The sequence below is a fragment of the Delphinapterus leucas genome, chromosome 19 (assembly GCF_059928025.1).
Source record: "Delphinapterus leucas isolate spDelLeu-1000000601 "Yukka" chromosome 19, BTC_Dleu_Yukka2, whole genome shotgun sequence".
Classification (NCBI taxonomy): domain Eukaryota; kingdom Metazoa; phylum Chordata; class Mammalia; order Artiodactyla; family Monodontidae; genus Delphinapterus; species Delphinapterus leucas.
This window is the reverse complement of record NC_143147.1, coordinates 19327639-19536799: the sequence shown is the minus strand read 5'-3', so window position 1 is coordinate 19536799 and position 209161 is coordinate 19327639. Positions and strand designations below refer to the sequence as shown.

At 43.2% G+C, this 209161-nt stretch overlaps 4 protein-coding genes, 1 long non-coding RNA gene, 1 other non-coding gene and 1 pseudogene across 18 annotated transcripts; 3 read left to right on the top strand and 4 right to left on the bottom strand.

Moving 5' to 3' along the window:
* Positions 1-50430: 50430 nt before the first annotated feature.
* On the bottom strand, positions 50431-66104 carry LOC149744820 (uncharacterized). Its single transcript, XM_089900146.1, has 3 exons — positions 66008-66104; positions 63599-65805; positions 50431-63554 (listed from the first exon to the last, which is right to left on the bottom strand). Exons 1-2 carry the CDS (start codon positions 66102-66104, stop codon positions 64772-64774), a joined length of 1131 nt encoding a protein of 376 aa, XP_089756272.1. The 3' UTR covers positions 50431-63554; positions 63599-64771.
* Positions 65014-139221, top strand: PAFAH1B1 (platelet activating factor acetylhydrolase 1b regulatory subunit 1). 4 transcript variants are annotated; one of them, XM_089900626.1, is made up of 11 exons: positions 65014-65032; positions 99930-100150; positions 123639-123723; positions 124029-124103; positions 124971-125177; positions 129980-130148; positions 131896-131998; positions 132707-132935; positions 134359-134460; positions 136826-136982; positions 137895-139221. In XM_089900626.1, exons 2-11 carry the CDS (start codon positions 100119-100121, stop codon positions 137966-137968), a joined length of 1233 nt encoding a protein of 410 aa, XP_089756752.1. In that variant the 5' UTR covers positions 65014-65032; positions 99930-100118; the 3' UTR covers positions 137969-139221. The 4 variants fall into 4 exon arrangements, with proteins under 4 accessions (XP_089756752.1, XP_022451885.1, XP_022451886.1 ...); XM_022596177.3 differs by lacking the exon at positions 65014-65032 and adding an exon at positions 65243-65337; XM_022596178.3 differs by lacking the exon at positions 65014-65032 and adding an exon at positions 65784-66166.
* On the bottom strand, positions 129643-168717 carry CLUH (CLUH binding protein of NUMT mRNA). 7 transcript variants are annotated; one of them, XR_016388887.1, is made up of 27 exons: positions 168521-168717; positions 161057-161259; positions 160051-160222; positions 158910-159053; positions 158586-158710; positions 158353-158507; positions 158146-158271; positions 157708-157855; positions 157441-157533; positions 155583-156277; positions 154619-154842; positions 154409-154513; positions 154187-154287; positions 152588-152740; positions 152436-152498; positions 152109-152353; positions 151801-151885; positions 151528-151681; positions 151289-151428; positions 150345-150425; positions 150140-150265; positions 149937-150058; positions 149564-149657; positions 149353-149487; positions 149198-149271; positions 140195-140412; positions 129643-139648 (listed from the first exon to the last, which is right to left on the bottom strand). XR_016388887.1 is itself a non-coding variant. In XM_089900622.1 (26 exons), exons 1-26 carry the CDS (start codon positions 168618-168620, stop codon positions 140295-140297), a joined length of 3981 nt encoding a protein of 1326 aa, XP_089756748.1. In that variant the 5' UTR covers positions 168621-168717; the 3' UTR covers positions 129643-140294. The 7 variants fall into 7 exon arrangements, 6 of the variants coding, with proteins under 6 accessions (XP_089756748.1, XP_022451368.1, XP_022451367.1 ...); XM_089900622.1 differs by having other exon boundaries at positions 129643-140412; XM_022595660.2 differs by lacking the exons at positions 129643-139648; positions 140195-140412 and adding an exon at positions 146933-148406 and having other exon boundaries at positions 154409-154510.
* Positions 161256-168253, bottom strand: LOC149744819 (uncharacterized; annotated as a pseudogene).
* A 4300-nt stretch (positions 168718-173017) lies between the features above and the next one.
* On the bottom strand, positions 173018-186781 carry CCDC92B (coiled-coil domain containing 92B). Its single transcript, XM_030763279.2, has 3 exons — positions 186286-186781; positions 181890-181937; positions 173018-179562 (listed from the first exon to the last, which is right to left on the bottom strand). The coding sequence occupies exons 1-3, from the start codon at positions 186413-186415 to the stop codon at positions 178967-178969; spliced, it is 774 nt and encodes a 257-aa protein (XP_030619139.2). The 5' UTR covers positions 186416-186781; the 3' UTR covers positions 173018-178966.
* On the top strand, positions 178792-195017 carry LOC115803595 (uncharacterized). Of its 4 annotated transcripts, XR_016388886.1 has the most exons (5): positions 178792-180071; positions 180446-180532; positions 181491-181614; positions 186359-186455; positions 187268-195017. It is a non-coding gene; the product is annotated as an uncharacterized LOC115803595 (long non-coding RNA). The 4 variants fall into 4 exon arrangements; XR_016388885.1 differs by lacking the exon at positions 187268-195017 and having other exon boundaries at positions 178793-179323; positions 186359-187260; XR_004024346.2 differs by lacking the exons at positions 180446-180532; positions 187268-195017 and having other exon boundaries at positions 178795-180071; positions 186359-187260.
* Positions 193306-193378, top strand: TRNAA-UGC (transfer RNA alanine (anticodon UGC)). The gene has a single exon. It is a non-coding gene; the product is annotated as a tRNA-Ala (tRNA).
* Positions 195018-209161: the final 14144 nt, after the last annotated feature.

The window sequence follows — 209161 nt, the reverse complement described above, 5'->3', positions numbered from 1 at the left end:
TTAGTTCCCCGACCAGGGATCGAATCCAAGTCCCCTGCATTGGAAGGCAGATTCTTAACCACTGGACCACCAGGGAAGTCCCTGGAGTTTTTTTCTAAATTTCCTTTTTGGATTGTTCACTGTTAGTCTCTAGAAATGCAACTGATTTTCGTGGATTGATTTTGCATCCTGTAACTGCTGAATTTTTTAGTTTTTAACAGGTTTTTTTGTGGGTTTGTGTGTGTGTATGTGTGTTTTGTGGATTCTTTAGGGTTTTCTATGTATAAGATCAAGTCATCTGTGAACAGAGATCATTTTACATTTTCTTTCCAATGTGGATGCTTTTTATTTATTTTTCTTGCCTAATGGTTCTAGCTAGAACTTCCAATATGATGTTGAATAGAAGTGGCAAAAGCCAGCATCCTTGTCTTGTTGCTCATCTTAAAGAAAAAGCTTTTGGTCTTTCACCACTGAAAATGACATTAGCTATGGGTTTTTCATATATAGCCCTTATTATGTTGAGGTAATTTGCTTCTGTTCCTAGTATGTTGAATGTTTTTATCAAGAAATTGTGCTAAACCTTGTCAAATGCTTTTTCCTCATCAATTGAGAAGATCATGCATTTTTTTCCCCTTCATTCTGTTAATGTGGAGTATTATTTGATTGACTTTTGTATGTTAAACCATCCTTGCATTCCAAGAATACACCCACTTGGTCATGGTGTATAATCTTTTTAATATACTATTGAATTCAGTTTGCTAGTATTTTGTTGAAGATTTTTACATCAGTGTTCATAAGGGATCTGTACTTTTCTTTTATTATGGTATCTTTGTCTTGTGGTATTAGGGTAATGCTGGCCTCATAGAATGAGTTTGGAAGTATTCCCTCCCCTTCAATTTTTTGGAAGAGTTGGAAGAGGATTGGTGTTAATTTTTCTTTAAATATTCACAATTGCTTTTTTCTTTTGGCCACGCTGTGCCGCATGTGGGATCTTAGTTCCCCGATCAGGTATCGGACCCGTGCCCACTGCAGTGGAAGCGCAGAGTCTTCACCACTGGGCCGCCGGGGAAGTCCACACAATTGCTGTCATTAATCTATCTAGAATCTAGTGTGGTATGGATTTTTTCCAAATGGCTAGCTGGATGTTATGTATCTAACCACACACATAAAAATTTTTGTGTGTGTGGTTAAATACACATAACATAAAATTTACCATCTTAACTATTTTAAGTGTACAGTTCAGTAGTGTTAACATTGAGCATTGTTGTGAAACAGATCTTTGGAACTTTTTCAACTTACAAAATGAAAACCCTATATCCATTAAACAGCATCTCCTTTTCCCCTCCCCTAGGCCCTGGTAACCACCATTCTACTTTCTGTTTCTATGAATTTGACTATTTCAGATAGCTTATATAAGTGGAATCATACAGCATATCTTTTTGTGACTTAAATTCATTCACAATATTTCATCTGAATACAATTTTTAACTCACTGATTTGAATTGTCCTCTTGGACAATTATGTAGTTCCCACATATGCTTGGGCTTACTTCTAGACTTCTCACGTTGATCTGTCTGCCTACTTCTACACATGTACACATTTGTTTTAATTATTGTAGCTTTCTGTTGCCTGACTCTTCTCACATGTTTATGCTTCCAACTAAACTCCAGAACCATTTTATTAAGTTTTCTACAAAAATCATTTTAGGATTTTTTTATTGGTATTGCATTAAATAGATCAATTTTGAGAGGATTGGCATCTCTACAATATTGACTCTTCCATTTATATTTAATAAGACTTCACCTCAGCATACAAGAAATTCACAACAGAGTCCCACTCTTCCTTTTCCTCCCATGTTTACCCACCCTCCAGCTGAATTCACTATGACCTGGACCCTGAACACACTTCATGTTCTTTTCTTCCTTTCTTTTGCTCAAGCTGAAATATCCTCCCTCTTCCCAAAATGTCCTCCTCTTCTCCTTCCCACAATTTCTGCTGGTCCATATCCTACACATACTTTATATCCCATCGCAGATTGCCCCTTTACCCTGCTTCCTCCATGCAGATGTGACTTCTCCCTCCTTTTAAACTCCATAGTACTTGGTTTGTCACTTTATGAAGTGCTCACCTCAATTTTCCCTGTTACAGCTATTTGTGTGCTTCTCTTACTGGTCCACACTTAACAACAATTTTGTTTATGTTTTTTTCTCTGGTTAAGAGAGGCTTTTTCTCTCTTTTTTATTGAAGTACAGTTGATTTACAATGTTGTGCTAGTTTCAAATGTACAGCAAAGTGATTCAGTTATACATACATCTATATATATATTCTTTTTCAGATTCTTCTCCCTTACAGGTTATTACAAAACATCGAGTACAGTTCTCTGTGCTATACAGTAGGTCCTTGTGGATTATAAGTTTTACATATAGTAGTGTGTATATGTTAATCCCAAACTCCTAATTTATCGCTCCCTCTTCTTTCCCCCTTGGTAACCGTAAGTTTGTTTTCTATGTCTGTGGGTCTATTTGTTTTGTATATAAGTTCATTTGTATCTTTTATTATTAGTATTACTTTTGGCCGCCATGCAAGACTTGCAGGATTTTGGTTCTCCCACCAGGGATTGAACCCAGGCCCCCCGCAGTGGAAATACAGAGTCCTAACCACTGGACCGCCAGGGAATTCCCTGTATCTTTTTTTTTTTAACAACAATTTTGAATTAGAGCAACAGGTCTAAACGAGGAGTACACATCAGAATCCAGGGAAAGCTTTTTTAAAAATCTACATGCTTTGATCCCACTCCAGGAAATTCTAACCCAGTAGGTCTGAGGTGGGGTTCTGATATCAGTATTTTGCATAGGTATTCTTAAAAATCTCCACAGGTATACTGTGTACATCTGCTTGAGAATCGCTGTTTTTAGATAAACCTCATGAACTCCTGAATATCCTATATATATAAAGCTAATGTCCTACCAAGTTTTGGCTCCCCGAGTGCAAGTCCTGTGTCTCATTCATCAGCCTGCACTCCTCCCCAAGTACATAGTCCCGTAAAGGGTTGGCATTGAATCAAACTTGGACTGGTATTAAACAGCATTGCTCTCTCTATTTCAATACCTTTACCAACATTTCACCTACTATTGACTATAATCATCAGTCCAGGGCACTCCCTTTGCACCCTGTAGCCGTGAATACTGCAGCGGGCAAAAGGAGAAGCAGGAGAAATGCCAGCCCTCCTGCCATCAGTAGCTACAGGCCTGGTGCAGGAGTTCCAGGAAGGCTGGCCTCAGAAAGCAGGCAAGGCTGGGTTCTACATAACATCTAGCTCTGAACCTATTTTCTCACCTGTAAAATGAGAACAGCATTAGCCACATCTACTTCCCAAGGATAGTGTGAGGCTCAGAAGAGGGAAGAACAATGAGCGTGTTCTGACATTGTCCACCAATACATTCACAGAAGGGACTGTAGTAAATATTAGCATTCCTGAGCCAGCCTCCACCCCACCCCCGCCCCATCCCTCCACTTCTGCTTCTAGAGTCCCAGGGGTGCGATCTGGGTCCCAAGAAAGGCAGTTCAATCACACAGCCATTCATTATGTATTCACCCACCATCTACCGAGAGGCTACCATGTGCCAGGAATTGGGGATGTAGAGATAAAAGACCAGCCCTGCTCTCAGGGAGCCCAGAGGTCTCTGCTGGAGCCCAGGAGAGGGACACAGTTTGGATCCTGTGTCCACTGCTTAAAACAAAATAAAAGCAACTTCGAGAACAAGCTCAGAGTAGTGGAGGATACAAAGTGAGTAACCACAGCCCTGTGAACAGGGAAGGTTAGCGCGGAGCCCAGAATGTGGGCTGGAAGGGGAAGGGCGCAGAGCACGGTCAAGGGCGTTTCGTGGGGGCGGCGCCGGGCGGATTCCGATGCCCCTTTCGTTCCCGCGACCCCCTAGCCCACCCCCGCCTTCCTTCAGGTCCCAGGTTCCTCACGCCCCCCGCCTCCCGCGCCCCTGGGTCCCTGCACCCTTCGCCCCCGCGCCCTCCCACCCCCTGGTCCTTTCGGTCCCCGCCTTCCTCGGGCCCTTCAGGGCGGCCTTCCTCGCCGGCAGCTCCGAGCTGCTCCGGGCGCGGGCTGCTGCTTCTCCCTGGGCCGAGATCCGGCTGAAGCCGCAGACCACTGCCCCAACTCTCAGCCCCGCGCCAGCCTCCTCCCTGCAGCTGGGACGGGGCCGCGGCCGCCTGCATCCCTGGTCCCCGGCTCATCTCTTCCTGGGACGGGGCCGGGGACACAGGCGAGGTGGGTAGGGAGCCGAGCTCACGCGCGGAAGGGCCTTAGAACCTGCAACCGAGTGAGCGCTCAAAAAAGATGCGCTAATAATGCTTTTCCCTGAAATCCTCTCCTACCCGCTCTGCTTCATTAGGCTTAATAATATCGCTCACTCTGGGAGCTGGAGGGGCGTTCCCAAACGTCGTGTTCAGGGGCTTGTCCAATACTAATATTAAACGGCTGATCTAAGTGTTTATTATGGGCCAGGCACTGTGCCTGGGGCTTCAAAGACGTTCTCTCCTCTAATCTTCACAGCCACCGGATGAGATGGAGACTGTTATTGCCCCATTGTAGTGATGAAGAAACTAAGACTTAGATTAAGAATTCTTCAGAAGGTCCTGCAGTAGTGGTGGAACTAGAGCTCGAACCCCAACTGTCTGGCTCTCAGACATCTATTTACCTCTACCACGTGCTGTCCTCCTCAGGACCTCTGCAGGGCTTGTGATCAAGGGTCTCGGAGCAAAGTGGATTTTAGGCCCTGGAAGAGTGGAAGGAAAACATGCACATTGGGTTGTATTTGTTTTTAAATACTTTCGACTCAAAACACATCTCTTTTAATTGTTTAAGGCAGTTTGAACTGTGTGTTCTAAGTGAATGTATCCTTATTGAAGTAGAATTTACATAACAAAAACTATTTGACCTTTTTAAAGTATGCAGTTCAGTTTTTAGTAAATTCACAATGTCGTGCAGCCATTACCAGAACATTCTCATCACCCCCAAAAGAAACCCCATAGCCCTTAGGCAGACACTCCTCATCTCCCTCTCTCCCTTCCCCCAGGCAACCACTAATCTACTTTCTGTCTCTATGGATTTGCCTATTCTGGACATTTCATATAAATGGAATCATACAATATGTGACCTTTTGTGTCGGACACCTTTCACTTAGGGTTATGTTTACAAGGTTTATCCATGTTGTAGCAGGTATCAATACTTCTTTCCTTTTTGTGGCTGAATAATATTCCACTATATGGATATACCACATTTTACTTATCCATTCATCAGCTGATGGACATTTGGGTTGTTTCCATGTTTTGGCTATTGTGAGTAGTACTGAACTATTCCTGTACAAGTTTTTGTTTGAACACCTCTTTTCAATTCTCTGGAATTGGAGTGGAATTGCTGGGTCCTATGGTAACTCTCTGTTTAACTTTTTAAAGTTAATGGCTCATCATTTTATGTTCAGTCAGCAGTGTATGAGTGTTCCAGTCAAAGTAATGTACATAGTTATAAAAAAATAGTGCTACAAGGCTTATGGCAAAATAAAACTGTCCTTTATGCATACCTCTGTCCCATTCCCAAGAGGCAACTACTTTCAACTCTTTTAACTGTTTTTTCACTTGCTTTTCTCCATACTTCTAAATAATATGCATTTGCTACAGTTTCATAGTTTATCAATTTTAGGCATTCTTGTGACTTCCAGTACTCTAATTATGTTTTCTTTCTTGTACAAATTTTTGGTTTTCCTGAAATGATCAGTTGTCATATTTTCATTGGCTTAGTAGTCCATGGCCTGTCTCCATTTCACTACCTTTTCCCATATGCTCCAAAAGATGTGTCACATGGCTTTCAATAGTTTTTCCATACACTCAAACACAGTTTGAACCCTTTGTTGGTTCCATTTGCACTTTTGAATCTGGAGGCATCCCCCTCCTCCTGCCCCAGTTTGAACTAGCTGCACCCACCTGGGTCCTGTGCACACATGGGTCCTGCTGGGCCTGCCCTCACAAGTGCCCTGGATTGATCTCCTGTTTCCAGTGTCTATGAGTTCCTCTTTAATGTTGCACATCTTCAACTTGCTAAAATACATCCTTCAGGAGTATTCTGAGATTGAGTGCTTGGGAAATTAAATATTTGGAGCGTTTGTATGTCTCAGTCCGTTTCCATTCTACCATCACACATAAAATAATTTTAGATATACACATCATTTTTCCTCACTATTTTGAAAGCAAAGCTTCATGGTCTTCTAATATCCAATGACTCTTGTAGGAGCCCAAATGTCACTCTGATTCTTAAGGCTGTGTCTTTGACCTGTTTTTCCTTTTTTCTCTTTGGAAGCTCTTTAGGATCTTCTCTTTATTCCTGGAGTTCTGAAATGTGATGACAAATATCTGCATTTTTTGTTTGTTTGTTGCGCTAGCCTTTTGGTGATCCCTTTCAATCTGGAACACTCAGGCCCTTCAGATCTGGGAAATTTTCCTGTAGTATTTCCTTTGATCATTTAAAGAGATTTTTGTTTTCAGGGCTGGTAGAATAATCTAAACCAGCTCCTTTAAAAATAGCAAACACTTCTGGATGTTTCTGTCTTTTACTGTGTTTTTCTGATCATAAAGATAATGCTCACTTATGTAGAAAACTCAAACAAAACTGGAAACATGTAAACCTGCTTTTTAAAGATTCCATGAAAGTGGAGATGCAATAATAAAGACATAAAGTCATTTTTACTGGTTGTATAGCATTCCATTGGAAAGATGTACCATAATGAATTTGACCAGGTCTCTACCAGCAGGCAGCCATTTTCAGTTTCTCTTTACTGTAAACAGTGGTGGGATGCACATCTGGTACACACAGATGCTATCATTTAAGTGGTCTTATCCCTGCTGCCCTAGGGTACAGTGGAAGTAGGGGAAGGGTCATGAGAAGATGGGATTCAACTCATTCTTTATGGAGGAGCTGTTGGGAGAGCTTCTGAACTTGCCGGGAGATGACCTTGGCTTAAACTCCCTGATGGTGGTGCTTAGAGCAACAGCTCTCAAACCTCAATGTGCACATGGAGCACCAGGTGAACTTGTTAAACAGTAGGTTCCTGAGCTGAACCCCAGAAAGTCTGCTTCAGTATGAGGAAGGGTCTGAGGATCTGCTTTTTTTTTCATTTTTTTAAAATTTTATTTTAATTTTTAAATTTTTATTGGGGTATAAAATACCCCAAGGTTGTAAATCATAGTTGATTTACAATGTTGTATTAATTTCAGGTGTACAACAATGTGAATCAGTTATACATATACATATATCCACTCTTTTTTAGATTCTGAGAATCTGCATTTTTAACAAGCACCCCAGCTGATTCTGATGTAGGTGGCTGGTGGACCACTAGGAGAAATACTGACTTGAAGAAATACTGACTTAGAGAGTGGAGGAGAAAGTGGAAGGAGGTAAACAGCGTTCACTTGAGAAACAGGAGAGGCCGTGGGGGGCAGATAGGGAAGGAAATTAATTAGGCATCTTTTGTCACCCCAGGGGACCAGGCTCCAGTGTGCTTTGGGTTCGGATAGAACTAACAAATCTACCTGCTGACCTTCATTCTCCAAAAGGATCCAGTGATTCTGATGTTCACACAGACCCCCCTAAGACCCCTAGTCTATCCCTAAGCTGTTATTTCCTCTCTTGTACTCGATGTTACTCAGTTAGGAATATAGGGATACATAGAAACATCTCACCACATTCACTAAGGCATTAAAAGACCATGGGCTTGGGCTGGGAAAGATGGGAGCCGCCCCAGGATTACCAGCAGAGATAACCGAGGTTAGGGATGGTGCTGGAATGTGGGAGAACAACACCGAGTCTTGGTGAGGATGTAGTGCAACAGGAGCTCTAGTGAGTGAAATGTAAATTGTTCTAACCACTCAGAAAAAAAATTTGACCCAATAATTCCACTCCAGGGTGTATACTCCAGAGAAAGTTGTATACTTGTATACAACTGTTGTATACTGGGCTCCAGGAAACATAAACATCCAGGATGTTCTTAGCAGCATTTTCAAAACAGCAAAAAATAGAAAGAATCCAAATGCCCTTGGACAAAAAAATGGATAAATTAATTGTGGTATATTCACACAATTGAACACTATGCATATTACAAATGAGTGAACTATACACACATCAGCATGGATGAATCTTAGAAACATAATGAGTGAAAATAGTAATCCTAGAAAAAATACATTCTTGTTAAATTAAAAAATAAGCAAAACTAAACAATTTATTATTTGCACATTTATATGTAGGAAAATATAAAGAAAAACAGAAGATTATGGGACAAATTCAGAATAGTGGTCCCCTCTGGGTAAGGCAGGGGATGAGAGCTTTGAGCAATGGTAGTGTTTTCTAGTTCTTAAGTTGGGCCATGAGTTCATAGGTGTTTGTTTTATTATTATGCATATGACCATATATACATAACATATATTCTTTTGGCTATATCAAACATCTCAAAACTTAAAAAATAAGAGAGAAAGATGAAATCCTCTAACCACTACTGTGTTCTCACAAGGTTATTTAATCCTTGGGTACCCCATCTCTCCTCCAACAGGCACTATGGACCAGGAAGCAAGACATCAGGCCTAAAGAGACCAATGGAAGCTTGTTAAAATCCACCTCCATCTCACCATTCAGAGACTGGGTTCTTCCCAATCTGTTTCTCATAGACTGTATCTGTCACTAAGTAATGGCCTCTTTTAGACCCAGTCAAGCTGATTGCATGTTTAGCTAATATGGCATTTTTCTCTGCTGACAGCAAGACTATACTTGGGACATTGTTTTCTGAACAAGCAAGCCATCCTACCACCTACTTTTTCTTATCCGGTAGCACCCCTGGCACCCACTCTATTCTGTCTGCTGGTCTCACATCTGGCTGGGTCTCCAGGCTTCCTTTCGAATCCCTGATGATGAGCTTTTCCTGTTCCCTTCCTCACTGCCCATGGACTCAGCAGGTCTGGAGTTCTCCTGGGCCTTGAATGTTCTCTGTCTGCCATATTTCCTAATTCAAAGACCACCCAACCTTTGGAAGAGGGCAGAGCTCCTGAGGTGAGGTTTTGTCTTGGCCAATGCAGTTGACTGGGTTAGGTGGGTTTCAATGCCCCCTCTTTCTCCCACCTGACTGTGTGGCTTGGGGTAGGCCCCTTATCTTCACGGACCCTATTGGCTTGCCTGTAAGATAGAGAATATTGTCTTTGGGGATGTTAATAATGTGTAAGGACATTAAAAGATGGAAAGGATGTTAAAGTTCATCTAGTTTCACCCACTTGTCTTAAAGATGGAAAAACTAAGACGAGGATGAGGTGGAGACTTGGATGGACCAGGGATGCTTTATTAGCAGATAATGGGCTAGAACTCAGGTCTCCTGTTTCTCCATCATCTTGCCTCCCTGATGCTTGCTGAGGCATAGAGGTGTGGGAGGAGGAACCTGCAGCCACTCAGCCCTCCCAGCTCCATCCAAGGCCAAGGCATTCAACCTTAGAAGATGTTGTTTTTCAAACTGCTGACATTACCTGGGGGCGGGAAGAGCCCACCTCACCTTTCAGCTGGTCCATTGCACAATCTGGCAAGCTGAGGCCTGAGACTCTTCTTCCCATACTAGGCTCGGCTAAGAAGGGAAAGGTCAGGGTGTAGGGAATAACAAAAAAAGTTGGACACTAGCTCTACCTTTCCCTCAGACCCTACTCCCCCTCCCTGCAGGGGTTGGGGTGCATTGAGGGTAAGAGAGGCCTGAGGAGAGGAAACGGGTGGGAAAGCAAGCTTTCTGCACGAGCTGAAGGGGCAGGGCTGGTCCTCCTCACCCCTAAAGGAGTCTTCTATTTGGGGGAGGGAATTTGTGGACAAGGTAGAAAGAAACAGGAAGAAGCTTTTGGCCTGGTCCTGCTTTCAGTCCATGAGTTGATAATTTATTTTTGAAATGGAGAAATGGGAAGAGGTGAGAGAGAGAGCTGAGTTGGTCTGTAAGGCTGCCAGTGTAGACTCTGATGGAGGCAGTGGAGACTGGGCTCAGTGCAAAGATGTCCGGGGTCCCAGTTTAATCCCCTGACCTGTGAGGCAGCAAACAGAGAGGCCAGGGCTATACACGGCCTCTCCCAGCTCTGGACTCATGCAGGCTGCCATACTTCAGCTCCTCTCTGAAACAGAGCCCCTATTCAGGAATTCCATCAAAGGCCCTCAGCAATCCAATTAGAGGTTGTTTTTTCTTTCTTTCTTTCTTTTTTTTTTAATTATTCAACTATCATATATGAGACCAAATGACTATAACACAGAAGGGAGTTCTTTTTTCATTTAACATTACAATATACACAGCAAACCTGGGCTAGATCTTACAATCTGAATGCAGGCATTTAACCTTTTCCGGGCTGTTTGTGTTTACAGTGCATAGAAGTCTTGTAATTGAAGCCATGCCTTTCAGTCACTAGAGAAACCTTTGTAGCTGTCACATACTTCAGCTCCCAAACTCAGTTTTATAAGAACTAGAGTTTGGTTTTTTAGGGTCCCCCATTCCCACAGGTTGTGTACAGTTTGGGGAGGGTTTTTTTGGGGGGTCCATCAGGCCCTCAGGCATTGGTCCCCGCAGGTTGCAGTGGCTCTGTCAACTGTTTGCATTCTAATCTGGTGACCTGGGACTCTGTCCCTAGATGCAGTGAGCGGCTGTACCCTCCCCTAGGACCCAGCCTTCCTGCTCTCAGTATCACAGCCCTCTCTGCTCTTTCTTTCTTTCCTTCCATCAGCCTGAGGGGAAATACTGATGCACGATTGTTAAAATATTTTAAAAAACAGACTTATGATAAAGTAACACGTGGGTTTTCTAAAAAAGCACATTAAATACCGAGATCTAGTGACGGTCTAATAACTTCATACTTTTTAAGTAGTGATATATGTAAACAATATTTCAACATATTGCAACAACCATAAAAGGATATGAGAATAGCTAATTTCTGCTGATGACAAAGGCACAGATACTGTTCATACAACAGGAATTTGTTGCCTACACTCAAAATTGAAGGAAATGCTATTTTTCAGATACAGGTTAGAGAAAAGAAAAAATAAATGTAATTTTTTCCCATCCAAGTTCAAGGGCCCCAGGTCATAAGAAACCCTGATCAGAAGAAATTCATCTCTTCTCAATCCCTATTTCTTCAGTAGGAGCCACAAACTCTCCCTGAGACTAGTAGCACAAGGTCTATTATCTGCTTGAATGAAGGGGGAGAATGTACGTGCATAGGTTAATATCTCAGTAAAACGTTTCCATCTTAGTTTCATCGGGGTTTATTTACTCCTAGTTTACACACAATCCTAACATACCTGATAGTCTCTTTTCTTAACTCACAGAAAAATAGGAGCACATTTGAAAAAGGGAAAAGTTCCTGCTAAGAAAACACATTTATATTACCCAAGGTGACTGCAAACAGCCTGAAATGTAGGCAGAAGATTTTTTTTTAAGGCAGACGAGAATTCAAAAATCACAGAAGATTGGAAAGATTTAGTTGGTATAGAATCAAATAACTATATGTATTTTAATTTCCCTGATTGCTTCTCTGAGATTACAATGTCTAATATTCATCACTATGACCCTGTATTCTGAAGAAAAAGCTAAAGAAAGTAAACTTGTTCATCTATACTTAGGAAAGAAAGGATGGATAAAATATATTTAGCATAATGTCCAATCAAGATGGTTAAAATAGAGTTTTAATGCTTAAAGTGTATATATGAAGATTCTGGCTAACTGAGGTTTTGAAATTAATATTACGCCCACGACCCTCTGCCCACTTCATCCTGTGGTTCTTCTTACAGAACACTATTCAGCTTTCTATGCTTCCCTGGGAGTAAAGGACAGTGGTGGGCATTATGGGACCACTGGAGGGGAACCTATCTCAGTTCAGATGGCAACATCCATACCACATTATAGAGCATGGAGAACAGGGCCCAGGTGACTTCCATTCACCCAATGCTGGTCAGCATGTACTATAAAGCAGAATTCTGAAATCTTTTCCCACCAAAGACAAATGTCCTCAACTTCATCTTTGGACAGCGGTCTCCCAGAAGGGGCACCAAGAGAGATATCAAGGGCAGACACTGGAAGACATTTTTTTTTTTTGGAAGACACTTTTGAGCTTCGCTAGTCCAACCTGCTTTTTACCAGTGAGGAAACTGAGGCTCAGAAATGAAGTTAATGTAAAATTATCATGATTTCTTCCTTTAATATTTTGGCAGGATTCAATGACAAAGCCACCTGGGCCTGGAATGATTTTGTGGAATGTTTTTAAGTATTGATTTAATTTTATTCATAAGTATAGAACTATTCAGATTTTTCCATTTCTTCTTGTGTTCTTGTTGTTGTTTAAATTTTTCTCTTAATTTGCCCATTTCACCAAAGTGTAGAAATTATTGGAATAAAACTGTCTGTAATATCATTTTTAAAATATTGGTAGACTCTCTAGTGATATATTTTTTTCATTCCTGATAATAGTTATTTAAACCTTTTCTCTTTTTTTTTATCAGTTTTGCCAAGGGTTTAACAATTAGTCTTTTCAAAATATCAACATTTGTCTTTATTAATAGTCTCCACTTTATGTTTGCATTCTACTTTATTGAAGTATGTTCTTATCTTAATTATTTCTTCTTTCATTATCTTTGGGTTTAATCTGTCATTTAAAAATATTTCTTGACATGGCTCCTTTGAACATTAATTCTCAGTCTTTCTTCCTTTCTAATATATGCATTTAAGGCAGTAAACTTTCCTTTAGCCCAGGTACACTCCATAAGCTTTGATATGTCATATTTGTATTATCATTTAATTCCAAATACTTTCTCATGTCCATTGGGAGTTCTTCTTTGACCTGTAGCTCATACAGAAGTATATCAAAAAGGTTGCAAGCATACAGAGATTTTCTAGCTAACCTTTCTGTTGTTCATTTTGAGTTTAATTCCATCGTGGTCAGTGAAAATACTCTATGATTTAAATACTCTAAGATTCATGAAGACTCACAAATATTGTCACTATACTCAATTTTGGTAAATGTTTCATCTGCCTAATAAATGCTAGTTTGTATTCTGCAATTGTTGAGTGTTCTATACATGTTAAATAAATCAGGTTGGTTGCTGAAATCTTTTATATCATTACTGATTTTTTTGTTAAAATCTTTTATATCTTTACTAATTTTTTTTGTTTGCTTTAATAATTTTTTCATTTTTTGTTGAAATCTTTTATATCTTTACCACAACAGGAGAGTATTAAAACCTCCCATTGTGAGTGTAGATTTGGCTATTTTCACTTTCAGTTGCATTAATTTTTGCTTGCTCAATTTTGAGACTGTGTTATTAAGAGCATAGAAATTTAGAATTTTTACTTTGTTCAGATTGTTGAATATTTTATTTTTATGAAATGTCCTTATTTATTTCTAGTGATGCTTTTTGCTTTAAAGTCTACCTTGTATGATATTAAGATAGCTACACCCGGTTTTTTGTTGTTATTGTTAGCATATGCATGGTGAAGCCCTCCTTTTTATTGGAAAATCAGTCAACTCACAATATACCAATACTTATTTTCTGTTTGTTGTCGTTGCTTGTTTTTTTTTTTTTTTAAGTAGTAACATCCTAATGAGAGTGAGAAGGTATCTCCCTGTGGTTGTGATTTGCATTTCACTAGTGGTTATGATGTTGAGCATATTTTCAATGAACTTGTTGGTCATTTGTATATTTTATTCGGAAAAATGTGTATTCAAGTCATTTGCCCATTTTTAATTGGGTTGTTTGGGGGTTTTATTGTTGTTTTTTAGGGCATGGTATACCTTTTTGGATTATTTTACAACCATCCTTTCTGCGTCCTTATATTTAAGATGTGCCTATTATAGGAAGCATATGCTTCCTTTTTAATCCAGTTTGAGAATCTCTCTTTTAATTGAAGTATTTAGTCTTATTGTAACTACTGATTGTTACCTATTGCTGCACAACAAATTACCCAAAAACTTAACAGCTTAAACGACAACAAACATTTATTGTCTCACACAGCTTCTATAGGTTAAGAATTTGGGAGGAGCTTAGCTGGGTGGCCTCATTAAAGGAAGTCTCAGGGATATTTCATGACATTGAAAGTTCAAAGGATAAAATGTGGGAAGCTGATCTGAACTTAGAAAGGGGTATAACAATTGGCCAAGTCATAGAAAAGGTGCTTGCTCTGTATCATAAATCATATGAGAAGGTAAGCACTGATAACTTTTACAGAGAAATAAAACATTTTAATTTTCAATGTTTCTAGTGTTTTAAATAACAGTGTACTAAGTAAATGTTAACTTTCTTTTCTTTTTTTCATTTTCCTAAGCACTTATAAATTAAGTGTTTCCTAAACACTTAATGTTTTGACCAAACTATTTAAAAGTCACAGAACAATCATACTTTTTCTCATTGATTTTTTTTCTCATTGATGATTAAGATTGCTATGCATGGGTTTCAGCTTGCACTGTATTTTTCTTTAATTTTTAATTTTTTAAATTTATTTTTGGCTGCGTTGGGTCTTTGTTGTTGCGTGGGCTTTCTCTAGCTGAGACGAGCGGGGGCTACTCTTCCTTGCAGTGCGCGGGCTTCTCACTGCAGTGGCTTCTCTTGTTGCAGAGCACAGTTTCTAGGCATTCAGGCTTCAGTAGTTGTGGCTTGAGGGCTCTACAGCACAGACTCAGTAGTTGTGGCGCACGGGCTTAGTTGCTCCATGACATGTGGGATCTTCCTGGACCAGGGCTCGAACCCGTGTCCCCTGCATCGGCAGGTGGATTCTTAACCACTGCTCCACCAGGGAAGTCCCAGGACATACATTTTTATATCCTACTTTTTCACTTAACATCATATCATAAACATCTTTTTTTCATAAACATCTTTATATTATTGTACAGTATTTGTCAACATTAAATGATTGCATAACACTGCAATTGTTCCCCTTTTATTGGATACTCCAGGTTTTGCAATTTTTCACTATTGTAAAAAAAGGAGGTTCAAAGTTCACAGTTGTATGACCTCAAGTGCAGAAAAATATAACTTTTTGTTTTCCTATAATTGAACTAAATCTCTTTCTTAAGCCCCAGGTTTCTAGAACAAAAAACATAATCAATAATCACTTCTAGGTAAACTCAGTCATAATCAGAATCTTTCTGCTCTTTCTAGCTCTTCACCTCTCTGTTTCTGAAGGAGTTATACAAATGTCACCAAGGAGTAAATGGGGAAGGGACAACCTCTCCTTGACCTTCATCTGCTTTGTCCCATGGTGGCCTCCTATTCCAGTGTAACAGGTGAGCCATCCCTGTCTGGCCCATAGAAAGGGGGCAGGGGTGGTGGTGTGTCAGTGGGAGTTGGGAAAGGTTCCCCCTCTATCCTGACAACCTGTTGATGTGTAGCCACATCCTATCTTTCCATGTGGCCTCTCCGAACCCAGACAGGAGTCCCCACCCACTACCCCTACCAGGAGTAGGGTGTAGAAGCTGGGAGAAACTGTTTCTGGTCCCAAGCCTAGACATGCAAAGCTGTCATTTCTACTCCATAGTGTCTTCACATAATGGTGGGAGATTTGCCTATAAAGCTTATTTGTTGCCTCCCTAAGCCTTGCCTAGGAATCAATAAAGGGTGTTTACTGAACTTCAGATGGGGTCAGATACACAGTTCCTGCTGTTTTGTTTCCTCTTCAAACTCTCCAACTTTCCTCCCTCTCTAATAAGGTCTTATTTTAAAATAATAAATTTATTTATTTATCTATTTATTTTTGGCTGCGTTGGGTCTTCATTGCTGCGTGCGGGCTTTCTCTAGTTGTGGCCAGCGGGGGCTACTCTTCCTTGTGGTGTGTGGGCTTCTTATTGCGGTGGCTTCTCTTATTGTGGAGCACGGGCTCTAGGCATGCAGCTTTCAGTAGTTGTGGCACACGGGCTCTGTAGTTGTGGTGCACAGGCTCTGTAGTTGTGGCGCACAGGCTTAGTTGCTCTGCGGCATGTGGGACCAGGGCTTGAACCTGTGTCCCCTGCATGGGTAGGCGGATTCTTAATCACTGTGCCACCAGAGAAGTCCCTAAAAGCCTAATTTTTTTTTTTTTTTTTTTTTTTGCTGCACCACATGGCATGAAGGATCTTAGTTCCCGGACCAGGGATTGAACCTGGGCCCACGGCAGTGAAAGTGCTGAGTCCTAACCACTGGACCGCCAGGGAATTCCCAAAAGCCGACATTTTGTTGACTCTTTTTCTCTAGGTGCCCTCAAGTCTCACAACCCCAAAGGAGGGATGGTGGTCTTAGACTAAATGGGATTTTGAGGAAGGGAAAGAACATACCAGTTATCATCTTAAATTATCATCCTGCCTCATGATAATGCTGAAAAAATACTTAAGTACATATCACTGGTGACCTTTGACAGATGGGGTGGGGCAGGTATGTATGAACCAAGGCCTGATGTCATTAAGGAAGGTGAGGGAAGGTTCTGGAGGCTGAGGGTAGAGAGAGCGGTATAAGCAGGTGGTCCACCCTTGGCACAATGGTGGCACCATCCAAGGAACTAGGAGTAATTGCCTGCCCCTCCTCCCTCAGTGAGCAAAGATGGGGAGAAGGCTTTGACACACTTAAGGTTGCCCTTTCCAGTCCACAGGGACAATGATGATTGCCCAAAACAACTACTTTATTCAGACAGCCCCTACTCAGAAGTGAAATTTTCTGAGAAGTGAAATTATGGGGTCAAAGGATAAAACTTGTGTAATTCTGATGTTAAAGAATTCATGGTATTAATACAAAAAGTGCAAAGCTGTTAACTCAAAGGTGATCAAGCATGGGGACTTCCCTGGTGGTCCAGAGGTTAAGACTCTGTGCTCCCAAAGCAGGGGGCCCAGGTTCGATCCCTGGTCAGGGAACTAGATCCCACATGCCGCAACTAAAAGAGCCCACATGCCGCAACTAAAAGAGCCTGCGTGCCGCAACTAAAGATCCCGCACGAGGCAACGAAGATTCCGAGTGCCACAGCGGGTTGTGCAGCCAAATAAATAAATAAATAAATAAATCCTGGCCCTCCCAAAACAAGGTGATCAAGCATCGGACACTGGTGGTAAAGAAATTTGTCAACATGTCAATATGTATAGCACATTTTGACCTAGCACCTCCACTTTTGGGAATTTACCTGAAGGAAATAATTGGACAGATATGCAAGGATGTATGTGCCAGGAGGTTCAAAGAAGTATGTGTTTAATAGTTAAAAATAGACATGATTTAAATATCTAATGATAAAGGATTGTTAAATAAAAAATAGTACATCTGTATGATCAAACATCATGCAGTCATTAAAAATGATGGCAAGAATCAGTATTGACTGAGAAGAAAAAAAATTCATGATATGGTGCCCGGTAAAAAAAGCAGATTAGAAAAAATCTTATATAGTATCATCCTTTTAAAATTTATATTGTGTACATACACATAAAAGACCAGAAGGAAACACACCAACATATTAATTGTGGTTATCACTAGGTGGTGAGATTATTTTCTTTTCTTGGTTACTCTTTTTGTATTTTTTACCTTAAATTACATTACTTTTAAAATCAGGGGAAACAAACAGTGAAAGGTAGCGTATGTAATTAGGCTACTTGGAATGCTATTTTACACATTTTAATCTGTTATTCACATAAAGATCTACCTGCACTGGAATCGATTTCTGGGACTTCTTTTCACTTCATTTAGCCCAAGCCCTGCTCTTCCTCTGGCGTTAAATCCAGAATTCCCCACCCTTGTTCCCCCTCCCTTGTAGCCTCTGCTTCCTCCCCCAGGCCCCTGTTCTGTTCCCACCAGGCTTCCTTACTCCATGTTCTTTTCAGAAGTGGTCCTTGTCCATGTGACACCTCCCTGAAGTGGCTCAGCCTGGAAAATCTCCAAGGATGGTTGCCCTTTACTGACCTTCACTGCAGCCAGACTTGGAGGTCACAAATTCCCTGTGGTGTGGGGCCTGGCCTAGATGCAGGTGCCAGCCAAAGTGGCACTTCTGGGGCACTTAGTAGACCAACCAAAGTTCACTGCCAAGTAGCCACTTGGGCTGGGCCACTAATGGGCCCTGATAAGTGGCTGAGAAAGTCTGGTCTTCAACCCTTGGACTCTAGCCATGGGAGGACTCAGCAGAACTCAAGGTCCTGCTCATTTAGCTGGCTTCGGGACTCAGATGTGCCAGATCCGCCCTTAAATCTGGACATTGGGAGTGAGGCAGGGACAAACAGCAGGGAAGCCTCCCATGTATGCAGGAGGCCATCAAGCCTCTTCCCCCAGCTGAGGGCATTCACTTTCCCTTCTGATTTGCTTCTCAGTGAAACATTGAAGTTGATACCTTCTTGATGACTTTTCGATCATGGGCTCATATAGGACCTCAGAGCTATAAAGGCCATTAGATACCGCCTGCTCCAAGCCTCTCCCTTTACAGCACAGAGGAGCCCGGCGACTTGCCCAGTGATACTCAGTTTATGATGCAGCCCAGGTTTCCTGACTCCTAACTCAGATCTCTTGCTTTTCTCTAATACTATTTGTCTTCTTTACAAATGGGGTATTTCTAAAGCAAACTGTCATGCCTTGTGTGATCTTACCCTCAAATCAAACACTGACTCAATATGTGACTGTAAACCATCAAAATGAGAAAATAAATGAGTCCAACCTATTCATTTTATAAGTGAGAAACAGAGACCCACAGAGATTACCCAGGGTCCCTTGGCTGTGCATGTTTGGAGCCAGACGTCTGGTATCATTCACAGCTCTTTCCACTACAGACTGCCCAGGCCCTCAGCCAAACAGGACTGGACCCTATGGAAAGCGGGTTTGTGTCTCCAGGTACACATAGTGACCAGGAACTTCTTAAACAGATCACTCTTCTCTGCCTCTCCTTCCTCCTTTTAGTTTTGTGTTCTTGTGTTTAATTCCTGGAAAGATAAGTGACCCAGCTTGTGTGGATGTTGGTGCTGAGGAATGCAGATCCCAACCTAGGAAGAATGAAGTAAGAGAAAGTGAGAGGTAGAGCTAGAATAAGTGTGTGTGTGTGTGTGTGTGTGTGTGTGTTTGTGTGTGTTGGGGGGAAAATTAGGCCGAGTCTGAAGGTGTTATGGGGGCAACATTTTTCAAATATTATTGAGGTTGTGATCTAATCCTTCATTTAATTAAAGGGCAGAATATTTAAAATCAGGATTGTTTTCTTTGTAGATAGTTTGAAACTCTGAAAGGTATCTGTGAAGCATTTGCTCATCTGTATCACCCAGACCAGACAATTGCCAAATCGTACAGCAGAAAGTGACAATGAGTCAGTATTCTGCTCCCAGCTTCTAGGCTGGTGAATGTCTCAACAGTCCAACATAAATGACTGTCCTTTCTCTTTCTGATGTCTCCAGGGATATGATATCACATCCCTTCAAATATTCTCTGAGTGATTACGCGCTGAACAAGAGCAGGAGATGGAGTACACTAGCTGCCCAGAGTTAGCACATGTACCTCTCCTGGGACTGGGGTCTGGGATCAGCCTCACCCAGCCACAGGGATTGCAAGTGGGAGAGGTGATTCTCCCAAGGAAATCTGAAGTACTATTATTAGAATGGGACGTGGACCCCAGGGAGGGCAAAAATAGCTCTGCCCATAACAGAGACGATTTCTTGAGGTGACATACTGGAATCTCTATGCTGGATGTGGTTGATGGGCCCACAGCATTTACACCAGCAGTCCTTCCTCTGCTACAGACGCTGAGAAAATAGAGCTACAGTTACTTCCCAGATTGCACACAGCTAGGATTCTGGGTACAAATTAGGTCCTGCCACTTAGATGCATTTCTACGAGATTTGAAAAGTGGAAGTGAGGTGGAGGTCATGCCGTATTCTTGTTGCTTTGGGCTGTTTGCTTCTGGCAAACAAAGCCATGAGATGCCAACATCCATTCTCCAGGTTCAAGGATGTTGAGAGGAAATTGTAGAGGTAACAATGGCAGAATTCCACATTCCAGTGTCCAGGTTAGTGTGGTGGCAGCAGCCCTGTGGTCCCAGCTTTCTGGTCCCTTGCTACCTGGATTGTAGCAAGACAAGTATGTCCTAGAACTCAAGCTTCTTAAGGGTGACAGAGGGAATGGCCCCCCTTGAGCCTTCTCCTCCCACCCACCCAGGGATTTGGTTATCGCTCACTAATTTTTGTACTGAATCCATTCTGATCTAAACACTGGAAGTGGTTGTGTTTCCTCACCCAATGCCTGACTGATACACCTGTGTGGCTTGAAGAAGCACCTGTATGGTTTGATTCTTTTTTTTTTTTTCTATGGTTTGATTCTGATATGACTTCTCCCCTCGTTGAGAATTACTGAGGTAAAAGAATAATGACATGGTTCAGGATACACTGAGATAACAGGAAATTACAAAGTTGCCAATACTGTAGTCTGATTTTCTGCTCTCCTTCCTTAATGTGCATGAGTCTATAACCCAAAAGTCTGCAGAGATTGCCACTATTTCCAGCCTTAGAGAGTCATGCTTTCCTGATTATTCAAATAGAATGACTCTAGCCTCTATTCCACATTCTCTGGTGACAACCCTCAAAAAAGCTCCTAAGATTTTTCAAGAGGCTCATTGGTCCTCTGGACACTTAAAAAAATTTCTGTCTTCACTCTGTTTTCACCACTAATTTTTTTTTTTTTTTTTTTTTTTGCGGTACGCGGGCCTCTCACTGTTGTGGCCTCTCCCGTTGCGGAGCACAGGCTCCAGACGCACAGGCTCAGCGGCCATGGCTCACGGGCCCAGCCTCTCCGCGGCATGTGGGATCTTCCCGGACCGGGGCACGAACCCGTGTCCCCTGCATCAGCAGGCGGACTCTCAACCACTGCGCCACCAGGGAAGCCCCCTCACCACTATTTTTGTTCCTTATTCCTTCATTTCTCAAAAAATAACTGCACCGTTAACCTCAAACTCTGTGTGCAAGCAGATTTTACTAAAGATGTGAGGCTCCGAATCACCACACTCTACAGTCTGGGCTATAGCTCCAAATTGAACATGACATATCAGTGTCTCAGATAACCACTTGCATTCTCCCTCCTAAAGACATTTCTTGATGCCCATGTGTTTGCTACCTCCCCCAGGGCGGCCCACTAGCCTACCCCGTCTCTTTGTGCAAATAAGAGGAAAATGCCTGCTCTGAGTGCAGCTGATGTAAACTATGCCCCAGAAGAACACGTGGGCACCTGGAGATTTGTGCTCCTCCTTAACTGGGCAACTGCTACTCCATTCCAGCCAACTGCAGCATTGCAAGAATTCCAGCCAGGGTTACTAGGCATTACAAAAGGAAAAAAAACCCCAAAAAACCAGAAACCTAGATTTTTACTTAGAAATCCTCAACTTCATTTGTTAGTAACTAACAGGCAAATCAAAGTATTTATTAAGTACGTACTATATGTCAGGTACATTCCTAAGCACATTATAGATATTAAGTGTTTGGTCTTTATAACAACCTATTAGGTAGTTAATATTATCTCCACTTTACAGATGAGTAAACTGAGGCACAGAGATTAAGTTGTCTGAAGTCATATGGATAATAAATTGCAGAGCAGGATTTGAACTCAGGCATCTGACTCTAGAAACTGACTTCTTAACTATCATGCTTTACTTCTATGAACTAAATTTGGTCCATGCACTGCAAGTTTAGAGACCAGGGCAATCCAACAGAGTTTTCTTTCTTTTTTTTTTAAGAGATGGAGGGAAGGATGAGAGCTCTCTTTTTTTGAATTTATTTATTTATTTATTTATTTATTTATTTATTTATTTATTTATGGCTGTGTTGGGTCTTCGTTGCTGCACGTGGGCTTTCTCTAGTTGCGGTGAACAGGGCTACTCTTCGTTGCGGTGCGTGGGCTTCTCATTGCAGTGGCTTCTCTTGTTGAGGAGCACGGGCTCTAGGCACGCGGGCTTCAGTAGTTGTAGCACGCGTGGCTCGGGGGCTCTAGAGCGCAGGCTCAGTAGTTGTGGCACATGGGCCTAATTGCTCTGTGGCATGTGGGATCTTCCCGGACCAGGGACTGAACCTGTGTCCCCTGCATTGGCAGGCGGATTCTTAACCACTGTGCCACCAGGGAAGTCCCCCCAATAGTTTTCTGCAATGATGGAAATGTTCTACTCTGTGCTGTCCAGTATGGTAGCCACTAGCCACGTGTCTGTTGAGTACCTGAAATGCGGCCGGTGCAACTGAGGAAATGAATTTTTAATTTTATTAAATTTAAATAGCCTTGTGTGACTGGTGCCTACTGTATTGGACAAGGTGGCTCTAAACTCTTTTCCTCCCTCAAGCTGTCAGTTTTTTCAATACATTAATTTTTTCAATTTAATTTTTCAGTGTCTTAATTCCTACCATTTCCTCCTGGCAGAGCATTTTATTGCTCTCGCTTTTTTTTCAATTAACTTTTATTGGAGTATAGTTGATTTACAACGTTGTGTTAGTTTCTGCTGTACAGCAAAGTGAATCAGTTATACATATATATATCCACTCTTTTAGATTTCCTGTCCATTTAGGTCATCACAAATCGTTGAATAGGGTTCCCTGGGCTAAGCAGTAGGTTCTCATTAGTTATCTATTTTATACATAGTAGTGTATATATGTCAATCCCAATCTCCCAATTCGTTCTCTTTGGTTTTTTTTTTTCTTTCTTTTTTTGGGGGTGAAGTTGAAAAAAATAGTTCTATTGCTTTGCCACACAAAGGGAGCCACAGAGGGCTAATGCTCTCAAAACTGAGTGTCCCGACCTGGAGGGGATAGTGAGGAGTTTTATAGCAATGGTTCAAAGAGGAGGGCGTGATCAGCTCATGGACCTTCTTCTGATTGGTTGGTGGTGAGGAAAGTAGGAATCAGCATCATCAACCTTCTGGTTCCAACCAGTCCGTGGTCTACGTGCTTGCGGCAGCAGACAGTTAACTTCTCCCACCTGGTGGGGGTTTCCGTATCTGGTTTCAGGACTTAATGAAGCTCAAGTTCGTGATGTCTCATCGCAGAAAGAATTCAGCGAGAGACAAAGTGATAGGTAAGAGGTGGATTTATTTAGAGAGAAACACACTCCACAGACAGAGTGTGGGCCATCTCAGAAGGTGACAGTGGTCTCTTTGTTTTTTTAAAAAGATTTTGTCCCCTTCCTTTTTTTAACCATGCTCTGGTGGGGCTGGGGGAGGTGACACTTTAAAAAATATATTTATCTATCTATTTGGCTGCGCCGGGTCTTAGTTGCAGCGTGTGGGATCTTAGTTGCGGCCTGTGGGATCTAGTTCCCTGACCAGGGGTCAAACCCGGGCCCCCTGCACTGGGAGCGTAGACACTTAGCCACTGGACCACCAGGGAAGTCCCAAGGTGGCATTTTTTATATTCGTAGATTCATGGGGTCCAACGAGCTATTTTCCTCCGCGGAAGAATTACTGCTCAGATAGGAATCATGCTACTCTCCCAGGGGTAGAAATGCAACAGCCGTGGGTTTTATTTTCTAGACAGTATTTTCCCCTCTTTGATGTATACTGATAAATATAAAAAAGATTATAAAGACATACACGAAAATGTTAATGGTTATGTTTAGGTAGAAGAATATATTATCTATATTTTCTTTCTTGTGCCTTTAAAAAGTTTCTACAACAAACAAGTAGGCCTTTTGAAATAATTTAAAAATAGTTATAAAACAATTCTCTTTGGAATTCCCAGGTGGTCAGCAAAGGAAAGCCTCAGGAAGGGAGCCTCACAGAGGCCCAGAGAGCAACCAGTCCAGGTGGGGGAGGGGCTGCAAGAGGTGGGGGAGGGGTGGGGAGAGGGGATTGGAATTTAATAATCAAGACATGAGGTATGGCTTTAACCAAAATTGGGTTAAAAGATGTTGAGAAGGGAGAGGAATAGGAGAAGTAAAAGTTAAATCCTCCAAGTCCATAACAGGAAGCCCGTGGGTAATACCTGCAAATGAAATTTCAAGAAACACCAGTATAAGCTTGTTATTAGATATATGGAGGTAAATACTAGAAGAAACAGCTAAAAATGAGTTAAAAGTGGTTGAATCTGAGGAGCTAGACTTGGGGTGGGAGTGTGGGGGCAGAGGGCTGCTGTTTAACCTTTAGGCCTTTTTCTTTTATTTGACTTTTTAGCTCTGTACTTATTTTATCAAAGATAAAAATGTTATTTTATTTTATTTTCAAAATCTTTTTTTTTTTTTTTTTTACGGTATGCGGGCCTCTCACTGTTGTGGCCTCTCCCGTTGCAGAGCCCAGGCTCCGGACACGCAGGCTCAGCGGCCATGGCTCACGGGCCCAGCCGCACCGTGGCATGTGGGATCTTCCCGGACCGGGGCACGAACTCGTGTCCCCTGCATCGGCAGGTGGACTTTCAACCGCTGCACCACCAGGGAAGCCCTAAAATCTTTTTTAAAATTATTTTTTGGCCACTCCCTGCGGCGTATGGGATCTGAGTTTCCCCAACCAGGGATCAAACCTGCACCCTCTGCAGTGGAAGCACGGAGTCTTAACCACTGGACTGCCAGAGAAGTCCCTCAAAGATAAAAATTTTAATGGAATTAAAAAAAAATTCCCCTCAATGATCAGAAAACAGCTGTGGCACTGCCTTGGCTCTCTCTCCTCCCAGTGATGTCAAGTGGATCCCTGCTTCCTCCTCTCATCCTGGTTGGGCCACATTTTTGTTGGGCACAGTGACCAAGATGGCACATCTCACCCACGCAGGCTGAATGACTAAGAGGGTGGGAAAGGACTCCCCCGCACATCCCTGTGGCTCTGACAGCCGCATGGCAAAGGCCTCTTCCACAAAAAAATCAAAGGGCTGAGGCTGACACAGCAGCAAGACAGTCACTCTTGGGAGGAACCCTAAGGCCAGAGGACAGTGCCAGGAGAGGAGAGGAGGGAAAGAGCCCAGGGTGTGGTTCTGTCAATTAATTACTTTGACCCTGCACGTCCCACTGGGGCCCAGTGGTGAGCGAGCTGCAGCTGGAGGTGGGAGAGCTTCAGGTGGACAGATAGGACTTAGTGTTCGCTGGGCTTTCTGCTAAAGAACCCAGGGACCAGGACAAATTAACAACATCCATCCAGCCCTTCTCCCCCGCCCCCTGCCCCACCCCCACTGGAAGCAGACCACCTAAGGAAGACAGGACCAGGTGCTTGGGCAAAGGTCCCCTTCTGCTTCTCCAGTTTCTTCCCTCTAGAAGCCCAGCCCAGGAGTTCTACTGGGAAACACTGATTTTGCGTGTGTGTGTTAAAATATACATAACATAAAGTTTACCATTTTAACCATTTTTAAGTGTGCAGTTCAATGGCATTAAGTACATTGATAGTGTTGTACAAGTATCACACAATCTATATCCAGAGCTTCTTCATCTTCCCCAACTGAAGTTCTGTGTCCATTAAACACTAACTCCCATTCTCTAGTAACCATCATTCTACTTTGTCTCTATGAATTTGACTATTCTAGGAACCTCATATAAGTGGACTCATACAATATGTGTCCTTTTATGACTGGCTTCTTTCATTTAGCATAATGTCCTCAATGTTCATCCATGTTGTAGCATATTGCAGAATTTCCTTCCTTTTTAATACTGAATGATATTCCATTGTACATATATACCACATTCAGTTTATCCATTCATCTGTCAACAGACCCTTGGGTTGCTTCCACCTTTTAGCTACTGTGAATAGTGCTGCTATGAACATTGATGTGCAAATATCTGTTCCAGTTCCACTTTCACTTTTTTTGAGTATACACCAGAAATGGAATTGCTAGATGATATGGTAATTCTATGTTTAATTTTTTGAGGAATTGCCACACCATTTTCCATAGCAGGTACATCATTTTCCATTCCTACCAGCAATAACAAGAGTCCCAATTTCTCCACACCCATCCAATGCATGTTATTTCTTATTTTTCTCTCTCTCTCTTTTTTTTTTTTTTTTTTACTAATAGCCATTCTGGTGGGTGTGAGCACTGACTTTTTCCCCTCTTCTCTCCTAGTCTTTCTCCATATTGCAGTGGTTTAGTTATAATGGAAGACTATGTGTTGAATTAGGCTGAGCTGGCCGGAGATGCCAAGGCTGCACTGGGAGATACTGAGCTAGCCTGTGACTGGTAGGCAGGACTAAGGGAGATGGGGTTTACCAACTTGCAGCCTCGTCCTGAAACAGACTTGGCACTGACATCAGAGCCAGAGCCTGGTTCAAGTCCCCACCCTGATTCTTCCCAGCCATGTGACCTTGAGCAAAACATTAGCCTCTCTAAATCACAGCTTCTTCCTCCAAACAAATGGAATAACACTGAAACCTCCCTTCTAGGGCAGTTCTGAGGATTAGGTGACAATGTCCAGAATATAGTAGGTACTCAATAAATGTTATCTATTTTTATTTACTCTTGCCAGGAAATTTTATAGCTTTTAGGCCCACCCTAATGGCACCAGGGCCTCTGCTATGGACTTAGGGATGGTGTCCCCCCACCCCAAATTCATATGTTGAATCCTAACCCCCAATGTGATGGTATTAGGAGGTGGGGCCTTTGGGCCTTTGGGAGGTGACTGGGTCATGAGGGTGGAGCCCTCATGAATGAAACTAGTGCCCTGATAAGAATAGAATCCAGAGAGCTACCTCACCATGTGATTAAAGTGAGAAGATGGCTATCGCTGAACCAGGAAGCATGTTCTCACCAGACACTGGATCTGCTGGTGACTTGATCTTGGATTTCTCAGCCTCCAGAACTGTGAGAAATAAATTTCTGTTGTTTATAAGCCGCCCAGTTTATGGTATTTTGTTATAGCAGCCCAAGCTAAGACAGCCTCCTTTCCACATTTGGTTTACAAATATTTATGGAATGCCTGCTGTGCACCAAGCACCATGCTAGGCACAGAGAATACAATGATAAACAAGAGCAGACAAGGCCCAGCTGTCATGGAGTTTACAATCTAGTGAAGGAGAAAGACTTTAGTTAAATAATCACCTTATTTATAAATAAATTTATTATAAATAAATAAGTGAATGTATGGTTACAAAATAAGATAAGTGCTGTTGTGGCAGAGTCTAGTGGTCCCCCAATGCCCATTCTCTCCTCCTTTATGAGTAACAGAATCCTCCACTTCCAAGTGAATATAAGCTTACCTAGAATAAACATTTTATTTACCATTCTTGCAACTAGAAGTTGTCATGTGGCTAAATTCTGCCCAATGGGATGTAAGCAGAAGTGGTATGCACAACTTCCAGGAAATGTCTTTAAAGGGAGGAAAATTGCCTGTTCCCCCTCTTTCTTCTTTCCACTTGAGGGAATGTGGACAAGATGGCTGGAGCTCCAGCTGCTCTTTTGGACCATGAGGTAACTTTGGGAATGAAAGTGGAACAATAAGATAAGCCTGTGTCCCTGGCACCATAGACCCAGGACTTCAGAACATAAGAGAGAAATGAGCTTTGATTTTGTTTAAGTCACTGTTATTTGGAGTTTTCCTGTGATCTGCAGCTATAACAGGAAGATATGTAGTTCTGGAAACATATACAACATGGAATCTGACCCATACTGGGGGGCTTCCTTGAGGAAGAGATGCTTGGATTGAGTTAGCCAAGAATATAGTGGGATGGAAAAGATATTCAAGCAAAGGTAAAATCCCATGCAAAGGCCCTAAAGTGGAAAGGAACTTGGTATGTTGAAAAGAAGAGAAGGAAGGTCAGGGTGGCTGGAACAGAAAAAGCAAGGAGGGAAGTGGCACAAAATGAGGTCAGAAAGATTGACCACCAAGTGCTTCATAAGCCTGTTAAGGCTTTTGGTCTTTATCCCAAGAGTAATAAGGAGCCACTGAAGGGGTTTCAGTGAGAGGTTATCAGATTAGATTTGCTCTCCCCATGGCTGGTAGTTCCATCCACTTGGAACATAGTTACCGTCCCCACAACCCCAGAATATCCTTGAGGCTGGAACCGAATATTGTTTACTTGTGGATAAGTTTAGGGTTTTTTGTTTTATTTTGTTTTGTTTTACTATTTTATTGTTGTGGGAAAACATATAACATAAAATTTGCCATTTTAACTATTTTTAGGTATGCAATTCAGTAACTTTAATTACATTCACAAAGTTGTGCAACCATTACCACTATATAATTCCTTTTTTTTTTTTTTGAGGATAACTTTTGTGCTTATTAATCATTTAACAACCAAGTGTTGGATTGCACTGCATCATTGCAGCAGTCATTTTGGGTGAATTCCTAGAAAGTGGGCTGTGGTCTGTGAGGAGGGGTTGACCAAGTCTGAGACAGCTGGGACCAGCCTGAGGAATCTCACATCTAGGCCAGCAGGTTTGCCAATCTGTCAGCTGTCACCAGACAGGTCATCTGGTGTGTCTTTACTTACGAGGAAGAATTTATGCCCTGAACTAGGAAGAGTCCAGAGTTAACTGATGTTTGATCACTTCCAGGATTTTAGGAAAACATTCTGCTCTCATTGATCTACCAGAGAGTGCCAGAGATACAGAGAACCAATTTTGTCCGTGTTTATCAACCTGGGGCAAACAGTTCTCTCAATGTACACAGTAGGGTGTCCAGGACACATGAAGCTCTGGGACAGACAAGGGGCATCTGCCTGGAGCATCTACTTGACTTGATGGGAAATAATTTGTATGCTTTTATTATTTATTTATTAATTTTGTCTCCGCTGGGTCTTAGTTGCGGCACATGGGATTTTGTTGCAGTACACGGGGATCTTTAGTTGCGGCATGCGGGCTCATATTTGCAGCATGCATGCGGGATCTAGTTCCCCAACCAGGGATAGAACCCTGGCTCCCTGCATTGGGAGCACGGAGTCTCACCCACTGGACCACCAGGGAAGTCCCTGTATGCTTTTATTTTTAAATAAATTTCATGTATTATGAGACAGAAAGTAACTTATGATGAAGTTTAAGGGTAAAGTGGGAAGCTTTGAAGAAGTCATACTTGCTGCTTTGGGCCTTACTCTCCAATTTCCAGGAATGTTTGTCCCTTTCCCTGCTGATACTGGTATTTTGGTATAGCACAGTACTTATGAATAGACTCTCAAGCCAAACGGCCCAGAGTCAGACTCTTCTCTGATACTTCTTAGGTATGTCATCTTGGGGAAATTATGAGTCTCTGTTTCCTAATCCATAAAACAAGAAGAATGATTGTACCTAATTCACAGAGTTATTTATATGTTTAATACTTGTAAAATGCTTAACACATACCAATGATTCATTTAAAGCATTATTATTGGTATTAATAGTAGTATCGGAGGGCTTCCCTGGTGGCGCAGTGGTTGAGAGTCCGCCTGCCGATGCAGGGGGCACGGGTTCGTGCCCCAGTCCGGGAAGATCCCACATGCCGCGGAGCGGCTGGGCCCGTGAGCCATGGCCGCTGAGCCTGCGCGTCCGGAGCCTGTGCTCCGCAACGGGAGAGGCCACAACAGTGAGAGGCCCACATACCACAAAAATAAATAAATTAATTAATTAAAAATAGCGGTATCAGTTGGAAATGTTTCAGACCTTTGGCTTTTTTCAAAGTTTTTAAAATTAGATGGGAATTCCCTGGTGATCCAGTGGTTAGGACTCTGCGCTTCCACTGCTAGGGGCCCAGGTTTGATCCCTGGCTGGGGAACTTAGATCCCTCAAGCCATGAGGTGCAGCCAAAAAAAAAATTTTTTTTAAACTTAGGGTACTAGCAATACTCTCTGCTGATTGTAAAATATTCAAATATAGAAGCAAATATAGGAAATCATGAAATTTCCTGTTCCCCCTAAATTCCAGTGACTAGACCAGAGGTAAACACAGATAACTATTAGGTATATATTCCTCCTCTGAACATTTTTTAAAAATTATACAATCATTTATTGAGCACCAGCCATGTACTTTGTACCACTGTTACATTTTCAGCCTCATTCTTCTGTTGTGCTTTAGGGCATCTTGGCTGTGTTGCTGATGGTGCCTTTTAAAAATATATATATATTTATTTTCTTTATTATTAGTTGTTTCTTTTTGGCTGCGTCGGGACTTTGTTGCAGCTCAGGGGCTTCTCTCTAGTTGTGGCATGCAGGCTTAGTTGCTCCGAGGCATGCGGGATCTTAGTTCCCTGACCAGGGATCAAACCCAAGTCCCCTGCATTGGAAGGCAGATTCTTTACCACTAGACCACCAGGGAAGTCCCTGATGGTGCCTTCTCCCAGAAACTTGTGACAAGTGGCATCGCTGAGAATGAGTGGCAAAGACTGTCTCCAGACCCAAAGCTGTAAGCAGCGGCCACTCTGCCTACAATGTGGTCTAGGAAAGTCACCTTGACAAAGAATCTTTTATGGAGAACGTAATCTGACGAAACTTTGAGAGACTGGGGTGCTCCAGGAAAAAATGGTCTCGGTGTACTTCTTTGGTCCTGCTTGACTTCAGGCTTCCGTCTTCACTTCATGATTTCATACTTATGTGCAAAAGTAGGATGATTGAAGGTTGAAGGCTGACTGAAGCTGCTAGTTCATTTTTTAATTTATTTTTTATTGAAGTATAGTTGATTTACAATGTTGTCTTAATTTCTGCCGTACAGCAAAGTGACTCAGTTCTACACATACATACATTCTTTTTTATCTTCTTTTCCATTATGGTTTATCCCAGGATATTGAACACAGTTCCTTGTGCTATAGTGTAAGGCTGCTAGTTCTTTAACTTCATTTCCCCTGTTCCATCCTCTCTCTCTACTTACTGAGGAGGCAAAGTAGACAGGGTCTCCAGACTCTCCTCACCAGTCACTTTCTCCAGGCAGCCTTCCTATGCCTTCCACCCAGGGTGAATCACGTGGCCTCCCACCTTCTTGCATGGTATCCTCTAAACTTTGCTGTGACTCCAGTTGCACTGGATTATGATGCTGGTTTGTCTGTGTTCTTCACTAAATCACATCTTCTTGAGGACAGAAAATATTCCTGTTTTCTTTTTATACATGGGTCCTAGCATATGGCGCATAATATTTACTAAATGAAAATATATTGAATAGATGGTAGGAGTGGTCATTTGTTTACAAAGATGGCTGCAATAATTTTTCCCGTCCCTGTATGCAAGTCCCTTTGCAAAGTGACTTTGTACCTCCCATCAAGGAATGGGAATTATTCCTTCACTCCTTGAATCTGGGCTTGGTCAATGAGACATTAGAAAACACCAATGTAAGCAGAAACCTGCAAAGTGCTTGTGCAAAAGGGCTTACCCCCTTTTGGCTGTGGCTGTAACCCTGAGGTCAAGATGTGAACAAGCCTGAGCTGTCTCAATGGAGAGGCCATATGTAGGAGAACTGAAGACGCCCAGCCAGCAGCCGGCCTATGTCCCACTGGCCAACTGCCAGACATGTGAGTGAGGCCATCTTAGACCATTCAGTCCCAGCTAAGACCCCAGATGACTACAAATAGATGAATGACTCCAGGCAAGGTCAGCAGAAGAACCAAGCATCAGAAAGTTCATCACATAGAGTCCCCGTGAAAACATCCCTGGATGAAGCATTCCAGCAACAACAGCAAATACCTCTAGCAGCTTTGAGATACATGGGAAATAAGGTGACTTAAAACTTAGGTTTGGTGATAGTAATGTTTTCAGAGATATATACATATGTCAAATCTTATAAATTTTTATGCTTTAAATATGTGCATCTTATCATATGTCAATTATACCTCAATAAAACTGTCAAAAATTTGATAGAGAAAGTAAATATAAACTTGGATTTTACTAATTTAGGGACAGTGGTGTGCTGGAACTGGCTCACACAGCTTGTGAGAGCTGATGGTTATATTTTCAGTGAGCCAGTTGTTAAACGCAGATATCATTAACAATTAATTTATATATACTTATTATTATATTTTTAAAAAAGTAAAAACTACTAAAACTCATTTTGCTGTTATCTATGTTTGTGAGGTTATTTACATCTATTTTATTTAATTTATTTTTATTTATTTATTTATTTATTTGGGGGGCTGTGTTGTGTCTTCGTTGCCACGTGCGAGCTTTCTCTAGTTGTGGAGAGCGGGGGCTATTCTTTGTTGCGGTGCATGGTCTTCTTATTGAGGTGGCTTCTCTTGTTGTGGAGCGTGGGCTCTAGGCGCACAGGCTCAGTAGGTGTGGCCCTTGGGGTCTAGAGTGCAGGCTCAGCAGTTGTGGTGCAAGGGCTTAGCTGCTCCGCGGCATGTGGGATCTTCCCAGCCCAGGGCTCGAACCCGTGTCCCCTGCATTGACAGGCGGATTCTTAACCACCGCGCCACCAGGGAAGTCCCTACATCTATTTTATATGCATGGTAAAAATATTATATAATGGTGTGCTGTTGCCCCTCTCTTGCCTACTCCATGTCCAGTGATGTCATGTTGGAAGCTTCGAAGTGGCCATGATGGAAGTATTTACACCATGGAAATTGTAAAACACTACAAATAAGGGCCTTTTTTTCTCCACAGAGAACCAGTTGTTAAATATTTATCAGCACTGAGCTACTTAGGGATAAACCAAAGGAGAATAAAAATAGATGTATCTTTTAAATCAACAATAGAGAATTTATATATCAATATATATAGAACAGAGTTAAATAAATAATTAGAGGAAAATGTGTAGCTTTGTAATAAGATAATAAATTTGGTTGCTTCAAGCCACGAAATTTGTGGTAATTTGTTATAGCAGCAATAGGAAACTAATACACAACAGAAGAGGCAAAATTATTATTTATAGATGGTATAATCACCTGTATATAAACCCAGCAGAATCAGGTTCTTAGAGATAAACAGAATTTAGCAATAAGGCCAGATAGAAGATCAACATACGAAACTCAATAATAAGGACTTCTCTGGCGGTCCAGTGGTTAAGACTCTGCGCTCCCAATGCAGGGGCACGGATTTGATCCCTGGTTGGGGAACTAAGATCCCGCATGCCTCATGGTGCAGCCAATAAATAAATAAATATTTTAAAAAAGACTCAATAATAATAAACAGATGACTGGATAAACAAAATGTGGTGCTTACATCCAGTGGAATATTAATTAGCCTTTAAGAGGAGTGAAATTCTTTTTTTTAAAATTTTATTGAAGTATAGTTGATTTACAATGTTGTGTTAATCTCTGCTGTACAGCAAAGTGACTCGTTTATATATACTTATATTCTTTTTCATATTCTTTTCCATTATGGTTTATCACAGGATATTGAATATAGTTCCCTGTGCTATACAGTAGGACCTTGTTGTTTATCCATTCTATATGTAATAGCTTGTATCTGCTAATCCCAAACTCCCAATCCATGCCTCCCCACCCACCCGCTTGGCAACCACAAATTTGTTCTCTATGTCTGTGAGTCTGTTTCCTTACAGAGTTTCTAATGACCTTTTGTCTGCCTCACTCTTAGAAATAAACGGATAGATAAGGATCAGACATTTGATGGAGCTCAGGTGAAATAGAGACAATGCAGAGAAGATACTTTACAAAAAACCCAACTATGATTAATATTCCCAGAGTGCTTGGAGAGACATCGCATTTATGAAATAAGAACAGGATGATTTTTTTTTTTTTTCGGTACGCAGGCCTCTCACCGCTGTGGCCTCTCCCGTCGCGGAGCACAGGCTCAGGACGCGCAGGCTCAGCGGCCATGGCCCACAGGCCCAGCCGCTCCGTGACACGTGGGATCCTCCCGGACCGGGGCACGAACCCGTGTCCCCTGCATCGGCAGGTGGACTCTCAACCACTGCGCCACCAGGGAAGCCCCAGGATGATTTTTTAAAGGAACATTTAGCAAGTAAGAAATTTTTCCTAAAAAGTTTAAAAGTTTTTCTTTAAAGCAAAAATATGTAAACAAAATGCATTGGAAGGTAAGGCTAAAGAAATCTAAAATGGAGAGAGAGGGTGGGGAGAGTAGAGAGGAGAGAGACAAGATTACTTATTTAGAGAGTCCAACGACTAAATAATAGGAGTTTCAGGAAGTAAGAGAACAGAGAAATCTAATCGGGAGGAAATATTAAAGCACAAGGTAATCTCCCAGAATTAAAGGATGAGTTTTCAAATGGAAAGGACTGACCAATTACCTGGCATGATTATTGAGGAAAGACCCACACCCAAGCCAATCTTCATGAAATTTCAGAGCACTGGAGACAATGGAACTGTTAAGAGAAATAAAACAGGTCTCATACAAAGTGTCAGGAATCAGAATGATACTGAATATATCATCATAAATATTGGCAGCTAGAAAACAATGGAGAAATGTCTTCAAAATTCTGAGGAAAAGTTTATTTCCAACCTAAAAGTCTAGTCAAACCATAATTCAAACGTGAAAGGTTAATAAATACATGTTTGAACATGCGTGGTCTCCAAAAATGTATCTCCCATGCAAGTAAATTTCTCAGGAAGCTCCAGGAGGATATCTCCACCACAATGAGGATACCATGGGCCCATGTAACAGGGGCTCCAAGATAAAGTAGAGACCAAGGATGTACATGTAAGGAAGTCCAGTTTTTCAGTGGATGCTAGGAGTCACTAATATATTTTGGAGCAGGAGGATGGGAAGCTTCAGAGGCAATATCACCAAGACAGCTGTGTTTGACTGTGCCGAGAGCAGTTTTAGACTCTCTCTAAACTGCTCTCTGAGAGCAGTTTTAGAGCTGCTGCAGACTTTGAGCATGTGATAGGTACGTAGAAAACCAACCAGCAGAACAAAGCAAGGTCATTTTAATGTCAGGGAAAACAGAAAGTTGTTGTTAAAGAAAGGATATTTAAACGTGGCATATTACTATATGACTCAGCTGTAAACGATGTTACACGGTTATAACAAGTTAAGGACTTGAGTATCAATTTTTTTAAATTGTAGAACTACATTGGGAGGATGAGGAAGGATGTGTTTATGTGTCTACATCTGCTGTAAAATAGAGCAAAATCCTATTTCTATGGTAAAAAGTCAGTAGATAATATACAAAATAGGAACATTTTAAAATGACAGAGTAAATATCTTAATATCCAGAAGAAAGAGCTAAGAGGGTGCAAGTGGTGGCTTGTGGGGAGTGGGGCTTGAGGTCAGAGAAGGATAGAGCAAGGGATTGCTGAACCTTATTATAAACCTTATAGTTTTATTTTATTTTAAAATTTATGCACTTATATTACTTTAAAAAGTCAATTCTCCCTAAAATCTATCCATAAATTAAATGCAATTCCAGCCAAAATGCCATCAGGATTTTTTGAGAAACTGCACAAACTTACTCTTTTTAGAATAACTAAATTTATTTTGGAAACAGAGCAACAGAGGGGACTAGCTCAATCAGATCTTACGCTGTAATATAAAGCCATAGACATAAAACCAGAATGGTGATGCTGTGGGAATAGATACATGAACCAGAGGAACAGAATAGAGCTCAGAAATAGACCCACAAACCTATGGGAATTTGATATAAGGTGAAAATGACACCACAAGTCAATATGCAAAAGCCGAATTATTCCATAGATGATGTCAGGGAAACTGTCTCACTATTTGGAGAAAAGTAAAGTATGATTCCTATCATTCCTACACTAATCTGCACTCCAGGGGGATTAAATACCTAATACGTGAAAGATGAAAAACCACAGGGAAAAAAAAAAGAGGGAAGGAAATGAACTAGAAAAATGGGCAAATGCTGTCAATAGGTAATTCACAGAAGCGGAAATGCAGGTGACTCAGAAGCGTAAGAAGAGATGTTCAAACTCACTGGTATCAATGAAATGCAAATTAAAGCAATGAGATATCATTTGGTATCTACAGAGGGACAAAATGAGAGTTAGAAAATCTCAGGTGATTAGGAGAATCAGAGAAATGAAAATCGTTTTGTCATTCTGGGAGTGCAAACTGGTACAGATGTTCTGGAAAGAAATCTGGCAGAATTGGGGACCTCAAGGATGCAAAGACTCAACAGCCAGCAATCCCAACCTGGGGTATGTACTCCAGAGAGCTTTCAGGTCCATAAAGAACCATGTACATGAGGGCTTCCCTGGTGGCGCAGTGGTTGAGAGTCCGCCTGCCGATGCAGGGGACACGGGTTCGTGCCCCGGTGCGGGAGGATACCACATGCCGCGGAGCGGCTAGGCCCGTGAGCCATGGCCGCTGAGCCTGCATGTCCGGGGCCTGTGCTCCGCAACGGGAGAGGCCACGGCAGTGAAAGGCCCGCGTACCGCGAAAACGAACCATGTACGAGGATGTTCACTGCACCTCTGTTGTGAAAATGAGTTGGGAACATCCGTGGTGCCATCACTCGTGGAATATCTGGGTGCATCCTGTGTAAACTCCTTCAGTAGGAGGATCTATGAGCTAGATGTACGTGCAGCAGCATGTGTTGAGTACCGAAAAACAAAGGAAACCAAAAAAGATCCTTAGACCAATACAATTATGTAAATTTAAGACACGTGCACAGAGCAGCAGTATGTGCGTTATAAGAATACATACATATCCAAGGGTGCATTTCAAACACGTAATGGTGGGTGTTTCTGTGGAAGGGGATGGAGAATGTATAGCAAGGATAAGGGAGGGGTTAAAATAAGCAAAGGGCCTTACTTACAGAGCCATGCTCTCTCTGAACTGAGGAAGCTGATGAACTCAACTCAGCGTGCAAGGCATCCCTAGCCCCCAACATTTTCAGCAAATGTCTCAGTGGAAAGTCTTGAGGATTTTGCAACATAATTCTAAAGTTTTTCTGGAAGGAGAAATAATGAAGAAAAGTTAAGAAAACTTTGAAAAAGAAGAACATCTAGGGATGACTTGGCCTACCAGATAATAGAATGTATAAATAATGCAGCAGTCACTAGAACAGTATGTTACTGGCACAGGAATAGACAGAAGAATCAATAGAACAGAAAAGAAAGGGCAGAAATAGACTGAAGAACTTAGCAAAACCTACTAGGTGGTTAGAGTGGCATTTCAATCAGTGAGGGAAATGCTGGATTTTACAACAAATGACTAATGACTTTTGGAGGAAATGAGAAAATATACACAGCAATAATTAAGTAGATATACAGGGTTTGAATGCCACTTTTGCCACTGATTAGCTGTGTAATTGCAGGCGAGATGCTTAACCTCCTCAAGCCTCATTTCTCCCATATTTAAAAATGGGGTAATAAAAGTGACAACCTCAAGTGATTATGAGGATTAAAAGAGATAATGGGTGTTGAAAAATAAAAACATGGTGCCTATCACACAAAATGTGCTTCATAAATGTTAGCTATTATTATTTCTACCCTATACCACATGCAAAGTAATGTACAAAATGAGACCATAACCATTCCAGGAAGAAAATAAATGAGCATTATTATAAATTTGGGGAGCAGAAGGACTTTCTAAATATTACCCTAAGGGTGGAAAACATGAAGGAAAAGATAACAATTCTGACTACCAAAAAAAACAACGAAAACTTCTTTATGCCAAATCCCACCACAAAGTTAAAACACAAATGGCAAACTGGGGGAAATATTTGCAATATGTACAGTAGACAAATGGTTAATAGTCTTACTAATCAACAAGGGAAAGATGGGAACAGCAATAGAAAAATACACTAAGAACATTAAAATTAAACAAGCAAAAAGAGATTACAAATACATAAATAGAGGGGGAAATGTTCAATCTTCCTAATAAAAAATGCAAATTAAAGTGGAATCATTTTTCATATATCAAATTAATGTGATAGGTTTCTATGATAATATTCACTTCTACTAATCAAGAAGTGTGAAGGACTGAAGCTGATTGGTCAAGGAAAAAACACCTTATCTGAATGGAGCCAATCCACCAACAGGTGAGCTATTTGTGGTTTATGTGGCCAAGTTAGAAAAGATGAGCTTGACCTAACATAGTCCTCTCTTGGGAAATAACACAGAGGGAAGTTGTTCATCAAAGGTAGCCAATGGGATGGAAGCACCATGTGTAATCAAGGATGGTGCAGCATGTTTGCAGGCACGTGTGAGCCAGAGTTGGGAAGAAATAAGATTGGGGAAGACAGTTCCGAGGGAGCTAGGAGAAGGCTGAGCAGATGTCCCTATTGCAGCAGATAAACCATCACAGAGGGATTGAGAGGATCACTGGTCCCAAAATGACTGGCTCCTGCCCTTCTTTGAGGCTGCTGGCTCATTTTTGCTTTTCTCCAAGCTATATTTACACTAAACTTTCATTTACCTTGAGCTATTTCAGTGTGAGGTTTTGTTTGTTTGTTTTTTGGCTGCTCTACGTGGCTTGTGGGATCCTAGTTCCCTGACCAGGGATCGAACCCAGGCCCTTGGCAGTGAAAGCGTGGAATCCTAACCACTGGACTGCCAGGGAACTCACAACCTTGAGCTATTTCTTTTTCTTACAACCAGAGGACCTCTGACTAGAACACAACACCGCTGAGACAGAGACAAAATGGTTGCTTTCATAGATGTGGAGTCCAATATCAGACACCTTAAAAAACAGATCCAGTAATTCCACATCTTGCTCTTGATCCTCAGGATGAACTCATGGATGAACTGTAACACTTTCTTTAAGAAGTGAAGATATAATCAACATATAATATTGTGTGAGTTTAAGGTGTACAACATATTGATTTCATACATTTGTATTGCAATACAATTGCCATTGTTAGCTAACAACTCTACTGCATCACATAATTATCATTTCTTCTAGTGATGGGAACAATTAAGATCTAGTCTCTCAGCAAGTTTAAGTTTACAGTACAGTTTTGTTGCCTATAGTCCCTATACCGTGTATTAGTTCTCCAGGACTTATTTATCTACTAGTTACAGGTATGTACCTTTAAACAACATCTCTCCCATTCCCCCATCTCCCAGCCTTTGGTAACTATCATTCCACTCTCTGTTTTTTCAAGTTTGTCTTTTTAAGGTTCCACATATAAGGGATAGTATACAGTATTTGCCTTTCACTGTCTGACTTATCTCACTTAGCATAATATTCTCAAGGTCCATCCTTGTTTCACAAATAGCAGGAATTCCTTTTTTCTCATGACTGCATATTATTCTGTTTTATATATATATACACACACATATATGTATCACATCTTCTTTATCCATCCATCTCTTGATGGAAACTTAGGTTGTTTCCTTATCTTGGTTACTGTGAATAATGCAGCAAGAAACATGGGAGTGCAGATGTCTCTTCAATAACTTGTTTTCATTTCCTTTGGATGTACACCCAGAAATGGGATTGCTGGATCATATGGTAGTTCTATTTTTAATTTTTGGAAACATAACACTTTATTGAGCATTCACTATGTGTACTAAGTGCTTTACTTACATCATACCATTTTATCCACACAATAACCTGAGATTAAAAAATTCCTATGCTTGTTTTATAGATGAAGAAATTGAATCATGGAGAAGTATGGCAGAGACAATGTTGCTCCCCCAACGTTCCGCCTGCTCCCCACATTTCCCAACCCCTTGCAGTTGGGTGGGGCCGGATATGCAGGCAGAATAAAGCCTGTGCATGACTCTCCAGCTCTACTCTCCCCCTGCATGATGCCCAGAAGGACAGTGTCCAGATGGGGTTGTGGAGCCAGCATCAACCAGGTACTTTTTGTGTGTGTGTGTGTGTGTGTGGTACGCGGGCCTCTCACAGTTGTGGCCTCTCCCGTTGCGGAGCACAGGCTCCGGATGCACAGGCTCAGCGGCCATGGCTCACGGGCCCAGCCGCTCCGCGGCATGTGGGATCTTCCCAGACCGGGGCACGAACCCATGTCCCATGCATCGGCAGGCGGACTCTCAACCACTGCACCACCAGGGAAGCCCCAACCAGGTACTTTGAGTATCTTTTGGAGCAGACTCCCCCACTTCCCCCACTGACCCATATTGCATGTCAGATATACACTATAAATGAGAAATAAATCTTTGTTTGTTGTGGTAACAAGATTTCAGGGTTGTTTTGGTTTGGTTTTAACTGCAACACAACCTGGCTGCTGTATCATATCCAAGAGGGTCTGGGTAACTTACCCAAGGGGACACAGCTAGTACACAGCAGAGTCAGGATTCAAACCCATGTCCGCCTGTGTTCTTTTTTAAAAATTGTGGTAAAATATACATAACATAAAATTTACCATTTAAAGCATTTTTAGGTGTATAATTTTAAATGGCATTAAGTACAATATTGTGCAATCATCAACCACCTTCCATTTCCAGGACTTTTTTATCATTCCAAAGAGAAACTCTACCCAGTAAATAGTAATTCCCCATTACTTTCTCCTTTGGCCCCTGGTGACCATTATTCTACTTTCTGTCTCTATGAATTTGCCTATTCTATGTACCTCATATAAGTGGAATCATACAATATTTGTCCTTTGGTATGTGGGTTTTTTCACTTAGCATAATGTTTTCAAGGTTCATCCATGTTGTAGCATGGATAAGAATTTAATTCCTTTTTCATGGTTTTCCCTTATAATACAAACAATTTCCATTGTTTGTATATACCACATTTTGTTTATCTGTTCATCTCTTGATGGACATTTGGGCTGTTTCCACTTTTTAGCTATTGTGAATCATGCTGCTATGTTTGTTTTAGTCCCTACTTTCATTTCTTTTCAGTATATACTTAGGGGTGAAATTGCTGGATCATATGCTAATTCTACTTTTTGAGGAACTGACAAACTGTGTTCTTTTTTTTAAAGTCAGGTTTATTAAGGAATAATTTACATACAGTAAACTTCACCTTTTAGGTGTACAGTTCTATGAGCTTTCTCCAACACATGCAGTCATGTAACTATCACCACAATCAAGATAGAGCAGTTCCATGACCCCAAAAGTCCCCTTGTGCTCCTTTGCTGTCTAGCCCAGACCCTTACCCCTATCCCATGGCAACTGATGATCCAATTTCTGTCCTTATAGTTCTGACTTTTCCAGAATGTCAGACAAATGGAATCATTGGAGCCTGGTTTCTTTCAGTCAGCACAATTTATACAAAATTCATCCATCCATGACAGTGTATAAAGAATTTGCTCCTTTTTGTTGCTGAATAGTATTCCATTGACTGGCTATACCACATGTATTTATCCATTCACAGTTGACAGCCACTTGGTTTGTCTTCAGTTTTTGGCATTTATGAATAATGCTGCGGTAGGCATTTGCATACAGGTCTTTGTGCAGACCTGTGTTTTTATTTCTCTGGGTAAATACCTAGGAGTGCAGTTTCTGGGTTAAACAGTAAATGTATGTTTAACTACTTTAAATTGTTTATCTGTTTTTCAAAGAAACTATACCATTTTTGCATTTCCACCAGCATGCATGAGAGTTCAAGTTGTTCTGTATACTCTATAACATTTGGTATTGTCAATGTATTTTTATTTTTTTACCGTCTTTATTGGAGTATAATTGCTTTACAATGTTGTGTTAGTTTCCGCTGTATAAAAAATTGAATCAGCTATATGTATACATATATCCATATCCCCTCCCTCTTGCATCTCCCTCCCACCCTCCCTGTCCCATCCTGTCAACGTTTTTTTTTGGTTTTTTTTTTTATTGTTGTTGCGGTACGCGGGCCTCTCACTGTTGTGGCCTCTCCCGTTGCGGAGCACAGGCTCCGGACGCACAGGCTCAGCGGCCATGGCTCACGGGCCTAGCTGCTCCGTGGCATGTGGGATCTTCCCGAACCGGGGCTCGAACCTGTGTCCCCTGCATTGGCAGGCAGACTCTCAACCACTGAGCCACCAGGGAAGCCCCTGTCAATGTATTTTTATTTTAGCTATTCTGGTAGGTACGTGGTGTGGTATCTCATTATAGGTTTTTTTTTTTAAATTAACTATTTATTTATTTATTTATTTATGGCTGCATTGGGTCTTAACCACTGCACCACCAGGGAAGTCCCCACAAAGTACTTTTGATTATATACTCTCTCTGACCCACAATCGACCCTGAGAGGTAGGAATAAAAATATTATTACTCCTATTTTACAGAAGAAGGGACCCGGAGAAGCTAAGCATTCAGCCAAGATGACAAAGCTTTCGGTGGTATTTTCAATACATTATCGACCTTCAGTAAACACTGAGCTGCCTTTTCCAAGATCCAAGTTATTCCCATAAATCTGCCCAGTACTCAGGAGCACTGGAAGCAAAAGTCAGTACTCATTACTTAATTTGGAGCTACTGGTCTTTGAAAACTGGAAAAGCTAAGAGATTTGGTGCAACTGGGATCCAGGAGGACTGCCATTTGCACTACGCATGAGAAGTGGTCATGTGTCTCAACCCTGCTATGTGAACTGGCCATGGCCATGAAAACTTCATTGTATAAAAATGTAATTAGAGGGGGCTTCCCTGGTGGTGCAGTGGTTAAGAATCCACCTGCCAATGCAGGGGACACGGGTTCGAGCCCTGGTCCGGGAAGATCCCACATGCCGCAGAGCAACTAAGCCCGTGCGCCACAACTACTGAGCCTGCGCTTAGAGCCCTTGAGCCACAACTACTGAGCCTGCGTGCCTAGAGCCCGTGCTCTACAACAAGAGAAGCCACCGCAATGAGAAGCCCACGCACCGCAACGAAGAGCAGCCCCCGCTCGCCGCAACTAGAGAAAGCCCACGCGCCACAATGAAGCCCCAACGCAGCCAAAAATAAATAAACAAAAAATAAATAAATTTATTTAAAAAATGTAATTAGAAATATTTTTAGAAGGATATTCCTGAGCTTCAACAAGAAAAAATAATCTGTTAATAAATAATTCAGTATCAAAGCAATAAATGGATTTGGCTTAGATTTTCAGTCATTTCTTCAGCCCACTAGCCACCCCCTTTTCCCTGGGAAGCACACCCACATATCACATCATTGGAGTGGGCCCTTAGGAACCGTTCTGCTACCACCTGACTCTGCCTCCTTGGCCCTGGCTGTTTGTGCCAGAGGGGGACAAGCCACCCTTGTTGATGTAGATTTCTTCTTTGGGGAATTCAGGATTGAACTGAAACAGATAATCATTCTGCAGTTGGCTGGAATTTTAACATGTGAACTGGGAGCTATACAGCAGCCACATTCTGCATGTCAAATGGATCAGAGGAGAAAGAAAAGCAGATATGCAGAGAGAAAAGGAATAAAGCAGGGAGGGAAAAGGTAGGGGCTCAAGAGTGCTTAACTGTTCCTGGTTCCAGACCCTTCAGAGGGTCTTCAGAGGCCTCTCTGCTACCTGTCCTTTGGTGCTATGAAAGCACCTCTCTATCCTTTAAAAGTTGTCCCCGCCCCTTTTTTTTCCCTTAAGCTAGCTCAAAAGGGTTTCTGTTACTTACAACCAAAGAGTCCTAACTAATACAATGGAGGTAAATTGAGTTATCATGGAGTAGAAAAACATGGTCTTGAACTGGCTTATGGTAATTTTAAAAGAGAGCTGATTTTTTGGGCAATGGGTGCTATAACCGGGAGATAAAAATTCCTCCCTTTTTATTCTTTATAAAATAAATTGCATGAAAGGGTCAGGCCAGCTGAGTGAACTTCAGCTTGTACAATGAGAACAAGAGAGAGTATTACCCAGCTTGAACTATCATTTGTTTACAACTGGGATGGAACAGGGAGGAGGAGTGAGGAGAGAAACTGGGGTAGAAGGGAAGCCAGTGGAGGAGGAAAGGAAAAGTCTGACATGGTGTGGTGCCCAGAACACCTTTATACATTCACATTTGGAAACACCTCCACCTTTGGATGAAAAATGCTGGTCAAATGCCAAGTATTATTTTGTAAATTAGATACTCTCCGTGAAATTAGCCTTTTGACACATTTCCAGGTATTTCTCCGAAGCAGAGTGAAATCCTGACTCTCTCTTTACAAGCAGAATTAAATACTGGGGTCTCGTGTTCTCCTCTTTCTTTGCCGTGTTCCTGCTTTTGCCATTAGCTGTGATGAACAGAATGAATGATGCACAGAGGCGGGTGGGACAATGGGGCTGATTCATGGTTTGGGAAAACAGGGAATTGTCACAGAGCAAACAGTGGCCCTCCTTTTTGCTGGGGCCATTGCAATGTTGAGCTGAAAGCATCTTGTTTGGATTCTTCCAACCAAGGGATAAGCTTCTAAATGACAGGCGCAATGTGGGGTCCCCAGGGGTACTTAGAACAATCCTGAGATACGCTGGCAGACCTTGTGTTCTTTGTAAACAAACAGAGAGAGGTCATTCAAACAGCTGTTAATTTCATTAAGAGGCCTCATTTTCAGGTCCCAGAACAGACATTTCTTTTTAGGTCAGGATTATCTCTGAGTTTTATATTTACATGCACTCCTGGTACCTTAACTGGGATGTCAGGAAGCTCAGCTTACACTTGGACTGGTGTTTTGTCCTGGGCTTCAAAATGAATTTACCTTTAGAGCAGATTACATTTGACCAAAATTAATTTGATGGATGATACGGTACTATATATATATACATGTTTATTGGCATCGTATTGTACGTGTTGTTTTGTGATTTTTTCATTGAGCACTGTAACATGAAAATATTAATTTGTCAACATATTTTAATCTACAATATCACTTCTAATGGGTGTGTCGTGTGTGACTGTATGAACAAACCCTCATTTATTTAACTTGTCTCTTTGTTGGACATTTAGGTTGTTTTCAGTTTTTCATAGCTATAAACAATGCGTCAGTAAAAATTATTGTAGCTAAATCTTTGCACATTTCCTTATTTCCCTAGGGAAAAAAATCCTGGATTTTGATTATTGGATCGGAAGAGATGCATATTTTTAATATTTTTTACTCATGCTGAGAAATTGCCATCCAGAGTACAATTCATACTTCCTCCAGGTATGAAGTGCTTTCCTTCACACATGCCCGGCTCTCTAGTCTAAACTTTCTTTAGTTTATTTTCTTGGTTTTTCCAGGAAAATGGCCATATAATCTACAAATAATGACTTTAGGGGGGATTTCATTTACCAGATGGGCCAAGTGGCAAGAATTATAATATTTCATTGTTGGTGGAAATATGGATAAGTGGATGTTCTCAAACGCTCTGCCTGTAACTTGTTTAGTATTTTTGAAGGATAATTTGAGAGTTTCTGTGAGAAATTTTACATTGTGTATCCTTTGACCTAGCAATTTCAATTCTAAAAGACTATCCTGCACAAGTGAACAAAGATATATGCATACAGCTATTCATCAAAGCATTTTTTTAATAGCAAAAAATTTTCAAACAACTTACAGTTCATCAGTAGGGTATGGTTAAATAAATTATAGTACATTTATGCTATGAAATACTGTGAAGCCATTAAAGAGAATAAGGTAAATCTCTAGTACCAACCTGGAAATCAGTCCATGCTATTTTGTTATGTTTAAAAAATATTTAGCAAGGTATTAATACATTATTATTTTTTTAATAAATTTATTATTTTATTTTTTGGGTGCATTGGGTCTTTGTTGCTGTGTGTGGGCTTTCTCTAGTTGCCATGAGCAGGGGGCCACTCTTCGTTGCGGTGTGCTGGCTCCTCACTGCGGTGGCTTCTCTTGTTGCAGAGCATGATCTCTAGGCACATGGGCTTCAGTAGTTGTGGCACGTGGACTCGGTAGTTGTGGCTTGTGGGCCTGGATCACAGGCTCAGTAGTTGTGGTGCACGGGCTTAGTTGCTCTGTGGCATGTGGGATCTTCCCAGACCAGGGCTCGAACCCATGACCCCTGCATTGGCAGGCAGATTCTTAACCACTGCGTGTCCTAAGATATTAATAGATCACGATCCCAATTTTATTCAAAATCCAAGTATATACCTCAGAAATATACACAGAAAAGGGTCTATTGAAGGTGATTACCTCTAAATAACAGAATTGACAGAATAATGAGTAATGTTTACTTTTTTAACTTACACGTTGTTTAAATATTTTAATGAGCATTTGTTCTTCTAAAAAAGGGGGAAAAATTTAAAAAGGGGGAAATTAATTTGTCTCCTCTTTCTCTGTTTGTGTATATCTTATTAACTTAGCTTATTTTTAAATTATTTATTTATTTTGGAACTTTAATTTTTATTTATTTATTTTTTGGCTGCACTGCGTGGCATATGGGATCTTAGTTCCCCGACCAGGGATCGAACCCATGCCCCCTGCAGTGGAAATACAGAGTCTTAACCACTGGGCTGCCAGGGAAGTCCCTGCATTAGTTTAGAATTTTAAGAACAGTTGTAACTAAAGTAGTAACAAATGACATCCTTGTCTTGTTCCTGACTTTAATAGTAATTTCTTTAATATTTTTCAATTAATATTGCCTGTTGTTTTCTGACATTCTTATTCAATTGGATATTTTTATTGTGTTTGTTGAATTTTATTACAGGTACCCACTGGGATGATCATATAGTTTTTCATTTTAGTTCAATTAGTGTGATGAATTATATTAATACATTTTCAAATGTCAAAAAGTCTAACATCCCTAGAATAAATCATCCTTGGTCATAGTGTTACTATTTTAATGAGCTTTCTAGATTTGATATGCTAATGTTTTTATTGTGGTAAAAAACATATAACAAAATTTCCATGTTAACCATTTTTAAGTATATAGTTCAAAAGTGTTAAGTATATTTACATTGTTGTGAAACAGACCTTCGGAACTTTTTTATTCTGCAAAACTTAAACTCTATATACCCATTAAGGTACTATTCTCCTTTTCTCCTTCCCCCTAGACCCTGGTAAACACCATTCTACTTTCTGTTCTTATGAATTTGACTGTTTTAGGATGTTTGACAGTACTTGTGTTCTTGTGATTGGCTTACTTCACTTAGCACAATGTCCTCATGCTTCATCCATATTGTAGCATGTGACAGTATTTCCTTCCTTTATTACGCCTGAATAATACATCATTGTATGTATATATCACATATTCTTTATTCATTCATCCTGCCATGGACATCTTGGTTGCTTCCACCTCTTGGCTATTGTGAATAGTGCTGCTGTGAACATGGGTGTGCAAATATCTCTTCGAGACCCTGTTTTCAATTTTTTTGGATACCCAGAAGTGGGATTTCTGGATCATATGGAACTTCTATTTTTAATTTTTTGAGGAACCACTATACTGTTTTCTATAGTGGTTGCACCATACAATCCCACCAACAGTGCACAATTTCCAGGTTCCAATTTTCCACAGCCTTGACAACACTTATTATTTCCTATTTTTTTTTGTTTTTGATAGCAGCCATTCTAATAGATGTGAGATGATATCTCATTGTGGTTTTGATTTGCATTTCTCTGATGATTAATGATGTTGCCCATTTTTTCGTATGCTTCTTGGCCATTTGTATATCATCTTTGGAGAATGTCTATGCAAGTCCTTTGTCCATTTTTAAATCAAGTTATCTGATTTTGTATTGCTGAGTTGTAGGAGTTCTTTATATATTTTGGATGTCAAACCCTTATCAAATATATGATTTGTAGATATTTTCTCCCATTTCATAGGTTAACTTTTCACTGTATATTTACAATTTTTAACTATATGGTATTGGCCTGTTTTTTTTTAATGTTATTTTTGACAAGCTTATTTGCTACTGTGGTTATACAAATAGCACTGATATCTTTCCTTACTCCCACTTGCAGTTCTTTCAATTACAAGTCAAATTCAAACCAATTTAAGAAAAAATGGGGTGGGGAGGATTTAGTGGCTCACACTTCTAAATCTTAAAAAGGGAAGGGATGGAAGTGCCCTCAAGCATGACTGGACCCAGGGTGTAGAGCCCATCAGGTTCTTTCTTCTCTTTATTTCTTGGCTCTGCCATTTTTCCTGTGTGAGGCTCATTGTCTAATATTGGCATTTGTCATGGACTGGAGCCACAGGCAGCTTTGGCCCCAGTCAGCACAGAGAGCACAAGAATACATTCTCCTTGTAACAAAATTCAGATAACACAGAAACTCAAAAGTAACTATTGTAAATCTGCTTTCCACAGCAGCTGAATTGCACAAATCCAGGGGGTGCCATTTCATCATAGTTTATGTGAAAGGCTCTGCACTCCCCAGAGAAAAGTGTGTATTTGTATACCAAAGAGATCATCTCGTTTTTGCCTGTACAACTAGCCCTCGAATTTTACCATCCATATTAGATATAGTCTCTTGGGTTGTCAGCCAAAGGGTGGGCATGTGCATGACCCCAAGCTAGGCTGATCAAAACTCTCTTTCCCTGTAATTTGAATATTGGTTTGGAAAATGAAAACATTATATGAGTGTGTTCTTCTAAGAGTGGTAACATGAGGAGCCTACCACAGGTTTGCTTCTTGCCGGCTCTTTAGGGCTGTTTCTGTTTTTTCTGAGACCTGATTCTTCACATTTTCCTTAAGTCTCTGGGGGATCCCTAATTACTCAATAAACTCTTCCTATTGTTGTTTTCTTAAATTAGCCAATCAGTTTGTGTTGCTTGCCAGCAAAGAACCCTGACACACAAAACTGTATATTTATATACAGTATATGTTTTTGTTTTGCCGTAAATGGGATTATACTATATGTACTGTCCTGCAACTTGATTTTTTTTTCACTTAATTATATGCCTTGTAGATTTCTCCATGTCAATACTTCTATTTATCTACCTCAATCTTCTAGACCTCTTTCTTGGTGTGTGTGAGTATATGTTTAAAAACTGGGGTCACTCTACGCATATGGTTTGTTACCTTCTTTTTAAATTGGTAAGCTATCTTAATCATATTTCTATGCTCATATATGGACATAAGTTATGAGTTTTAATGGCCGACTACTATGCCATTGCCTGAGTATAAATTAATCTATTTACCACTTCCTTAATGGTGGCTATTTGGGTTGTTTATAATTTTTTTTGATAGTATTAAAAAAAAAAAGCAACAATGAACATCCTTGGATAGACACATGCTTGTGCATTTGTCCTGTTTTTCCTTAGGGTAAATGCCCAGAACTAGCCCTACTCATTTACAGTTGTATACATTAAAAATTTTTAAGTGATTAATTTTTAATAAATATATATGCACATGGTAAAAAGTTCAAAGAAAACAAAATATTTAGAGTATCAAGTGGAGTTCATACTAGGAATGCAACACTGGTTTAACATTTTAAAAAGTAATCAATGTAATTCACCTCATTAGCAAAATAAAGGAGAAAATATGATCATCTCAATAGATTAAAAAAAAGCATTGAGAAAATTTGAAACTATATATTTATAATTTTGAAAAACCTCAGCAAATCAGAAATGGAAGGGAACTCTTTCAATCTGCTACAAAGCATCTAAAGCAAGCCTCAGTTGGGACTTCCCTGGTGCCACAGTGGTTAAGAATCAGCCTGCCAATGCGGGGGACACGGGTTCAAGCCCTGGTCCGTGAAGATCCCACATGCCGCGAAGCAACTAAGCCCGTGCACCACAACTGCTGAGCCTGGGCTCTAGAGCCCGCGAGCCACAACTACTGAAGCCTGTGCACCTAGAAGCCTGTGCTCTACAATAAGAGAAGCCCATGCACCGCAACTAGAGAAAGCCCGTGTGCAGCAACGAAGACCCAACACAGCCAAAAATAAATAAATAAATAAATCTAAAGCAAACTTCAGCTGACATTGTACTTAATGGTGAACTATTTTCTCCTAATAGTGGAAACAAGGCATAATGATTAGACAGAAGAAGTAAAACTGTTATTATTTGCAGATGACATGATTGTGCATGTAGAAAACACTATGGGATCTACCCAAAAAAGCCCTATTAGAGCTAATACATAAATTAGCTAAATGAATGAACTAATAAATGAAGATCATAAAATACAAGGTCAATATACACAAATCAATTCTATTTCTCTATACTCACATTAAGCAATTGCAAAACAAAAACAGCCTTTATAACAGCATCAAAAACACCATATGGAGGAAGAAATCTAATGAAAGATATGTAATTTCTTCTGCATCAAAAACACCATATGGAGGAAGAAATCTAATGAAAGATATGTAATTTCTTCTAACTGAAAACTACTGAGAGAAGTTAAAGAAGATACAAATATATATAGAGATACGTACCATTTTTAATAGATTGGAAGGCTAAAATTAAGGTATCAATTCTTCCAAATTTTAGGTATACGTTTGATGAAATCCCAGTCAAAATCCCAGCTAAGATTTATTTTATTTTTTTAAAATTTATTTATTTTATTTATTTTATTTTTGGCTGCGTTGGGTTTTCGTTGCTGTGCGTGGGCTTTCTCTAGTTGCAGCGAGCGGGGGCCACCCTTCATTGCGGCGCGCCGGCTTCTCATTGCGGTGGCTTCTCTTGTTGCGGAGCATGGGCTCTAGGCACACGGACTTCAGTAGTTGCAGCACACGGGCTCGGTAGCTGTGACTCACAGGCTTTAGGGCACAGGCTTAGCAGCTGTGGCACACGGGCCCAGTTGTTCCACGGCATGTGGGATCCTTCTGGACCAGGGCTCGAACCCGTGTCCCCCGCATTGGCAGGCAGATTCCCAACCACTGTGCCACCAGGGAAGTCCCTAAGATTTATTTGAAATATGAGTCTACTCTATATAATTCTATGTCAAAATTTTGAAAACCTGATGGAGAGAGAAGTATTATTTACCAAAAGAAAAAAGGACTCTAGGAAAAGATGAAAACCTAAAATACTGGGAATTCCCTGATGGTCCAGTGGTCAGGACTCCATATTTTCATTGCCAAGGACACAGGTTCAATCCCTGGTCAGCGAACTAAGATCCCACAAGCCGTGCAGCACAACCAAAAAACAAAACAAAACAAAACAAAATCAAAAAAATCTAAAACACCAATGATCACAGGAGAAATTGAGGTCCTTGTCAAACAACTACTCAAAAAAGTGCTATGTACAGATAGCTTCATGAAAAAATTCTTTCTAACTTTCAAGGAATCAATCATTCCTGTGCTATGTTTAAATTTTTTCAAGTATAAAAATGTATGAGTGGGCTTCCCTGGTGGTGCAGTGGTTGAGAGTCCGCCTGCCAATGCAGGGGACGCGGGTTCGTGCCCCAGTCTGGGAGGATCCCACATGCTGCAGAGTGGCTAGGCCCGTGAGCCATGGCCGCTGAGCCTGCGCGCCCGGAGCCTGTGCTCCGCAACGGGAGAGGCCACAACAGTGAGAGGCCCGCGTACCACAAAAAAAAAAAAAAAAAAGTATGAGTTGGGTTGTCTCTTTATTGTTGGTTTGTAGAAGTTCTTAATATATTACTGGATATCCATGTATTAAAGTAGAATCATGGGCTTCCCTGGTGGTGCAGTGGTTAAGAATCTGCCTGCCAATTCAGGACACGGGTTCGAGCCCTGGTCCAGGAAGATCGCACATGCGGTGGAGCAACTAATCCCGTGTGCCACTACTGAGCCTGCACTCAAGAGCCCGCGAGCCACGGCTACTGAAGCCTGCAGGCCACAACTACTGAAGCCTGTGTGCCTAGAGTCCATGCTCCGCAACAAGAGAAGCCACTGCAATGAGAAGGCCACGCACCACAACGAAGAGTAGCCCCGGCTCGCCGCGACTAGAGAAAGCCTGTGTGTAGCAACAAAGACCCTACGCAGCCAAAAATAAAATAAATTAAATGAATTAAAAAAAAAAAAGTACAATCATGTAGTGGAACGTTTGCAATGGGTGTGAGCATAGGCACTATGGGTTGCCATTTCTCCAAATGTTTTGAAGAAGCCAATCTGAGAGAATGAATTGGACACACAGAAAGAGGCACTGACAAGAGGCTGAAGAGTGAATTCTGGAAAAACTCACATCTATCGTTCTAGTCCTTCATTCCTACCTTTTCTACGGTTGGTTACGCGAGCCAATACATCCCTCTTTTTGCTTCAGTTATTTCAATTTGTATTTGTCCCTTGCAACCAGAAGAGTACTAGTACAACTGTTATTTGAAATGGTGCTGTATGGCCCCAGCTGACATTTTGATTGCAGCCTTTTGAGAGACCCCAAGCCAGAACTGCCCGGTCAACCTGCTTTCAAATTCCTGATTCACAGGAACTATAAGATAGTAATGTTTGTTTTAAAAAGATAATGTTGGGAAAAAAAAAAAGAAAGAAAGAATGATAATGTTGGGAGTTTCCTGGTGGCCTAGTGGTTAGGATTCCAGGCTTTTACTGCCATGGCCCGGGTTCAATCCCTGGTCCTGGAACTGAGATCCCGCAAGCTATGCAGCACGGCCAAAAAATATATATATATATGTTGTAGAAATTTGTCTATTGACATAGAAAGATAGTTATGATATATTGCTGAATTGAAAAAGCAGGCTACAAAACAGCATATGTGATATGATTAAATTTTTAAAAATAAAATATATATGCAAATGTAACTATATAACTACAATGAAAAGCTCATGGGTGGTGCAGTGGTTAAGAATACGCCTGCCAATGCAGGGGTCACGGGTACGATCCCTGGTCCAGGAAGATGCCACATGCCGCAGAGCAACTAAGCCCGTGCGCCACAACTACCGAGCCCACGTGCTGCGGCTCCTGATGCCTGCATGCCTAGAGCCTGTGCTCTGCAACAAGAGAAGCCACTGCAATAAGAAGCCCACGCACCACAACGAAGAGTAGCCCCCACTCGCCGCAACTAGAGAAAGCCCGTGCGCAGCAACGAAGACCCAACGCAGCCAAAAACAAAAACAAACAAACAAGAAAGTTTATGGAAAGATAGATACCAAGACAGAAAAAGGGGTTGTCCCTGTGTGAGAGGATTTATTTTCATGTTGCTTGTCTTTTTATTTGTTTACGTGTTTGTTTCCTGATTATTCTGTAATGAATGAAAGAGAATCTTTTTTTCAGAAAATAATTTATAATGCTCAGTGTTTTAAGGGGGAGTGAAGCCACTGGCACTGCCTTTCTAAAAAGTAACTTTACATGTGCATTAAGAGTCTTAAAAAAAAGTATGCACTTTTTGGCCTAGTAATCCTAATCTTTGGATTAGAATAAGATATTTCCTGTCATAAGGAAATAACTAGTGCAATGCAGCAAAGATTTATGTTCAAGAATTTTCATCATATTCTATGTTTTAATGAAATATTAGAAATAACCTTGATGCACAATGAAAGAATAATTGTAATTCCAATCAGAGCGTCTTGGGCTACAATGACTGAGGAGTACTGAGCGTTAATGCCCAGAGACCAGGGACATAACACATCCTTCATAAAAAAGGATTGTCCCAACTTTCATTTCTGGAAAAATGGAGTAGGCATACTTTTCCCTGTTGTTCTTTCTAAGTACAACTGGAAACCCTGAACACTGTGAACAAACATAAGAAACACTTCCAAACTCATTGTATGTAGTCAACATTATTCTGATAACAAAACCAAAGACATTACAATAGATATAAAACTGCTAATATCCCTTATGAATATTGATGTAAAAATCCTCGATAAGATACTAGCAAATAAAATTCAGCAGCATATTTAAAAGATTATACACCATAACCAACTGAGATTTATTCCTGGAAGGCAAGGATGGTTCAACATATAAAAATCAGTTAATGTAATACACCATTTTTTTTAAATGAAGGGAAAAAAAAAACCTACCTGATCATCTCAATTGTTGCAGAAAAGAGCACTTGACAAAATTCAATATCCTTTCATGAGAAAACACTCAACAAATTATGAATGAAAAGAAACTTCCTCAACATGGTAATGACCATAAATGTAAAACCCAAGCTGACATCATATTCAGTGGTGAAAGACTAAAAGCTTTTCCCTTAAGATAAGGAAAAAGACAAGGATGCCTGCTTTCACTACTTCTATTTCAAGTTAGGACCCGAAGTCTTAGCCAGAACAATTAGATAAGAAAAAGAAATAGAAAGCGTTGAAATTGGACAGGAAAAAGTAAAAATATCTCTATTTGCAGATGATATAGTCTTAAATGTAGAAAACTCTAAAGATTATACATGCACGCATGCGCACGCACACACACATACACACACATGCAAACCTGTTAGAGTTAATAAGCTCAGCAAAGTTGCAGAAGAAAAAATCAGTGCATTAAAATCAGTTGCATTCTATACACTAAAAGTTAACAATCAGAAAAGGAAATTAAGAAAACAATTCCAGGGCTTCCCTGGTGGTGCAGTGTTTAAGAATCTGCCTGCCAATGCAGGGGACACGGGTTCGAGCCCTGGTCCGTGAAGATCCCACATGCCTCGGAGCAACTAAGCCCATGCACCACAACTACTGAGCCTGTGCTCTAGAGCCTGTGAGCCACAACTACTGAGCCCATGAGCCGCAACTACTGAAGCCCGCGTGCCTAGAGCAGGTGCTCTGCAACAAGAGAAGCCACCGCAATGAGGAGCCCGTGCACCTCAACGAAGAATAGCCCCCGCTTGCCTCAATTAGAGAAAGCCCGCACACAGCAACGAAGACACAACGCAGCCAAAAATAAATTAATTAAATAAATTTAAAAAAGAAAACAATTCCATTTACAATAACATCAAAAAGAATAAAATACTTAGGAATAAATTTAACCAAGGTGATGAAAGATTATAAGGAAAATTACAAAACATGGCTGAAAGAAATTAAACAAGACCTAAGTAAATGGAGAGACATCCCATATTCATGGATTGGAAGATTTAACATTGTTAAGATGACAATATTACCCAAAGTAATCTATAGATTCAATACAATCCTTATCAAAATTTCAATGGCATTTTCTGCAGATATAGAAAAACCTACCCTAAAATTCACGTGGAATCTTAAAGAAACCCAAGTAGCCAAAAAAGAACAAAGTTGGAGGACTTGCTCTTCCTAATTTCAACACTTAGTACAAAGCCACTGTAATCAAAACTCTGTGGCACTAGTATAAGGACAGACATATAGACCAGTGGAATAGAAGAAAGAGTCCAGAAATAAACCCTTGCATACATGGTTAACTGATTTTCATTGTGGGTGCCAAGATCATTCAATGGGGAAAGGACAGTCTTCAAGAAATGGTGCTGGGAAAAACGGATATCCACCTGCAGAAGAATTAAGTTGGACCCTTACTTTACACCATATACAAAAATCAACTCAAGGGCTTCCCTGGTGGCGCAGCGGTTGGGAGTCCACCTGCTGATGCAGGGGACACGGGTTCATGCCCCGGTCCGGGAGGATCCCACGTGCCGCGGAGTGGCTGGGCCCGTGAGCCATGGCCGCTGAGCCTGCGCGTCTGGAGCCTGCGCTCCGCAACGGGAGAGGCCACAACGGTGAGAGGCCCGCGTACCGCAAGAAAAAACAAACAACTCAAAATAGATCAAAGACCGTTTTGGATTGGGTGTTTTAAAATTTGAACTCAATATCCTTAATAGTTATAGGGCTATTAGAATTATTTCATATTGGGTGAACTGGAGTAGTTTGTGGTTTTTGAGGAACGGGTTCATTTCATCTATAAACTGTCGAATTTATGTGCATAGTATATTTCATAATGCTCCTTTATTATCTTTTTTATGTCTGCATGGTCTGTAGTTATATCGCCTTTTTCATTCCTAATATTGGTAAACTGTGTCTTCTCTCTTTTTTATAATTTAAAAACTTCCAAAAAAATATTTCCAGGCCCAGATGGAAATCAAACATTTAAAGAAAAATTAACACCAATTCTAGATAATCTCTTCCAGCAAATACAAGAGGAGAAAACACTTCCCAATTAGTTTTATGAAGCTAGTATTACCCTATACCAAAACCAGAAAAGACAGTATAAAAAAGAAAACTATAGACCAATATCCCTCATGAATACATACACAAAAGTCCTTAACAAAATATTAGCAAATAGAATTCAGCAATATATAAAAATAATTATACATCATGACCCAGTGGAATTTATTCCAGGCATGCAAGGCTGATTCAATATGTGAAAATCAATCAATGTAATCTACCATATTAACAGGTTAAAGAAGAAAAATCACATGATCATAACAATTGCTACAGAAAATCAATGAAGAAATACTATACTCTGTCATGATAAAAACTCACAAAAATAGGAATAGAGGAGAACTTCTTCAACCTGAAAAAGTATCTGCGAAAACTCTACAGCTAACATTGAAAGTCTAAATGGGGAATTGCCTGGCTGTCCAGTGGTTAGGACATAGTGCTTTCACTGCCAGGTCCCAGGTTCAATCTCTGGTCAGGGAACTAAGATCCTGCAAGCCACATGGTGCAGCCAAGACAGACAGAAAGCAAGCAAGCAAGCAAGTCTGAATGTTTTCCTCCAAATACTGGGAACAAATTAAGAATGTCTGCTCTTATCACTCTTATTCAACATAGGGTTGGAAGGGCAACAGGCAAGAAAAAGAAATAAAAGGCACATAGATTGTAAAAGAAGAAATAAAAATGTCCTGATTTCAGATGACATGATTGTCTGCACAGAAAATACCAAAGATTCTCCAAAGAAAACCTCCTGGAACTGATCAGTGACTTTAGCAAAATTTCAGGATAAACGATAAACGTACAAAAATCAGTTGTATTTCCATATACTAACAATGAACATGTGGTAACCAAAATAAAAAGTACAGTGCATGTATAATCACTCAAAAAACATGAAATACTTAGATGTAAATCTAACAAAACATGTACAGAACTTATGTACTGAAAACTACAAACTGTTGATAGAAGGAAGACCTAAAGGGGAGAGGCATATGGTATTCATTAATTGGAAGATTCAATGTAGTAAAGGTGTCTATTCCCTTCAACTGATATACAGGCTTGATGCAACTATTGATACTATTAAATTCCAACAAGTTTTTGTGTAGTTATACACAAGATTTTTCTACAAGTTATATGGAAAGGCAGAGGAACAAGAAGAGCTAACACAATCTTGAAAAAGTAGAATCAAGTAGGAGGAATCACTCTTCTCAATGCTGTGTTTTATCATATAACTGCAGTAATCAAGACTGTATACTGTTGATGGATTGGTGAAGAGATAGACACATAGATCAATGGGATAGAATAAAGAACCCAGAAATAGACTCACACAAATATGCCCAACTGATTACTGACAAAGGTGTAAAAAACAATTCAGTGGAGGAAAAATAAACTTTTCAATAAATGGTACTGGAGAAATTGGACATCCATAGTCAAAAAAAAAAAAAAGATTCTCAACCTAAGTCTCACACAAAAATTAACTTGAAATGGATCGCAGATTTAAATGTAAAACTTCAGAAAAGAAAAATGTAAAAATGTAAAATGTAAAAAGAAAAATTTCAGAAAAGAAAAAACCAGGGGAAAATCTTTGAGATCTAGGGGTAAGCAGAGGTCTTGGATTTGACACCAAATGCTCAGTTTATAAAAGGGAACATTGATAAATTGAACTTCATCAGAATTGAAAACTTTTTTTTCTGTGAAAGATCCTGTTAAGAGCATGAAAATATAAGCTATGGACTGTGAGAAAATATTTGCAAACCACATGTCCAACAAAGGACTAGTATCTAGAATACAGGAAGGAATCTTAACACTCAACAATAAAAAACAAACCAATTAGAAAGTAGGCAAAAGACACAAGGAACCATTTTACTAAAAAGGATATACAGATGGCAAATAAGCACATGAAAAGATGTTCAACATCATTAGCCATTAGGTAATTGCAAATTATAACCACAATGAGATATCACAAAAACTTATAAAAATGGGCTTCCCTGGTGGCGCAGTGGTTGAGAGTCCGCCTGCCGATGCAGGGGACACGGGTTCGAGCCCTGGTCTGGGAAGATCCCACATGCCGCGGAGCGGCTGGGCCCGTGAGCCATGGCCGCTGAGCCTGCGCGTCCGGAGCCTGTGCTCCACAACGGGAGAGGCCACAGCAGTGAGAGGCCCGCGCACCGCGATGAAGAGTGGCCCCTGCTCGCCGCAACTAGAGAAAGCCCTCGCACACAAATGAAGACCCAACACAGCCAAAAATAAATTAATTAATTAAAGAAAAAAACTTATAAAAATGGCTAAAATAAAAACTAGCGACAACACCAAATGCTGGCAAGGATTTGGAAAAATGAATTGCTCATACATTGCTAGTAGGAATATAAAATAGTAGAGCCACTCTGGAAAACAGTCTGGCAGTTTTTTTGGAAACTAAACATGCAACTACCATGTGATACAGCAATTGCACTCCTGGGCAGTTATCCTAGCGAAATGAAAACAATGAAAATTAAGAGAAATGAAAACATGTTCACAGGAATACATAGACACAAATGTTCATAGCAGCTTAATTAGTAATCACACCAAACTGGAAACAACCAGATGCCCTTTGACAGGTGAATAGTTCAACTATGTTACCTCCATACCATGGAGTAGTACTCAGAAATAAAAAGGAATGAATTATTGAATACATACAACAATTTAGATCAATCTCCAGAGAATTATTCTGAGTTAGAAAAAACCCCAATCTCAAAAGGACTGGATTATATACTACTTGATTCCATTTTATATAACATTCTTAAATTGACAGTTAAGGGAAGTAGCTGTGGGTAAAAGAGAGCAACGTGGAGGATCCTCCCATTGATGGAAATATATCAATGTCAATAGCCTAGTTGTGATATTGTACTATAGTTTTGCAAGATGTTGCCATTGGGGTAGGGGGTAATGGTGTAAGGGATCTCTCTATTATTTCTTACAACTATATGTCAATCTACAGTTATCTCAAGATAAAAAATATAATAAAACTTAAAAAAAAACGTATTGTTCCAACCAAAATGCGGAGCATGGCCTTGGGAGAAACACTAAAACAATAGGCTATTTAGCAAACATTAAAAATTGTGTTTCTGAAGACTACTTAATGACATGGGAAATTGTTGATTTTTAACCTTCAACTAAAAACTATTAAGATTCAAAACTTCATTTAAACTAAGATCTTGATTTTGTGAAAAATATTGACAATATCTGTAAAAAAAAAGAAAGGTACATGTGATGTTTTTCACTGTGGTTATATCTGAATTATGGGATTACTTGAGACTTTTCATTTTCTTTTCATGGTTTCTGAATTTTCCAAAATTTTTGCTATAGCATGAGTCATAAATAAATGAAATAAGGAAACAAACATATATCTAGTGAGACGGAAAAGGCATTCTCTAAAATAAGCAGGTGGTAATTTGTGGGCCAAACGGGCCTTCTGTCCTATATTAATTTCCTATCTCACCTGTCAGAGTGCTCCCACTAAAATGTTTGCAGTCCTAGAAGATGCATAGGTGTTTAAAACGAACCCCGATTTTATAAGGAAGAAGTTTGGAACAAAATTTTACATACTTTTATATATACATGTATCAAAAGTGATTGTAGAGAAAAGAATATTATTTTATTTATCTAAGTACTGTGCACTGTAGTCCAGGAAGAAATAGAAAATTTTAGATATGCAGCCATAATCTATTCACCTTTAAAGAAAGAAAGAGTTAGTGTACTAAATTTTTTTAAAATGAAGAAATGAATCTGTTGTGAGTTCTGAATGCTGTCAAAGATGCACAGTGAGATGCTGGGATAGTATGGCAGAGGGGGTGTCAGTCTGTGCCCCAAACTCTGTTTCAAACAGGGAAGTTCTGTGTTTGTTTATATGCACATGGGCATTCTGTACAGTATATTGTCTGGAAAAAAAAGGCTTTGGAAAAAAAGAAAGTAAAAAAGCCATGATTTAGGCTATGTCTTGATGTAACCTAGCATTAGTGGTTTTTCCTGGACCATCATTTGGAGACCTGGAATTCAGTCCTTCCTTTCTCTGAACAGTCAATAGGGGAAGAAGGGACAGTAGAAACAGCAACTGGGAGGGGGAAAGAGGACACTACTGAAGAGAGTCAGAAAAGTTCTCTTTGGAAGATGGCTTATGGTCTTGCACAAAGACAAATATAAGCAGCCCTTTAGCAAACAGGACAGACTAGTGATTGAGATACTCAAAACCTTCCAGTCCAGATTATCTTTCCAGTCTTAGAGCCCGTACATTTCTCCCTTCTTCCCTCTCCAACCCTTCACTCTCCCCACATCCCTCTCTCACATACATTTACACTCCTTTTCATCTACCCTGGAATCACTTCTTGTTTCCAGAACTTGCCTTCCACACTTACAATGTTACGGCTTTGCTTAAACCACTCTTTCCACTTGGATCACCTTTCTTCTAGACCTGTACTGTCCAGTAGGATAGCCACTAGCCACATGGGCTACTAGAAATAGGGTTAGTGTGGATTGAGATACGCTGTAAATGTAAAATACACACTGGATTTCAAAGAGTACAAAGAAAAGATAGAAATTAATTTCATCTCTTTTAACTTTTTAAAATGTGGTCACCACAAAATTTTAAAAATATATATATTGATATATGTAAATGTATAAGGACATGTTACCTCAGCATTTGTGAATCCTAGTGTTGTAAACATAATTATACCAACTTCAGTGAATTTTTAAGGCAAATGTGTTTATTAGAACAGACTCTAGTCAAATCAATTATTTGATCAATTCTCTATTTTGCAGAGTAAAACCATTTCCAATGTTTCTATTTTCATTTTTATTTTAATGAAATTATTTTCACTGGGGAAACGTTCTTTCCTCTAATACTTTTACAAAGGAAGTTTGATTTACTTATCAGGGTTTTTCTTTCAGTCTCTCTTTTATTTTTTCTATTGCTGTGAGAACCCTTTCATGGCCATGATTTTCACCACATGCAATTTTCCTCGGTCAAATTTCACCGTGTGCAGTTTTAGCCATTTCTGCTTATATGCTATGCAAATCATTTCTACCAGTAATGTTCATTTTAATTGGATAAAAAACCAATTGTTTATATTAAGTTTTAGACTTATTCATGAGAAAATAGTGGGGAGATCTCAAATAACCCAGGATAGTTCTGTTGTCCAAGCTTGCTTAACTGCATTGCTTATCCAATTTCTCCAGAACTTCTGATCACTCCATGTCTTTGGTGAGGCAAAAATCAAAGGGCAGGGTCAAAATATCCTAAGGAATTATTGTTATTCTTTTAGGTGTAGTAATGGTATTGTGATTATGTTTTTTAGAAAAGGCTTTTTTTTTCTTTTAGAGATACTAAACTGTTAATGAATGAAATAGTGTGATATTTAGAAGTGCTTCAAAATAAGAAGGGGGAAATGAGTGAGAATATAAACGAAACAAGATTAGCCATAAATTTATAATTGTCAAACCTGGTGATGGGTATATAAGTGTTCATTATATCACTCTGTCTTTCATATATTTGAAATTTTACACATTAAAAAGGTAAGATAATAGCATAATTATCTGTTTAAAGTCCTTAGGATCAAAAGACATAGTCAAAATGTGCTCTTTTTTTGGTCCTTACCTTTATCCACAGCTACTAAAATGAAATCCAAACTCCCTACTATGGTCTCAAGGTCCTGTACTATCTGATTCCAAACTGTCTCTCTGATCTTCTCTTCTTCTTTCTTCTCTGAGCTATTCAGGGAATAAAATGTGAAGGGTGTCCCCTGGACCAGTGCAGTCAAGAGGCCTCCTTTCTCACCATCATTTCATTACACCTGCCTGGACTTTCTTTAATTTCCTGGGACACAGCAATCATTTTCCTGCCTCAGGGTCTTTGCACTTGTTCCTCAATCTAGAATCTCTTGGCTACTCAAGTCTCAGCTTAAATGTCACTCATTCCTCAGAAATGTCTTCTTCTACCACACTCACTCATGTGGGCCTTCCTATTTTTCTCCATCAAAACTGTTTATTGCCTTCATAGCTTTGTCACCTTTTTTCTGTCTTTCACCAGAATATAAACTCTATGAGCTCAGGGATTCTGTTTGTTTTATTCATTGTGTATACTGAGCACTCAGCACAGGGTCTGGTACATAGAAGATACTCAATTAAATATTTGTTGAATGAATGAATGAAAACTCTAGCCGTTTTTTTTTTTTTTTTTTTTTCCCGGTACGCGGGCCTCTCACTGTTGTGGCCTTTCCCGTTGTGGAGCGCAGGCTCCGGACGCGCAGGCTCAGCAGCTATGGCTCACGGGCATAGCCGCTCCGCGGCACGTGGGATCTTCGCGGACTGGGGCACGAACCTGTGTCCCCTGCATTGGCAAGCAGACTCTCAACCACTGCACCACCAGGGAAGCCCTCTAGTCGTTTTTAAAAAGTCTGCTTTAAATCACCTCCTTCATAAAGCTTTGAGTCCTCTAGGTGAGAATTAATCTTTTACTTTACTGGGCGTACAAACAGGCATAAAGGGGAAGAAAGCTTGTTTTACCCTTTGCCTGGTCTACTGAGGTGACATCTAGAATGAATCTGATACATCCTTTTGTATTGTTTCTTTATGTTAGCACTTTAAAAAATTATTTTCTATGTGTGTGTGTATATATATATATATATATGTATTTTTTTTTAAGGTTTCAGATTACCAGGTGCTGCTTCTAAATATTTCTTCTATGTCCAGGCTGTGAGTTTCACCTCCTTTAATAGTCTGTCATTTATTTCTATGGCCTCCCGATGTTCATGACACGTGAGGGTATCATGATGCTGAGATGAAGAATGACTGGTTTAGTTGGACTTGCCCTCACTGACATGTCCATGCTTTGGGGAAATGCAGGTACACAAATTATTTAGCCAAAATCTCCTAGAGTGAGTCTTGCCAGTTGGTTCATGGTTTTCTTTCAAATGGGACATTGATACACATAACTTGTATGCCTGAAAGCTACCTTCTCACCATTTGCTAATTGCTTTCTATCAGGTACACACATACAGTGATGTATGTTTGCCTATAAACAGAGGACAGTTTCATTCTCAAAATAATGTGTTAACATTTGTGCTCATTGTTAACAGATTTTTGCTTTGGAGCTACTTTTAGAAGATATTTTGTCCACTCCCCAATAGCAATATTTTTAGAGTGCTTCTTCCAGTCAGCTTATTTGCAGAATTGTTTAAACTAACACTAATTTTACTGCAGCAACTGAAACAAATGTTTCCATTTTGAAAATGTCTGCTGGAAAAATAAAGATTTGCAATTCAAATGAATGGGGAGATTGTAAGATTGTGTTAAGTAAAATCGATGTTTATACTTACTTTTTTTCAAGAAACATCACCCAGAATATTCATTATTAAATGTTTCCTGGATGGATGTAGTAGGTTCTGTGTAAGTCCTTATGAATTATGATTAATAGCATAGATGTCCTAATTCCCCATTCTGAATAGACAAGTGTTAATTAAGATGCATCTATCATTTTAGCAATTGAAAAGAAAGTGCACAGAACCAGAACACATCGCTCCGTATCAAGTTAAGCACATAACACAGTTTTCTTTCTTTTCAGAAAAATTATAATCCAGGGAGAAAGCTTTTATGCATTCCTCCCAAGGGAGTCTGTTATTTTTTGAAGGATTGCTATAGAAATAAAACCTGATCTCAGTTTAATTCATAATTACCTAATACACATTTTAAAGTATTCTGAATACCTGAGTCTATGAGCTCAAGGTTTAGGGGGGTTAGTGCTGTTTGTATTAAATCAGTGTTTATCAATGTGATTCTGATTTCTGGGCAATTTTGTTGGCTTTTAGAACATTGATTTAAGAAATAAGAACTGATATACTCAGCTGATTAAATCTTAATAGTGTGATGTCAGGCAATAATATTTTAAAAGGTAAAAATGAACCAACTCTTAGAACAGGGGATGTTAATTTATTCCATGTTTATTGACTGTTATGGACGTGGCACAGACCAAACTTCTGTTCCTCTCTTGCTGTCCTTACCCAGCTAGAGAATCCCAGAACTGTAAACCTGGAAGAAACATTCCAGAGACCTTCTGATTTCCTTCCCTGCCTTCATAAAGGAGAGAACCCAAACCCTCCAGGCAATTCACTCATATTCTTCTTGAACACCTGCAGGGTTAGAGATACAATCTTTCTTGATAAAAGGAAACTTCTTTTGGTATTAAGTAACAGTAATTGCTACATGAGTTACCTGTGAGTTACCAGTATATGGTAACCATGAATTACCATATACTGCACACATGCAGCATCTCCTAATTCTCACAAAAGCCTTACAAGTTACTTATTAGGTCTATTTTATAGAGAAACTGGGGCCAGAGAAAGTAATTTACCCAAGGTCACAGTTACACATACCCAAGTTCTCTCTCTCATTAACCCAGCTGCTTCTCAAAAGCAGTGTTATGTATTTACCTAAATAAAGGAAAGCAATAAAATCAATAAACACAAGCCTAAACCTATGTTTTAGGAAAAGAGTTTCCTTGGACAATACAAATTAGTGATGAGATAATCACACTAAACAACTCTTACTAAAAGGATATTCCACATTGGATAATTCAGAACCTCAAACCTGGCCGCTTTTAAATCAAATGTCTGTGTGCAAAACACTGACTACAAATCCCCAAGACCTGTCCTCAGTATTTCAACCCATAAATTAGCAAACACACACACGCGCGCGCGCTCAAGCCTTGTAGGGATAAAGTTCCAGGTCTTTCTTTGGGCATCAGTTTCGAGACTTCCAGAGTCGCAGATGTGTGTGTGCGTGCGTGTGTGTGACTAAGGAAAAGAATAGCTGAATCACATCTAAAAGCGAATCCTCCCAATTAGAAATCTATAACAAAAATAAAGATAATTAGGCATTCCACCAGCCTTTCAACCTCAACAGCTCTTCTCCCCAAGCCAAGCCAACCTTCTCCCCTCTCCTCCCCCCTGCCCCCGGCCCCTGGGAAATAAAACCCAAAGGCCGGAGGTAGAAGGGGCGACATCCTGGTCCGGGCTCCGCTTTCTGAAGCCTATTGGGGCCCGGAATCCACCGGGGCCAGCTGGTCTCTTCTGTTGGCCGGGGGGAAGAGGGGAGGGCGCCGTTCGTGGCCAAGACCAGGGCGGGGACGTGAAGAGAGCCGGAGTTCGTGAGGGGCCGCAGCAGTCAGACGAGGGTCTAGGAAAAGGGAGCCGAGAGCCTTTTTCCAGGTTACAGAGCCGTGCTGAGGGCGAGAAGAAGCGCCTCGCGCGCAAACTCGTCCGTCTACCCCTAGGTACCGCCAAGCCGCACCGGCAACCCGCCGACTAAGCGGAAGGCAGCGCGGCTCAGGGTCCGGCCCAGGCCGGCGCATGCGCCGCAGCCCCTCCTCCGCTCCGGGACCCCTCCCTTCCCCTCCCCTCCCTCTTCCCCGCGGGTCTGGGGCGGCGGCGGCGGCGGCGGCGCGGTGACGTCAGGGCGTTGGGGCAGCTCCTGTGACAGACGGAGCTGGAGCGGCGGGGCGGCGGCGGAGTCCGGCGGCCGAGATAGCGAGTGAGCGAGCGAACGAGCAGCGACGCCGGGGTCCAGGGAGCGAGAAGGAGAAGGAGGGGAGCGCTCGGGTGCGAGCGGGAGAAACCGCGAGCGCCAGGCTTGGGCTCGAGCCCCGGAACGGCTGAGGAGCCCGCCCGCTCCCCTCCCCTCCCCCTCCCCGGGACAGGGCCCAGCGCGCCATCCTCCCCCTCCCTCCTTCCCTCCCTCCCTCCTTCCTCCCTTCCCTCTCCCTCTCCCCCTCCCCCGCCGGTGGATGGGAGTGAAGGACGGAAGAGGCCCTGCGGAGGCGGCGGTGCAGCGCTCCGGTAAGGCGGCAAGGGTCTGCGCCCTCCCCTCTGTCTTCTCCACCGCGCTCCGGCGGCTGCGGGCCGGGCCCGGCGGCCTGACGATGTGGCTGCGCCGGTCCCCTCCCTCCCATACTCCCCTCCCCCTGCCGCCGCCTCCTCCTTCTTCTTCTCTTCTCGCTCTCAAAATGGCGGCCGCGACGGCCGTTGAGTGAGAGACACGGGAGGAGGGGGGACAGGCCGGGGAGGGCGCTGCCCTCGCTCCCCTCCTCCCTGGCTCGGGTTCGGGGGCTGCTAGGGCCGCCGCGGCTCCACCCGCGGCCCTCCCTGGGAAGGGATCGCCCTCCTCCCTTGGTGACTTAGCAAGAAAAGTATTCTTGGGTAGGAAGGGCGTGGAGAGCAGGTCTCTCTCTGATCTTGGGGAAAGGGTTCGGCCCTCCTCTCCCCCGCCGCGGAAGGCGAGCTCCGCAGTCCCCACCCCACCCGCGGCTGGCGCTCAGGGACCGGGCTCAGCCCCAAGCCGCCTCGGCACCCACAGGCCTTCAGGCGTTCTGTCCCCCACCTGTCCTTAGGATGGGGTTGACCTGAGAATGATGGTCCAGCCCTTCCCTGGTCCCCCTGTGCAGTGGTCCAGCCTCTGCACCCACTGAGGAGGAGCGGCCCGACCCACCGAACCATCCGCAGCACCCACCCACCAAATCAGGCAGGATTTTCTTTTCTGCCGCCGGCTCCTTCAACGGGAGTTGCCTTTTGACGTTATAGCACTGAGCTTCGAGGCCCTCAGCCATTCTCCTTCTAATCTAATCTCCCCACTCATTTAGGAAACGCAGTGCCTTCCGTAGCCTCCCAGGTGAGAAAATGCCTTTGAGGTGGTGGGCAAATTTTCACTCTCTCTCTCTAGACAGAAGAGTGGAGAGGAGGAGGAGGTTTTCAATATCGTGAGACAAGACAGAAAGGTGCCTTGGCTTTATTTGTGATTCTGCCTTTCTTCGGTGACTTAGCAAGAAACTCCTTGGGAGCAGGGCAGGAGATTTTCTTTTGGGGTTGGGGTTTGGGTCTAATTTATATCAATCCTTTGGTTAAGAAATTGTGCTTTGGAAGCGAAGAACCAGATTTGTGGTTTCGTTCTCAATGGGCGATGTCATGCCAAGGTCCCCCCCTCCCCCTTTCCTTAAGAGGCAGTCGGGAGAGAATAAAGGTATTACCGATGTTCCGACCTTTACTTTAACACACAGTCCTTGAGATTTATAACGTTTTAAAGGCTAAACAAAAAATTTGTGCCATTTTTGGTAATTCTATTTTTGTTGGGAGGTGGGATCGTTTTGTGTGAATTTCATTTTGAGGCTAGGGCGGAGGAGACAGTGCTTGGGCCTTTCATACCAGTAATGTCATCCCTCCCCTTTTGCCACAGTAGTATTTGCTTGAATTTTTTTTTTTTTCTTTTTTTCTGCAGCAAGCTTGATTGCTGCAGGGTCCAGTCTTTTAATCGGGAAAATTTCCTGGTTGGATATGTCGGTAGTGATACAATGTTGAATATATTAAAAGCTGTTACTTAAAAAATTCTGATTTGGGTCTAAGGCATTAGCTAGCTTTTAATCTCTCATGGGTATCTTTCAGGACACAGTTTTGCAAAATAATTGGCAGTTGCAAATTGCAGTTTTTATTAAAGCAGAAGAGTAATCTGTGTTTAGGGTGATTTATTCTTTCATGTTCTATTATAAATGATCATTGTTTGGATTGTTCACAAGGGGAGGATCTCCTAAATGAAACAAAGCTGTTATTTTTATAAATCAGAATGGAACTTAATTTTTCGCAGAATATTTTTGTATATCTTGATTTTGATGGAGTTAGCCCTATTTCGGTGCCTCTCCCACACCTTTTTAAAAAATGGGCTAATATTTGTGGTTGCTGTGAACAGCCATTGAGCCGAGGAGACTGGGTGGAGTAAGAGAGCAGAAGCTGTGAAATGCTAGATTGCCCTTTCATAGCATTTTTCTCTTGCTTATGTTTTGTAAGGTTATTTGATGCTAATTGGTACTACAACAAAGGCGTTTCTCTCTAGTAAATCTTAAAATCTCGTGTTTTTAGTTTCCACCTTTTTTGCAAGGTGGGTATTGAATGATTGGGGTAAAAAGCAATGTCCCTGCTCTAAAGCAAATACTTATTGTCTCTATGTATCTGTACGTATACATACATACACACATATATATACACACTTCTTAATGTTTTTTATTGTTTTAGTTAAGTAAGTGTAGATTAACGAATGCCAGAAATATTTGGCAAAAAATAGTAGTAGGAATATTGCAAAAATCTAATGAGAACATTGCAGATGTTTTCTTTAACTTTAGTTTGCATTAAAACAGTAAATCTGTGATTTCTAAATAATGAACATCAAAGTGAGTAAGAAAGGATAAGATAATTTGTGTTAAGTGCTCTTTATATAGACCCTTTCTCTTGTGTTGTCCTTTGGAAGAGACCTTTCAGTAAGGTACTACCGTAAGAGAGGGTAGGTCATTTTAATGTCTTGTATCAAGCATTCATGTGAATAGATGTTCTCAGAAGAATGTCAAATTCATGTTGTAAATGTGATTTTGATGGGCCTTATGACTTTGTCAGTGTATGATATATTTTTACATTTTTGTTATTTTTAATGTGATTAGAAAGTAGAAGGGTTCATGTGGTGAGGAATGAGGTTAGTATGATAATTCACTGTTATGTGTCTAACATATCCCCACCCCTAGTATTTCTAGCTATAAAAGCATACTAAGAGCTGAGATTTTTCAGTAGATTATTAGTTGATTAGGAGTTTAAAATAATTTGACTTAAGTAAGAGAGCTTTTACTTACAAATGTGTATCTGTGTGTGTTTCTGGTACATGTGGCAGAATCTTTTGCTTAATTTGGAGAGCAGTTTTTAAAATTCTTCATAATTCTATACTTATAAAACTTATAATGAGATTGGGATGGGTTAATTTTTTAGTAGACTTACTTGGTATCTTTTTTTCCAGATACAATTACTCTGGTATATAAAAGATTTAGAGATGTTTTCTGGAAGGGAAAAATAAGTATCTGATAATTTTTGGTTTTCCAGCTAGAATATCCGTGTTTCATTGTCTGTATTTTTTCAGTGTAAGTGTTGCTCCCTCTTATGCAATAAATAATACTGTATATATGACTTTACCTTATGGCTCATATTTTCAGTGTCCAAGAAAAAATAGGACCTTACTTTTTGTTTACCTGTGGTTCATATTATTCAGAATTTGTCATCTTAATCTCAGTAGGTGAGCCATAGAAACTGTGGCAGTTGTCAGCATTAGGATGTGGAGATATCTTAAAAAACAAATCCAAAACAAAATCTTTGGGCAATCAGAGTGAATTTTCCAATTCTTCCCATTGAGTTCTAAAGCAGTGAGTCATGCACTCTTTTGCCAAAGGGACTTGAGGCTCAGTTGGTTTTAAACTACGCCTGTCATGTCCGCTGTGGTCCTAAAAGAGATTTTTTTACTTGGTTGTAAGTTTCTGTTCTGAAAATATTTCATTATGATGGGTAATCTGTTTTTATGCACTTTAGAGAGAGAGAAATAGTTAAAGTGGGAATTCTTTGCCACTTTTACTATACAACTTTTTTTTACTTTAAAAGTTGCTCTATTTAAAATAAAACTAAACAAACAAAAAAACTGATGATATAGGGACTTCTGAAAAGAAAAAGTAAACCTATTCTCCTGAAGATGCTTAGCTGTAGAGTGAATCTTAGTTGCTGAAGTCCAAATGTTTTGAGAAATCTGTATTTCATGAAGAAAGATGCTATATTACATAAGCGTAACAGGTAACTGCAGTGAAGGCTTTTTGAATTCTTTTAGCTTTGTTGCTGGTTTGATATGGCATGTTGGCTAGTCATTTAAGTGGAACCTTAGTTTAACTTCTGCTGTGTGTATAATTTTTAACCTTGCCACGGCAGTTACAAATTTTAATTGATATTGGTGAAATGCTTTATAGTCATTGGATGCAGGTATCATAAGGGCTTATTATTTTGATTTATTGTTTTCTCTTTAAAAGTTGGTGGCTTTTAGTTGAAACTTACCTATTTAGGATTGATTTGTGGATTTGTCAAGGATACTTCTGGAAAAGTATCCTCTAAAGTTACTGTCATCTAACATTGTTGTAAACCTTTTCCTAGAACTTTGTAAATATATTGAACATGGCATTTGTTCTGTCAGCTACTTTTTGAGATAGAATAGTATTTTTTATGGATGAGAGAACTAAAATTCAGAGAATTTCTTTTCCCAAGGTCACATGTTGGGTTAGTAGCTAGAATGAGGTAAATATTGTAGTCAGTGAATCACTTGGGTATTGCCTTGTATGATCAAACAAACATTCCTTTTTCTTTTGACAGAATGGACTCTTTTCATAACTATTTTTATGTTTGTTAATTTCTTTTCTAAAATGGTGAAAACTGGTGGCATTTATTGCCTGCATCATTTAAATTGGCATTTATTAACATGGTCTTATATTGTAACTATTTTGCTTGCATAAGGCATTTGAATAGGGACTTGCAGAAAATGCCTAATACTGCTTTATAGTAATATTAATAAGTAAATAAGTACTTGCTGCATACATACAAGTAGTAGTAATAATATCAGTAAATCAATATTAAATCTATTTAAATACATACAAGTGGTATTAATAAGTAAACAAATACTTTTTGCATTTGATTGAATATGGGGTTATGTGAAAGGAAATGAGATATCCTATAGTTCTTTGTAGTGGCTAACTTCCAGTGATCTCTCTGGAATTAAGGTGAACGAGGGAAAAGTGTTCATACTTCCTTTACAGAGATTTTATGTTGTCCCAGGAACAGGGTCATACTTATGACATAGTTGTTTCAGGGCCACAAAACTCTCACCTATAAGAAATGAATTAACCCAACTGGATAAATTACATTTGCGTTTCTGTTCTTTGCATTTTGATTAGCTGGTCCTTGAGCGCTTATGTGCTGACAAGAATTACTGACAGTTAACTGAGGCTGTTAAGAAATTTTCTGAGAGACTGTCTTTTGATAACAGTGAAATTAATAATCTGGGAAATTTTTAAGGAATTTAATTGAAAGCTTATGTTATTAAGGATTTGCATGTTGTGGATTAAATTCACTTTTAATCTGCGGCAAAGGATAAAAGGATATGATTTTAGTATTTTGTATGCATAAGGCATATATTTTATTTTTTCATCTTCCCTTCCATAGTTGTTTTTATTTTATCAAAAATATGCTGACTGCAGAAGAAGGGAAAGTGAAGATAAAAGAGTCAATTGTATTGGGAATTCCTTGGCGGTCCAGTGGTTAGGACTCTGCGCTTTCACTACCGGGGACCGATCTGGGTTCGATCCCTGGTAGGGGAACTAAGATCCAACAAGCCATGTGATGTGGCCAAAAAAAAAAGAGTCAATTGTATTGATTATTATTATTATTTTTTTTTTTTGGTTAACTTATTTTTTAAGGGTGGGAAAAAGCTATACATTTAACATTATCAGAGAAAATTAAATAAAGCTGTTGACTAAAACCAAAAATGAATATTTTAGATTATAATCCTAACTCAACAATTTATCAGCTATGAGCCTTGAGCAATAAGCCTCAGTTTCCTAATCTATAAATGGATAACATTGACAGTATGTAACTCATAGGGTGGTTGCTATTATTGGATAAAAGGCCTGTAAACCCTTCAGTAGATACTTTTTATTGTTAGAGACTTTTTTTAAGGAAGAGAATTAACATACAATTTAATCATAAATAAGCAGTTATTAATATATTAATATAGCTCTTATAGTTTTAAATGTATTTCTTAAGAATTAGTATTAGGGATTCTTTCCCCTTTATCCATTATGTGTATCTGAAACCAGAGATGACTTCAGAGTTTCTTAGTAGGGCAAGAAGTGCTATGTAGATCAATGCCAAATGGACTAATTCCTTTTTTTAATATAAAATTATATTGCTCATAAGCATGTTATTTAAACTGCAGAGTACATTTATATCTTTACTTTTTTATTTATTTTTTTTTTGTGGTACGCGGGCCTCTCACTGTTGTGGCCTCTCCCGCCGCGGAGCACAGGCTCCGGACGTGCAGGCTCAGCGGCCATGGCTCACGGCCCCAGCCGCTCCGCGGCATGTGGGATCCTCCCAGACCGGGGCACGAACCCGCGTCCCCTGAATCGGCAGGCGGACTCTCAACCACTGCGCCGCCAGGGAAGCCCTATATCTTTATTTTAAGAAAAATTTTGTTTGTACTTTTAAATATTAATTTAAATAATCCCAAACAGTTTTTTCTGTTTTTCTTTCTAAAGAAACCTTTTTATTTTGGAATAGTTTTAGATTTGTAGCCAAGTTGTAAAGGTAGTGCAGAGAGTTCTTGTGTATACCCTGCATCCAATTTCCTCCATTGTTAACATCTTACATTTCTGTGCTACAGTTGTGAATCTTGGTATTTACTATTAGCTAAACTCCACACTTTATTTGGATTTCACTGTTCCATTAATGGCCTCTTTCTGTTGCAGATTTAATCCAGGGTACCACATTGCATTTGGTTGTCTTTTATCCTCACTCTCCTCTGGTCTGTGATAGTTTCTCAGTCTTTCCTTGTTTTTCGTGACTTTTACAGTCTTGAGGAGTCCTGGTCAGGTATTCTGTAAAATGTCCTCCACACTGGGTTTGTCTGGTGTTTTTTCATGATTAGATGGGTTATGGGTTTTTGGAAAAAATACCACAGAGGTGAAGTGCACTTGTCATCACATCGTGTCAGAGGCTACATGATATTTCATCACTTGGTTAACGTAGTGTTTGCCAGTTTTCTCATAAAGTTATTATTTTACCTTTCTCTTACTTTATCCTTTGGAAGTGACTCCAGTTCCATGTCGGCGGTGGGGATGTGTGTGGGGGAGTGTCTGTTTACATATGTTATTTGGAATTCTTCTGTAAGGTGGATTCACCTCCTCTTCCCCATTTATTAAAACAATTTACATCTTTATTTTAACTATCAGGAAAATTTTGTTTAGAATTGTAAATATTATTAATTTAAATAACCCCAATTTTTTCTAGCTTTTTAAAAATATAAAATATTTTAACAGTGGTTTGGAGAATAAAGATCTGAGAAAGCCTTTGAAGGAGCTATGTTTAATTGAATTATATATCCGTCTAGAAATTACTCTGAGAGTAAAGTTCAGTGTCGGGATTTTAGAGAAGAGCTCCACATTTGGGGGCTTGTTTGGAGGGAGACTGCTGTAATCTGAGAAGCAAAGCAAATAGGGTATCTTATTCATTGGTGCTGTGCTAGTATTTGAATCCTCCTTGTTCTTCCCTTTCCCTCAAAAAGCTTGTAAATACTGCAGCAGAAAAGATGGTATTTTTTTTTTTAAGATGGTATTTTTGACCAATTGGACTCTTATTTTAAAAACAGAACTGGTAGATCTGTGTCCTGAAAGATATTTATTTTACCCTAAGGAGAATTTATAACTTGAGTGCAAGGTAATTCTTGAGAATTGCAGTTATTACAGTTCTTTCAGTTGTTTTTATATCTTGCCCTTCCATTGTATCACTTGTACAGAAAATATCATTGGGCTTCTACTTTAAAAAAAAACTTATTCAGTACCATTACATATTTTTGTTTCTCTTTTAAATTTTCATCAATTTTTCTGTCCAGCAAACATTTATTTAGATATATTATATTCTAAGCATTGGGGATACAAACATGATTGTCAGCCCTTGCCCTCAAAGATCTTAAAATTTATGAACACATATTTAACATGCAAAGGTAGCATAATAGTGCTATAATCAAAATATGTACTTGGTGAGATGAGGGCCCAAAGTTTTCTCTTTCTTTAAAATATTTATTTATTAATTTTGGTTGCACCAGGTCTTAGTTGCAGCACACAGGATCTTTAGTTGCGTTGTGCGGACTTCTTAGTTGCAGCATGCCTGTGAGATCTAGTTCCCCAACCAGGGATCGAGCCCCGGCCCTCTGCATTGGGAGTGAGGAGTCTTACCCATTGGATCACCAGGGAAGTCCTGTGGGCCCAAAGTTTTCAAGGAGGTCTTCACAAAGATGTTGGTTAAACATTTTTGAAGAAATCTTGTCATGTTGTTTGGGGAGTAATTTGTACCTAGTCTCATAAGTACACCTTGGTTAGTGAGGGAAGTTACATGTAGCTGTAGTTCAGTATGGCTGGAGTGATTGGTGAGTATAGAGGAGTGAGAACATTACCCTGATCTGGCCTGTGAAGTGGGTTGGCACATGGACCATCTTCGTTTGCAGACTTCATCTTAGACTCATGCAATAAAAAGCAATAAAAATTCCGTGGTGGGGGGCACCAGGGATATCTGCATTGTCAGTAAGCTTCCTAGTTGAGAAGCTTACTGAAACCAGTTTTTACCCTTGAGGTGCCAGCGGATGATTTTAAATTATGATAAGTGACATCATTAGATTTCCCTTTTAAAAAGCCAACTGTCGGCATTGTGGAAGATGCAGCTGTGGAGTGGATGGAGGTAGATAGACTTGTGGAGACTACTTAAGAGGCAGCGCAGGTTGAAAGAATGGATTTGAAAGGGATTGAGTATGTATAAATTAGTAACCAGTTTGATACGGGAAGTAAGAGAAACAAGGAATGAGGAAGGTGAAGAATTGAGGTGTTTTTTGTTTTGGGCTGTTGAGCAGATGTGGGTGTTCGGAAGGAGCAAGAAAGAGTTGAGGAGAACCAAGGTCGGGGGAAGTTTTTTTGGTTGTTGTTTGTGTGTGTTTTAACAGGATAACCATTAGGTGTATTGGAGACTTGAATTCTAAGATATTTGGTGTTTTCATGTTTTATATGTCTACCAGTGTAATTAATAGTAGAACATTTTTGTTTATTATTTCTTATGACGCATTAAAAATTCATTCTTTCATCAGAGTGTGTTCAGTGCACTCTGTTATAAGAACTGTGCTGAGGTGCTAGAAAGTACTCCAGACAGGGGACAGCAGCAGTAAAATCATAAAGGTCACAAAATGAGGAGAGGGAAGGCATGCTTTACAAGGTGCTCAGTGTTAACTGGAGTTTGAGCAAAGTGGGGCTTGGTTAGAAATAAGACTTGAAATGTGGGAAGGGACCAGATACTAATCAGAGACCTTATAAACTGTGTTAAAGCATGTGGACTTCAGGAAATAGGGAGGCAGCATAGTGCAGTGAATAAAGGCCCCAATTGTGGAGCCCAGATGCCTGTGTTCAACTCTGCTGCTTACATAGCTGTGTTACACACACACACACACACACACACACAATATAAAAGCTCGTATTAAATTCTCATAGGTAGTTGTGAGGAGTAAATGAACACTTCTAAAACATTTAAAGCAGTGACTAGCATATAGTAAGTGCTATTTAAATATTTGTTAAATAAAAAATAGGGAGCCAGTGAAGGGTTGTTTTTAAGTAAGGAAGAGATATGGCCGGATTGTATTTTAAATAGATGATTCTGGGGCTGAGTAGAAGATAGATGTTAATAGGCCAAGGCTAGGTTTAAGAAGACCTGTTGAAATTGGTCCAGTCCAGGTGAGAGATGATGGTGTGAACTGTGGTAGTACTGTTAAGGGTAGACAGAGAATAATTCAACAAATATTGAGGCGGTAAACTTGGCAGATCCAGGTAATTGATTGAATATAGAAGAAGAAAGAAAAGAGTCAAGGTTGATTCCCACGTAAGATATTATTTCTAACATTTTTAAAGCAGTATTCATTTCACATACTTTGGATCTTAGATGTCCTCTATGCTAGTTATATTTGAGGCTTTGGTGTATGTTATGATGCTTCCATAAAAATGAGAAATAATGGCCTGAGATAGTTTTTAATTTCTCTTAATGTATAGGCCTTTGCTGTTTTTCTCAGTAGGTGGAGAGAAATTTCTCTTTAAAGATCCACTGTTATGTGGAAAACTCTCATTTAGCCCACGTCCAAAGAGCTAGAAAGCTTAAATATTGATTTTTTTATGTTTTTATATTATAACTTTATATTAAGATTTGTGATTATAAAAATATAGCACCATAGTAATGCTGTAAAAATTTGAAGTGACTGCTGAATCATTAAAGAGGTTAAAATTTGTTAATTCTATTATATCTAATTTTTCATTGTTTATTCATATATGGTAAATAACTTTGATAGGCAGAATATTCATCACCTGTTCATTCCTTTGATAAATCTTAACTCCCCAAATCTAGATTTGTCAAATTTTAAGAATATTTTTTCTTGCCATTCAGTTTTATAAAAAGGGGAAAACTTGGTTGAAGTTAGAACTTTCTTGAATTTGAATTTTCTCTAGATTCTTAATGAAATTATTAAATGGATAGGAAATTCAGTGTCCTTATATAGTATTTTAAATCTGGGTCCTGGGTTGTAGTGGTGTACATAGTGTATGATATCTGTCAATTACGCTATTGCAGGGCTCATCAAATCTCCCCACTAAAGACAGTTGAGAGGGATGATATTTAAACTGAATCTTGAATGAATAATTGGAGTGGACATGGGAGAAGGTCATTTGAGGTAGAGGGAAGAGCAACATATACAGGTACAAAAGCATGAAAAACTATTATGTGTATGCTGGAAAGTAGTTTGCAGAGGGCATTGTAGGGTACATGTGAATATGAGGCTGGAAAGGTACATATGAGCCAGATTGATAGAATTTACAAATTCTGTGTGGTTTGTAGGCAATTTGGAAGACACAATTTTAAGCAAAGGTGAGCATTATGATCAGGTGTATTTAGGTAGTTTATGTAGGTGGCAGTGAGGAATACAGATGGCAGTTTGAAGGTCACTTAGGAGGCTTTTTCAGTAAAGAATGATTAGTGCTTGAAATAAGACAGTGACAATGAAGGTTGTTGATTGGAGAAAGGCTTAGGAGGTAGAATTGTGAATGAGTAGTCTGATGAGGAGAGGGCAGTATTAGAAGACATCTCAGATTTGTGGCTTGGGTGTCTGGGTGGAATTGAGAAACTGGGCGTCATTAGCCATCCATAGTAGAGATTAAGAGGAGGAATTATGTGTGGGATATTACATAAAGTGCCAGATTAATTTTCCTGAACCACGGTTCTCAAGTCACTTTCTTGCCAAAAACCCATTGCCAGGTTTTTACTATATTTAATCAGCTTTGTATATGAATAAATGCAAAGGGTACCTTACTAGAAACATGGTATTTAATAGATGTTTGTTTAATCCTAAATGGAACTCAAGGTCTTTTCTTTGGTGTCGTAGCTCACTTGCTTATTCTTTTTCTTCTTGCCTGTCATGTATCCTATGATTCAGCCTTATGAAGATACTTTCTGTTCCTTATGGCATTTTCACTCTTTACCACTCCCTCCCTTCTCTTTTTCTCTGTGTATCTTCTGACCTATGTATCCTTCAAATCTGCATACCAGGTTCTCCTTTTCCAGGCAACCTTCCCTAATTTTTTTTTTTTTTTACCTGAAAGAAATTTTCTTTGAATTCATAATCTTAAGGTATCTACTATTTTTGTCTCTTATTATAGCTTATATAAAACTTTATCTGATATATCAAGTGAGTTAATGTATTTAAAGAGCCTAGAACAGTACTTTGCACATAGTACTCAGAAAATGGTGGTTGTTATTATGGTGATGTTAAGATGGTTAAAACAAATTGATGTAATAGTAATAGGGCAGTCTGCCTTTACCTTCTGCCTTCTTGTGATGGCAAAACTGATTCGTTCTCTGTCCTTGGACACTAGGAAAGCAGTGTCTTTTTTACATTGATAATGTATATAGAAGTGCAAAAGGTACTGTGCCGTATCATCTTCAAAGTGAAGTTATTCTCTTTGTACATGTTCACTATTCTAGAACTCTACTGAGGGAAGTAAAATGGTAGACAAGCCCTTAACACTGATTATCTCGTTAAGCTTCACCACAGTTGTTTGAGTAGGTGGTGGTGTTAGCTCCAGTTATATGTGGGCAAACAGGCTTAGGAAGTTTGAAGATTGCCCAAGGTCAGTTTGTAGGTGGCCGAGTTGATACTTGAACTTCCACTATTTGACTCCGAAATTCTACACAGTAGGACCTCAAAAGTGTAGGATTTATTCCTTCATTACTTTCATATCATCTGCATATTCAGCTTGTTTTAAGAGGGCCTATCATGGGACGTATACATAGGAAAGTACTTTTTGTTTTTTCTTCTAAATTTTTTTTTACATATTTATAGTTTGTTTATTTTTGTTATGGAATATGTCAACCATGCAGGAGAAGTACCTGCAGTGATATAACAAAATATCCACGTAACTACTACCTGAATTAACAGATGTTAACATTTTATCATATTTGCTTTAGAGTTTTTGTGGAGTTTTTGTTTGTTTTTTAAAGAAATATGGCATTACAGTTAGAGTTGATATCCTCTTTCTAATCCTACTCCCCTCCCTCCCTGTTCCCAGTGGTAAAGTTCCTCCTAAAGTTTGCATATATTCTTTTGTTCTGTTTTTATACTTTTACTATACATATATGTATCCATAAACAATGTACAATAATGCTTAGAGTTTACATGAATGTTATACTGTATACTATTCTACAACTTGTTTTTTTCACCTAAAAAATGTTTTCTAGATGTATTGGTATATGTAGATCTAGTTTATTATGTTAAAGAATTTCTTATATATAATCATACTATAGTTTATACCTACAGTACAGAAATAGGCCTTTAGATTGTTTTCAGATTTTCACTATTACAGACAGTGCTGCAGTGAACATGGGAAAGGTATCTGCAGATAAGATGATAAAATTTGTTTTTTGTTTTTTCATTGCAGAGTTTATCTTAAGGTTAATTAAATATTTGTTCTTTAGTAACTTTTATGCTTTGAATTGAATAAATAGAATGAATAATATTGACATTGATTTTAGACCATAAATTCCTAAATTTTGTACCACTTTCCTCAGTCTGTTCAACTGTTCAAAAACCTGTGTTTAACTCAGTATTGAGCCAGGAGTTGCACACTGGCGGCCTGTAGGACAAACTAAGTGTAAATGCTTGGCCTTGTATCGTTAAAATTTTTTTGAGTCAATATTTTGGAGTTAGGTATTTTGTGTAAAGTCTCTATTTTTGGATTATCCTGAAAAATTAGAAGCGTTGGCAACAGTGGGGCCCACATTTTCCCATGGCAACAGTTGGCCTAAGCTGAGTCACAGCTGCCCTCCCTTATGTTTTTTATTTATTAAAAAAAATGATTTATTTGGTTGTGATGGGTCTTAGTTGCAGTAGGAGGGCTCCTTAGTTGTGGCATGTGAACACTGCATTGGGAGTGTGGAGTCTTAACTACTGCTCCACCAGGGAACTCCCACAGCTGCCCTCCTTTAGATGGGCATAAGCTCTCCAGGAAAACAAGTTCCTACCACTTCCTGTTACTGTTCATTATTGCCCTTGCACTGTTGTTTCTAGTGAAGAAATACTTTTCTATTGATGTTTTTATAAAAAATGGAGGGAAAGTGTAGCTAGACAACTGCAATATTCAAGAAAAGTAGAATAGCATATTTCTCTGGAAGTGAAGAATATTGTAACATGATTAATATGGAAACAAAATGAGTCTTGTATGGAAAGATCACAGCCTTTCCTGCTTCACTGGTTTATATTACCTGCATTGTTTTGAGTTTGTGATCTCTGCATTTTGTGCACATAGCTGTGAGGGCTGCCACATAGTGAAGTTGAAGATCAAAAGGATATGAAGATGGCTTGTAAATTGTGAAGTTTTGTGCGAATGCAGGATATTTACCTGTTCTTTTAGCTGTTACATACACCCTTGTTCCAGAAAGATTTTAAGCAGAGGGGTTGAAACTGGTTTAATCTTCTCAACCATCCTACCTTTCAGCACTGTATTTATTAAGTACCTTTTTCAGAGGCTACAAATGGATGGTCGAGGATTTGGATCAAAACTGTGTTTTGTCTGCTCCGTGTTTTTGTTTTTAATTCGACTTACTTTAAAAACCCAGTTCTACCACTGTTGCCTTATTTCTAGCTGATTCACACTTTTACCTGCCTAGTCTCTGTAAGTATTTGATTTGTAACCTATTTAAGGCAATTTATAAAGATGTATAAACTAGAAAATACCACAAATTAAAAACAAAGAGAAAGAAGAAACGAAAACAAAAGGTAAGGACAAAATGGAATGAGAATCTAGGCCACAAAGGTCTATCACAATGGTCTTGTTGCAGGCAGAGAGCACAGATTTGACTCTGAGCTTTTCTATGAGGTGACGTTTTTCATAAAGTCCTTAAGATAAAAATAAACAGTTCAGAAAGGTAACTAACTTGATACTGTCAGACTATAACTTCTCATAGGGGTCCTCATAAAGAGGATTATGTGTAATTATCATTTCCCTCATCAACATCTCTAAGGTAGATGGATGTCTAGTATTTAACAGCACTCAATTTGGGAAGACCAACCACATCACATGAGAGTCAGTCTGAATGAGTGGGTAGATTGTCCTTTGGTGTCTGACCAATGGATATAGTTTCCCTCAATCCAGTTGTTGATATTTATTGAGATTAAGCTCCTTGACAAGTACCTAAAGTGCAGGTGTTCCATATATCAAACACAGGCCATTCATATGTAGGATTTAAATATTTTTGTGAAAACTTAGTTTTACCCAAATAAAACTGGGATTGCTTGAAGGTTAAGATTCTTCTTAGAATCTGCTACATTCCTGTCTTGTTTGAAGGTGGACAGAGCAGTATTCTTCCAGAGTATACAAAACTGGTAAAGTCATTAAGAAATAGATTTAAAGAAAAAGGGGGTCAGTACACAACTCTGTTCCATGCTGCTGGAAATTAATTGCTTCAGCAGACCATTCCTGTGAAAATGGACTCTTGGTGGTTTTTAGCATAGATTAAATGTAAGGAGGTATTGTTTTTATTTATGTTTATAATAGATATGGTCTCTTTGCTCAAGAAACATATTAATATGTGGCTCTGCCCCTTCTTTCTTTACATGTGCTCGATTCCCCAAGTAAGATTTTTTTGTTCAACCCTACTGGAACTCAGTTTTTCTTTTTTTTTTTTTTTTTTTTTTTAAAGAAATTTTTGCGGTACGCGGGCCTCTCACTGCTGTGGCCTCTCCCGTCGCGGAGCACAGGCTCCGGACGCACAGGCTCAGCGGCCATGGCTCACGGGCCCAGCCGCTCCGCGGCACGCGGGATCCTCCCGGACCGGGACACGAACCCGTGTCCCCCGCATCGGCAGGCGGACTCCCAACCACTGCGCCATCAGGGAAGCCCGGAACTCAGTTTTTTATGTTGTTACCTTCACTACTGAATCTCTTGAATTCAGTGTTTATACCACTCTGTTTTCTTACTGATGACTGCCCTTTGTATTTCTCAGTTTGCCATATGTAGCCTCAACTTTTTAGCAATACTGTATTTTTCAGCTGCTTAAAATAATTTTGCATTTGGTTATTTTGTATTCATGTTATGTTCAACATATTATTTTCCCTTCCTCTAAAACCTGCCTCAAAAAACTGCCAGTCATTTCCATCTTTAGCCTTTCAGTTTATAAAGCTGACTCAGTCAGTCCTGGGCTCATGTTATATACTTTATCACCTCCTTTCCTTTCTCCACTCTCCCATTTTACTCTAGATTGTACATTCTCTTAGGGGGGTGGATTGCATTTTATTCACCTTTATTTATAGTAAAACCTTATATCACAGAGCCTAGCAGAATAGTCAATGAATGAATGAAAGGATATGTATATATAGCTCACATCTTCAACCATATTGTAAGTTTCTTATGGACAGGGACTATCTCTCAGCAGTGCTTTTAGATCACATGTAGTTTTCCATAGATGAGACACTTAAGTTACATGGAACAGAGATATGTGTTGTTTGATTTGAATACTTGGCACTTGGTAGATCCTCAGTAAATAAATTGAATAACTGACACTGAGAATGTAGTTATTTCTCATTATTTGTTTCATTGGAGTCAAGTATTGGTGTGGATAGTAGTAAACTAGAAATCAGTTCATTTGAGAGACAATGGAAGTTTTCCAGTTGGATTGGCACAACACCTGGATAGTGGCTTTGGTTGTAAACAGGGGATCCACCATTAGGACCAAATCATATCCTTGAGAACGCCATCTTTAAGACCAAGAGCAAGTAGTAGTAGACCAGGTCAAAAAAAAATTGCACTCTTGCATAATTGCCGTTTGACTCTAAAGCTCTTTTTTTCCCAAATCATTCTCACTGCTTCCATCCTAGTCCAGGCCTCTTTTATCTTCTAATTGTAGCCTTCCCTTGTTCTAATATCTCCTATACATCTCCAAAAAAATCACCACGACACATCAATTTTAGAACATTGCTCCCTTGCTTAAGAATTGCAGTGATTTCTGCATTGTCATAATTCCTTTGGGCTATCTGCATTAATATTCACCATAACTTGTACTTAAAAAAAAAAAAGGTACACAGAACAGTATGTTTTCTGTTATTGTTTGTATGCTTAGAAGTATTAGTAAGCTTTTTTCCTCTGAATTTTAAGGCAGTGGATTTGTGTGTGTGTGTGTGTGACTTAGTTTTGATTTAAAAAAAAAGATATACAGGCTGTAGCTATGTTTGTCTAATTGTCACTTGAAAATGTAGCCTTTGTAAGCAAAAGCCAAAAGAGTAATATGCATGGTAGAAGGTTAAAAGGCCTTTAAGTTTTAAAGTTTTAGTATTAAGTTTGAGAGTTGATTTTCTACAGGATTTTTAAATTGGTATACTTTCTCTAACATATATTAATTAGTGTTAAATCTTTTAAAAGAAAAAAATTACATCGAAACCAGCTCCAGGCAGCTGGACTTTGAATGTATTTTATTGCCCATGTTTCAGAATTTGATTTTGGGGAATTTTAAAAAAGAAAGCTGAGAATAAAGTGATATAGTGCATCTTTAGTTCTGCGAACATGGTAAATCTTTATCTCAGTTTTACTGTGATTCCTGTAGCAGACATTTAGAAACACTTACTCTGTACCTACTGTGTGTTAATTACCATGCTATTTGGTAGAGATATAATGAGGAATATGTCAGGGTTGCAGCTTTGGAGGAGTGTTGTTGAGGAGACATCAAGGCAGATAATTACTGTGTGCCGTGAGAAGTGTGAGAAGTGTTAAATATATGTATGTACAAAGAACTATAAAATCACAGAGGAGCGAGTTACTCTGCTTAATTTTTTTGTCAAAACTATGTAAATAAATCCTGCAAGTTCTCTTTTTGCTAGCTGCTGAGAGCTTGCTAATGGTGTTTAAGCACCATTGATAAGCATTAGGTTGAACCTGTGTAATTGCCATTATTGGCAATTTTATATGTTTTAACTCTAATAGTATTTCAGTATGGCAATTAAAACAAGAAAATGAAACATGCTTAATGTCTTTTGCCAATACTGTTTGACAGTTGTTAGATAATTGATATTTTATTAAAATAAAGCTTTGAATGTTGAATAAATGTGCCATTTTTGGAAAACATTTTGTTTGTTTCTTTTTTTTTGCAGTACACGGGCCTCTCACTGTTGTGGCCTCTCCCGTTGCGGGGCACAGGCTCCGGACGCGCAGGCTCAGCAGCCATGGCTCACGGGCCCAGCCGCTCCGCGGCATGTGGGATCTTCCCGGACTGGGGCACGAACCCGTGTCCCCTGCATTGGCAGGCGGACTCTCAACCACTGTGCCACCAGGGAAGCCCTGGAAAACTTTTTTTTTTAACAGTCATTTATTTATTTATTTTTTCGCGGTACGCAGACCTCTCACTGTTGTGGCCTCTCCCGTTGCGGAGCACAGGCTCCGGACGCACATGGCTCACGGGCCCAGCCGCTCCACAGCATGTGGGATCTTCCCGGACTGGGGCACGAACCCGTGTCCCCTGCATCGGCAGGCGGACTCTCAACCACTGCACCACCAGGGAAGCCCTGGAAAACATTTTTTAAAGCTCATTTGGTTTCTCTTTTTTAAAAGATAATATATGAAAGAATTTTAGTAACTATAAATTGCTGTGTAGTTATTTTATAATTGCTTGTAACCATGGAAATACAGTTACTTGATTTGGAAAGCTTTGCTTTCATAGCTTGACTCCATACAAACATCTGTTGGGTGCTAGATACTGTACCCGGTGTACCCGGCACTAGAGAGGCAAAGAAATTCAGTTCAGTGTTTGCCCCAAGGAGATCAGTCTGGTACTAGAGACAGCATGTATATAGTTACAAAGATTGTGGGAGGCAGCACAGGGTAGAATCAGTGATTTTTCAAATTTATTTTAACAGTGGAAACTTTTCCAAAGAGCTTTTATGCAGAAATCCAATATATAAACAGATAAAAAACAGAATCCTGCCTATTTGGCGTCCTCTCTGTCCTCATTCCTACTGTTTGAAACCATTGGTGTGGAAGTCAGAGACAGATCGGGTTTGCATCCTGGCCCTGCCACTGTTTAGCTGTTTGACCTTGAATACATGCTTTAACCTTAGTGAACTTGTTTCCTCAACTGTTAAATAAGTATATTAGTTTTTTTGCTGGGTGTTGTAAGAATTAAATATTGCAGGAAAAGGGCCCAGCATATAAAGTCATTCCGTAAATGGTAGCTATTAGGATTATATGTACATGACACAGTGAGATTAAAGAAGAGTAGGGAGTAGGCTAGCTAAGGAGGGCTTCACAGAGGTGGTGATGCGCTGCCTTCAGGCTGAATCTTTTTTAAAGTATTTATTTATTTATTTTGGCTGCGCCCGGGCCTTAGTTGAGGCATGTGGATTTCTTAGTTGTGGTATGGCTATGCGGGATCTAGTTCCCCTACTAGCAATTGAACCTGGGCCCCCTGCATTGGGAGTCTCACGCACTGGACCACCAGGGAAGTCCCTTCCAGGCTGAATCTTGAAGGGAAATGAAAAATTGCAAAACATATGGGTGAGAGGCATGCACCCAAAGTGAAATATATCCATAATGAAGACTTCGGTATGTGGAATGCTGCCTCATTATCCCTTTCTGGAGATAAATGGCCTCACCTGAGTTCTACGTAGCTTTTCCTTACATTCTTTGACTCACACTTTAGTATTAGGCTGGGTTAAGCCAGGGTGAGAGTCGCTGACTTTCCTTGGTTAATTAAATTGACTGCTTAACTAAAGGAAAAAGTACTCTAAACCTGAATTTGTAAGCCTTGTCTTGGTTATAATGTAATGTTGCATTTATAGACAAAGTCCTTCCTAACTGCAGTTGCATTAGTGTACTGAAAATTAGGATCCCTGTGTCCTCCTTTGAGGTCTTAATATAGATCTTTGTAAATGTTTACTTCAGTAGGTAGGTAAGGGGTTTTTTTTTGCCTGAGACTCAGATATATGAGACTACTGCTGTGGATAAATTGCAGGTGGATGTATTTACTTTGGATTTTGAGAAAGAGAACTAGCAAATTAGTTTCTAGAAAAAGCTGATGAAACATCACTGGATGCGTTTTCTACCTCAACAATGATTTTTCTTTTTTAATTTTAAAATTTTATTATTTTTTAAAATGTTTATTTTATTTCTTTATTTTTTGGCTACATATTTTTTGGTCTCAGTTGTGGCATGCGGGCTTCTCTCTAGTTGTGGTGCACAGGCTCTCTAGTTGAGGCACACGGGCTCAGTAGTTGCGGCGCACGGGCTTAGTTGCCCCGCGGCACATGGGATCTTAGTTTCCTGACCAGGGATTCGTCCCCTTCATTGGAAGGTGGATTCTTAACCACTGGACCACCAGGGAAGTCCCCTGATTTTTCTTTTTTATAACAATCAGATTTTAGGCAAAACATTTCAGTGTGATAGGCTAACAAATGGAGGTGTATTAAACAAAATAGAGAAGATATGGAAATATCTATCTTAGTGTCTTTCTGTATCTCCTTTGTGTGTGGGGGGTGTGTGTGTGTGTGTGTGTGTAAAATCATACAGCACTTACTGTTCTAAATGTATCAACTCATTTAATCTGCCTGACAACCCTATGAAAGAGATATTACTGTTATTAAAAATAGACTATCAGATAACTTCATTTGTCTAGATAAGGGGGCTTGCCATACTATGGCTGGCAAGCCAAATTCTGCCTTCTACTTTTTTTTTTTAATGATGAGAGATTACATCTATTTATTTATTATTTTTGGCTGCATTGGGTCTTCCTTTCTGCGCGTGGGCTTTATCTAGTTGCGGTGAGTGAGAGCTACTCTTCGTTGTGGCGCACGGGCTTCTCATTGCAGTGGCTTCTGGTTGCGGAGCATGGGCTCTAGGCACACAGGCTTCAGTAGTTGTGGCACGCGGCCTCAGTAGTAGCATGCAGGCTCAGTAGTTGTGGCACACGGGCTTAGTTGCTCTGCGGCATGTGGGATCTTCCTGGACCAGGCAGGGCTTGAATCCATGTCCCCTGCATTGGCAAGTGGATTCTTAACCACTGTGCCTTCGTGCTAAGAGTGATTTTTACAGTTTTTAGTGGTTGGAAAGAAGCAAAATAATATTTTGTAAAAATTTTTATACAATTTATTTTCTAAAATAATTTCAAATTTTAATTTTATAAATCAATAATTTATTTAAAAGTTACATGAAATTGAAATTTCATTGTCCATAAAGTTTTATTGAAACAGAGACCCACATATTCCACATACATTATTTATTGTTGTTAAATTCTTGCTACAGAAACCATAAGGTCCAAAAACTTAAAATATTTACTGTCTGGCCCTTTATAGAAAGTTTGCTGACCCCTGGTGTAGATACAAAGGAAAGGAGATAGAATCCAGACAAAAAGCGACAAAATAATATAGTTACAAAAGAATGTGTCTTTATTAGAACATACCAGGAATATGAGGACGACACAGAGTTGTATGATGAACAAGCCAGCAGTATTTTCTTGAAGAATTAAAAAAAATCTTTAATAACAGCTTAACTATAATGAAAAATACTTAGTTATTTCAAAGTGTTGTATTGACCTCTTTTTCCTGTTGATATAAAATTTCTCCTCCAGATATATCTGAAGGGCTTTGTAAATATTTCTTTGAATTTGGGTGACAGTTGTTGCAGTTACCATTGAAATCTGAGTACCTTGGCCTCCTGATTTGGTTTTTGCACTTGGAACACAGATGAGTTCTGACACTTGATTTCTCAATTTCCCCTTCTTTATAATTTTGCTTTTGGCCCTTTAGGACTGGCTGTAGTCTGTAATGTTGAGTATATGGTTCTCTGCTAAGGATGTGTATCAGAATCATCTGGAGAAAATTTTAAAATTTAGATGGCGTCTCAGAATCTCTGAGGATAAGGTCTAGCCAAGATTATTTTCAGGATGTTTCTCAGGGGGTTCTAACGTACACTCCTGGTTAAAATCCATAGTTACTTCCTTCAACTAGTTTAGTAAATCCTATTTGAAAAAAAATACATATGTGGCATTTATTGTTCTGTGTCCCAAAGGTGTTTTTCAACCTAAAGAATCATTGCCTAAATTTTTTTTTTCATTGCCTAAATTTATGTATACTCACAGAGGTCATCAGCATCAGTTTGGTAAATTCATTTTCTCTTTTGATGTCACTCAACAGAATAGTAGAATACAAGTTGGAATTCACATTAGAGAGCAAATAGTATAATTTAGTATTCTTTATTTTTATGAGATATTTATTTGGCATCATAGAATCCCAGTGAATCTGGAAATAATGGATTTAATGAGGTAGAACACAATTTATATGAGATTCAATATTTTTAGAAGGAATAGTTCATTTTGTTTTGTCAGTAGTTCTATCAGGCTGTATGTCTGTAAAACAACTGTTTAAATAGTAGATCTTTTCCTCTTGTTTTCATTTAAGTGTATTTTGACACCAGAGTGAAGTTAAAAGAAAAAAGTGACCTGCAACCTCTAAAAGCATACTAAAACAACAAGTGTTTGTCTTTTTTCACATTCTATTTCACTGTTTATAGGCATACACAGTTGTATCACACAGAAAACTGATTTGAGATAAAAAGCACTAGAAAGCGATATACAATAAAATCTAAGCAGGTCAGTCAGAATTCCATTTCTTAGGAACCATCAGGTGTTCCAAATGGCTTCATGCCTTAAGTCAGAGAGGGATTTTAATCAACAGAGAAACGATCTTTGGAACTTCCCTGGTGGTGCAGTGGTTAAGAGTCCACCTGCCAGTGCAGGGGACACGGGTTCGATCCCTGGTCCGGGTAGATCCCACATGCCATGGAGCAGCTGAGTCTGTGTGCCACAACTACTGAGCCTGTGCTATAGAGCCCGCGAGCCACAACTACTGAGCCCACGCGCCACAACTACTGAAGTCTGTGCACCTGGAGCCCATGCTGCACAGCAGGAGAAGCTACCTCAATGAGAAGCCCACGCACCACAATGAAGAGTAGCCCCTGCCCTGCTTGCCACAACTAGAGAAAGCCCACATGCAGCAACAAAGACCCAATGTAGTCAAAAAATAAATAAGAAAAAAACAATCGATCTTTGAGCACCCATCAACAGGTGAACACTGCTGGAGTGAAGATTATATCTAGCATGAGTTTGATGGGTGTGCTGTGAGAATGAGGAGGCATCCTGATTAATGTCCATAAAGGGAAAGCCAAGAATGATGAGGTAGACCGGCCAAGAATGATGAGGTAGACCGGCCAAGAAAAAGAAACAAGGAGAGGAAAGAGAAGAGCTGAAAGGTCAACAGTAATGAGATGGCGCTTGTAAGTTGCAATGGCAGTGAATATCAAAAACTTAGTGGAGAGAGTGATGAAGAAACAGAGGATAGGAGAGTTCTCAGTTATCTGTTTTGTACCTCAGTAGTAGCCCTTTGTTCAGGACATCTCTCTTGTCAGTTTTAAGTGGGACTCAGTATTTTACATTTGATAACCGTTGAAGGCATTGATTTACCTGGAGAGTATCCAGGGAGTAGGGTTTAAGCAGTATGAGGGGTGAAGAGTATTCATTCCAGTAGAGTTTAGTGATAGGCTAAGGCTAGAATAATAAAGGCTGCTATATTATTATAACAGAACTGAGGATTTGGGGGCACTTTATTAGGGTTCTCCAGCAAAACAGAACCAATAGGATTTACGTATAAATTTAAAAGGAAAAGGTGACCACAGTCAATCGCCGGGAGAGGGAGAGAAAGGGGAGGGAGAAATTTTAAGAAATTGGCTCATGTGGTTGTGAAGGTTGGCAAGTCCAAAATTTGCAGGGTAGGCTGGCTGGCTGGCTGGTGAGCCAGGGAAGAGTTGATGTTGCAGCTCCATGTCCAAAGGCATCTTGGGGGATGTGTAAGTCTTTCTCTTAAGGCCTTCAACAGATTGGATGAGGCCCACCCACATTATGGAGGGTCATCTGCTTTACTCAGAGTCTACTGATTGAAATGTTCATCTCGTCTTAAAAATACTTTATCTCCTTTCTTCAGATTTATAATCTAAAGCTGTAGAGCATCTATTTGCAACACTTGCCTTTAATATTAAGAGTTACTAGACTTGAGATTGGTAGGAGTAATTCTCAGTAGAAAAGGTGATATCTTAAACATTGGTCCAAGGCTAATTGAAAAATGCAAAATATTTTGGATGAGTGACTTAAATCTTGCAAAATGAGATATGGTAGTCAGTTGTAACTAATAGGAAAGTGAGGAAATGGTGCAGCTGTTGGAAGAATTTTACTTTTTCAAAAAGTGAACTATGCCTGAGCTTAGTCTGTCCCTCAATTATGAACCAACCTGGTCTTTTTTTACTTTAGTTTTTGTTACTGCCTGCCAATAGCAGGTCCTAGTGAATCATGGACCTCCAAGCTGAAGGAGAATAAGAACAAGTAGACATTAAAGCCTAGGTATTTGAGGGACTTCCCTGGTGATCCAGTGGTTAAGACTCCGTGCTCCCAGTGCAGGCGGCCTGGGTTCGATCCCTGGTCAGCAAACTAGATCCCGCATGCTGCAACTAAGACCCAGTGCGGCCAAATAAATAAATAAATTAAACAAACAAACAAACAAAAAACCTAGGTATTTGATTAAAAACTTTCAGTGATCTAACATTTTCAAATTGTGAGGATAGGGGAAATCTAACTTCTTCATGTTAATTGTTCACGCAGAGCACAAGATACTGCAAGGACAATTAATGTTTTAGTTACTTTTGTCATCTTATTTTTATTAGAAAACAGTTTCAGAACTCTAGAAGCTTATCTCTGTAGGTGGGAGAGTGAGGAAATGACAAAAATTGATTTAAGGAAATGAAGTTACTCTCGGGGATACTTTGTTGTCTGATGTAATCTTACAGAATTAAACTGTAAATTTAAAAATTTAAGTTTGACTGGGGTATTTTTCAGAATATGCAATGCATTGATTTCATAGGTAAGTGTACCTATTTTTTTTTTCATTATTTGACTGCATTGCAGTATGGCACTAATGACGTAGTTTTAAACATTGTTTTTACCTAGAGTAATAGTCAAAGTCAAATATTGAGAACTTAGAGAAACCTGTAACCTCATGTCTGATGCTGTGATAAGGAGCATCATCTGAAGTGATGAAGAATTTGCTGGCACACCCAAAATACCCACCACTATTTACACAGATGAGTCCGTACAGTGAGGACTGTGCAAATCAAAACACATATATGTATGTTCTGTTGGGTTAGTTGTACGGAAATCAGAATGATTTGGATGGTGCAGACAATTTGGGGATGGTGAGAGGAAGAGAAGACAGCACAAGTGAAAAAACATTTCTCATCCAGGGGCCAGGACCATGTTTGGGGAGATGACTGCTTCAGTTTTCATTTCTCATGAAGCACACAGTTTATGAAGAAACAGGAGATTCTATTTAACTCTAGAAAACTAGTATGAAAAGGTACTCAATAATTCTTCTGCCTTGCCTCATTGCTGTATCTGGAATATATTATTTGGATTAGGGTTATGAGCTATAATATAATATGTGCTATTCAAGGAAGGTAGATAATTTGCTGACCCTCTTTATTTTATTTTTTTAAAAAATATACCCCTTTCTCTTAGCTGTCATCATTCATGCATTCATTTATGGCTGCGTTGAATCTTCGTTGCTGTGCAAGGGCATTCTCTAGTTGCAGCGAGCGGGGGCTACTCTTGGTTGTGGTGCGCGGGCTTCTCATTGCGGTGGCTTTTCTTGTTGCAGAGCATGGGCTCTAGATGTGCGGGCTTCATTAGTGGCACGTGGGCTTAGCTGCTCCACGGCATGTGGGATCTTTCTGGATCAGGGCTCGAACCCGTGTCCCCTGCGTTGGCAGGCAGATTCTTAACCACTGCACCACAAGGGAAGCCATGCTGACCCTCTTTAAATAAGGCATTGTTGAGTGACAATTTCATGAGAGCAGGAACCATTGGTAATCACTTAATGTACATCTAATAATAAGTAAATCTGACAGTTTCCATTTTTTATGTCAGTACACCTCTACTGTTACCATATAATTGGCTGTTTATGTTTTCCCTCAGACACATCCTTTATTTTCTGTATTGTTTTCCCCTATTTCATAAACTCCTGGTTAGCAAAGAACAATGTAGATTTTTAGTGAAATAATATTTTATAAAGGTGTTGTGTGTGTGTGTGTGTGTCTGTCTGTGTCTGTGTGTGTGTCTGTGTCTGTGTTGACATAGGATTTATTTTAAATAGTTGTTCGTTTGGGCTTCCCTGGTGGCACAGTGGTTAAGAATCCGCCTGCCAGTGCAGGGGACACGGGTTTGAGCCCTGGTCCGGGAAGATCCCACATGCCGCGGAGCAACTAAGCCTGCAAGCCACAACTGCTGAGTCTGCGCTCTAGAGCCCGTGAGCTACAGCTACTGAGCCCACATGCCACAACTGCTGAAGCCTGCGCACCTAGAGCCTGTGCTCCGCAACAAGAGAAGCCACTGCAGTGAGAACCCCGTGCACCACAACGAAGAGTAACCCCCGCTCGCCGCAACTAAAGAAAGCCCGCGCGCAGCAACGAACACCCAACACAGCCAAAAATAAATAAATCAAAAAAAAAAAAAGTTCTTTGTTTAAAAAGCCAGAAAATTTTAAAGTTTGGCTTTCAGCACATATCCAAGTCACTGTAATGGCCTTCAGAAATATTAAAATCATAAACATCAGTGAACACTCTAAGTCTTCCTTAAACATAATATGACAAGTTCCAGTCTAGTACTCTTTAAGGCAAAGTTGTGTCAGTCCTCATAATTTTGACATTTTGTAGTGTTTATAATTTGAGATCAATGTAACATTCCCCCAGAATGCTGTTGTGTAAGCAGCATTACTTCAAAACTGTATGTAGTACTGTGTTACCAGGAAGAGAGAGAATAATACAGAAGAATTCTGCATTGCATAGAAATAAAACTCTGCTAAAATAAAACTGTAAAAAACTCTACTAAAAGCCTTTCATAAAAAAATGTAACAACCTGCTTTAGTTTCCTTGAAGCTGGAAACTGATCTCAAAATTTGAAGCCTTAACATCACAGTGCCTCAAATTCTAGGATATTCTTTTGATTTACACCAATTTTACATGAGGCTGATTGTCCCATTTTAAGAATGGTCTAAGTATTGTGATTTTCTTCTTTTTAATAAATATTCAACTGGAAAATCCCTGGGTAAGACCTTACCAATCAATATGTTACTATTGAAGGCTTTAGCATTTAAAACAATATTGTTTGAGCAGAAAATTCCCATTAACCTTGAAGCTTTAAGTCCCTAACTTTCGGACCAAAAGCTCTCATTGCAATGGGGTGAAATTGAGAGCTGTGTGGTGGACTTTATTTCCCACCTTGGTAAAACTAGACTTCTGCAGATCTTGTAGCTCTGTCCTGTCCGTGTAGTCTCTTTCAGTGTGTTACCACTTTCTATTATAGTTTTCCAGATAATTTTTAACGTAACTAACTATTGATACACAGCCTAATACAAAAGAAGTTGACAGGAGAAAAATTTCAAATCGTTTGCTCAGAGATTATAGGATGGTATTATTGTTGTTGAAATATCTGTCTCAAGTGTGAATCCGTTAGCAGTGAGCCTTGGTGTCCTTGGGAAGTCCATGGGAGATAAAAGAACTTGCAAACTTGGCTAAGTGTGAAACCTTAGCCAATGTTTTTAACACATTGAAACAAAATGAGAGGAACTTTAATAATTTACTCACCATCCTGATTTGTAAGATTATTTTTAAATATTCTCTTACTTCTCTTTTCTTTTTTACTTTTCTTCTTTCTCTTTCTGTGGTGAGGTACTTATCCAAGTCATAAACATTGTTGTCTAGGAGAGCTGCACTGGTGTAGCAGAAAAGTGGATATAGTATTAGAATACAGAATACTTAAGAATTCTGCATTCCAGAAAGCATACTGAAGAAGCCTCTGTTTCTAGTGCTCAGGCAACACAGATCTGATCTCTTAAGAACGTCTGGTGACAAACCAAACTCTTCTTTGCAAATGAACAAACCAAACTCTTTGAAATATGTTTGTGATATATACAAGTAGCTTAGAGGGGATTATTGAAGTACTGCCAAAGTACATTTCAAAAATGATAAGTCTTTTCATTCATTATGTTGACTTCGGAAGGATTTGTGAACCCCCTTAAAATGCATGTATGTAATATTTTGTTTATCTTCATATGTCCTTTTATGAGGGAAGAGGTCTTGGTTTTCATCACATTCTCAAAGGAGTCCAGCGACCCCCCCAAAAGATTTAGAACTCCTCCACTAGGTGGTATGAAAATACTGCCTGGTTTATTTGTACTGTTGGTTATAAATATAGATTGTTCATTGCAAAGTACTCTAAACTCTGTCTTTTGCTCCATTTGAGAACCATTTATTTTTGTTGTTATGGGATATTTTGCAATTATGTTAAAATATTAAGCTAAAAGGTAACTGCAAAGGTAAATCTGAGAAATACTGTACCTTGTCTATATTAAATTCTTAAGTATGATACTTGGGCTTTCTGGTAACCAATATGTATGTTAAATAAAGGCAAGAAAGTTTAAAGCTAGGAAATTAATAGAGGATAAAATAATCTGAGTTAAAAGGAACCTTAGATATTATCTTCTTTCCAGAAAAGTTAGATGAATTACTCAGATTTATAGAGTTGATGACTGGCTCGAACCCACATCTTCTTTCTTAATTTGCATTTAGGGCTCATCATACCTATTGTCTCTCTCTACCATTTGTCATCAATACTTAGCTAGTTGTAATAAAAACATTATTAACCTATAGTAGTAAATAATAACATAATTAATTATAATTAGCAAATTGAGATGTTTTAAATTTAATCATCCCACTCTCTTACTACAACCTTTCAAGTGTTCGTCTGCCAGGAAATAGAGACCTCTGCTTTCTTAATCCCTCTACTTTTTATTTGCCTTTCCTGTTATCACTTTCTGCACAATGTAGTTTAGGCTCTTTGATCCATTGTTTCAACTCCCTTCATTATGCATTCATCTCACATATCCTGTCAACCCTCAACCCAATCCTAGATCTCTAAATGTATGACTTTTTTGTTTCTGTAGCCAGACGACTATACATACTTGCTACAGAAAAATCACATCTTTGTAGATTGGCACCAGCAAAAATTCATGGTCTCCGATCTTAAAAATGTCCTTCCTGTACTTCCTGTTGTGTTTCTTTGCCCTCATTCTTCATAGCAGCTCTTTCAAGCCTCTTATTGCCTTCTTCCTTTCTCCCCCAGCCAGCAAATGACCTTACTTCCTGTTTTCCCGGAATATAAAAATTTTTGCATCTTTTTCTCCTTTCTAATACAGTAGAAGAGGTAAACCATCTTTATATCTGGATCTCTCATTCCTTTTTCTTCCTCCTCCTTCCATTGAGTATTTCCCTATTCTGATTTTTAAAAAAGACTTTATTATGGAAAACATCAGACTCATAAACAAAAGTAGAGAATAATAACCATTCATTATCCATCCTCAGCAGTTATCAACTCAAAGCTAATATTGTTTCATATGTGTCCCTCCATCCACACTTCCAAATTTTTTTGAAGCAAATCCCAGACATGTTATTCCACTGATAAAATTTTCATTGTATATTTCTAAACGACTTTAAAAAATAATCACGATACCGTTGTCCCTTGAAAAACTCAGTTATTCTTTAATATCATCAGACATCCAGTCAATGTTCACATTTCCCCAAATGTTTGTTAATTGGTTTGTTTTACAAAAATTATTTATTTTACACTTTCTAAAAGTTCAGATCTAAGTAAGGTCAGTGAAGTCCAGTGGTTATATCACTTATCTCTTTTAATCTATAGGTTTCCCTTTCCAACTCTTTTTTTAATTTCCTTGGAATTTATTTGAAGAAACTGGGTCATTTTATAGGGCTTTTCACAATCTGGATTTTGCTGGTTATATCCCCATGGTGTCTTTAACATATTCTTCTGCCCTGTATACTTCTTGCAAATTGATGGTTGGAGCCAGAGACTTGAACAGATTCAGATTTGATTTTGTGGCAAGAATACTTTATAGGTGGCGTGTTGTTATTCTGTCAGTGGATACATCATGTCTGGTTGTTTCATTGTTTGCCTTTGGTTAATTAGGGGGTGAAAATGGTCATATTAAAATTATTCATTCCTTTATTTCTCTTGAGTCTTTTTTTTTCTCCACCATTAGCATTTAAGCATCTCGCTTGGTTGAGAAAAACAACAACCCAGAAAAACTGCTTTTTAACATTTCCATCTGTTTCTAAGGTTTTTATTCATGGTACCATCTTTACTTCACCTTCTTGCACTCATCAGCCCATTTGGATGTGGATTTTGCGGTGTTCAACCATGCCCTTACCATTTTACTGAAACCATTCTCATCAAGGTTATCAGTGGAGCTCTAGACTGAATGGAACAGACCCATTTCAGACCTTATTTTACTTGACAGTTGGGTAACTTTGGGTATTGTTGGTTGCCTCTCCTTGAAATACTTCCTTGGCTTGTGACATATTGTCTCTTCTTTTTACTTTTACCTCTTTAATTGCTTCCTCTTAGCCTCTGTTGTAGACTCTTAAGTGTTGGTGTTGCTCTGCCTGGCTCTAGGCTAGGGCTTCTGCTCATTGTACTCTACACATTCTCCATAGGTTATCTCATCCTTTGTCATGGCTTCAGTTATACCGTCTCTTAGCTGGCAAGTACCAGACCTTTTTTTTCCCCCCCATAGGTTGGTTATTTTGAGAACTGACTTGGTTGTACAGCTTCTGACTAGAAATCTCACAGGCACCTTGGATTCAGTGTATCTAAAGATGGAATGAGTCACACTTACTTCTTCATCCCCTCACACATAGTTCTACTTAGTTCAACTTATTTCTAATCTAGAAATCTAGAAGTTTTGAGTTGACTCCTTGACTGACCTTTTACTCTCACCTTTCTAGTTCTCTTTATTTACTGCTGCTATTCTAGTGTAGATCTCCATCATCTATCACCTTCATTACTGCAAGCCTTCTATCTGGTTTCTTCCTTTCCCATCCTTATGGTCCATTCTTCACTATATAAATGAGAAGGATTTTTCTAAAAAACTTATCTAATGGTTTACCATTGTCCCTAGGATAAATTGTAAAGACCAGAGCTTGTTTTGTGACCTAGCCTGTGCTTACCTCTTCAGCTTTATCTTCTTAAAAATTTATTTATTCATTCATTCATTCATTTATTTAGTCTGTGTTGGGTCTTCCTTGCTGTGCGTGGGCTTTCTGTAGCTGCTGCGAGCGGGGGCTACTCTTCGTTGTGGTGCGTGGGCTTCTCGTTGCGGTGGCTTGTCTTGTTGCGGAGCATGGGCTCTAGGCGTGCGGGCTTCAATAGTTGTGGCATGCAGGCTCAGTAGCTGTGGCTCGTGGGCTCTAGAGCACAGGCTCAGTAGTTGTGGCGCAAGGGCTTCGTTGCTCTGCAGCATGTGGGATCTTCCCGGGTCAGGGCTCAAACCCGTGTCCCCTGCCTTGGCAGGCGGACCCTCAACCACTGTGCCACCAGCGAGGTCCCCTTCAGCTTTATCTTGAATCATCACCCGCCATGTGGAAGTACTTGTCACACTTTTCACGCAGTTTTAATTGCCTGTTTCTTGGCTGATTCTTCCAGTAGACTGTAACTTCTTCAGTGTAAAGACCAAGTCCTTTCTTTTCCCTCATTAAACCTGATGCCTGGCTCATAGTAACTGTTTTGTGTATGTTTGTTGAATAAATAAATTTGTGCTGTACACTATTATACATTCAGTGATTTATGCATGCCTTGGTTTTATTGTTATTAATAATAAATAAAAATAAAAATTGCTAGTATTCCAGTACTATTGTAATTCTTGTGCATTAATTTGCTTTTTTGTCTAGAGGCAGTCTCTCCATATTTAAATTGGACCCTGTAATGTACCTAATACAGTAGAGTTTTTTCCTGATTAAAACAGGGATTTTTGCTATGTTTCTTTTTTACTCTGATTTATATGATTAATTCTCTGTCAGTGGATTCCCATTGTCCCAGATAATGGAAATCTGTAGACAGTTCACATAGTCACCAACATCAGATAATCCTTACCCTACTGTAACCTTCGTTAGAGTGTATGAGTTCCAAGATAGTTTGGCTTGGCATGACTAGTGAGATTTAGAAAAGTGAGGCTTAAATAATTAAGAGATGTTAAATACCAAAGATGGTTGGTTTTCTGAGTTGTCCATTGTGCTTGGTTCTCAATCCACTATTTATTACTGACATTAGTCATATTTCTCTGGATTTAGACATAGTGGTAGTGGTGGCTTTCAGCTATTATTTTGAGGTAACTGGGCTACAGGTCAGAAGAATCATTCAAGATTATAAAATAAATCTCTGATTGTATTTACTAGTATTGCTCAGTGGAGAAGGATCTTCATTGAAATCAGCAGCTGCCATTGGGAACATATGAGTACTCACTTTTTGACTCAGGGCTCCTCTTTAAAAGCAGGGTCTGCTCTCTCATTTTTCCTCCTTGACTGGCTTATTCACGACTCGCTATCCCCAGTGCCTGGAATAGTGCCTGACATGGCATGGGAAGGGTACTCAAGAAATGGTCTTTGACAGCGTAGTGGTTACCAGAGGGGAAGGGGTGGGTAAAGGGAATCAACTGTATGGTGACAGATGGAACCTAAACTTTTGGTGGTAAGCACACTGTGGGGTACATAGAGGTAGAAATACAATGCTGTATACATGAAACTAAAATAATGTTATAAACCAGTGTTACCGCAATAAAAAATAAAAATTGATAAAAAGGTACAAACTTGCAATGAGTAGTAAAGAAGTCCTAGAAACCTAAGGCACAGTATAGTGAGTGCAGACAACAGTAATGTATTATAATCATCAAACTTGCTCAACAAAAGACTAGAACTTAATTATTCCAACCACTTTTTTAAAAATTATGTAATATGACAGAGGTACTAATTATCACTACAAAGGCAATGATAATATTATAATCTATAAATGTATCAAATTAACATATACCTTCAATGTTATATGTCAAATATATTTCAGTTTTTAAAAAGATACCATATATTTTTTAAAGGGTTATTTTTTTAAGTCTTTATTGAATTTGTTATGGCTTCTGTTTTTTTTTTTTTACATCTTTATTGGAGTATAATTGCTTTAATGTTAGTTTCTGCTTTATAACAAAGTGAATCAGTTATACATATACATATGTTCCCATATCTCTTCCCTCTTGCGTCTCCCTCCCTCCCAATGGCTTCTGTTTTTTAAGTTTTGGTTTTTTGGCTGCGAGGCACGTGGGATCTTAGCTCCCTGACCAGGGATCGAACCCACACCCCCTGCATTGGAAGGCAAAGCCTTAACCATGGGCTGCCAGGAACGTCCAAGATGTGATGTATTTAAAAGAAATAGTTTTTGTTTCCTCTGTCCATGATGTGTCTCTTAGTAGGTGGTTCTACATGCCCTTCATTAGACGTTAATTTCATGTGGAAGATGATTTCCTATTTCTTTGAAGTGTCCCTTCCAATTGAATTTTGTAGGTACCAGTAGTCTGCATTTTAAGTAAGACTTACTCAGATATATAGTTTACCCTTGAACAGTGTGGGGCTAGGAGCGTCAAACCTCCTCCGTACAGTCAAAAATCTGCGTATAATTTTACGGTTGGCTCACTCTTCATATCCACATTTTCAGATTGTGTAGTCCCATAGTACATATTTATTGGAAAAAAATCCACTTATAAGTGGACCCATGCAGTTCAAACCCGTGTTGTTCACGGGTCAACTGTATTTCCTAATTACAGTGGACGTTTTGTCTAGCTATTTTTATACAGTGTGATAAGACGCACTAATATTAAACTTTTGTAAGTTTATACAGGAGATTTGAAGAATAATTTTTTTAAAAAAATATTTATTTATTTGGCTGTGCTGGGTCTTAGTTGCGGCACGTGGGATCTTCGCTGCGGCATGTGGGATCTAGTTCCCCAACAAGGGATTGAACCCGGGCCCCCTGCATTGGGAGCTCGGAGTCTTAACCACTGGACCACCAGGGAAGTCCCTGAAGAATAATTCTTTAAGAAACAGTTCTTGATTTTTCTTTTACCTACATTAACTCTCATTGAGCTGATCACAGTACTTTTTAGATGTTGTATAGAAATTGGCTTTATAGTGTTGCAAGTGTAAAGAAAGGGCTCTGAAATATTAGGTAATGGGGTTACAGAATTGGATTACTGTGTGAGCACAAACAAGGATGTACTTCATTCAGTTTTCAATTTTTTTTTAAACACATACTTCTTAAGCACACAAAATAAATTGAAACAATGCTAAATTACCTCTTTTTAAAAAAAATTTGTTTATTTTATCTTTGGCTGCGTCGGGTCTTTGTTTCTGTACACGGGCTTTCTCTAATTGCGGCGAGTGGGGGCTACTCTTTGTTGTGGTGCACAGGCTTCTCATTGCAGTGGCTTCTCCTGTTGCGGAGCATGGGCTCTAGGCACATGGGCTTCAGTAGTTGTGGCACGCAGGCTCAGTAGTTGTGGCTCCCAGGCTGTAGAGCGCAGGCTCCGTAGTTGTGGCACACAGGCTTAGTTGCTCTGCTGCATGTGGGATCTTCCCGGACCATGTCTTGAACCCGTGTCCCCTGCATTGGCAGGCGGATTCTTAACCACTGTGCCGCTAGGGAAGTCCCAAAATTATTTCTTGATTAAATGCATTGGTTAAGAAGGCATGAGATTGCTAAATGGCTTGTTTACATTATAAGTAATATCAGCTATTCTAAGATCACTAGTAACTAATATTCAGTCTTGAAGGTTACTTCAGTTATGGTTGGAACCTTTGGCTTGTGGACAGTTTCTGAAGTACTTATCTTTGTTACTTTTTTCAGGTAATGCTTCTCTTTGTAAATTAGAAAATTTGTTTTTTTATCATTAATGGAAAATTATTGTCTTCTTTAGAAGTTGTATGTTAATATTCAAATTTTAATAAAATTGATATCAATATATCTAGTAGGTGACATGGTTGTGAGTGGGTAAATTTTAAAATAGTGTTCTTTTGGCTCAGTAAACTATTAAAGATAATTTAAAATTCGTAAAATGACTATTTTAGCATTGATTTTCACAGTAGATTAAAAAACATCATCTGATAGTCATATTACCATCATAGTAATACCTCACCTTTGAGAGTGTATACTGCAAATAATAATTTAGAAATAATTTAAATTCTAAGTGAAAGAAATAATCTTTCTCTCTTTCTTCTTAGGTGGAATGAACCTTACTTGTTGAATATCTCCTGGTTACTCGTTGGATTCACTTGTAGAAGAATCATTTTCCCCTGCGTGGAAGCCACTTAGTGGCATATTTAATTATAAATCCAGGGATTGCAAAGTTTTTTGATTTCCCAAAGGAGGGACATACCACTCTATCAAATAAGCTTGACATTACAGCCAAAATGGTGCTGTCCCAGAGACAACGAGATGAACTGTAAGTTTCTCTGTTTTGTGATTTTTAAAAAATCCTCTCATAAAGGACAAAGTAGTAAATTAAAATACAGCTTTGGGAGACATATTCTAAGTTAAAACTATTGTTATGAGAGTTCAAATATTGGTTTGGACTATTTGGTCTGATTTTAAAACTGGATCTTATTTTGACATAGTATTATTTACCCGTTTGACATAAACGTGTGTATGTTTAAAGCAGAGCAAACAAGTAAGTTAGTTGGGATAAGTTCTATCCTAAGCATGTCTTAACTATCTTATGTTTAATAGGAAGGTAGGTGCTTCAAAGCTCTTCCAAATTTTTTTGTCTGGAATCCATGTATTAGAAAAATGAAAGCTTTTTTGTTGTTTTTACTGCTAATGCCTTTCCTTTTTGTCTTACTGTGTTATCTTTTATCATCCAATGGCTATTGTATTTGAACTTTATGAGGTGGCTAGTATAGTTAATGCAAGTGCATTAATGAAAGAAGCATGAAATGATTTGACTACTGCTATTTTATAGTATCTTATAGCATCCCATATTTTATAATATTCTATTTTTGTAGGTGAGGAAATAGGGGGAACATTTAACTTCATGTTCTAGGTATTTAAAAGATTTTCTGGGCTTCCCTGGTGGCACAGTGGTTGAGAGTCCGCCTGCTGATGCAGGGGACACAGGTTCGTGCCCCGGTCCGGGAAGATACCACGTGCCGCGGAGCAGCTAGGCCCGTGAGCCATGGCCGCTGAGCCTGCGCATCCAGAGCCTGTGCTCCACAACGGGAGAGGCCCGCGTACCACAAAAATAAATAAATAAATAAAAATAAAGATATAATAAAAGATTTTCTGTGGGTTTTAAAAAACCTCATTTGGAAATAATTTCAAATTTATAGAGAAGTTGTAAGATTAGTACAAAGAATACTCATACATATTATCCAAATTCACCTATTGTTATTTTTTACCATTTGCTCTATCATTTGCACTCGTTGTGTGTACAGTATTTTTTTTTAAATTGGAGTATAATGCTTTAAAATATTGTGTTAGTTTCTGCTGTACAGTGAAGTGAATAAGCTATATGTATACCTCCATCTCCTCCCTCTTGGACCTTCCTCCCACGCCCTGCCCATTCCACCCATCTGGGTCATCACAGAGCACCGAGCTGAGCTCCCTGTGCTATATACAGCAGGTTCCCACTAGCTATCTATTTTATACATGGTAGTATATATATGTCAATCCTAATCTCCCAATTCGTCCCACCCTCCCCTTCCCCCCACCCATGTCCACATGTCCATTCTCTACATCTGCATCTCTATTCCTTCCCTGGATATAGGTTCATCTGTACCATTTTTCTAGCTTCCACATATATGAGTTAATATACGATATTTGTTTTTCTCTTTCTGACTTACTTCACTCCACAGTATTTTTTTTAAAACCATTTGAGAGTAAGTTGCATTCATGAACGACCTTTCCCCCAGGTACTTCATTGTGCGGTTCCTAAGAATAACTATATTTTTTTATAAAACCACAGTACAGTTAGCAATTTCAGTAAAATATAACATCATCACAATACTTTTTATTTAATCTACATCAATTTTGTTAATTGGGCCAATAATGTCCTTTATAGCATTTTTTCCCCCTCTCTGGTACACCATCCAGTCTAGGATTAGGTATATTTAGTTGTCATGTCACTTTAGTCTCATTTAACCTGGAACATTTCCTCAACATTTCTTTGTTTTTTATGACACTAATATTTTTGAATAGTCTTAAAAAAATTCTTTTTATTGAATGAAAGATTCTTTAAATTCTATAGTGCTTTACAATTTTCAGAAGCTTCACACATGATTTTATATAATCCCATAGTAACCCTTTTTTCCTCCCTACTCCTAAGTTGCCCCTTCCCCACTTCCGTCACCCCACTGGTAACTAACCACTGGCTTGTCCTCTATATCTGTGAGTCTGCTTCTTTTTTGTTTTATCCACTAGTTTGTTGTATTTTTTTTAGATTCCACATATCAGTGATATCATACAGTATTTGTCTTTCTCTATCTGGCTTAGGTCACTTAGCATAATGCCCTCCAAGTCCATCCACGTTGCTGCAAATGGCAAGATTTTCTTTCTTTTTTTGACTGAGTAGTATTCCATTGTATATATATCACATCTTCTTTACCCATTCATCTGTTGGCGGACACTTAGGTTGCTTCCATACTTTGGCAATTGTAAGTAATGCTGCTGTGAACATTGGGGTGCATGTATCTTTTCAAATTAGTGTTTTTGTTTCTTTCAATATGTACACAGGAGTAGAATTGCTGGGTCATAAGGTAGCTCTATTTTTAGTTTTTTGAGAAACCTCCTTACCTTTTTCCACGGTGGCTGCACCAATTTACATTCCCACCAACAGTGTATGAGGGTTCTCTTTTCTTGCCAGCGTTTGTTATTTGTGAGTCTTTTTTTTTTTTTAATAGAGTATTTCTCATTTTATGTTTGTCTGTTTCCTCATGATTAGATCCAGTTTATGCATTCTTGGACAGAATACTACATAAATAATTTTGTATTCTTTTCAGGATATCATATTTAGGGACACAGAATGTCCATTTGTCCCTCAATGATGATGTTAATTTTGATCACTCAGTCTAAATGTCTGATGTCTGCACTATATAGTTGCTTTTATTTCCTTTTCAGCAGATAAGTGGGGAGATATTTTAAGATCATGCAAACATTTTTCTTTCCTGTCGATAACTTCTCTCCTAGATTTAACATCCATTGATGATTCTTGCTTGAATGATTCTATACTACAGTGGTGGCAAAGTGATGATTTTCTAACCCCACTACTCATTCTTCATTTGTTAGCACTCGGCATTTTACTGTAATCAGTGGACCTTCTTTTTCTCCTTTTTATATCCTTCTCTTTTCATTGTTGGTATTAACTCATGGGCTCTTATATTTTCAGTTATCATTCTTTACTATTGTACTGTTTTGGTGCTTGAATTGTCCCAGATTGTCCCATAGGAGCCTCTTCAGTTGGCTCTTATCTATGCCCCTGTCATTTTTTGTGAGCACCTCCTTACTTTCTAGGGTAACAGGATATTCCAAGCTTATTGTTTACCTATCCTGTCTTAACCTTAGAATCAGCCGTTGCTCTAGAAAGCCCTGGTTCCTCTTAGTGGGGAATGGTATTTGAGACCAAGATATGGGCACTAAGTATACTCATTACTACTGGGATGTCTTTGCTTCTGGGCCCTTTAAGTAGACAGAACTAGGACATACATGTATGTATTAACACATATACAGACCCCCTAGCTCATATGTGTACTAAAGTTTCTCAGTCTTTGCACAGTTGACGTTTTGCGCCGAATAATTCTTTGCTGTGGGGGCTGTCCTGTACGCTCTTGGTTGTTTAGCAACATCCCTAGCTTCTACCCACTAGGTGCTACAACCAAAAATATCTCTAGATGTTGCCACTGTCCTCTAGGAGGGCTGTCATACTTCCAAAATAGTTTTAGAATTATTACGCTCATACTACTACAAAAAACAAATCTCCTGGAAAGGGTCCAGAGTTTGTATGCAGTTATCCCCCCATCCATCCTGCCCAAGACTGAGAGTATATAATCAAATACTGTGTTTGTAAGTTACGTGGATTTGTTTTGTACTGTTTTTTCTTCACTCTTCATGTAGTTATATCATTCATTTGAAATACAGTTGGGTTCATGTGTTCTAGTGTTTCAGTTTCTGTGTTTTGCATCACGTCCCCTTCCCATCTTCTCTAGTTGCGGCGAGCTGGGGGTACTCTTCCTTGCGGTACATGGACTTAATTGCGATGGCTTCTCTTGTTGCAGAGCACGGGCTCTAGGTGTGCAGGCTTAGTAGTTGTGGCATGCGGGCTTCAGTAGTTGTGGCTTGCAGGCTCTAGAGCACAGGCTCAGTAGTTGTGGCACACAGGCTTAGTTGCTCCGCGGCATGTGGGATCTTCCTAGACCAGGGCTTGGACCCGTGTGCCCTGTGTTGGCAGGTGGATTCTTAACCACTGCACCACCAGGGAAGCCTGCAAATGTACTTTTATAAGCCTACAAATGTACTTTTATATTATTGAAGGCATGTCTGGTTTTTAATCATTCTTGTTTCTAAGTCACTTCAGATCCTTTTCTTCTAGATAACTGTGTGAGCTGACTGCAAGTCATGCGTATTACCCTCATAATCAGGATGAATATTTAAACATGGCCAAGAATAGAGCTTATATATATATGTGTGTGTGTATATATATATATATATATATATTTATTTATTTATTTTTGGCTGCGTTGGGTCTTTGTTGCTGCACACGGGCTTTCTCTAGTTGCCGCGAGCGGGGGCTACTCTTTGTTGCAGTGCGCGGGCTTCTCATTGTGATGGCTTCTCTTGTTGTGGTAGGCCCGCGGGCTTCAGTAGTTGTGGCTCACAGGCTCTAGAGCGCAGGCTCAGTAGTTGTGGCGCATGGGCTTAGTTGCTCCGCGGCATGTGGGATCTTCCCGGACCAGGGCTCGAACCCATGTCCCCTGCATTGGCAGGTGAATTCTTAACCACTGCGCCACCGGGGAAGGCCCAAGAATAGAGCTTGTAATTTGGCTAAAAATCAGTTGAGAAGGAGAGAACCTAATTTCAGGTGGCCAAGTTTTTATAGAATTTGAGATAAGAATTGACTTAAAAGTGCTCATCAAGCAAAAAAAAATTGTCTTACAGATCTAAATGTAAATTTGGGAAGTAGATTTAGTGTCTTCCAATTTTTAGTAAGGAAATAAAATGAAGGGATTTGCTTTTTCTCCTGTTTTTGAAAATGATGTGAACATATATTTACTATGATAGCAAGAAACAAATGTTTTTGTACCTCTTACAAGTAGGATATTTTTTGGCACCTCTGTTAGCCTTTGTAACATTTTAGCATTTCTGAAGGTTGGATAGCAGTTAGGCTATAAAATTCTTTGAGGTGTTTTTGGAAAAGAAATGAAATTAATTTTAACAAACTTGAAACAGGTAGTTTGTGATTCAGCTCAGCAAATGTGTATTGCCTGCCTTCTGTGTTCTTACTACTCTAGGGCATATAAACATGAATAATAACATGAAAACATTTTTGTGGATATGACAAACATCTTTATTTTATAGATAAATCAAGGATGGGAGAAATTAAAATTATCCAATTTTATGACACTAATAGAGACAGTTTTCTGACTTTAAGTTCACTATTCATTAAACAAAATTCCATTACCAAAACTAATATATGTCAAAAGTAAACATAACCCCCTACTTTCTCAGTCCCACTTTCCAGAAGTGTCCACCATCACCTCTGTATATTATAATTTTTTCACATATTTTCATGTTTTTACAAAAATTACATGAACATCTGTTTTTCCTTAAGAGTTATAAGATAGAATTATACTTTACAACCTGTTTTTAATACTTTTTGTCACCCTTTCTTTGAGTTTGGAAATGGTACTATCTGTTGTTAGTTCATCTAATAGCTACTTATAGCAAAATAAACTTATACCTCTATTTTTTTTTTTTTTTTTTCGCGATATGTGGGCCTCTCACTGTTGTGGCCTCTCCCTCCGCGGGGCACAGGCTCCGGACGCGCAGGCTCAGCGGCCATGGCTCACAGGCCCAGCCCCTCCACGGCACGTGGGATCTTCCCGGACCGGGGCATGAACCCGCGTCCCCTGCATCGGCAGGCGGACTCTCAACCACTGCGCCACCAGGGAAGCCCTCTATTGTTTTTTTTAATCAAATTTTACACATTGATTTCCCCCTATGAAAGATGAAGGAAGTCTGTTACTTATATGTTGTTCTGGTTGATAATATTTGTACTGTTTGATTTGATGTTCACCCCTAGTTCCTTTGTGCCACAACTTTCCCATTCTTGTATTTTTTAACAGCTGTAATGAAGTATAGTTGATATACAAGTAACTGTACCTATTTAATGTGTACAATTTGATGAGTTTGGACCATTCTTGTATTCTTTTTTTTTTTTTTTGCGGTACGCGGGCCTCTCACTGTTGTGGCCTCTCCCATTACGGAGCACAGGCTCCGGACGCGCAGGCTCAGCGGCCATGGCTCACGGGCCTAGCTGCTCCGCGGCATGTGGGATCTTCCCGGACCGGGGCATGAACCCGTGTTCCTTGCATCGGCAGGCAGACTCTCAACCACTGCGCCACCAGGGAAGCCCCTGTATTCTTATTTTGATTCCTCTATTGTTGGGTAGATTTTGTCATTATGTACCTTTTTGAAGATGGACTCATAAATAGACCTCTGTGGGTCTTTGCATGCTAGAGACTAATTTTTTCTTGCTCCCAAAATGAATGACAAATGAAAAGTGAACAATTTTTAGATTACACATTTTTCCCAAACAGAGTTATAAATATTAAGGAAAAAAAATTGCCATGCATTAGACTGCAAAGAAAATCTCAAATTCCAAAAAAGCAGAAATCACATAGGGCTCATTTGCTGACCATAATGCAATAAAAATATAAATTAATAGCAAAAGGAGAGAAAAGAGAAATCTATTCATGTGAACATTTAAAAATATACTTCTAAATAACTGTGGAATAAAGAGAGAAAAATAAAACTTAGGAAGTGAAGAAATCAGTAATAGTGAGGGTACTCACCTCAGGGATATAGCCTACATAGCATACAGAAAATTAGATGGTCTTTACTCTTAAGAAAAAAAAAACAAAGATGAGAAATGAACGTTCAATTCAAGAAAAAAGGAAAATAAGGTTAAAGGAAGCAGAGGGAAGGAATTAATAATAAGAGCAGAAATTAATGAAATAGAAAATATAAGTTGGTAACTTGTTTGGTAAAATTAAAAACTAGCTTTAAAAATAGACAAAACTGGGGCTTCCCTGGTTGCACAGTGGTTAAGAATCCACCTGCCAATGCAGGGGACACGGGTTCGAGCCCTGGTCCAGAAAGTATCCCACATGCTGCGGAGCAACTAAGCCCGTGCGCCACAACTACTGAGCCTGCACTCTAGAGCCCGCGAGTCACAACTACTGAAGCCCACATGCCTAGAGCCCGTGCTCCGCAACAAGAGAAGCCACCGCAATGAGAAGCCTGCGCGCCGCAACGAAGAGTAGCCCCCACTCACCACAACTAAAGAATGCCTGTGCACGGCAACAAAGACCCAACGCAGCCAAAAATTAATTTAAAAAATTGATAGTAGGGGAAATTGCAGTGGGGCTTGGAGAATATGGGAATGCTGCACTACCTACTCAATTTGTTTCTGTAAATCTAAAACTGTTCTAAAAAATAAAGTCTAAAAAAAGGATGTTACAGAGTATGTAAATATGAAAAGGTTTTTTAAAAAATAGACAAAACTGAAAGAAAAAAGACACAAATGAACAATATAGTAATGAAAAAGGCAGCATAAAATGAACTCAGGGGATTTTCAAAATTATGAGAATGTTCTATCCTATTAGATTTGAAAATCTAAATGACCTGAGTGATTTTCTAGGAAAATATATATGATAAAATTTGTTCAGGAAGAGGTGGAAAACTTGAATAGATAATTGACTGTAGAGGAAATGGTAAAAATAGCTACAGATATCAAGTCCAGACGATTTTCAAGCCTAGACTTTCTGTCAAGTCTTTAAGGACCAATAACTTCCCAGATTATGTTGTCTATTCCAGAACACAGAAAAAGGTGGAAAACTTAGGAGCTCATTTTGTAAGGGTAGATAGAATAACCCTGATAGCGACACTAGGCAAAAGGAAAATAACAGCGAACATTACACACTAATTTTTTACGTGAACTCAGATATAAAGATACTAAATAATATAACAACTGAATCCAGTAGCATATGAGAAAAGTTAATCATGGCCAAGTATGATTTATCCCAGAAATGCAAAGATTTTTCAGTATTTAGAAACCTGTTAGTGTAATTACTATATTAATAAATAGGAGAAAAAAATGTGATCAATCCAGGAAATACAGAAATAGTATTTTTAATAATCCTGATTGTTAGAAGTTTCTGAGAAAATAAGGAATAGGATATTTTCTTAACGTGATTAAGGCTTGTTGCCAGAAATTTACAGCAAACATTAGAAATATCAAGTGCATTTCCATTAAAGTCTAGAAGAAGTTCAGAATCCCTACGTTCCTGCTACCATTTAAACTTTATTTGAGATTCTAGGCAATGCAGTGAGGCAACAAAAAGAATTAGATAAAACTACAGGAAAGGAAGAGACCAAATATATTTGTAGGTGATAGCATCTACGTAGGAAATCCAACAGAATCAACTATAGAATGGTTGGGTTTAGTATGGTGGCCATAAACAAGATGGCATTCAAAAATAAATTGTTTTTATTATCAGGTAATATAGTAGAAAAGATTACTTTGCCCTGTTTCTAGTGAAAAATGTGAACAATGGGAAGGTGTCAGAACTTTCATATTATTAATAAAATTAAATAGAATCCCAATCAAAATCCAAACAGAATTTTTCATGAACTTGACCAGCTTGATTTGAAAAGTCATCTGGAAGAGAAAAATGGTTATGAAAAAATTATAAAGGATTAATGAGAAAGCAACTAATTGTACCAGATATCCAAACATTAATACAAAGGTGGTAAGTAAAATATTTGTGGACTAGGCAAATAGGTTAAAGGGACAGATAAAGTTCAGAGACAGGCCCATTTATCCATAGAAATTAAGCGTATGGTAAAAGTGCCTTTTCACATCAATAGAGAAAAGATGTACTGTTCAGCAAATAGTGTTAGTACAGCACATTGTTAAGATAAACTTGAATTCAGATGAAGTAAAAGCCCAAATGTTGTTAAACACATAAAAATTACAGTGTAGAGGACTTACCTGGTGGCACAGTGGTCGAGAATCCGCCTGCCAATGCAGGGGACAGGGGTTCAAACCCTGGTCTGGGAAGATCCCACATGCCATGGAGCAACTAAGGCCATGTGCCACAACTACTAAGCCTGCACTCTAGAGCCTGTGAGCCACAACTGCTGAGCCTGCATGCCACAACTACTGAAGCCCGCGCTCTGCAACAAGAGAAGCCACTGCAATGAGAAGTCCGTGCACCGCAACGAAGAGTAGTCCCAGCTTGCTGCAACTAGAGAAAGTCTGCGCACAGCAACGAAGACACAATGCAGCCATAAATAAATAAATAAATAAATAATTGTGGTATAGAAATGGTAGAAGAAAATACAGCCTTTTGGTAGGAAAAGACTTCCTAAAGATACCAAATGTGGAAAACAAAAGAAGTGGTAAATCTGACTATATCGAATTATAAAAGTTTTATAAGAAGAAAGACCTAAAACAAAATTAAAATACAAGCGACCTGCTGTGGAAAATATCTGCAACACATATAACAACAGAATGGCATCTAGAGTATATAAAGAAGTCCTAAAAATTGATTAAAAAATTATCACAAACAACCAGTAGAAAAAATATTACTAAGGCCATTCACAAACAAAACAAATTTTAAAATTGGCCAGTAAACATGTGACATAGTATTTAACATCTGTAAACAAAACAAGATACAGTTTGTTCTTTAAACAATTGTCCAAAATGAAAATGATGATAACCTTGGCTAGCAAGGGTGAAGGGAAATGGCTTCTCTCAGGTACCGGATGGATGTATACATTGTTATAATTTCTTTAAAGGTCAGTTTGACAGTATCTTTTAAAATATGTTCTTTGATCTAACAATTTTCTTTATAAAGAGCTCTTTTTAGCACATATGCAAATATTTCTGTATGGATAGCTGTGTAAAATTATGTATGTTTATTGCATTGTTTTCAGTGGTAAGAAACTGGTAACAACCTAAAACGGTCTATCATTAGGGGTATGTTAAATATAGTACATCCATTCTATGGGATACTGTATATCAGCTTAAAAATGTGGTATATTTATGTGTATCTACACATAAAGAGGTGTAAAATCTATTGTTCAGTCAAATAATCTGGTTGTTAAATAAGATGATATGATACGTTTCTGTTAAACACCCACACACACAACTGTGCATTTCTTTTGTGCCTATATCTGTGTAGATGCACAGATAAAGGCCTGAAAGGATATACACTAAACTGTTAACAGTGGTTACCTCTGACGAGAAGAATGAAATTGGATAAAGGTAGAACGAAGATTTCTGACAGTATTGTTTCAGTATTTTAGAAAGCAAATATATTTACTTTTTGTGTAAATAAAATAAAAATTTAATGGATTTTCTTTTAAACAAAAAAACTATAGATAATTAATATTCTCTGGCATTATAGGTTGCAATGGAGAAGCTTTAGGTATTTCTCTGGCATTATAGGTTGCAATGGAGAAGCTTTAAGTCAGCCTGTTTCTCCTTGCTTTTCTGCCTAGGGTATCCATAGTATTTGTTCACTTATCTTCATGTTCACCAAGGTAGGTTTTGGATATTCTTTATTTTAAGAACATTTGCTCTTATTATATCAGTATTTGGTTATATCGTATTATGTCTTTTTGGATTCCTTTTGTTTTGATTTATTTTTAGTTTTATGTTACCTTAGATTTTTTTTGAAGGTATAGAGTGTTCATCTATAATTTTCTGCTGCTTCCAGGGGTTATTCTTCCTCTCTAAAGCATGCTTTTCTCTCTATTTTACTTGCTTTGCTACTTTTCCTCTTCTCCTCTTAAAAAAGTTTGCACGGGTCCTTTGTGGCATTTTTGAGGGCAGTTCTGTTCGTGGGAAAAAGTGAGACAAAGCTGGCATAGCTTGAAATTGAGTGTGCTGTCTTAGTACACCTTTCTACCATATTAGTACAGTCCTTTGCCCTTGGGGCGTTTTACCTCAGCTTTCCACGACCTTCCCAGGTGAGCTAATCTTCCTCAAGTGATCTCAAGGCTTTTTTGGATAATTTATTGTTTGTCTCTGTTAGCTAATTCTGGCTGGCTTGTGTAAAGCTAATTCTCTTTACCCTTCTCTTAAATCCTGCTTTACCTGTAGACAGCTTCACTGCTCTAAAAATCCCCTGTGCTTGCATCGTCCCTCCTTCCTCTCTCCAAAACCCCTGGCAACCACTGATCTTTTTACTGTCTCTGTAGTTTTGCCATTTCCAAAAGTTGAAATCACGTGGTATGAGGCTTTTCAGAATGACTTCTTTCACTTAGCAATGTGCATTTAAGGTTCCTTCATGTCTTTTTGTTACTATAATATATTTTTAAGCTGTGTTTTGCTTTAAAAAACTAACCTCTTCAGTTAGTTGAGGTGTTCAAGTTTCTCTTCTGCATACATTTGAACATTGTATATATTTAGTATCTATTAAAGAGTGGTTCTGTCCTGGCCTTTAAAAAAAAGTAAAGATCTGTACTTCCCTACACACTTAAAATTGTACATGGGAGTACACTACTACCTCTGTGAATTAGAATCTTCCTAACACTGAGTAAGAAAAGTAAAATACATGAATTGGGTGCTGGGACTGAAATGAGACTGTAACTAATTCATATCCTCTCAGTTTCAAATTTTTATTTTAAAAAGCTATGTATTTTCTTTGACTATAAAAATAAGTATATATTTAAACATAAACTTCTTAATATATTGCTTTCATCTGGCTTATGTTTTGAGGTTCTGCTGCTTTTTAAACTTTAAAAGGTTGATAATAATGAAACCTGTAACCATATTTCCTTGGGGTGAAAGAGTATGATGCCTTCTGAGTCTTCAAAGGAAGATTAAAATATTCTCAGTTTGTGTTATATTTAATCTTTTTATTCTTTGTAAGTTTTTAATTGAAATATTTCATTCAGTAGAATGCATCATATTCTCATCATTCCAGATAACAAATAATGACTTAACTATAATTTAGGAGTACTGGTATTTTCTCCTGTTGTTAATGTTAGACTTGTCAAAACAATAACCTAGTAAACAAAAACACATACTTCATTTGTGAAATTAAACCAAAATTATAAAATTGCTGAATGTTTCAAAAACTATATTTTGACATTTGTAGGGAAGAGTGAAATGTAGGCATCTCTAAAGATAATAAAGATGTGGTCATCAATTTCAAAATTGTTGATTTTTCTATAGAACTCATACAAAGCTTTTATTGTGTCATATGACATTTCATTTCACTGAAATTTTTTATTGTATTCTAGAGGATTGTATTAGAAGAGAAGTCATACTGTAAAAGAGAGGAAGGCAGTGCCACCAATACTATTAAGGAAGTTGAGAAAATTATATGCTGAGTGGCTCCTATTGTCTATGTGAGATTGAAGGTCAGCTGAAAGGTGGGATGCAATTAGGTATTTGAGTGTGCGAAAAGGAGACCAGGGACAAGTGAATGATTCATCAGGCAGCACTGGAATGACAACCACTTGACCCATACCAGTTGTAAAAATACAAATCCATTATTAGCTGTATTGTAGATCATTGACCATCTTGCTGTTCAGTGCAGAATTAAAATTATGCTCCGTCAGCAAATGGAACTTGTATTTAGCCAGGTAATTCTGAGGATGCTTGTTGTGACTATGACTTGATTTTAAGGGATCTTTACTTTTTACTTTTATGCTTTAGGGCTTGGCTAACTTATGATGCTCTTCCTTTATTTAGTTAGTATCCCATCTAATCTTCCTATATGCTTCTGTTAAGTAAGTCTTAAAAATATCACTTAAACTAAACTACCTTTTCTTGCCTTGCATGTCCTTCATAATCTGTTTTGTCCTGTCTTTCAGCCATTTTTCTCATATCCTAATCTCATTTCCATTTTTATATCTATTATTTAGATAGATCACTTTTGAGCAATTTTAAGTAAAAGTGATTATTAGCATGCTTTTCTTGTTCTCAACTTTAATGCAAATATTTCTAGTGCTTTACCATTAACTATAACATTTGTTGGTTGAAGGTTTAAGGGGTTTCTTTTTAAAATACATTTTTAAAAATATTTATTTATTTGGCTGGGCCAGGTCTTTAGTTGAGGCATGCAGGATCTTTAGTTGCAGCATGTGGACTCTTAGTTGCAGCAGGCAAGCGGGATCTCGTTCCCTGACCAGGGATCAAACCCGGGCCCCCTGCATTGGGAGCGTGGAGTCTTAACTGCTTGACCACCAGGGAAATCTCTAAAATATTAATAAGAGATGTCTTTTTTTGTTTTTGGAGTTTGAGCTTTTTTTTTTTTTTTTAACATCTTTATTGGAGTATAGTTGCTTTACAATGGTGTGTTAGTTTCTACTTTATAACAAAGTGAATCAGCTATACATATACATATATCCCCATATCTCCTCCCTCTTGCGTCTCCCTTCCACCCTCCCTATCCCACCCCTCTAGGTGGTCACAAAGCACCGAGCTGATCTCCTGTGCTATGCAGCTACTTCCCAGTAGCTATCTATTTTACATTTGATAGTATATATAAGTCCATGCCACTCTCTCACTTCGTCCCAAGTCCATTCTCTACGTCTGTGTCATTATTCCTGTCCTGCCCCTAGGTTCTTCAGAACCTTTTGTTTTTTTTTTTAGATTCCATACATATGTGTTAGCATACGGTATTTGTTTTTCTCTTTCTGACTTACTTCACTCTGTATGACAAACTCTAGGTCCATTCACCTCACTACAAATAACTCAATTTTGTTTCTTTTTATGGCTGAGTAATATTCCATTGTATATATGTGCCACATCTTCTTTATCCATTCATCTGTCAATGGACGCTTAGGTTGCTTCCATGTCCTGGCTATTGTAAATAGAGCTGCAGTGAACATTGTGGTACATGACTCTTTTTGAATTATGGTTTTCTCAGGGTATATGCCCAGTAGTGGGACTGCTGGGCCATATGGTACTTCTATTTTTAGTTTTTTAAGGAACCTCCATACTGTTCTCCACCGTGGCTGTGTCAATTTACATTCCCACCAACAGTGCAAGAGGGTTCCCTTTTCTCCACCCACTCCAGCATTTATTGTTTGTAGATTTTTTGGTGATGGCCCTTCTGCCTGGTGTGAGGTTTTTGTAGTTTTGCATTTCTCTAATGCAAAACTCATTGTAGTTTTGATTTGCATTTCTCTAATGATTAGTGATGTTGAGCATTCTTTCATGTGTTTGTTGGCAGTCTGTATATCTTCTTTGGAGAAATGTCTGTTTAGGTCTTCTGCCCATTTTTGGATTGGGTTGTTTGTTTTTTTTGATATGGAGCTGCATGAGCTGCTTGTAAATTTTGGAGATTAATTAATCCTTTGTCAGTTGCATCATTTGCAAATATTTTCTCCCATTCTGAGGGTTGTCTTTTCATCTTGTTTATGGTTTCCTTTGCTGAGCAAAAGCTTTTAAGTTTCATTAGGTCCCTTTTGTTTATTTTTGTTCTTATTTCCATTTCTCTAGGAGGTGGGTCAAAAAGGATCTTGCTGTGATTTATGTCATAGAGTGTTCTGCCTATGTTTTCCTCTAACAGTTTTATAGTGTCTGGCCTTACATTTAGGTCTTTAATCCATTTTGAGTTTATTTTTGTGTATGGTGTTAGGCAGTGTTCTAATTTCATTTTTTCACATGTAGCTGCCCAGTTTTCCCAGCACCATTTGTAGAAGAGGCAGTATTTTCTCCATTGTATATTCTTGCCTCCTTTGTCAAAGATAAGGTGACCATATGTGTGTGGGTTTATCTCTGGGCTTTCTATCCTGTTCCATTGATCTATATTTCTGTTTTTGTGCCAGTACCATACTGTTTTGATTACTGTAGCTTTGTAGTAGTGTCTGAAGTGCAGGAGCCTGATTCCTCCAGCTCTGTTTTTCTTTCTCAAGATTGCTTTGGCTATTCGGGGTCTTTTGTGTTTTCATACAAATTGTGAAATTTTTTGTTCTAGTTCTGTGATGCCATTGGTAGTTTGATAGGGATTGCGTTGAATCTGTAGATTGCTTTGGGTAGTGTAGTCATTTTTACAATGTTGATTCTTCCAATCCAAGAACATGGTATATATCTCTCCATCTGTTTGTATCATCTTTAATTTCTTTCATCACTGTCTTATAGTTTTCTGCATACAGGTCTTTTGTCTCCTTAGGTAGGTTTATTCCTAGGTATTTTATTCTTTTTGTTGCAGTGGTAAAAGGGAGTGTTTCCTTAATTTCTCTTTCAGATTTGTCATCATTAGTGTATAGGAATGCAAGAGATTTCTGTGCATTAATTTTGTATCCTGTTACTTTACCAAATTCATTAGCTCTAGTTTAGAGCTAATAGATTAGCTCTAGTAGTTTTCTGGTAGCATCTTTAGGATTCTCTGTGTATAGTAATCATGTCATCTGTAAACAGTGACAGCTTTACTTCTTCTTTTCCAATTTGAATTCCTTTTATTTCTTTTTCTTCTCTGATTGCTGTGGCTAAAACTTCCAAAACTATGTTGAGTAATAGTGGTAAGAGTGAGCAACCTTGTCTTGTTCCTGATCTTAGTGGAAATGGTTTCAGTTTTTCACCATTGAGAATGATGTTTGCTGTGGGTTTGTCATATATGGCCTTTATTATGTTGAGGTAAGTTCTCTTTATGCCTACTTTCTGGAGGGTTTTTATCATAAATGGGTGTTGAATTTTGTCGAAAGAATAAGAAATATCTTTTTTAATGTTAATGAAGACCTTTCTTTTTTTTTTTTGCTGTACTCGGGCCTTTCACTGCTGTGGCCTCTCCCGCTGCGGAGCACAGGCTCTGGACGCGCAGGCTCAGCGGCCATGGCTTACGGGCCCAGCCAGTCTGCGGCATGTGGGATCTTCCCAGACCGGGGCACGAACCTGTGTCCCCTGCATCGGCAGGCGGACTCTCAACCACTGTGCCACCAGGGAAGCCCACAACTTCTTTTTAATGTCAGTCAGTAATACACATGTGTATCACTAATTTGAAACAACATAATTGGGAGGCTGGCCCAGTTAGTGTGAAATGATGTCACAATCACACCTTCATTTACGTTATTGTAAGATTACTTTTTTTTTTTTTTTTTTGTGGTACGCGGGCCTCTCACTGTTGTGGCCTCTCCCGTTGCGGAGCACAGGCTCCGGACGCGCAGGCTCAGCGGCATGGCTCATGGGCCCAGCCGCTCCACGGCATGTGGGATCTTCCCGGACCAGGGCACGAACCCGTGTCCCTTGCATCGGCAGGCTGACTCTCAACCACTGCGCCACCAGGGAAGCCCAGTAAGGTTACTTTTCTTAACAGATTAAAAGAGTAAAGAAGAAGACATAAACAAGGGGGAGGATCAAAACTGAACTGTTCAGTGGTGCCTTCTGCTTTGTTGTCGTTCCATTACTCAAAAAATTTCGTCTAAATATGAGAATGAAAAGTAATAATGCTTTTTTTGTGTGTTCATGTTTTTGGTTTTGCCTTTTTAAAAGAAATCCAACATGGTATACTTATATACCATTTTACTGCTGCTGTGGTATGGAGAGTGAGGGATGGATGTTACCTCAGACCCAGATCTCTGCTGAAGAGAAATGGTAACTGACAGGCTAGTATACCAGGCGCATATTCTTTTGCTTAATGATGAAGATAAAGGTCCACTCACCCTGGCTCAGCCAAATTTTATTTTCCTTTACTTCATCACTGCCAGAATAAGGTCTCATTGTAACCTCTTGCTGTGCTTATACTTGTCCCAAGACTGGTAGTAGTTGAATCCTGGACTACCCTTTTGGGGTAAGTATCTTCAAGTGTGATGATGAAGGATGATCATTGTAACCCTTTGTCAGGGCCCATAAGGTTGGAGAGGTGTAAGACCTATGGCCAGGAACTCATCATATCAGTGCTCCCCTTTCCCCAGAGATTCAGTGGGTGGCTGTAGCATATTTAAGAAGTCATGTTACCTACCTGTCTAAGACTTAGTTAATATCCTATGGCAGCAGCTTATGGAATGACCTGCAGTAGTGTCTCTGCACTTGAAATGAACTTTATTCACATCTTCCCCAGTACTATGTAGTTCATCTTGGTGTTTGTCTAAAATGGCATAGCCTGGGGTGTTCTGAGGGTTGTCTTCTGGAACAGGGCACTAAAGATGATGATGTACTTCTGGGGGTGTGAGCTTGTATGCTTGATCCTGCTGGGTCTTCTCGTTATCTTAGTGGTGTGCCCTCCTAACCCTGCAGACATCCCACAGTCATTGGGCCACTGCAGACTTTTAGAACAGTGCACATTAACTCTATTGCTTTCCTCATTCTTGAATATGTGAGATCAGTGTATCTTTTCTGATGGGCCTGGTAAGAAAACATCTGTTTGTCAGCTACTGACTTAACCTTGTTTCTCCTCATATAAACAATAAAATTTAACTATTTATAGAATTCCTAGAACATTTTTATTCAACCTCAGAATGCTAGAGTACACAGTTTAGGGCTTCCCTGGCGGCGCAGTGGTTGAGAGTCCGCCTGCCGATGCAGGGGACACGGGTTCATGCCCCGGTCCGGGAAGATCCCACATGCTGCGGAGCGGCTGGGCCCGTGAGCCATGGCCGCTGAGCCTGCGCGTCCGGAGCCTGTGCTCCGCAATGGGAGAGGCCACAACAGTGAGAGGCCCGCGCACCACAAAAAATAAATAAACAAAATAGAGTACACAGTTTGAAGAAATACTGTTATTGTCATTTTGGTTTCAAAAGGCCGAATTTTTGATTCTCAGCTTCACCATTTATTAGCCAAAAATATCAGTTAAGCTCTGTGAGCCTCAGTTTCTTTACCTGTGAAAAACAGCTTCCATCTCAGTCTCCTGTAACGCATGCTCTGTAATACCCTTTGCTTCAATTTATATTCGTAAGAGATGCAGGGGACCCTGAAGTATTCCGCCTTTATTGTTAGTGCTATTGTTGGTGCTATCCAATCTTTTTAGAGTTGTTTTTGTTTAACTAGCAGTTCATAGCATTTAGAAAAACTTTTGAAACTCTTATCTCCCTTTATAAGAGTGTGAGGGTGTGTATGGATTGGTACTGTGGCATATTATGTTATGACTGATACCACAGCTACAAAAATTATCCTAGGGATATAAGAACAATGAAGAGAGTGTAAGAAGTCAGCTAAAATGCTTAGAATATAATCCTTGCATTTTAATAAACTTGAAATAGTTTAGAAAAACAAACACAATCTCATTTGTTACTATAATAATTTCAAAGGACAGCAGTAGAATATATCCAATGTGGTACTATTCCATATGTAAGCCTAAACTCTGTCTAACCAATTCTGTTTGTTCATACATAAAGGTCCTTCATCTCAATTCATTCTTTTGATTTTAACCATTTTCTCTGATTCTGCATGGGGTTACTGGTTTTGGTTCTACTCAGAATGTTGCACTTCTGCATGAATTTTTCTTTGATTCTAGTGATAGTTGTTTTTCTTCATCTCCTAAGGCTTAGTAGATTTATTTAACTCATGTGTATGAAGTTTCTTTGAGAGATTATTATAAACTTGTGCTTTGATGTCCACTTGTTTCCAAGGGGATAAATCTTCCATCCTAATAAAACTGATGAAAATCAACTCTAGTTCAACAGTTGAAATTAGTAGCAAACTCTAGAAGCACCTTTTAGGCTGTTAGAACCAAGATTCTTCAGTCTTATTTATTCTTTCTTTAAGTGATGGTGGTACACCTTGCCTGAGTCAGAGGTTCCACATTCTCTGGGTCAGATAGTTAGCTTAGATTTTGAGTGATGAGGTAACAGGGGCAGTGGTGCCAAGGTTATCTGGCCATGGGAACCTGACTTAAGTTTTTTGACTCTGTCAACACCACTCACCTGACATTGTGGTTAGAAGTGTGACTAAGAGGTCTAAATTATATTTGATGTGGAAATAAAATTGACTAGACTCTTCTAGGACTGGGTTGTAGACTTTGTACATCATCAGTATGTTGTACTACCCCTAATGGTATCATACTCGCTTAAACTTCAGTTTTAATTTATTTGCCATATTTTTGTATATATCCCTTGCTCTTTGGTAGTTCAGTATTATGATATTTTAATGCTATGTAATAGCTCTTTTTCTAAACTCTTAACAAGTAATACTGTTAACATTTAACCTTCATTAGATAGAAGGAGAATGCATCCCTGATATTCTCAAATCTCACTGCTCCTCCCCAACTCCAGTATTTTAGAGTGCTCATTTGAACCCTTACTGTGGAGTGGAATACTGAGGCTACTTTAAGTTCTGGAACTGCACTTGCTAAAGTCAGCAGGGACCTCTTGGTAGCCAGATTGTTTGGACACTTTTTAGACTCTACTTGACCTCTCTCAAATCTTTGTCATTGTTAGCCATTTCCATTTCTTTGAAACTCCCTTCTACATTGACTTGCTGACATCTCTTAATTCTCATACTAGGCTTCTTCACTCCCTAATGGCTTCTTAATTATTGGTATCTGTCAAGGTTCCATCATTTACTTTCTAGTCTCCTTTTTTCTTCCCATTATATACCTTCGTCCAAAGTGTCTTTCACCATTTACATGGTTTGAATCACTACTACCTGTTTAGTAATTTTCCTAAATCCTTTCCTTACGTCAGATCGATCTTTTAAGCTTCTGACCTGTATATTCATTTACCTCCTGTATCATATATCTTTACTTAAATATCTTATAGCTACTTCAAGTCAAAAGGTTTAAAACTGAACTAATTATATTCTTGCCCCGCCCTTTTTTCCTTCCTCCTCTTCTCCTGTTTCCTGTCCAAGTAAATGTTATTACCATCTACCAGAAACTTGTAAATCAACTATTTTCTCCCATCTCCCAGATCTAGTCAGTTACCAAAACAAAAGCTTAATGGTTAAAAGTATGAGTCATTCTTGGTTTCAAGAATTTGTGTGTAGGCTTGTCAGAATTCCCATCATTAAAAGCTCTGCAAATAACAAATGCTGGAGAGGGTGTGGCGAAAAGGGAACCCTCCTACACTGTTGGTGGGAATGTAAGATGGTGCAGCCACTATGGAAAACAGTATGGAGGTTCCTTAAAAAACTAAAAATAGAATTACCATATGATCTAGCAATCCTACTCTTGGGCATATACCTGGACAAAACTATAATTCAAAAAGATACACGCACCCCTGTGTTCATAGCAGCACTATTCACAAAAGCCAAAACATGGAAACAACCTAAATGTCCATCAACAGATGAATGGATAAAGAAGATGTACATATATACAATGGAATACTACTCAGCCATAAAAAAGAACGAAATAATGCCATTTGCAGCAACATGGATGCAACTAGAGATTATCAAACTAAGTGAAATAAGTCAGAAAGAGAAAGACAAATACCATATGATATCACTTATATGTGGAATCTAAAATATGGCACAAATGAACCTATCTACAGAACAGAAACACACTCACAGACATAGAGATCAAGCTTGTAGTTGCCACGGTGGGGGGTGGGGTGAGGGAGAAGGATGGATTGGGAGTCTGGGGTTGGTAGATGCAAACTATTATGTTTAGAACGGATAAACAGGACTTCCCTGGTGGCTCAGTGGTTAAGAATCAGCCTGCCAGTGCAGGGGACATGGATTCGAGCCCTGGTCTGGGAAGATCCCACATGCTGCGGAGCAGCTAAGCCCGTGCACCACAGCTTCTAAGCCTGCGCTCTAGAGCCTGCGAGCCACAACTACTGAGCCTGTGTGCCACAACTACTGAAGCCCGCACGCCTAGAGCCCGTGCTCCGCAACAATAGAAGCCACTGCAGTGAGAAGCACGTGCACCGCAGTGAAGAGTAGCCCCCACTTGCTGCAGCAGCGAAAACCCAACACAGCCAGAAAATAAAGAAAGAAAGAAATTTTTAAAAAATAGAATGGATAAACAACAAGGTTCTACTATATAGCACAGGGAACTATATCCAATCTCCTGGGATAAACCATAATGGAAAAGGATATTTAAAAAAAGAATATATATATATATATATGTGTGTGTATGTATATATGTGTGTGTGTGTGTGTGTGTGTGTATGTGTATAACTGAGTCACTTTGTACGGCAGACGTTGGCACAGCACTGTAAACCAGCTCTACTTCAATAAAAAAATTTTGAGTGTCAGGCTTTTTTAATTGCAGTATAGATCCACTTTTAAAACACTTATGAAGAAATACAATATATGGAAGTATATGAAAATGGAACAATTCTAGTTAAAGGAGGAAGGTTTTGCATTCCACCTACTTAGCCGGTTTCTTCCCCACCTACCTAATGAATGTTGATTGGAATTATTATCCTAAATTATTTCACTTCATCTTAGTTTTGTGACTTTGGATAAATCAGTCTGTCAGTTATATAGTATAGGGGTAATATACTTTTCTACAGGATGGTTTTAGGATCAAAAGAGACAGTGAATATTGTTTTTTAAATTAGATTTAACATTTTATAAAAAGTATAAATGTAACATACAACTCTTTTGAGGTGCTGTTTTATGCACATTTGGAATTACCTATATCTTTCTAATTAATCACATTTACCACACAGCATCTTTTTAAAAATATAGATGTTGGGTTAGGCCACATAGAATTTGGAAATATTGCAGAATCTTAAAAATTTAACGTCTACACTTTCTTAAAAGCTATATAAGCAGAATCAAAGGGCATCAACTGTTTGTTTTAAGTCAGTAAATGCTAACCCAAATGTTTGAAAAGTAAAGGTGGTAAAGGGATGACATTCGCAACTGCTGGTAGGAGTATAAACTGGTTACAACTCTCGGAAGCAGTTTGACAACAGCTATCAAAATGTCCTAAAAAATGTATGTCTTTTTTGTCTTAGTCTGTTCTTAGACTGCTCTAACAAAATATCATAAACTGGGTGGCTTATAAACAACAAAGATTTATTTCTCACAGTTTAGAGGCTAGGAAGTCCAAGACCAAGGAACTGGCAGATTCGGTGTCTGGTGAGGGCTCACTTCCTGGTTCCTAGTCTCTCCATAAGGACATTAACGCCATTTGTGACCTCCTCACATAGGCCCCACTTCCAAATACCATCACTTGGGGGATTAGGCCCCTCCACTAGTTATTGTACTTTAAAAAAAAATAAATTTATTTATCTATTTATTTATTTGGTTTTGGCTCCATTAGGTCTTGGTTGCTGTGTGCGGGCTTTCTCTAGTTGCGGTGAGCGGGGGCTATTCTTCATTGCGGTGCACGGGCTTCTCATTGCAGTGGCTTCTCTTGTTGTGGAGCATGGGCTGTAGGTGCGCGTGCTTCAGTAGTTGTGGCACATGGCTTCAGTAGTTGTGGCTTACGGGCTCTAGAGCACAGGCTCAGGAGTTGTGGCACACAGGCTTAGTTGCTCCGCGGCACGTGAGATCTTCCTGGACCAGTGCTTGAACCCGTCTCCCCTGCATTGGCAAGTAGATTCTTAACCACTGCGCCACTAGGGAAGTCCCTAGTTATTGTACTTTAATCTTTGGTATGCTAATAATTACCTGGAATATGAAGTGTTTGCTCGAATTCCATATTATCTTTCTCCGTTGTTTGTTCTTAACATGCCATTGAATTAAAACTTAGTCCCACCAATTCTACAGTACTGCTAGAGTGTTTTATTTCCTAAAGCATTAGGTGGGCAGTAGCATTGACATTTATACAAGGATAGTCCTAGCAGCATTGTTTGTAGTAGTAAAAGCATATGTCTCTCTGTAATGGAATACAATATTGTTTTTGAAGAGGCAGATTTACATCTGATAAAGAATGATTGCTGAGATTAAATGAGTTTATGTGACATTGTGTGTAAGACATTATCTGTAGTGTACTGCAGTTTGTTTTAAAAACACATATTAATTATCTCTAGAAGACTATGCAAGGATATATAGTTATAGGTAGATTATCACTGAAAGAATACACAAAACACTGGTAAAGTGGTTGCCTCTGGGATGGAATATTGGAGGTCAGTGGTGGAAACCACACTTTATTGTATACTTATATATTTAAAGTTTGTTTAACCTTGTGTATGTATAAACTTTTAAATTATTTAAATTAATTTGAAATGTTTTAAAGGCAATACTAAGGAAACAACTATTTCTATCACAGTGGGACTTAGGCTCAAAAATATTGAGAGACACTGGAATAGGTTGCCTTAGGAGACAGGTAGCTGATTTTTGCCTTCAAAGAATATAAGGAGAGCATGAAATTCATTTGCTAATTCAGCTTCTCTAACCTTTAAGTTCTTTCTAACTCCTCATTCTATGATAATATACTAAGTTTGTAGCTTATGCCTTTTTTTTACCCACTCTCATGGTTTAAAGTTGTCTCTAAAATTAAAATACTTATTAATTGTAATTTTATCAGAACAATTCTCCCTACAAAACTAAATTTCATTACTGTCACAAAGTGATAACTAATTATATAAGCCACATCTTGATCTTACAGCTTGTGAGGCAAGCAACACATTAGAAACATAACTGAAAGCTCAAGAACAGTGTTATAATCTTAAGGATGTACTATGACAGGATTAGCTGTTTTAGAGGCTTTGGGGGGGGTTCCTTTTCTTGTGAAATACTTGTATGATTTGGAAGGTAATACTCTTAAAAGAGTGTCTTAAGATTTATGAGTTTTTAAATAAAATATTCTTTCTTCAAAATAGAAATGAGAGTTTATTAGGAGTCATTTGAATTTGTTTTCTTTCAGAAATCGAGCTATAGCAGATTATCTTCGTTCAAATGGCTATGAAGAAGCATATTCAGTTTTTAAAAAGGAAGCTGAATTAGATATGGTATGTTTGACTTTTTACAGTTATTCATAGTATATATGAGTGGACTTTACTTAGGTATCCCTAGTTAACAGTCACCTGAGTTATTCACAGATCTTGTCATTTGTTATTGTGGTTTACTTGACACTAAACCTAGTATTCACCCTCCCCCCTCCCTTTTTTGGTATAATCAGATGTTTTTATTTATTTATTTTTATAATCAGGATATTTTTCGTAACGTTTGAACCTAACGTTTGAATGGTTTGTATGGCTTGAACTATTGTATTTTTGCCTTTTTTTTTTTTAATGTTCTCATTTTTTTTCTCTAGAATGAAGAATTAGATAAGAAATATGCTGGTCTTTTGGAAAAAAAATGGACATCTGTTATTAGATTACAAAAGAAGGTAACTAAGTCTTTTTTCTTTTAAGTTAGTTGTATTCAAAGTATTATATAAACTGAAAATATCAACATAACATAAATTATTCTTTTACATTAATTAATAATTATATTTAACCTTGAAAAGGCAAATAAAAATACATTTCTATGCATTATTATTTCTATGCATTATGACCTATACAGATCATTGCTGGTAAATGGTAATTTATGCAACCAGGGCTACTGGCTGAGTTGAATCTAACACAACCCTGACTTCAAGGAATTGGTACTGAAGAACCCATTTATGCACTTAGATGGGAAGAACACATGGAGCCAATATGATGCTGGGGAAAGAGCACTAAAGTGTGCTCTTAGACAAGTCATTTTCATCTCTGACCTTTTATTTTTATCTATAAAGTGAAGGCAATAGGTAATATTCTGGTCCTAAAATTTATACTTTTAGTAGGCAAAATTAGAATAATATTGTTATGAGTTAATCCATAAAAAGCCCTTAGAAAAGTGCCTAGCCACACAGATGCTCAGTAATGTTAGCTTTTAATATGAATATTCTGATTAGCATGTACAATGTAAACTAGAAAGGATCAAGATAGGTTCTCTACTCTTCCTCTAATTTGTATCCTGGCACCTTCCAAATTTTTCTTTGAGTTAAGGAGGTAAGACACAATTGTATTGCATTTTTCTCAATTTTTAGTTTTGTCACACTAAGATTTTAGTGATATATTTAATATAGATCATTTTCAATTAAATCTGACAAATGCTTTGTAAATTACTGAAATTTTATTCTGTGTATATGAATGCAAAATAAAGGCAGGTTTTTAAAAATATACTATTTTTATCAGAATTTATCTGTACATAACTATGTGTTCCTCTTAAGGTTATGGAATTAGAATCAAAGCTAAATGAAGCAAAAGAAGAATTTACGTCGGGTGGACCTCTTGGTCAAAAAAGAGACCCAAAAGAATGGATTCCCCGTCCACCAGAAAAATATGCATTGAGTGGTCATAGGAGTCCAGTCACTCGAGTCATTTTCCATCCTGTGTTCAGTGTTATGGTCTCTGCTTCAGAGGATGCTACAATTAAGGTAGTGATTTCAAAATTGAAAGACATACAATAGGATAATTGTTAGAAGCAACTTTAATGTTAAATTGAGTGAAAGAAATGAAAAGATCCTGAAATGAGGACCTATGCAGAGGAACAGGAGGGCCTCTTTGAAACTGTGTGATTGATTCTAAACCTTAAAAGACAGAATAAAATTTCATTGTAGCTCCTGAGAGACAAGCTGCCAAATAAGTTCACTGATGACTTTGAGAAAATTGGGTGTCACTAATGTAACATTGGACAAATATAGGTCACCCAGTGCTCGAATAACTTTTGTTCTTGAAGAATTAAAGTATAAGTATGTGCCTTACTTATTAGCAGAGGTGATAGATGAAAATACAGGATTACAAAACTAGTAATTCCGGGGGTGAATATCTTCCACAAAAAAATTCAATAGAGGATTTATTTAAATTGCACTCTCCTTGATGGTTTTGATTCCAAACTAAACAGTAATTCTCTCTAGGGGTATGGAAATGTAGCAGCTTTCCATTTTATAAGTTATTTATTTCTGTCATTTTTAAAAATTTTCATGATAAGCATATACATTTTAATATTTTTAATCAGGAAAAAAGTTGTTTTTATAATTTCCTTTGATTCAGACACACAATACAGTGATAGTTGTATAAACCACATACATAAAGATAAGTAAAATGTAGTTTTAAAAATTTAAGTAGGTTTCTCTATCTAAAGCTTATTTCAGATTAAGTTCTAGATTTTTCTTTTTTTTTTATTTTCCGGTACGCGGGCCTCTCACTGTTGTGGCCTCTCCCATTGCGGAGCACAGGCTCCGGACGTGCAGGCTCAGTGGCCATGGCTCACGGACCCAGCCGCTCCGCGGCATGTGGGATCTTCCCGGACCGGGGCACGAACCTGTGTCCCCTGCATCGGCAGGCAGACTCTCAACCACTGCGACACCAGGGAAGCCCCCAAGTTCTAGATTTTAAGTTTCATTTGTAGAGGTATAAATAAGAAAATGTGAGTAGATTGCTAAGATTGTATTTATCACATAGCAGCAGTCAGCATAAAACGCAGGCATGACTTAAATATATATACTTAATCTGTTCTTTAAACATGATTGTATGTTTTCTTTTTGTGGATTCTTCAGTTTCTAAATCAGTGGCTTACTTTCATCCTGTGGGTTGGTGATCCATGGGTCGGGCTGCAAAGTAATTGGAAGAGAGTCTTAAATTCTATTTGCATTACATATTTCTGTAGGCTGAGGTGATTGCCTAATACACTAATATATTGCTGTCTTTCAAATTATGTAGACATGTATTTAGTTTATTAATTTCACGATGGTCTTGTCTACTAAAAACTGCACTGCTGTCATGAAGCATGGGGGTAAAGATAGATTTATCAAATAGATGGAAAACTCAGTCTTAACTATTGATTTTGCAGCAGTGGTCTAAAAGCGTAAATAAAGCCGCTAATATGCCATCTTAAAATTAGCTATTGGTTCAACTTTAAAATATTACAAATGGAAGTTTTAAAAGTTTTATCTATAACCATACCATGTATGTCAACAACTAGTAAAAGTTCTCCCTTCCATTTAGTCTTTAATGTGCACACATACGAAAAGCATTTGTATTTAGTTTTGCTTCCTTCTTTGATTAAACTTATTTTAGAAATACTTTTCTTTGTTTCTAATGAATCATCATTTTAAATGATTTTAAACTGATCTTTTTACTTATATGTGGAGACTTTATAGAGTAGTTAATGGTCAAGAGCACAAGCTCTGGGTTCAAGTTCTGACCCCCCCCACTTAATGATTTATGTGATATGAGCAAATTAACTTTTTGTACTTCTCTTTTCTCATCTGTAAAATGAAGATAATTAGTACTTGTGTCACAGGACTTTGGGGAAGATTAAATAATACATGGAAACTGTTTAAAATACTGAAGGAGTACTCAGTGTCAGCAGTGTCTCAACACCATTAACAAATCTTCCACTGGATTTTTATTTCCAGTCATCTACTATCTTAAGTAATACTGTTCTATTTTATACATAAGTCTTTCTCATTTTGTTGGATATTTTGTGGAATGAAAAGAAACCTGTTTCTACCAGTGGTTTTCATTCTTCAATTACGGTAAAGCTAGGGGATTCCTAAATGATGATTGTGACAGAACTACCTTCCAAAAAACTCAAAGGAGCACACAGAGACAGAATTTTCTGTAATTTTGTGACTATCTTGGGCAAAGTGCTTGATATGTTTAAGGCTCAAATTTCTCATTTGTTGGAAGGGGGATTAAAAATATCTATAAGATTCTTTTGCTTAAAATGAAGTAATGTATACATAATGTATATAACAGTACAGTGTTTGGTGGATGGATGGTAAGTCACCAATAAACTGTAGGTAATGTTATAACAAAATTAAAATTTTATTATATAATTTCTCTTGTGCATCTAGTAAATATAACATGTTCCTTTTAGAGTCATTCATTTACATTATCAACATTTGAACTACAACAATTTAAGAAAAATGATAGAGGATGGATATTTGGAATAGCTCATGACTTTAATTGCGTCATTTAAATTTTTGAAACATTATTTCTGGTTGTCATTTAGAATTAGTTCTTAAATGTTAAGGAAAATGAACAGCAAACAAAACTGAAAAATATGTTCAACTAATAAAGCAGATCAAGGATTGCCAACTTTAATATATAGAGTTCAAACAAATATGGAAAACAGTAACATCTCAACAGAAAAATGGACTATAGGACATGAACAGACAATTCAGAGGAAGAAATAGTGGCTAACCAACAACAGTAGAGCTTTGGCGTCACTACTAATAGAAGAAGAAATGCAGGTTAAAATATATATCAAATCTGCCAAGATATTTTACTTTTTAAATGAGAATTCCCAGAGGTGATAAGAATTTGATGAAGCAAGCATTCTCATTACATTTGATACAATCTTACCAGAGAACAATTTAATAGAATATATGAAGGGCTAGAAAGCTTACACTTTCTGACTCAATTCTTCACCATCACTGTCTGACCTAACTATTGCAGAATGAGGACAGATATTTTTCACTATTCAAAGGTTTTCACTATAATAATAAAGGTTTTCTATAATAATGAAAAGGTTTTTCCTTTTGTTTAGAAAATATTAGGAATTACTTTTAAAAGAATGTTTGCTAATAAGTTTTTAATGGCATGGAGAAATCCTTATGATAAGATGCAAAGGGAAAAACAGGATAATGAAGTATACACGGTCACCATACTTTTTTAAAAGGAGCATAGAAAAAATGGAAAAACTATGCCATTGGTAGGATAATGGATATTTTTTATTGCCTTTATATCAGTACGTTACATTTTTTATCATGAGCATTTATTTTATAATCATACAAAAGGTAAATATCAAGTAAAGAAAAAATTCTCATTAATTTCTGACATTTATAAACACTAAAATGCTCTGTTTGCTTACCATTTATGAAGAGACACAGTTCATATTCTGGGTATATTTATTTTAGAGGAAAATGCTTCAGTGTTCTTTAATGAATGCATGGAAGGAAAATTAACTTAAATGGAAGTGAACTTCAAGGTCACACCTTGTTTATTTTCAGTATGTAAAGTATTCATCTGAACTCTTGGTGTTGAAATGAAACGACTAGATATCAAAATGAGTAAAGATACTACAAAAAAAAAAGAAAACTATAGACCGATATAATACCATTTATGAACATAAATGCAAAATCCTTAACAAATTATAAGCAAATTGAATCCAGCAGTTAATAAAAAGGACAGTTAATATGTCATAAGCAAATAGGGTTTATTCCAGAATGCAAGATTGGTTCCACATCTGAAAATCAATCAGTGTGATATACCATATCAACAAAAAAAACATAGTGGTTCAGGAGTTGTAATCATGTGTAATTTTGTGTCTTTTTTATATAACATTATTGTATACATGCCATAAATTCCTTACAGTAGCAAATTTTATATCTGTTTAGCCATTTCCCTAATATTGGATGTTTAGATTGTTTCCATATTTTCAAAATACATTTTCTAAGTTTCTCTAAATTGGGTGAAATACACTCTACCACAGATACCTTTGAACTTACTATGGAAAGAATGAAATCAGTCACTTGATTTTAGAGCATGTAATTAGTGTTGGTTAAAGACTTAACTTCAGACTAGTATTTGGCCACCAGGATAGAAGTTTAATATGTTCTTGAGATCTGTTTCTAATAGTAATTATTCTTGATAGCTTATTATTTTTATTTTTTTAGAAAAATTATCTTTAAGAATGTGACTGTGGCTCAGTGTTTTTATATCATAATGACATATGCTTCTGTAAATCTGCTATTTAAGGATAGCTACATCTTGTGAAGTCTTTCCTTGGCCTCTTAGATGTCTGAGCTTTGCTTGTCTAGTAGAATTGAATACTCCTTTATCATTCCCCTAATATTCTACATATAAATTCATGTCATAGGCCTCTGAAACCCTTTTTTTTTTTTTTCGGTACTTATATTTACTTTTTAACATGTCTGTTGCCTGCTGTCAGACTGGGATGGGACTCTGTCCTGTTGCATTATATACCTAATCACTAGCATGGTTAGATATATGGTAGATGCTTAGTAAATGTGGCTTTAGAGGTCTATTTAATAATCGATTTTCTCTATAGAGAAAAGTCCAATTTATACTTGAAGATGTGCTGTTTCTAAGAGAGTTACCCTTTGTTACTTGTTTAGTTAGTCAGTATAGTGCCAGACTGGCCTGCCGAGTGCAGATGTGAACTGAGAAAGGAGTGATATGATGCTAACCAATTTTGTTCACTTGACAGGTGTGGGATTATGAGACTGGAGATTTTGAACGAACTCTTAAGGGGCATACAGACTCTGTACAGGATATTTCATTCGACCATAGTGGCAAGCTTCTGGCTTCATGTTCTGCGGATATGACCATTAAACTATGGGATTTTCAGGGCTTCGAATGCATCAGAACCATGCATGGTAAGGGGTGGAGGATAGCATTTTGATATTGGTTTCTAACATGGTATTCCAGAGAGAAGGATAATGTTTTCTAACAGTGTGCAAGCTTCCTACATTCCATTCTTTTTTTTTTTTTTTTTTACTCTTTACTAGGTTTTAATTTTACAGTGTAACAGTAGTCAAACACAGAAATCTTAATGGTTCTAGAACAGACTGTTTTTTGTTTGTTTGTTTTGTTACATCACTCTTTTATTGGTCAAATCAGTCATGCAATCAACTGGGTCCCTACATTCAATTCTTATTGTCTGTAGTGGAGGAGCATATGATGTAGATAGTCCATGGATAATCATGGTAATTGAGAGTTGTTTTCTGTTATGAGGTTTTAAGTATCTCTTAGTGGTTATAAAATACTTGTTTTCACAAATATTTTTGAATGAGAAAAACTGCTAGGACATCTATGTGTTCTTGAGAAGAAGAGAAAATGAATTTATTGGGGTTGTTTTATTGTTGTTTCTCATTTTTTGCAGTTGGGGAACTGAAGTCAGAGTAGATGTAGTAAAAGCTGGAACCCATATTCCTTTGCTTACTTTTTAATATTCCACATATACTATAGTCTCATTGTTAAGTTGTTTTCCCAGCCCTTGTCATGGAGACTGTTTTCTGAAGCAGTTTGGCTTTATGGAAAGAGCATGGGCTTTGGAATCAGATATCTGGGTTCCGATTCCTACTTGTTTACTTAACGGCATTAGGAAATTGTAAGCTCTAATCTATAAGATGAATAATACTTAAGTATTGAATTAAGAATTGAAGTCATAGGGTTGTTGTGAGGATAAAATGAGATTGTATACTCAAATCATCTGATTTAGTACCTGGTACATAGGAGGTGCTCACTAAATAAGGATTTTTGTTGTTTTTTTAAACATGTTGAAATATGAATGTTTGGGTTTTATTTAAGGAACACATACTGTGTTAATAAAAAATTTTTTTAAATTATTATCCAGTGACGTTAGCACTTGAGTAAGCTGTGTGACTACACAGATGGTGTAATTTGAATGGTATGCTCCCCCGCCCCACTCCCCCAAATTAAGTGCATTAGGGAAGCTTACAGATCAAGGGAGTTCTATTGAATCCTTTTGTAAAATCTGTATTTGTTTCTTTAAGTAGCCTGTATCTTATTGCTCTAACTTAAAGAGTTCTTTTATGTTCCTTAAAATAATGTGATACTTATAAGGATTCTCTGAGGCTTTTTTTGCAAAGGATAGCTAACTAGCATTGTGAATAATGCATTTTATTTTTTTTACCCCTATAAATATCAAGAACAACAAAAATAATTTTTAACAACTATTTTAAATATGGAACCAAATCCCCATTTTTCTTGTCCATTCTGTTCATCTCTGTAAATCTTATTTCTATATCTTAGAATAACAACCATAGAAAATTTTTTTTTTTAGTGTTCATAAACATTCAGTGTGTTAATATATTCAAACGCTGATGATACCGATTCCCTGTGATTTTAAAACAGTTGTACAGGTTGAAATGTAATTATAAATTGAGCTGGCTGCTTGTTTCATTGTGGATTATTTTATTGTTATTAATCCCTTAACTTTTTTTGTGTAAATCCAGGTTTCTTATCAAATTTATATAAAACTCCATTGTATTTAAAGTTGCTGTGATATTTGAAATCCCATGATGAAATCTCATGGTGAACTGAGGTTTAATTGCTCTTGATGATATATTACTTAATATGTTACTGTGTTTTGTGTTTTAGGCCATGACCACAATGTTTCTTCAGTAGCCATCATGCCCAATGGAGATCATATAGTATCTGCCTCAAGGGATAAAACTATAAAAATGTGGGAAGTGCAAACTGGGTAAGTAGATTTAGTTGAAAAGGCGTCAGCTTAAAGAGATAATATTCAACAAAAAACCCCACAATTCTGATTGTTCCAGTAAATTTGGCTGTAACCCAGAATGATCACCATGACAGTTATATTTTAAAACTTAAGTTTCAATCTCTAAATGTCTATCCAAAAGGAACAGAAATTATGCAAGAAACTATATCCTTGAGAGCCATTTTCTGTGTAATGGCTTATTTTCTCTGTGGTCTTCTTTTAGGTTATCCCTCTGGGTTGAATTAAAATGTAAATAACATTTGTGCAGGTATGCCCCTATTAGGCTTAATTTGGTTGTGCTTAGAATTACATGATTGTTATAATAAAACCTTAACCTACTGGTTTTGTCCAGATTAGTAAGAGCATGCCTTTTCCCCAACATGGCTAGAAATATTTTTGTTAGGTTTACTGTGTGTGCTTAGGTAAAAGATTTTATTTCTCTCTATTTTTTACCTTGTAGATTTTGATTTGGTTAGCTCCTTAATGATACTTCCATCAGCTTATTTTAACTGATGTTTGACTTTCCAGCCTGTCCCCATCTTTTATTAACCAGGAATGTACGTGTATTCTGTTGACTTGCATATGATGCCATTCTCTTCATTCCAGTGCATAGCTAGTTTTGTATCACTTCTGGGAAGGGTCCCAATGATTGCCATTCACGATGCAAACTATTACTTATTTTTATAGCTACTGTGTGAAGACATTCACAGGACACAGAGAATGGGTACGTATGGTGCGGCCAAATCAAGATGGCACTCTGATAGCCAGTTGTTCCAACGACCAGACTGTGCGCGTGTGGGTCGTAGCAACAAAGGAATGCAAGGCTGAGCTTCGAGAACATGAGCATGTGGTAGAATGCATTTCCTGGGCTCCAGAAAGCTCCTATTCTTGCATCTCTGAAGCGACAGGATCTGAGGTACTGTATGATTTATATGTTATTTCATGATTTTGTTGCTAGTATCTCAGAACTTTACATACCCTTTCTGATTCTCTATTTCATGCCATTAATGCATTTAAAAATCTGCATCCCAGAATTCTGAATCTTGAAACTCTTTACTGTTCCAACTTGCAGATAGATGTGTTTATATTTTTTAACTAGTGGTTACTGTTGCTGTCAGCTGACCCTTGATGTGTGCTGGGATGGGGGTTCTCCTGAAGAGTAAAAGTGGTCATTTAAATTAGTCAGAAATGTCATTGTTATAAGAGTATACCAATGCAAAAAATAAAACTTATGGGAGAGGTTAAAGTTATCTTTTAGAAGAATAGTGTTCCTTAATGAACATAATTATTTTATTTATAAATTTATGGTGAAATGCAGTTCAGCATTTAAATATTTGTTTTAAATGAAGAATATTTTATATGGAGGCCTCTGATACTCTTGATCATTAGAAACACTAGCTGAATCTGGAGTTATATTATTTTTTCATGATTCTTAATTTGTGCTCTTCATGATTTCATTCTTTGTAATTATTACCTTAAAATTACAGAATAATTCTGTGCATAAGTTGTATGAGCCAAAATTGACCACATTTCTTTTTTTTTCTTTCACATTTCTTTTTTATAGAGACGTTCCTATCATGGGTTTTTTAAAATTACATTTTAATAAATGAAGGAGGATTCCCCATCCCTCCACCCCCCAATTATTTTTCAAAATGAATCTTCTATTGTAATCTCTTTCTAGTTGGCTGGCTTGGTTGCACTTTCAGATTTTTTTTTTTTTTTTTTACTGCCACCTGGTGGTGTTTATGTACCATATGTCATAAATTCGTTGTGGTTGGACTTTATATAAAGGATAAATTAAATAGTTCTTAAATTTTTCGTGATTACAGAAGTCTTGAGCAGTAAATTTACCATCCATTGGTGTTGTAGAAACTGAATCCTAATCTAAGTGGAAATTTTCTACTTTTATATTATCTAGGTCCTTCCTGTGTAACCTAGGTATGTCAAAAGACTTCTGTATTTCAGTAGAGAAAAACAAGATGAATAAGTCCTGGATAGCTGATGTACATACAGCATGGTGACTATAGTTAACAGTACTGTATTGTATACTTGAAATTTGCTAAGAGGGTAGATCTTCAGTGTTCTCATCACACACAAAAATACGTAGTTTTGTGAGGTGACGTTTACATTAATTAGCTTGACTATAGTAACCATTCTGCAGCGTATACATGTCTCAGAACATGAAGTTGTATATATACCTTGAATAGATACAGCTTTTATTATTGTCAGAAAATGGTTTTTACAACATTAGAAATATAGATCATTGCTAGGTAGTTGTCATTTAAAGTCCTTACCTAACTTCTTGCCTGGGAAACTTAATTTTTATATGTTTTCTATAGACTAAAAAAAGTGGCAAGCCTGGACCATTCTTACTGTCTGGATCCAGAGACAAGACTATCAAGATGTGGGACGTCAGTACTGGCATGTGCCTTATGACCCTTGTAAGTTTGCATAATCTTACTGCTGCTTTCGCATTTTTACTGTGTGCATATCTTTTTGGGTCAGATGCCTTGTGATATCTTACTAAATAATCTGAATTATTTGAGGTTTTAAAATAACTTCTTTATAAATAGACTTCTTGTCGTTAAGTCCATGGTTGCAGTGATATGGAGGTCATTCCTGTAGAATATTATGTTATACAAAGGGTCTGCAAAGCCAGTCAGTGCTAGGAGGGAGAGCCTAGCCACTGTACCTCTAAAAATTATGTGACATCTCCTGAGGAGGGGAAACAGTAATATTACAGACTCATTCATTTTTTGAAGCTGTTTGCTTTTCAATTTCATTATATTTAATTTTAATATGAATCCTTTTAATTATTACCTATATATTTGCATGTTGGAGTTCATTTGGTTTATCATTCTGAAATTAATGGTGTTAGCTTTATGACTTGGAAATGTTTATTTCATTTAGGAGCCTATTTCATCTAGATTTTAGTATGAGGATATATAAATGATAGTAGGGGATCTGTGGACATTAATCCAGTAGCAGTTTTTCTAATTTGGTATCCATGTTGGTTTAGAGATTCTTTAAGTGCTAATCATACCTTGAAGTGATTGTCTCTCTGTAGCATATGATAGACACATATGGAAGTATCATCAAGAACTGATTAGAAAATTAAACTCTCCTCTTAGTATTCTGAGCTGAGTTCAGGTATACTATGTTGCTGTTAGAAAACATGATCTACATTTAAAAATCAGAAAGCACGTGCTCTCTTCTGTAACAACACAGGTCACCATTAATTTCCCTGGAGGTTTCTGGCTCCTGTTTTTCAACTGAAGGAGGATTCTTTTCTCTGCTTTATTTTGGTGTGGCCACAAGAAATGTGATTTGATTTTTGTTGAAGCTTCTACAGCTCCAGTGATTGGTGGCTTTTACAGATAACAAAGTTTTTGTTTTGTTTTGTTGCGGTACGCGGGCCTCTCACTGTTGTGGCCTCTCCCGTTGCGGAGCGCAGGCTCAGCGGCCATGGCTCACGGGCCCAGCCGCTCCACGGCACGTGGGATCTTCCCGTGTCCCCTGCGTTGGCAGGCGGACTCTCAACCACTGTGCTACCAGGGAAGCCCAACAAAGTATTTTTTTAAGTAAGGGCAAAGGCAAAAAAAGTAAACCAAGGCAAAAGATATGTCACCTTGGTTGTCTCTTTTCTTTTTCTTTTTTTAGCTCTTTGGGAGGGAGGTTCTTTTACAAAAGCAATATAGCTATTTACATTTTAGAAAATTTGAGAAATAAACAGAAAAGTTAAAAGAAAAATCACCCTCAGATCACTTTACCATACCTAATAATACCTACCAAGTGTATTTTCGTAGACTAGAGCTGTCCAGTAGAGCTTTCTGTGATGATATTCTGTGTCTGCACTATCCAGCATGGTAGCGACTAGCCACGGACAGCTGTTGAGCTCTTGAAATGTGGCTAGTGAGACTGAAGGACTGAATTGTTGATTGTATTTAATTTTAGTTTATATTTAAATAGCCACACGTGACTAATGGCTATCCTGTTGGACTGTGCAGTTCTAAACCTTTTTCTTAAATTACTATGTAGATGAATATGGTGGGGGTTTTTCTATGTAAAAATGGTATACCGTACGTACTGCTTTGCAGCAGACTTTTAATTTAGAAGGTATGTGGCAGTTGCTCATATCATTAGATACACTTATTACATACAGTGCTTTGCTGAACGTCTTTGTTAACCAAGTCATCTAGACACATTCTTAATTATTTCTTAGGATTGATTGCAAGAAATGAAACTGCTGGACAGGGGATATAGATAGATGAATGGATGAATAAAGATATGCAGTAAATACCTATATATCCTTCACCTAGAGTCGCCAGTTGTCAACATTCTCTTTTCTGTGTGTGTGTATATGTAGATTTTGTTGAACAGTTTGAAAGTTACTTGTAGACATCATGACACTTGACCCCTGATATTTTAACATGTATCTCCTAAAAACAAGGGGTATTCTGTATAACCATAATAAAATTATCACACTGAAGAAATTTAACATTAATACACTACGTATTTAAATTTTCTCCATTTACCCCAGTAGTGTCCTTTATAACTTTATTTTAGCCTCTGTCCAGGAGCCAATCAAGTATTATATGTTGCATTTACTGGTCATATATTGTTAGTTTCCATTTTCCTTTAACCTAGAATTCCTTAGACTTTTTCCCCCTTTTGTCTTTTTTGGCATTGACGTTTTTAGTGTATGTAGTTCCAATCCACTTTGAGTAATGACTGACTTACTGTTTTCATAGATGCTTTTTAAATTATTTATCCCTTTATTAAGTCAAATACCTCTTTGTTTTTAAGGTGGGTCATGATAACTGGGTACGTGGAGTTCTGTTCCATTCTGGGGGGAAGTTTATCTTGAGTTGCGCTGATGACAAGACCCTGCGTGTGTGGGATTACAAGAACAAGCGATGCATGAAGACCCTCAATGCGCATGAACACTTTGTTACCTCCTTGGGTATGTACAAGTTACGAGGTTTCTGAGCAGTTAGGTTTTGGGGTGCCAGACCTAACAGTTTTATGTAACCATGTGGATGTTTCCAGGTAAGAAATGAACATGTTCTTTCAGGGCAGAATAGAGAAGACAGGTTAAAAACTTTATGGATTCCTGCCATTTGTTTTAAATTCTCCTTTCTTAACTCTCTCTTTCCATCATCAGCCTTATAATAAAAAAAAATTATTTTCCCCATTGCACAACATTGGTTTGGAAGCTAGAATTATGAAGAGGATGCTTTCTGAGCACTATGATGGGTAATTTTTCTTCCCTACTAGTTTGTAAGTTTCTCAGAGGAAATCTTACTCACCCTTTTTATTCTGGCAGATATATACTATTGTAAACTCAGGGAACTGTATTTACACTTAATAAACATCCTCAGTATCATCTGGACCTGAATCTAGAATTTAAGATAGTGAATAAAGTAAAATACAATACACTAGGGTATGACGGATCTAATAATGAAGGTAAAGCCTCAGTAGAATAGGGCTAATGCTTAACCTTACAGGGTCGTTAGAAGGATCAAATGTGAATATACAGCATTAGTACCAAGCCTAGAACATAGTAAGTGTTCAATAAATGGATGCATTGAGGCTGTCCTTGTTGTTAGAATTCAGTGTTCATTCAGCCTCAGTTGGGATGAGGATAGTGGGGCAAGTATTTTTTTAGGGTGTTAGTAGTACAGGATATAATCATTAAGGCTCAGCTTCCCTCACCTAGTTGATAAGCTTGATATACCTGCTAGGGGTAGATGTGTGGCTGTATAGAGAAAAAGAATGAGTATTCCTGGCACTTGGATGTGCTTATTTTGTGGCTTATTAAAAATTGTATCTGGCTCAGTCTGATTTTAAAATAAGCCTTCTCTTTTTCTTTCAGATTTCCATAAGACGGCACCATATGTGGTTACTGGCAGTGTAGATCAAACAGTAAAGGTGTGGGAGTGCCGTTGATTGAGTTTCATTTGGCCCCTCCTCCCTTGTTTCCTCTGGATGCACTCTGATGATACCATGGTTACCCCATTGAGCTCTGTTTAAATAAATATTGTCCTTTCATGTAAATTATTCTGGATGTAGATTGAGCTTATTAAATGTTACACACAAAGTATTCATGCATGGTGAATCCAAATTGTATACTGTAAATTTACATACGTTGTCTAGAAGTACCATAGGGTTTAAAAACCTGGGCTGGCATTGGTCACACCAGGCCTAAGAAGGCAGAAGTTGAATAAATTGAACTAGGGCACTAAACTGAATAGTTGACAGTGTCGTTTTATGTTGGATTATTAATTCCTGTTTTCCTTTCTGCTGTCTGTTGGTGCCTGACTTGATGGCCTCATTTGGGGGAAAGTGGTGGTTATTAGGGCTTTTTCTGAAATGTGTATCTATGTAACATCACTTAAGTGTGCTTAATAAATCTTCTTTAAGGATGTTAGATAATAAGGCTACAATTCAGAATCTTCTGAACCATCTATGTAATTAATGGGGATTACACATTGGAATTTTTGTCATGACACATTTGCCAAATCAGTAGGATACATTTGTTTTGGCAGCCTATCAAGCAAAGGCTAGTGGTATATTTATGTAAGAAAATGACTGTAAATCTGAAATAAGAAAAATCTCAGCAGCTAATAACAAATCATTTATTTCATTTGGGTCTTAATGCTTTGTAAACAGGTTTAAAAAACACTGTAATACTCTAAGCTTCTATTTTCCACACTAGACACACTTCTAGTTGTATTCTCCATACTGTTAGACTGTATAGTGATGTGACTTCCAAGTAGAGTTTAATCTTCCCATTGAGTGTGTCATGGTACAAATCACTATTTGTTTTTGATGTTTTTTAGGGATGTGCAATGTGCATAACATAATGACAAAGAAATATTGAAAAGGTTATGTTGCCCATTTTAAGGGAGTGGGAGAAATACAGCAGTTTGTTTTTCAACATGAATCTGATATCGATTTGAACTGTGTTTAACTTACAAGTTTATAAAAAGACAGGGTTTAATGGAGCGTGCATAAAAATGTACTGTGTTTTCACCTTTTGTTTATGTATAAATGTTTATGAGTATATGGGCCTATCTATAAGTGGATAAGTCTGTATATGTATGTATATCACACACATACAACCTCCATGTCCTTGGGTCCTGGGTTTTTGAAGAAGTGCTAAAACATATAAATAGAATAAATCTTGCTGTGGAATACCATGCTTTAGAACAAATCCTTTTTGATCCTAACGCTTCTGAAAACCAGGTCTGACTCTGTGGGAATTTTTCCCAGCTAAAGGAAAATCACTTCCGTTATCCACCACCTCCACCCCCAGTTTGGCTGTTGAGCATTTTACACATCCCTGATATATTGTATATTGTGGTCCAAAGTTACTACAAGTAGGTTTAAGAAAATTTTTATCTATGACTTTGAAAACAATATTCCATTGCAGATTATTAATAAATAATCCCATTGCTTAGCTAACCAACATTTTTTTAAAGAAGGTCATTTGAAAAGTTAACAGAACAATGAAATAACAAAGATAGTTTAACAAAGAAATTTATCCTGGATTGCATTTATTCATTTGTGTAATATGTGATTTTTTAAAAAAAATATCCCTTTTAGTATTCAGTGGAAATTTGGTTCCTGAAAAAGACAAAGGGTTAGAGTTAATGTCCTGTAGATATGCACACAGAGAACAGGCCATATATTTACTAGAAGCAGCTTTATGTCTAGCTTTTGTCTTTTTGTTTGTTTGCTTGTTTGCTTTTAATAATTCCTGAGAGATGTCTCTGGAAGGAAGTGTTTTGAAAACTAATGGCTATTTTTGAGGACAAAAATTACAACTTAAGCTAATTTCTTAAATACAGTAGAATAACTTTCAGGACAATATTGCCTCACAACCCTGCTCACATTGAGAAGTCTTTTTTTGTTTCCCCTTAGCTGTTCTGACTGGATTTTTCTACAGAAGCTATGGAAGATATCTTTGTTCTTGTTTGCTGCTATTTCCTGTCCTATTTTAAGAAATATAAATACATAGAAATGGTGCATCTTTAACATTTGTTTGTACATGTATAAATGTCTTGTATTTTAATTCATTTTTAGCATGTAGCAACACGAATTGTTTAAGGGTAAGCCACAACATATAGAAATCACTCCTAGATACGAACAATAAAGGAAAAAAAATGGTACCGATTTAGGAGGAAACAAAGCCACTGTCGCTGGGTTTTCCCTGCAGCCTGCAGTGACTTCCACTGACAAGGAGAAGCTATCACTCTGTAAACAGTCATCCTTATTGGGAGATTGCCACAGCCTGCTGCTTAGCTGAGTTACCAGACATCCTCCATTTACGAAGCAGCGAACGTTGAATCTCAGGGATGGTCCTCAACTGGATCCAAGTGTAACGAGCCCTGTTTGAATAATGAAGGGGGTGGGGAGAGTGATCCATCCACAATCCGGAAGCAGATTTGCAGAGGTTTCCTGCACTGTTGTTTGACACTGCCCTGTTGATGCCCTTTCTTCCTGTTTCCTGCGTTTTCTCTGTCTGCTGTCTAACCCTGTGCCTTGCCTGGGATAAGTACAATGATGAGGTTACTGGTTTGGATTGTAAGTAGAGGAATTTATTGATTGGTTTAGAGGTTCACTGCTGCTTTGTCACTGTCTCAATCAAATTGGCCACTTATTTAAGAAATAAAAAGCTGGTAGAATTGCATCCTCAGATGATGATTGACCTTTTGTGTGTGTGAAAACAGACATTCCATTGCCACCCTAATATAACGTGCCCAAGAAGTCCTAGCTGCACTCTCGAAAGTGCAAGCCACGGAAACTGGTTTAGACATGGCTTGGAGAATAGTTGCTTTTTGACATGGCCTCTTGCACTTTAGGAGACTGAGACTGTCCTGTGTTGTCCATTGTGGTGTGACCAATGGTGTGCCCAGAGCACTGCTCTAAAACTCACTAGTGTTAGCACGTCGTCAGGGCTGTGGGCGCTCGCTGTAGCCTTCGGAAGCTTTGGCTCTAGATCACCAAGCCCAGTCTCCTTACTGTCAGTGCCCTGCTCTCCTGTTTGCCTCTTTCTGTTTCTATGTGAACTTCCAGATAATATCACTCATTAAATAGTTTTTTTTTCTAATTTATTTAAAGAAAAACTATTTAGAAGTAAAGGATATTTTGTTTTGTTGACAGTGGTGGCTTGATAATCCTTAAGCAACTGAAGATAAAATTGTTGAAGGAAAAGGCACTTAAAATGGTTCCTCTCTGTCCAGCTGTATATAAGTCCAGTGTGTTAACTAACCTAGATGATGCAAAGAAGAATCGCCTGGTAGAGAAGCAACATGTACGAAATCGGTGGAAAAGGTTTTGGTTTTTTTCAGTGGGGGAGGGGGAGGGCAAGCTGGATTTACAAGTCACGACTGGACCGAACTGGCCTTTTTATCTTTCCACTATATCATGTAAGTGGCTGCTTTCTTGTCCTGCCTATCCTTCAAGCATCCCTAAAGCTCACTCTGAAGATGGTAGAAACAAAACACACAATCTTCGAGTTAGAAGTTGATCCTGACACTGACATGAAGGCGAACGTTGATTTCATACGAACAGTTACAGAGGTGGTGATTGGAGAAAACAGTTCCCCAGATGGTAAGAGTTAACTGAAGATATTGACACAATTTTAAAAAAATCAGTAAAGGAATGTATATAATATTGCTCTTGTGTTTTACAGTAAGATTTGTTGCTCTCAGACTGTGTAAAACAAGATTTATTCATGTTTTCTGCATATTAAAAAAATCTTATTGTACCAATTGGTAAACTATTAAATGCCTATAAAACTAGATGTGGTTTTTTTTTTGTTTTGTTTTTTTTTTTAGTCTTTTTGTGCACAGATTTAAAACCTTTCAAATTGAGTCCTAATAGGAAGCAGGGTTGTGTTCAGCACCAGTCATATGGAGAATAAGATATGCAAGTTGCTAGCAGGGCCTGGATGGAAGGCCTTTCTTCAGGGCAGTGCCAGCACTGCCTTTGCTGTCTTGCTTCCTTCACCCTATTTGCAGGAGGGAACTAGGAGCACAGCTGCAGGGGTTCTTGCCTGAGGGGCCTGCACAACGCACTGGGTCAGGCAGCTCCAGACTGTTTTCCAAGGCTCCACCCTGCCCTCCAGCAGCCCTTTCTGACAGTGACTACAGCTGAGGCCAGGAAGGACCTGTTACAGCCTCAGGGCCCCCGGGGGAGAAGTGACCCTAACTGCCTTTGTTCTGTTAATGAATGAGCCTTTTAATTCTGCCCAGTGGTCTTGTATTCTTGAAGATTATTAATACTGTTTTAAAAATTTTGGTTGAAATGTACCAAGAATCTTCACCCTTTTCCCAGAAGCCCCACGGCTTTCTATGTGCTTTACATATGTCGGCCATGTCCTGCCTTTCATCCCTGGACTACTGCCCAGCTAGCACGCGTTAAGTGTTTTAGGGCACCCGTGAGGTCTCCCGCAAAGGACAAGTTGAATGATGTGGTGGCTCTTTTCTTACAGCCCAACTGTCATCCTGCCATTTAGAAGGTAGCTTCTCTACCCACCCCCCTCCTCCAAATGGGAAGCTGGGCCAAGAGCACCAAAGTAATTTGCTTGAAGTTAGTTTCCTGCATTTTGCAGCTTTTCCATTTCTTTGCAGGGCTCCTCTTTTCCCCTAGGCTGAGATCCAGATGATGAGCCTAACCACTGAGAGTGGGGATTTCCAGCTTTAGTATCACTATCCAGAAGTGCACTTAGCTCTTCAAAACCTGTTGGTTTGTCACACACATCAAGCTTCCTTCTAAGACTCATGGTTGCGTCTTTCCCTGGTGTAGGACAAGGACTGGAACATGGAAGACTTGGAGAAATGGTGCTGCATCCTGGGTGAGGCAGCTCTATCCCTGTTGGTCTTTGGTGGAAAGAACTTGTCTTGCCCGCAGACTTGACGATTCTCCACTGCTGACGTACCAGAACCCTCTAGGAAAGTCATTCTCAGTGTGCTCCCCGTGCCAGCATCAGCATCACCTGGGAGCTCATTAGAACTGCAAGTCCTTGGGTTCTAGCTCAGACCTGCTGTATCTGTCACAGGGTGGGACCCAGCAAATCCGTTTTAACAAACCATCCAGATGATTCTGATTCAGGCTCAAGTTTGAGAACCACTGATCTAAATGAACTAACTTTTCACTGAAGACAAAAATTTAGACAAGTCACTGGTCCCGGGGCCCTCCAGCTGGGGTTTGAACTCAAACCTCTCTTTCGCCGACAGTTTCATACATGGAGTTTTGTTCCTTTGTGAATATTTTTCTTCCACTCACATCTCCAGTTTATTATTTCTTATGTAAACATACAGGATAGTTACATCCAGGGACGAAGGGCAAGGATTTTTCTCTTACACCAAAGTAACTGCCTTTCCAAGATCTTTTATACATAAATCCAGTAAATGAAAAGGCTGGACTGAAACACTGCATTTTTTTCCCCATCATATCAGAAACACAAACTTCTAAAAGTGAATGTTATAAGTGAATAAATTCAGCACTTTGCCACACCTGCATTTAAAAAAAGATTTCATTTTCCTGCAATTGTTTATAGACACATCATGCAAACACTCTCCTAAGAGTGTTTTGAGATCACTGTTTGCTTCTGAACAAGAATAAATAATAATAAATAACCATCACTTTCACAAAACACCATTTTGTCATCAGTCCTACTTGGTCACCAGCCCTCTTAAATGAAAGTGGCTGGTGCAGGGACTAAAGGAAGGAAAATACCCAACATTTGAATGCCTGTCAAGCCAACACCCTTATTCTCAACATACCGTCTTCCTCACATACAACCCCTGCTGGTGGATATTAGCACATTTTTACAGACAAGAAAACAGGCTCACTTAAGGTGAGGTTATATGCCAAGGGTATTAAGCTAATTAGTGAGCTGGGACCTGAACCCAAATGCACTAGCTCTTTCCCTTATCTGGTTCTGCCTGTATTAAGCATCTAATTAGCTATTTAAGTATAAGCAGGGCCTTCTGACATCTGTGAAACAATCATTTAACCTACTTTTAGCCATACAGGAAAGACCCTCATCCCATCCCCAAGCCCCTCTCTGTCACCACACTGCCAGCTCCACTGTGGGGTGACCATGAGGAATGGGGCAGAGGCTGGGAATGGATAAGAATTAACGTTGCCCACACTTGCAACATAGGAAGGCTCCTCACTCATTCTATATGAAACGACTATTCTCAGGGCAACTGTGTCCTGAATGGCCTGCATCCCAGTGTCTGAGTTCTTTTTTTTAATCAGTGGATTTCCCTGTTTAATGGGGGTATTTCTTTCCATTTGAGGAGGCCCTCCTGTCCTCTGTAAGGTGTCCTGATCATGCATGCCTTGTTTGATCGCTAGTGTAGATACTGGGAGTTGGGGGGGCAGGCAGGAAATACTCGGGCCACATCAGGATACCTTATTCTCACCTTTAGGATATGTAGGAATTCCTCAACTAAGTCTAACAGTTCTCTCAGTATTCATATTTAACAATGCAAATGATGCCACCGACAAGGGCTTAATTTCCAAAATATGCAAACAGCTCATTCAACTCAATTACAAAAAAAAAAACCAAACAACCCAATCAAAGAATGGGCAGAAGACCTTCATAGACATTTCTACACATGCAGGTGGCCAACAGGCACATGAAAAGATGCTCAACACTGCTAATTATTAGAGAAATGCAAATCAAAACTACAATGCAGTATCACCTCACACTGGTCAGAATGGCCATCATTAAAAAGACTACAAATAATAAATGCTGGACAGGGTGTGGAGAAAAGAGGACCCTCCTACACTGTGGGTGGGAATGTAAATTGATACAGCCACTATGGAGAACAGTATGGAGGTTCCTTAAAAAACTAAAAATAGTGATCCAGCAATCCCACTCCCGGGCATATATCCGGAGAAAACCCTAATCCAGAAAGACACATGCGCCCCAGTGTTCACGGCAGCACGACGCAGTAGCCAAGACACGGAAGCAACCTAAATGTCCATCAAGAGATCAATGGATAAAGATGTGGTACATGTATACAATGGAATACTACTCAGCCATAAAAACAGTGAAATAATGCCATCTGCAGCAACACAGATGGACCTAGAGATTATTATGCTAAGTCAAAGACAAATACCATATGATACTGCTTATATGTGGAATGTAAAATATGACAGAAATGAATTTATTTACAAAACAGAAACAGACTCACAGACATAGAAAACAAACTTATGGTTACCAAAGGGGAAGGGGGTGGGGCAGGGATAAATTAGGAGTTCGGGATTAGCAGATACAAACTACTATACATAAGCTAGATAAACAACGAGGTCCTACTGTGTAGCACAGGGAACTATATTCAATATCTTGTACCGAACCATAATGGAAAAGAATACGAGAAAGAATACATACATACACACACATAGGTATAGATAATGTACAACTGAACCACTTTGCTGTACACCAGAAACACAACATTGTAAATCAACTATACTTCAATTAAAACAAAAAAAAACCAATGAGTCTGGAGGGCAGGAGCAAGTGGAGACAGATGATACAACTTAAAAGTAGTAACAGTTCTTTTAAAAATATTTTTTAAGTTGTAAAAGTAATATGCATATTAAGAGAAATGCAAACAGGGAAGAAAAGTAGAGCAGAAAGTGAAAGACCAGCGTGGGGGAACACAAAGAGGCTCACACAAGCTAGACCTGTGTTCCACCTCGCGCAGCTGCCCCACGACCCGCAGGCCAGTTCTCACACTAACCCTTCCTGGATACCACTGTTCACCCTTTTCAAAAATTTGCCATCTGTCAACTAAGAGGAGAAAAGGTGGATTTCACACCTCTGTGTCCTTCATAAAACAACAATCCCTCGTCATTTTGGTTGTCAAAAGGCACCTGACAGCACCAATACGCTTAAGGGATCAACCATGAAAAATGGGCCTCTCAGGTGACTAGTAGGTACAACGGTAATTACACTTGATCCCTTCTCAGCTTTACAAGATCATGCCCACAATTCTAGAAGTGCTGAGAAACATGTGACTGGCGTTCACAGGATAAATGCTCTAGGAAGGGATGCACGTTCAGAACACAACCAGGAGACTGTAAAGCGGGGTGGGAGCGAGCATCCTTGGGCATCACTTAGAAGAAAACCTCGACGATGTCAGGGACAGCTTTTTTTCAGTTGGCTCCAGAAAACAGACGTCAGGGTTGGAATTTTTTTTTTCCACAACGTCAGACACAAAGGACTCTCCAAGTATTCAAAAAGGCATTTAACTACGCATGAGGCTGAGGGCTCGCCTGCTGTAGACATTTCTCCTCTTGAGACAGGCCTCCTGCCCACAACCCTCCCATCTCACAGGCCCGGCCTCTCAAGCCCACCTAGGTGGGCTCCACTTCCCCCCGTTCATTAGATCTCCACGAGGGCCCACCTAGGATGGCAAACTTTAGACACCCCCCCATTCTAGCACTCCTAGTTTTCTGAGGGGCGCCGCCCAGTCCTCCTGACAAGCCAAGGGACAAGGGCGGATGCCCAGTTAGGTCTTCAACGGCCTACCAGGGCCAGCACGCCCAGGCCTGGGCCCTCACCTTGCAGCACCCTTCACCCCAGCCGGAACCACAGGACCCTGTATAGGAGTGATTCTCAGCCTTTTCTTCTGTGGCCAACAACAGGTGATGTTCATCTGTATGCCACTCCCATGGGTCTACTGATGGGCAGACTGGTAAGCCCTAGGTGGGTGCCTGCGGCTCTACCCGCTTTCCTCCCACTTAAATGACGTTATAAGGATAGCTTTGAGTGTGACCTAATTTTACACATTCATGTGCCTTAAACTCTTTTACTAGTACCACTTCTGGAAACAGCTCTCACAACCAAACAAGACTGGTACAGAACACGCAGGAGAGGCCGGGACAGCAGGTTTCAAAAACTCACTTTATTCCAATGTGAAATGAAGACTGATGGTTTAAAAACAAGAAAAAGTTCTTGATCAGCTGTGGGGATGCCTCGCTTGCTAGCTCGCACCCACTCCCTTTGAAACCAGGTGTTGGGACAGGCCATACCCGGCCGCGGCTCCGTGCAGAGCCACCAGGCGGAGGCCCCAGCCGCAGGACCGCGCCCTCCAGCTCCCAAGGGTGGCCGTCTCCGCCCACCTGCTAGGGCTCTGACAGCAGGCCCAGAGAAGCGGCACGGGCAGCCCCCTCCCTTCCACTCCCACAGCTCCTCTCTGTAGGAGGTGCCTGTGTGTCCTAGGACCAGGTAGGGAGCTAAGCTCCACAAACAAGGGACAGTCACTCCTGTATCTGTGACGTCTCCCCCGGGATCCATGATTCAGTCCGGGTCCCCCCCACCCCCCTGTGCGTTAGGCAGCTGAGGTTGTTCAACAGGGAGAAGGATACATTCAGACTATACCCCAAGGTTAGCCCCAGCTGGGGTGCGGGGAGTGGGAAGGCAGCACCTCCTGCTGGGGCCCAAGGGCCGACAAGCCAGGGCTGGGCACAGGGGTGTCTGGGGAACCACCAATGCCCAACCCTTTCCCGACCCCAAGCACAGCCGGGCCAGGCCCGGCCCACCCGTGGTTAGTAAAGCTGCTGCGGCCCTCACCCCGCCATAAAGTGCTCCCCAACCGTCCAGCCCTGCCACAGAGCTCTGGCTCCCCAACCCAGGACACAGGAAAGCTCCCCTCTTTTCGGCTTCAAACCTGGACTTTCAGCCAGGTCGGGCCCGGGGGTAGTGGCAGCAAAAGCAGCAGCCATAATGTCAAACATACAAATGACCTGAGAAATCTCACCTGGACATCACCCACCCACTCGGAACCGGCTCGGGGCTATGTACAAGTCAGGAAGGGCGGAGCAGGACACTCACGGGCACAGGCACACTCGCGCACACCTGCTTGAGGATGGGGGGCCCGAGGGGGCACCTGTCCGCCAGCTGGGAACTGATGCCCACGCGCTCCATTCACGTGTCTTCAATTAGGCCTCTGCGTCGTACACTCTTCGAACCAGTGCAAGAACATCTTTCAGAGGATCAGGCAGGCCAGGCCAGGGTCCCAGGAGGATGCTGGGGGCAGGGTGGGGTTGGAAGCGTGGAGGAAGAGGACTTGCTGCCTCTCCTGATGTGCAGGGCACGCCCCCTTCTCCTGGAGTCTGGATCACTGGGTAACGGGGCAGCTGGCCGACTGTCTGTCTGTGTCTCCCTTCCTACCCCTGCAAGCTCAGGGAAGGAGGGTCCTTGGCAGCTGGGGGCTGGGAGGCCACATCCTCTGAGGCCCCTGCTGGCTCTGGCTCAGTAGCCATAGGCTCCTCAGCCTTATCCCTGTTCCCGCCGGCCTCCTGGAGCTGGTGCCGCCGCGCCACCTCAGCTTTCAGATTCTCCAAGTCTTTTTGGCTGAGTAGAAGGACGGGGCGAAGGGTGGGTATCAGAGTGGGCCTGGGCCCTCCGTCACCTTACTGGCTCTGCTTAAACTTAGAACAAGATCAGGCTCTGTGCTCTCTGCAGCGAGACACACGTGTGGAACAAGTGCTTCCCTCCCACAAACAGAAAGGCCCCCGAGTGCTGAAAAAGTACGAACTGCACACACTTGACAGCCTCCAGTTAAGGCCTGGCTCCCACCCAGCCTTCACGCCCAGTTCAAACCCACTGCACCCCGGCCGCTCCTATAGCCGATTACACCCAAAAAAACAGCTGTAGAGTGCAACGCAGAGCAGATACGCTGTAAATGCCGTTAACACTGAGTTGACCAAACCCATGCCGCACACAGGTGGGAGGGAGACGGCGCGAGGGGCTTTCGAAGACGGCACTGTTTGTAAGAGCCGCACGGGGACCCTCAGGGCCTGGCTCTAAGGCACATCGCTACACTGACAGAGCAGGAGTCCAGAGAAGGAATGACACTGCTCTTTACATGCTGACACGAAACGATCGCCAAGATAGATTAAGTGCAGGAGAAAAATACCTATGTGCATGGCTCGCTACAATTTGGCACCTTGGGGAAAAAAAGGGGAAAAACGGTTACAGATCTGTGTTTGCCCAATTATGCAGAGTATTTCTGGAAGGATTCACAAGGAACTCCTTGCCACTGGCTACACTTTTCAACTTTGAGCCATGTCAATGTATCATTTATTTAAAAAACCAAGAAAAAAAATAAAGGCCAACTTCTAAGCGGGGGTGGGGCGCCTCACCTGAGAGGAATGAAGAGGATGCCGTTGATGACGTTCAGCTGTTCCAAGACGCTGGCCATGCTGGGGGCTGTGAACTGAGGGGCAGGGAGGATGAGCCACTGCCTGGGTGCCGGGAGGCCGGGGTGCAGCCCACCCAGCCCCGCTCGGGGACCCACCTTGAGGGGCGGGATGTTGGCGCTGGAGCCGTTGCGGTAGATCTCGTTCATGGTGCGCTGCAGGGCCACGGCCTGCTGGGTCAGGCACTTGAGGTACTCGGAGCTCTCCTTGGTCTTCTCGTGGTCCTCGCCCAGCTGCAGGGGGCGGGAAATATCAGTGCTGCCCGCAGCCCCGCCCCTCCGTGCCCCTCCCCGCCCCGCCGTGGCCCACCTGCGTCTTGTAGATGGTGTAGCCTTCCTTCTCGTGCTGCAGGGCTGACCGGAACTCGGCTTTGCTCTCATAGACCCGGGCGACCAGGTGGTGGCTGCAGGCAGGCACGGTGCAGGAGGAGGCGAGGGAGGGACGTGAATGGGCCGGTGGGGACGGATGGGTGGTGTGCAGGCTACCCCAGAACCCACTCTGGGAACTTTCCAAGGGGGAAGGCAAGTCCAGAACTCAGAGAAGAGATGCAAGTTGAGAGACATTTCCTCGGGAGTCAGATGGAGGACAGAGTGCTGGATCCCGTGCCCGCCCTCAATGCAAGCGCCTCCCGGGCACCCTGTGGCCTGGGGCCTTCCTGTGCCCTAACCCAGCACAGCCTCACCTGAGGGCCACCTTGAGGGACTTGGGCCCATGGTACTTGGTGCTGACGGCCAGCGCGTTCTCCAGGAAGCGCAGCGATAGCTCACACTCCATCACTCCGTGCAGCACCAGCCCGATGTTGCTCTGGGGGCAGGCGGGAGGGCCCCGGTCAGCTCCCACTCCCCGGGCCCGAGGCCAGTCCCGCTGCCCCTCCCCAGTACTCACGTCCAGCAGGGCCACCTCAGGGTGGTCCTCCCCGAACACGAGCAGTGTGAGGTAGCGGGCGCGGTACAGCAGGCTCAGGGCCGTGGACAGCTGGCTGCTGGCGAAGCAGTACAGGGCCAGGTGCGTCTGCGGGGGCAGCGGCGTCAGGCCGGGGCAGCCACGGGTCCCGCCCACGCTGCAGGCTGTGCCGCCGGCGGCTACTCACATATTCCTGGATGGTGTTGGGGTGCTCGATGCCCATCACTCGCTCGCTCATCAGCACAGCCTTCTGTTGGTTGCTGAGGGCCTGGGGAGGCGGGGGGCTGTCACTCCCGGGTGGTGCCGCCCCACACCGCCTGCCTGGCCCACGAGCCTCCACAGCAGCTCGGCCTCTTCACCTTCCGCTGCAATTTCTACTTTTACTTTGCACAAAGGCAGCAGAAGAGCGGTCAAAATCCAGCTGCTGTGGCCATGGACGTCGACAGCCCGCTCTGAGGCCGCTTCCCATTTTAAAACACTTGTCTTAATCTATGCCAACACATGCATACAATTCTAAAATTGTGCTAAAAATAAAGTATTCGTAATAAGAAAAGGCAGACAGGCGAAAGGAAACAAGAGTCCTATGGCTGGGGGCGGGAGTGGGGCATCTACAGTGCGCCTAGCTTAGGAAACAGCCTCTCAAGCCCCGGGGCCAACAAGGCAGGTGAACGCCACCAGGCCCCAGGATGGTACAGGCAACAGCACAGACCCCAAGCAGCTTCCCTGGTGCTTACAGGGCTCTAGGTACTGAGTCAGAATTTACCCTTCCCTCATCCCTGTGAAGGGAGGCCCTGCCATCACACCCACTTTGTCCACGGGCACGGCAGCTCTCCCCAGGATACAGCTCTTAAGTGGAGGGAGCTGGGGGGACAGGGGTGGCAGGCCGCCGGACAGGCAGAACAAGCACCTCCCCGGGTCTCCACCTGCTCCTCCTGGGGGGGTCCCAGAGGTCAGCAGCATCCCGGGCCCCTGGGGTGACAGGGGCTCCAGTCCCACCTGCCGGGACTCCTGCTTCCTGCTGCCGTGGGGGTGAGAACGCAGCCCCAGCTTCCCCATGCCCCCCTCCGCCCCGCTGGTGCCAGACCAGGCCCTGGGCCCCTGCTGAAGGCCCAGAGGGTACGCGTGGCCCACCTCAGCGTAGTCGCCCATGATGTAGTGGAGGCGGGCGAGGAGGCGCAGGCAGGCGCAGATCTCCACGTGCATGGCTCCGTACACGTTGTTGAACAGGTTCAGGGCCTCGTTGATGAGCTCGCAGCCCTCCTTCAGGAAGCCTGCAGGGCACCCCGGGGGCGGAAGGTCAGGGCCGGCCGGAGGGAAGGGGGCGCCCCCCACCCCCGCAACCCTGCCCCGCGGCTGCACCTGGCACGCACCCTGCTGTACTTTGGCCTGCCCGCTCTGGAAGAAGTGAAAGGCGTCTGAAGCCTTCGGGTTGACGTGTTTGACCACAGGGAAGATGTTGAGCACGTCCTCCTCCGTGAACGCGGGCTTGTGGCGGCTGTCGAAGCTGTACTCCTTCAGCAGGATCTGGGGACCCAGCCCGGCACCCGCAGGCAGCCTCAGCCCGGGCTCAAACGGCCGGCACCACCCCGCCCAGTTCCCCCCGTGGCCCCGGGAGCCCTGCAAGATGCTCTGAGCCAGCCCACCTGGATTCCGGTTTTCAGGGAGATCTCCCGCAGCAGCGTGATCTTCTGCAGCCCGTAGGTCTCCACAGCCTGGTCCACGGTCTCACTGGGGAGGAGCGGCGGGTGGGCCCAGGCAGCCCAGCACCCCTCTGCCCCCTTCTCCACAGCTGCCCCTCCACCCGAGCCCCCTCCCAGCTCCCCTCCCCACTTCCCCAAGCAAGCAGCCCTCCACAGCTCCCTGCTTTCTCCTCCCCGTTCCACTGCCAGCGACCACGGAGGACCCGGACGCTGCTCGGGAGCCCAGCGCCCCTGCACCCATCATCACGTACCACTCGAGGCTGAAGTCAAAGTAGTTCTTGGCCTCCTGGCAGATGTTCTTCCAAAGCTCCTGGGGGGTCATGACAGCCCAGGCTGTGTTATCCGCTGCCCCTGGCGGCCGGTTTCTCCTCCTCCTGTTCCTCTTCTTGGAGACAAGCTCGTCGGCGGGCAGGTGGGCCACGGGGTTGGGGTAGGAGCTCAGGAAGCAGTTCAGGAAGTGGCTGATGGCAGCCGAGAGCCCCGAGAGCTCGACCCCCTGCAAGGGAGGTTGGACCAGTGTCACCACCCGGGCTCCCCCCAACATCCCCATGACCCAGGCCGGGGAGGGAGCGCAGTACCTGTAAGTACGTCTTGAAGATGTGCTTGGCAGAGCGGGTGATGAGCTCTCCGATGCCGATCTTCTGCAAGGGTGCAGAGAGGGGAGTCTCGGTCAGGCCCCAGGCCTCCATCCCAGCCCCGCCATCTCACAGCCGCCCTGGGCACCACTCACGTAGATGTGGTCCAGCTGGTCCCGGGCCGGGCTCCGGACTACCAGGTCCAGCACCTTGCCCAGGTAGCGCATGTTGATGCCGCGCTGACGCATCACCTCGGCCAGCGTGGCCCCATCCATGGGCAGCACCGCGTGGTCTGCGAAGTCCTTCACCTGCGGGCTGCAGCACGTCAGGCCCCCCCAGCCCAGGGCCTCTGCTTCCTCCCGCCCTGGGTCTTCCCAAGGGAGCTCACGCTATCCTGAGGCCCTGAGGGAAGGAGGGGACTGAGACCCCAGCTCCCAATCGGGAAGAGGGAAGGAGACAAAGCGGCAACAAGGATGTGAGATCTTGTCCCCAGCCTTCTGCACAGGCCACCATCACCCCTGCGACTGCTGGGCCCACACGGCGGGGAATCAAGGATGAGGGAGCTGCACAGGCTCTCCTGTGATTGCAGAGGAAGAAGCAGGGCCCCAGCTTCATCCCACGGTTGTGCTGCGCCTCGCAGGGGCCTGGGGCAGCCAGCACGGCAGGCTCAGCTCAAAGATCGGGGGACACAGCAATCCCACCACTGGGCATATACCATGAGAAAACCGTAATTCAAAAAAAGTCATGTACCACAATGTTCACTGCAGCTCAATTTACAATCGCCAGGACATGGAAGCAACCTAAGTGTCCATCGACCAATGAATGAATAAAGAAGATGTGGCACATATATACAATGGAATATTACTCAGCCATAAAAAGAAACAAAATTGAGTTATTTGTAGTGAGGTGGATGGACCTAGAGTCTATCATACAGAGTGAAGTAAGTCAGAAAGAGAAAAACAAATACCGTATGCTAACACATATACATGGAATTGAAAAAAAAAATGGTTCTGAAGAACCTAGGGGCAGGACAGGAATAAAGACGCAGATGTAGAGAATGGACTTGAGGACACAGGGAGGGGGAAGGGTAAGCTGGGACGAAGTGAGAGAGTGGCATGGACATATATCCACTACCAAATGTAAAACAGATAGCTAGTGGGAAGCAGCCGCGTAGCACAGGGAGATCAGCTCGGTGCTTTGTGACCACCTAGAGGGGTGGGATAGGGAGGGTGGGAGGGAGGGAGACGCAAGAGGGAGGGGATATGGGGATATATGTATACATATAGCTGATTCACTTTGTTATAAAGCAAAAACTAACACACCATTGTAAAGCAATTATACTCCAATAAAGATGTTAAAAAAAAAAAGAGATCGGGGGACAGCATGGCACCTAAGCTCAGGGCTGCCTTAGGGGGGAGCAAGCACCGTGTACATACACAGGGCCTATGTACAAAGCTTGTGGGGGTGAAGATACCCCCAGCCCCTCTATCAGCCATCCCATCACACAGGGGCTCAGAGGGCCAGACCCCAGCTGCCAGCCTACAAGGGAGGGCACACAGAGCAGAACCTGATGCCTCCCTTGACCCCTGTGTGTCAGCAGCCCCATTCTGGGGAGAACTCCACCCTGCCTGCCTTGCAGGTCAGCAGGCCTAAGTCACTCCCGCAAAGGTTCCACAAGCTTCCAGAGAAGGGTGAGGCCCCAGGGCCTGTAACAGCACCCTCTGGGCAGTCCCTCGTCCCACGCCTGCCCTCACCAAGCCGGGGATCTGGCAGGAGAGCAGGAAGGCAGCAGCGTCTTTTAGCAGCTGCTTCTGGTCCCGAACTTCCTCCTGGCAAGACTCCGGGAAGCGAACCCCTGGGGGAGGGAGGGCAGAGGTGTGAGCCAGGCAGAAGAGAGGTGGGTGGCCAGACAGACGGCAGCCCTCAGGTGAGCGAACAGGCCCCCCCCAGCGCTGGGGCCCTAGAGGACCACTCACCTGGCGAGAAGATGTCGGGGTTGAAGCGGACGTCAAAGGCCGTGCTGCTGATGGAGCCCACAGCCTTGCATGCGTTGCGGATCACCTCCCGACTGCGAGGGTCTGCTGTGGAGACACTGCCCATTAGGAGGTAGCCCCACTCCCGCTCCGGTGGGGCAGCAGCCGAGCCTCCCCTGTCCTGGGCTCCCCCAGCAGCCACGGCAGCCCCACCTGTCCCGTCGTCCGAGGCGATGGTCTCTGCCAGCTCCTTCACCTTGGCCAGGCCACTAGCACTGCTGCCCTCCTCCTCGCTTCCCACCTCGGGTGCTGAAGGGTCTTCAGGCTTGGACTCCGAGGGTGGGGGGTCGCCGTTTTCCAGTGACGGCGGTGTCTCCATCTTGCTGGCCTTCTGCTGCATCAGCTGTAGGGCTGCCAGCTTCATGAAGAGGAGGTACCTAGAGCACAGTGGATGGGGCAGAGCAGGGGATGCAGGAGGGGTATGTAGAAGCGTGACTGCTCTGGCGGCTTCCTGCTGACTTCGGGGGACCTGAGCCAGGCCCCAGCTCCTGCCCTGCTGGGGCTGAGGGATGTTGGGGCTGGACACCCTGCCGGCCTGGGGACACATCCCGTCCAGTGTGCAAGCATCCACACACGTGTGCGTGTGCCAGTCCAGCACTACTACCAGGTGGCGGCAGCAGGTCACAGCAATAATGGGTATCTTCCCAGACAGGAAGAGGACAGCTGGTGCGTGGGGGGCTCACACGCAACCCAGGGCTCTTGAGAGTGCCAGGAACCCCCCTAGCATTCTGACAGGGAGATTATTCTGGGGCATCTGACGGGCTGACCCCTAAGCACAAAACGGCAGCAGCAGGGACCCCGACCCCGCCCCTCCTCCAGGGCCCTGGCACTGGGAGGTTCAAAGACACCTAAGCGGATTTCCATGTGCTCCTTGAGGGAACAGCCCCGCTTCCGTCAGCTGAAAGCCACTGGTCTAGCCACTTGCTAGTTTCTGACCCACATAAGGCTCCTGGATGTCCGTGCTGGGGAGCCTGATGCCGCGGTGGGTGGCGCTGGGGCTGGGATGGCCAGGGCCAGAGCTAGCTCCTCTTCACTTTCCAAAGCCCCCCCCCCCCATCAAGGATCAGGCCCCAGGACCACCCACCAGAGGATGCAGCCGCTTGCCCTGGCTCCCCACCTGTGCTCCACGAAGGCGTCCACCAGCTCCTGGCGCAGGCAGCAGAGCTTGTGGCGGTGGGCGCGGGGGAAACCGGCGCGGGTGCACTCCTCGGGCAGCACCTCGCCGGGCACGGGCAGGAAGTTGAGGTCGGGGGGGAAGGTGCGCAGCAGGTCAAGGATGTAGTGGCGGCCGTCGTTGCCGATGATACCCTTGCACTCCACGGAGGAGCAGAGCTCCACCTCTTCGTCCCGGTCGTTGAGCACCCGGTGCCTCAGGATCTTGAGGGGCCGGCTCGTGCGTTCCAGCAGCTCCAGGTAACGTGGGTGCGACACCACCGTCTTGCCAAAGTCAATGGAGCCGTAGATGACGCTCTGCTCCTGGTCCCGCTCCAGGATGCCGGGGATGATGGACTGGGCCGTGACACGGTAGCCGCGGTAATCCACCACCACCGTGCCCAGCGTGTACAGCCCCTCCACGTCCACGGCATTGTATGTGCGCACGCCATTCAGGTCATTGGTGGGCGCCACATAGGCCGCCACGTCCCCCCCGAAGTCCTTGTAGTGGTCGCGGACATCAAAGCCCAAGCTGAAGAAGATGTTGTTCCAGATGAACATCTGCATCTTGGTCTCCTCGCTGGGGTTGATGGCCATCACGTTGCCATCGATGACTGCCATGGCGCCCCGCGTGGCTGCTGCTGTGAAGTCGCTGTGTACCTGGGGGCCCGAGGTTGGAGGGTGAGAGAGCCGCGGGGTTCATCCCGCCTGGCCAAGCTCGCCCAGGGCTGGTGGAGGTAAGCAGGACAAAGTTTCCTCACATTTGGAAAAGGGCAAGAAACCCGAGTTTTGGACTTCCCTGGTGGCGCAGTGGTTAAGAATCCGCCTGCCAATGCAAGGGACACGGGTTCGAGCCCTGGTCGGGGAAGATCCCACATGCCGTGGAGCAACTAAGCCCGCGAGCCACAACTACTGAGCCTGCGCTCTAGAGCCCATGCGCCACAACTACTGAAGCCCACGTGCCTAGAGCCCATGCTCCGCAACAAGAGAAGCCACCGCAACGAGAAGCCTGTGCACCGCGACGAAGAGTAGCCCCCGCTCACCACAACCAGAGAAAAGCCCGTGCGCAGCAACGAAGACCCAACGCAGCCACAAATAAAATAAAATAAAATAAATAAATTTATTAAAAAAAAAAAGAAACCCCAGTTTTGAAAAAATGTAACACTTATACTGCAAGAGAGAGCAGAGCTTAGTGATTAAAAGGGAGAGTGAGGACTGGGGTGGGTCTGGGAATCACCAAATACGTGCCAGGTGACCTTGGCTGCATCACCTCTCAGACCTGTTTCCTCATCTATAAAACTGTGACATAAAAGTATCAGCCTTTACAAGGTGTCTGGAAGATTACAGGAGGTAATGCCTACACAGCACCTGGCACAGCCCCTGGCAAAGTGAGCACCCCGGACTTTAGATCTTATCTTCACCATTATCATCTCTAGTAAGATTATGGGAGATTTCAAATAAACTTTTTTCAAAAGCACTGCTTTTTCCTCATCTGTCTCAGGAAAAACACTAAGGATATCTCACTAGGGCACGTGTGTCCAGCTGAGGGCTCCACGTGGGTGTGCTGGGAGGGAAGCTGTCATGGACCTTGCCACTCAGCCCATCCTGGAGGCGTGTCCCCACCGGTTCCGGCCCACAGACACTAAATCTCAGAGAGGCCAGAAGAAGGAGTTGGGGTCGTCTACCAGGAGGCGGAAGGCTGGCAGAACGCCCTGGAAGGTCCCTGACAGCCCACCCCAGCTTCCGTCTTGTTCACAGAAAACGAGCAGGTAGGTGGCAGGAGGGCCTGCGGCCACTGGTCAGGCCTGAGGGGCCACGGGCACCTTGAATATGGCTCTTTCTCGCAGCAGCCGCTCAGGCAGGTTCTTCCGAGGCAGCTCCCGCGTTGTCTGCAGCTCTTCATTCCAGTCCCGGGTCTACAGCAGGACAGGGAGGGAGACACCGGCTCAACCTGAGCCCCCAGCACCTGCTCGGGGCAGTCCCGTCCCCCGCCTCCCCGCAGACAGCCCCCTAAGCACCCAGAACCCAGCCTGGCGCCCACCAGGGGAAGGGAGGGAAGAGCTAAGGGTGGGCCGCCAGGCTGCAGGCACCTGTCCTGGAATATGCTCCTCGTAGCCCAGCCGGGAGGTGTAGGCGTCCTCTGCGCGCACACAGTCCATGGCGTGCTCCGCCTGGGGCGCTGTCCAGCTGTATACCTGGAATGGGGTGGCGATCCTCTCGAACGGGTGGCGCTGGACCCTGTGGCGGGCAGAGGGGAGATGGGGCAGCCCGCTGAGCCCAGAGCCCTGCCCTGGGCCCCTTCTCCAAGGTCCCACTGGCTCTGCCGTCTCCCCACCAAGGCCCTGTCCCTGGAGAGTCCGACGGAAGCACACGGCCGCCTGTCGTAGGGCTGCTAGGCTGACTGCTGCCTAGAAGGGAGCTCTGGGGTGCTGGGGGCACAGCTTAGGGCAGGAGGGCTAGAGTTCAGGCTGTATGGTTCACCCACCCCATGGGACGTGAGATGAGGGACAGATGGGCCAAGGTGCTACCTTTTCTTCTGCAGGGCGGCAAAGTTTTTTTTGAAGGTTGGGCTGATCTGGTTGAGCAGCTCCACCAGGGAATGGCTGAGGAAGCGGGGGCTGGCAGGCTTGGGGTTGAAGTGGTACGCTGTGGACCTGCAGGGAGACGGTGGCCACTGTGCAGGGCACCCCAAGCGGCTGCCCACGGATTCCGAACGGGCTCGCGCAAGGACTTACTGGTTCAGGTAAAATCCCCGAGTGGATGCCGTGATGCTGACTTGTCGGTCCTCGGCTGTGATCACAAACAGGTACATGAGGTCCCCGTGCATCTTGCGATTCCCAGGGGGTGGGTTCCAGCCGCTCATGGTGAGCACTTTCAGGCACTGCAGGGGCTGCAGGAATGGCCAAGCATGAGTGGGCCAGGCTTCCTGGTGTGGCGATCCCCTGCCCCAAAAGAGACCTGCTCCCACCTTCCAATCACGGTTCTGGGGCTGCAGAGGACACAACGGCCGCTCCCGGCTCCCTGGAAGGATGTACTCAGGCGGTGTACAGTCGATGGGGTCCATCTCCAAGCCCTTCTTCCGCTTCCCGCTGTCTGAGGGACCCGAGGCTGGTGGTCAGCCCAGGACCACCCAGGGGCCAACTCCCTCCCCAGCTCAGGTAGCCCCGGTCTGTGTGCCTCCAGCCCCGCTTCCCTCCAGGTGGGAAGGCCGAGCCCTTGGCCCCTTCACCAGCCCCTGGCCAACTTGCTCCCGGCCCGTCTGCCCAACCGCCAGCCCCAATGCCTCCCGCACCTCCCAGGTCGCCATCAGTAAAGACACTCAGGAAGGACAAGGAATTGCAGTCAACCCCGTTGAAGGCATCGGATGGGTCCAGGCTCTTGAGCAGGTCTCGAACGTGGCGCACGTGGATGCGGGCCTCTCGCACCGTGTATGGCTCTGTCGGGAGGGGGATGGGCAGGGCGTCACCAGGGCAACAACCCACCCAGCAGAGAGAAGTCGGCCATGGCACTACCAGGGGTGGTCTTGATTTTAGTTTTAGGCTTTCACTTACAAATTCCCTTATGAACACATAAGCTGGAATTCTGATTTCAACACATACACCTGCCTGCTGGTGGGCAGGGATCCTTGTCTGCAAAGAACCTTATGCCAAAGGGCACAAGAAATGCCTCTGGAAGTGCACACAGAAGCCCCCTGCTCTCTCTGCCCACGAGTGTCTTGGGTGGGCAGCCCGGCACAGCTGCTAGGTCCCCATGGGCTCAGTCCAGTTCTCCCAGGGCAGCCCTGGCTGGGGGTGGCCTGAGGACTTACAGGACCTCAAACTGCAACACTGCTCCCCAACTCATGTTTCATGAAATTTCAATGAGGGCTCTTCTGGGGAAGGACAGAGGTTTCGTCATTAGGTAAGTCTGGGCACAGCTGGGTTACATTTTTCCCACATTTGCTCCTTGGCTGACATGCCTAGAACCGCAGTGCCACCTTTCCCCAGGTAACCTAAGTTCACGTGATTTTTTTTTTTTTTAAACAAACAAACCAGACTCACCGTGCCAGCTGACCGTCCCACACTGGGCCTGACTTCCCTGCTCAAGAGCCGTGAAACCTTACTTTCCTTAAGAGACTGAACTTTTATCTATAAAATTTGAACGGGCTGATTTCAAGCACCTGCCTGATACTGTTTGTTTTGTTTAAAATCACGACTCTGATATTCAACCCATGAAGTTGGAGGGTGTGCTTGTGACGGCCTGCGAAGCAGACCTGTGCTCCTGTCCTGTCTTCTCCTGCCTCCACAAGTTCAAGGCTGCCCTGAGCCTCCACATGCTCATCTGTGACACAGTGACACCAAGATACCAGCGGGAGGGGTGGGGTGGGGGTGAGTGCCGCCTGGCCCCGCCTCCTCATGCCCCCCCTTGGCGGGCCGCACAAGTTCCGGACAAACCTTCCACCACGCGTAGCACCGAGCCCTCCTGCAGCCCCTCCACACTGCGCAGCTCTGAGAAGTGGTCCAGCATGTTGCCATCCAGGTGCAGTGAGAAGCAGGTGCGGTGACATGTGTCTTCACGGTCCATGAGCACCTGGTGGATCTCCTGTACCATCTCCTGGGGGGACACCTGCCAGGGAGAAGGCCCTGACCAACCTGGTGAAAACATACCGCTTCCCCAGCCCAAAGCACCTGGGTCCCTAAAGTCAATGCTCCAAATACTGTTTCCCCCCTTTTGGCTTTTATTTTAAATTCCAGGCCCTGCCCATACATACCATGCCCACTTGCACCTGTGTGTGTGTATGTGTGTGCAGGGTATATATGCACATGTGCAGGACAGGGCCTTGCCCTGTTACCCGCAAGCTTAAACTATTCCTGCAGACCAAGAGCAGGCCCTGAGTAGAGCAGCAGGAGGTGTAAAAACAAGGAAAAGAAAAGAGTCATCTTGCCTCCTCCCTTGCCCAGTGCCAAGGTCCCCAGGGCAAATGGCTTCCCCCTTCAGGAAGGTGTGCTCTGGGGCTGAAGCCTGTGGCTCCAGAAGATACAAGAGGGCCTCACCTGGTTCCCCAATGAGTAACAGTTTACAAGACCTCTGGGTTGGCTCTGCTCTTGAAGACCACCCACGACCACTCTCCTCTCAGACAGATGGTAAAACTCCAGCCAGAGAATTGACCTACCTGAGGGTGGGGAGCCCTGGGACCCCAACACTACCCAGCCACTACCATACCGATCCCCAAACAGGGCTGGCAGTCCCAGCTGGGATCTGTCCCCTTGCATTGAAGCAACGGCCTGAACCTGGACTCCCATGTCCACCACGTTAGCTGAGTGACCTTGGAAGGCACAGGACCCTCGGTTTCCTGCCTCAACACGGGGCCAGACCGGGCAAAGGCAAAGCTTGGCTTCGCACCCTCATCCTCCCCAACAGGCGCAGGCCCTGGCCCCCAGTACCCCTCTGTCATCTCACCTGGAGGGAGAAGGGCTCGATCCCAGGAGCCAGGATCTTCACAGAGAAGCCCGTGTCCTGAATGACAATGACTTCCTGCCCAGTGGTCCCCTCTCCTGGCTCAGCCTCATCCAGCCCATTTTCCCGGGGCGGTTCGGCAGCCCCCTCTTCCTTTTTCAGGCTCTCCGGGCAGTCCCCATTCAACAGCATGACTGATGGCAGCTCTGCGGGGGAAAAGAAAGGAGCTGAGTCAGACGGGCCTCGCTGGCGAGGTCTGCCTCACCTACCAGGGTGGACACAGCCCTACAGAATGGCGTCTGCCTGTCCTCCCAAGACTCGGCCCTGCACCAGACTCCGGTCCCACCGCACCCCAGGGCACGCCCGCTCGCTCGCCTCCACACCCCGGGCCCTCGCTTCCTATCTGCTCTTCAGGCCCCCAGTCTGGCAGCCGTGTGAATAGGCAACCCAGACCACTCTCCCCAGAGCCACCAATGCCACCCTAAGGGCCAAACCTGAGGGTCTGCTCTGGTCTCAGGCAACTAGCTGCTTGGCTCCCCTCCCCCACCGCTCACTTCCTCCTCTTCCCTGATGGGCTCTGCTGCTCTTTTCCTTCTCTCTCCAGCTTGACCTCCTCCTGGCAGTCCAGCTGTGGGTGTCCCGGGCCCCAGCCTCTCCTCATTCCCACCTCACCCTTGCCCGTGACTGCAAATGCCCTCCCGCCTCCCAGCTCACGTGGCCAATCCAGGCCTCGCTCCAGTTTTTCAACATGTGGCCATCCCTTAGGCCTCACCAGACTCATCCTGTCAGCATGGAATTTATCTTCCTCCACAAACCAGCCCCTGCTCTGCGAATGCTCGCCACCCCCATCCCTATCTAGTCACCCAACCTAATCTCCAAACTGGTCACAGGACTGCTGCAGGTCATTTCCCCTATTTCAAGAATTCCACTTGCTGTACACCTGAAATTAACGTAACATTGTAAATCAACTGTACTTCAATTAAAAAAAAATTAGAACATGCACTAGTCCTAATTATGTGTGTATATGTACATTTATATCTATTCCAGTAGAAAGACTAAAAGACTCAGAATTCAGCGGCTTTCCTTAAATAACAGGATTAAGAATGATATAATCCTTTCCTTATAAAGTCTGTACTTTCCAGGTGTTTACAATAAGCTTGTATTATTGTATGACACAATTGTTAAACCAGTGTTTATTTTAGGGTATGATTTAGAAAAAAATGTATCAGGAGCTTTTTGAGAAAACCAGGGCATTGAAGCTGTAGCGAGCAAATTCTTATACCAGCTTTTGTGAACTGTTCATGTTTTATATCCAAAGTCTACAAGTGATCTTCATTTCCATGGTGTGACCATATCCTTAGATGAGTAGCTAAGTGTGATCCAAAGACAACACTTGTGCTTCTACAAATGAAATTCTGGTAAATATAGATAACTCCTTTTTTAAATAAAGTGCTTTTTAAGTTGTTATTAAAGGTGACCATGGTAAAAAAAAATTTCAATTAATGGTAAATCTGCATAATTAATGGTTAATAGGAATAAGTGAAAATCCATAGAATCAAATAAATATAGCTCTTTTTCCTCTTCCAAAAAAAAAAACAAGGTACCACTCAGAACCTTCTAATACTCTCCACTGCTCTACCGCTCACAGGAACCGAACATCTTAGGCCTAAAGTCCACCTCAGCCCCTGCCAGTTCTCCCCATCAAGGTGCAGCTACACCAAACTACTCGGAAGCCTAAGAACAAGCCACACATTTTCCCTCCTACCTGCGCTTCTGTTTATGCTGCCCCCCATATACCATTCCATCGGGCAGACTCCTACTCATCCGTCAAGGCCTAGGTGAAATAAACTCTCTTCTCTGAAGCCTGACCAATGACCCCTGGCAGCAGTGTCGTGCTGCACTCGGGGGGCTGTTCACACCAGCAGCTCTATCTTCCTCCTCCTGTCTTGCCCGCACTCAACAGAAAGGCACTGAATTAATTACTGTAAAAGCCCCGCACTTGTGACCAGCAACCGACACACATGTTGTGGGGAGAAGGAGCAGGTGACGAAAGCTCCCATTTCTCCGCAGGCACTAAGGGGAACAGAGGAGAGCCCTTCCTGCCCTGCCCCGCTGGGGGAGAGGAGGATGTCCTCGCAGAAACCCTCCAGCGAAACACAGGCCTGCCTGGAGCCCCACTGGCCCACGGGGCTTTCCAGCCCAGGGCCTGCCTGGCAGCCAGACTGGCCCCTTGCTTATCTGGGAGCTCCAGACAGGTCAGCTCAGCCAGCTCTGCTCTGGACCCCAACCCATCCAGACTCCACCTCCTCTTCTCTACCCAGCTCTGAGGAGTGGGGACAGGGTGCACCTCCCCAGAGCTGTGTGGGCTCTACCCAGACCTACCAGAAACATGGAGCAGGGGCCTCGGGAAATGTATAAAAGTCCAGATAAGCCTGACACATAAGGGCACACGGGGGGACCGGGAACGGGACGTGGAGAGAAGCCACTCCCTCTTCCCGCGTCCCCTCAACTGAGTGATAAACAGAACGGCCAGGAGCTCAGATACGGTCCCCTCCTCCTTCCCCCAAATAAGGATGTCTGAGGCCCAGAAGTTCAGTGCCTTGCCCAAGGTCAAGAGCGGACCCTAGATTCCCCCCTGGAGAGCCCCCCTACCACATGGCTGCCCTGCCCTCAGTCCTGGCCCACGGCGGGCCTTCAGTAGCTGTCGCCACCTCCGTCCCCAGCACACCGCTCCTAACCTGAAGGTAAACTCCCAACAACCACAAGGACGCACAAGGACCTCTCCTTCAAGTGAGCCCACAGTCCTAGGCGGGGCGACCCCAAGCCCCTGGAAACTGAGCAGCCGGCCCCAAAGGGAGAACCTGGCTGACTCTGTGACACGGCAGACAGGGACAGGAGGGCGGGAGAAGGGTGGTGGTTGATCAGTTTTCAAAATGCAGCAAGAGGGGTGACAGCTATGAGGCGGCCTTCCCCCAGCTGAGGCCTTGAGAAAGGCTTTGCTGGCTGACCAGCCCTCAGGATGAGGGGGCCCCTGCCCAATACAGAACAGCAGCTTTGAGGTCTCTAAGACCCCAAAAGTGGGAAACCAGAGACCTGGACCCAGACAGGTGGCCTGTGCTCCCTGAGTCTGGGCCAGGAGGACAGAGAGGAGGGCAAGGATGGCCACAGCTCCCACTCCCCCCCTGGCTCAGGGAGCCTGCCCAGAAGGCACCTCTACTGCAGGCTCCCGCCCCAGGGGGCACCCAATCTCCTATCAGATTTCAAAGGAATGTGGCTGGTTCCCAGGGGCCTCCACTCCCCTAAGGCCAGCCTGCCCTGCCCCTCCTCTCTCCAGCAAAGCACCCTCAAGGTCTCCCTACAGCGGGATCAAGGCCCAGTGGCCTCCCCACCAGAGGCCAGCCACTTGGCTCCCTGTCCCCACAGCCCACCTGGTGTGGTCGGCGGCTGCCCTCGCCCGCGTTCTGGAGTCACAGGACCTCCATGGCAGCGAGTCAGCCAGCTCTCCAGCTCAGGCCCGGCACTGCCTGGGTGCCTCGTCCCGGCCTCTGCCTCTACCCTTACCGCCATGCAGCTGGCCGCCGGCTGGCTTCGGGTTTCAGCAGGGCCAGGCCTGCTGGGCGGCCCTGGGAAGGGCACAGTCCCCCTGCCTCGCATCCTGCTCAAGGTCGGCCAGAAGGACGGCCGTGGGCCCGGAGGCCCTGGTGGCTCCAGGACCCCAGGTGGAGCTGCCACCAGTGCTCAGGCCCATCTCCCTGTACCCCCAAAAAGAGGGTCCCTGCTGGTGAAGCAGTCAGCGGGGCAGGAGAACCCAGCGTCTGGGGTACCTGGGCCCCTCAGGATCGAGGGCCCTGGGGACTGGCTGTCAAGGGTAGAGCCCAGCAAGGGAGTCCTCTCCTGGGCCCCAACCCCAGTGGGGGTGGGCAGGACCGCTTCAGCCGGCTGCCGGCAACAGCTGGCACAGACTCAGGCCCAGGCCACGAGGTGGCCGCCCCCCTGTCCACCGGCTGCACTGAGCACCCTGCCCACCTCCTGGGTCAAGAGGCTGGCTGGGGCCTCTGGCTCATGCTGCCCCCTGCAGGTGACCTGACAGCTCTCCCCTTCCTGAGAGTCACTAGCTCTGGTGGGAACCCTAACCCCAGACGCCCAGAGGACAACTGCACCCGTGCCCCAGGCCTCCAGCTCCACCAAGAAGCTGGCAGGCTCCGACTTCCCTCCCCAGCAGCCCCTGAGCTGCCAGGAGAAAATCAAGTCTCTCCCCTGGGGAAAACAGAGCTGGCAGCAAGAGACCAAAGGCCGCGCGGCTGTGGAGAAGGAACATGCCCAGCCTTGCCAGGGCGCCTTCCCAGGGCCTCTGACTTGTTGCCAGGGCCCAGGCGGGCCTGCTCCGGCAGCCGTACTAACCAGGGTGGGGGCGGCAGCCAGGCTCCCTCAGGCCCCCTCCAGGCAGCCCTGAAGGGCCGGCACCCAGCAGGCCCACTGCTCCCCGCACCCCCCGCCGAGGGTTCTGGCTCGCGCACACTCCGCGGAGGGCACGAAGGGCCAGGCCCCGGCACAGCCCCTCTTCTCCCGCCGCCCTCCCCAGACACACCCCAGCCCTGTGGAGAAGGGGGGGGCAGAGCAGCCTGGCAGTGACCCCTGCGTAACTGCTACAACCACTCCCAACCTGGTTACCACAGAGCCAACGCTCACTCTAGGCCCAGCCCGTGGCAGGTCCCTCCATCAGCTCGACCAGCCCATCTCACTTGAGGAAACTGTGGCTCCAGAAGCTTAGTAACCAAGCTGCCCAAGGTCGCAGAGGCCATAGGCAGCCAAGCCAGGTCAAGAAAACAACCAGGTTTGTCAGACGCCCAAGCCCAGGCCTGAGTGCCAGCCCCCAGGCTGCAGCGCCCACCAGGTAAACCTCTACCCCCCTGCTTCCTTATCCCAGGGGGTACCCCTGAGGATCTGGGCTTTAGGGAAGGAGAAAGGTGATTCTCTGCAGAATGGGAAGCGGCTGCCCAAACAGCATGGCATACACCTCCCGCCCCCCAAGTCTTCACTGGCCAGACCAGAATGAAGAGATAAAGCACAGCCCTGGCCTGGCCTGGGAGAACGTGGACCCAATGGGCAGCTGAAAGGAGTCAGAAAAGAAATGTAAGCCATCCCAGGTGGCCCCTGTGTGCGTTTCCCAGCCTGGCATGGCCTCACTCAGTAGACTGTACCAGGGCCAGGCCCCGCCCTAGCCAACCTCACAGGGTGAGGCTCCTGCAGGAAGTTAGGCCTCAGAAGGCATATCACCCTATCCCAGGGATCTGGGGCTTCAAGGGAAAGGGGTGGGGGCAGGTAGCCTAAGGAAGATCCCAAGGAGGTAGGCATCTGTTTGCCTCCTTCCCATCTCCACCCAGGCCAGAAGCGGTCTGCAGGGTCTGGGGAGAGTCCAGTGTTCCCTGAGCTGCTCTGCTCAGACCTACCCAAAAGAAGAGCTCTGGGGTCCTGTCCAGGAGCTCCCCTAAGCCCCCAAGTTCCTCTCCTGTCTGCCAGCCCCCTTCCCCTCCGCTTTGGGCCTCAACTCCAAGGAGCCCTCCCCTAGGCAGAAGGAACTCGACACACCACCATAAACTTGAAAAACCTGCTATTCTCTTAACCCCTAAAAGTAGCTTTTTTCCCAACAAGGGAACTGATCCTTGGTCCCCCCATAAAAGACCTTGATCACCTCCTCAAGGGGACTAGTCCCCCTAAAGGGGACTTCCAGAGCTGGGTTCTGAGGTCAGAAGCCTGGGTGAGGGCCTGTTGGGGGTCTCCATTAAGGCCTCCTCCTCCTTTGAATAGATTCAGACTGGCTATAATTCAAGCCCTAGCTCTATACAAGCTTCCCAGAGGCTTAGGGAGCCAATGTTCCACCTGCTAGTATGCTTCCAGTTTCCCCAAAATGAACAGCTGTACCCTCCCCTGACCCAGGTTGCCCCAGACAGACCCCCTCAAAGAAATTCTCCAACACTCTCCCCTCTCCTCAGTCCCTATGTTCTCAGCATATGATCCCAGCCAACATGCCTCTCCCAGCTTCCTCTGGGACAGGCCAGGGCAGCCTTGGCAATCTGGCTGTGAGCTGGAAATCCAAATGCTGAATTGCTGTGTGACCTTGGCCAAGTCACTTCATCTCTTCAGGTCTCTTTGCTGGAGGGGAAATCGACCTCCTCTTATCTAGCCTGCTCCACTGATTCAGAACCTCATCAGGGTGAAGCCTGGCAGGCTGGAGTCATCAGCATTTGTCATTCTGCCCAAACCTTGGCCTTCTCTAGGCAATCAGCAAAGCTGCCACAGTACCTATCCCCCACCATCAGCTAACCTGGCTGTGATCAGTTACAGGGTCAGAGAACCCACCTAACACTGTTCCCGTCCTGACTCACCCAAGCTGGGAAGGGAGATGAAGATGACAAGTCCCTTTTGAGGAGAGTTATGGGGAGTGGGAGGCACGGGGAGTTCTGCACTCCCACTGTCACCCAGGGCAGAGAGGGACACAGCCCAGCCCTGGGACTCTGAGGAAGGTTTGGAGATGACAACCCAAGGGCTGGGAAGGGGCTTCCAACCTCAGGGTTGTAGTCAAGGATGTGATGGAAGAAACAGAGGGAACAGAGGAGGCCCAGGAGAGAGGCAGGCCCCACCTGAGAAAAACTGCAGCCACTCCCAAAGCCAATGCCACACAGCCCCACGGGGGAGAGCTGGGAGCTTGACTCCATGCTGATGACCTTTGCCTTAAAAACAGCAACTCTGGGCTGACCCACTTTTCGCAATAAGGCGGGTTAATGATCAAGTTCTGGCACAAACACCAGCTCCTGCCAAGGAGTTTGGCTTTGCCCCCATACACACGCAGACCCCCAGGTCTGCCCTCCAGGCCGACATCTAACAGGACGGAGATCAGACCCTGCAGACCTGGGGTTAAAGCCTTGCCTCTGGGAACGAACCACAGAAACCCCCACACGAAACACACACCCCAACTTGCACTCTTCCCACAGACCAAGCCTGAGAAGTCCCAAGCTGAGTCTAACTCGCAAGCCTGCAGCCCTGTGCACAGGGAATGCTTGGGATCCTGACGCGAAAGGGGTGCTTGACGGAGCAAGTGTCAAGTGACCCCAGTCCGGAGAGTTCCCCATGCCCGAGGGCGTAGGGGGTGGGGCCGCCGCGTCCGTCCGTCTGCGGAGCCGGCACACCCCGAAACTGCATGCGCGTGCACGTCTCCCCGCGATCTAGCACGCGTGTGTTAGCCGCCGCTGCCCGCCCCGGGACCCCACGTGTGAAGCCCGGGCCGCAGGCGGGGGCGACAGTGAAGGTGACCTTCAGGGCGGGGGCGCCCGGTGGAGGGCTCGGCGAGATGCAACCCAGCCAGGCGCGGAGTGAAGGCGGCGGTCCCCGCGCAACCCCGAACCCCCCCGCCCACTCGGCCCGATTCAGCCTCCCGCCCAGCTGCCCCCCGACCCCGGCCCCGCTCACCCGCCGCGCCTGGCCGCCCCTTGCCACCGGCCTGCGAGCTGGGCTCCCGGGCGCTGTCCGCCGGGGCGGCCGCCGGCAACTCGTCTGTTTTGATGACCATGGCGGCGGGAGCGGGCGTCCGCCTCGGCTGTCCGCGCCGCCCGCCGCGCCACTAACCCAAGTGCCCTGCGCGCCGCTGCAGCTGCGGGAAGGACGGAGTCACCGGCCCACGTGGTGCGCGCTATGGCCTTTGACCCCACCGCCGCTCCCTTGCCCCGCCCTCGCGCCCGGCCCGGCCCACGAAGGCCGGCGAGGGACAAAATACGCCACGCCTCGTTCGCTGTGTACGAACGTGGTGACTTTCTTGAACGCCTTAAAGGGAACGTACCCTGGCTCTGGCTAGAGAAAGGTTTCGGGCCCCCTCGAGGGGCGGGGCTACGGAGAGGAGTCCTTGCGGTTCGTTGCCCGTCGGGCGGGCACCTTGACCTTGCGGGGAGACTCGTCTGGACTACGATTGTTTACAGTCCCCTCCCCCAATGGCTTCCTATTGCAGATCTGCCAAATGACCACGCGGTGTCTAATCTGAGGTGTTAACATGACCCTCAGCGCCGTGCTCACCGAGCTTGCCGTCCCCGAAGGGGTGGAGCGGGTGTGCGTCTGGCTTCTTGAGGAGGGGGTGGAGGATAGCCTAGGGCATGGTCACGAGAGGCAGGGGTGGCGGGTGGCTAATAGGGATGAAGTGCCAGAGATGAGCCCACCAAACTTTGTCCTGAGCCACAACGGGCTCCCCTCTGCCAGCGGCCTCGACACCCCCCACCAGATGAGTCCTCACATCCGCCCTGGCACATTATCCCCATTTTTGAGTGGAGGAAGCTAAGATCAAGGTCACATAGAGAGCAAGACTTTAGCTAGAACAGGCTAAATCCACAGCCTGGACACTTTACAGTAGTTCACGTTTTCAGATGTTTGGGGCCTGGTGGGGACTGAGAAGTGAAGTCAGAGAATGCTGCCCAGATGACATTTTACCAGGTCTTGCCAGTGAGCTGAAGCTCTCCAAGCCGAGAGGGTGAGACGGTCTTCCTTGCACAGGCCCAGGAAGCCATTGGGAAGCACTTAAGGCATATTCCAGGAACTAATAGAAATTGGGAAGCTGAAGCTGCAGAGGTTGGCTGGGGTGGGCCTAGTGCCTCATAAAAATTGCAGAGGAAAATGGACTTTGTCCTGGAGTACGAGTGATGGGAAGGGGAGCCAGTGAAAGGCTTTAAGCACTTAAGCAGGAGGAAGGGAGGTGAGAAATGCTTTGGTTGCTGTGTGGAGGATAAGGGGACTGAGCTAGACCAGGGGGAGACAAGTTTGGACTATTGCACAAGAAGGCTGGAAATAAAAACAAGACCTGACTACAGCCCACCACATGGAAGGTGGGCAGTCAGGTGGTACATGAACCTGACACGGGGTTGGATTGGAAATCTGCATCCTGCAACCTTGTCTCTTCTCGAAACCTTGAGGAAGTCACTTGACTATCACGCCTCTGAATCTCAGGAGCTTCCTCTGTCAAATAAAAACATCCATTGTCTGGCCTCTTACCTAACTGTTGGGAGGAGATAGTGGTCATCAAAGCACTTTAGATAGTGTAAAATACTTCACTCTGTCTTTCAAGCAAAGCTTGCAGGAGCTCAGTACTGCAGGAAGATCAGAGATGAACCAGACCCAGTCCCTGCCAGGAGAAGTTTCAATCTGGTGGGTGAAGAGAGATGCACACAGCAATCTCATGTCTAAGGCTGCAGAATAAAAGCCTTTAAAGAAGGCTGTTCTGAGTGTGCAGGGGAGGCAGTCAGGGAGGGCTTCTGGGAAGAAGCTCCTCTGAAGCTTTGAAGGATAAGAAGGATTTTAATGAGCAAGACAGAGGAATCATATGGGAAGACACAGAAAGAGGGACCCTGGGAATTTATTCACTTGTTTATTTTTTTTAAAACCTCTTAATTTTATTTAGAACTTTGAATACATTCACATGGTTCAAATTTCAAAAAGCATAAAAGGGCATACAGTGAAATCTGTCACCTGCCCCCAGCCATCTGGTTTTCCTTCCCAGACCACCAGGATTACCAGTTCTTTTATATTCTTCTAGAGATATTCTTTGCATATAAGAGTGTGTGTGTGTGTGTGTGTGTGTGTATTTCCCTTTAGTTACACAAATGGTAACATACTTTACCCTGATTTTTTTACTTACTATATTCTGGAGATATCAGTACACAAAGAGCTTTCTCATTACATTTTATGGCTGGATAATATCCCAGTGTGTAGATGTACCATAATTCTTTTAACCAGTCTCCCAACTGAAACTTAAGGAATTTGGAGAATTGTACCTAGACCAGTGTAGCTGAAGTTGGAAGCCCCCTCCATGTTGGTAACACTGCTCATAACCAAAAGCGTAGCCCTGTTTTAACACTGAGCAGCAAGCCTGGGGATAGGGAAACAGATACACACAAAAAGCATCATCCTCTGACCACTTTCTCTATCGTCTGGCGGTCCAGCCACATATTAAGCAGACTATTTCTTACTTTCAAGCTGCTTCCACCAATGTCTTTTCACCATAGTCTTAACAACAGCTACTCCCATCACTTTCCCCAACTATTTCCACCATTGCCTATACATTGTGCTATGGTTAGGGTGACCATGTGATGTATCATGCAAACCAGGACACTCTGGGAGTGAAAGTGGACACTATTAATAATGACCTTGGGACAACAGGCATAAACCAACACTGTCTTGGCCAAACTAGGATGTCTGGTTCTCAGGTAAGGAGTCCAGGGGACTTCTTGAAGGCAACGACCATACCTTATTTATCTGGGTATCCCCAGCATCTCCCCAGAGCCTGATGCATAGTAGGTGCTTAATGCACAGTGGTTGGTTGAATGGAGGTCCCGGGTATAGGCAGAGCCAAGCAGTCCTTTAGATGCCTCCACAGGGTTTCACCAGATATTTATAATATCTGGGCTTTCTGAGCAAATATTCCTTTTATGTATTGTATGCTTTGACCTTTGTATACAGAGCTTCAGATCATTTCCATGATGCCTAGCTGAGACCCACCAGGCTGAGCCCTGGAGAGGCACCAGCCTATACCTTGCCCTGGCCTTACTCCTATGTCCTCCTTATGATCAAGGTCTGCGAGTGCCTACTGATAAGTAAGGAAGGGCGCTAATGACCAGTCTGTCCAGGGGCCTAGTGGCTAAGCAGTCCCAGCAGCCTTCGAACCTGCAACACGTCTTCTGTGGATCCTCTTCCCATTTCCTTAGCAGGCTCCTGTTACACAGTCCCCATCCTCAGGGCTGCCTGCCTGGGTGGTACTCCCCATCTTTATGGCTTCTGGGTACAGATGCTAAGTAAATACAAAGGGAAGTTTACCGAGGCTGAGACCTACCCTACATAATTAGTCTGCTTAAAGCCTCCCATCTCCCTAATTATTGTTATGATGGATGCACCCATTCAGCTGGGCATTCCTATTTTCCCCCCTCATCTTCAGAGTTCCCAACGGGTTGGAGAGGTGAGCTGGGACCCAAACCTCCCGGATTGCAGGAACGAGTCCCCTACCCCAATGGCCTGACTCCAGGAACCCGTGAGAGGGGGTCCACCTCCCTCAACCCAAACCTGTGTGGGCAGAATTTCCAGGAGGGGTGACAGTTAGTAAGACTCCCTGGGCCTCAGTCTCGTGATCTATAAAATGAAAGGATTGAAAAATATAATCTCTGAGTTAGGTGGTGCTGACATTGCACATCTCTGCTCTCTACTGTGACTCTGGGCTGGGCTCAGCCTAGAACCCACAGGGGTCTCTGGGAGGAGCCAAAGGCCAATCCCTCTCCCCCTTCCTCTTCTTCTCTCCTTTTTCTCTACATGAAATGGGACCCCAGAGTCCTGGGTAGATGTTTACCCAGGGCTGGGCCTTCCCTTCCTCAGCTACCTGGGGAGATAAAAGGCCAGGGACAAGCAGAGGGAGGCCTGGGCCATACTTCCTGGGCCTGTTACAGGTCTAGCCTTAGTTCACCCTGGGCTCAAACCTGATCCCCAGAGGCTGGAGCGAGGAACGAAGATGGGGCAGCCAGGGCTGCCCTGTCTCCTCCACCTGGGCACACTGGGTAGGAATCAATATGCAGGTTGGCCCTCCATATCTGTGGGTTCTGCATCCGCATGAATGGTTCAACCAACCGCGGATCAAAAAAATAAATTTAAAAAAAAATTTTTGTTGGCGGCACCATGGGGCTTGTGGGAATTCCCCGACCAGGGATTGAACTTGGGCCACAGCTGTGAAAGCGCTGAACACTAACCACTAGACCCAGGGAACTCCCAAGAATATTAAAAAAAATATATTCCAGAGAGTTCCAAAAAGCAAAACTTGAATTTGCTGCAGTGGCAACTACTTACATAGCATTTACATTGTATTTACAATTTACACCGCATTTATGACTATTTACATAGCATTCACATTGTACTAGGAATTATTAGTAATCTAGAGATGATTTAAAGTATAAGGGAGAGGACTTCCCTGGTGGCACAGTGGTTAAGACTCCATGCTCCCAATGCAGGGGGCCTGGGTTTGATCCCTAGTCAGGGAACTAGATCCCACATGTATGCCGCAACTAAGACCCAGTGCAGCTAAATAAATAAATATTTAAAAAGAAAAAGAAAAAAAAAATATATATATATATACCAAAATGTTAAAAAAAAAAAAGTATAAGGGAGAATTGGGTGTTCCTGACAGTCCAACAGTTAGGACTCTACGCTCTCACTGCCAGGGGCCTGGGTTGGATCCCTGGTTGGGGAACTATGATCCCACAAGCAGAGCAACATGGCCAAAGAATAAATAAATAAATACAGAATAAGGGAGGATGTATGCAAATACTATGCCTCTTTTTAAATTTTAAGGCCTCACCACATGGCTTGAGGGATTAGTTCCCCAACCAGGGATCAAGTCTGGACCCCTGGCAGTGGAAGCAAAGAGTCCTAACCACTGGACTGCCAGGGAATTCCCATTTTCTATCAGGGTCTTAAGCAGCCTCAGATTTGGTTTCTGTGGAGGAGGGGGGAGGGGGAGGGAGTTTGGGGGGAGTGTCCTGGAACCAATCCCCTGTGCATGACTGTATGTGACGTCATCTATCTCCATCCCTGACTCCTTCACTATGTGATCTTGAGCAAGTCATTTACCTTTTCTCAATGCCAACTTCTGTGGGAGAAGCATCATGGGAAAAGAGGCATGAAATCAAGGTCTATGAAATCAAGCTCAGATACCATTGTGTCTGTGAAACTGTTTCTCAGTCCTGGCAGCTGGAAGCAGTCACTCCCTCCTTAGAGTTCAGCAAATATTTTATTCAATGTACTTTATTAGTTGGGGTCCACTTGTTTCTCCCCCACTGATTATTTGCTCTTTGACATCATCAGGTCTCATGGGGTTAGCAAGGCACTAAAACCCAACTCAAAATGGCTTTTAAAAGTGTGTCACAGATTGGAGGAGACTAAGGAAAAAATAACTAAATGGAATGGGACCCTGGGTAGGTTTCTGGAACAGAAAAAGGACCCTAGGGGAAAACCTGGTGAAACTCAAATAAAGTCTGTGGTTTAGTTAATAGCCATGTACCAATGTTAATTTCTTGGTTTGGACAATTGTACTATGATAAAATAAGATGTTAACATTAGGAGAAGTTGGGTGAGAGACATGCAGGAACTCTGTATCATTATTGCAACTTTTCTCTAAGTCTAAATTTAGGTTAAAATAAAAAGCAGAAAACCCCCACAAATTAATGCTGATCATTTAAATACAAAAGTGGCGGGGGGGGGGCTGCTTATTTGTCTATATAACTGAAAAAGGCACGGGTATATATATGGGCTGCAAGCATAGCAGGATCCAGGCAGCTTAATTATCAGGAACTGTCAAACAACAAGGTCCAACAGCACAGGGAACTATATTCAATATCCTATGATAAACCATAATGGAAAAGAATATGAAAGAGAATATCTACGTATAACCCAATCACTTTGCTGTACAGCAGAGATTAACACAACATTGTAAATCAACTATATTTCACAAAAATTAAAAAAAAACACTCATGACAGAAAAAAAAAAAAAAAAGGAATTGCCTCCATCTTTCTAGGTTTTACTTCTTTTGTGGAGCTTCATAATCAGGTAGCCCCATCCCTGGTGATGGCAAACGGCCCACCAGATTTCCAAGCTGATGTTCTGCCATTTTAGCCACCCAAGAATTTGTCCTTCAGTAGTTCCGTTTGGTTCCCTGCTGTATCCCTAGCACCTAACTTGGTGTGTTAAATGAATGGTTACAGTAAAAGTTCTGAGATGGACTCTTATTGGCTTAGAGTTGCATGCCCATCTCCAGCCCAATCAGTGTGACCTACCTTACCTGGGTCACATGGGTGGGGTCAGAGCCCTGCAACACATTGACTAAGCTGGGAGAAGGCTGTTGCCTGAAAGGAAGTAATAGGTACTGTTATCAGAAGAAAGGTTGCAGGCAAAACCAATATGTCCCCTGCGTTCTTAGAAGGCAGAGCTGCTGCTTTTTCTCCTAGAGGCATCCACAACATAGACCTACATTGAAAATGTACAGGCCTGAAGATGCTGACTGAGCTGAGCTCCCAGACCGCAGTCCTTGGATAGCCCTCGTTAGTGGAGGATAAGATTAGGGCTCTTCTTCGGGATGCTGGGCTTCTTGCATCTGGATCAGATGGAGATGGTTGTCAGGGAAGAAGAACTGGCATAGCCAAAGACGTCCAGAACCCCAGGATTCCTTCTAGGCCACAACAATGGGCAATTCCAGGCACGGAACCTTTCCAATCTACCCCTGCCAACCCTAGCCAGGAGCCTCTAATCTAAGGTCTTGTTTGTTCATTTGGGTTGGGGTGGCATGGAGAGAGGGACAGAGCTAACCTGAGCATCAGGACAGACATCTCAGATGAACGCCTTATGCTCTATGTGAAGAATGCCTACAGAGGGGACTTCAGAGTCTCAGCTGCCAGTCTCACCCAACCCCCTGGCTAACTCCCAAACCATTCGCTATCTCCTCCACGGCCTTTCCACAGACCTGTGGTGGGCTGAGGGGATGGGGGCGCAGAGTGCCCACGGAAAAAAGTCTGACTTGTGTGTTTTTCAGATATTTTATTAAGAATAAGGCATATGACAGTCACCCCTAAAGCACAGGGTTCTATTTCTGTGGGTGAGTGAACACACTCTGAAAAGCATTGGATTAAAAAGCGCAGCCAACAGAGAACTTGGAGCAGGATCCCTCTGCCGCGCCCATGGGGCTCCTGCCAGGTGGCTCTGAAGCCTCGCGCGTCCCCCATTCAAGGCTGGCACCTCAGCGAGAGGGTGCTTAGAGATCCCTGGTTCTCCATGATGAGGAGATGCTCCTCCACACCCTCTCAGCCTCCTTCCTCTCCATCAGGGAGACCTCTATTCTGCTGCTTGTTTGGGGAAGGGCTACCCCATTTCAGCCCTGGCCTGGCCCCCCAAACTGCAGGCTACTGTGGGTGGGATATTGGGGGGCAGGGGTACAAAGCCTCATGCTGTATTGCCCACAGGTCCCTGATTGGCTTCCAGAACGGGGAGGGGTCCCCACCTGCAGCTCCTGGTTCCAACTAGGGGCCCTGAGTGTCCATGTCAACACAGTCCTCCCCCAATGGGGATTCATGCAGCAGAGAAGAGGGGAGATGTGGAGAACAGGGAGAGGGAAGGAAACAATCCTTTCCCTTCTAGCCACCCAAACTTTATAGGGGCTCAAGGGAGGGCGTCTTTCCCTTGGCAGGGTGGGTCCCCCAGGCTAGAAGAAGGGGAGGGCCAGAAGCTGAGGGCAAGGCTGAGGAGTTTCTGACCGCTGAGGCCAAGGGCAGGCCACTGACTCCCAGTCTTATTCTGCTGCCCTGAGGGTTCTGTTCCAAACCCAGGTGCAGGAGAGAGGCAGGAAGCCTCTGTCCATTATTTCCAGGAGAGGGAGGGGGAACGGGAATTTCTCATAAAATCTGAACCCTGCATTTGCCTTGGCCCCTGCCCCAGCTTGCTGAGTGGAGGTGGGAGGGGTGCTTGCCTTATTTCCTTTCCAAGGCACCCCGACACCTCAGCTGGGAGTCAGTGAGTCAGCCGCCCCAGCACGCTGGACCTTCATGTGGGGTATCTCCAAGTACCTCACAATTAAGTGTCATCATCTCTGATTGCTGGAAGAGGGACAGGAGGTGGGAGGTGCTGATGGGGTCACTTGGGGAGAGGCAGGCAGGCCACAGGAGGATCCGTGCGGTAGGGGGTTTTGGGGCCCCCAGCCAGACAGCTCGGGTACACAGGAGGGAAGGAGGAAGAGGGCTATTGCTATAGAGCCGGGGGAGGCCAGGTGGGCGTAGCTATGGCTTTTATTGGGTGGGTGGGTGGATAAAGTACTTCACCATCTCTGTAGAAGAATTGGAGTAACAAAGTCACCCAGTTCACCCCAAAAGTTTGATTGTGGAAGATGAGGGTGCCTCCAGAAAGACCCCCTTTCCCTCCTGCCCAGGATCCTCTGGGCCCCGTCAAGTGAGAGCAGCCAAGAGCAGAGAGAGGCCTCCTCACCCAGACCTGCTCTGAAAGGGAAGGCAACGGGTCGAGGGGGTACGGTGAGTCGCCCACACTTGAGGGGACACAGAGGGTAGAGGCACAGCCACAGAGACTGGGGAGGGGAGAGGTGGGAGCAGGCAAAGCAAGGACCCTAGGCCACTACTGTGACCCCTGAGACTGGACAGCACGGTCCGTTCCAAGGGTGCCTCAGTGGCGGACACCTAGACCAGGCCTGGTTATTGCTCAGCGGCCTCAGCAGTCCTGAGCTGGGAGGGGGCTGCGTGTTTGTGAGCTCACTGGTGTCCTGCTCCCTCTAACATATACAGTGAAAGAGGGTATAATTGGGGTTCCTTCCCCTCTTCTTCATGGGGCCGTGACGGAAAAAGGGTTCATCACCCTAGAGACCTCCCAGACCCCTGGGTGACAAACAGAAGGCTCAGCCCCAGCCAGGGTCAGGACCTGCCAGGATGGGGTGCTTGTGAGTGAGATAAAGGACTCTCCCTGCCCCATGTCCTCCCATGGCAGCCCCTGGAAGACATCACAGGCACTTAGGGCTTGATGCAGGACCAACAGAGAAGGGATGGCATGAGAGGACAGGGTTCTAGGGATTTGTCTTTCTTTCTAGGCCAGACTGGGTGGGGGCAATGAACTGGACTGGAGCTTCACTTCCTGCCTTTGGTCGTGACAGGGAGATGGGGAGAAACGTGTTAGGAGGTGGGCAGTATTCTTTCCTTTTGCCACTCCCCAACCTAGAGAGAGGGCACTAAGCACCCCACCACTGTCAGGTCTGATAGGATTGGGGGCATTCCTGGAGCGGGCCAGGCTGGGGCCTAACCTGTCCACTCCCTTCCCCCGCTCCCCACAGCAAACCCAAACCTCTTTCAACAGCTGCCACTTCCAAGAAGCCGGGCCCTTCCTCCTGCCTCTGGGCGCAGCCAGCTCATGAGCAAGCTGGGCAAAATTAGCACCAATAAACAGGACTAGGAAAACTCCCAGGGCAGCCTTCAGGTTCCCAGCTACCTCCTGAAAGCACTTTCTAACCCTTCCATAAGCCTGATGGGGCAGCCCGACTCTGCCGTGTCCCCAGAGTCAATACCTAGGTCGGCATCCTGGGGCAGAACTGAGCTGGAGACGGCTCTAGACCAGGATCTGCCACCAAACCCATTCTGTAATCTTCTCTAAGGGTCTATGGGTGCTAATTTCCAGAAGTTCAAACTTCAGTAAGTCCACACTTTCCCCATCAGGGGCTCTGGAGGAGGCGACTTCTAAAGTGTTCCGTGCTCACCTGTAAGGACCTATCAACAGGGTAAGGGGTAGGAGAAGCGGCTTCCAAGGTAAAGGTCCAGCCTCTAAACCTCACCCCGAACTTCCCCTTGGAGGAAGGCTCGGCGGGAAGGGCAGCCGTGGGGGGCTGGGGGAGGCCGCAGCGGGGAGCTGGAAGGCCTAAGGATGCTAAGGGCCACTCTGGTTCCTTTCCGTAGGCCGCCCAGGCTTCTCCCTCCCGCCAAATGATTGTCAGCTTTCCCGGGGCAGGGCGTGACCCCCGCCCCTTCCCCTTCCCCTCCCAGTGGCAGGGTGGGGACCAGATAAAGATCGGTGCTGTGAGTCCTCTCCTAGAAAAAGGATGCATTCGCTGGGCCCCGCGGAGGAGGTCCCCGGCGGGAGGGGAGAGCTCAAAGCTTCGGCGTTGTTGGCAAATACAAAAGGGGGGGCGGCTGGGAGGGGCGAAGGGGCGGGGGAGCAGGGGCCGCCTCCGCCCGCTCCCTGGGGGAGGGACCGGCTGCCTCAGCCCCTGGGACCCGCCCGCGCGGCCAGAGCTGCGTCCCTAGTCGGGCCCCGGGCCCGCCTTCCCCCGCTCCCCGCCCCGCCCCTCCCAGCCGGCCCCGCGCTTACTCCGGGTCCGCCGGCGCACTGGGCGGGCTGGGCGCGGCCGGCGGGGTGGCTTGGTCAGGGGGCTCCTGGGGAGGCGGCTGGCGCGGGCTGCGGCCACCTGGCCGCGGGGGCCTCCGGGCGTAGAGGAAGAGCGCGGGGTCTGGCATGGCATCGGCGTCGTCCGGGGCGCCGGCCGAGCGCTCCCGGGCGGCCCAGTCCCGGCCGGGGCCCTTGGCGGCGGCCTCGGCTGCGGGCGGGCGGCGGGCCCGCTGTGCGCGCCGGCGGATCCGGGGCTCGGGGGCGGCGGCGGCGGCGCCGGGGCCTGGGCGCGGAGTCTGCAGTTTCTGGCGCGCCGCGTGCAGCTGGTAGGAGAGGTAGGCGGCCGCCTCGGTGTGCTTCTGCAGCTCAGTGCCCAGCACGGTGGCTCGGTGGCTGCGGCGACGCAGCTCCTCCAGGAAGCGGCGCTCCTCGGCGCGCAGGCTGCAGCGCAGCGCCGACACCAGCGCCTCGCGCTGCGCCACCTCCCGCCGCAGCTCCGCGTTGGCCGCCACCCGCGCCGCCAGCTGTGACTCCAGCTCGCGGCACTTGCTCTCCAGCTCCCGGGACGCCAACTCTGGGCAGGGGAGAGGGAGGGGAGAGTGAGGGTCCCCGCCTGGCTGTATCTGCACAGCTCACCGATCCTCAGAGCGAAGCCCGGCACCCCCCGCCCCCGACTGCACGTCCTGCGGCGCTCGCCCTCACTCCCCAAGCGCCTGCGACGCTGGCCTGCCTCTTTCCTCCTCGAGGCCCTTGCACCTATCTTGCTTTCTGTTTGGCCACTCTGATTCTTCAGTGCGCCCCTTAAGTTTAAGTGCAAACCCTTCCCTGACCATTTATTCACTCCATGACTGTTTGTTGAGCCCTGACTCTGTGCGTTGTATTAGGCATTGTGGGTATGGTGGATAGTAAAACATTCCTCACGAAGCTCACAGCAAGCATAGTGGGAGAGGTATGGTACATAACCACAAAAGAATGTGAGGTTGCATCTGTGACACGTGCCAATACCACGACTGTAACAGGAGACTGTGACCTAATCAGGGAAGGCTTCTCAGCCGAAGAGGAACTTGGGCTAGGATCTGACAGGTGAATAGGAATTAAGTAGTGAACAGGGGAGAGAAGGGTGCTTTGGACAGAGGGTAGGACTTGTGCAAAAGCCCCGTAGCAGGAGAGACATACAAGAACAAGGGACTGAAAGAACTGGGAGTGTGAGCAGAAAAGGGGAGTCAGTGTGCTGCGAACCTTGTTTCCTTCATAAAGAGCATTTATTACATTTTGTGGGGTTTTTTTAAACTTGTTTATTGTTTGCCTTTGCCCACTGCATTGGGTTTCAAACCTGGATATACACTGGAACCATCCAGAGAACTTTAAAAAATAGTTTTCTTGGGTCCTATCAAAATATCAAGTACTGGGAAAGGGTACTTCTTAAATCTTCCCTGGTGATTCTCATGTACCCACAGGGTTGAGGACCCCTACCTCCTGGATCATAAACTCCAATTCAGCAGGGTCTGTATCCCAGGACTGGCACATGTGAATGGTGACAAAGGGTAGGTAAAAGGTGACTCTGGAGGGGATATGAAAACCACCAAGTGATTTTCATATAAAAGGAGGACAAGGAAAGAGAGCTCTCAAGCCCACTGAGAGAGAAAGTAAAAACCAGGACACTGGGGCAGTGCCTTGAGCCCAGATGACCCCAAAAGCCCTTTCAGAGGAAGGACAGTAGGTGGAGTAAAAGCTACTATTGTCACAGAACTGTTCTTGCCTGGTGTCTGGGATATGTGACCCCTTCCTCCAAGCGCGTAGGCACAAAGAGGCCCCCCATGACTGCCACTTAAAGCAGTCGGCAGAATTAGTTCAGGGCCATTAAGTGTTTAGATGTTTATGCATGATATGCAAAGCAGTTAGTAGGGCTCCTAGCATTTTACCTTAACCTTAAACTTCCAGCCTTCCCTGCGCCTAACTCTTGGTCCTGTAGCTGTTGATCTATAAGCAGCACATCAATATGGCAGGGAGCCCATTCTTAAAACCCTCCTGGCCAAGAAATACTACTTTTGTGATTCATTTCAAATCAAGCATTTACTGAGTCCCTCTCCATGTCAGGTAACGTGCTTTGCACTGAGAGATGACGGGTAACACCCAGTCCTAGTTCTCAGAGATCATATCATCTGGAGATTAAGATCTCAAAGATGCAGCCCCTCCAATTTGAAAAAATTAATTGTGGCAAAAAAAGAAGGAACAATTTTGCCATCTTAACCATTTTTTAAGTGTACAGTAGTGTTAATATACTCGCATTGTTGTGCAACAGATCTCTAGAATTTTTTCATCTTGCAAAACTGAAACTCTATACTCATTGAACACCATCTCCCCACACCACTCCCCATTTTATGGGTGAAGTAATAATCTATAAACAAATACTTTAGTGGAATTTCTACAACGGCAAGAAGTCATGCTTTTGTAAAATGAAGAATTTGCTAATGTGCCTGTGTCTCTCTGCTCCTCCTCTAGACTATGTTCCTTGAAGTCAAAGACCCCATATTGCCATCGTGTTGAACCTTGACACTCAGCGTCTTGGAGGGTGTGGACACGGACTGTGAGAATCACTGGTGCAAGGATGAGAAGGATTAGGGAGGTGGGTCACAAAGGAATGAAGTCAGCCATGTGGACTTCCTGGACACCATCTCCTTCCTGCTTTCATTTTACCACTTTGGACAGAGACAGGGATACAGGGCACTATGTATGGTGGTGCAGGTTGTTCATTGCACAAGGTTACCCAGCTGAGTGGGCAAATGAGGCTGACGTCCTGCACTCAGTAAGCTGAGGAGTGGCTGTCCCCAAGTCTGGACCAGGGGTGGACAAGGCTTGGGTCCTAAGTGGTGGGGAAAAGGTGACCACTTGTCCTCTTACCTTGTTGGTGAGATTGGGCCTCTTTCATTTCCAGGTCATGGGTCAGTTCTGGGGGCAGAGATAAGAAAAGGCAGTCGTGTGTATATTAGAGATAGAGAGAAAGAGTATGTGTGTGAGATCAGGAATCACAGCCCAGTAAAAGTGTCGATAAGAATTCTCAGAAACCATCTAAACTACCCCCCCTCCATGCTTATTTTACTGCAGCCCAGAGAGGGAAAGAGATGAAAGAGAGGTGTCAGAGGCATAGCCTGAGCCCAATCTAGCTGATTCTAAGCCCAGAGATCTTTCCAGTGTAAGCTTTGTGGCCTGGATTTGGGGGTTAGTTCAACCCTTGTGGGACTGAGGCTTGTTTTGGGGGCTGCGGGGGGAGTATTTGCCCCTTCCCAGAGGTGATGTACAAATATTTAACATGCCAACCAATCAGAGCCAGCCTGGAGGACCCCTGCTGCCCAGGGCACATTCTCTTTACTGTTTAGTTGGTGGGTCTGGGAAGGCTGGAGTGTCCTGGGCTGCTCGGGGACACTAAAGGGGGATTCAGGGCAGTGGCTATTTACCAATAGGACACGTGCGTTTCACTGTTGTCACAGCCAGTACTGCTGTGCCTGTGCTCTTTTCTGAACATCAGCCCTGCCCTTTCTAAGCTCCGGTTCCGCCACTTTCCGCAGGGCGGGGAGAAGAGCTTCAAGGAGGACAGCGCCACCTGGTGAAGCAAAGCCTGCATGGCGCTCGGCTTGGCGCTGAGCGGGTGGGGCGGGGCAGCCAAGGGGCCCGCCAAGGGCACTGGTGTAGGAGCAGTTTCCTCCTCTGCCTGCCTGTCTTCCCAGTCCCCAACCCTTAGATCCCAGAATGCCCCATCCCTCAGCCAGCTGGGTTTGATCATTTTTCCAGCCCACTCCCCACTCCCCCCAACTCCATCAGAGCTCAGGGGCTGGGAGGGGGGCAGGAGGGAGCCCAGGAGCCACAGCTGCCTATGATGGAGGGCATCTGCTCAGGAGCACCTGGGTGTACCTGCAGGGATGCAGCCTGGTGCCCAAAGGGAGAAGGTGTGAACGTGGGGGTGGGGAAGGTAGCCGATCTCTGGGTCCACTGCCCAGTAGCACCAACAGAGAGAGACTCACCCTGTGGGCCCTCTGTCTGCCCCTCCTTGCTGCCTTCTCCAGGCTCTTCTAGGGACTAGGGGCTTTTCTGGAGGTGCCTTCTCTGGGGAGGCCAACAGTTGCCAGGAGACAGACAGCCTGGAGTGCCTGGGCCTTTTGCTGTGACCGGAGCCTGAACCTCCTCCCTGGGGTCTCTGGGAGAACTCTGATGCCTTCACCCCGCCAGGGCTTCCTGGGGCCAGCTTGGCCCCTCCTCCAAGGCCCTGTGATGTAACCCAAGGGGCCCAGGACTAGGTTTGGGGATGTAGCCCACGGGACTCTGGCTCTGTCAGTGACTGCCTGTGGGCTTGTTTCTCCTTAGCCCTTAACTGCTAGAGTTGGGGGTGGGGGGACAGAACCCCAGCTGGGCTCCACTCCCCCATCCATCAACTCTCCCTGCCCATCTTCCAGCCAGGGTCCCCATGGTTTGATGAGTGCGCTGTGAGGTCAGACACACTGTGTGACCTCAGGCCAGTGACAGCACCTCTCTGAGCCTCAGTCTCCCCATCTGTGAAATGGGAACGAAGTTGCACCCACCTCACAAGGGGCTGTTGCTAAGATTAAATGAGACAAAAGAAATAAAGGGCTCAATCTTGGGCCGAGTCGGCTCTTGTTATCATCCAAGCTACCTCCGCAACCACAGCACATTTACCCACCTCTCAAGCCCCTTCATTTTGAGTTGTCACGCAGGTTCTTCCCAAAGGCCTGCCCTGGTTCCTACACCAGCCCCTCCCCACTCTTATCCTTTTCCTACCCTCTGGGTCCCTCTTTAATCTTTTTTTTTTTTTAATTATTTATCTATTTATTTTTGGCTGCATTGGGTCCTCGTTGCTGTCTGCGGGCTTTCTCTAGTTGCGGTACACGGGCTTCTCATCGCGGTGGCTTCTCTTGTTGCAGAGCACGGGCTCTAGGCACGTGGGCTTCAGTAGTTGTGGCTCGCAGGCCCTAGAACACACGCTCAGTAGTTGTGGCACACGGGCTTAGTTGCCCCACGGCACGTGGGATTTTCCTGGACCAGGGCTCAAACCTGTGACCCCTGCATTGGCAGGTAGATTCTTAACCACTGTGCCACCAGGGAAGCCCCAATCTCTTTTTTAAAAATCGCCTTTGTCCTGCTCTCTTTTCCTCCTCACTCCCCCACCCTTTGGAGGGAGGGCCTTATTCAGTCATTTCAGCCCCAAGAGTGGCTGCTCCAGGCCAGCCTGGAGTTATTTTTATCCCCTGAATCAATACCCAAGAGGCTGCGGGCCCACACTTGTCTGAGAAGGGTGGTGGGGGCTGAGGGATCTCCGTTCCTGCCTCTTCCACTTTCTTGGGATCCTGGCCTGTGTCTAGAATTAGGGCTAAGCAAAAAGAAATGAGAGGAAGAGCTACAGGGTCTTAGGGTTCACTCATGTCAATTTTCCTTTAATGTTATTACTGCAATGAAAAAGTAGCATCAGGCAGGGGTGAGATGGTGTGGGTCATCCCTGCCCCCTAGGCTGGCCTCTGCTGCCTGCCAGGCTTTGGGGGAGATGGCAGGGAGCCTGGTCTTGGCAAATGGCAGCTGAACCTGTATATGGAGCTGAAAGTTAGGACTGCTGGCTTCTCGTGCCATAGAGTGAGAAGCCAGGCAGGTCAGTTGAACCTTCTGGGCCTCAGTTTCCCTCTGGGGAATGGGGAGTCTTCCATGAGCAGGGGATGGAAGGGAGGTAGAAATCTGAGCATGTTGAGAGAATGGGCAGAAAGCAACAGAGGCATCACAACTGGAAGTGTGGAGCTCTGGGTTCTAATCCTGCCTCTGACACTAACATTGTGACTCTCTCTCTGGGCCTCAGTTTACCTATTTGTACAATGAAGAGGTTGGGCTGTTCCAGCTGAGACATTGAACGAATCATTGGCTCTAAAGCCTGCACTTGAAGACTCTGCCTGGGTGAGCATCTGGGCCAGAGCCCAGCCTCTGAGAAGGCTACACAGCTGAGGCTTGAGGTGCAAGAGCGGAGGTCAGGCATGCGATTTACATCATCCTTGGCACCTTCCTCTGTCCTGTTTACAAATCCAATTGGTTGCCAGATCCCTTCTTTCAATCTGCCTCCCACTGGTCCTCCCCTTTCCATCCCCCTTCATCTCTCCCCTGGACCTGTCACTAGTCTCCCTGCCTCCTTCTCCCACCAATTCATCTGCCGTACAACTGCTGGATTGAGTTTCTTTCTTTTTTTTTTTTTTTTTAAGTTATATTTATTTTTGGCTGTGTTGGGTCTTCGTTGCTGTGTTCTGGCTTTCTCTAGTTGCAGAGAGTGGGGGCTACTCTTCGTTGTGGTGCATGGGCTTCTCATTGCGGTGGCTTCTCTTGTTGCAGAGCACGGGCTCTAGGTGCGTGGGCCTCAGTAGTTGTGGCACGTGGGCTCAGTAGCTGTGGCTCGCGGGCTCTAGAGCGCAGGCTCAGTAGTTGTGGCACACGGGCTTAGTTGCTCCGTGGCACGTGGGATCTTCTTGGACCAGGGCTCGAACCCATGTCCCCTGCATTGGCAGGTGGATTTTTAACCACTGCGCCACCAGGGAAGTCCTTGGCAGGCAGATTCTTAACCACTGCACCACCAGGGAAGTCCCCCGGATTGAGTTTCTTAATGTAGCATAATTCTGCTCAAAAATCTTCAGTGGCTCCCTACTACCCAGGAGGACTTCTTAGCTGTCCTGATATTGGTCACAGTCTTCCATGATCTGTCTGCAACTCTTATTTCCCAGCAGCTTTAAGCACAGCATTATCCAGTCGAATAGAGCTTTTCATGAGCTTTTGGTTTCCTACCTTCTGAATGTTGCCATGCTGTTCCTTTCATTTGGAAAGCTTTCTCCACCCTCGTTGCCCCGTAATATCTCAGCATGTCTAAATCTTACTCAGCTCTCAGGGAGAGGAAGTGCTCCCTCCTCTGGGGAGCGTGGGATGCCTGGTCTGCTCCTCCATCACCCACGCCTCAAGCTGGACATGATCCTGCCCGTGAACTCCTGTCAGCCCTCTTCACTTTTTGTGTATCTTTAGATTACCTGTTGGTGTGTGTGTGTCTCCCCAACTAGACTGAGGGCTTCTTAGGGCTGGGAGGTGCTTGATGAACATTTTGTATCTCACTTCCCTAAGATTCAGTTTCCTCAGCAAGAAAAAGGGGTGATGGGACACCTGCCTGGCAGGATTGTTAAGAGGCTTAGAGCGGCTCGCGGCGGACACCCCATCAGGGACAGCGCTTATCATGATGCCAGTCGCCCCCCGCCATCCCTCCAGGCCTCACCTGAGCAGCGTTTCTGCAGCCTCAGGATTTCCAGGTGCAGGTCTCGCAGCAGGGCCATCTGTTCTTTTTTCAGGAAGCTGATGTGGCGTTGCACGCTCTGGATCTGATGCTCCAGGGACACGGTATCCATGGCAACCCAGGCCTGGGCCCCACCTGGGGAGGATGACAAGGTGAACCCACATCTTCTGGGCCCATCCACCCTGCCAACCTTCAGGTCCTTTCAATTGTCTCCTTCAGTCTGGGGTCCTGTTGTACCGGGCAAATGATTCTGCCACTGAAGTCATTTGTATTTACTCACTGAAGCTTCATAAACAAGCGGTGTGTTGGCAGGAAGTATAATTATTCCCATTTAACAGATGAAGAACCAGAGGCTCAGAGGGAAATGGCTTTACTCCCTTGCCCCCATGTAACTTTAGCCTCTTCTGTATCTCTGAGAGGAAAACAAATGGGGCAGCAAAGTCAGTAAAGAGAGACAGACATTTGGGTTCTAGTCTGCTTCTTCACAAGCTGTGTGACTTTGGGCAAGCCCTCTCTCTCTCTAGGCTCTCAGTTTTCTCCTGGGTAAAATTAGGGAATTGTGGAGAGGATGAATGCTGAAGCCTCTCCAGCTCTGCCATCCCTCAAGCATCCCAGCTCAAAGGTGACCGTCAACTGGCAGGGCAGTGTGATGGTTAGAGCACAACCCTCCGTCAATTCAATTCCATTTCTCTGATTTAACCTCAGCCCAGGGCTCTGGACTCTTCCATGTCACAGAAGAGGAAGATCTGATGAATGTTTTATTAATACTGATCCTGTGGGCTGAGGGCAGGTGGTGGAGTCCCTTTTTCCAAGAGGAATGGGGGAGGGTCATATGGAGACCTAAGCAGTAGATCCACGGTAGAAGCTTATGACACTGTGATGGGAGAGGGAGGCTTGCATCCCTGAATCCTAGTGATGGCCTGGCTTTTCAGCACTCTCTCTTCTGACCCTGCCCCTTTCCCAGTGAGTCTCTTCTGTGATGATCAGCGTCTTGGAAAAGCATAGGCAGAGGGCAAAAACAGGAGGAGGCAGAGGGCAGCAGAAGCCGAGACCTCTGGAATCCAGGACTCAAAGCTCATGCCTTCTCTGCCAGGGACTCCCAAAGCTTGTGACGGCCCTTCCTCCACCTGCCCTAGGAATTCCCTGGCCAGAGGAGAGGAAAACCAGTTGATGGATTGTTCCGTTCAGCAATGGTCCCCTTGAAACAGGCTTTCTGGTAAGCCTCTGCAGAGGAAGATTTTCATTTGTAGGGTCACATCCAGCAGGTGCACCTGAGAACCTCACGTTCATAGGTTCCTCTCTTGGGGCCCCCCTTCCCTTGTACCTGTATGGCCTCCCTAATCCAACCAAATGGACTTTCACTTCAGCAGCGGGGTGGGTGGCCCTTTGGCCTGTGGGAATCACTGGTTACATTTACTGACCATCTGCTATATTTAGGGAACTTTATGCACATTATCTTACTTCTGCCGACCACTCTTCAGTAGGTATCACCACCTCCATTTCACAAACAAAGAAACAGACTCAGAGCTGAAGTGACTTGTGCCAGTTCACGTGGTCAGTAAGTGGCAGCGGATCCAATTCTCCAACCAAGTCTTTTGAATCCAAAGAAGTTTCCCAGTATTTACACTGAAAACAGTCCTGGGTTTGAATCCTAGGTTTTTCGGTTCCCTGCTGTGTGACTTGGGGCAAGAAGGTTAACCTCTCTAAACCTTGCTTCCCCTCTCTGTAAAATGAGGCTACTAACAGTAGCAGTCCTAGGATAGGTGTGAGGGTTAAATGAAATTAGAAATTGTAGAGCATTTAGCACAGAACCTGGCTCAATCAATGCCTCATCCCTTCTCCTCCCTGTTTAATGTCTGAGTAGGTTAATCCCTGCCCTGATTTGCCCATTTGTTCATCATTCATTCATTCAATGATCCACTATTACCAACCACTGTGCTGGGTACAGGGACATAGTGATGAACAAAACAGTATTCCTGCTTTCTGCTCTCATGGAGCTCACAGGGCCAAGAGAAGAGAATCAAACAAATAAACAGGTACATCAAACAAACAAATAATACAAATAAGTTTACAGTTACAATCTATAAGTGCTGTGAAAGAAACATGCAGGGTAACGTTGAAAGAATATAAAGTGGGACCTAGTTTAGATCTGGGGTCAGGGAAGGTATCTCTGTGGAAATGATTTTAGGCTGAGAGACTTCCCTGGTGGCGCAGTGGATAAGAATCCACGCTCCCAATGCAGGGGGCCCGGGTTCGATCCCTGGTTAGGGAACTAGATCCCACATTCATGCCGCAACTAAGAGTTCACGTGCCACAGCTAAGGAGCCCGTGTGCCGCAAATAAGGAGCCCATGAGCCGCAAATAAGAGCCCACGTGCTGCAACGAAGACCTGGTGCAACCAAATAAATATTTAAAAATGAAAAGAAATGATTTTAGGCTGAGACCTTGTGGCAGGCAGAATTCCAAGGTGGTCCCCAAGATTCCCAGCCCCTGATATATACACCCTCTAACATTCTCCCCTCCCCTTGGGTGTGGGTGGGATTGTGAATATGATAGATTTCATTCCTCTGATTAGGTTTTATGACAAAGGTGAAGGATTTTACAGATGTAATTAAGGTCTCCAATCAGTTGACTTTGAGTTAAAAACAAAAGGAAGATTATTCTGGGTGGGCCAGGTTCTAAGGGCCCTTGCTATAGGAAGAGATCTGAAGGGCGAGAGAAATTTGGCTTCTGGCCTAGAAGGGGTAAACTGCCATGCTGTGAGACAGCCTGTGCAGGAAGCCATAGGCAAGAACCTGAGCAAGGGCTCTAGTAGCTGAGAATGGTCCCTGATTGACAGCTAGCAAGAAAATGGGGACTCCAGTCCTACAGCTGCAGGGAAGTAAATACTGCCAACAACCTAAGGTATCTTGGAAACAGATCTTTCCCTAGTTGAACCTTCAGAGAAGGATGCAGCCCCACCTTGATTTCAGCCTTAGGAGACCCTGAGTGGAGGACCCCAGTAAAAGGTGCCAGACTTCTGATCCTTGGAAACTGTGAGATGATAAATTTATGCAGCAAAAGAAAACTAATGCAGACTTGAAGGGGGGTAGGAGTTAGAAGACTAAAGGGAAGAGCATTCCGCACAGGGAACAGCATCTGTGAAGGCCCAGAGGTAGAATAATGATAGCTTACATTTACTGAGTGCCTACTGTGTGCCAGGCTTTGCGCTAAGTGCTTTATGTGGTCTTTTTGAGGAACGGAGACATTGCCACTGCTGGTGAAGTTGAAGTGTAAGGTATTAGCGGAGAGTTGCAGGAAGCGAGGTTAGCAAGTGAAAGATCACACAGGGACTTAAAACTGTGTTAAGAATTTTGGACGAATACTAAATGAATTGGGAAGTTATTAAAGGATTTTAAGCAGGAGATGGACGTGATATGATTTGCATTTTTAAAAGATCACTGGCTGTTGTGGGGAGGGCAGATTAGAGGGGGCAGAGTGGATGTGGGGAGGTCAGCTGGGAAAATGTAGCAGTTATTAAGGTGAGAGATGACAAAGGCCTGGACCGGATGATGGAGGTAGAGTTGGAGACAAGTTCCAGGTGTATTTTATGGGTAGAACTGGCAGGATGAGGGGATGGCTTGGATTAGATCATGATGATGGGGAAGGGGATGTCCAGGATATCTCCCAGTTTTCCAGTTTGGGAAACTCAAGTATGAAGGCACTTTTTGCTGGATCTTTCCCCATTTCTTCATCTTTCATGCTGGACCTCTTTCACATTGGATCTCTTCTATAATCACTCCTTCCATGATCTCATCCAATCCAATGGCTGTAAATGCTATTTATATGCTGACCCCTAAACTAAATCTCCTAATACCTCCACTTGGGTGTCTAATAGGTCCCTCAAACTTACAAAGTTCAATACTGAACTCTTATGATCCCTCCTACAAGCCTGCTCTGGCCCAGTGTTCGCTATCTTGATAAAGGGCACTTGGTTGCTCAGGCCAAAAACCTAGGAGTCATCTTTGATTCCTTTCTTTTTTCTTTCTTTATTTTAAAATTTGTGTTTGGCTGTGTTGGGTCTTTGTTGCTGCTTGTGGGCTTTCTCTAGTTGTGGAGAGCGGTAGTTGTGGCACACGGGCTTAGTTGCTCCACAGCATGTGGGATCTTTTTGGACCAGGGATCAAACCCATGTCCCCTGCATTGGCAGGCAGATTCTTAACCACTGAGCCACCGGGGAAGCTCTGGCCTCATGGCTTTTTATTCAACTTGCCAAGCATACTGTAGCCTCAGGGACTTTCCCTCTGCCAGGAATGTCCTTCTTCAGGATACCCTCAAGGTCCATTCCCTCCCTGCATTCAGGACTCTGACCCAGGGCCCTTCCCTGATTGCCTGATTTAAAATAGAACTCTTGGGAATTCCTTGGCAGTCCAGTGGTCAGGACATTGTGCTTCTACTGCTGGGGGCCCAGGTTTGTTCCCTGATGGGGGAACTACGATCCCTCAAGCCGCATGGCGCGGCCAAAACAAACAAACAAGAAACCAAAAAATGGAACACTCTGTCACTCTCCATTCCCTTAATCTGCATTGTTTTGTTTCCCATGAACTTATCACCACAAGAATACATTACATTTTTGCTTATCTGTTTCCCCTGCCAGATCGTTGGCAACCCGAGGTGAAGGACTCTGTTTTGTTTCCTCCTGTTCCCTAGTGGGTAGCATAGCATCTGGCAAATAGGAACCACTCAGTAAATATGTGTAGAATGCCTGAGTGAGTGAATCTGTCAAGCTGGGGCAGACTGACGGAGAAGCGGATTTACAGAGAAGTTAAGTCCCAGCCCGAGACATGTTAGATTTGACATGCTCAGGAGACCTCAAACAAGGAGAAATAGATTTCAAGCAGGCAGTCAGTATACTGGTGCATAACTCGGGAGGAACAGGTGAGCTACGCCTGTGCTCTTGTGTATCTATGTTGGGATGTGTGTGCCTCTGCACCTGTGCATATACTTGAGCCTGTGTGCTTGCCTCAAGGAGTGCATGTATGTGTTGCATGTGTGTATGTGTGTTGGGGGAGGGTCCCTGCTTCTCTTGCATCTATGTGTCTGCTGTGCGTGCACCCGAGGGATGAAGGCATGTGGGCCTATGCTTAGGATGAAGAGAGAAAATGTCTGTTCCTAGCTGCTGAAAAGCAAATGTTTCTGAAGAGTAAAAGCCCTTTCCACACAGCCCTGGAGACTGGACCCTGGCCACAGTGAGAGGCTGAACCAACCAGCTGTTTCTGTGCCTTCCCAGAAGGACTTGAGTATTTGCTTCCAACTAGGCAGGCTGTTCTTCTCAGGGCAGAAATTTGGGTCACAAATGATCTTGGCAAATATTCTTTCTTAGACGGTATTGTTTAGTTTGTTTGGGGGAGGGCGGGGAATGGAGTGGGGAAGGGGGAACCAGGGACAACACAGATCTCTCTGTGTAGCTGGGGAATCACAGGCACTTCAGAAGGCCTGAGCCAGGAAAATGTCAGGTTTTTGCATAGAAATGCAGTGCTGGAAGCTCTAGACTTCAGAAAATGCTCCTGCCTGAGGACTTGGTCCAGGCCAGTGGCAGCAGATGAAGGGTTAGAGCTATCAGTGCCATCTTCTCCCTGCACCCAGCCCGAGATGCCCAAACTCACAGATTATAGTGCTTGCTGAGAAGGGTCCCTCACCTCTGTCCACTGTCCAACCACTTCAGGGCCTGCGTTGTTTATGCTGCCCACCTTCTCCTTGTGTCCCTAGTTCTCTCTTTGAATTTTCTAGTTTGATAAAAAAAGTTCATTTAAAAAAAGTGTCATTAAGAATAAAAAAGGACCTGTAACACAGGCTTCACAATTTATAGAGTTAATTCCAAGTACTTTTGATATGCCTCTCATCTATTTGAAAGTTATAAATATTTTTCCTTCTTGGGGAAGCTGGTGGGAGAAACCTTCTGTGCTCAGGTCCCCAACCATTGACAAAGTGTCAGGCCCAGGAACTCTGTGATCCTGGTACAATTCTGACTTTCTAAGGCCTGGGCTCCTGATCTCTGAAAATGACCTCATCTCCTGCTTGTCTCTGGAGCTTATGGGTACCCACTTCCTTCCCCAGCTATCTATCTACCACAGACTGGGCAAGGAGGAAACTGTAGTTCTCTCTCCTCTCCCGTTCTTAGAGCTCCTTGGGTTGAAAGAACCACAGAAAGTACAGAATCATAGTACTCAGGGCTCAGAGAGGCCCTCAGAATCATCGCAATCAGTGTTTTTCAAACTTTGCTGCATAGAGCCCCCAGAGCTCTGCAAAGGGGTCTCAGATGTGGCCAAAAGGTTTGAGGGCAAAAGACAGGACGGAAGCTTTGCTGTGTTTCTTCCTCTTTTATATGGTGGGCTTGTGCATACAAATTCATTGGAGAAAGGGCTTCCACTAACCAAAAGTTTGAAAACCACTTAAGTAGTCCAAATTTTCCTTGAGTGGCTAACCATCCTCCCTTCCTTAGTCTGCTCCATGTCCCTTGGTCTCTGCTGCCCCCGTCTCTCCCTCAGGCAGACACCGTGGCTGGGAGATGAAGCACAACTGAAGCCTCTTGCTTTCGCTTACGTGGAGTTTGCACTGTCTGCCACCGCGCAGCCCCTGACTGCTTCTCTTGTCCCAGTTTCAATTTCATTCTTGGTGTTTCTTTTCTCTTTGGGACTGAAGATATTTATTGAGTCAACAAATATCCTTGCATTTTGTTAAATACCCACATTTTGTTAAAATTCTTTAAGTATGAATTCTTGTTTCAAGGAGAAAGTTAAACTTATGTTTATCATTCTTATAGCCAGGGCAGGTATATTAGATAAGACAGGCATGGTAATAAATGGATAAATAAATGAATGAATATATTCTTTACTTTTCTTAGTCATTATTCCTCTTCACCACCTGACTCTGAGGCCTGGGGTAGGAGGGAGAGCAGGAACTCAAGAAGTCTTTCTCAGACATGGATGCACAGGTAATAATATTTATAATAATCAGCGGAATTCCCTGGCGGTCCAGTGGTTAGAACTCTGCACTTGCACTGCGGGGGGCCCAGGTTCGATCCCTGGTCGGGGAACTGAGATCCCGAAAGCCACGCAGCCAAGTTAAAAAAAAAACAATAAAAAAAACCATCTGTGCACAGGTAATAATACCTATAAAATAACAATAAATGGCTGGCACTGCTCTTAGCATTTTATGTATATTAACTCATTTATTTATTTACTTATTATTTTTTTTGGCTGCGCGGTTTGCGGGATCTTAGTTCCCTGACCAGGGATTGAATCCGGGCCCTCTGCAGTGAGAGCACCCAGTCCTAACCACTGAACCACTAGGGAACCTCCTAACTCATTTATCTTTACAACAACCCTGCACTGAAGGTCCTATTAGTATATCCACCCCATAGATGAGGAAGCAGAGGCTCAGACAGGTTAAGTAGTTTGCCCAACATATACAACTACAGTGCCTGGCAACTAGGATCTCTCCACTGGGTGCTCACCTTGGCATTCAAGGCCCTTCACAATCAAAACACAGTGCACATTTGCAGTCTGAACTCCTCTTTCAGATTCTACCTCTTGCTGCTAGCCGTGGACATCCCCTCACTATCCCCCACCCTATCTCTGCCTCCTGAAACCTCACCCATCCTTCAAGGCCCTGCTCAGATGCTACCTTTCCCATGAAGCCTTCCCTGGCCCACCACGCTGGGAAGACTCTCTCCTGCCTTTGTGTTCCCCAGGCATTCTGCCTTGTATCATATTATGCTGTGTGTGTGTGCATGCCCCCCGTGTGTGCGTGTGCAAACCTGGCTCTAAGCCATAAGCTTCCTGAGGGCAGGGCCTCACCAGACCAAGTCAGTACACGTATTAAAAAATAATTACTCCCCCCCACAACCTCCCCAAGTCCTTGGCTTTCCTGGGGACTTGCGTTGGGAACAAAAAGTCAGTCCTTGACAAATGTCTGGGACTCTGCCAGGTGGGGTCACTTGGCCAGTTGTGGAGCCACAGTTCTCTGGTGGTCTTGTGGTCTTCTCCACTCTGGGGCCCCTCATCCCCCAGTACCTCTAGGCTATGGCCCCCCTCTCTACTGAAGATCCCAGGAGCCCCGACCTCAGTGGAGCTGAAGATCCAGGGACACGGGGAGTGGGATGTATGGGGAAACTGGAGCCCCCGCCCCCTTCAGTCTTAATGTTCTGCCCTGATTATGCCTCGAATATGACTCCCAGAGAAGGCAGGGGGGGATGTGGAGACGAAGGAGGACGGCGAAGAGAGGTACCTAGGGAGGGCAGGGGAAGGCAGGCAGAAGGAAAGATACGCGTGGTGGGAGGTGGCAGGAGGTGGCGGTGGCTCGACCTCGGGCCGCTCTGGACTCTTCGCCAGGGCCAAGAAGGACCCGAGTCTGGGCGGCGGAGGACAACTTCTGCCAGCAGCCCGCGGGTCCTGTCCGTCTCCCGCGCTGTGGTGCGCAGCCCCGCGCCAGCCCTCCCGGGGGAGCTGGAGCCCGGGTCGTGCGGTTCCCCACCCGGGGCCACCCGGACGCCCACCCCCACGCCCACCGGCCTCCTCACCTTCGGGACCTGAGGGAGCGACGGGCCAGCGGAGCCCTGAGTCCTGGCCGGGCTGGGTGGGGGGAGGCGCTGTTCTTCCCCGCGCTAGCTGCGCCCGGGGTTCCGCAGCACCCGCCCGGGCTGTGGCGCCATCAGCTACTGCGAGGCTGCGGGGCGGTCGGGCCGGGGCTCCGGGGGGCTCCCGGGCGCCGAGGGGGGTCCGGGGCGGGCTCCAGGCGTAAACACCCAGCAACGTGACCGGAACTGGCGAACGAGCAGTAGGGGGGAAGGGGGGGCGGGAGAGATAAGGGGGGAGGGGAGGGACCTGGGACTGGCGAGGAGGGGCCGTGGGCGGGGCGGGGGGAGGGGAGGCTGGCTGAGCGCGGTCGGGGGAGGGGGAATCCCGGGAGTCCTGGGAGCCCCGGGAGCCAGGCCTAAGGACCCCGGCGGGCTGCCGCACTCGCGGAGCCGGCTTTGCCTGGAAGCTGGAAGGGAAACCCGGGGAACCCGCCGACCACTTGGAGAGCAAGGGCGCGGCGGGCGTATCAGCACCGCGGACAGCGCCCAGGCCCGCAGGCCGCGATCCGCTCCTCCCCTCTGCCCACCCCCTGGCGTAGAAACCAGACAGTGCCCCCCACTGGCCCAGGGAAGGGTTGGGGTTGGGGGGTGAGCTGCCCAGGGGTCAGAAAATCTACCCTGTGCCTCAGATCTGTCACTAGCTGTGTGACCTTGGGTGAGTCACGTCACCTCTCTGGGCGGCAGTTAATAAGACATCCCCTTGCCCTCTATTTGAGGGGCCCAAAAGCCAAGAGAAGATCCTTTTAAAACCCTAACTAAAGTCCAGAACATTGGGGTTGATCCGTTTTCACTGCACATGGGAGGCTTCTGGACCGGACTGCTTGGCTTCTAATTCTGGGTCTACCAATACCTTCCTCCTTCTCGGACCCCAGTCTCCTCATCTGTAAAATGGGGTAATGATAGTCTACACGGCTCATAAGATCTTCGGGTTGTCGTGAGGTTTAAATGAAATAATGCATGTAAAGTACATACAACAGTGCTGCGTGCTCGGTAGGCATTCTTGCTTACGATGGCAAGGGACCAGGTGGCACTGAGTGAGTGGCAGATGGTCCAGAGTTCCCTCTGGGTGAGTCATTTCCATCCCTGCCTTCAGGGACTGGAGGAAGGGGCTGAGGGGCTTCAGACTAAAGGGCTGGTCTGGCTTTCCCCACTCTGCTGCCAGCCGAATACTTCCTTCCCTACCCTCCTGGGCGAAATATCCAGAGAAATCTTCTACCTTTGTCTCCAGAACTGGGAGACCTTTGCGTGAGGGCCTCGGGGAAGGTTCCAACGACTCATCAAAGGTCATCCTGCCTTTTCTCTATGGATCCCTTTGCTCCCGGTCCTTCCTAGTCAACTTTCAAACCTTAACTGGACTTGAGCGTCAATGGATAAAAGCTTTAGCTGCTCTTGGCAGATTCTCAAAAAATTGAAATTACTCTCTTAGTTGGCTTGACAGGCAGTGGGGTTCAAAGGCAACTCAAATCCCACCCTGTAGTAACTTTAGCTTCTAGCTGTGCTGAAGGTAGCTCCTCTTCACCCCATCTCCCCTGAGGAAACCCCTGGGAGAGGAGCAGAAAAGCCAGCCCAGTCCTGCTGCTTCGTCCCTTGCTGTCCCTCATGGGGCAGCATTCCTGGGCCATGTATTGTGTTTGTGTCTCCAGCAGGGCTATGGGTCTGATAAACCATTGATTTACCAGTTCTGATGAACCAACCCCTCAATTTCATGAGATATTGGTAAGAAGGATGAAAGGTATGTTTTGTATCCCCAGAAGACATGTGGTATGAAGCACCTGAAAACCTGGGCTCTGGTCTGAGCTCTATTACTTACTAGTTAGGTAATTCTGGGGAAGCCTTAACCTCTCTGAGCTCCAGTTCCTCCGTAAAATAGTAAAAAAGGAAAAGCAACATCTACTCTGCCAACAGGATCATTGTGGGGTTGTCATGAGGTGAGAGTGAAAGGGTTTTGTAAAGTGCATGCAGATGGAATTGTTATAACCAGGACCCAAATGTTTTTCTCCTTGATCAGTATCAGGATGGATCCTGGAGGGACTTCCCTGGTGGCACAGTGGTTAAGAATCTGCCTTCCGGACTTCCCTGGTGGCACAGTGGTTGAGAATCCACCTGCCAATGCAGGGGACATGGGTTCGAGCCCTGGTCCGGGAAGACCCCACATGCCGCGAAGCAACTAAGCCTGTGCACCACAACTACTGACCCTGCGCTCTAGAGCCCGTGAGCCACAGCTACTGAGCCTGTGTGCCACAACTACCGAAGCCTGCGTGCCTAGAGCCTGTGCTCCACAACAAGAGAAGCCACCACAATGAGAAGCCCGCACACCGCAACAAAGAGTAGCCCCCGCTCGCCACAACTAGAGAAAGCCCACGCACAGCAACAATGAAGATCCGATGCAGCCAAAAAAAAAAAAAAAAAAGGAATCTGCCTTCCAGTGTAGGGGACGTGGGTTCGATCCCTGGTCGGGGAACTAAGACGCCACATGTCGCGGGGCAACTAAGCCTGCGCATCGCAACTACTGAGCCCGCGCACCACACGAAAATTCCCATATGCCGCAGCTAAGACCCGACACAGCCAAAAAAAAAAAAAAAAGATGGATCCTGGGACTCTGGCTTTTCACCAGCTGAAGCAAACAGCTCCAGATGCCTGTCTGATGGGTGGCCCTGCCTGGTCATGGGGGGCTCTAGCCTTGCCACAAGAAGTGCTTCTGACAGAGTCCTGCACTGGGCCAAGCTCCCAGCTGGGCCCCTAGGGCTGTCCGTGGGACACTTGCAGGAAGAAGATCCACATGTGAGACAACAAAAGATGTGCACAAAAGCATCCAAGGAATAACTGAAAATGATGAACCAGCAGAGCTAGGGCTTAAGCTTTTGGGCAAGGAGACTTTGAGGTGCCTCCTTGGAGGAGGTTAACAATCAGTCAGCACACAGAGGACAGTAATACTGAGCAAAGCTGACCGCATGGTCCTATACCTGACATTATGGGGAGACCCAGAGACATATTATGACATACGGAGATTATGATATTGTGGATGATGGTGATGATAATAACACTTATTAAGCATGTTCTATATGCCAAGCCATCCACTAAGTACTTAAAAAAGTCATATTTCTATTTTCAAAATTAAACTTGTAACCAAGTCAAAGAAGACTAAATTGTATAAAAAGTGTACATCAGGCCTCAGAAGTAACATTATTTTGAGCTGAGCACTTTACCCAGATAATCTCATTGAAACTTCAGAGAAATCCTACTGGAAAGGTTTATTCCCATTTGTAGGTGGGGAAAATGAGGCTCAAGAGAGGTTAAGTTTGATACCACCCAGACTGTAAGCAGCCGAGCCAGGATTCAAACTCCAGCCCGATCGAGGCCAGAGGTGGGGGACTTCCCTAGTGGCGCAGTGGTTAAGACTCCGTGCTCCCAATGCAGCGGGCCGGGGCTCGATCCCTGGTCAGGGAACTAGATCCCACATGCATGCCGCAACTAAGAGTTTGCATGCCACAACTAAGGAGCCCGTGTGCTACAACTAAGACTCGGCGCAACCAAATAAATAAATAAAATAAAATCAGTGGCTTAAAAAAAAAAAAGCCAGAGGTGGGCTTCATCAGGCCCCTCAGAGAGGAGTTGACTCCAGCGGTGGCAGAAGGCACCCACAGTGGTAACAGCTCTGCATTGGTCGGTGTCCTGACAGGGAACAGACAGCACATTTAAAATGAATCATTTGAAGAGAGTTAAGGGACTATCTACAAGGTTGTGGGGCAGAGTTTAAGAACAAAGGATAGGCAGAGATGTTACCATCCCTAGGTCTGGAGGGACAAGGAAGGCAGTTATGAGACTTCAGACAGGATGGGTATGGGGAGAGGGCTACCTGACAGGAGCTGTGGCTTTCCTTAAAATGAAGCATCTGACCCACAGGGACCTGGGAGGGAGCTGAGGAATAAATATCCCAGCCTCACTCTCCTCTTTCCTCCCCATCTCCTGCTGGCGCCTCCTCAAGCCAGTCCCAATCAGAAGCCAGAAGTTAAGGGAGTCCATTGACGCTGCTTGCATAGGTTGACTTCCTGGGACACAAGCAGAGTAGAGAAAGGTGTGGAAAGGCTCTGGAGGAAGGAGATATCTGGCACAACCTTCCTCAACTTGGGCCCCATTTGCTGTTCTCTGCCAGGCTGCTCCCCACTACGTGCTCCAGCAATGGTGGACACCAAGATGCTCTAAACAGGGGGGCAGGTGACAGTGTTACAGGGATACCCTCTTTTCTTCAAAGACTCTGGCCATCTGTCCTGACCCCAAAAGACCACCCAATCTGGGTCCCTTAGGATGCTGTGGCTAGAGGGATTGGGAGCTCTGGGACTGGAGACCCAACCAGAAGTTACTGTGGATAAGCCTTTTACTCAGCTTACCTTAAGAATGAAAGATCAAACTAGGGCAAGACTGCACTCTACTCAGGGGTGAAATGGCTGATTTGAATAAAATGGTCCCTAAAATCTCAACTTTGACTTTTGGAGTTTGAGATCATTCCTCAACCACTAGCATGGCAACAGGAATGAGCTGTGTGTGTGTGTGTGTGTGTGTGTGTGTGTGTGTGTGTGTGTACTAGGCCACAATTCAGCCTCAGACACATCCCCTCTGCCTCAGCCCTGTCCACATCCTCCTCCTTCTAGGACAGAGAGCTCAGATGCTTGCCCGGCAGACTTCATTGAAGGGATCCTGAGAGGTTCCACCGCCTGTGCCTGAAGTTCTTCCATTTCAGACCACTTTCCATGATCTTGGGCAGCTAGCTCCCCAGTTCTTTCATGATCTGGTGTAACTGTGGCCACTTTTTTCCTTAATTTTTCCCTAACTTTGTATTAGCTTTGCCACACGTAATGCTCCACATTTTGCCTTAAACGTACCACTTCCTTCAGCCAATTCTTTTAAATATTGTGTTTTGTTACAGAAGCATTAGAATTATACTTCAGAAAGGTTGGGAAATGCAGTAACAAAAATCTACCTGTAATCCTACTGCCCTAGTGCAACTAGTATTATTTTTGTGTATTATCTTCTAGTTTGTTCGTATGAATGATGATTTACATAGTCATCTTCATGGCATATCTGATTTTTTTTTTTTTTTTTGCCATGCCACGCAATTTGTGGGATCTCAGTTCTCTGACCAGGGATTGAACCCGGGCCACAGCAATGAAAGCCCAGAGTCCTAACCACTGGGCAACCAGGGAACTCCCTGGCATATCTGATTTTTTTACCCATATTGTATCACAACTTTTCCCCCCCATGTTTCTGTGGAGTCTTCACAATGCTTGCAGCCTCTTGAAGATAATTGGCTATTTGTGGCTGGCTGTAGTCTTTTATTTGTTTGAAATACACTATCATTTTTGAATAATTTAAAAAATTTTTAAAGAAGATAAAGAGCTCGTAATCTTACCACCCAGATGGTACAGAATTATATACAGACTATGCAGACAATTCTTAAAAATACTTTTAAAAAAAGACATGCTGATACTTATAAAAGTAAAAACTTCCTCATCCTCCATCTTCAACTTCTCTGCCCAGTTTTCCACCATTAACAAATTCTGTGTATATGTACACACACACGCTTTTTTTTTTCTTTCCTTTTTTTCTGTGGTACACGGGCCTATCACTGTTGTGGCGTCTCCTGTTGTGGAGCACAGGATCTAGACGCGCAGGCTCAGCGGCCATGGCTCACGGGCCTAGCCGCTCCAAGGCATATGGGATCTTCCCAGACCGGGGCACGAACCTGCGTCCCCTGCATCGGCAGGCAGACTCTCAACCACTGCGCCACCAGGGAAGCCCTTTTTTCCCCATTTTTAAGGTACTGACATCATATAGCACCACACCCTGTTCTGTATTGTGTTTTTTTTTTTCCACTTGTATGTTGGAAATCTAAAAGTCATTAAATGTTTTCATTCACCAATCGATGCCTATGTATCAAAATTAAAATTTTTTCCCCACATTATTCATTGTAGAAAAGTTAGGAATTTTTGATAAGTAAAGATATAAAAATAAAATTGTCCACGTATACCTTTTAGTCATAACAAATCCTAACATTTGGCATTAAAAAATTTTATTATATCAAATCTTAATTATGTATAATTTAAACATCTTATTTTGTAGTCTGCTTTTTGGCTTAGTAGTCTGCTTTTTGGCTTAGCAATGTAGCATGAACATTTTTCTCCCGCTACAGAGTGCAGTTCCACTGTATTGATAAACTACAATGTACTCTATCCATTTTCATATTGTTTGATAATTAGATTGTTTCTATTTTTTAATGTTAAAAACAGCCATGTGGCAAATATCTTGGTAGCTTAATCATTTGAAAAGTGACTTTTTAGAGAATGGACTTGAGGATATGGGGAGGGGGAAGGGTAAACTGTGACAAAGCGAGAGAGAGGCATGGACATATATACACTACCAAATGTAAAATAGATAGCTAGTGGGAAGCAGCCGCGTAGCACAGGGAGATCAGCTCGGTGCTTTGTGACCACCTAGAGGGGTGGGATAGGGAGGGTGGGAGGGAGGGAGATGCAAGAGGGAAGAGATATGGGAACATATGTATATGTATAACTGATTCACTTTGTTATAAAGCAGAAACTAACACACCATTGTAAAGCAATTATACTCCAATAAAGATGTTAAAATGAAAAAAAAAACAAAAGTGACTTTTATTGTCTTTTTTCTTATTGCACATAATGGTTATTTAGAAAAATTAGAATATATGGATAAGAAAAACTATAAAATAAAAATCACTATAACTTCACCCACCCGGAGATAAATCACTTTTTACATATGTTCCTGTAGTTCTTCCAGATTTTTTCTACAAATATTTTAATATATTAGTTCTACTTGGTAACATTTTTTTTCATTTCATAATATATCTTGTTTTTTTCATGTCCATAAAAGTCTCTCTTAGTAGTTGTATAATATCCCACCATATGGACTTGCTTCTTCACTTAACTAATCTCCTGTTGGACTTTTGTGTTGTCTTCAGTTTTACTCTATTGCAAACAATGTTGCAAGGAACATTCTTTTACAAAGACCCCCCCCCCCATTTCTAATTATCTCCTTAGGATGAATTCCAAAAAGAGAAATTACTAAGTCAAGAGAAATGCACATCTGATGGCTTGTGATCATACTGTCAAATTGCCATGCACAATAATTGAACCAATTTGTACACTGACCTCAGTCATGATTGGGAGAGCCTACTTCCCTTCTCCATACAAACCCTGCATGGGATAATTAACAACAACACAAAAACAACCAACTGTTCCAAATTTGACAAGTAAAAAAATAACATCACATTTACATTTTCAAATACTTAATTTCCAGTAATATTGACATTTAAAAATGTGTCTAGGGACATCCCTGGTGGCGCAGTGGTTAGAAATCCACCTTCCAATGCAAGGGACATGGGTTCGAGCCCTGGTCCGGGAAGATCCCACATGCCACGGAGCAACTAAGCCCTTGCACCACAACTACTGAACTTGCGCTCTAGAGCCTGCAAGCCACAACTACTGAGCCTGCTGGCCTAAAGCCTGTGCTCGGCAACAAGAGAAGCCACGGCATGAGAAGCCCACGCCCGCAATGAAGAGTGGCCCCCGCTCACCGCAAGTGGAGAAAGCCTGTGTACAGCAACAAAGACCCAACACAGCCAAAAATAAATAAATATATTTTTAAAAAGTGTGTCTATTATCTATATTTCTTCTGTGAATTGTTTGTTCACATTCTTTGCCCATTTCTCTATTGGAGAATTTATCATTTCTTATTTCTTTATACTAAAAACTTTCAACATTTAAATTTTTTATTGTAGTAAAGTGTACATAACATAGAGTTTGCTACTGTAACTATTTTTAAGTGTACAATTTAATGGCATTAAATACACTCACATTGTTGTACAGCCATCACCACCATCCATTTCTAGAATTCTTTTAATCTTGCAAAGCTGAAATGCTGTGTCCATTAAACAGTAACTGCCTACTCTTCCCTCCCCACCCCCAGACCTTGGCAACCATGATTCTACTTTCTGTCTCTATAAATATAACTACTCTAGGAACCTCATATAAGTGAAATCATACAGTATTGTTCTTTTGTGACTTGCTTATTTCACTTAGCATAATATCTTCAAGGTTCATCCATGTTGTAGCACGTGTCAGAATTTCCTTCCCTTTTAAGGCTGAATAATATTCCATTGTATGTGTAGGCAACATTTTGCTTATCCATTAATCCATCCATGGATACTTGGGTTGCTTCCACTCCTTTGCTATTGTGAATAACAGTGCTGTGAATATGGATGTTCAAATACAGGCATATATTTTTTAAACCAATTTGACATTTGCCTTTTAATTTTGCTTATTGTACTTTTGTTATGTGCTAAGGTTAAATATTTTTATTTTAGTCAAATCCATTAATCTCTCCCTGTATGGCTTCTGCCATTGATGACAAGCTTAAAACAATCCATCCCCATTTTTTTAAAATTATTTTTTAATTTTTTTTGTGGTACGCGGGCCTCTCACTGTTGTGGCCTCTCCCGTTGCGGAGCACAGGCTCCGGATGCGCAGGCTCAGCGGCCATGGCTCACGGGCCCAGATCTTCCCGGACCGGGGCACGAACCCGTGTCCCCTGCATCGGCAGGCAGACTCCCAACCACTGCGCCACCAAGAAAGCCCCATCCCCATTTTAATATCACAATACTTACCTATGTATTTTTTCTACTCCTTTATATATATATTTATACACTTACATTTATAGTTCATCTGAAATATATCTTGTGATGTGAAATAGAGGCCTTGCTTTTTTTTTCCCCTCTGTAAATGGCTAATTGTCGCATCACCATATCCATCACAAATTTGAAATACATATATTACACGTACACACAGGTGGGGATGTTTTCAGACCTTCTATTCTGTTTCCTTGGTTTCCTTGTTAATTATGTTGGGGAAGCTTAAGGAAAGGATACTCAAAGGCAATTGCTAGTCTCATGCTAGACACTATATTTAAAGGTCAAAGGCGAGCTGCCAAACTATCTTGTCTGTATCTCCTTCTCTGTTTTCTTTTACATGATGCCTCTGTATTGGTTAAGTTCTTCATTCCCTGTTGCTTCCTGTCAGTTCTTTAGTTGAGACCTAGTGGAAAGCTCAGATGAGGATTCTCAGGATTTATGTAATCTTGATTTTTGTTGCACCCTGGGGAAGGTGCCTATGGATATAGTGACAGATGTCAGTAGCATTTGGACTCTGCTGGAAAATTTTCCAATGCTCCTGAGCATGGGCCCACCATCCCTAAGGGGAAGATAAGCTCCCAGGGGCTCTACACCAGGAGCTAGATTTTCTCCTCTCTGCAGAAGTTTCCCTCCTGCAAAGCATGTGGATTGTCCTGATATGAGAGGCAGGTGAATTGCACTGTGCAATGTACAGACAATCTCTGTGTTTATAAACATTTCTAAAACTCAGCTCCTCCAAACCAGGCTCCCAGGACGCTGTGGGCCATGTTGGTCTCTGCTCAACTCAAACTAAAGTTCTGGGGTGAAAGTAGTTTGAAGGCCTGGGTGGAGCTGATCCTAGGGTCAGGCAGCGTGCTGGACCAAAGCCATACTGTTTTAATTACTGTTACCTTAAAAGAGCTCAATAATCTGTAAGACGCATCTGTAAAGCATTTATAGTAGTTTAATTATTTTTATGCATAACTGTCTGGGTAGATGGAACAGGTGTAATAAGGAAGTAAGGCACAGGAATTAAGTGAATCCTCTCGAGTCACTCAGCAAGTCAGGTTTCCGTCACAGTGGAATTCGGAGAACCTGACTCCTCTCCCCGTGCTCCACAGAAAGCCCGCTCTGCTGCGCCGCTGGGCAGGCGGGGCGTGGGTGAAGGCAGCGAGGCGGACAGGCTGCGGTCTCGCCGCCGCGGCAAGCAGCGCGGTGACCCAGCCCCGGCCGGCTCCAGGGGCGGGGCCGGCGGCCGCCCGTGGGGGATGCGCGCTGCAGGCCGCACCGCCTGGGCTCCCGCCGAGTCGCCTCGCGCCCGCCCCGCCCGCCGGACCCGCGCCGCGGAGCGCGCCCTCGGCACTGGCCTGCGGCAGCCGGAGCCGCCTCCACCGTGAGGCCCGCGGCGGATAGGGAGTTGGCGCCGGCCGGGAGGCATGACGGGTCGCCGGGCGCCGGGGGAGAAGCGCTGGCAGCTGGTGCGCTGGTGAGTGAGCACCGGGGGGCGCGGGGCCTGGTGCGGGCGCGAACCCTCGCGCCCCGCGTGCTGGGGCTGGGCCGGGCGCGGAAAGGAGCGGGGGCGCTGGCCCGAAGTTTCTTCTCGTGCGGAGGCAGAGGGGCCGGGTTTAACGAGAGGCGCTGCGCTACCTGGTCATCCCCATCCGGCGTCTCCGAGCTTGGTCTTTGCGGTTCTCCAGAGCGATCGTCGCCGGTACCCTGGACCCTGTTCCTGACGTCAGGCTTTGGAGGGACCCCGGTCCTCCTTACAGACTCGTTGCGGGGTTTCCTCACTTTCCTCCCCGCGCCTTAGCTCTCTTTGTGCAGTGGGGTACCCCCTCCTACCCTCATTCCTTCTGCTGCTCGGGGTCGGCCACGGACTGGGCCCCGCCCAAGAGGGCACAACCTACAATTCTCACCTCTCCTGTTCAAGGAGGTGCTTCAGTTCACCTACACGCGGACTGGTGGTTGTGGACACTTGGGGGATAAGGTGTTTGAGAAGGGGGGCCTAGGAAGGGAGGGAAGAGGTCCCCGTGTAGGTGGGTGGTTGCCCCTACCCCACCGAGTCCTACCCGGGCTGGGAAATCAGAGCCTGCTGGTGTCAGGTGGCGAGACTGCAGGCCAAGAGGATTTCAGACGCATCGCAAAGGGGTTGGGCGCATGTCCCCGTTGTCCGAATGTTCAGGGCCGTTTCAACCAGGGGCCTGACCTCTGCTTGGCGGAACTTAGAATGCAGGGCAGCCTGCTCAGCCCACTCCTGCCCTGGAAGGACTCCAAGAATGTCTGGCTGGGACCCCTCCCCATCGCAAATCATCCCACCCAAACCAGGGCCAGGAGCATCTTTGAAGTAGCATTCGGGAATACCTCTCACCAGGTACATTCTGTAGCCTGAATACAAAGAACAATAATATTGTTAATAAAAGCAACCTGGCTTCCAGAGCACTTCCTACTGGCTCTACCATAATCAGGCATTGATTTACTCTTCACAGTGATACTCAGGGGAAGGCATTAGCACCCCCCTCTTTCAGATGAGGAAACTGAGGCTCAGAGAAGGAAAGTGGTTAATCAATGTCACCCAGCAAGCAAGTGACAGAGTCAGGGTTTGAACTCAGGGCTTCCCCAGGGGCTTAACTCCTCCTCTGTTTCGCTTCATATTTCCTGAACACAGGGCCTGGCTGCCCATCCAAGTTCACCTTGTCAAAAAAACCTCAGCATGTCAGAGCAGGAGAGGGGTCAATGGGTCAGCCTGCTCAGCCCATCCCGCCTTTCAAGGGTTCCAAGAATCAAAGTCCAAATAATCAAAATTATTATTTAGCAGTGGAGCTACTCTTCAGATGAAACCTCAGTACATAAATCAGATAAAAGTAGAGTTAATCTGTTTGAAGATCTGGTGGGGAGTGGGCAGTTACTTAGTGCCCTCTCCCTGGAAAGGAGGCACCACCCTAGGACCCCAGAACTTCCCAGATCACTTTGTGCAGTTTGATTCCTTCCCTCACTTCATGGAGGAGGAAACAGGAAGAGTTTTAAAGGGGCAGAGCTTGGATTCCTGCTCTGACTCTCTCTGCCCTGATGCCTGTCTGGGCTGCATCTTGGGCTGAACCTGATGAAGCATAAATCATTATTAGTACCCTAATTAGGTTTAAAAAATTTTTATTTATTTTTTATTATTTATTTTATTTATTTATTTTGGCTGCACCGTGTCTTAGTTGCTGCACGCGGAATCTTCATGGCATGCGGGATCTTTCTTTTTTTTCTAGTCATGGCAGGGGGACTTCTTAGCTGTGGCATGCATGCAGGATCTAGTTTCCCAACCAGGGATCGAACCTGGGCCCCTTGCATTGGGAGTGCAGAGTCTTACCCATTGGACCACCAGGGAAGTCCCTAGTACCCTAATATAGGTTTTAGGTCACCTTTCACTCCCGGTTAAAAAAGCCCATTGCTCTGAGAAGGTCCTGAAAATGTGACTTGAGTGATCAGACAGCACTCTTTTCTTTTTTTAAAATAAATTTATTTATTTTTGGCTGCATTGGGTCCTCCGTTGCTGCACGTAGGCCTTCTTTAGTTGCAGTGGGCAGGGGCTACTCTTCCTTGTGGTGCGCGGGCTTCTCATTGCAGTGGCTTCTCTTGTTGTGGAGCACGGGTTCTAGGCGAGCGGGCTTCAGTAGTCATGGCATGCGGGCTTCAGTAGTCATGGCACGCAGGCTCAGTAGTTGTGGCACACAGGCTTAGTTGCTCCGTGGCATGTGGGATCTTCCCAGACCAGGGTTCGAACCCGTGTCCCCTGCATTGGCAGGTGGATTCCTAACCACTGCACCGCCAGGGAAGCCCTGGCAGGGAGCACTGTTGAAGGCAAGACACCTTCTGAACTCCATGGCACACTCCCAACATGATCAGCCTTGGCCTCTGCTTCCAGGATTTCAGATTGAGTCAGTTTTCTCAATTCAAATTGGCTTAAGAGAAAAAGGGAAGTTACTGGTTTATGTAACTGAAAACACCAAGAACTTTCCATGTTTCAGGCAAAACTGGATTCACGTGCGCAGATAATGTCACCAAATAACGTCTTACTCTCTCTGTCCTTTCTCTTTCCTCTGTTCCCTTTTTATTCCCTTGTGAAAGTGAGGTGGCTCTCAGGAGCTGCAGGCAACCCTCCATACGAACAACTCTCCGGGAAAGACAGCTTCCGTTTCTCAGCGGTTCTAGCGGAAGCTTCAGAATGTCATCCCATTGGCCTGTTTTGGGTCACATGGCCATCCTTCAGCCAATCACCATGGCAAGGGGGATGGACTGCTCATATTGGCCAGGCTGGGTCATGCGCTCATCCTGGGAACTGGGGGCTGGGGTTAACTCCACCCAAACAACAAAATTTTGAGTGGGAGAGAGGGTGATGAATACTCATTGGGCAACAAATATGTCTGATGTCTACCTACTCTTTTAGAGCAGCTCTTGCTTTGGAGGCTCCTCCTCCAAACTCTCCATAAAGTACCAAAACCTAAATTAGAATTTGGTCGGGTTCTTTAGCTTAAGTTATTAGATACGTATGACTTTTTAGCTTCTGATTATTTCTGAGGGCCTGTTGCCCAGTTTATGATGGTGGGGCTTCAGATCTGGGAGAAGGAACTGACAGAGGCTAGAGGCTAAGGCTGTGTGAGTACTTGAAAAACCTTTCAAAGTGCTCTGGCAACATTCTTTTTACTGACTGTAAAGTATTCCATTCTAAGTTGAACCATAATTTCTTTGTCTAGCCTCTACTGATGACCTTTTAGGGAATATTTTTATATTATAAACATCACTGCAGTGAACTTATACCCATGCAAACATGTGCAAAGATAATGGTTGGATATATTCCCCAAAGTGAAATTGCAGAGTGAAAGCACATGCACATTGTGAAAGATACTGCCAACTTGATCACCTAATAAATTGTACTATTTTATATTATCTCCAGTGATGTGTAAGTTGCCACAATTTTGCTCACACTGACAATTTTGCTCACACTGACAATTAACAAACTTTTAAATCTTGGCCCATGTCACTGGTGAAAAATGGGCTCTCATTGTTGTTTTAATTTTTTTTTTTTTTTTTTTTCGGTACGCGGGCCTCTCACTGTTGTGGCCTCTCCCGTAGCGGAGCACAGGCTCCGGACGCGCAGGCTCAGCGGCCATGGCTCACGGGCATAGCCGCTCCGCGGCATGTGGGATCTTCCCGGACCGGGGCACGAACTCGTGTCCCCTGCATCAGCAGGTGGACTCTCAACCACTGCGCCACCAGGGAAGCCCTGTTGGTTTTTTTTTTGGTTTTTTTTTTTGCGGTGTGCGGGCCTCTCACTGTTGTGGCCCCTCCCGCAGCCCTGTTGTTTTCATTTTTATTTCTTATATAAGTTGATTTTTTTATGTTTATTGGTCATTCGTGTTTCTATTTTTGTAAACTCCTCATTTGTTTCCTTTGTCCTTTTTTCCATGTTGATTTGCTCATTTTATATATATTTTTTCATATTAATCTGCAAAAGCTCTTTATCATGGAGATGTCTTTTTTTATTTCTTAGTAAATTT

What these genes read in the sequence shown, in the direction of transcription:
- PAFAH1B1 (XM_089900626.1), top strand. Translation starts at nt 100,119, where the DNA reads ATGGTGCTGTCCCAGAGACAACGAGATGAACT. An exon ending in ATGCATCAGAACCATGCATG is followed by an intron (nt 130,149 to 131,895) that starts GTAAGGGGTGGA and finishes TTTGTGTTTTAG; the next exon opens with GCCATGACCACAATGTTTCT. An exon ending in ATGTGGGAAGTGCAAACTGG is followed by an intron (nt 131,999 to 132,706) that starts GTAAGTAGATTT and finishes TTATTTTTATAG; the next exon opens with CTACTGTGTGAAGACATTCA.
- CCDC92B (XM_030763279.2), bottom strand. Translation starts at nt 186,415, where the DNA reads ATGGATACCGTGTCCCTGGAGCATCAGATCCAGAGCGTGCAACGCCAC. An exon ending in GCTGCAGAAACGCTGCTCAG is followed by an intron (nt 181,938 to 186,285) that starts GTGAGGCCTGGA and finishes CTCTGCCCCCAG; the next exon opens with AACTGACCCATGACCTGGAA. An exon ending in GGCCCAATCTCACCAACAAG is followed by an intron (nt 179,563 to 181,889) that starts GTAAGAGGACAA and finishes TCCCCTGCCCAG; the next exon opens with AGTTGGCGTCCCGGGAGCTG.
- LOC149744820 (XM_089900146.1), bottom strand. Translation starts at nt 66,104, where the DNA reads ATGGCTGAGGGCCTCGAAGCTCAGTGCTATAACGTCAAAAGGCAACTC. An exon ending in AATCCTGCCTGATTTGGTGG is followed by an intron (nt 65,806 to 66,007) that starts GTGGGTGCTGCG and finishes CCTGAGCGCCAG; the next exon opens with CCGCGGGTGGGGTGGGGACT.
- CLUH (XM_022595659.3), bottom strand. Translation starts at nt 168,620, where the DNA reads ATGGTCATCAAAACAGACGAGTTGCCGGCGGCCGCCCCGGCGGACAGC. An exon ending in GCCGCCCTGCAGAAGAAAAG is followed by an intron (nt 157,856 to 158,145) that starts GTAGCACCTTGG and finishes TGCCCGCCACAG; the next exon opens with GGTCCAGCGCCACCCGTTCG. An exon ending in CGCCTCGGACGACGGGACAG is followed by an intron (nt 154,514 to 154,618) that starts GTGGGGCTGCCG and finishes GTGTCTCCACAG; the next exon opens with CAGACCCTCGCAGTCGGGAG.